Below are 287,092 nucleotides of genomic sequence, written 5' to 3'. Positions count from 1 at the left end.
GGTTTCAGGAATAGCCGCGTCTGCAACTTCTTCGAAATATCCTTAACAAATTATTTAATGAATTTCTTGGTCGGAAATCCTTCGAGAAATCGTTCGGCAATTCCTCCGGAAATTGCATCAGTGAAACTTTCCAAAATTCTCTTAAAAGAATTCTTTCAGAAATTTTTTGAAAATTGCTTTAGGAATTCCTTAGAACTTTTTTAAAAAATGTTTTCAGTAATTATTTCAGGAATTTCTTAAAGAATTTCTTACAGTAATTCCTTAAAAAATCCCTCCTCTAGAACATCATCCAGGAATTCTTTGGATTGTTTTTTGAATTCCTTCAGACATTCCTCCGGAATTTAATTAGTCTTAACTTCAGATATTCCTTTGAAACATTTTTGAAATAACTAAAAATTCATTCATAAATTCTTTAAGTATCATTTAAATTACATATGAGTTCATGGAAATGTCATCTGAAATTTCTTTTAAATTTCGTTAGAAACTTTCTGAAAATTCCTTTGGTATTTCCTACTTTATCTTGTAATAAATTTCCTGATAAATTCTTCCAACAAAATCTCCGGAATAATTACTGCAGGAATTTCGTGTGGCTTTACTAAACGGAATTACGAGGGTTTTCCTGGAAGAAGTTTTTTAGCAATTCCTGAAGAAATTTTCAAATTGTCTTTCCAAAGAATTTTCAGAAGGAATTCCTGGACGAATGTTTCCGAAGAATTTCTCCTAAAGGAATTTTCGAAGGAATTTCCCAAAACAATTTCTGTATATATTCCTGAAGGATTTAGGAAAATTATACAATTAAATTAAACGAAAAAGTCAAAAAAAATCTGGAGAAATTCCTAAAAGATTTCGTAAAGGATTTTCCGAAGAAATTTGTATTTTCTTGGAATTCATTCTTTCAATTTCCAAAGCAATTTCGCATATATCTCCAAGTTATTTTCATAGGATTTTGGGAAATCATAGATAAGTTTGGAGAAACAAAGAAATTCTTGGAGAAATTAAGAATATCGAAAATGCCTTAAGGATTTCCTTTGGAATTCTTATGGATTTTTGCTGTTGGAGATTATTGAAAAATCCGAGGAATATCCGATGGTATCCGAAGAAATTCCTGGATTAATTTTTGAAAGAATCCCAGTTTTGACTCTGGAATTGCTTTGATAGAACCCCCAAACTGTCCTAATTATAGTCTTTCCACTATCACACAGGGAGTGGAAGTTTTTGGAAAAATAATCCAAAAAAATCCTAGTGACCTTTTCAATTACAGACAATAAAATGCACTGAAATTGTGTAAAACTACCTGATATATTAATTGATTTGTTGACGCTCTTCAGTTCTCTACTGACGCCAAATAATAACAATTACGCCAAAATTCAAATTGCCCCACATTAATGAAATGAGCGACTACAACAGCAACCTAGTAGTTATAAATCGATGTTTGTTTTAGTAATTTAAATAGCGTTTGCTGGGTTAACTATTTCATTTAGATTGAAATGCTTATCGAATGTCAGTAAGTGTACACTGTAATAATCATATTCTACTATTTCTTGTGTATGTGATGAACGTCAGATAACTTGATAATTTATCGTATTGTACATAAACTTTCATAATCATGTGTGATATTTTTTCAACTTGTAGTTGAACAGTTGAACAAATAGAAAATTGTACACATTTTATAATTTCTTACAGACATCCATCATTTGAACCATTCCATAGTTCATATCGTAAACAATTGTTCCAAAATGACTAACGGTGAACTCGAAGTCATTATCATCGAACGAGGTAAGACCATTTTTACTTAATCATGTAAATTCATAAATTACTATAAAGAAATCTAGTAGCTTAGTTCGCAGGGGGGCTAATCATAATTTTGAAATGGCTTTTTCGCACTTAAATTGAATCGTTTTGTCTAATTGTAAATAGTTGATATCAGTATTTAATTTGTTTTTGCAAGATTGAACAAACACATCTTCTGAATGAACTCAGTTCATTCATTGACCTCGCTGATGAATCTCAGTTGACTTCGATCCTATTTCATCAGACGAAATGCACATTGCAGAAAAAAAAGAACTGCTGATCACATTTGTAGAAAATATTTCGAGTTTCAGCAAACAAAATTAGTGGAGAAGAAATTGTTAGAAAGACAAATAGTTGACAATCAATAACTGAGATACATTTAGCATTAAATAAGCAAGAATCACATGATTAAACTTACAATCATCACATACACATAACACTAGAACATAAAGCATATCAGTATATGATTAAAACATTTTAAGCATTAAAGTTATCCACCAACATAAAACTAATCTAGAACATATTAAGCATACATAGGCTTTAAACAGCTATAACGCTCAAATAAATAAACGCTTAAAATAAATGAGCTCAATTCCGTTTCCGCCACCGTTGGATGCTCGCCGGAGACAATCATGACGTGACAGACGGTGTCACGAAACCTACCTCAGCAAATGGACTTTATAAATGCGACAACATTCCGAGGCAACTGGAGCGTAATTATTTTGCAGTTGTCGTCAGTTGTCGGCATCATTCCGGTGGCGACAACTTAAAATACAGCGGAGAACAAAAAATCGGGCTGGCTGACTGACACGTTGATACCGATAGCTATTAATGAAATAAAACACGAACACGACTCCGATTATGATAATAGCAATCGGTAATGTTGTTTGGGTAGCATTAAAGTTTTGTCATGTTGGTAATTGATCCTTTTGAGCAAATAATAAGTACATGCAACATTTTTCGATTCTCGTGAATCATTCTGATTGGGGTAACATTCATGCATACTGGTCAAAGTGGATTGGATAACAATATTTACTACTTGTCCTCATCAAAAATCGAATCAAACGTGCGAATAAAACATATTTATTTTGTTACGATATGCGGCACGTTGACGTCGAGAACCCACAAAGACTGGTTTTCTTAATTTCGTGAACGTTCAACAGTACCCTGAGTATCTAGGAGATGGGTTCGTCATGAACGAGGGCATTGGACACGCTCGCAATTGGTTTACTGACAATCAATCAACGAGTTGTTTAACAAACACAATTCATAAAATGTTTTCAAACCATTTAAACCTTCTCTCTAACAACTAATGTGTAGTCACATTTTCTGACTTCGTATGACCTGCTGTATTTGAATATTTCCGTTTACGAAAAGAATCATATTGTACCATTTATACCCATACACCTTTCTACATCTCTTGATAAGTTCCAAGCGGGTAGTACAGCCCCACTTTTTAGAATTTTATAAATAATAGAATATCCACTTCACGATCTCTGCCCAATAACTGTGGTGGCACGTTTCCGATTCAGCATTTTGCTTCGCATCCCGGCAAGAGACCAAGAAGGTAAAAAACGACGAAACTCTATAAACACTTAACGTGTTAAAATATCCTATTCCACGCGAACAAGTGGCGCTCGCCCGGTAGGTGAAACAAGCGAGTTTGATTTCCTTTTTCCGAAGTATATAGACCAACGACTGCAATCAATTCACTTCGTTTACGGTTTTGCTGTTGCTGAGGCACCCTCCGTGGAGCAAACGTTGACTTCAGGTTTTTATCTGCAAAATAAAATATATTATTTATAGTTATAGGATGATACGCCACGAGCTAATGCTCGATTCCAAAGCGCCCAATATGGCGTCCTCAGGGATAAAAGTGAGTTGTACGACAGTGGAACACCTTCTAATTCAGAGGGTTTCAATCTTCTTTCCTTATAGTTCTCGAATGTACTGATCTGACAAGTAGAATTATAACTGATCAGATTAAATTTGGCGATAGAACATTCAATCAAAGCATTGTTTCCATGCTTGGCCTCTAACATTGTGAATATGCGTGAATGATTATATGGATTTTTGAAAAGTCGTGGGAGAACTTAAAACAGTTGGGACCACTGTAACTGAGTAAACTGAAAGCTAGTACAACTCAATTAAAACTCGCACAACGCGTTCCGTTTAAAAGATACTGTTGGTGTTCAGTCTCTATGAAGCACTGTGGCTGCTTTCCATATCAATTGTTGGCCAAACATAAGTTTTCGTGCAAATAGAATATGTAGGTACCGTCTTATAAATCTCCTCCGCTTACTTTTAGTCGCAACGAAAAATAAGCACCAGTCGCCTAAGTAAAACATAACTCCAGGAAAAAAGCTACCGCCACTGGCTGATTATGGGAATGTCGTGCCGTTTTATTTGACTGCGAATAATTTATACATCTGAGATCAGTTGATTAAAGATAAGATATAGATGATGTATAAGAAGTATAAGAATGCGTCCCTGTTTGCTTGATCAACATCTAGGTTACTTGACTGGCAAAGTACCGTACGGTACTACAAGTGTTAAACCAATGTTGGTGATGAAACCAAATATGCACTACAACATGATGCATAATTTATGCCCAATTGAAGCTTGTTAAAGCATAATTTGGCAAAATAAATTAAATGACTACAGCGCCACTAGCGTTCTAGTACTTATGCTTCTACCGTGAGAGCCGTGGAAATTGATCACGAAAGTTGTCATTTTGTTGCAAGGCACAATAATTATTGTAACAAACTACCCGAGTAAAGCTTGAAAGCAAATCGATAATTTGTTTTGATGTTGAGACATCGCCGATTATGATTACTTAATTTGATATCTTTTTGATCGTTTGAACGGTTACAATAACAAAATGTATAGCAGAAAAATCATACTGTAACATCAAATCGAAAACTATTCCTGCTATCGATAAGAACAAATCGAAAACTCTTTTTGATATTGGTTTCTTTAACAAAATAAGTATTCAGCTTGATGTCTGATCAGACAATTTTGAAATCTACAGCAAAATGAGATCAAAATATGTAACCAATCATGATGATTCATATTCAAGGGATGTAAAATAACAACATTGCCAATGACAACGACATTATCCTCTCTTGTAAATGTGGGACAAACTCAACTAGCATGTGTTGTCCAAACTGCAACAGAATAGGACAATTTCGCTACGCATTTTGAGAAGTAGTCGGTTTCCGATGATGTTTTGGTTAAATTAGTATCAGTTATCATAGATTAGAATAAACTTAACCATCTGTTGACATGATTTGCGTTTTACTTCTAAAATAAATAAGTTATCGCAGTTTGAAAAGTTCACAAAATTACCTCTCCATTTTGTGAAATAAAATGGAACGCAACAATGTTCATCCTCTGCAGATGAAAAGAGTTATCGTTATTCCTTTGTCGCTTGTTTTTTGCATTTTCAGCGACAATTACATTCCTTGTTCATATTTGAAAACAAATTATGATTTCAATTTTATGTTAAACTTAATATATGTTTTCTACATGCTCAGATCTTGTTTGGTGAGACCTGGCAGACGATGTCCTGATAGTAGGCGAGAAACTCTATGAAAGACATTATAACGTTCATGCAAAGATTCCATACGAACTCAAATTTTATTTTCCACGTTTGTCTCAGCTTCACTCCTGAGGAGCGGTAACAAATTACGTAACGCTTTGATGTGGGAGGGGGTGGGGGTGAGTGAAGTGTTACGATCCATACAAAATTTTCAGATGTTTCATACACAAAGTGTGACATAGAGGAGAGAGTTTTTGCGTTACGTAATTAATGGATCTTGCCATAGGAGATTAACCTATAGAGCATTCGGAGATTATAACTAACAGGGTTGCTGAAGAGATGAATAAATTCCATCCAGTATTTTTCTTGTAATTCGGATACGAACACAGACCAACTCAAGAACATAAATTAAACTACGCCATCACGTATCGAACAAAGTTAACAATCCAAATATCAAAATTCAAATAGAAAAAGAGAAAAGAAACAAAGAAAACAATTAAATCAAAGTTAATTCTTTATTTTAGAATCTCGAGCGCATTAGTTGCCTCTAGGTTGCGAAGGCCGACGGAGGTCCTATGTAGCTTAGTTGGTTAAAGCACAAGTCTAGCGTACTGAGGGCCGTGGGTTCGAGTCCCACCGAAGTGGTTACCTCCAATACATTTTTCAAATCAATATCTTCCACATAATGTACATAGAACCGGGCTTGGTAGTCATATGGCTACTGCTTCTCCCTCATACGCAGGAGGTCTGGGTTCAATCCCAGGTCCGTTCCATTCTTCTACTTTGTATCTTTCTCTATTTCTCATGTTCTAGCAATCGCTAGAACTGGAAATGATTTCCATACCGTTTCCATTACTATTCCATACCTTCAACTTGAGTATTCTAACAGTAATCTGCTAGAATTGGAAATGAACCATTCGTTCCTACATCCAATTAGAAATTATATCTGTTGCTTTCTCCTATCTATCAAATTGGCAGCTCGTTAACCAAGACGGACCTCTGCCTCTCCAACTTAACCCAGAAATTCCAACAAATTCCGCATGAACTCGTGGCAAGTGCAGAGGTATATTCGGCTTGAGTGGCGAGTGATTGCATCATCATTTCTCCCCTTCCCTACTTGACTTGCATATCTGATTGTGGCAGCGCCAGTATGACCTAACAAATGAGATCACCAGTACTTACATTGAAGATGTGTGCTAGTCCCAACAAACATCTGTTGGTTCCTGTGCAAGAACAGCTGATCTGGTCATAATGGAGTAGCAACTACGAGCAGTCAATCAACTAGCTCAATATCTTACATAATGTACATATTCACATATGAGTTTTCAGAACATTGTAAAGAAAAACAATTTGTTATCTCAATGATTATTATGGCGAATTAAAACGGATGGGCTAAAATTTATTAGATTTGCTTTTAAAACAACTCAAAAACACTTCAATACACCTTGCAATAAATTAGCAACATGAAACTTATTATTATGCACTCTGTGGGTAACTAGGTTATCGAATTTAAAAGCCTTAGAAGTGAACACTCCATGAAATCAATCTAAGGGTCGAACAAAAATAAAGGCTTTTTTCCCAACACGATAGCTAACTTTCAGTATCAGTATAAGCAGATCCTCTTGTGCTATCTCTTACTATCAGAGACTTTGATGTGACCATGCCAGTTTTCAACACAAAAAACGAATTATTTTAGACCTTACTAGCATAGCAAACCAGATCGTATAACTTATAGCAAACTTATTGTATACCGATCAACTGTGCACTGATTAATTTGATTTTGCGCCCATAGCACAGAATAAAACCCTCGATCTTCTGGCATACCGAAACCAGATCAATCGCGCATTCCTCTTTGTCACACAGCAACAAATTTACTGCTCTGCAACAGAGTAGAATTAACCACACGTACTTTTTGGACAAACAGGTGAAGTACTAATCCTCTCAAGGTCACTCCTCTAGCGAGGCAGTTGGTGGATAACACGCCCACCCCAATACATGGAGGTAAAATAAACGTGGAAAATCACGTTACGCTAGTAATCTTCTCCCTCTTGAACTTTTTGTACTCAACAGAACCAGATCAATCGTTCACTAATTCATTTATATACTTCCTGCACAATTTAAAACATTCGAACAATCTTCGTACCGAGTAGAACCATGATCAAACGTACAATGATTTATTTACTTCGTGCACAAAGCAGAATGAAACACTCGAACTTCTTGCATACTAAGAAGAACCTCGATCAAACGCGCGCTAAATGATTTACTTCTCTGCCGCACAGAGCAAAATAAAATACTCGGTATTTTGTAAACGGGTAGAACCACGATCAATCTCGCAAATGATTCTTCCACATAAAATAAAATAAAACACTCGAGTCGAGTCAGTACGAGACACTGAAGACGGCTTACTGTTGAGGTCGAAATATCATCTGTCAAGGACAATTATGGTGGAATTAAATATGTACAAACTGTCTAATGACAAGTGAAGACATTGCACTAAAAGCCAAAATAATTATCTTAATAAAACACTTGATTTTTTTTCTTTGGAACGATCAGTCGCGCACTGACTATTTTACTTCTGCCACAAAAGCAAAACCGAACACACCCTCGAACTTTCTGCGCACAGACGAGCAGAAACACGATTAATTGCGTTCTTCCAAAATTGAGGAAAACTATTTTCTAGATATGTATATAAAAAGCAGAGGAAGATCGTAGTGTGCTTATTTTCAGGCGTCTGATTTTCTTCAGTAGTGCGTTATGCATCATTCTACCTACAGCATTGTTTACGTTTAAAAAAAAAAATAATTAAATTATCGCTAGAGCGAGAGCAACACAACTGCCATGGTTTCAACTAGCAGTAAATCTCAAAATTACCCTGCAACAAATAATAAACATATGCAATTTGTTTGAAGGCACAAAATAAAGGCTAGAACATGCTTTTGGTAATTGCAGTTTTATATAGTTCATTTCTAACTCTTCACTTGCAAATGGTAAATATTTGGAATATAAATGAAACATATAATGTATATTCGTTAGCATGACCCGGTAAGGTACTATTGGGTGAATCTAGAACGCACTCTCACCATCACACGATAGTTACATGCAACCAATTAGAATCCTCGCACAGTGATGTTGATTTTCTTCATTTGTTTGATCTGCCTTTATTCAACGCAAGCAAAATGGCTTGTAATATAAACACAACCCATCTGTATCGAAATCAACAATCACTCGTCCCAAGTAGGCTGAAAATCATCCACCTGATAGGGACAATAATGTCCAATTTTGTCCATTCTGCTCGAGACTTTCGCTGATTTGAATGAGATTATATATTGCGGACATCCATCATCGTTTTTTTGCTGTTTGGCGTCAACACCAAATGTAAGCAAGCCGGCTGGTGGAATAAATCTGGTGGAAATGCAATATATGAAGATTTATAACGATAAATGTGCTCAACCTAGCATGAAGGCCCAAGGTTTGAGCCGTTAACCTTCGCGAAAATTGCACTATTTATGAAATAGTTCTACCCTAACAAGTTGTTACAACTTAGTAGATATTACAATCATAATATTGTATGAATTTGGTCTCCAGTAGCCTTGCGAGACAAAGGCGTGTGATTGTCAATCCGGAAATGGCGAGTTCGTTCAGGTCGGTCAGGATGTTTTCGGTTGAAAACATTCTTGACTTCCTGCATAGTGTATCCATTGTATTGCCATTCTACATATTTATGCAATAGCGGGCATAGAAAAGCTTTCAATAAGTTTAAATGCAGTAAAAGTATTAATTGAAATGTATGCCATTGAAAAAGAAGAACAAGATCTTCCTACGCATAAAAAATCCTCTGTAATGTACCGTTCAAATCACATGCACATAAATGGAAAGCCATTATTAGCGTAATTCCATGGGTAAATAGAATAATTGTATACAATATTTGTCGTGAATCATCAATATTGCGTGCAAGTTGTAAGCAAACTTGTTAGGAAGGGCGAAATTTCAGCGTAGAAAATTGTAAATTTCCGCATCCCTGCGAAATGAGGAACACGTATAGGAACCTCACGATAATCCAATGTTATGCGCTCCGATACTGCCGAGTTTCAGAACAAGGAAGTTTTTTTTTAAAGTGAGCTGAATGTCGCCGTGGATGTCGTGAATGTCGTCGTGGATAAGTTCGAAGGAACATCTGGATTCATGGTGATTTCACGTGAAGATGGCTCCAGCAACGCAGCCTATGAGTGTATTATGGGACGTCATGATCTCGCAGAAATGAGCGAAATTAGTGAGAACTGCGTACTGGCAAGCCAAACGCGTAAAGTGACATAAAGAACGGAATCTCTCTGCGATGGACATAATGAAAATCAAATCGATCAGATCTGCATCTGCCGAAAGGAGACTGATCTTCTTGATGTTCTTTTTTTTTCAGTAGGTGGGGTCAGAGTCTGCATCCAGACACCGATGGAGCTACCGGCGATAGCGGGTTGGCAGCTTGCCGACCACTAAAACCATTCCTGTTCACAGACCCTGACCTCCCGGAACAGCTCTTTCCGGCATTACTTCTGGAGAGGTCCGTACTACCGCACGCCACATACTAGCTACCTTACTAGCTTCTAAATCACAACTATACTCCACCTGGTTCCTCTACCTCTATAAATCATTGCTCTACCCACTGGTTCTACTCAACCAACTACGTTGGTACCTCACCTCGGAGACTAGCACCCACTGCAGTTTGGGCACTGACTGCTGCTCGAGCGCGCCAATTGCGCAAGATGCAGGCAATCGAGTGGTACGCCGAGAGCCGCGTTCCCTGATCAACCTCTGCACATCCCTCTGGAAAGATTATCCGGAGTAGTGTCCTCCGACACCTTCTAGCATTCTCTTCTAACATCAGCGAGCGAGACATACACAGGCCGTGCTCGGCAGTTTGTCGACCCCTTGCAGTCCGGGCAGACGGGAGGTCCGTAGGCTCCAAAACCTATCTGGGTACCACCTAAAGCAGCCATGGCCTGGACAGGAACTGGTGTCAGATGGAAGATGAACTTCCCCCATGCCTTCCTATTAACCATCTCGTACGCTAGGTATCAGCCGATCGGCCCACCCTTGAAGAGTTATCCGTCCCGTTGCCACTTGTAGGTCAAGGCGCTCCTAATGGCTTTAGGCACTCTCTATTCGCGTATGTCGAAAACTCTCCTCTCTTCCGATGCTAGTCAATCGGTAACATAACCAACCACCTGGCGGGTATCCGTGATACCGTGCGGTAGTACTTATCACTCTGAGAACGCTAGCTATGTACACCTCTCCTTCTTGATGTCGGGACAATCCGTCTGAACATCACCTTCTAACACTCTGAGATCCGATTCGACCCCTCGCTTGATTCAGCGAAGAAGATCCAGCTCAGATGTTCGTTGAATAACTTAGAACCAGGTCAGTGGATGTTCGAAAGGGATGACTGCGTGAAGAGCATTGAACGACCATCTAACATGTCTTTATCGAAAACAGGGTGAACGTTGAACAACCTGGGAGATTTGTGCACTCAGGCCAAAATATGCAACCCGGCGAAAATTGAGGACGTAGATAAGCAAAGGCAAGCGATAGAGAGCGCAACCAGGGCATCTAAATACGAGTCCAGTTAACGAGGTCTGGAAAGAAAGATTCTAACGTTGTTGCAGATGGGACAAGAAAGTAGTTCTAAATCGGATACCGATGGGAAGATAAACGACTCTTCAGGCAGCGATTCTATCGGAAGATCGTATGTGGTGGACCATATTGTCACGCTCCGTATTATCCTGGTAAGTGAATGAACCTCTGACACCCATATTTGGAATTAATGCCTAAGAAAAAAACCTTCTATCATCGGAATCAGAAAATCTGTACCGCAGACGCAGGCCCTCATCGAAGCGTGGAACGAGGCTTTACGTCAGAGCACTGCATAACAGAGCTTGGTAATGCATTCCATTGGTACTTCGCGTACCTGACTGAAGGAATAAAGAGACCCCATTTCCAATCCTTGGCCCTTTTACCCAGCAATTCTATCTCTACCTCCCCGTGAGTAGGCCGACATGAGCAGAGACAGACAGCAGACCTGCCTTTTCCGGGACAGGGGACTATGTCCAAGGGCTTTACGACCCCTCCTCACGACCACGCCTAACAGCTATGGTCACCCTTGGCATGGCTGAATTTGTCATAGACATACATAGAGGTAGAGTGTCTTAGTAGTATCTGTTAGCCCAGGCAGTTACCGCTATTGACTCCCTTGAGCATGGAGTGGAGGTTAAGTGAGGAGCATCCAAATAAGTCTCAAATGGTGTGCGTGCCTGTGTGAATGAGCACATTAAGTACAGCGCTCCAAAACCGCAAGTGTTGTCGAAGCTTAACGCATTCTCAAAGGCTTTTCCGACCAATTACCTGACAAAGCCGATAGTCAGATCTGGGAAACTAGAACAGCTACTAAAGAAGTGAAAGGAAGGGTCTCTCCATTTACAAGAAAGGACAAGCTGAGTAAGAGACCCTCGAGCGATCACCATCCTAAAGTCTCCCATAAAAAATATAATCCCAGAGCATATTCCTCTTCATCACCAATAGTGAATGAAATCGTGGGGTTTTCATCGGTTTCTTTACGGCCGCTCGACAACGGACCAGATCTTTACTGTACGGCAAATACTACAAAAATGCCGTGAATACCAGGTCCCAACGCACCATCTCCCAGTTATTTATTTCAAGGCAGCTTACAACAGTATTGACCACGTAGGCTATATAAAATTGGACGATAACAGATTTCCTGGGAAACTTACCAGACTGATCAAAGCAACGGTGGATGGTAAAACCTTTTATTTATTTATCTCAGACTAAGGCCGGGTGGCCTGTGCTACGCATAAAAGACTTCTCCATTCAGCTGGTTCATGGCTGCACTTCGCCAACCACGCAGTCTGGAGGGTCCAATGTCCTCCACCTGATCGATCCACCTGCCCGCTGTGCACCTCGCCTTCTTGTTCCCGTTCGATCGTTGTCGAGAACCATTTTCACGGATTCTCCGACATTCTGGCGACGGTCCGGCCCACCGCAGTCTTCCGATTTTCGCGGTGTGAACGATGGATGGCGTCTCCCAACAATGCAACTCATGGTTCATTCGCCTCCACGTACGTCCGCCATCTGCAACTCCACCATGATGGTACGCAACACTTTCCTTTCGAAACTCCCAGTCGCGTTGGTCCCTCATGAGCATCGTCCAGGTCTCGTTTCCGTAGAGAACTACCGGTCTTATAAGCGTTTTGTGATAGTCAGTTTGGTACGGCGGCGAACTCTATTCGATCGGAGCGTCTCGGAGTCCAAAGTACGTACGATTTCCAGCCACTATGCCTTTTTGCCTCCTGAATTTCTCTGCTGGTATCGTTATCGGCGTGTCGACGTCGCATGACAATCACCATCTTCTGTGTCAGTTTTCCATACTCTCGATGCCATCAATCATATCATGTCGTCGGCGAAACCAAATACTGGACGGACTTGAAAAATGTACCACTCGTGTAATCCCTGCCTTCGTATTACCCTTCCAAAGCGATGTTGAATAGGACACGAAAGACCATCACCTTGCCGTAACCCTCTCGGGTTTCGAAGGACTCGAGAATGCCCCGAAACTCGAACTACGCACATCCCCGATCCATCGTCGCCTTGACCAACCGTTCAGTTAATCCGGAAATCCGTTTCGTATATAGCTGCCATAGCTGGTCCTGATCTGATTGTATCATAGCGGCTTTGAAGTCGATATAGATGATGTGGGCACGTTGTATTCGCGGCATTTCTATACCTGACGGCGGCGAACACCTGGTCTGGGTGAGCGTTCCCCATAAACCCGCCTGGTACCTGCCCACGAACTCCTTGCAATTGGTGTAGTCGACGGCATAAAATTTGGGACCTTGTAGGCGCGTTCAGCAATGTGATTGCGCGGTAGTTGCTAAATCCAGCTTATCCCCTTCTTGTAGATGGGCGCACGACACCTTCCATCCACTCCTGCGGCAAACTTCTCCTCCCAAATCTCTGGTAATGACCCAGTGCAGCGCTCTAGCCAGTGCCTCACCACCGTGTTTAACAGCTCTCCTGGTAGTGGTCAACCCAGGGCTTTGTTGTTTTTCAGCCGCCATCTCCTCCTGGATTTCCTGGAGTCCGGAGCCGAAGTTATGTCCTGCGCGCGTCTCCAGGTTCATTACCATACCGCTACTTGTCTGCCACATCGCCATTCAGGTGTTTTCGTAGCTGCCGCCACCTTTGGATCACCTCACGCCTGTTCGTAAGAAGGTTCCCGTTATGTCCTTCACATATCAGGCTGTGACGGCCTTTCGTGACGGTTCAACTTCTCAGAACTTTCTGTGTTATTAGCGCGGTACAGTTCCTCCGTCTTCACGGTCTCGATCTTCCTGTGGCGCTTTTCCTCCGGAAAATCGAGTTTTGTTTGTTCCGCGCCCGTTTTATCGGCCCTTTCGCCTCGTGCGGTGTTGCAGCAATCTCGCCATGCTGCATTCTTCTTCACTAACTGCTCACATTCGCCGTCATACCAGCGTTTCTCTGATCCGGGCCACGTGCCAGTGCAGCGGTTGGTGCTCCAATGGCGGATCGAATATCTCTCCAGCCATCTTCAAGAGAGCTGCGCCCAGCTGCTCTTCCGTTGGGAGTGCTACTTCCAGCTGTTGCGCGTAGTTCGGGCCAGTCTACCGTCTTGTAGCCGCCCAAGTTAAGCCGCGGCGACGACTCGACGCGTGTTACACCGTCGAGAGTTTTGAGCAGCATACTGCAACGAGGTAGTGGCCGGATTCAATATTCGCACTGCGGTAAGTGCGACGTTCGTGATGTCGGAGAAGAATTTACCGTCGATTAGAACGTGGTCGATTGGTTTTCCGTTTCTTGTTAGGTGATTTCCATGTGGCTTGTAGATATTTTGCGGGGAAGAAAGTGCTTGACTACCATTCCGCGGAGGCTGCAAGTTTATGCATCGTTGGCCGTTGTCTTCGATACGGTGTAGACTATCCGGTCCGATGACCGGTCTATACATTCTCCTTCCTACCTGGCGTCTTCATGTCACCGATGGATTTTGACGTCCGCAGTGGGCATCCATCGTATGTCTGCTCCAGCTGCGTAGAACGCTTCTTTCTCGTCGTCGGTCTCCTTGTGGGCAGTGCTCTGATGATGCTATAGTTGAAGAAACGGCCTTATCCTCAGCTTCTGACATCCTGCGTTGATTAGGTGCCACCCATCACGCGTTGGCGCATCTTACCCAGCACTAGAAGCGTTCCCAGCTCGTTGTGGTGCCACAGCTTTGAGAAGGTAGCCGCCTGATGCCCGCTTTTCATACCTTTCTGTCCTGTCCACATTCTTCAGCGCGACATCGAAGTGCGGGGGATGTAATTCATCGTAGATTATCCTATCGCAACCGTGCGAAGGCTAGCAGTTCCATGATTCCAAGCTCCAATCGTGATCCTTTATTCGTCGCCCAGGTCGTTGCCGATTGTATCGAGTCGCTATTACTTCTATGTCGTTCGTAATAGTTGTTTTAAGGCGGCTTATTGGGCCGGTGCAACCTCCTGCGTCGAGGGCTCGTCGTGTCAGGGCCTTAGCGTCCCACCTAAGACCAGGACTTGGCGTCGCTTTGAGCATCGTCGCTTTGGCGGGCCTACTGCGGATACATGCAGCTTTTAGAGGTTAACAGGGCAATGTCAACCCCACTCACATCCTAGGCAGGGCCACAACTCGCAGATGGCCTGGGAGGATCAAGCCCTTGGACAGGTCCCGCTGCCCGCTAACAAAAACTGATGTAAGCTAAATAAATTAAATGAATGAATCTAACGACCTCGATGGTAGAGTCGAGCCTACGTCTGTCGTATGCACGCTCTGCTCGTCTGTGGCAGGTCTAACAATCAATGTCAGCAAGACCAAATCGTTGATGGCAACACGAGCAAACTCTCCAATTTACGGTAGCCGGGTAAGCGTGGAGAATGTCGAAATTTTCAATATCTTGAAAGCCTGGCGTCGGACGGCGAAATAACAGCCGGGCTATAAGAGACTTTAACGATGGTTTACTCATGTTTATAAAATGAGGAAACTTTTCAGATCTATTCGATTCTAAAATTGTGGGGCAATTTGTCACAAGTTTTATTTTTTTATCATAGGATAATGGGACAATTATACGTAAACGGCAGTATAGAAACGGGATTTTTCCTATCTATGAGCTTATATTTGTGACTTTTCCTGATTTTTAACCACTGATAAACCTTTGTGCAGTTACTGAGAGCTCAAACTATTTGTGCAACGTACTTCATATGCGAGAGTTTGTTTAACTGACTATAATTCCAATTAATTGCTCTTTCAATCTCGAAGTGAGTTTTTGCTTTACCACACCCAATCAGCATATACATTTAAAACCACAAATACCTTGTAGCACACATAGTTGATCCCAACTATTGACATAACGCTCCATTATGATAAACCTAAATAGCAACAACACATTTTCTTTCGTACTTGAATGAAACCTTTTACCTCTTTCCTCTGTGTATCAAAGATAAACCCTCTATTCAAAAATATTCATAATGGAAACCGCTTCACCCGCTGTTGCTGAATCATAGGTTGTAAAATTTAACGGTTATGATCTCATTCTCCAAAATATGTATTAGATATGCTCTTTTCTTGCACAGTATCATACCACGGGTTTCCTCCTCTCGTGGGAACGGATCCGGAAGATTTTGAAACTCTGCATCCATCAAAATCGGAACCCTTATGTACCCTACGCCCGACTTGGTTGGTTGGTCGATAGCGATACTCCAAACAAGACAAGGTTGAATCGATAAACACCGAGTGAAGAAAACGGCGGAAAGAGGAAAACGTTTATGGGCATCAATGGTGGATAATATCGATAATCGTCCTATGGAATCGGAAATTGAGCCCGTGGCAAACGAACAGAACCTGAGACTGCATTGATTGTATGTCTGATTGATTCTGACGCGTATGAATTTCGATTCAAATCGTTACGGTGAAGTCTACCAGTCATCAAAGCAAGACTGAGTGTTCTACTCTGGTGTAAAATTTAGTTTCCAACTCTACAAGCACATACAAAGTTAGGGAAAAGTTTGAAAACCCATACAATTTTTGGCCTTTCTCGTACACTAAGTGTAGGTACGTAATGACTTTATTTTAGTCGAAACATAAAAAATATGAATTTCAAGCCATTTTCAACAAATTTTAAATTTAGAATTTTATTTATTTATATTTATTTTAATTTACACTTCCTTGTCCAGTCGAAGAGCACTGAGATATATCTCATTGATTTTGATTTTTCAACTGCATTTACTCTGATTTATGTATCCAGCCAATTCAATTGAGTGCTCATAAATCACAATTATCGGTCAACGAAGGTAATCAAAACATTATATACTCTGATTCCAATTACGGGAAATATAATGTGAGGCTAATCGGCCAGTAATTATTCATACATATCCATATTATGGCTATAAATTACTGCGGGTATTTTAGCACGAACAAATGTCACGACGGTATGTGACGGACACACAAAGGCAAATAGGCAATGAAACCGAGCGGAAAACCCATTTCAAATTTAGTCACGGCATCTCCCCTGAAAATATATTATGGCAACGTATGACCCGTTGAACAGAAATGCACTGAACGATTAAATATATGTTGGTCCATAAAAATTAAATGGTGCTTTGATAAATCCGACATTTATGCCCGTTTTCAAAACGAATGGCAGCTCCCGCTTCCGAGTACCAACTTTAATGACATTTTAATAACATAGCCATTAGATGGAACGCTCCCTTCATTGTCTAACAATTTCCCTACACTATGATGGCGACGAAAGCGCTCAGCTATGTACGCTTAACCACTCCCACTGTAATTTTCCTCTTTTTTTGTTGTCACTTCCAGCAGCATTCCCCATCGCCCGCCGAATCGGCCATCCGTACCAGAATCGAACGCCGCCGAAGCGGAAAAAGCCGCGTACCTCTTTCACCCGGATCCAGGTGGCCGAGCTGGAGAAACGATTTCACAAACAAAAGTACCTGGCATCGGCGGAGAGGGCAGCGCTGGCACGAGGACTGAAAATGACCGACGCCCAGGTCAAAACGTGGTTCCAGAACCGACGGACCAAGTGGAGGTGAGTTTTTTCGGCAACATGTTAGATAGAGAAAACTCCACAAAAAATGACGAATTAGATTTTTGAACGCGCTGACAGTTTTGATAGTTGTGATGAATCTGCTACCTTGCTGAATAAGCGATAGCAATCAGAACATGGAAAATTAATCCGATTTAATTCATTTTTTATGGAATATGAATTGATCAGGATCAGACATAGAGGGGAAAGCAGTTGAGAATGTAAATCCCTCCCTACAGACTAGACTCTGCACATTGTCTTATGGCATTCGCAACAACGTCTTAAAACATACTTTCCCGACAGAGGATTTTCTCGGATCTTCGTAAACGAACATGAAATTTGCTAAGATGGGGGCCAAGTTACTTTCCCTAGAGGTGGATTTTCATCGACCAAGGGAAAATCCGGGCCGGGACAAGAAGATAAAATTTAATGTAATTACTTCTATTTAGATAATTAAGTCTGCTCCCCGAGAAGGGAACTCGTTCTTTGTCGATGTGGCGGTTATTTTACAGGGATGCGGTGTAAGCTTGTGACAGTTAAAAATGGCTGCCACGAGGCATGATAATATTAATTCGATTTTAAATACCTGCAGAAAACCACAGACCAACTGTTGATTAATGAATCAAAATATTATCTTGAAGATATTAAATAGATTTTCTTTTTATTTTCTTGATTTATAAAGTGCCTGCGAAATTGAATCTACATGAGAAGACGGTGAAGTTTGCTTCCTTTTTCTGTTAAAGACAATTTAAAAGTAATTTGTCTATTTACTTGGACTAGAACATATGTACTACTAAAATTATCACTCCATACCCGTCGTTCCACGCAATTTTCAATAATCCTAATAATCTAGCTAATCCCCACCTCAAATCTACACGCGAATGCATACATCCAAAAAACAATTCTTACATTTATTTATTACATACAATTCTGCAAGTTAAAACAAGAAATGTAAGCTTTCAGAATACAAAATTGTAAGATTTCAATAGTTTTAAACAGTTTCTGTAAGGTTCTTATGTAGAGCTCTATTTAAATCTGCCATTCGCTGGTTGGGTGTATGATCAAACGGCGAGTTTTTTCAGTTTCCTCATACTAACATTATTGTAATGTGTAGGCATCGGGAAAGTAAGTACAGTGCGTGTGTTATTCGATGCGAGCAAAAGAAAAAATATCTATTTGATATTCGGTGGATTATGCGCTTGTATTCCCGGATAGAAGTCGTAATATTGATAACAAAACATAATAATAACCTAAAATAATTGTACTCTTATAAAAAAAAATAAGCAAAAATAACAAAATATTGCACTGAAATATAATAAAATGTGCGAGCAAAAAGCACGTCAGTACGCGCTGCTGTCACAAACTGTAATGACTCGCACACGGAAGGAACTGCTTCTTTTATGCACGAAGAAAATATTGCGGTGGATCCGAATGCATGAGATTGATTATACAGGCCGGACTCGATTATCCGGAGGCTCGATTATCCGGGGCTCGATTATCCGGAGAAAATGGCTCGATTATCCGGAGTAATATTTTTACCCATCTTACAAAAATAGAAATATGTATTATCAGTGTGTATCCGTAACGTATCCAATATGTGCGAGACACCTATTAATGATAGTGCCTTTCTTGCTTTCCTAAGGGACTGTTCACAAATTACGTAACGTTTTAGGGGGAGGGAGGAAGTCAGACCAAGTATTACGGTCCGTACAACAAAATTAAACCTTCCATTAGAAAAGGTTACGAGAGGGAAAAAGGGGTATCAAAATTATCAAATTCAGCGTTACGAATTTTGTGAAAGAACCCTAAGGGAACGGAAGTCAAGAACATTCATAAAAATGGCCAATTTATGAATTTTAATTCAAAGCACCGATATTGTTTTCGTATGTACATTCTGAGTACAGCATTGACATTGTGACTCATGATTCCAAATGGTCCTCCGGAATATCCGGAATGGGTTAGTTCACAAATTACGTAACGCTAGATTTGACTATTTTGAACCTCCATCCCCCATCCATCCTCCACCCCCTCGTAACGCTTTTTTATGGAAGGTTTATTTGGTTTGTATGAATCGTTATGCACGATCTGACCGGCTGCCTCTCCTTCCAGCGTTTCGTAATTTGTGAACTGCCTCAATATTTATATGAAAAATGGTTATTTCGCCAACGGTGGTCCATGTATAGATTCAAACACTGGAACAGGTGCACGAATAGTTACAACAAAAAAATCCTTGTGTTTAATTATGAAATGAATATTTTAATTTTCTAAAGAATCACTCGGTGGCCAAGGTGATCCATACACAATGTCATGTTCAAAATGTCGGATAATAACCCGGTGAAAATGGTTCCTGATAGGGATCCGCAGGGGACAAGAAGGTGAGGTGCGCAGAGAGCAAGGTGGTTCGAATTGAGGTTCCTTCCGTGGACTACAAAGTTGGCGACGTGCAAATGGTGACCGAGCTGAATGTAGACGAATTTTATGTACTGCAGAGGCCTTAGTTTGAATAAATCAAATGAAATAAATTCGTTGTTAGAATGTCTAATGGTGCTATGCAATGAAATTCATTATTTTTTGTTTTATTTTACGGATGTTCCGGAATTTTCGGAAGGCCACAGCATGTATAAGTCACAACATTAAGTGCGTACTCATAATACAAAAACAAATGCATCAGAAAAATCTTGGTGTTCAACGGAAAAATTTAGAAGTTTTCATTTTTTGGGATCCTCCAGATTTCCCGGAGGACCACACGGTGGTTAGAGGTGTGCGCCGTCGCCGCCGACAGTTTCTGGCAATCCCGTTGCAACTCCAGAGGATTTCTCGTGAAAAGGCTATTTTTCTTGAAATTCCTTTCATTTTTTCGATCAAAAATCGAAGAAGCTTTTCGTAAAACCTAAGAACTTTTTATGAAAATTTTGAAGAATATCGTTCGAAATCTCAAAAACACTACAGTTGAAATTCTGAGTAAATTTCCTTGAAAATTAGGAAGATCTTTTTGTATAATTTAAAAGAAAGAAAGACATGATCACCATCTTTGACCAGAGCTCGCACAGACTGAATACTTAACACTTAGCATTAGACAACGGACAGGACATTCACACAGCACCTAGTGAACAAGTGGAGCGTTTTCCGCTTCGCGAAATGTTTTCTCCTTACTAGGGCGGGAATCAAACACACACTCCATGGCTTGCAAATATGCTTAGACACCTGACGCCACTAACGACGCAACTTAGAGAAATTTCCCGGGTAAATTATTAAGAATTTCCTTTGGGATTCTCGAAAAATTACTTGCGTAAATTTCCAAGGGTTTCCTGTTGAAATCCACAGAATTTCACGTTGAAATCAAATGTTTTGACGGGGAAGGTCCGTTTGTTGTTTGGAATGTTAATAATATGTTATTAATCCGACATTCGACTGGCATAAAACCATTTGGCTGTAATAGACAAATGGCCGATAATGTCGTTTGGCCGAACAGGTCATTTGACTGAAAAGTCATCTAATCGAATAGGTCATTTAGCCAAAAAGTCCTAGATGGTCGTTTGGTAGAAAAGGGCCATTTGGCCGAAATGAACATATGATGTTGTTTGCCCGAGCTGCCGAAAAAAATCGTTTGACTGAAAATGCTGATTGGCCGGACTAGGTGACGTAAGGTCGAAAACGGTTTGCGACGTACGGGTGAAGATCATACGGCCTAACTGATAATTTGGCCGAAAAAGACGTTTTTAGCCGTATAATCCGATCAGCCGAATCACATTTTCCACCAAATTGCCCTTCTTGCTAAACTACCGTTTCGGTTAAATGGAATTTTCGATGACAAGGCCTTTTCGACCAAACGACCTGTTAGGGCATACGGCTTTTTCGGCCAAATGACTAGTTTGGTCGTACCGCTAAAACGTTTTCCACATAACATTTTCCACATAAAACTTTCCGTATAGGACAAATGGAATTCGGCTGGATAGCTTTCGGCTTAACGTATTATTCGGCCATGTGGTATTCGGTCAAATGATTTTCAACCAAACGACCCTTCGTCTTTTGAAAATTTTCTCGTAGAAATTCCGAAGAATTACTAATAGACAACATAAGGAATTTCACGTAGAAATCCAAAGAATTTCCGTAAAAGGAAAACTCCTAAACAATTTCCCGTGAAAATTTCAAAGAAATTCCCGTGAATACTTTAGAACAACTCCTGTTGAAAAATCGAAAAACTTGGGAGAATCTCCTGGGACAGCTCATTAGATCTTTCCGGGGAAATTAAAAGGATTCTCCCGTTGATGTCTTGAAATATGCTGAAAAAAAAACTTTTCGTTACGAACGTAATAAAAAAAATCGCCAAGCCTTCGCCGACCAAAAATGTGACAAACGTTTCCGCCGACAATTTTCGGATCGGCGCTGACCTCTAACGGTAGTCAGAATCCATGAACGGACCAACAAGATATTTTAATAGATGTTATATAACCAAAATAAAGATTATTTGAGCAAAAGCTAAATTTTCAGCAACAACAAAAAATGGCTCGATTATCGGAGTGAAATTTGTTCAACACTCCGGATAATCGAGTCCGGCCTGTATATGAAATTTTTATTGGCCTTGACAAGATTTTAAATTTTCAATAGCTTATCGTTAAAAATATTAAGTTTCAATGAAGTTGGTAAATTGCTGGAGAGTGTCCGAGTCAATTGATATATAAATCTTAAAAATCCATCGAAAGCTTAAGGCGCTAGTAACGTTTGAAATCTTCCCTCTCAGCGTAACGCTCTCGATTTCCAAAAATCTAAATGACACCCCAGTATAGTAAAGAAAGACGTAAGTCCTACATCAAAAATATCATGTTTTGCTATTAACAAGAACAAACTGATAGCTCAAGATATTTAAAAGTTCTTGTTAATGGCACAACCTGATATTTTTATGATATTTTGGTGCAATTTTTTGTTATTTTCGCTTGTTATTTTTACTCTTATTTCAAACAAGTTCATATCATGTTTTGCTATCAATATCACGTTTTACTGTTAATGAGCTCTACCCTGGTTGTTCTTTGCTTCGGTCGAGACAGGTGCGATCTTCTATAGTTTGCAAAGGCTTTCTGGCTAGTGAGTACAGAATGCTACACCTCGGTTCGGTCGTCCAAAACGCGATCCTTCACAGTTTACATATGCCACTAGGCATGCATGGTGTATAATGCGCATGCTCTTTACATAGACACGTCGAACGATCTGGAATCTTTGCACTTTGTGCAGTCTAGAAGTAAATCAATTGATATGCGTTTGATCGTGTTCCTGTTCGTTGAGCAGGCAAAAAGTTTGTTCTGCTTTGTGCAGCCGAATCATGGTTAATCCTAAAATTATTGTGTAAAAAGAATGGCACGGTCGTATCTCGTATCGCTTATCAGAGATGACTACCAACTAACTGATAATCCTTCATGTGGCTTTTGTGGACACGCAGAGGTAAACACGATCTTCAAACTAGCTACTAATGTTCTTGCCCTCTTACTCACTGACTAAAAAAACGTGGCCGGCACCGTTATTGATCATTCGAATGTTTGTGTCACTGAAACTTGCACACTGAGAATGCTTGAACAATCCCAGTCAATCATTCAATTGATTCTTTGTGCAATTTCACAGATTCTGGTCAATCACGGAGTAGCATAGATATGTGTAGTCAGTCGAAACTAAGCTAAGCTTCCTCTAACTAATATTATTGTATAAGAATCATAAAAATTGCATTGAAAAACATGAGTTCGACTCCATAACACTTCACGGCAAATAAGCCTTCCAAATTGACGATATAGTTTAAATCATCGATCGCCGACTGATGTGAATCGTTAACCCGACCGATAGGCCACGTGATAGATCGGCGACGGTCAGCTGCGGTGGCTGTTGCGGTCACGAGGTACGATGCAGGGATGCCGACGTAAAGGATAGTAACTGACAACGGTCGTCTTAGGGGTCGTTCAATAATGACGATACAGGTTTTAGGGAGGGAAGGTCCTCTACGATATTGTGACGGTACATATACTAGGTATACAAAGAAAACGCGACAACGGGAGGAGGGGGTCTAGAAAGCTCAAAAAGTAGTGGACGTCATATTTAAATCGCCCCTTAGGACCAGATTCATTGGAACCGTTTCTTGGGCAGTTCGCACAGGTTATGATCCGACATCCGATCGGATATTATATGATACATAGTCGACCCGGCAGACGTTGTCCTGCATAGTAGGCAAAAAGGTGCGTTGTGAACTGCCCAGCGAAATTTTCATACGAATCCTAATCCGATAACGAACATATTTGCTGAAGGAATGCAGAAAATCCATCCAGCCGTTTTCGAGTTATGCGGATACGAACCATTTCAGACCATGTCGTTCGTAGTGCGGGGTTCCAAATACAGCGGGCATGCGTTGAAGATGTAGTTCACTGTTAGGCGGGTATTGCCAACTTCGTAGTTCTGGTAAAAATCTCCTGATCCAAGGTTGTGTTTGAGGTTGGTATGACCTGTCCGCAGGCGGGAAAGTACCACCTGCTCTCGACGCTTTGGAAGGTCCTCGCCGGGGAGAGTGGAGTTTTTCACCATGCGGCAGACGATCCACTGCCTTTTCCAATAATTTGCCCACGCTGTGTTGATTAGTTCTTTACCCACAATTTGGCGTCATCAGCTAGAATGCTGCGACAAGGGAAGTGGCTTGTTCGGCTGATGTTGGCCAGGATGTCGGCGCTTTCGTTTCACCGGATGCCTGCATGGCCGGGGACCCACATCAGGGTGACGTGATCATTTAGAATTTCCTGGGTAGCTTGGATGAATGGGTGGCGGTTGGATGCTGAGGCCAGGGTTGCGAACACGCTCGCCGAGTCGGTGATGATCAGCATCGGTCCGTTGCTCGTCAACGACAGAGCCTTGAATACTGCTGCAGCTCCCGCCGAGAAGGCGGAGTAAATGTCCGGTAGCCGGTAGGAGGCGGATGGGTTTTCGGTGGAGTCAATTCCAACCCCACCCTGCCTGTGGCCTTAGAGTCATCCGTGTATCTTGTCGACGATGAACGGTATCGGTTCTCGATGCGCTGGCTATGGAGGCTCTGCGCTTGCTGCTTGTTAGGTGCTTTACGTAATTATGTCTTCAGCGACATGTCGAGTATCGGGGGTTTGGACGACTAGTACCGTGGGCCCGAGACCGGAGATTTTTGATAGTTTCTCTTAGGTTGTATGTCGAAAGTCCTGATTGGCCCTGTCAAGGAGGTAGCAGGGGCCATTGGAGACCTTAGTTTTCTCCAAGTAGCCTATGGTTTTGGATGTATGCGCTCCGAGCTGCACTCGGAAGGATTGTTCTAGCAGGAAATTCTAGAAAGGTTGCCGGATACCCCCCAGAGTGCTAGCTTTTGTAGGATTCGTGGTGTCCAGGTCCGGTTATAGGCCTTGAAGATGTCTAGGCGGTGATCTAAATGTCCCATCGAAGGGAAAGTGGTTACCTCCACAAAATTTATCAAACCAAAATCTTCCACATAATGTACATATTCACATCTGAGTTTTCAGAACGTTGTATTTGCGTCTGTTGATGGTCCTTGGTTCTTTGGTGTCGGCACGAATAAGCTGAACCTTTACTCAGCTGGAAACGTGCCACTTTGTCACTCCTTGTTAAGGGCCTCAAGGAGGGCAACTTTTCCGCTGGGGGTATGTTCTTCAGCATCGGATATCTGAGGTTGTCGGGCCATTTTCCCCTTCCTCAACGGAAACTCGAGCTCTTCAAGCGAGAAAGGCTGCTTGAAGCTTGCTTCGTCACCCGGAGGAACTCGGAAGGTGAGAATTTCGGCAGAGGGGTCCTGGACTTTTCCATGCCTCACCATGCCATGCCTGATGGTTTACCGGCACTCGTTCCTTGCCGTCTGGTATGTCATCCGAATGTTGGCTAGGGCGGGGTCGTCCGGGAGCATTTTCTCTTTGGCCTTCTTGAACGCGCGGAGCGCTTTCCTTCTACGTTCAACCGCTTTTTTGGTATCTCCGCCCCACCAGTGAACTGATTTGCGGCCGAGGTTTGGGCTGGTTTTTGGGATCGTTTTTGTGGCGGCTCGGAGAATGGCTTCCGAGAGCTCGAGGGCTGTTGGTGTTTGATCCTGTAGTTCTCGTTCCATCTCCTGCTGGAAGCTGCTCTAGTCAGCTTGCTCGTAAAGCCAACGCGGGCGTCGGAAAATCTCGGTGGGGGAGTTGTCAAGCGCCACGAGGATGGGGGCGTTGTCGCTGCCCCTGGGATCACCGTCCGTGGTTTAGAGGAGTCTTCCGACGACCGAGCTCGATGCTAACGAGACATCGATGGCAGACTCCACAGACCCTCGGCGGGAGGTGGGAGTGCCATCGTTAAGTACGATTAAACCTGCTTCCGTAGCCGCGTTGAAGACACTGTTACCGCGGGCGTTGTTAGAACAGCTACTCCAGGAGTGGTGGTAGCCATTCGTGTCGCCGAGTACAATCCCTGGAAATGGTAGTTACTCGAAAATACTTACCAGCTTACTTTCTAGGTCCTTGTGTTTTCGGGTGGGGATGTATATCGAAGCGATGGTTATCGGGAACGGCCATTCCAGTCTTACTGCTACTACCGTGAATACGGCTTCGACGGTGATTTCGGTTGCTAGGATACTGCTTAGTACTTCAACCGCGGCTGATTGGTAGACGTTTCGGTTTACTTTCGTAAACCATTTGTATCGTCCACCTGCGATCCATAGTTACCGGCAATATGCGGTAGATTTCTTGTTGTGCAATGGCTACTGGCTCCGAGGTCGAAACTAGCAGCTTTAGGTCGCAAAGATTGTTGTGATAGCCGTTGACGTTCCATTGCACTGTAGGGCCAGTGTGGTGTGTCGAGGGCTATGTCCTTGCAGCATGGGTGACAAACTATTCGGCATGGAGGGTCTGGGACTAAGCGAAAGGTGTTTCTTGACGGCTGCCTCCCGCATATTGCTGAAGAGTGGGCCCCAAGAAGAAATGAACCGCCAAATGACTTCGTTTTCTGCGCACAAACCCAGAGTCTGTTTCCAAACGACTGCGTTGCCTTTTAGTATATTGTAGATTCTATGTAGCTCATTCGCTAGACCCTTGAAAGTAGTGCCGTTGTCGCTCAGGATTCCTTTCCATCCTTCCACGGTGAGTGACGAAACGGCAGAGAAACAGATCGGAAGCTAGTTCGATGAAGACGGTTCGGATAACGGATCATACAAAAATGACTATGTAGCCTTGGTTGGTGACCGCATGTGAACCGGCGACTCGATGTACACGAGGTGGCCACAGTTGTCGATCCCGCATACGACGAATGACCCATGATGTCGGTCGATCGGCCATACTCGCTGCACCAGGACAGCCCAACAAACAATTTAAGCTGAACAAGCTAGTTTTTTAGCTGATGAAGCTTATTTGCCACGAAACAAGCTCTTCTTAAGCTTCCAATGTTCGTTGGGAGGCTTAATACGGGAGCACTTGTGGTACTTCTGGCGAGTTGTGGCGAGCGTGACCAGCGACCAGCGTGAAGTCGAATTTGGTGATAGTGATTGGCCAGTAGAGCAGAAAGCGGATGTTTGGATAAGAGGACAATAGGATGTTTTCTTCTTGAGAAACGACGGCACTTCCGGGTCTCCATCTGATTTGGATGATGCCTTCCTTGTCGACTTCAGTTTCAACCATTACAATGGAGATGTTCTTCGAAGCGAATGTCTGATGGCAAGGATAGTCATTCCGGTCCAGTTCAACAGCTTGATGTCGGCCAGATTGGAAGCACCGAAAACATGGTTCCAGTGGCAGGAGAAGTTTCTTAGATCATGGTCTTTTCACCGTCACAAAAGATTTCCACCGGAAAGAGGTTAGACGCTAATACTGCACCACACAACTCCAGCCGTAGAATGTTTTGGGGTTGGACAATGGAACAACCTTATTGGCCTTGGACGACAGCATCTGAACACGTTTAACTCTGACGGATTCTGATCGGATGTAAGCTTCTGCGTAGCATCGGATAAAATTTTGAATTGGATTGAGGTTGCGCTGGCCGCAATTACACAGCGGAAAACTTGGAGGGTAACGATGGTTTCGAGAATACCATCACATTGTCGGGAGTGGACAATCCCACTCAAACGGATCTCCGACTTTGGTCTTCAACGGCCACAAGCGTTGCATGAACAGCTTGGCGACGACTATTGTTGTTCCCACCAGACGAGGTGGATCGAACATTTGCGCGATGGCCTACATGATCTTCCTCTTCATTAGTACGGCTGTCGGCAGCCGTAGTTGGACTTTGAACGCCATAATACCGGATCTTGGTTCCCAAATTAGTACGAGTGTGGAAATGGGTGCCTTGGAGATGTTGGTACGATTGAGTTACCAAAACTTTGGCAGGAATATCGGCAAGAACTCCAGGCGAGTTTGACTCCATCTTCTTCAAAGAAAATACCGCTGATATCCACACGGCCGATGTTACTTGGCGATTCAACATCATCGGCTCCAGAGAAGAAATATTTCACGTAAAAATCCTTCTGAACCTTTGGTGCTGCGGCTGAATATTTTTCGGAAGCATCTTGTGCGATTTGCTAGAGGGCGCGATTTGCCAGTAATGGCGCGGATACAGAACAATATATCACAGTTTACATAAAGCTCGAAAGTGGTGATCTGCTGTCTTAGATGGGAACGCCAGAGCACGAGCTGAAATCGGTAAAAGCAAGGGGTCGGTGGAAGCAAGTATTAACTGTGGACACCATTAACTACCCAGAAGAAAAAAGTATGAAAATAAAATCAAAAAGAGCAGAAATGTATGTTCATTTATACTCGAGAATGCAGTTATACATGACTTAGTGGAAATAATGGCATCCATCTTCCTAAAGTGTCATTTTCGCCTCTCTAATGTGCTTTTCTGATTACATTTTATTTATTTATAGTTTTGTATTGCTACTTTTTCGTTTCTTCTATAAAGCACTACCTAATGCTTACACTCGAAATTTGTTTAAATTTTCATTTATTTTCGAGTTTGTGCCGGAAATATGACCTCACCGAAAATATCTTTATCCAATATTTCCTAATAAGGGCAGTAGAAATGAGCCTTCCATAAACGACTACTTAACCTAATGCATAGGGACCTCTTCCAGTAGTTATTATTTTATTATTCGTTAATCTCCATCCATCCTCCTAGTCAAGCTACTTGAATCGAGCTATTTGCGCCCTCAACATATTAAGCTAATCACAAACAGTAAAACGGAACGGCAATTGGCTCACCTAGTTGAGTACTGCCGAAAAACACTTAATGCCGAACCAGTCCATGTCCGAAATTAACGAATAAAAATATAATGAAAGCATGAATAATTCAAAAATCGTAATTAGAAATGTTAATCTCGTAATTGTTGCCCACCTAATTGTTTCGTATAAATTACGTTAAAAAGCAAGACTCCTTCATTAATATTCTTCCACGTCGCTATACAAGCATGGACAGTTGTACTCGGACGGCCGAGTCAGTCCCCTTGGCGATGAACGGGGCCCGGTACAATGCAATTTGCATCCCCAGTTCGGGGATGTTTTTCCTCGTTTGCCCTTTTTTTCGCAATCTACCGGCTTCAGGATGCTGATCGTGGTATTTTTTCGTTTTCTTGCTTCCTCACATCGCGGGAATAGCGCAACACTCCATGGCTCACGATTCATTCGATTATGGTAAAATTATGTTATTTTTAATTGAATTTCAATTAAACACAGATCCAATCCAGTGCGCTTGGTTCAAGTTGGTCATTTGGAGATGCTTTTCCGTTTGCCTCTGTCAATTTTTCGACTATGGCCGGCAAGTAGAAGCATTACTCACTCCCAGCAGATGTGAATCTGCAGCGAAGCCTAATTGACAGTTACCCGGCCGACGACGATGCCGCGCTTTGATTGAATAACATTCCACGGTTCGCTCCTACTTCGGTGGACAGCTGGGAATTCGGTACATTCTTCACGACCAGTCAAAGTCTGATTTGATTGCACTTTTTTGCTGATTTGGAATATGGGGGATAACGGCGCGACCACAAGTGGCTCGCTAGAGGCGGCTTTCTAATCCATTGCTGCAATGCACGAAGGCCAACAAGCATGGTGACGACGACGACGATGCGACAGCCAGCCCCAGCGACGATGGTTGGTGGTCACAGAAGACACGGACTTCTGCAGATGCAAATCGAGTAGCACAAACTAATGTTGTTTACATGCCAGAAACCGATGTTCGCCGTCACTTTTACCGGCTTCCATCGCTGGGCCACGGAACTTTTTTTTGCTTCTAATCGTGAAAAAATCCGCATCGTTCGCAAGCTCTATTTGAGTTCGAATGAACTTTCTTTCAAGCGACATTATAAGTGAGTTTCCAAAACTCTAAGCTTTTCTCGCGTGAGCAAATTCAAAAATTGAGAATTTTACTTTCATGTGTTACAGTTCCATCTAATCATAAATCATGGCGAATGTCCCCCATCCTAGTAACTGAGGACATACGAACTAATGAATAAATTTCTGTGTTTGTTTTACGTTAAAAAATATTACAAATTAATCAAAACGACGTTTTTCATCTAGTTTTTTTTTTTGTTTGACATTATTTGTGGCAACTTTCAATAGATTCTATGTTTCATTGTTTTATCAAACTATATGCCAAGTAATTGATAAGAAAATTATTTAGACCATTTTAATGGAATGTCTCTCCTTGTCATAAGACGAGTTAGTTGTTACTCTACAGATACGCATTTCGATCTCATCAGTAAGGCCGCACAATAGTAAGACTAATTCGACGGCATGGACTAATACTAAGGGTATGCGATAACACACTTTTTCCTAACGAAACGAAACGAAACGAAATTTAAAATGTCTATGTTGATTCGGATCGAAACGAAACGAAATTAAGATTTCTTTCGAGACTTCGGAACGATACGAAATCGAGGTTCATTTAATTCGAAATTTTTCGAAACGAAACGAAATTTTGATTTTTTTTCCGCGGAATTTTTATTGAATTGGTTTTACATTATGTACGCAATTCTGATTTCACTTTTTCGAATTCGAATAATTGTTTTGCGACCAAAAGAGTTATAATAACTTAAGAGGCAATCTCTGATAAATCGCCACATTCTCGCCGCATATACCATTGGCGATAAGGCAATACCCCAGCATTTGTGCCGCTTTCATAGGAATTCATCGTGGAGCGTGTGCTCCTGAATCTGATGAATTTTATATCAGTTTTATATGAAGTATATAAAAATATAGAAATTGTGGGATTTTTCATATACGGATTCAAATTTCGTTTAAAACCTTAGTTTACTTAAGAATTATGTGATCATGCTGAAGCATGCTTCATATTATCTTGTCAGCGTGGTTTTACAGTATTGACTTAGTCAAAATTTGAAAACGAATGCTTAGATTTTTTTTTATTCAGTGGGATGCTTAACTATGTATCCACATCTGTCAGGCGTATACGCAGATATAGAATTAATATTACTAGATCAACATTTGAAAATGGTTTGTCTGCCAAAATTTATCCCTTCTTATTCCTCGTCTACATATATAGCATACATTTGCTCACTAGAAGAATTATGTGCATTTCACAGATCGATAGTCTTATATACAATCGACAAACTGATCTATTGTGTGTGTGTCCTTGGCAGATGAGAACAGCTGTTATGGTCAGTATGTGCTGAAAGCAATCATGAGTAAAGAATTTTCAGCAATTTTAATGATCTTTCAACCCGTTCTGGATTTTTTTGTGCAAATTCCATGCGTAGATCTAGAAATGCCCACAAATCTGCAATGTTCCTCACATATTGTGCAAATAGTCGAAGAAGAGCTTAATAACGTTTCTTAACTGTACACGTCGTAGTTGCTAATCATGATTGGTCGAGAAACAGCAAATATGCATAGCTCACCAGATAAATAATATTCTTGGGATACAAAAAAATATTCTTATTGTATACTTGCTTCGGAGTTTTCAATTCATGAACAATAACGATACTGGCCAATAACGGTGCTTATAGTCTATTTACTATTGGGAGAAGAAAATTAGTGTAACACTCTGTATCTCCGTGAGCGCTACGGAAAAGGAATCGTTGGTTAGTTGAGAAGGTAATTCATGTGAAACCGAAGTAATTGTAAACGAAGTTATTTTGAAAACAAGAAGATGAAAACTGTGTTTCAAATCAATCCAACGCAAGATCAATGTGCTTCGTTTAATAATCTTCTACAACACGATCGATTCCGCACTAAATAATTTTGTGCTCTTTGATGCAGACATTAGTTTTATCCATTGGCGTAACTACAGGGGGGCTAGGGGGGGCTATAGGCCCAACTAGGATCCAAATAGTCCCCCCTAGAATTTTTGCTACTTCGCATAAGTATTGCACATATCTAGCTGTCTGAGCATAACTACAGATAATGAATTTTATTCATCTTCTCTCTTTTCAAATCTGTTGAATCTGTTTTTGGTTTCAGGTTTTTGAACTTCGAATAATTCAAGACCAAAAAACAATTTTTTTTTGGTTTTTGAAAACCACAGGGTTTGAATCCAAAGGAGAAAGACAAAATCTTTCACTTTTATGTCTGTATACTCTCTAGATAGGTGGCATACCGTGAGAGACGTTTTTCGGAATCTGTTGCGATAATGAACTGATTCGGGGGCTATGCCTCATGATAAAGGCCATATCAAAATTATATCAACATACGTTATTATGTTTTAAAATTCTTCAACAAAATTTGTTACAAATTTGATGCAGGATGTTGTTAAAAGATCTAAATTTATATAAAAAATAACACTACTTTGAACAAAAAGATTTCAAATTATGCTACAGTTTTATCACAAAGATGACATATTCTGTTAGAAATTTATAACAGAATCAGATACATAATATATTGTTTACTGTGTAGTTGAAAAAACAGGACGTTATGGGTCTCAGGATTGTGTTCATCATCAGAATTTTTTGTATTTGTCTGTACATGATTATTTGTCAAGAACATAAAACTAAGCCTTTGCCAATTTGGCAATCTTTTTAAATTATATGAACGTATGGTGATCTATTTGGCTTGAAGACTTTAGCATGCTTAGCTGACCGAAGAATTTCAAACAAATCCTGATTTTCTCAATCGAATTTCTCAGCAAATGAGCAATATTTAAAAATTTTCAAGTTTTCTTGAAGTTTTGTGGAAAACAATTATGATCTCATGCTTTCTAAAATAGACCTATAAGGCGCAGAATCAAAAATGTGATACAATATTTCAATACCAAATTTCAAAATGACTTATCTGCCTTTGTAAACAAAGATTCAAACGTCGATTTGGCGATTCTGGTAGCACTGCTGTTGGTTTGCTTGGGAGTGCTATCAGAATCGCCAAATCGTCGTTTGAATCTTTGTTTACAAAAGCAGATAAGTCGTTTTGAAAATTTGGTATTGATTTCATATGCATCTATCCAATTCAGGCATTTCCGATTTGTCTGGTAAAGTGTTTTAGGGATTTCGTATTAGCTTAAAAACTACTTACGTATTTGTCGACTAAGAATGGGGTGAGTAAGCGTTAATCGAAAAATTTGTATAACCTTAAGTTTTGAAAACAACTTAACAATTTTGTTCAGCGACGCAGCCAAAATTTTTTTATAATAAAAAGTATGGATTAGTTGGGGGGCCCTCCTTAGCCGTGCGGTAAGACGCGTGGCTACAAAGCAAGACCATGCTGAGGGTGGCTGGGTTCGATTCCCGGTGCCAGTCTAGGCAATTTTCGGATTGGAAATCGTCTCGACTTCCCTGGGCATAAAAGTATAATCGTGTTAGCCTCATGATATACGAATGCAAAAATGGTAACCTGGCTTAGAAACCTCGCAGTTAATAACTGTGGAAGTGCTTAATGAACACTAAGCTGCGAGGCGGCTCTGTCCCAGTGTGGGGATGTAATGCCAATAAGAAGAAGAAGAAGTAGTTTAAATTCGTTTCGAAATTCCGCGGAATTCCGTTAAATTTCGTTAGAAGCTAATTTTTTCTAGCGAAATTTTTGTAATTTTACGAAACGAAACGAAATCAATAAATCAGATTTCGCCATGCTGAAATTCCGCGAAATTCCGCGAAATTCCGCGGAATTTCGTTTCGAACACCCTGAAACGAAATTTTTCGAAATACCGCATATGCTTAACTAATACCCACCAATCCCGCAGATGAATGATCTCGGATTTTGAGGAGAAAACCCTCGACGCCGCCCTTAAGATAGAGGACAACACCCTAACCTAGGCCTAAACGGCAACGAAGTGCCGTTCTGCCACGTGCGTGTGACGCGGCAATGCGGAAAAAAGCAATACCGAGAAACCGTAGGCCACCAACCTACATCGCAAACATTCGGACAACCCGCCTTAGAGCGAGGATAAGACGAGGATATTATTAACCGCCTCACTCAGCTCAGAGTTACGAAGTCAGCACTCAAAGAAGCCATTGAAGATGGTAAGAGAGAAAATGTTCAAATGCTTCCCAGAGCAGCTAGGCCTGAGGCCTCATTGCGCATCTCTTTTGGACAGCTCTTCCGTATTACAGTTTGCATGGTTTGTTTCGAGTCGAGTTGCGTAATGCCACCCCTCCCTGATGTGGATGACGAACTCAACTTCTCAACAGTCAACTAACAGTCTTCATGGCTCTGTCCCGGATAATGTCTAACAGCTCGGCAGTGTATTAACAAACATAGTCTCTTGGCAATCGTGGCAGTATCTATCCTACGGTATGGTAGTTCTGCAGGAGACCGTAGTGCCCAAGAGTGACTAGCACATTCTGCACTGTTTCATAGAATGTGGCTAGCGTCATTGGGGAGATGATGTTCATAAAACTAGTAGTACGTAAAGACGACGTGTGCTTTGACATGCGTGACACTAGGGATACATCATTGTCCGATAACTGGATTAGGACACATCTTCCAAGCGAACATGGACGCTTCATACGGTTGGACATACATCGTCTTCGCAATGCACTCAGTGTCCTGTGTAGTCGACGAAACGGCGGAGCATGTGTTCTTTGCCTGTCTACGCGTCGGCAATGAGAAACTCGCTTCAACAACAGCGTGCATCGAGGACAGTGGACAGTAGCCCGGATAATTTAGCCCAGAGGATGTGTCTAGACTCGGGTAAATGGGAGACTGAACTTGGGAAGCGAAGGGTCTATGAGAGGATGGTTTCAGCTGGTCGGCATAAGTCTACCCGGTTCGCCGATGAGCCCGGCGGTGTTTGTTTGCAGATCTTCATCCAAATAAACTGAAACAAAAAACACTTTTGTAACTGTGCACATGGGAAGTGTCCCTAGATCGTCCCAGGAGCCACCAGCAAAGAGGTGGCGTCGATGACAACAGATGAACTACTGAAGGTTGTAAAAGCGCTCGACCCGAGTTTAGCATCCGGTCCAGATGCATGTTGAACATTGCGCTGAAGGCAGTCATAGTATCAAATCTGGACATGTTCAAGGCGGCCATGCAGTGGTGCCTCGACTAGCTGACATTCCCGGATATATGGAAGATGAAGTGGTACCTCCACTACTGCGCAGCGATAAAGCTCGAAGTGCACGATATTTTCAACAGTTAAGATCATGAGCTCGCTACTTTGGATGGAAGTTTCGGTTTGGGTCGTACTAATCAATACGGCCCAATCACAACAGTCATCCTATAGGAATCATGCTGTACTAATAATAAAGCTCCCGCCATGAGTCAAATTAATAGGATTGCTGGTTAGTTAGGTGCTATCTATGCTGCTTGCTTGGTATCGTCGTTGAGCGCAAACTACAACCAAAAAAGCTGGAGTGCCGAACTGTATCTTTCGGGGCAGCCTGTGTACTCGCGGACATGATGTCCGTCAAGCTGGTCGTCAGGGAGAACGATGAGTGTTACAATCTCAAGGGCTCCGATAGTGCCTGAAGGAGTATCAAGGCGGCAACGGTTTATCCTATGATCAGAATTAATTTGTATATATAGAATAATTAATCGTGAACGTTGATTGCAAAACATTAAATGTAATCTCAACTGTACTGTTTACACTTTATCTTACATCGTTGAAAAGATGCAAACATTGCTACATAAAATTATTTATTAATAACTACTTTTAAGTCGTCTAAGTTACAGCATTCTCCTCTGCTGCTGTTTTTGTTGAGAACAGTCGAAAACAGTCGAAAATCGTGCTCCATGCACTCTGCAATTTGGTTTTGTTCCGCCTAATATACACAATGTACTTGTGTTCTATCTGCCACATTACGTACGTGTGTTCGATCTGGATGTGAGCAATGACAATTTATTTTTGGTGCTAGTCAAATATGGAAAAGTAGAAAGTATTATATCGACCACTTGTTCACCAAGTGTACGTGGTTATTTACATGGACACCATCGCGGATATTCAACAAACAATCGATGTCATCGGCCGGAAAGGAATATTAAATAACGAACTTGCAATGATTTTTGAAAATATTAAATAATCCGAAATCAGCTCCGTAGAGCTTTGTAGTAAACGAATGAGCCTAATAAATAAAAAAGGTAACATAGAAAAAAAAATCACGATGGTCAATAATAAATACGATAAAAATAATTGTGATCGTTTTTTATTTCGAATTTCAGGCAGTTGTTAACAATTAACATGGAAAGTGAAGTTGAATGCAGAAACTGATGAAACAGTGCTTTGTTTCTGGTAATTTTGCAGAAATGGATCGAGTGTAGCATATTATTTTGAAATAGATTGTAAAAATTAAATCCTGCAATGATGTATGTCTCATTTTCAGTGAAATCGATCCTAAAGGCTTCCTATTACATACCGTAGTCGAACGATTTTAGGAAAATTTCAATAATGGCCATCTCAATGACAAACGAGGGAGAATAAGCCTACTTACGGCAAAACGCAGACATTTCAAGGAAACAGTGGTCTGCGTTTTGCCGTAGGTAGGTTTATTCTCCCTCGTTTGTCATTGAGATGGCCATTATTGAAAATTTCCTAAAATCGTTCGACTACGGCATGTAATAGGAAGCCTTGAACTAAAAGTCTTGAAGTCTTGAACTAAACGAGTAAATCATATTAAAGTCGTGCAGATTCTTAGCGTAAATTTCAGTGGATTTTTCTATCTGTGTAGTACATCGGTGTGAGTAATGATGAGGATTAAGTCGGAGGATCACTTTGAAATGCTAGAGATAAGCGTAATCAAGCACGGCGAGTCATTCATGGGCCCAAAACTAACTTTCCGGCTTGATATTGCAAAGACTCACAACTCTGAGTTGACTAAAACAAGATTTTTAGGGAAAATATAGAGAGTTTTGTTAGATTAGTCTATTCTCCAGGACCTAATTCCTTAGAAAAACTTTGTGTTGTAGTTGCTCGTTACTTTTATACAAAAGCTAAACGATTCGTGATAATAGAAAAGGAAAAAATCATTTTTCTTGAATGCTGTGAGCAGGGTTTGAAACCAAAGGAGAATGAGAAAATCTCTCACTTATCATGTCTGTATACACTCTCGATACGTACACGCTTAAAATCAATAACACAGAGATATGTTTGCTTCACACAAAACGGACCTAATGCGGAACAGCGCCTAGATGAGCGATGGGGTTTTATTGAAGCTTGGATTTCAATATTTTCAACAGTATTTGGTTCCTCATGAAACAAGGAATCTGTACAAACGTTTACATGTTGAAAAGGACCGTTATCACGACCGTACGAGGAATTTTTGTGCCTGTGTAACTGTCGCTCATCTACACGGTTAGAAAAAAGTACCTAATTTTAGGTACTTTTTTTTCTTGCATCTCCCTCCCTCTTCCCTTTGTTGTCATAAAATGAAGAGCAAAACCAGTCAACAAAGGCATTAAAGTGTGGGAACCCAACGTTGAGTAATCTCATGTTTACAAAAGTTGAGTGAAATTTACCTAACTTTCGGACAGTTTCTATTTAAAATTAAGTAAATTTTACTTAATATTAAGTGAATTTAACTTAATTTCAAGAAAAAAGATGCTTAATTTTGGGTTCCCACACTAAACCCCCGATTTGAGTGAAAAGAACCTAATATTAGGTACTTTTTTCTAACCGTGTAGGTGATGTTCTGCATTATGCAACGTACACACCAGTCAAGAAATTTGACGAACATTGACTCCGCCCCCAAGAAAACGCTTCGGTTGCTGCTTTGTCTGAACGTGTGTGAAGTTGTTCGACCAACCATTTGACAGTTGGCGGCTCGGTTGGAAAAAATTAAAACGGTTTGATTTTGGTTTGAGTTGTTGGGGGTGGAGTCAAGGTTTGCCGAACATGTTTAATCATTTGTAGTGAAGTTGCACAAACCCCCATATATTTTTTGATAGTTGGTGCTCAAGTTGGCGCTTCGGTCGTTCGTGTGTGATATTGTTGGTCGAATAAATTGATTGTTCGTGCCGCTGTTGGTAAAACTTGATGGATGTTTGATTAAACGAGAGGTGGAGTCAATGTTGGTCAAACTGCTTGACCGTGTGTACGTTCCATTAAGTCCGTTTTGTGTGAAGCAAACACATCTCTGTGTTATTGATTTTAAGCGTGTAGCATACCGTGAGAGACGTTTTTCGGTAGCTATTACGATAATGAACTGATTCGGGGGTCTACAACGCATGATAAATTTCTTTTAATAAGCCCTGGGGGCACCGGTTCTGATGATGCATTTACACTTTTTTCACACAGCTGTGCGAAAAAAAATGTGGTCATCAACATAAGATGAGCGAGAAAAACGTATTGTATCAAACCCCCTCAGTGGGGGCCACCTATCCGAATCAGTTTTTTTTCCAACTTGTATACAAGTGCGATAGTTTTGTTTTCATGGCTTATTATGATTCGAAGAGGTTTTTGCCTCTCTTTTATCGTTGTTCGTTATCTATCGAGAGCGATTTCTGCAAACCCTGGCCGGGAGGATTTCGAGCTGAACACTCTTGCAAAAGTGATTCTGTCCATCAAACAATAAATTTTTGAAGTTATTCTAGCGAACGACTTCTACTTTCATCACAAAGTAGTTTATCATGAATTTTAAGATGGTTTTTGCTAAAATATTACCAAACATTGATGAATAACTGAAGTGGTGCTATACCTTCTTTCATGATTTTTTTAGCTTAAATGTAAATGGTCCATCTGAATACCAATGTAATGTACTGAAAAGTTGACTAACATTCTGAAGTCTCTTACCATCATCTGTTCATAATTTCAGAAAATATTAGTAAAAAGCATGGTGGTGCTATTTTTATTTCGCTCAGTTGCCCAGGGAATCGAGGATGTTTCCCACCCGAAAAGACCCTAGATCAGACCGAGAATCGAACTCGCCATCTCCGGATTAGCAATCCTACGCCTTTACTCGCAAGATTAACTGGAGACCCCTAACAAGCGATATAAATGTCGAAAATTACCACAATAACATGTAAATAAGAGCTGTTGATGAGCTCTCCGAGTCTTTTGTGCATTGCGGTTAATTTATTTCATGTTTGTGAACAAAGTCGTTTCAAGTGAATAATTCTGTACAAATTACAGATTATGCACGTCTAGGACGTCTTTGAACATCATTATATAAGAATATTGTATTCTCTTTATCTTACAACTAGTAATGAGCAGCCTATCTCATTTTATTTTTGTGTCTTCGACGTATTTCTGTGATCATGCTGTAGAGGTCTTGGAGATAAAAGAAGTGAACAGAGGATCAATTCAAAATTAGAGCACATTATTCGGGAAATTCTCAATACTTTGTATGACCGTGATTCTCCAGTTCTGCCATCTATAGTTTTTGTAAATGTTCCACAAAATTTCCTCAAGAATAGAGTTTTATTAGCCGTTTGAAACTTTTTTCAGGAGACTGCCATCCAGAATGGCTCAGGGATTCTCGATGTGGTTATGAACCGGAGATGGAGATGTCCTTTGAAATCTCATAGTCATTTTAAAGTGAAAATATTGTTTTGGGACTTTGAAAGTGTGTTTTTGGGTCATTTCATATTGAAAAATGATCATCCCCATTCATCCATTTGATCGTTGCTAGCAAATTCTCGTTCATATTCGCAAGTAGAACTCCCCTTTGGACTCCCCAATTACCATCGGTTCTGTCAATATTACTACCTCCTTTCCGAGGAAATCATCCCCACACCATGAAGGATTCACCTTCAAGCTTAGCGGTTGCTTGAATAATGTTTCGCTATAGTCGCTCAGCTTAATAAAAATCGAGCTATTTGCCATCTACTTGGGATTTCTAGCTCATTTGCTCTCGACTGTCCCAACAATACTTGTTCAGAGCTAATTGACTGGGAAATATACTTTTATGCGACATCTAGGCTTTCATTGATATTTGTCAACGAACGAAAGCCAACGGTACCCTTGGTTATTTTTTGTTACTATTTTTGTGATGACCCCCAGTTAAATCTTTGCATAGTTCTGCAATATCTGTGCATGTTTATTTTGTTCCAACACCATTAATGGATGATTTATGGATGTTTTGGCTATTGTTGACCTGTTTTTGAATATTAATGATATAAAAAATAAAAAATAAGGTGAAGACGTTTACCTTGTTTTTGCAATTTAGAACAGCCTCAATCGATCTTTCGGACACAGAATTAAGTAAAACTTACTTGAACTGTCGATCTGTGTTATCTCACAAGGTGTGAGGAAAACTGTGTTGTTCACTTTTTTATTTCCAAGTCCTCAACAGCATGATCTCAGAAACACGTCAAAGACACAAAAATAAAATTAGATAGACTGTAAATTAGTAGTTGTGAGATGAAAATAATACATTGTTCTTATATAGAATTGCTCAAAACTGTTTTTGAGGTGCAGAATCTACTTCATCTACTTCTACTTTGTTCATTTTTTTATTTCCAACACAGTACTTTGCCATCCGATTCGATCCTTAGACAATCCAGTGTTTTATGCTTCCAAATATGAGAGACCAGCACCAGTGGCTCCGTACCTTTTTGCCGTATCGAACAAGTGAGCAATCTTGCTCCCGGAAATCTCCCCCGTGCAAATCAAAAAAACAGTAGCCCTGGGTCGCTCGGGTTTTCTCCAACTGTGAGAAACCAGCACCACTGGCTCCGTATCATTGCGAATAAGTTTTCGAAAACGTAAACCTACCTGTAGTTTTTCTTTGCCCAGTAACTAATTTAACTGCAACAGCACTTAAGTGCGGGCTGGGCGACAGTAACAGCAATATTAATTGAAACGGAGGGAGAAAAAAATTGCCACCTAGAAAGGTGGCTCCTGGCAGGATCGCCATTTGTGAAATCCGTATTGAGCACGAACTGTCGCCCAGCACACAACCTGCTCGCCCGACAGTTCAAACGCCAAAGAGGACGACTCTTTATCGTTCAAAGCAACGCCTGCTTTGATACGCGTAGATCAGGGATGTATCGAGGAATGCATAAAGTATTTATGCATTCCTCTCACACAGTCCGAGGTCACATTTGCTTACAATAAGCCCTGTTCGCGCGTATATAGTTTTAATTATTAAAAACATATTAACACACATTTTTTATACAATCTCACCAAATCAATTCATGTCTATATCTGGAGACTAGAAACTTCACGGCGCCCAGTTTGTTGGCCGATTCTAGTTGTGAGTTGAAACTTTTCGTAGCACATGGGTTTCATTCCATGTTGCTGATTTCATCGCATTTTCACAATAGTTCGGCAATTTGAGTTTTCTTGACTCCATGTTCGGAATAAGAACGCATTGCACTTGGTGACTGGTCTTCCTTTCTTTAATCTTAACGGCTGGGTAGATTTTCTTCATTCCTTCAGCAGATATGTTCGTTATCGTATACGACGGATTTATTTAAGGTATTCGAGTAAATGAGTTGAAATGTATTTAATGAATTGAGTAAATCGTGTAAAACTAAAATTGATATTCCTATGGAAGTTGTACAAGGGCAAATCACAATACGCATTCCCGCCTACTAAGCAGGACAACGTCTGCCGGTGCCACTAGTCGTCAATAAATAGATCTCAACGGCTGCATCTGCTCATTCAGCGGAAATGTCGCAGTAGACGTCAATTTGTGTTGGTCCAAATGCTGCTGTTTTGCTGCCCTTGACCGTTCCATCACTCGTTCCTAGCGTTTCCTAGATATAGCTGTTGAATAGAGATTAGGCAAGTTGCACAGGTGGTCGCAATTGATGATTTTATCTGAGATACCAATCGAGAGGTACAGATCCTTATTCGCACTGTTGGGTGTTGAAAGGACATGAAAATTCATCAGTGCGGAGCGAAAATAAAAATACGACGGACGAATGGCACAAGCCCCCTTTTTTCCGACGCTTGATACAGCCAAACTCCGTAGTCCTCGAATCGCCAATCATTGTCCAAAATTCGCTGGATGATATCCATTCGGAATTGTAAATGATCACATTTAACTTAAAAAGTGCTTTTAATTTTCCAGTCAAAAATTGTATCTCTTCATTCATAGCGTTTTTTACTTTGGACCATTGTTTAAGTCGTAATGTGATCAAAAAATAATAATAAAAAAAAAGATTTTTTTAAACAACTTGATTGCATAGTATCTGTTTTATTGAAAAAAAGAGGGACATTGACAGATGCAACAGTAGTCCTGAGTTATGTGAAATGAGCAAAAGCTTGTTGAAACACAAAAAACTTCTACTTTTTGTTGTAGAAAAAACTTTAATTAATATAAATAAGAAATTACACTATGAAAAGTGATTTTTTCAATCCATATAACTTACCGTATTTTCTATTAAACAAGAACAACATTAACAGCACTAGGGGGGTGCATCTGGTTTCTATTCGTTAAAAGGCACTGGTACATAGGACAATATTTTATTCATACACATTTGTATCGATCTTTTCAACGTACAACAAGAATCACGCTAAACAGCTGAATACCTTTTTCTTACAAACCGCTTCTCTATAGCAACTCCATATCTTCTGGAGGTTCAACCCCGCATAAAACTAAAACGCATGAGAACGTGAGGCAATACATTTTCGGTAGAACTTTTTTTTGTGGCTTAATTTGACTGATTGTTGGTCGTCTTCGCCAGAACACTTCCAGTCGGTGGGGCTTCCAAGCATTGCCGGTGTACGGCGCAGCCAAACAACACATGCTCATTTTCACTCCTCGTTGAGTTCCACTTTTTAGCTGGGGTACATTTTTCTATCTCATTTCGCTCGGCACGGCACCACGTATAGAAAGATGGTAATAAAATGAGTTTATCCAAGAGCAAACACACATCGGCTGAAACACAACAACGACGAGGTTGGTAAATTATTCAAATACTCTTGAGCATTTTTTAGCTTGGCCGACCGGGGTACTCTTGTGTACGCTCGCTATGAATACAGAATAAGTCTATAGCGAAGCCGCTCACCCCGGGAAAATCGAGGGCGGAGATGTCAATTAGGGGTTGCTTTCCTTCTGCTATTTGAGCGGCCCTCCCATTAATTGACACGAAACGGGTGGACCTATTTTCCAATGAACGCGTCAACGCGGCGAATCAGAGACGGTCGAGCGACGAGGGTGGCCTGTACAGCGGAAATGAATCGATCGTTTGAAAACAGGGCCAAGCTGCCATTTTCATATCCGGTCGTTGGTGTGAGCTGTAAATGCTTGGCTACCTACCCTCCATTAAATATTAACAATGGATCGTTTAGTTGAATGATTTTTCCTCCGTGGAAAAAGAGTTTTACTTGTTTGAAAGTGGAATATCGGTGGAAGGAGATTACTTTATATAAGTGGAAAAGCATGATTTAACTTTTTTCCCCGTTTCGCAGAAGAGCCCGTGCCGCCCGTGTGTGGTTCTTATAGGAACTGACGACATTCTCGCTCGATGATGAACAAGTGAGCCGTCGGATAAACTTTTTTGACGCTTTAAACGACTTTCTACTCGCTTTGGGGACTAAACTGAGAGCAAAGCATAATACAATGCAGCCTGCAAAAATAAGCACGTATGAATTTTTAATGCCTTTTTATAGACAACGACGTCGCCGCTGGAAAGCACTTGGTTACTTTTTTGGGAGGTAGGTAGCTGAGTACCTACATTACGGAACTGCTGCTTGGAGACTGCTCAATATTAATACCTCGTTATGATAGCGGTGACGCTGGTAGCAAAAATGATGCATTGTTATGATCATTACCACCTCTCCTGGTAGATAAGCCCTAGTTGAATCAGGAACAAGAGGAAAATCTGTTAAGGAGTATGGCTTCGTCAAAACCATGATTTTTTATTAGTCCAAAATTGTAACAATTCAATTGTAATACTTCACAATTTCTGATCTTTAAAAACAATCGTTAAAAATACAGAAGCCAGTCTCATCCAAAACATCCTACACCGGAATAAGAATCCAATTTGCCATCCTCCGGGTTGGTTATCCCATATTCAATCAAGGGGCAGTTCCCATAGTACTCAGTCTTCGCAAAACAGCTAAAACTTATTTGTTGTCAAATGTTCTTGCCTAAGGGACAATAGTTTATTTTAAACGTATTTTTTTATGGATCGAAAATGGAAACACAGAAGTGAACACAGCTCCCAAATTCAAAACGCCTAATAACATGTTTTCAATATTCCTAACTGGCTGGGAGAGTTGATGAAGTGGTTGTTGTGTTTCAAATGATTTCTTTATTGGAACCAACACAGTAAGAATGCTTTTCCATCTTCAATCGTCAACCCCATTGGTTTATTGTACTTTTTTTTCTGGTAAATCATGGAGTAGTAGTCAGTGTAAACTAAGCTGGGATAATTGGAATATTGTTGTGTAGTTTTTAACCTAAATATAAATTGTAATTAATATTTACGCTAATGTTACAAATTGTTTATCACTATTTGCGAACATAAAAATCAACTAAATTAAATTAGCCTTAATGGAATTACAACATTCAATTGAATCTGTTTTTTTTCTGCAATGTTTTCGCCACGACGAAATAAAACCGCATAAATATTTGAATTAATCGCAACATAATTCAATTACCATCAAGCCACTTACACCCTCATTCTTGAAACCATTATTCAATCTGTCACATACGTACGTATGCATGCGTGTTGAACCGCTGTTTCTTAACGAGGAACAGATACTTTTCTCCTTCTTAATCGTTGAATCACTTGATTATATCGCATTTAATCTAATCAGAACAGCCGAGAATCGAAGTGATGGGCGTCGTTGGTGATTGTCGTCCTCGTGATAGCATTTCTGTTTATTGTCAAGTCTAACTTAGTCGAGTTCGTTTCTATTATGGTTGCTGGCTGCATCAGTCGTTCGCCGAGCGAGGATTTTTCTTCGTCAGTTTCTCGTGTGGTACGCCCCGACGGACCCGGCATCCATGAATAAATGATACCAAAACCATAAATGTAACCTTTTCCTCTTTTCTATCGCGCTTCCGCAAGCAATGTGCCAAAAGTGGTAAAACATGTGCCTGTTGGTTTAAGATGTTGTGACAATTTTCTTGAATTCATTCTATCCCAACGGAATGGCTTCCAATCCGAAACGATATCAGAGCAGAAAAGCCAACGTTACTTATTCATCAAGCTTTTAGATACACACTAATACCCTGATAGGAGTTTCTCCGTGCACTCAGGCGGTAATCGATGGTTTCGATTGGTTTGCCCACGCCTTTCGTGGGGAAGCGCAATCGAGTGGGACAGCCGGGGGAAACATTCATTTTACAACTCAATATAACAGTCTATACACTGAATCCCCTCACACTCTCAACACTCAGTTCAGCCATAAATACTTGGCCGAGTACCTCGGTCGTAAGTGGTGCAGATTGTCGATTTGTGTTCAGATTTTCACTCCTCCGGTGCCGGTTGTCGTTGTTGCTTTTGCCGAGGTGTGACCCTCTCCTAGGATTTAATACGTTCCGAATCGGATTTGTCAAATAAACAACTCAATTATGTTGACTTTCCACCATCAACTTGTTTCCAACTTCGTGCTACAATATAGATAGGATAGAGCTGGGCTTAATTTACACTAGTTTGCTAGACTGGTACGGTGATAGTCGATACGAGACTAATAGTTTCCTGTCTGGGATCTTCCGTTGCTCATAGAGTTTGGTGAGTAGAAGATAACTGTTGAATTCGAACTGCACAAGGAATATGCAAAATTAACTGTAATAAAATTTTGCGGATTTTATCGCAAATTTTTGTTTAATAAATCTACAAATATACTTACTTATGGTTTCTGTACACCTCCGGTGGTTCAAAGGGCCAACTTGAAAAATCTCCATCCTGAGAGATATCCAGGTATCGCTTCAACCTGTTTCTAGATTAGATTTCGGTCGACTTCTTTTATTTCTTTATTGAGGCTTCGCCGCCATGAACCTCCAGATCTCCCTCAGCTGCGATGTCTCGCTGGGTTCCACAGATTGTTCCACGCTTGTCCACAGATTTCGTTCCCGCCCCTACGTAAGGTGTGACCGACTCAGTCTCACTTCCGAACCCGAATTTCTGTTGCTATCGACCTCTGGTGACAACGACGATGGAGCTCGTTGTTTGAGATCTAGTTGTGAAACCACCAGACACGAATTATGTACCGCAGGCATCGGTTGATGAACAGCTGCAGTCGTTGAGTGTTCTCCACTGATACACACCATGTTTCGCTAGCGTATAACAGAACAGATTCCACGTTAGAGCTCAAAACTTGTACTCTGGTGCGTTCACTTATCTGCCCTCGCTTTCTTGATTCGTGCACCTATGTCATTCTTAATATCGCCGTCTCTCGCCATTTGGCTACCAAGATTCTGGAAGCTTTCAACATTCTCCACTGATTTCCTGGCTATTGATAAGCTGAAAGGGGTCGCCGTGTTTACATCCAACGATTTGGTTTTGTTGACGGAGAGGAGCGCTCGACAAGGTTATAGAGCTTACTCTGCATATCAGAGGGCCGTTGAGCAAGGAGTACAACGTCATCAACCAATTCAAATGCGTTTAGAAATGGTCGGGTGGCAGAAAGGGTCATTTGGACAAGATGGGCGTTCGGCCGAAAGTGTGCTGAATTTATCATTTTGCCAAAAAAAAAACGTTTAGCCGAATTTGTCATTTGCCAGAATATGCCGTTTGGCAGAAATTGTTGTTTTTCAGACAGCTCTTTCTGCCAAACGACGATTTCTACCAAACAGCATTTTCGGCCTAATGATCTATTCAGTCAAATGGCTTTTTCGGTCAAACGACCATTTCGGCTAAATGACATTTTTAGCCAAATGAACTGTCAGGGCAAACAACTTCTCGGTCAAATTACCAGTTCGGTCGAATTTGCCTTTCGGCTACATGTCGCTTTCGGCCAAATGTCGTTTTCGATCGAATCATTTTCACCCTAATACCGTTTCGAACAAACGCTCAATTTGGTCTAATGGAATTTGGCTAGATGTCTTTCGGCTTAACGTGTTATTCTTCAAGTGGAATTCGAATAAATGGCTTTTCGACGAATGACTTTCGGCCAGACGACAGGTAGGGTCATTTGGCCGAAAGGTGTTTGGCCAAATATGTCATTTGGCCAAACAAACCTTTAGGCAAAAACCCATCTAGCCGAAAATTTTATTTAGCTGAAATATCTAAAATATCGTCCGTCCAACTGGCCATTTGGCCAAAAAGGTTTTTCTGCCGAAATGATCGTTTGACAAAAAGGCCATTTGGACGAAAATATTATTTGGCTAAACAGATGGATGTTTATGACCATAAGTAATTAACATTTTGTCGATGGCCCAAATAACATTTTCGATGAAATGACCCTTTCTGTCAAATAACCATTTCGGCCAAACGACATTTTCGGCTTTATAATCTATTCGGCCAAACAAGAATTTTAGCCAAACGAAGAAGAAGGAGTGATAGGGAAGTGTGCTTTTTCGGCCAAATTACCAACTCGACCAAACTGGGGTGCCATTTCAACTCGAAACGAGCAAACCATGCAAACTGTCATACGAAAGCGCTGTCGAAAAGGGATGCACAATGAGGTCCCCGTTTTCCAATGTATAACCATTTCACACAAACGTTCATTTCGACCAAATGCAATTTGGCTTCATGATTTTCGACTTAACGTATTATTCGGCTAAATGGCTTTCCCGAGTAGCACACTTGGCTGGGGTACTGCCAAATTGCACCAAGAGCCATTGAAAAATTAACCATTTTTTGACCAACTGTTCATATAGTATTTTCAATTAATTACAAATCGTGTCAGATATCCCTTAGCCCTAAAACTGAGGATATCCTACAACAAATGTAGGTATGAATAGATATGAATTAATTTATATTTTACTTTTACGAACAAAATGCCACAAGTCAATCAAAAAGTCGCTTGGTGCGGTTTGGCTGAACCCCGACCAGTCACTGTGACTCATATGCGACCAAATCCAGTCACATTTAAGTTGCTGCAACAAAATCGACATGAATTGCGCTGCTAGGGTCCGGCGTATGGTTTTCGGCCAGAAGACCCTTCCTCTTTTTTTATAATTTCCATTGAATTTCCGATGAATTTATTATGGACATATTTGTGTTGTCCCTGTAGAAATCCAAAGAAATTCCTCAAAAATTCCGACTTTTTCTTTGTTGAAATACCGAACAGTTTTCCGTGAAAAAAATCGCTTGGATGTTCTGAACATTTTTTTTTTAAATTTCGTAAAATCCGTGGAAATTTCTATGAATTTTCCAAAGAAATTTCAAAATTCCCGTGCAGATTACAATAAATTTCCTATAAAAATTTCGAACAATTTGCCGTTGAGATCCAATCTTTTGTTGATGTCCACATTTTGAACATTCTCCCGTGGAAAATCTAAAGAATTCTCTCTGTAAATTTCGAAAAAAAAATCAACTAAAACTTTTCATGGATTTTCTGAACATTTTCCATTTTCCTATTTCCAAGTTTCGGAACAATTTTTCGCGAAAATTCCAAAGAATTTCACACGGAAATATCAAACAATTTTCCTTGGAAATTCCAAAGTGCTTCGGGGCTGTTTACTAATTACGTAAGGATTTTTTCTGGATTTTTTAACCCACCTTCCCCCCATGTAAGATTTTTCTTACACAAATCATTTTTTATTTATATGGAGCGTAAGAAAATGACAGACCCCCTCCCCCCATAAGTGCTTTCGTAATTAGTGTACGACCCCTTCCTAAGATATTCAAAAGATTGTTCAAACATTCAAATACGAAAATAATTTACAAATGAATATTTTGGAGAAGCTCAAAGAATTTCCGGGAGAAGTTCATCAGATTTTTTTCGACGAAATTTAAAAGTTTCTTCTTTTGAAATTTTGAAAACATCCTGAAAAAATGGTTTCAAAATCTTCAAGAAACGAACTTAAAAAAATCTCCACGCCGATTCACGCCACCGCCGCGCCTGCTAAAGTGGCTTTCAGCGTGATTCCGAGAACGCCGCCGCCGCTGATTTTCGGACCGGCGTAGAACTCTAATGTAACTCTATTTAAAAAATTCTCTGTCTTGATCTGGTTTGTCTCAATATTGATGTTTATGGTAAAAATAGCTTTGATGCATATTAGCTCAGAAACATTCAGTGTAATAAGTTTGCAGCGTCACAAAATGGTAGGTCAGTCGACTAAGATGAATACACTACTAGGTGCTCCAATCTGTCAAACTTTTGAAAAAAAAGAAGGCGGGGGTGAAATTTCATGTTCAGTGCAAAACGTAAACAAACTCGCTGGCTCTCCCGTACTAAAATCCAAGATGGCTGAATCGTGAATTTGACAGATTGGAACACCTAGTAGTGTATTCATCTTGGATTCAACTACATTTATCATTTTTCATGTCAATATTGGTTCAGAAAGCGTTGTTCAGACATGTCCCACTTGCCCCATGTATGTTAAAACCCAAGGGTAACCCTGCTCCAAATAAATGAAAAAAGTGAAAATTGCTAATTTTAGTACTAATTGCTGTTTTTAAAATCGTTTTCGATGTCACACAATTATTTATTTACTCAAAATATTCACTACCGATGATAAATTTAGAAACGACTATTATGCCACGAACATGTGGCTTTTGTTCGTGAACTGTTTAAAAACGATTCTTATGATGACCGGATCTTGATCTGCGGTGATTACAACCAAACCATCAATGGACACGTCGTACGGACAGTAATGTAGTGCTTGCTGGAAACGTATCTATTCCCTTACCAAGCGCGGCTCTAATTGATGGAATGAACTTCTTAGACTCAAGAAAACTGGCATCGTAATTAGCATGATCGTATTTTGGATCTAGTCTTCTGCTCGAACAGTTGTAAACCCAATATCAACACGGCGGCCGGCCGTTCCACTGTTGTCTATCGACTTGCATAACTCTCCGTTAGAAATGATCTTTCCTATTCAACGTACTTTCCGCTCTGACGACATCCATCCTGTGGATAACGTACCGGTTCCCGATCGATCAGATAACGCGGCATTTATCTGATTTTGTCCGTACTTTTGATTAGGGCTACCTGAGTGATTGCCAAGATGATAATGATATGGCAAACAGTTTCTGTAGTATCGTTCAACAATGGCTGCAAATAAACGTGCCTCCAAAATGTCGTCCACTTTCGCCCGTGTGGAGTACACCTTTTCTTCGGAACCTAAAAGGTGTTAAAAATGCCAGTCAACAGAAGCATCGTGCAAAACAGTCAACTATCAATTTCCAGCGCGCCAGTAATGCATATCGTTGTTTGAATTCAACTCTGTATAAGGCTGAGGGTACAAACCAGTCTTATACTATGTTCGCACTAAGGCCTTGTAACATGTTATTCGGCTATCTTGATGAGCTTTCTTTTGTCGATAATTTGAATTACTTATTTTTATTTATTTACTAGCAGACCCGACGAACTTCGTTTTACCTAAAATTAATTTATTCTGCGATTAATAATCGAGTTATGAAGAATTTGATGTTTCATTAGTATGGGAGCCCCCCTTTCCAAAGGGGGGAAGGGTCTCCAACCATTTTAAGAACCTTTCCCGGCCCCAGAAACCTCTGCATACAAATTTTCAGTCAGACAGAAATTCATTTTTATGTATATAGATTTACATAATCTTTATAATCGCATAAATAACCACTTAACAGTTTTCAAAGCGAACGCAACTATGTACTATTATCTAACATAATCTTCTTCTTCTTCTTCTTCTTATTGGAATTACATCCCCACACTAGGACAGAGCCGCCTCGCAGCTTAGTGTTCATTCAGCACTTCCACAGTTATTAACTGCGAGGTTTCTAAGCCAAGTTACCATTTTTGCATTCGTATATCATGAGGCTAACACGATGATACTTTTATGCCCAGGGAAGTCGAGACAATTTCCAATCCGAAAATTGCCTAGACCGGCACCGGGAATCGAACCCAGCCACCCTCAGCATGGTCTTGCTTTATAGCCGCGCGTCTTACCGCACGGCTAAGGAGGGCTTTCATCTAACATAATAAAATAAGTAATTTTAGTACTGTTGGGAATTGAAGTGAATGGTCACATTTCGTTTGAAAGAGACAGATGTCATTTCGCTTCGATGATTACGAGGTAATTCGTTCCAAATTTTGACAGCACGGGCACAAAAGAATCTCTCAAATTATTAGAAAGTGCTCTTGGAACAATAAGTAGTAATGCTCGAGCGGGCAACCTTGAAGAAGTTTCGGAGGTAAATTGGGGGGTCATTTATAATTTTATATATTTGGATGCATGTTCTTAGCTTAAGATGATTCACAAAATCACAACCAAGTAAAAACTTCTTATAGACAGATACATGGTCATATTTTTTAGATTGTATGCATATCTTACATTGAAAGCCATTGAAAACATTGAAAGCCTGGTTTAGTTTTTTTTTAGATTTGCCTTTGATACAAGACCAAACAATATGTCTCCATAATCGAATAGAGGTGCTAAAAGTGACCTGGCAAGTTGAATCCTATTGTTTGTGCTAATCACCGCGCGTTTATTAATTAATTAATCCGCTAGATTGGCTTTTCTCGGTGATATTTTAAACTTCACAGCATTATTTTTCGTGACGCGTTTCGGCTTACTGACCTTCAGCCATCATCAGACGTTACGTGCTGGATGTAACCTTTCAGCTTGGTCAGTCAAATTACACTGTAATTTGACTGACCAAGCTGAAAGGTTACATCCAGCACGTTACGTCTGATGATGGCTGAAGGTCAGTAAGCCGAAACGCGTCACGAAAAATAATGCTGTGAAGTTTAAAATATCACCGAGAAAAGCCAATCTAGCGGATTAATTAATTAAGTTGAATCCTGATGGGTTGAGTAGTACAATGCCCCAGCAAAAGTAGGTAGTGCAAGGCGTTGTCGACTTTACTGGAAACTGCGTTTGTCTGGTTTGTCCAATTTAAATTTGAATCCATTAGAAGGCCAAGATTTTTAACCACATTAGAATACGTGATGAAATCGTTTCCAACTTTAATTGGAGGAACAAAAGGTAATGTTGCACGTTTAGTGTGAAAAATTATAGTCTGTGTTTTTTTCACGTTAAGAATCAGTCCATTCTCGTCACACTAAGATATTTTGAACATCTGAGTTCATCCGACAAACGATTTCAGGTGCGGCGATAGGTTCTCCGGAGATGCACAGTTGACAATCATCCGCATATAGGTGAAATTTACAAAAAGATAAACTCAATGGTAAGTCGTTTATAAACATCGAGAAATGGACCGAGTATTGAGCTTTGTGGCTCCCCAGTTTGGACTGCAATAATTTCGGATTGATGATCATTGTAGTCGACATACTGCAACCGATTAGAAAGATAGGATAGAATTAAACTTGAGGAGGAATAGTCTAAGTGGAAATTGTGTTTCAACTTCTCACATAATCGTCGGTGGTTAATAGAATCAAATGCCTTACTAAAATCTAAGAGAGTAAGAATAGTGATCATTTTTTATCTAGTGCTTGCCTTATGTCATTTTCAATATTAATCAGTGCAGTAACTGTACTACATGCCTTCCGATACCCCGATTGGAAAGCGCATAGCAGGTTATTTCGGATTAAATATTCATTCAGTTGTTTAGAAAGTACTGACTCAAAAACTTTAGAAAGAGCGCAAAGGATGCTTATTGGACGATAATCTTTTTCGATACATGGATTATCAATCTTACTAATTGGAATAACTTTAGCAATTTTCCAATTGACAAGAAATTCGGATGATGTAATGCAGCAATTGGAAATATCAGTAATGTACGTAATAGTGACACCTAAAGAAATTTTTAAAACATTTAATGGAATAAAGTCGTTTCCTACAGCATCGCACTAGTTACACATCTGAATGAAAATTTGGTTGTGATTCAACATCTTCACTTTGATTGAAACTAAGGGGTGGGAAGTGTGCTGCAAAAAAAAACATATTCAGGGAGTCAGCCGTTACGTCACCTTCACCTACATGAGTGTTCGTTTGTTTCAGGCCCAATCGTTTAATGTTTTTCCACAAATGCTTTGCAGGAAGATCAGCACTCAGTTGAGAGTGAAAATATTCTTGTTTTGTGCGTTTGATTTCGCGGTTGGCCAAGTTACGAAAGCAAGTGAAATTTTTCCATTTATTCTGGTTACCTTGGTCCCGTTTCCAGCACTCATAGGCTTCGGCGCAATTTTTGATCAATCGATTAACATACTTGTTGATCCAAGGATTTCATGGATCTTTGGTCGTCTTTTTCTTGAGTAGCGCATGTATGTTAAGAACGGAGTGAAGTAAATAATTGAAACACCGAAGCTTTTCGTTGAATCCCACACAGTTGTAGACATTATCGAAATTTTCACAACGAAAATCAGCAATAAAGGAGTTTTTATCAACTTAAAACTTGTAATCAACACAAATAAAATCGTGATCGCTGATTCCCCCCACCGACGACTGGTACACATTGTTCAAACTGTCCGTGCAATTACCTGTAAACAGATCAATGGTTGATGAAGAACCGGGCCTATGGCAAGTTAGATGAGTAGTGACAAGTTTGAAATCACGTGATGCTAAATAATCAACAAGACCGTGAAGTTCGAATCGCGTTTCATCAGATCAATGTTGAAATCACCCATCAACAGAACATTGGGATTTGAAGAGGAAATTTCTGAAACTATACTGAAAATTGTGTCTATTTTTGAAACATTAACGTCCGGGGGTTTATAGACGACACCACAGACTTAATTGGCATGCTTAAGTTTAATAAACAAATAATCAATTTCACATTCACTTTCAGGTTTTGCGATAACGGTGCATTTAATAGTTTTCTTAAGGTAGAAAGCAACTCCTCCTCCTCTTGATTTATTTTTATTTTGACGGTCAGATCTAATGATTTTTTATCCATCGAGTTCAATAGACTTATTAGTATTTGATTATTCAACCCAGTTTTTTGTAATAGACAGAACATCTAATTTAGAATTCTCTAAGAAAGAACGATAGTTATCTATGTTACTTTCAAAACTCCTCGCATTATGAAGTCCAATTTTGATGAAGTTTTTAGATTGTTTCTCATGTGCATGTAATCAAAATAATGGAACTTAATTTTTGACTCGTAAATTGACATGTCCAAACATGGAGTGAGTAAAGGAGCAGTTACTTACTGTTATTCAAACTGTAGTGCGAACATAGTGTTACTGTATTACTGCTATTACTGTATTACTGCTATGGAAAACAAAGCTCAAGTCGATGTTATCTACACCGATTTGAAGGCGGCTTTCGACAAGATCGACCTCTACATCTTGTTGTCCAAACTATCGCACCTCGACCAAACTTACTCCGAGGCTTGGTTCTTACCTAACTGGCAGAAAACTACTTGGGAAAATTGACTCGTGCGTTTCGTCCTCTTGTAACTGTCTGTGACGTCCACACGTCTAGGCGGTGGACGTCCTCACACCCCAAACCAGCTCACCTCCAATGTTCAGGGTCGACGCTTTATCCAGCTCGAAGGGACACACTTAAAGACAATGAAGTGGACAGAGGAAGACCTTCATGGACCAACGGACAGTCATGTACTCTTTTGACCAATTGAGAAAAGCTTGAAGTACATTTTTGATTTTTTTTTATTTGATCGGCCGGGGAACTGATCGGTTTCGTGACACGGCGAATCTCGGGCAAAAAGTGAGCTGGTATGACCCAAGGGAGCGATATTCTTCCGACCTGGGTATCCGTCGGTTGAACGCGTTGACGAACGAGCACGAGGGACCGTGGAAAAGACACACGGTACAGCTCACTTGCTGGCGTGGCCTAGCGGAAATCCGGGGAAGCGGGTCTGTCACCCCACGCTGTATTCGCTCGGATTTGGTCTTTATAGGTTGGACGCGGTGGCGGACGAGCACAAGGGACCGCAGAATTGGCACACGGTGAGGCTCGCTTTGCTCGGATGGACAGCACTGGGACAAAATTCCGCGTGGTGGAGAATATACGGACCTCGTGGAGCGACGGATTCGGCAGAGCTGGGTCCTGATCCGATTAGTTCTGTCAGAAGCACTTGCACGTGCTTAACGTCGGTTTTCGAGCTGGCGGTTCGTTGAGGTTGGGTACACCAAAACCCTGGCGATATACAGAACCTGCCGAACTAGCCAGAGTAATTCACCGGGCCCGTATCAAACAGTTCCACATCTCGTGACTTTTTCCAAATAAAAAGAGCTCACGTTCTAAAAGACGGAGTTTTTTTTTCGTTTGCGGATACTCCACCGTTTTGCTTCACGTCCCAACTTGTAATCAAGCCCGGCGCCAATCTCGTTTTTTTATTATGTTGGTTCTTACATTTCTGAAGGGTTCTTCATGCGAAGATTCACATATGAGTTTAACTATTAGTCCATATAAGTGGATGGCTGATAAAATGGTCTATTGTTATCATGAACGGTAACACCTTTTCAGCAATTTATCTGGCGTGCAACAAGGAACCAACTTAGGACCTCTGCTGTTTACACTCTACTTCAACGACGTTGTATCGAAATTGGGTTTGGACTGCAGAATTATCTATGCAGACGACCTGAAAATATATCTAATAGTAGTACGATCAGTTGATGACCGTCATCGTCTGCAAAGTTTGTTGAATGTGTTCAGTACCTGGTGCCATCAGCACAAATTGACTGTCAGTGTCCCAAAGTGCTCTGTTATGACCTTTCATCCGTCAAAATACCCATTATAATTTGATTACCGTATTGATGGAACTACAAAGAGGAACTCAAAGAGATGCGAAGATTACAGATCTTGGAGTTGTGTTGGATTCAAAACTGACGTTCAACGCCTACTATAGATCGATGAATTCCAAGGCAAACCGCCAGCTGGGTTTCATATCGAAAATTGCAAAGGACTTCACTGATTCACACTGCTTGAAGTCCTTGTACTGTGCGCTGGTTCGACCTATCGTGGCATCCGCTTCTATTGTCTGGACTCCGAATGACGTTGTATGGAACTTGAGAATTGAACGTGTCCAACGATGGCGTGATCCACTTAATCTTCCTGCTTAGCCTGCTTGATGCAGATTGCTCAATATGGATAGGTACCCTCGAAAAAAGGCTAGCGAGCGAGCGATATTCGTGGCTAGACTATTGTGCGGAGAAATCGATTCTCCTCGGTTACTCGGGCTACTGGACATTCGTGCTATTCAACGACCTCTTCGCCAACGATCACTGCTGTACTGCTGAACGTTCTTTGGACACAACGAACTAGTCTTCGCAATGCAATGCATTGCAATGATCAAAACATCTACAACGGTTGAGGAGCTTTTTGACTGTTTGCTCACGAACTCGATTGGGCAGACACCTCTGCCGGGTTGGTGGCCGGATCCTTCGGTAGAAGAATCGCCAGGGAATGATCGGTAGCTCGACGGTAGGGGGTAATTAACTCTATAGCCTTGAAAAGGGCTGATTGGCTTCTGTCGGTGGAGTGAAAGGCGCTTTCAACTTATACGATGCTATATTTTCTATGAAAACTGAATGAATCTGAATCTTTGATGCAATTCAATTTTATAGGTGACGCGTTACCATAATCGTCAGGTTTGCGTGTATCGGCTGCTGTTGGGGCGTGGCTAGGTTCTCTTTTGGGTTTCTTCGTGTGTGCGTCATTTAATGTGTCCATCGCTCGTTGGCATTGACACCAAGCGGAACGATGTGGTGTGGAAGGGAATAGATGGATTGTTAGTAGTGCAGATGGAGGCAAAACTCTCAAGAGGAATCAAGACTAGTCGAAAGTGAAACAAGGGTAGTTAAAAAACTTCGCGTTGGCGCGAACATTGACTTTTGCGAAGTACCCGAACGCTTTAAAAATAAGGTTAAGAGGTCACTTCTATTGTAACCGTTAGTTCTATTTTCATTCATTAAGACTGAGTTGTCAGATGAATTATAATTACATAAATAGATAAAACATCAACAAATATTGGGAATTCATTGAATTAAAATAAAAGTAAAAGCTTTTCCCGGTAGATGTGTGCGCCGCCGCACTACGCCACCGCCGGCGACATTCTTGCATCGGCGCATCACCGTTCAAAATTTGTCGCGCCGCTGATCTATAATTTTCCACGCTGATTCAAATTTGAAGAAGTCCGTAAAATTTCCTGATTGATCCCTACAACATCTCGTCGAAGTACCATAGAATTTTTCGTGAAAATGATGATTTGATGATGATTTCAATGATTTTCTAGAAAGTTTCATACAGTTTCTTATTGAAATTTCTTAAACCTCTCCGTAAAAGCTAAGAAAAAAATCGCGTAGTTTTATTTAAGAAATGCCTGAATGGATAATACAATGGTAAATAATGGCCACTCGTTTGGCGAAATTGTCAAATGACAATCGAATACAATTTCGTAACCTGTCTATTTTTTAAGTCGATACTGGCCGTTAAGCCGAAAGTCATCAATCCAATTTCCATTTAACCAAGTCGAACTGAACGTTTATCTAAAATCGAAAATTGTTTGACCGAAAATGTAGTTTGGCCGAAAGCAACATAGAGGCGAAAGGAGCATTCGAAGAGAAAAGTTGTTTCACCGAATAGATCATTTGATCAAAAATGCAATTAATTGTAAGAATTAAGTTTTGTAAGAAGTCGTTTAGGCTTAGGCAGAAAATGCTGTTTGGCCTAAAGAGTTGTTTTTCAGAAAGGATATTTTCGGGCAAAATGGCTTTTTCTGCCATTCATTCCTAGCAAACAGAGTTTTCGGTTAAATCTAGGAACTTTCTTCAAATAGGCGTAACTGTATTTGACCTTGAAATTTGAAACGACGCATACTCTCTCTATTCTCTATATTTCTTTCAATTCACATTACTTGATAGATTGCAATCTATTCTTTCTGACCGTCTAAGACGAATTAAGTACTGTCCATTTAAATCCCCAGTTAATTTTCGTTATCTTTGCAGATACGTATTTCGACCACAACTGTGTGGTCGTCTTCTGTGTCTTGTACTTGACTCGACTTCGTTCGAGTCGAGTCAAGTACAAGACACTGAAGACGACCACACAGTTGTGGTCGAAATACGTATCTGCAAAGATAACGAAAAATCACTGGTGGAATTAAATGGACAGTACTTAATTCGTCTTAGACGGTTGAATACATTCCACTAAAAGAGCTATGTATATTTTTCTATTTTTTTCTGTTTGGTACATTAGTTGTGCAAAATAGTTTGAATTCATAGCACAATCGCCATTTTAAAAATCAAGGTCAGAATGATTTAAGGAAAAGTTCCTAGAAATGGACTATTCGGTCTAACGATTTTTTCGGGCAAAGTTTGGGCAAGTTTTGGTCGAAAGTCCCTTTCGGCTATATGTCGCTTTCGGCCAAACAACATTTGCGGCAAACTATTTTCGACCTAATAGCAGTTTCGGATGTACGTTTAATTTGGCTTAATAGGATTTGGTTAGATATTTTTTGGGTTAGATCGGCTTACAAAGTAGAGAGGTTGCGAAATTTCGTTCAATAATCTTTTGACAAGAAGGCCATTTCGGCGTAAATGTCATTTGGCCAAATGGGTGGACATTTTTGATGATATTATTTGTTCAGTAATTGACATTTGGTCATGTATTGGCCAAACAGCATTTTCGCCAAATTGCCCATTCTGTCAAACGTCCGTTTCGGCGAAAGGACATTTCGGGCTGATAACCTATTTGGCCAAATGACTATTCCGACCAAACGACCTGTTAGAGAATACGACTATTTTTTATCAAATTACCAGTTCGGCCGTATTTTGCTTTCAGCCTATGGAATTTCCCAAGATTTTCTTATGGACAATACTCTAGTCGTTAAATAACTGCAACGTGTTTTCGTTTCAGTTAGCGAATGCCGTTTGAACTTTCCGCGGATATTCCGAACATTTTCCTGTAGTAGTTTGGAACGATTTCTTATGTAAATTCCAAAGAATCTCGTGCTGAAATTCAAAACAATTTTCTTTTAGATTGCCAAAGTGCTTCAGTTGGTAATTCCGAAAAATTCTCGAAACTTCAAAGTAGTTTCCGTGAACAATCCGAAAATAATAATCCAAATGAATATTTTGGAAAAACTTTAAGATTTTTTTGAATAAGTTCATCAGATTTTTCAGGAAAAATTCGAAAGATTCTTCCGTTTATGTCTTGAAAAAATCCCGAAATCGCGAAAAATCTCAAAGAAACGTATAAAAAAAATCGCCACGTTGATTTACGCCGCCGTTGCCGGTTAAATTGGCTTTCGGCTATAATACGAGACATCCAGCCATGGGGCGACTAACTGGTTCCATCACTTTTTGTCAGAAACAAACACTGTCCCAGTTGAGGTGTAATTCCGTACACAGCAAAAAAAATATTAAAATGCCGTGACGTAACTTCACGAGACGTACCTAATATTTCTATGTAAAACTAGATTTTACGTATTTTTACGTCAAATTGATCCATTTTGTACATCGCGCAACGTAAATTTTAATTGATGAAAATGTTTCTGTGAGTGCGCTAAAGTAGTGTAATATTACCTGCTTAATTAGAGAATATATTACAGTAAGAATGGTGCATATCATTTTTGCTTAGAATCAAACAAAATATTACATTTAAAAGTGATATATTACGAAAAATATATGTAATATTACGTAACCGAATCAGAACTGTTAGTCAGTCAAGCGACAAGTTCTCACTTTGAATTTTAATGTTTAGTTCGTCTAAAGCAAAACATATTTTGCGGTAAACTAAAATCTTTGAGAAGATTGTTTCTCACGGACAATCGATCGACATCTTCAGCAAGGAATCGGCATTCGACTGGTACAATGGAATCCACCAGGTAAGACAATCTCCGATGCACGAAAGCTGCAGCAAATTTTCAATTTGTTATTTTCAAACTGGTTCCATTTCCCTTGCAGGACAACGATCCGGCGGAATCATGATAGTTCATTCATCAACAAACGAGTGCACTTACCCAGGAAGGAAGCAAAATTAAATTAAACCGCATTGTTGGATACGTACTGAGTACGTTTAAAGGAAACGAAGACGAAGCAGATAAATCTAACGGGTAACATATTCAAAAAACGAAAATAATTCAAACTGAAGTGGAATCAATATGATATTAGCTTTTTTAACTCATTTTTGCTTTGTTGCTGATCGAATGATCATGCGGAATCTCAGCAGCTTTTCAGACAGTAAACGAACATAGTTTTTGTCTCGGGGAAATGTTCCGATCTCCATCTCACTGAACATATATTCATCTCAACGCGAAACAAAGAAATACGGCACCAAATTCGTCGCTTCTTCTTGTAAACATGAGAAAAATAATAAACAAATTCAAGGAAAAAATCAAGTTCCTTACCATTGCTTTGTTTTTAATGAGATGAACATCGGTGCTATGAGATGAAATCCAGGAGCAGTTTCCCTACTTGTTGTAAACGCTCTACGGATTTTTACCAAATGATTGAAAATAATAGTGATGTCTAGTAGGCTATTTCTATAGTGAAGTGCTATGCCGTAACTGAAGTTTTTAGTCAATTATAAAAGTACCGTGGGGCATCGAAATCCGTACACTTAAGCACCTTAGTATATGAAAAAGTCATTAGAAAATAGGAATCGAATGTAAATAAAACGTTTTTCATTGACATAGGAGCATGAAGGTTTCTACTTTTGAAGTATTTCACATTTACTCATTAAAAACTACGAAAAACATAATAAAATAATGAATAAAATCAACTACTCCTGACTCGAAATCCGTCCACCGTGGACGGATTTCGAATCAAAGGATCAAAATCCGTACAGCTATTTTTTAACTAAATATTTAAATTGAAACAGTTTGATTGACTAAACTACCACTGTAAGTAGTTCGATACGCACCTTGATAAGCGATCCCTTTGATTTGTATTCCGCTTATCTTATGTAATGATTCGCAATAAGCAAAGAAATACAGTTACTTTTGGTGCAATAATGCTCAACCCGAAAACAAAATGGCGGCCAAAACTTCGCGTTTGCTGGGTGGCGATTTGTTTTTGATTTTTGTTGTTTTAATTTCAAAGCCTTCTTTCCATTTCAATGCCCTAAAAGCTTACTGCCAAGTATCTGATCAGGACAAGATAAATTATTTTTACAATTATTACCTTTAACCCCCTTTAATTTATTGATATCTCATGAGGTGGACGGATTTCGGTGCTGTACGGATTTCGGTCCCGCACGGTATGAACTAAAAATTCAAAATATTTTGCAATTTGAAGATCTGAAAAATTTTTAAATTCTAAAATTAAAAACAATAAAAAAACAAGAGCTAAAAATGAAAACTTGAAAAAAATAATGATTATAAAATTATATTTTCATAATTGAAACATTGTGCTGTTCAATAGATGGTCTGCCTTTCTCCCTTTCACCCTCTATCGTTTCTTTTTCGCGCCCTAGCGAACGGCATTCAATCTGATGATTTTCAATTATCTTTCGATTATCTACTCCTTCATACTTTAAGTAGAACTGACTGATAAAGCCGATAAACAAATCATTCATAAAAAAATATAATTTGAAAAATTTTAATCCAGTTTCTACGGAAATTCCTTTGGAGATTCCTTCAGGAGTTCTTTCCGAAATTCTTCCACGAGTTCCTTCGGAAATTCCTTTAAAAATATCTCCGGAAATTCCTTCAAAAGTTACTCTGAAAAGTCTACCAAAAGTTACTTGAGAAATTCCTCCTAGAGTTCCTTTGGAAATTTCCCTAGGAGCTTCATAGGATATTCCTCTTGGAGTTCATTTGGAATTTACTCCAAAATCTGCTTCAAAAATACCTTCTGCAATTACTCTAGAAGTTTCTCCGGAGATTCTTTTGGAAATTAATCCGCAAGTTCCTCCAGGAATTCCTCCACAAGTTTCTCCAGAAATTTCCCCGCAAATTGCTCCAGGAAATCGTCAGCAAATTCCTCAAGGAATTACAACGAAGTTCATCTATTAATTCCAAGAGAAACTTAACTCAGGAATTCCTCCGCAAGTTTATCCAGCAATTCATTCGAAAGCTCCTTCAGGAACGCCTTCAATAATTTTTTCGGAAGTTCCTCCAGGAATTGCTCCGGAAGATTCTGCAGGAATTCCTCCGAAAGTTCCTCCACGAATTCCTCCGGTAGTTCCTACCCGAAATCCTCCGGAAGTTCCTCCAGGTATTCCCCCGGTAGTTCCTCCACGAATTCCTCCGGTAGTTCCTACCCGAAATCCTCCGGAAATTCCTCCAAGTAATCTTCCAGAAGTTCCTCAAAGTATTGCTCCGAGTGTTCCTCCCGAAGTTCCTCCTGGAATTCCTCCGGAAGTTCTTCATGGAATTCCCCTGGAAGTTCCTCAAGGAATTCCCTCGGAAGTTCCTCGAGGAATTCCCCCGGAAGTTCCTCGAGGAATTCCCCCGGAAGTTCCTCGAGGAATTCCCCCGGAAGTTCCTCCAGGTATTCCTCCGGTAGTTGCTCCAGGAATTCCTCCGGAAGTTCCTACACGAATTCCTCCAAGTATTCCTTCAGAAGTTCCTCCAGGCATTTCTCCGGAAGTTCCTCCAAGTACTCCTCCAGATATTCCTCCGTAAGTTCCTCCAGGAATTCCTCCGGAAGTTCCTCCAGGAATTCCTCCGGAAGTTCCTCCAGAAATTCCTTCGGAAGTTCCTCCAGGAATTCCTCCGGAAGTTTCTCCAAGAATTCCTCCGGAAGTTCCTCCAGGAATTCCTCCGGAAGTTCCTCCAGGCATTCCTCCGGAAGTTCCTCCAGGAATTCCTCCGGAAGTTCCTCCAGGAATTCCTCCGGAAGTTCCTCCAGGAATTCCTCCGGAAGTTCCTTCAGAAATCCCCCCAGAAGTTTATCCAGGAATTCCTCCGGAAGTTCCTCCAGGAATTCTTCCGGAAGTTCGTCCAGGGATTTCTCCGAAAGTTCCACCAGGAATTCCTCCGGAAGTTCCATCAGGAATTCCTCCAGAGTTCCACCAGGAATTCCTCCGGAAGTTCCACCAGGATTTCCTCTGGACGTTCCACCAGGAATCCTCTCGGAAGTTCCATAAGCAATTCCTCCGGAAGTTTCTCCAGGAATTCCTCCGGAAGTTCCACTTAGAATTCCTCCGGAAGTTCCACCCGGAATTCCTCTGGAAGTTCCACCAATAATTCCTGCGGAAGCTCCACCAAAAATTCCTCCGGAAGTTTCACAAGGAATTCCTCTGGAAGTTTCTCCGAAGGAGCTTCCGGTGTATTTCCTTGAGGAATTTACGGAGGAATTCCTGGAAAAACTTTTGTTGGAGGAACTTTTGGAGGAGGTTTTGGATGAATTCCTGGAGGAACTTTCGGAGGAATTCCTGGAGTAACTTCCGGAGGAATTCCTGGAGGAACTTCCGGAGGAATTCCTGGAGGAACTTCCGGAGGAATTCCTGGAGGAACTTCCGGAGGAATTCCTGGAGGAACTGACCTAGGATGTCGTGGAAGAATTTCGTAGGAATTTCGTAGGAATTTCCGGAAGAATTCCAGAAGGAACTTCCGAATTTATTTCTGGATGAGCTTCCGAAGGAATTGCCGGAGGAACTTCCGGAGGAATTCCTGGAGGAACTCCCGGAGAAATTCCCGGAGGAAGTTCCTGAGGAATTCCTGAAGGAAGTTCCTGATGAATTCCTGGAGGAATTTCCTGAGGATTAACGGCAGGAATTGCTAAAGGAACATCCGAAGAAATTCTTGGAGGAGCTTCTGGAGCAATTCCTGGAGGAGCTTCTGGAGGAATTCTTGGAGGAGCTTCTGGAGGAATTCCTGGAGGAGCTTCCGGAGGAATTCTGGAGTAACTTCCGGAGGAATTCCTGAAGGATATTATGAAGGAATTGGAGGATATTCCGGAGGAATTGCTAGAAGAATTTTCAGAGGAATTTCTGGGAGAGTTTCCAATGGAATTCGTGGAGGTATTTGCAAAGAAGTATCTGGAGGAATTTCCAGACAAACTTCCGGACGATTTCCTAGAGGAACTTTCTGAAGTATTTTAGGAAAATCTTCTAAAGAAATTTTTGGAGGAATTTCCTAAGCAATTTCCGGAGGACTTCCTGAAAAAACTTTCGAGTAAATTCCCCCGCCTACTTTGCCGATAACCAACAAGGTGACGCCGCCACGTCACCGCCGATAAAATATAATACATAAATGATGCTAAAATATATAGTGAATTAAATGAATTGAATGAAATATATATATCTTTAAAGCAATTAAAATTTAACTTTAAAATTGAATATTAATAATTATAAATTAAAAATGATTGACTGAAAAAATATTTATAAAAAAATAATAAAATTTTTTAATTAAAAGTTCAAGTTTTTGTGCATACAATAAAATTCGATTTGAATAAATAAAATTCGAAATTGTTGCATCTAAAAATGTATTTTCGAACATGAAAGAAAACTATCCGAATACCCCTAACCCCGCTGCCGAAAGCGGGATTCATCCTGACCTGTTTTTACGTCGTTTTTCAGTTACATCGCAAATATTACGTCGCAAATGAATTACACGGCTTTAATTTGAAAAAGAATTATCAAGTACGTCAACTTTTGGTTACGTCAACATAATATAATATAACATTATATTTACGACGGCGATAATGTGCATCAAATCTGATGTGATATTACTTTTTATTTTTTACTGTGTAGTATAGAAAGTTTATTTGCGAGCGACCAAGCACAAATAAAGTCATTCGACAAAACAGTGATAAAACGAATGGACAGGACATGGCGTTGACAGCGCTCTGGTATTGAGTGCGCATCAGGCAAACCGGTGAAAACGTGATAAATCATTCAATGGGGTCCACAGCCTGGCCATCGGAGCTCGATTTAAAACGTAGCGTTGAGTGCTATTGCTGTGAAATAAATGAAGCGTTTTACGTTGATATCCACGACGAGTCTTCTTCCATATGCATAATTAATTTTTCAATGAAGAATCGAATTCCGAGTACGTCTCTGTTTTACAGTGAATGGCAGCCGCGTGCAAAAGACCGGTTCAGATAGAATACAAAGCTAAATTTGGTTTTAAAAATATTTGTTTAATTGGGTCGTAAAGCCCTACTACGTTTATGGTTGTACACGGTAGTACATCGGTCAAGAATGCATTAATCAATGCTATTTATATAAATGAGCTATCAGCCAACAACGTTAAAAGATGAGTAAAGCGCTCTGCTAGTAAGTTGGTAACCATATTATACCAGTTAATTGTGTACATCAAACAAGACCGATACTGTCGAAGAAGCATTTCCTATTTGTTTTTAAATTCCAAGTCAAATAATGTTCCATTCGACTTCTGAGTCGGAAAAATATCTGACGCTTTTAGGATGATTAGCCTGAAAGAATTTGTCGAATGTCAATTCTTCATTTTAGGACCCAATTATCAAACGACATATGATGTAGACTGTCCTTCTTACTGCTTCTACGTAATTATGTAAGGCAAACATTGTCTGTTTTAAGCTCCCCGTCCTCTAAAAATGTTGTATTAACTTATCCTTCCTCCCCTCTCCTAGGCGTTATGTAATTCATGAAGTTTCTCAATGCATCCATGTAGTGAAGGATAAGAACTAAGATTTGACCCGATATGGATTGACTTCGAAAATGTAGTCGCAATACTTGTGGTAAAATTGCTGCAGCATCCAGTCTATCACCGTCTACTCTGTTCAATAAACATCATCCAACAATGCAAAAGCAATCAAACATGTATGGTGACTTGGTAAACTGACTGACCATTAATCTATATACATAAAAATGAATTTCTGTCTGTCTGTGCCTTATAGACTCGGAAACTACTGAACCGATCGACGTGAGAATTTGTATGTGAAGGTTTTTGGGGCCGGGGAAGGTTCTTAAGATGGTTCGAGACCCCTCCCCGCTTTGGAAAGGGGGGCTCCCATACAAATGAAACACCAATTTCTTCATAACTCGAGATCTAATCAGAAAATAAATCAATTTTAGGCGAAACGAAGTTCGTCGGGTCTGCTAGTAATGAATAACTGTAAAATTAATATCAGCACAGCCCTCTTGTCTGTCAGTAACCCATTATTGGCCCGGGCTTTGCAAACACTTCTCCCTCATCCAATAATATTTTTACGTCATGCTAAGCTATGCATGTTTATTGGATCACATATCAAACTGAATTGAAAGCAATTACACCACTGCTCTAAAGCAAAATCTCACTAATCGAATTTAATACTGATTTAAAACCATTACCACTGCATAAATCATCGCACCAGTTGTTCAAACCCGCTGACAACTTCAAACATGTAATATTCACACACGGCTTCGGGTGGAAATCGGTATGTAGGTAGAGGGCAAATTAAACAACGACTCCAGCCCACCAGGATCTATTCGTATGTTCGCTCCTACTCGTCAGAGGAAGTTTCCATAATTTATGAAATTCATTAAACTTAATCCGAGAGCCAGAAATTATAATGATTCGTGTGCGCGCGTTCTCCGCGTAAAACATCCAAGCCGAGCCTAAAACTGCTGCACGATCCGTTTCGAAACATATGCCATTTATCTTACCGGATTCGTTTGCTGTTTGGTTTTGGAGCCAGACCTCGTTGGTGGCTATGAATACTTTTTGCGAGCTAAAGTGTGTTATGATAATTCTATGTTTCGCTTTATAGAATTAACACTTGTTTAGCGAAAGCTCTCGCTCGCTGCGAATAAGAAAGTGTGAGAACCCCCGGCAGCTGGCGTACAAATAAGGGCGGGTACATTTTGTGGATGATTTAATTTAGAACAAATTAACATTTATACTCTCGACAGACGGCCAGCGTGCTATGTTGGAATGGTTTCCAGAATGATCTATTTGATTTCATAAAACATGTACACGAGCGTTCTTATTTGAATCCAATCAAATCCATTCTAAACCATCTAAATTATTACAAATCTTCAAACCATCAAAAATCTAGCATCTAATTCAATCTGTTTCTTAATTCCAGACGCCAAACAGCCGAAGAACGCGAAGCGGAACGACAAGCGGCAAACCGATTGATGCTATCCCTGCAGGCGGAAGCCCTCAGCAAAGGCTTTGGTCAACCGCCTCCGTCGGCGGCGCCACCTAACACCGCCCCAGGAGCTCCGCTAGCCGCTCTTCACGGTTTGCAACCATGGGCCGAGGCACATACAGCAGGATGCTGAAACAAATACGCGACAAATTAGAGAAATAAAAACACTTTCAAAAAATTCAAACAAACTGACAAGCAAACGATAGCGATTTAAAAGAAGGTTAAGAAAAATTATTTGTGATATAAAAGTAGGGGGTAAATCGGTACTTTTAGTTGGTTTAGACAAAAACTGAGGTCTAGTATTATCTTTGAACCTGTAAATTTTGTATGTAAATATTTCAAACAAGCGAATGAAAATTAGGAATTTGTCTTATTGTATAAGATATAGTATTGTAAGTAATCTTAGTAACAACTGAAAAAAAAAACTAGAGTACATATTTATGTTCAGTCCTTTTTGTTCCAAATGTAGACAAATGGATCTACTAGCAGGTTCGCATCTTTCCATGAAACAGTATTCTCATTCTTTTTTTTGCGATTTATAATGTACCAAATTGGACTTGCAAATAGTTTGATGGTCAATTAATCAATTCTCAATAGACAGACGGCATAGTAAATAATTCATCAAGGACATTGCTTGCTAAGAGAAATTTCGAATCGTCTTGATACCAATGAACAAAATAAACCATTTCCATCTGACGACATAGGTGAGAAAACGAGAATACAATTCATTCAAACACAAAAATCCAAAAGTTGGAACATGTAAATACTTTTTCCCATCAACGCAGCAAGTATCAAGCAACATAAATTAATGTATCAAAGAGCAGTAATTAATAAACGTTTCCTTTCTACATAGATAAGGACATTATCAACTTGAAACTTTCAGAATTGAAAGGATTAAACCGTTGTAAAGATAAGCACATGCAAAAAGAAAACTAAGTTTAAAATAATTAATAAAACCTTACTGAAATATAACAACTCGCACATTCCCTTCCAAGAAATAAAACAAAAGAAACGCACTGTCTTCATCCCTCAGTCACGATCTGAGGTGAGATTTAATGCTTTTCTCAATTAATGTTTCCCTTCACTTTAAGTTCGCTCTTTATTGCCTTCATGGGTCAGGCCATCTCAGTGTAGTCGCTCAATCAACCGTCGTCGGTTGGAACATGGTGCTGGTCTGCTCCAGTCCATCGGAACTTAATTTTGTCATATGCGATTACGAGGGGCATTGGTAACGGACCCAAATCGATCACAATTTTAACGGCAATACTGACACCGCTATCTGGCACAAAAGTCAGTTCGCGATCTACTCGAACTAGGTATCGACATGTTGATAACAAAACACTAAAAAGAAACGAAATACGTATCTGTTGATACAAAAAACAATCCCATTGTGAAAGTAAATGGAAAAATTAATAATTTAACATATTTTAATGAAGCCTGGGATGTATGAATTCGTATTCTCTGCAAATTGTTTTAAAACCAACCATCTGAACAATATATATATATATATATATATATATATATATATATATATATATATATATATATATATATATATATATATATATATATATATATATATGATTATATAGGGGAACTGTTCCGTTTTCCATCTCACTGAATATATATTCATCTCATCACAAAACAAAGTAATACAGTACCAATCTCGTCGCTTCCTTTGCTAACAAGACGCGTGCTCACTGGTGAAAAAATCACAAAAATAAGACACAAACCAAATTCCTTTCCATTGCTTTGTTTTTGATTATGGAAATAGGAGCTATGGGAAGAAGTGCCGAACCGTTCCCCTATTATATTGATGCTGTGAAACTGCTGACTTGCTTGGCTGATATCCTTTTGGTCTATTTCACGATTGAAATATCAAATCATCAGCAGAGAAATCTAAATGTGACTTCAAATCGCACAATACATTCGCCACATCGCTTCATCCTTGGCTGCACCCCACACTGGCCAAGTCATGTTGCACCGGTCTACCTGTTTAGCTCGCTGTGCCCCGTTCCTTCTTATTTCAGCCGGATCGAATGAAAACACCATCTTTTCAGTATTGCTGTCGCTGTCACGCCGCTGATCTATAATTTTCCACGCCGATTTAAATTCGAAGAAGCCCAAAGTTATTTCGCCGAAAATGTCATTTCATCGAAAGGTACATACCCCTGACAGTGAGGAAGCCCCTGACAGAAGTTCACAGCCCTCTCGCACATCGAGTAACGCCAGCTTCACTGCAGGCCACCGTAGAACCCCAGATGATGTTCGGACGTATGCTTGCCGAACTCTCCCATCACGCCCAGGCACTACGGCTTCTACTCGTCCTCTAATCCACTGGTCCCTCGCCGTTCCGCTCACGACTAGTAGCAAATCCCCTACCGCGATATCTTTCACTTCTTCGAACCATTTCCCTGGTCGGGTGATCACTGGAATATACTCCTTCAGCCACCTAGCCCAGAACTCTTCCGTGATAGACTGCGCTAGTCTCCATCCACCACGCCGCACCGCCGGATTTGTGATTGGTACAAACGGTTGAACCTTATCTCTGTTGGATGACCCCCGAAGAAAATAATTGGAGGAGAGAGCTTCCTGGTCTGCGGACTCAAGCGGAATGTAGGTGAGCGGCCGAGCGTTGATTAGGGCCTCTTCCTCGAGCAGTACCGTCTCCAGGACCTCATCGTCTGGTGTGCGTGGTGCTTCTGCAACCGAGCTCATGGCCACCTTGACCGACTTTACCAGCCGCTCCGAAGCGCCACCCATATGGGGGGCAGCAGGTGGAATGAAACGCCACTGTGTACTAGCAGTCGTAAATGTGGCGGCCAGTACTTGATTGCGTGCTTCCACTTTCTCTTTTTCCAGTTGATTGCTCGCACCTTGAAAACACGTTTCGTTATCCGTATAGAACTCCGTAGGCAAGCCGCGACGTGACACAAAGCGTCGAACTGCCATTATGCCGGACTCCGTTGAAAGGTTGTACATGATCTCCAAGTGTACCGCCCGGATGGTGAGACAAGTAAACAAGGCTATCCATCTTTTCACCTGAGTCCTACCAACTTTAACCAATAATGGTACGAAAAAGTCAAGGCCAACATACGTTAAGGACGTTCAGAATCTTGAAGTTTGATACCCATATTGATAGGGTTCTGAACGTTTTTCAAATTGGCCACTTCCCCCGGGGCACCTGGAACCTACTACAGAGTGGTCAGAGCAACTGATCATCCTGAATATGCTTCCTGAAGCATCTTCATGAAAAATCTTGAAGTTTGATACCCACATTGATAGGGTTCTGAACGTTTTTCAAATTGGCCACTTCCCCCGGGGAACCTGGAAACTACTACAGAGTGGTCAGGGCAACTGACCGTCCTGAATATGCTTCCTGAAGCATCACCATGAAAAATCTTGAAGTTTGATACCCATATTGATAGGGTTCTGAACGTTTTTCAAATTGGCTACTTCCCCCGGGGCACCTTGTACCTACTACAGAGTGGTCAGAGCAAATGATCATCCTGAATATGCTTCCTGAAGCATCTTCATGAAAAATCTTGAAGTTTGATACCAATATTGATATGGTACCGGATAATATATACGTGATTGGAAGGATATACATAATTTACCATAGTATCCGGAACCAGGTTTACTGAAATGGCCATATCTCGGATGTTTTTCAACGGATCTTAGCGGAACCGCCCGCATTCAATTTTCAATAAGATCTAGTTTCTAGGAAAATAGTGTTTATCGATGTAACTTCAAACCACACAAAAATACGAGCGGCAGAAAAAATGTGTTTTTGACATGGCCTTCGAAAATCCGGAACATTGCATCAACAATTGCATCAATTTTTCAAAAATATATAAGGATTTGAATTTGGGGCAAATTTTGCCTATCTCAATCATTTTGCCTAACCCCTGTATGTGAACGGTCGAGTCGGTTTCAGTCGGACTTCTGGTAGGGTAGCCATGCCAGGGGGCTAGGGAAAGCTTTCCTCACTTTGCATATTCTACAGGTTTTGGTGAACTTTTGGATCAATTCTCGGAGCTTCACTATTTCGAATCGCTGACGCATTTCGTTGGCAATGGTTTCACGTAGAGTTTCCATCCCGGGACATCCCGGGACAAAAAATCCCGGGATTTAGGAAAATTCGGGATTTCCCGATTCCCGGGATATTATTTTTTAAATCCCGAAAATCCCGGGATACCCGGGACAAAAAATACTGTTTCATTTCCGGTTCGCAAACAATGTAATTTGTCTTCTTTTTTTTTTATTCATGTATTTATTTGGTAGGCACTCTGTGTTCTTGACCGCTACTGTGCCGAGATCTACTATGGTATTCTGCTGTACAGAATCCACACAGAATCTATTTTTAGATATCCATTATTCGTTATTGTTGTCGTTGCCAGTTCATCTTGTCGTGAGTCCATTGTGTCCGTTTGTCCATGTCGAGTATCCAATGATCGTTGCATTGTTCGGTTGCCATTTAATCCGGGTAACGTTGGAGGAATGCCTCCGAGAAGAACAAGTTGTCAGTCGTCATCAGGCAGCCGTGACGGTAAGGCGCGTACCCCAAAACGCCACCGTATGGGCTGCGGATCCGGCGACTGACGAGGGTTTGGTGGAGGGGCTGGGAATCGAACCCATGACCATTCGCTTATAAGGCGAACGTGTAGCCAACTACGCTACGGGACCCCCCAATTTGTCTTCTTAAAAAAGTTATTTATTTTGAACGCGAAACCCAACTTAGGTGATGAACTCATATCATATTTTTATACCTTCCATCAGACATGATTTTTTTTTCCAAACTCGTTTATTTGAGAGGCTCAGGCATGTATACGGAGCCAAGGTTCTTTGTGATGCACAATCGATATCATCTTATTATTAAATTAGTAAGAGAGGAACAGACATGAAAATATCGGAGAGTTAATAGAACACCTTCACAAAAAATATTAGATTCCCCTATACCCCTCAGTGGAGGGCTACTGACATACTTTTTCCAACAGCTACAGCTCTCTATTAATTAAACGACAAGTATCTACAGTACAAGATCAGCTACATCTATTTGGCGCCTGCTTCCTACCCATCTCCCGTCTACAGCGAGGTTGTGTACACTAGCTGATATTCGCCTTGCCTTGTCGGTCTTCCTGAGCTTCTTGCCTCCATAACAATTCTTGATCCAATTCATGTCCTTCTAATCGACGTTCGTACAACAAACTTTCCAGCACATGCGCAAGTACAAGTGCTCCGACCCCGATGCTCTGACTATTTTTTTTAATTTCTTACAGAGTCTTAGTTTTCCATACTAAATAATCTGAGAATATTTTAATGTCTTAACTGTTTAATTTAGAATGATTAACCAAATTTCTATTTTGAAGATGCAAAACACCCAGTTAAACGATTATTTTCTGACCAACAGTAAGTCAAAATTCCTCAGCCTAACCATCATACTGAATAGGGGACGTTAGGTTAGTTAGGTTAGTTCACCAATTCATTGAGAGTATTTTTTACTCGGTGCAGGTACTCTATGCCTAGAATGCAGTAATGCAGGTCGCTGCATCAAATATTGTTTTAGAGCTAGGATCCCAACGATAAGAAGGATTGCCAAAAAAAGTCATCATGCGTCGGCGGTAGAAGCGTACATATATTGATGTACATCTGACTGGGTAGTTCTTATCAGCACACCTATGCATATTCAAAACAATGCGAACAGTCAAGCCGACTTCAACCGCCAGCGAACCCTTCTTCTCGGACTCGACGAACCCTTCTTCTCATATATTCCAAAAGGGTACTCTACCTTCAGAGAAAAACGTGAATATTATTTGCTTTTAGAAGTAGTTTTTTTTTCGAAAGAATCGATTCAAATTAGAATTGAAATGAGTTTCAATTTGAACTCTGAAATCGTTTTTGAATCAAAAAAATAAGTTTTCTAAGGAAACATCTAAAAATCCCGGGATCCCGGGATTTCCCGGGATATACGAACAAGTTTATCCCGAATCCCGGGACAACGAAAATGGCCGGGAAATGGAAACTCTATATCACGGTTAGCGTGGCGCAATCGGCGATGGTACCAGTCTGTAAGGAGAAACGTAATTAGATGTTGCCTAAGGAGAATGACTGGGTACTCCATTTACATTAAGAAATGGCCTTTTTTTGTAGATGGAGCTTGATTTGGCAACGCGTTCATGTCGGGCATTGCGTGAAGATCCTCTTATGGCTGAAAGGGAGGCGGTTTCTTCAGGAAATGCTTCCGACTGTGCAACCTTCCACAACGCTTCTTCGGCCCGCTTTAGTTCGTCTTGTTGGAGAGCACTTTGTTGCAGCATGTCGCCTCTAGACTTCCGTCGTATATTGTCGATGAATCAAAGCACAATGGCCATTGCTCGGTGTAGTCTGAAGTAGGTTGCTGAACCTAGAAACGTCGATCGACGGAAGAGAGGTGCAGTGGACGTGGTTTAATCGAAGTTCCTCAGTTGTGATAGGTGTCTTGGTTTGCTGAGGCCAGAGTTCTTCTGATTTATAAAGAAATCGTGGTCCAGTGAACGAAGAATTATTTCAGAAGAAATCAGGACCGGCTTTCCACTTTGTGGCCAATCAGCGGAATTTATTCCATAAGGAGCCCATCTCCATTCCTGGGCATCGTTTACTGAAAGTATCTTCCCAATTCGTACAGCAACAAATTTGTTGAATCGACGATGTTCTGACCGTATCCAGGCCAGTACAGTACTAGAATCGCTCCAGAGAACCTTGAGGCTTATGGAATAAGTATGAAAGACTTATACGGTCACCAGAATTCGGACTCCTAGAATGGCGGCTTTCAATTCCAAGCGCGGAATGGATAACACCCTTAGTGGAGCCACTTTGGTTTTAGCACCAATAAATGCTACTCTTGTTCCGTTTTCCGTTTCGAGTCGGTAATACGCAACACAAGCATGTGCCGAGTCGCTTGCATCGACGAAGACGTGTAATTCGAGCTGGTCAAAACTTGCAGGGAATGGATCCTGGAAATAGCACCGGGGAATACGTAATGTATCCAACTTAGGAAAAAAAGATACACACTGGCGCCAACGTTGAAAAAGTTCTTCGCCGATTTTCTCATCCCAGGCAATACCGGATGCCCAAACATCTTGCATTAACACCTTACCGTGCACGAGAAAGAATGACACAAAGCCCAAAGGGTCAAACAAGCTCATGACCACCTTGAGAACTTTTCGGTTCGAGGGAACGTGTTGTTCGTTCAGAATCGGTTGCATCGGTGAAAACATCGTCCTCTGGCAGCCATCTTATTCCTAGCGCAGATTCGATGGTTTCTGCTCACACAAGAGCGAAGTCCTTTGACGGTTCTGGTTCGATCTCCCCAGTTCGTCTCAGCACTTCGGTTCTGTTGGATAAGAAGTTTCGTATCTCCAAACCGCCTCTAGAGTAAACGTACTTGATGTCGTTTATCATCTGTACCGCCTCGTTGACTGTTCTAAAGCTATCAAGATAGTCGTCGACATAATGGTATTCGGAAAACTGTTCGGCGTTCACGTTTTTAACGTATTGTTCCGAAGATGGGGAGCACGTCGATCCGAACATCGTGACGTCAATTGCGTAGGTCTGCACCGCTTCGTCTGGGCTGGGGCGGAACAGGAACAATTGTCATTTCTGTCCGCCACCTGAAGCTTAATTTAGAGAAACATCTCCCTTATATCCCCAGAAACAGCTACTGGAAATAGTCAAAAGCCACTGAGAACCCTCAGCAGAGGTTTTAGGAGATCGGGCCCTTTCCATAAATAAGAGTTGAATGAAACGCCTTCGACTTTAGCTGCGGCGTCCCAAATCAATCTGATTTTATCAGGTTTTTTCGGTGTCATGACAACTCTCAAAGGAAGAAACCAGGCTCTCTGTTGATCGACGGTAGCCCACTCTGCATCGCTAATCTTGTGTATGTAACCCTTTTGTTCGAAACCGCTCAACTGCTCTTGTACACCCTGCATCATCGTTGGACCCTTTTGCAACTTTTTATCCAGGTTTTCTCCGATTTCAATGCGTCGTGTCGTCTCTTCGTCGTCTCTGTTGTCCTCTTCGGATTCAAGTTTGTCGGCGGGAGCGACTACTCCGCAGCTTTCCAAGGTGAAGTAATCTCGTAACTGCTCGTTCAATAACTTCAGACTTTGCTACAGCGGCAGTATGAAAGTTGACTGCAACTGTCGCCGCTGGATTGTTCGATGTACTTCCGTAGATACTCCATCCAAGACGACACTTTGCAGCGATTGGGTCGTGCGGTCCTCCTTCCTGCTATTTGCATGGTCACTTCCTGTGAATGCCACTCGCTTCACGTTCCTCGTCCACTTATTTAATAACTATTTCGCCCGAAATTTTCGTCCAAACGACCCTTTCCTTTTTTAGTAATTTTCCGAAGAATTTTCGAAGAAGTTTAGTGTGTGATCTCTCATGTTTCGGACAGCAGAACGATCGCGTGGTCGGCCGAATTATTGTGTTCTGCATTGCGCGGCCGGTAATAAAATTAATCAGTTCAGAGCGTGATCTCTCTTGTTTCGGACGATTGTACGACAATTCCCCGAAAACCAATTCCCCGAATGCAATTTCCCCGAATGTAATTTCCCCGAATGTAACAATTCCCCGAATGCAATTTCCCCGAATGTAACATTTCCCCGAATGGAACAATTCCCCGAAAATAAAATACCTGCAAACACATTTTCGCAATCGACTGTATGCGGCCGAAAAATCAGTGTTTAAAGATACATTCAAGAGTGTCTTATTGGAAAGCCTTATAGCTGCTGAATAGCCTTTGGTAGTATTTGTAGTTCTTGATCCTCCAAGATGTGTTGTTGAATTATAAAGATATCAGAGTATAGTGTTCTCTAAGGTAGTTTTTTTTCTAAAATAGTATCAAACTGCAATTCTGATCGAAAGCCTTTTGGTAAATATGTTTCCTATCTTCGGAATCATACTCCTGTCCTGCATATAGCTTCTTCAAATATATAAGGCAATGGTGGATGTGAATCCTTGTAAACAAAAATAATGCGTTTGCCCGGAAAGAGGCAATGGTGAATGTGATTCCTTCTTTAAAAAGAATGCATCTGCTCGGAACAATGCAATGGTAAATGTGTCCCTTCTTCAGTGGGTGTTTCACCAGATAATGAATGTTATTATTCGTTCTTTTATAACCTGTATCTGTCCTGAATATGGGGGATAATGGGGGATGTGATGCATTCTTTAAAAGAAGGCAGTTTTACAAAGTAAGAAAACGGTAGATGTGTTCCTTCAAAAATAGGCGTTAGCTAGAAATAATGCAAAGATGAATGAATTGAGAATGAGAATAAGGACTAATCTGATCTCTTATTTTGATGCAGGCGAATTTGGCCATAATAAGGAAAAAATATATAAGATCCCTTATTACGCAATATGTATTAAATGTATTATATTTCACCGAAAAACATTTTGTCGAATTCATTTTCTCAACATGGCGCTAGGCGGTCTGTAACTTTCGCGGTGTGACTTTTGATGGGTTCTACCTTTTTCAGAATGACCTTTGGAAGAATGCCGTTTTTTCAGAATGTTATATTAAACAAATAAGCATTTTCTTAGATAAGTGTGGTGTAATATAACAGCAGTTTTGAAACATATAATTGCTTCATATCAATCATGTATTATGCCTGGCAAGCGTGGTACTTGCTTAGTAAACGAATTATCTCCTCTTTTTGCAATATTGCGGACTCATTACACCGGACAGACGCGATCATTTAAAGAAGGCGTTGTTTCATTTTTTCACTTTATTCCAGACAAACGAGTTCATTTAAAGAAGGGACTATCTATCCTCTTTGCCTTATACCGGGCAAATGTGTTCATTTGAGGAAGACATTATCACTTTCTTTCCCCTAATACCGGACGATGCTATCATCTGAAGAAGGAATTATCTCCTACTGTCATCTTATACCGGACAAACGCGTTCATTTCAAGAAGACATTCCCACAGTTATCGCAAGCTTTCCGGTACCTGCCAGTTGCATGAATGTCTTGTGTAGCAAGTACAATGGATACACTGTGCACAAGGAGCCGAAAATGCTTCTCACCCTGAAGCATCTTAGGCCACACCGAGAATCGAACTCGCAACCTCCGGATCGGCAATCATACGACTTTGCTCGCATGGCTTACTTAATACCCATCGCCTTGTGCCTCACTCAAACAGAAGGGAGATGCATTCGGGGAAACGTTACATCCGGGGAATTGTTACGTTCGGGGAAATGTTACATTCGGGGAAATTGCATTCGGGGAAATTGCATTCGGGGAAATTGAATTCGGGGAATTGTTATTCGGGGAATTGTCGTACAATCGTTTCGGACAGCAGAACGATCGCGCGGTCGGCCGAATTATTGTGTTCTGCATTGCGCGGCCGGTAATAAAATTAATCAGTTCAGTGCGTGATCTCTCTTATTTCGAAGCGGGCTTGGTAGTCATATGGCTACTGCTTCTGCCTCATACGCAGGAGGTCGTGGGTTCAATCCCAGGTCCGTTCCATTCTCCTACTTTTTATCTTTCTCTTTATTTCTCATGTTCTAGCAATCACTAGAACTGGAAATGGACTTCCATACCGTTTCCATTACTATTCCTATACCTTCAACTTGAGTATTCTAACAGTAATCTACTGGAATTGGAAATGAACTATAGAGCTCGTTTCCTACATCCAATTAGAAATTCCATCAGTTACCTTCTCCTATCTATCACATTGGCAGCTCTTTAACCAAGACGGACCCCTGCCTCTCCAGAAATTCCAACAAATTCCGCATGAACTCGTGGCAAGTGCAGAGGTATATTCGGCTTGCAGTGGGCGAGTGATTGCATCATCATTTCCTCCCCCTTCCCTACATTGACTTGCATTCTGACGTGGCAGGTGTTTGACCTAACAAATGAGATCACCAGCACTTGTACATTGAAGATGTGTGCTAGTCCCAAGCAAACATCTGTTGGTTCCCTGTGCAAGAACAGCTGATCTGGTCATAATGGAGTAGCAACTACGAGCAGTCAATCAAGCTCAAGCTCAAGCTCAATTTTCCGTTGGAATTTTCGAAGAATTTCCAAAACAAATAATTTCCCGTAGATATCCAAACAAATTCGTTAGAAAATCCGAAAAACCAAACCGCTTTTTTTAAACATTTATAAACTGAATATTGAAGTTCTTAAAGTTTAGAGGAAATTTTGAAGAGTTTTTCATACACGCAGAAGAATCTTGTACGATTGAAACAACTTCCGAACAGTTTTCCGTGGAAACTCTGGAGAATTTTTCGTGAAAATTTCGAAACATCTCTCGTGAAAATTTCAAAGAATTTCCCGTGAAACACCTTAAAATTTCCTGCTCATGTTCCGTAGTATTTTCTGTGTATATTTTGAAAATTATTGAACAGAAATCCCAAAAAAAAAAACTTTCCGTAGATATTCTGAGCATTTTCTTGAAGTAATTTGGATCAATTTTCTGTAGAAATTCTGAAGAATTTTCAATATTAATTCCGAATAATTGCGAATTACAAAGTGCTTCCCTTGGAAATTCCAAAGAATTCTCGAAACTTCAAAGTAGTTCCCGTGAAAAATTCAAAAATAATTTGGAAACTAAATATTTTGGAAAAAACTTTTTTGTAAATTTTTTGGGGAAGTTCCTTTGACTTTTTTTGTAAAATTATAATGGTTCTCCCATTAATGTCTTGAAAATAATCCGAAAAATGCAGACGAAAATGGTTAACATCAATTTCTGATAATGTTGGTTATTATAAATATTTTCATAAGAATTGTGTCTTTGGGTGAGAAAATCAATCTCTGAAAATTTCAGCTCAATCGCTTGTTGCATAAGCTGGCGCATAAGCTGGGACAGCATCAAAGTGAAATAGAAACAGATGTGAAGATCGCGAGCAGAGTTTAAAATAAAAATAGGAAGGTGTAATATTACAAAGTTAATGACAAACGATATATTATTAGACGGGGGAATAAATTTCCTATCAAACTGTGTATAGTATATCGTAGTATAATCAACGGTTGATGAAATATAGTAAATATAATTCATTCGCGAAATCAGCATTTACTTTTACTTCTAATTGGAAGCTAAAGAACAAAGCGGCCTACGGCCGTGCCGTTGTGAGAACAATACCGACAACAAGCTGGCCAATATGTCGGTACAGTGTGATGTTTGCACTAAACCAATAAATGCAGTCAACGATAGAGTTTTCTGTTTCGGTGGCTGTGGACAAGTTTTGCATGCGAAATGTGCGGAATTAACCAGTGCGGGAGCAACAGCTCTGCGTGAAAATGTGTGCATGAAGTATATGTGTCATGACTGCCGAAAGAAACAAATCTGCTTGAATACAATGATGGGTAAATGTGATGAAATTTTGGAAGCAATCAAATGCATTGAGGGTCGCATTGAGAAGATTGAGTATAATTGTGAAAAAAATAGTGCTTGCGAAATGATAAAGAACAGTGAGAACATTTTGAAAACATTTATCCAAAAATGTATTGAAGAGCAAATGATTAAAGTGAAAAGCTATGTAGATCAATGTCTAAGTGCTGAAAAACAGAATTTGAAGCATAATGCCCCTGGTGTAGACGAACGTTTAGCGCGTATGAATGGAAATCCATCAACCAGCTATGCCAGAATCGTTAGTGGTAAACAAGTTATTGTGAATGATTCTGTATTGCGTTCGGGTCGAATCCGAAATAAAAGTGTGTCAACTTCTAAATCTGTTGGCAACGGTCAAACGTATGATAACGTACAAAACGGTGACAGTGAAAATAATAGAGAAATCGAACAAAAAAGAAAAGGTTTGAAACCAACACTTGAGTGCACGGTGCGCATCAAACCAGTCACAGAGAAAACTAATCAACAGACAAAACGAGAGGTAAGAAATAAAATCAATCCATCCCAAATGGGAATAAAAAATGTGCGAAATGGTATGAATCTGGGACGTATGAATGGTTCAATTGTGGTGGAATGTGGAACAAAAGTGGAGGCCGAAGGGCTTTTGCACAAAGTTAGAGAGGAGCTAGGTCGAAGTTATGAGGCAATAATTGAAAAACCCAAAAGACCAAAAATTAAGATTCAGAGTGACTGAATGTGTTGATGTTTTGCGTTGCTTTAAATGTTGTGGATATGGTCACAAATCAACTAAATGTATTAATGATCCTCATTGTGCGAAATGTGCTGGAGATCATGATGTAAAAATGTGTTCGTCTGAACAGGTGAAGTGTGTAAATTGTATAGTATCGAATAAAGAGAGAAAGACGATATTGGATGTTAATCACACTTCTTGGAGTTTTGAATGTCCGATTTATTTAAAAAAGCGTAAAATCTCAAAGCAATATATTGGTTATGATAAATAGCAATCAATTAATACAGCGGACATTCTTTTCCACAATATTGCTGGAATATCTAGTCATTTTGAAGAGATCGAGATTATTGCTGCTGAAAAAAGACCAAAAATCATAATGCTAACGGAAACACATCTTACATCAGATGTTGATGTTAATGAATATAGTATACAAAAATATAGTATTTGTTGTTGCTTTTCGAACTCAAGACATACTGGGGGAGTAATGATGTATATACATGACTCTATAAAATACACTGAAACTAGTAATACTACATCTGGCCAAAATTGGTTTTTAGCAGTAAAAATTGTCAAAGGACTAAAATCAGGATTATATGGTTTGCTATATCATTCACCAAACGCTAGTAATAATGAGTTTTTAGATTTTTTGGAACACACTTGGTTTGAGAACGTTATAAATGGAAATCAGATGAGCTTGATTGCAGGAGACTTCGACATAAATTGGAACAATGCAAGAGAAAGTGATAATCTGCGAAATGTTGCACAATGTTTTAATCTAAATCAAAAAGTTAGAGAAGTGACAAGGCGTACCAGACTGTCGCAAACAATGATAGATTTAGTTTTTGTAACGAGGACGATATTCAAGTTTTAACTGCAAAAGAACACAAAGTATCTGATCATGAAACTCTGGAAATCAATTTTAAAGAAAAGAACTGAAGAGGTGAAGGATTACTTGGCAGTAAAATGCTGGAAAAAATATACAAAAGATGCTCTAGTGGCCCTTTTGAGGAATAAGATACCAAATGATAGTAGCAGATTGTTGAGCGAAAAAGCAGATATTTTAGCACAAATACTGAAAGAAAGTGTAAATCAACTTGTAACAGTTAGAAATATTAAATGTCGCTCTCGCAAAAAATGGTACACATTAGAACTTAAAAATCTGAAAATATCAAGAGATAATGCATATAGTACAGCTAGTTCGAGTTGGGATGAGTCGGATTGGCAACATTATAAAATACTTAGAAATGAGTACTCATACTCAATTAGGAATGCAAAGGCTGAGTATACTCAGAGGAAAATAGACCAGAATAAAGGAAATAGTAAGCAACTGTGGAAAACGTTAAAAACATTATGGAGAAATAAGGAAAAGTCTGCGAACTGTATTAGCTTTGATGGGATAAACACGGAAGATAGTAGAGAAATTTGTGAAAACTTCAATACCTACTTCATTGATAGCGTTCATGATATTCATAACAGTATTGAAGATGTTGTTGATAATTTCAGCAATAATGATGTGCAATTACCTGTAAATTGGAGTGGATTTCGTCAAATAACGTTAGAAACGCTAATGCGTGCAATTGATAAAATAAGTAGCTCGTCGGGTATTGATAATGTGAATCTACAAGTACTGAAAGACTCATTAGAAGTAACTGGTGGACTTTTACTAGAAATTGTTAACGAATCTCTTCTCACTGGAGAGTTTCCGAGTGTTTGGAAGCAATCAATTGTTATACCAATTCCAAAAGTAATGAGGACAACGAAAGCTGAAGAATACAGGCCAATTAATATGCTACCGATATATGAGAAGGTGTTGGAAATAATTGCAAAAGATCAACTGTTGGAATGTCTAAATGATAGAAACATTTTGATTGAGGAGCAGTCCGGGTTCAGACAAATTCATTCCTGCGAATCAGCCCTAAACTTACTCTTGTATAAGTGGAAAAGAATGATTGAAGAAAAAAAGACAATTATTGTATTGTTTTTGGATCTTAAACGAGCATTCGAAACAATTTCTCGTCCTGTAATGGTAAATACTCTGCGTAAATACGGTATTGGAGGAAAAGTCCTTAGATGGTTTGAGACATATTTGTCGAATCGGACGCAAATTTGTAAATACAATGATGTAACTTCAGCCCCCAAATTAGTACCTTTAGGAGTACCTCAGGGCAGTGTTTTAGGGCCATTGCTTTTCATTCTGTACATCAATGATATGAAGCAATGTATTAAGTATTGCGATGTTAATCTCTTTGCTGATGATACGGTATTGTTTATTGATGAAAAAGATCTTTTGTTAGCAGTTGAAAAAATGAAAAAAGATATTGTAACATTGACTAAATGGTTGAAATCGAAAAAGTTGAAACTGAATATACAAAAAAAATCAATGGTTGTAACCAAAACAAAACAAATAAACTATGACGAATTAAAGCTTTATATTGATGGAACAAAAATTGATAGAGTAACGGTATTTAAATATTTAGGTGTGCATATTGATCAGAGATTAAATTTTAAAGAGCATATAGATAATATTGTTAAAAAAGTAGCAAGAAAGTATGGTATGTTAGCTCGTCTGAGAAGTCAGTTAACTTTTTGGAGTAAAATCTTTTTGTATAAGTCTCTAGTTGCACCGCATATGGATTACTGTTCGTCGGTTTTGTTTCTGGCTGGCGACACGCATCTCAAAAGGCTACAAAAACTGCAGAATAAGTTTATGAGATTCATTTTGAATTGCAATAGGTATACTCCAATCAACATTATGTTGGATGCACTACAATGGCAAACAGTCAAACAACGAATTACGTTTAATGTGCTGGTGCTATTTTTTAAACTAAAGAACAACCTCATGCCAGAATATTTAACAAACATTATTGTTAGAGGACGAAATTTACATCAGCATAGAACGAGGCAAATTGACGATTTACGTGTTGTACCATTTACAATGACGACAAATCAAAAGTCAATGTATTATAGAGGAATACGAATTTTTAATGAATTACCTTTAGATATAAAAAATGCAAGAACTATTATTGAATTTAAAAGAAAGTGCTCTGAATTTGTAAAAACTATGTTTATGTTAAGGTGAAAACTGTATGAATTAATTCTAATTATCTGAAGATAAATAAATGAACTATTATTATATTTGATTTGAAGTTTGTATGGGGATTTCAGCCAACATGTATAGGAAAATACACCTCCGTCACTCATTTGATCTGGAAATTGGTACTGATTGCTCGATTGACCTCAGAATTGCAAAAACGGCAGTTGGTATGCTACAGAACAATTTCACAGAACATTGTATGATGATTAAATGAACTTTTAGATAATTTTCGTCTGATTCATTAGGCGCTGAATTGTGTATTTTTGGATTTATTGATCAAATCGTATCCGTTATGCCTAACGTCCTTACGCCTAACGTACTTATGCCTAACGGGGTATAGCCCTTCTAACAATTCATTCCCTGCAGTCATGTCCGTTCTTCGTCTGTAGATACCCCCATTAGCGATTGAAGAGAGTATCCATTACATACAGCTACGTAGTCCTACGTCACCTTTATGTGCAGCCCGATTGGGCTGCACCTTTGAGTTTTTTTTTGTTTCTCGGCAAATCACGACTAGCAACTACGGAGTGTACAGCCAATCAAGCTAAGCTAAGTTCTGATAAATCATAGAATATCAACTACTTATTGTTCTCACGCTCATGCACAATTGTTGATATTGCATGCATTCCAAAAAGTATTAAATTAATTTGAACATGAAATGCATTGCGATGTGCGATATATTTATATAAAACTATTTATTGTTAAACAGAAAGTGTAAAGCAAACAAAAGAAACTGTTAACGGTAAGCACTGCTGGCAAATGTGCATAGATCTGAACAACGACATTATTCAATCACCCGGCTCAATTGAGTTGTTCAAATCCCAGAGGAACCACTCCATAAAATCTAATCTGATAATGTTTGCTGGCATAACAACCATCAAACGAGCATCAAATCCCACCACCAACGCCTACCGAGGCACTTGACATCATGCTGGGAAAATTCATCTGCAGTTCTGCTAACCGAGCACACATTAAATCACCCCTCTGCACATTTTTGACAATCTGGCAAGTGGCACTATCCTCGGAACGCTGGTATTGACTCACTCTGCAGCAAGTTCTCAGATGACAGCGGGTGGAAAAACTACCCCTAACCGAAAGATTAGGCAAAATCCAACCCCTCCTATTAGCTAAACTGCACCCATGGAATTCAATGGTGAGAATGTTAGTTCTCTGGTTTTCCTTCACTATTCTTTATGGGAAAGTTTAAGTACATATTCCTGCTATGTGACAGAATCATTATTGTAAATCAGATGAAAATAGCAATGGTAATAAATCTAAGATAAGAAACTTACAAACTTATATCAATAGTTCAGCAATTCAGTTTTAATTGATTCACACCTTATTAAAATAACACATTTTCATTTACGACGCGCATCCTTTAGCAGAACTAACAAGCTAGTTCTTCAAACTCTTTTGAATTATGAGCGCATGGCGTCTTCATGCAGCTGACTACTTACTATATAAAGTAAATACCTTGTCGATAGAACATATTAATGTGCCGCGATGATCCCCCAGTTTTACAAAATGTGTATTTTCATCTTTGTTAGCCTATAAAATCGAACTGCAATCAGCGCCATACAAAAATCTCAGTCAAAAGTGTGGAAAACAATAAATTCAATTTCCGTTCTAAAAAATACACCCTCAGTTTATCACATAGGGGGTTTGGGGGCACAATGAGCATGCGTGGCGAAATAATAACGCTATTTTGTTTTGGAATTGAATATTTATAAATAATAGTTGACACTCCTGTGTTTAGCACTGTGTCTCTGTGGGAAAATGTTATTTTAAAAAAAATCAGTCCATCGCCATCTTGACCAACCCTATTAGTTTATCCGGAAATCCGTTTTCATGCATTAGCAGTCATAGCTAGTCCCGATCAATCGTATCATATACGGCTTTGAATTCGATGAATAGATGATGTGTGGGCATATTGTATTCGCGGTGCTATAAAAAAAATAGCGTAGCCTATTACATAAAAAAGTTTTGAATTATTTTTTTTTATTTCGCGGAATACTGACATGTAATGTTCCACAAAGTTGTAGCGCAGCTTATTCCAATAAATTGTGCTAAAAAATGGTTTCTGTTGCTTTTAAGTTGGCTGATTTAGAGCAATTTTACCTACTTTAATTAGGGTGTCCCTCTAAAAAACAATATTTTTGATCTACTTTCTTATTTTCGATTTTTCGGAAAAGTCGTCTTCGGGTTACTTTTAGAGCTCAAAAAAATTCAACTTTCTATGGGTAAATATGCTCAATATATTTAACCGATAAAAATTTTTATTCGTTTTTCAGAAAAAAATATTTTTTTTCCCAGAAGTTGATATCTCCGGCCAACCAAAAAAATATGTTTACACGGCATTTGAAAGAGCAACTTATATACTTTATTATGTCAAAAAATGGAGATATTTTGTTTATCTCAATTTTAAAAATAAAATAACATTCTTCAAAAGGTGACCCCTGTAAAAAAAATCTATAGCTTTAACACTTTTTATAAGTTTTATCATAATCACCCTATTGAAAGATTATCCAGAAAGGGTCCAGGAGGGTCCAACCCTTATTATTGAGTTATCAAAAAAATAGGGTGGGGCATTTTATAAAAATGTAAAAAAATGTATGTTTTTTATTTTGCGGAATATTGACAAAAAATGTTCTACAAAATAACTATCGTTTGCATAATGTAATGCTTGAGCGGGTCTCGTCAATCAAAGATCTTGGCGTCATTCTCGACAGCAATAGGATCAAATCAATTTAAATCAATCGGTGCGGCTTTTTAGTTTAAAGTTGAAGTTGGCCATGTAAACTTTTTCTGTAGATCTTAAGCCCATTTATTTAAATCAATTTTACTTACTAGGATTAGGGTGTCTCTCAAAAAACAATATTTTTAATTAGCTCATTTTATTTTTTACAAATGTCACCTTCTGTGATCTGTTATGGGTGTAAATATAATGTGCACTCATAACGATTAATGAAAGGGCGGGGCTAATGGGATTACTTCATTAGATACAAGAAAGCTGCTTTCCGGCGCGCGCGAGTTATTTTGATCGGGATTCCGCAGAGAGCGGACCGATTCTGAATTTGGTTATGAGCTGTTAGTTATTCAAAATACTTATTGTTTGAAAAGGTAATAACAGAAACTTGACCCTAGATGAAGTTTCTTCGTATTGCAAAACATTATGGCTTGGCATCTGTCAGTCGCAATGAGTGGAGTAGATATTTTCAACTAAGGTGGCGTCTTCATCGATTTGCCTGTCGTTGGCGGAAAGAAAAAATTGTGGTAAGATTGTTTCTATTAGTCTTTGTAAATGAGACCGTTTTTTTTCGGTCCACTATTTTATACAAAAGAAGGTTGATCGGAGATGAATTTACCTCAAGGAGATGATGCAATAAGTTTGATCGATTGGATGGCATCAGTAGCAGTAAAATGAAATTTCCTCAGAAGATCCTCGGGGCAGCAGGGACTATGTCCAAGGGCTTGACGATCCCTCCCCAGGCCATCTGCGAGTTGTGGGGCTTGCCTAGGATGTGGTGGGGTTTGACAGTGGGTCCTGTTAAACTTCTATAAAAAGCTGCATGTATCCGCAAGTAGGCCCCACGCAAGTAGCGCACAAGCCCAAGTCCTGGTGTTAGGTGGGACGCTAAACAGCCCTGACACGACGGCCCTCCGACGAGACAGTAGGTTTGCGCAGGCCCAATAAGCCGCCTAGAAAACCAATCATTACGAACAATATAAGAGATAATGCGACTCGATATAATCGGCAAAGACCTAGGCGACGAATACAGGATCACGATTGGAAGCTTGGAACATGAAACTGCAAGTCGCTAGCTTTGCAGGTTGCGACAGGATGATCTACGATGAATAACATCCCCGCAACTTCGACGTCGTGGCGCTGCAGGAGATTTGCTGGACAGGACAGAAAGTGTGGAAAAGCGGGCATCGGGCGGCTACCTTCTACCAAAGCTGTGGCACCATCAACGAGCTGGGAACCGGCCTCATAGTGCTGGGTAAAAAGCGCCAACGCGTGATTGGGTGGCAGCCAATCAACGCAAGGATGTGCAAGCTGAGGATTAAAGGCCGTTTCTTCAACTATAGCATCATCAACGTGCACTGCCCACGCGAAGGGAGACCCGACGACGAGAAAGAAGCGTTTTACGCACAGCTGGAACAGACATATGATGGTTGCCCGCTACGGGACGTCAAAATCGTTATCGGCCACATGAACGCTCAGGTAGGAAAGGAGGAAATGTATAGACCGGTCATAGGACCGGATAGTCTGCATACCGTATCGAATGACAACGGCCAACGATGCATAAACTTCGCAGCCTCCCATGGAATGGTAGTCCGAAGCACCTGTAAAAATATCCCCCGTAAAAATATCCACAAGGCCACATGGAGATCACCTAACCAAGAAACGGAAAACAAAATCGACCACGTTCTAATCGACGGTAAATTCTTCTCCGACATCACGAACGTCCGCACTTACCGCAGTGCGAATATTGAATCCGACCACTACCTCGTTGCAGTATGCCTGCGCTCAAAACTCTCGACGGTGTACAACACGCGTCGAAGTCGGACGCCGCGGCTTAACATTGGGCGGCTACAAGACGGTAGACTAGCCCAAGAATACGCGCAGCAGCTGGAAGTGGCACTCCCAACGGAAGAGCAGCTAGGCGCAGCGTCTCTTGAAGATGGCTGGAGAGATATTCGATCCGCCATTGGTAGCACCGCAACCGCTGCACTTGGCACGGTGCCCCCGAATCAGAGAAACGACTGGTATGACGGCGAATGTGAGCAGTTAGTGGAAGAGAAGAATGCAGCATGGGCGAGATTGCTGCAACACCGCACGAGGGCGAACGAGGCACGATATAAACAGGCGCGGAACAGACAAAACTCGATTTTCCGGAGGAAAAAGCGCCAGCAGGAAGAACGAGACCGTGAAGAGACGGAGCAACTGTACCGCGCTAATAACACACGAAAGTTCTATGAGAAGTTAAACCGTTCACGTAAGGGCCACGTGCCACAGCCTGATATGTGTAAGGACATAAACGGGAACCTTCTTACGAACGAGCGTGAGGTGATCCAAAGGTGGCTGCAGCACTACGAAGAACACCTGAATGGCGATGTGGCAGACGAAGATGGCGGTATGGTGATGGACCTGGGAGAACGCGCGCAGGATATAATCTTACCGGCTCCGAATCTCCAGGAAATCCAGGAGGAGATCGGCCGGCTGAAGAACAACAAAGCCCCTGGGGAGCTATTTAAACACGGTGGTGAGCCACTGGCTAGAGCGCTGCAGTGGGTCATTACCAAGATTTTGGAGGAGGAAGTTTTGCCGCAGGAGTGGATGGAAGGTGTCGTGTGTCCCATCTAAAAAAAGGGCGATAAGCTGGATTGTAGCAACTACCGCGCAATCACATTGCTGAACGCCGCCTACAAGGTACTCTCCCAAATTTTATGCCGTCGACTAGCACCAATTGCAAGGGAGTTCGTGGGGCAGTACCAGGCGGGTTTTATGGGCGAACGCTCCACCACGACCAGGTGTTCGCCATTCGCCAAGTACTGCAGAAGTGCCGCGAATTCAACGTGCCCACACATCATCTATTCATCGACTTCACAGCCGCATATGATACAATCGATCGGGACCAGCTATGGCAGATAATGCACGAACACGGATTTCCGGATAAACTGACACGGTTGATCAAAGCGACGATGGATCGGGTGATGTGCGTAGTTCGAGTTTCAGGGGCATTCACGAGTCCCTTCGAAACCCGCAGAGGGTTACGGCAAGGTGATGGTCTTTCGTGTCTGCTATTCAACATCGCTTTGGAAGGGGTAATACGAAGAGCAGGGATTAACACGAGTGGTACAATTGTCAATAAGTCCGTCCAGCTATTTGGCTTCGCCGACGACATAGATATTATGGCACGTAACTTTGAGAAGATGGAGGAAGCCTACATCAGACTGAAGAGGGAAGCTAAGCGGATCGGACTAGTCATCAACACGTCGAAGACGAAGTACGTGATAGGAAGAGGTTCAAGAGAAGACAATGTGAGCCACCCACCGCGAGTTTGCATCGGTGGTGACGAAATCGAGGTGGTAGAAGAATTCGTATACTTGGGCTCACTGGTGACTGCCGAAAATGACACCAGCAGAGAAATTCGGAGACGCATAGTGGCTGGAAATCGTACGTACTTTGGACTCCGCAAGACGCTCCGATCGAATAGAGTTCGCCGCCGTACCAAACTGACAATCTACAAAACGCTCATTAGACCGGTAGTCCTCTACGGACACGAGACCTGGACGATGCTCGTGGAGGACCAACGCGCACTTGGAGTTTTCGAAAGGAAAGTGCTGCGTACCATCTATGGTGGGGTGCAGATGGCGGACGGTACGTGGAGGAGGCGAATGAACCACGAGTTGCATCAGCTGTTGGGAGAACCATCCATCGTTCACACCGCGAAAATCGAACGACTGCGGTGGGCCGGGCACGTAGCCAGAATGTCGGACAGTAACTCGGTGAAAATGGTTCTCGACAACGATCCGACGGGCACAAGAAGGCGAGGTGCGCAGCGGGCAAGGTGGATCGATCAGGTGGAAGATGACTTGCGGACCCTCCGTAGACTGCGTGGTTGGCGACGTGTAGCCATGGACCGAGCCGAATGGAGAAGACTCTTATATACCGCACAGGCCACTTCGGCCTTAGTCTGAATAAATAATAATATCAGAAGATCCTGATTTTGTTGCTGTTAGGAATTATAAAGTCGTTTACATTAAGGTAGTACCGGTTCTTTGCTGGAACATTGTTTTACACAAGAGAAGGTATATCCGAGAATTTCTTCAAAGTGCAAAATTAATCATTTGGCGACGACAGAAAGTTGCCCTTCGGTAGTCCTGGTCCTGGGAAGAACCAATTTTCTTTTCCCAATACGCTTTTCCAATAACTAACTGCAACCAAATGCTTGTCTGAATTTTTGCGTTGAAATTTCATTTCATGCTGTTACTGTCCGACGGCTACTCGATGACTTTTCGCTAAGACGTCACTATCTATTTGTTTTGTTCTAGTGCATTTTTTAGTATAGATTCTCTAGATAAATGACCTTTATGTGGTGAGTTATTTTTTGGATTGACAACATTATTTATTCTGCGCGGTTTGTATGTTTTGACCATCCTAAAGATTTTTTTTTATTGGCCGCGCAAATTTTGAACTATTTTTCATAACAATGATCAAATGCTTTCGTTTTTTTTCACAGCACAAAGCCATAAATATGCTTAATTGATGTACTGATGAAAATGTCAACATTCCATCAAAGTTTTAGAATATTTGGATTTGAAGTTTTTGCCTTAATATGGGGACATTTGAACCTCCATTAGTCACCCATACAAAAAATTGGCGACAAAATTAAAAAAAATATATAAATCTGGTTTCAGGCTTCTAATTTTTGTAGATTTGACAGATTTGATGAAGGATTGGCAGGAAAAAAAATTTATTGCGTAGATCAAATCCCCCAAAATTTTAAAATTGCATGTGCTGTCGAATTCAATAACAAAAATCGTTCATGTATAGCACAGCAATTCGAAAATTCCTCGTATTTTGAAGGAAAAATATTTAAAAAATCTGAGGGCTCCTTTCTGATGTTATCAAAGCAAGTTTTTGGAGAGTGATCAATTTCCCCCGAAAATTTGAAAAAGTCTGTCTGTCTGAACCTTATAGACTCCAAAACTACTGAACTACTGAAGGTTCTTAAGATGGTTCGAGACTCCTCCCTCCTTTAGAAAGGGGGGCTCCCATACAAATGAAACAGAAATTTCTGCATAACTCGAGAAATGAGCAGAGAATAAATCAATTTTAGGCGAAACGAAGTTCGTCGGGTCTGTTAGTTTGGAATACATCTTCAGCATTGCATAAATGACCACCAATGCGATGATTTTCCGCTGAGAATGCTACCAGCACCTTCATGCTGCTGTATTGTTATTGCCGGTCTAGCCAACCGGGAGCACTTCCGAAACTCCCCGAATCAACTGCCTCAGGGTCGGCACATTCTCGTATATTTATCGCAGGACAGGGAATCTTCGCACTTGAATTAAGGAAAACCTATCAGCTTTTTTCAAAGATCTTCACATCTTTATTAGCTACACTCCTTCTAACTTGCCTCCCACTTCCTTATCCACTAACTAACCTTACAAGGCGGGGCCCCTTTCTTCACTCCACAACCACTTCCTCACCTTCTCCGCGTTTCTGCTCTTTCTCTGTCCTATACGGATGGCTTCGACCACGTCTGGTCAAGTTCCGCGCCGTGGGTGGCACAGGGTTTGGCGGCGGATAGTTGACGATCCAGCTGCGCGTCCTAGACTACCAATATGTTGACGGATCAGTCCTCGGCAAATAACGGTGCCGGAATCTACCCGGCGAAGGGGTTCTAGGACGGCACAAGGATTCCCCAGGAACTGGGGCGTATCACAGATACAACGGTCGAAATAGCGACACCACGGTGGAACAACGGGGTCCTATGACGTTCGAAACGAAAGCACACATCACAATTGCGGTCACAATTTGGGGAACCCGGAAGATATCTGGAGATGAGGGCTGGGCAATTACCTGATATCCTGGTCTTATGGCTTTCAATATTTGTTTCCGAAAACTAATCACTCTCTAGACTTCTTAACTCGTTCACGATTGCCGGGTAAGTGAACGAGCTATTACATGATTTTCAGGCCCAGGGTTCATGACCCCCATCTCCGGTCATCAACTTTTCCAGTCTTCATCCCTGTTTCGTACCACCCATTTGTGCAACCCATCATGGCCGCTCCCAACTCCATACCCTGCGGCTCCTGGTGGTGGATTGAAGATGGTTGGTAGCAGTTAAGGTGGTTGCTCCTAGTGGCTATCTACTTGTATGCCAAGTGGGCCTACTCTGCTGGGGAAAAACCTTCAAACTCACACAAAAACATCCTGTCATACAAATTTACGATTATTAAAATACAAAATCTCTTTAATATACACAATTAACAAAACCGAACACTTACAGTGTCCGCTCCGCCGCTTTCGCTCCGCTGCGTAAAATATTGTTCGAACTAAGGATTAGTGCCAAACCCGCAAGTCGCTTGATGTTGATGTCTGTGCTTGCGATGTATGTACGTGATTGGTTGGTTTAGCCATTTCTGAACTTTTCATCAATTATTGATAATAAATTGCTAAAAACCTGTATTTTCAGATTATTACAAAGAAGCGTTGGCTCATCCTTGATCGAATGGAATCAATACGAATCCTAATAACTAACCTTAAACAAAAGTTAGAATTGAATAAAACAATGCTTTAAGATATACCGTACCTTTTCATTTCTATTTTCAACATTGTTGACTCGTCCTTGTAATGTCCGCTTCTACTTCGTTGATGTCGTAGGCCCCTTAGGCAGGTTGCGAGTCAACCTTATACGGAATGCATCCCCTTATTATAAAAAATCTGGAGTAGACACCTATTGTCTTTTTTAAGAATTTCCATAGTATTTTCTACACAAACTTCAAACAACGTCACCGTTTAAACAGTAAAGTAAAATTTTAAAATAAAACGGATTTTCTACTCGAAACGTATATCTACTCAAAATCCTTAATACGCCCTGAACTCCCCTACCCAGTGAATAACGTTGAATGACTGCTTGACCATTCGCCCATTCTGAAACTTATCCTAGGGGGCAATACAACATGAATTTTATCGAGTGAAATCTATTTTACCGTTTTCCTGGTCACATGCGCCGTTACAACTGAATTATTATAGCTTTCTATCCTACCGTACGATTGGTTTTGCAAACTGGGGAAAATGACACAAAACGCCTTCATTTGTTTTTCATCTAACGTGGATAGATCTAGTTGAGCTTGGATAACTACTGTGCCAATTAAATATGCTATATCTATTGACAAGAAATAATTTACAGTAATTGGACAACATTATCTAATCATCTATCAGAAGCACCATGACACCGACTTTCTAAAAGAACTCTCTTGTTTGAATTATTTTATCTACACTCCCTCTACAGTGGCCGGAGGTCATTTATAATGGATGGCTGATTGAACTGGACCTGCTACCTTCAGTTTGTTTTTACATTCAAGGGATCAGAACCATTTGCCCCTCTTGGTTGAAGTGATTTTAATAGCGGAACGAATTTATATCCTGACAAATAGACAATACAATCGAAAAGCTAGTTGATAGCTGTACGCAGAAAGAAAAATTAAACATTTGAGTCTTCCTTTCTTGTCCACTGAATGTATGCCCTTTATAGGGTAACTCTAAAACGGAAATGTGTGCTTCCTGCTATTGAAAATTGCTCTGCGGAATTTTGGCGAATATATTGCTTCCACAGTTTGATACATTGATTCAGTATCATGTCAAAACAAAATACTAAATATGGTGAATGTTTTCTGCTCGTAGAAAAGCAGTAATCAATATAAACGTATGCAGAAATATAAATGGAATATTTATATATAAGCGGACTTAGTAGGTATTCCTACTTATTTAAAACTGATGGGTTTCATCAGTAAGTATCTACAATTTAACCTCATCACCCTTGAGCTCCAATTGATAATCCACCTGTAATCCGAGAACCAAATTGAAAGATTATTATCAACTTGTTCCACTTGTGTGACAACAGCTTCGTCGTCTCAATTTCGCAGAGATCACTGACCAGATAAAAACAATTATCCATGCTTTGCCTTTCCTCGTCCTATCTCAAGCCCTCCACTAACAGGGTAACACGATACTCGTGAACACCCTTTCCACCCTTCGTTCACTCGTGTCAACCGACTTGTTAATAAAAGAAACACACTTCACTGAAATTATCATTCAATGTAGATAATCCCACAGGATTTGCTCTTGACTGTGTCTATCTGCCTTGCCACCCCTGTGTGAAATTAGCCAGAAACCAGACGCTTTCCTCGCTACCCTCTATATCAAACGGGAACAATCAAAACAAACAACGCTACTTCTATGGCAAACTTTTAGCAGAACAACTGATGCATGGGTGGGTAGCGTCGAGCAGCATCCCTTCTGCTTGTTACAGATCTGACCTCAATCCACTTGTCGTGTCGAGCATCCATTGTTTGACTGACTATCCTTGCATGCGTTCATGCGTGAGGCCCGCTTCGCTGTGGAACACGGTTCTCCTCTTTTCTGATATTACTTTATAATTAATTTATGTGGATGAGCGATGGCTGTTTTGCTGCCGTGGAGTCCAAATCTTTCCCTTGGGTATTTTGTTGATAAAGCTGTTGGATGCAGAACACCGAGGAACTGAAAAATGACGCCCGAATTCAGTTGTCAAAAAACGGACAACGGCAGTGGAAACCAAGCATGTTCTCCTCAGAGCTGAGGAAGGTGTCCGTCAGCAGCATCTTGAAGAAATTGTAACAAATTAGGTTTGAACGTCCAAGGGATGATGCTTTTCATCGTATCCGGCATGGTAGAAGGTTAACGTTGAAATGTTGGCCAGCTTTCAACGGCAACGAACCGACAGGTGAAAAACGAGAGTGACGAACCATGGGATCGCCAGATCTAATCAAAGTCGAGCGTAAAGTGATTTGAATAAATTTCCCAAAAACAGTACGAGGGGAAGTAATAAACAAGCAATGAATATTCATTTGTAAGCGAATCGGCCTGAGTTGGGATTTAAAGGTAAATAACATCTGAGATAGCGAAGGCTTATATCAATCTATCTTTAGGAAAGGTAATCAGATTTGTAAAATTAGTTTGATTGTATCTTTAGGTAAATCTCTTGTAAAAAGTTAGTAGATCTGCATTTGAATTCAAACGTATAGACCATTTAGGGAAGATCCATAAAGTACGTCACGCAAAAATTGGCGATTTTCAACCCCCCCTCCCCCCTTCGTCACGTTTTTTGTTAGAAACCCCCAAAATTTTTGTATGGATCGTCACGCTGCTCAGAACCCCCCCTCCCCCCTAGAGGCGTGACGTACTTTGTGGACGCCCCCTTATCGCCCTTTTGCTATTCTCATACACCAAGCGATATTATCTATCTATAAGTGATATTTGAACCTTATGCCTTTTAACTCTTTCAAACGCACGAGAAAGGCACCAGCACCGCTAGGTGTATGAAGTGAGATTTATGTACCTTGTACGCAGATGAAATTTTGCACATTTTTTAGAAAAGTCCATTGATAGACGACCTCGGTCTTTCTGTGTTCCACGCTGTGGCAAAATGATTCCTATTTACTGTTATGCCTTTAACACTAACGATTCCAAAACATCCCGTGGCACCTATGAGAGGTCTTAGAGCTCTATGTAATAGTAGATTTATAAAAACTGGCCTAAAATCAGTTTTTTTTTCAGAGCAATTTTGGCGTATATAATTGAATTTTAGGGAAAATATTAGATTTGATGAGTCACGTGCCCCAGCTCAGCTCCGCCAATGAGTATCCTACTAACCATGCTTCACCTTCCTCAGTATATATTCGAAAAGTCGTAGCCAGAACCATTGGCGTAACTACAGGGAGGCTGGGGGGGCTATAGCCCCACCTAGAACTAAATTAGCCCCCCTAGAATTTTTGCCACCTTGCATGAATATTGTACTTATCTAGCTCTCTGATCATTTATAGGCGTAACTGCCAGGAATGAGTTTTCTTCATTCACATCTCCCTCTATACGAAACATTGAATCTATTTTAACAAATTTTCGAACTTCGAACCAGATATCATTACTTTAGGAAATTGGAGTAGGAACATTGGTTCCATGCTGATGTAATGCTGATTGAATGAATAATAGAAGCAACAGACTAAGAAAACAAATACAACTTCTAAAACTTTGATTGAATAAAGAAAGTTCTAGTAGCATACTGAACTGTCTGTATGGTCTTAATATCAACACAGCATAAAATGTTGAACAAATTGTTTAAGGAATGCTTTGCTTATCGACATATTTCTAAAAAATCCTGATTGAAAATTGTTTTTTTTAGCGAGTATTTATTCTTTAAATATTTTATAGTTTTTACAGATTTTTGCGAGTATATTAAATTAAACCTAGCGTGTTCATAGTTCTTGGATGCATGGCCTTTCTGAAAAAAATATCAAAAGAATCCTTCCGGAAAAGTGAGAGCCGAATACTACGTATCATATGTCTGTATCGATCCAGATATTTTGAAAGCATTTCTTTCTGTAGCTTTGAATGGTAAATTGGGGGATTTTTCTGCTATTTCCAGAAAATTAATTAAAATATTCCAGAAAGGCAAAATATCAAGAAGAGGTAACAAAAATTTAAATGAAAAAGAAATTGGAGTTCTTTCGGATGGATAAAACTCCACAGGCATCTTACTACCCAACAAACAATTTAAGTTAAATAAGCTAGTTTTTTAGTTGAACAAGCCAAATTATGGCGAAATAAGCTCTTTATCAGCCTCCAATGCTTGTTGGGTAAGCTCATTTATCTTTCTAATCGCATAAAGTTTTATGGAATCTGACGACAGAAAATTCATCACTCACACTCAACCTCCTGTGAAACGATGGTTCTGAGACGAACCGACAATGTGCTTTTCCAATCACAGGCAAAATCAGAATTGTGAAAGAAAATTTCTTTTGTCTACTCTGACATCAACGTCATTGATTTGCCATCCATGGAGAAAAAACTTCTGGAGCGTCGCCTAGCGATTATGATTTGCACGTATCTGAGAAAAACTGATTTGTTTTCAATAATGTTTCTTTCCCATTACAAACAGAAATAAAAGCTGAATTTTGAATATCACTTGACTGCTACTGACGCCAACGTTTCTGCAGCGTTGCTCTCCGACGAGCGTTTATGATTCTGATACTTCAATCCACAATGCGTCTTTCGAATCACTCACAGCAATCGAACGTTAATCTGAACCCGCTAAGACGCTAAGAATAAAATTTCAGCACCGCCACTGATATCCCGAGACCGCAATCGACGCCTAAGAAGAACAGATTTTCTTTCCATAAAGCGCTTTTCTAATCACTGATAGAAGCGAAACGATAGTCTGAGCATTGCGTGGATATTTCTCTTGAGTACTGCTACTTTCGGCGACGACCAGTGCATATTCTAATCCATTGTTTTTAATTGTTGGTGAAAATCTTAAAGAGTTCGTCGATCGATTGATACCAAAATCACGAGATCGGTACTTTTCGTGAAGGTCTCAAATTTGAATATGCAGAATTATCTCCCTATCTTCGCAAAGGACGTAACCCTATGTCAAAAATTAGCCCCCCCTAGAATTTTTCGTTAGTTACGCCAATGGCCAGAACAGATTAGAGATGGGCGAACGCTCACGAGCCGTTCATTTGAACCGGTTCGTAAGAAAAAGCGTTCAAACCACGGCTCTCTAAATTTAAACCGCGGCTCAAAAATGAACCGTGGCTCAAATAAACACCGTGTAACTTGATCAGCCGCTTTATTTTGACATTTACTGTTTGTGTGTTCAGGAGCCAGCTTATATTCTCCCACTCCGTACTTTCATACTCCTTAGCGTTTTCTGGCCTTGAAATGAACGAGCTAGTAGCGCAGTCGGTATTTCTGGATTCTCGATTTTAAAAACAGAGATTTGGAGATGACAGCAAATAACTGCGAGCATATCAATCGATAATTGACCTTCCCCGTCAAAAACTGAATCTTGTTCTATTAACGCAGTCAATTCTTGGCTCTTTTTGGCTCAACTTTCCCAACAAACCCATAAAAATCGAAAACAAAATCTGAAAAAAACTGCTGCACGTGTGAACCGGCCTGAAGTATTGACCTCATGTTGGTTTAACCCTTATGCGGCCGACGGGGTACCCGTGTTCCTTTTTCAAATTCAAGTGGTGATATTTCAATGAATTTTTATAGCTGAAAGCTGAAACTCGGTGACATCTAAGAACTCCATAAAATGTAGCATCTGTGAGAAAATCACGTTGATACAGTGAGGAGGGACGTGGGGAGGGTCATCTGATTTTTTTACCACGTGGATGGCCGACAGGGTACCCGTGTTCCCATAAATTGATATTTTCATAACTTTAACAATTTTCAACCGATTTGGATAATTTTGACAGTTTTGGAAACAGAAACTCATATACTTTTTGCCTATTGTCAAGGTTCACAGCTTTTGTCCATGGTTATACAAGAAATCTTTGAAGTAAGACTTAAGAGTCTACACACGTAACCGAAGGACTATCAACCAGTTTCAAATATATCACATGCTCATTGCGCTTCTTAGAATAGTCGGTGTTCACAGTATATATTCTGGGTCTCCAAAAACCCCTGGAGTAAGGCCTAAGTCATCCAAAAAATCCCTGGAATAAGATCTTATGGTCTGCTAACGTAATCAAAGGTCTATCGTGTAAATTCAAAAACGGTATATGCTCTTTATGGTGCTTAGCATATAATGCTTTCACAGTATATGTTCCGGGTCATCCAATGACCTTTTTTAAAACATGTTTGCATTCCAAGAAGTTCTTGTTGCTGTCATTGATTCCAGGTAGTCTACGAACTCCATACAGTCAAGGTCTTCGGATCAATCTCCGTAATGGAGGCAGTTAACGAAGAATAAACAAGTTGCGTGACCCCTTCTTGGTATATGTTTGTATTCTAAGTAGTTCTTGTTGTTGTCGTGGGCTCCAGGTAGTCTACGAACTCCATAGAGTCAAGATCTGTGGATCAACCTCAGTAACGGAGGCAGTTATTGAAGAATAAACAAGTTGTGTGACCCCTTCTTGGTATTTGTTTGTATTCCAAGTAATTCTTGTTGTTGTCATTGGTTCCAGGTAGTCTACAAACTCCATAAATTCAAGGTCTGTGGATCAATCTTCGTAATGGAGGCAGCTAATGAAGAATAAACAAGTTGTGTGACCCCTTCTTGATATATATATCTGTTTTTCATGTAGTTCTTGTTGTTGTCGTGAGTTCAAGGTAGTCTACGAACTCCATACAGTCAAGGTCTTTGGATCAATCTCCGTGATGGAGGCAGTTATCGGAGAATAAACAAGTTGCGTGACCCCTTTCTGGAGGCAGTTATCGAAGAATAAACAAGTTGTGTGACCTGTCCCTGGCATATGTTTGTATTCCAAGTAGTTCTGGTTGTTGTCGTGGGTTCTAGGTAGTCTACGAACTTCATAGATTCAAGGTCGGTGGATCAACCTCCGTAATGGAGGCAGTTATTGAAGAATAAACATGTTTTGTTACCCCTTCTTGGCATATATTTGTATTTCATGTAGTTCTTGTTGTTGTCGTGAGTTTCAGGTAGTCTACGAACTCCATACAGTCAAGATCTTCGGATCTATCTCCGTAATGGAGGCAGTTATCGAAGAATAAACAAGTTGCGTGACCCCTTCTTGGTATATGTGTGTATTCCTAGTAGTTCTTGTTGTTGTCGAGGACTCCAGGTAGTCTACGAACTCCATAGAGTCAAGGTATGGGGTTCGACCTTGGTAACGGAGGCAGTTATTGAAGAATAAACAAGTTGTGTGACGCCTTCATGGTATTTGTTTGTATTCTAAGTAGTTCTTGTTGTCTTTGGTTCCAGGTAGTCTACGAGCTCCGTAGAGTTAAGGTCTGTGGATCAATCTTCGTAATGGAGGCAGTTATTGAAGAATAAACAAGTTTTGTGACCCCTTCTTGGTATATGTTTGTATTCCATGTAGTTATTGTTGTCGTGGGCTCCAGGTAGTCTACGAACTCCATAGATTCAAGGTCTGTGGATTAACCTCCGTAATGGAGGCAGTTATTGAAGAATAAACAAGTTGTGTGACCCCTTCTTGGTATATGTTTGTATTCCATGTAGTTCTTGTTGTTGTCGTGAGTTCCAGGTAGTCTACGAACTCCATACAGGCAAGATCTTCGGATCAATCTCCATAATGGAGGCAGTTATCGAAGACTAAACAAGTAGCGTGACCCTTTCTTGGTATATGTTTGTATTCCAAGTAGTTCTTGTTGTTGTCGTGGGCTCCAGGTAGTCTACGAACTCCATAGAGTCAAGGTCAGTGGATCAACCTCCGTAACGGATGCAGTTATTGAAGAACAACTGGAAGGGACGGAAGGTAGCGGTTTTCCTCCAATACCTTTTCCGAACTTAATCTATCACATGTTGTGCATATGCATAATCGAGTTTCAGACATAGTAATTAATTTCCACTCCAGGTGGCTCAATACCCGGAACATAGGCAATTAACTTTGAATGTACTGAACTCGAAAGGCGATCTCTCTTCGCTTATGTGGTCGGGTTGGGATCTGACGACCAACTGGCACAATCTCACACAACCCTACTTCATCGAGCGCCGTTGGTGATGAAGCAAGTGTGTAGGAGCCAGATAATACTAAATACTCATCCTACTTGGTTGGCATTGTACAAAAACATATATGAGAGAGTTAGTTCTGAGAATGTATTGCGAGAGTTCGGCTACATGCCCGGTGCTGTGAATTTGATTTCATCATTACCCGCTAAGCTGCGGAGGACGACGGAGGTCCTCCATAAAATCGGGTTAGGCAAAATCAGGGGTGGACAAAATCTGGGAGTTACAAAATCGGGTCAACCTCATCTGAGTGAATGTACGCATTCCTAGTAGTTTTTGTTTTTGCCATGGTACTAGGTAGTCTATAAACTTCATATAGGAATGATCTGCAGATCAACCCACGAACGGAAGGCTATTGGTATATGTTTGCATTTCAAGTATTTCAAGTTGTTGTCATTAGCTCTGGGCAGTTATTGAAGAATGAAACGTCATCTTGATATATTAGCATTCCAAGTAGTTATTGTTGTCTTGTTGTTGTTGGTTCCAGGTAGTATACAAACTTCATTCATATCACTAAAATGAAGTTGTCTATTCTTTGGAAATGCAAAATGTAAATAAATTGGAACGATACAACTTCACGCCGAGAATGTGAGGGAAAAAACGGGTTAATATCGCAAAGATCATGTACCATATTAAAATTAGATTAAAGACACTCCTCACGGAATCCAAGTTTCAAAGTGGTCGCGTTTTCGGGGGTACACCAATCGATACGGAGGCGGCGCACAACTGTCATTTTTGTTGATTTAGCTTTGCTGCGTCGCAGCATGCGTGAAATAATAAAAATGACAGCTGTGCGTATCGAGTGCTGCGCCCCCGAAAACGCGAGCACTTTGAAACTTGGATTCCGTAAGGAGTGACCTTAAAGACCCTCTAGATATTCGTGTAAGCGTAGAAGTCTTACTCCATAAATTTTTAGGATGATCATTAGCGTATGCCATGAACGCATTTTATTCATGGATCCCAAAGGCATGTACCAAATTTAAAACAGGCTGATATATCTCTGGTGTAGATCTTAATGCCTTACTTCAGGGTTTTCTCGGATGACCATGAACATTTGAAATGGGTGCATTCTATTCTACGTACCATAAAAGGCATGTATAACTATTCAAATAGGCCGAAAGAACTCTGGTTACGCGTGAAGTTCTTGAGGATTGTTCAAGTGTTCTCTTGGATACCCATGAACATATGCAATGAAAGCGGTATATTCTATGAACCACAAAGGGCATATGCCACTTTTGAAACAATCCGAAAGGTATCTGATTACGTGTGAAAATCCTGAGACCTATTCTAGCATTTTCTTGGAAGACCATAAACATATGCAAAGGACGTATTCTATTCTATGTACCACACAGGGCATGTACCACTTTTGAAACAAGCCAAAAGATTTCTGGGTACCCATGCAGATTTAAAGGCCTATTCCAGGGTTTTCTTGGATGACCATGAACCTATGCAATGGACGCAATCTATTCTATGTACTACAAAGGGCATGTAACACTTTTGAAAAAATCTGAAAGATCTTTGGTTACGCGTGTAGATCTTAAGGCCTTTTCCAGGATTTTCTTGGATGACCATCAACATATGCAATGAAAGCGCTCTTTTCTATGTACCACAAAGGGCATGCACCACTTTTAAAACAATCTAAAAGATCTCTGGCTACGCGTGAAGACCTGAAGGCCTTTTCCAGGGTTTTCTTGGATGACCATGAACATATGCAATGAAGGCGCCAGAGGACTTATCCGAGAGATTTCTTCGATAGCGCAGAACATATAGGGTAACCGTACCCTTAGTGGAGGTAGCACCAATAGTGGAGGTAGTGGGGTTTTAATGAAATTTATCATATTTATACACTTTACAATGGTTTCAGTTGATACGTCGTGCTTTAAATATCCTGTTAAATGCAACTTATCTTAAGATTTTGCTTGGAAAACTATTGAAAACAATGATTTTCCTTAACAAAATTGACTCCCTTGCGCCTATAGTGGTGCAACTGTACCAATAGTGGCGAGTCTCATAAGAAACCAATGGATAGCACCACTATGGGAACCAACATTAATTTTTACCTCCACTAAAGGAACAGTGTACCCATAGTGGTGCAAGCAATATTTAGTAATTGTTGATGTTAAATGACATCTATCTCATTTATGTTAGCAAATTTATTAGTTTATCTATTGACTACGATATTAAAGCTGTAAATTTCCCATAATTATCAATTTTTAAAAAATATTTTCTTTTGTGGATCTACTAATACCTCCACTATTGGTACCGTTACCCTATAGTGATCACATTTGATTTCAAGATGCGCAAAGAGCATGTACCACTTTTGAGACAGATCCATAGACCCATGGTTACGAGTGTAGACCTTAAGGCCTTACTCCAGAGATTTCTTGGATGACTCGGAACATATACTGTGAACGCATTCTATGCTATGCACCACAAAGAGCATGTACCGTATTTGAATTTGCAAAATAGGTCTTTGGTTACGCGAGTAGATCTTTAGGCTTTACTCCAGAGATTTCTCGGATGACTAAGACCTCATTTCAGGGATTTTTGCATTACCCGAAGCATATACTGTGAACACCTTCAATTCTAAGAAGCGCAAAGAGCTTGTAGCATATTTGAAACTGGTTGAATGGCCTTTGGTTACGCGTGTAGACTCTCAAGCCTTACTTCAGAGATTTCTTGTATAACCATGGGCATAAGCTGTAAACCTTGACAATGGGCAAAAAGTATATAAGTTTCTGTTTCCAAAACTGTCAAAATTATCCAAATCGGTTGAAAATTGTTGAAGTTATGAGAATATCAATTTATGGGAACACGGGTACCCTGTCGGCCATCCACGTGTGTTTTTTTTTGTTGGCCGCATAAGGGTTAAAATCGGGCGCATATTAGGCCAAGCCCAAATACCAGCACTTTTTTGTATAGGTTCATCGGGAAAGTTGACCTTTAAAAAAATAAAGATCCGATTGAGCGAGATTTTTTTTAACGGGAAAGGGCAATTCAAAAACAGGTTCTGTCGAAGCTCAGTTGTCTTTATGGGAGGAGTTTGACGAACAGATCCGTAAGCTTCGAGATCATATTATGATCCATTAGTTTCTGCCATAATCGAAGGCGCTAAGTACACCACTAAACCTTACCTGCCGAAAGTTAGCGATCCCTTGTTCTGGTGGGAGCAGAAAAAAAATTATCCGAGGTTATATCAGTTGGTCTTGTAAAGACTTTGTATTACGGGTACTCCAATGTCATGCGTGAGGATTTTTTTTTCAAAAACGGGACACATTTGTAGTGAGCGACGCAGCCGACTAACATCGGAAAACATTGAGGAAAATATATATGTATGCCAAAATTCACATTGAAAAGATTGTAAAGATTTAAAATGAAATCGAAGAATGAACGGCTATTTCATTGTTGTTTTAATACACCTACTTGATATTTTGGATTTCTTTAAATTGGTTTCTTGTTAATGATATTGAATATAGTTGAATACGCAAGATATAAAACTAGGCTAGGCTGAACACTTTTCAATTTGAACTTCGTTAATCTGTAATTCGTTAAAATTAAAATGGAGCACGGAGCACGAAATTAATCAAAACAGCAAAAAAGTCCACTAGAGATGAGTTATATATCAAGAAGTTACTAGAAGTTCAAATAAAAAATGAACTCCAATACATAATTTGAATGATGTATCGCTCAAACCACCGGGACTTCATAGTTCTTTTGAATGAACTAACGAATCGTTCATATGAGTCGGCTCATTTAAGTGAACGCTTGGTTCAGAGCCGCTCATCGGAATGAACCGTTTTGCCCATCACTAGAACCGATCTCTATTGTTGGAGAGTTTGTTTTTGGTGAAGCCCATCAGCCTTCTTTGTCACCCTCACTTCGTAACATATTCATATTCGGTTGAAAACTTACAATTTCCGATAGAATATCAGTCAGTGAGTTTTTATTTAGATTACGTAAACTAATAAATTACTGTAAAACTGTAAACCTATATGATGATGGCACTGGCACTCACAAAACATAGGCCCAAACTGCGTAGATTTTCGTTTACGATGTGATGAGACACCGGGTAAATTGAAATCTCCTAGAACAATAACTTCGTCGCTTGAGGCCATATTTTCCACTATAGATGAAACAGAGTGGCAATGAGTGTCGATGTAAACCATATCTCTAGTTCTGTCAGGAATTGTAAACAGCGCATGTATGAAGGGGACAATCTTGCAGGACGTGACCACCCAGATCTGCTCCAAATGTTCCCATTCAGAATTTTCGATGACTCTAGCCTTTAAACCACATCTTACTGCGATTAAAACACCACCACTGGAAGACTTTCTGCTGTTTCGTGAACTACGATCGCAGTGGTGTACCTCGTGACCAGAATCGAATACTTGGTTAGAGAGTGTGCGACTATCGAGCCAGGTTTCCGTTAACACGATCACGTCATAACATTGGGCCGAAGTGGCCTGGTGGTAATCCAGGCCGTTGGAATTGATGCCGCCTGCATTTTGGTAATCAATTTAAAGGTTATCTTTACGGAAGTCTGTCGAGGGAGAGCCTACATTGCGCCCACGGTGAGTGTTTTGAGATTGAGGTGGTCGGGAGTATCTGTGGCATCTGAAAGGCCTTACTAAATGCTGGCGTTCACCGGTACAAATTGAAGTTAGTAAATTCGTAGTAGTTCTTCTTCTTATTGGCATTACATCCCCACACTGGGACAGAGCCGCCTCGCAGCTTAGTGTTCATTAAGCACTTCCACAGTTATTAACTGCGAGGTTTCTAAGCCAAGTTACCATTTTTGCATTCGTATATCATGAGGCTAACACGATGATACTTTTATGCCCCGGGAAGTCGAGACAATTTCCAATCCGAAAATTGCCGAAAATTGAATCGAACCCAATTACCCTCAGCATGGTCTTGCTTTGTAGCCGCGCGTCTTACCGCACGGCTAAGGAGGGCACCAAAAGTTATTAAAGTTATTATTATTATTTATTCAAACAAAGGCCGAAGTGGCCTGTGCGGTATATAAGAGTCTTCTCCATTCGGCTCAGTCTATGGCTACACGTCGCCAACCACGCAGTCTACGGAGGGTCCGCATGTCATCTTCCTCCTGATCGTCCCACCATGCCCGCTGTGCACCTTGCCTTCTTGTGCCCGTCGGATTGTTGTCGAGAACCATTTTCACAGGGTTACTGTCCGACATTCTGGCTACGTGTCCGGCCCACCACAGTCGTCTGATTTTCGCGGTGTGAACGATGGATGGTTCTCTCAGCAGCTCATGCAACTAGTGATTCATTCGCCACCTCCACGTACCGTCCCCCATCTGCACCCCACCATAGATGGTACGCAGCACTTTCCTTACGGAAACTCCAAGTGCGCGTTGTTCCTCCACGAGCATCGTCCAGGTCTCGTGTCCGTAGAGGACTACCGGTCTATTGAGCGTTTTGTAAATAGTCAGTTGGGTACGGCGGCGAACTCTATTCGATCGAAACGTCTTGCGGAGTCCGAAGTACGTACGATTTCCAGCCACTATGCGTCTCCGAATTTCTCTGCTGGTATCATTTTCGGCAGTAAGCCCAAGTACACAAATTCTTCTACCACCTCGATTTCGTCACCACCGACGCAAACTCGCGGTGGGTGGCTCACATTGTCTTCTCTTCAAACTCTTCCTATCATGTACTTCATCTTCGACGTGTTGATGACTAGACCGATCCGCTTAGCTTCCCTCTTCAGTCTGATGTAGGCTCTCTCCATCTTCTCGAAGCTTCGTGCCATAATATCTATGTCGTCGGAGAAGCCAAATAGCTGGACGGACTTATTGAAAATTGTACCACTAGTGTTAATCCCTGCTCTTCGTATTACCCCTTCCAAAGCGATGTTGAAAAGCAGACACGAAAGACCTCACCTTGCCGTAACCCTTTGCGCGTTTCGAAGGGACTCGAGAATGCCCCCGAAACTCGAACTACGCACATCACCGATCGATCGTCGCTTTGATCAACCGTGTCAGTTTATCCGGAAATCCGTGTTCGTGCATTATCTGCCATAGCTGGTCCCGATCGGTTGTATCATTTGCGGCTTTGAAGTCGATGAATAGATGATGCGTGGGCACGTTGTATTCGCGGCATTTCTGCAGTACTTGGCGAATGGCGAACACCTGGTTCGTGGCAGAGCGTTCGCCCATAAAACCCGCCTGGTACTGCCACACGAACTCTCTTGCAATTGGTGCTAGTAGACAGCATAAAATTTGGAAGAGTACCTTGTAGGCGGCGTTCAGCAATGTGATTATGCGTATAAAAATTTTCAATGATTCATACAAAAAGTTTGACATAGGGGGGAGGGGGTTGAAAATGGACATTTTTTGTGTTACGTAATTAATGAATCTTCCCCTACAGTATTATCAAATGCAACTGTTTTAATTGTCATAATTTGTTAATTGTTCATAATTTGTCAATTATAGTATTTTCAATAACAGCAACATCATTCCCATTCAGTTTGTTCTAGAAAAGTCGACAAAAATATAAGGCTAGTTTGTCGCAGATGGAAAATGACCGCATATGAGTCCCTTTCGACGTAGGACTACGTCTGTCTTTTCTATATTGGGCTACACATTACGATTGCGAAAATCGGGGACCGTCACGAAAATATGATAGACTTTAAACTTTAATATCTCAGCCGTAACTCGATGGATTTTCAATTTTTTTTTGGCCCATTCGATCAAGAATGAGTCAACGATTCTTTGTATTCATATGAAAATACTGATTTTCAACTATTTATTATCGATAATTGAGAAAAACTTTAGAAATAGGTAAACCAACTAATCACGTACATGCATCACTAGCACAGACATCAAAAATCAATCACTTGCGGGTTTGGATCTAATTCTCAGTTTGAACAAGATTTCACGCAGAGCGGACGCATCAAAGCGATCGCAGCGGAGCGGACACAGCATCACGAAGGCGCTGGTAACATTTTCAACGGAAATCCATCGCATTGGTGGAGGTCCCCGGTGTGTTGCTGCAGATTATTCAACCTCATCGAACCAGCATTTTATATGAAGAAAGGGTTGATTACAAAAATAGCACTGTTGCGATCCCGTGCCGCCAGTGGCGATGCTTTTATTACAATACATTTATTACATTACATTTATTACAAATTGTGGTGCCAGTTAATTGTTGGAAAGGCGCATTGGGGAAAGAAAATTGGTTCTTCTCAGGACTACTATTTTCTGAACAGAAAGGATTAAGGCATCGGCGTTTGGCGTGGAAGCTTGGTTTCTGTTAGTGATTCCATCCATTCAAATTTACGGACATAATTTATTGAATACAAGAAAGCTGCCTTCCAGCGCAACCATTTATTTTACAAGGCAGTGGCAACTATATTGCCACCAACAAATTATAAGTTTTTTCTGTTTATTAACAAGAGCTCTACTTATTATTTCTCATGCAGTGACTATATTCCCAAGTAACCACCAAGCATTAATTAATGCATGTAATCAATCACAGATCAGCATATTTAATGCTAATTGCATTAGATTAGTTTTAACGATGTAATGATACATTTATTCATCAACTGTCAAGCAACGATACACTAATTCAGCATTACGAATGCAGCGATGCATTACTAATGGTTTAATTCAGCATGTCAAAGTAATGAAGCATTATTTCGGTCGTTTAAGGGCCTTTTTCCACTCAGAGAACTCACTTCGTCAGCTCACACAATCTTGGGCAGAACATCGTCAGTCCACATGAAGCAGCCGTCAACGAGCATGCTAACAACATCCATTTGATTCCCAACGACTTCTCTGAGGAGTTGGAGATCTCAGCTGGCGAATTGACGGCCTATATCATCCTATACCTATAGCCTATACCCAATCTTTAATCAGTGTTTCCGGCTCAGCTACTTCCCATCGTCCTGGAAGTCAGTGATAGTCATCCCCATCCGGAAGCCTGGGAAGGATCCTTCCTCCCCCAAAAGTTATCGACCCATCAACCTTCTCTCAGGATTATCCAAGCTATTCGAAAAAGCTATTCATCACCGGTTACTTGAGTCTGCCGAAAATCTCAACATCTTGCTCGAGGAACAGTTTTGTTTCCGACGCGCTCGGTCAACTGTACACCAACTGACTCGAGTTACCAACGTCCTCAGACGGAACAAGTTTGTCTCTAAAACATCCGCCATGGCCTTACTCGACGTCGAGAAGGCATTTGACAATGTTTGGCATGATGGCCTGGTGTACAAACTACAACGCTACAATCTTCCCAGCTACCTGGTGAAAATCATCAACAATTGCCTGTCGGCAAGGACATTCCGGGTATCGATTAGTGGAGCGAGTTCCAATGCGCACAGCATCGTCGCAGGCGTCCCCCAGGGCAGCTTTTCAACCTGTTGACCTCCGACATGCCAGAATCTCCAGAAGGCGGCATTCTGTCTCTGTTCGCAGATGACACTTCCATCGTCTACATCGGTAGAGTGATCAGAGCGCTAGTGGCAAAACTCCAACGAGGCCTGGATGCTTTGACAGAGTACCTCACCAGTTGGAAGATTTGTATCAACGCGGCGAAGACGCAGGTCATCATTTTCCCCCACTCCAAATCCTCTAAACATGTTCCGCCTGGGGACTGTAAAATCATCCTCAATGGCACGACTGCGGAATGGGCCAATGAGGCCGACTACCTTGGCTTGACCCTCGACAGCAAGCTTATTTTCAGGCAACAGGTTGACAAGACGGTGACAAAGTGTAACGTTTTGTTAAAACTACTGTACCCTTTGATCAACCGCCGGTCGTCATTGTCCCTGAAAAATAAGGTTGCTGGCTACAAACAAATCATCCTCCCTGTGATCGAATACGGCATGCCGGTCGGGGTGATCTGCGCTAAACCCCACTACCTCAAACTTCAACGGGTCCAAAACAAATTCCTGAGGATGATCTCCAACACCCTTCCCAGGACAAGAATATCCGAGGTCCACCGTCTGGCCGGGATAAAAACCTTACACGAACGCATTGGTGAGTGTGAAGAAAAGTTTGGGGTCCGTTGCCTGCACTCGGACCAAGAAGCGCTTAGGGCGCTAGTTCCAATCTAGGTTATCAAATTTTTATTGTAAATATTAGTGTGCATATTAGCTAGGTCATCAAATTAAAAAAAAACTAGCGCCTCCTAAAGGCCGTCATGATGCATTTTATTTTAAAAATCGAGTAACAATATAATAATAATAATAATAATAATTAAAATTGAAGTTAGAGGGCCAAGCCGGCCGATCACTGTACATGTAAAAAAAAAAAATTGTAGAACAAAAAATGTTTAAATAAAGAAGAATTTTACTACTTACTACAAAGGGCGGGGCTAACAGGCTTAATTTATTGAATACAAGAAAGCTGCTTTCCGGCTCGCGCGAGCCATTTTGATCGGGATTCCGCAAAGAGCGGTTCGACAAAATTAGATGCAGCGGAGCGGAGGCGTGGGTAGCAGTGGCAATGATGAAAATTTATTCCAAATGGTGGAGGCTTAGCGAAAAATAATCAATTGGCGGTCGGCCAATATCAACGCAAGGTGCCGGCAAGCGTTTGGATGCAGTTGGTTGTTGGAAAGGCGCATTGGGAAAAAAATTTATTCTTCTCAGGACCAGCATTTTATGGAAAGGAAGAAAATGGACTGTTTCGGTGGTATTCGGTTTGGCGTGATAGCTTGGTTGCTGTTAGCGATTACATCCATTCAAATTTGTTGCATCATCTCCCTCCGACGGGCTATCAAATTCGCTAGTTACGATTGAGTTTTGCACTTTGAGGAAAGTTTATTCGGATAGTCGAATTAACCTTCTTTTTCATAAAATGGTGGCTTTTGTATAAAATGAAGACGCCACCTCAGGGGAAACTATCTACTGCAACCACCCATCAGCGAACGTCGCTCGGACATACAGATGCCAAAAGATAATGTTTTGTAATATGAAGAAATTTCGTCTTGAGTCAAATTTCTGCTGTTATTCTTCACAGAAATACGCATCTAAGATAACCAACAGCTCATAACCAAATTCAGAATCTTGCGAGAAAATAGGATGTTTAGAATTTGCCATTCTCCGAATGGTCCGTTGTCTGCGGAATCCCGATCAAAATGTATTTCCATTAGGCCCGCCTTTTCATTAATCGTTATGAGTGCACATTATATTTACACCCATATCAGATCGCAAAGGGCTAGCGGGACTAATTTATTGAATACAAGAAAGCTGCTTTCCGGCGCGCGCGAGCCATTTTGATCGGGATTCCGCAAAGAGCGGTTGAACAAGATTTTATGCAGCGGTGCGGACTCAGCAGCACGAAGGCGTGGGTAGCACCAGTGGTAATGCTGAAAATTTATTTCAAATGGTAAAGGCTTAGCGAAAAATCATCGAGTGGCTGTCGGACAATTTCAACGCAAGATTTCGAAAAGAATTTGGATACAGTCAGTGTTGGTAAAATCACTCATAAATCTCAATCAACGAGCGCACTATGGGGGATCCCCATACAAGCGAGCGGTCAAAAATAAAATTGGACTTTTCAAGTGATTTTCCACTTTGCTTTAGCTGTGTATGGTCGAAATAGCATGAATATATAATTTCTAACACCCCCCCCCCTTTAGGGATCGTCTATGAATTACGTAATATTTTTTTCATAAATTCGATTAACGTGACAAAGCAATCCAATTTAGGAAGTTTAATTTTATATGTTTTCTTGAGGAGAAGGAAGGGGGTTGTACAAAAACTAAGTACAGCAATTTATGGACATCATGAACCCTCCCCCCCCCCTTCTCCATCCTCATTTGTGGACTGTCGTCTATATATTTTTGTATATTTTTTGCGGAAGGTAATCATTTTTTGTGGGAAGAAAGTAACAAAACGCCTCCCCCTACCAATAAATCTAATAACTTTTCATTGCTCTAAATCTGAAGTTGGCGGCGAGAGAACCGACTTAATGTTAAAAGACCTTAATTTCATGACATTCAGTGATATTTTTTTGTTCTTACTCTCATGCCTCACAATTTGTATTTAGAACAATCTGTTTGACAAAGTACTAGGTTCTGAAGGATCCTAAAGCATTAAATGTTAATCAAAGAATCAGAAGTCAAGAACGAGTAAAGTACGAGACACTGAAGACGTCCTAACAGGTCGAAATACGTATATGTAGAACTAATACGAGTTGGTGGAATAAAATGGAATTTTACTAAACTCGTCTTATGACAGTGAAAACATTCCACTAAAAATAGTTAAACAATTTTCTTAAAGAATCAGAATTGGAAATAACTTTTGAAAAAGGGTATTAGCAAATTAGAAATCGCAATCCCATGACATTTGTACAAGTTATTCAAAAAATAAATGAGAATAATATATTCTCAAAAAATGTGAACATTCATTCATTCCACAATGCTCCATTGTTCCGAAAAGCAAATTTCTTTCAATTTGAATAACAACACTATTTAAATTATTTTTGATTTGTTTTCATGATTTCTACAAGTTATATATAGCATCATTCTTTTTCTGTGTGAAGGTTTAAATCTTTAATGATATTTTCTTCAATTCCATCAACGATGGAAGATGACATGAATTCATCTAAAGTATCAGAGGATAAAGAACTTTTAAAAATCTTCAAATATTACAAAATTACGCATGGCATAAGAATAACTAAGTGAATTTTTTTCCAATGTCTCCTCGTTATCCAAATCGAGCTTAAAATAGATCTGATTCATGTAAGGCACGAAGAAAAATGTCAACATTTGCCTCTCTTGATCATTTTCTTGCATTATGAGTTCTAAATTTCTTCTTTTTATATTGACTTTCCGCTGGTTGTTCAGCCAGTGAACCTCAAAGTGTAGATGAGTGAATAAATATTTCCCTACCTTTAGCCAGACATTCATGAACACTAGCAAGAATTTCATACTCTCCGTACTAACTAAGATATTGTTCGTCTTTACTTTTGCAATAAACATGTCAGGAATTATTGATTCCATGAGATTTATAAATATTTACATACTATGAAACCTCATATTTAGTTCTCCATCAGTAGCTAATGAATAGCTCAGAAAAATAGGTTTAGGAAATGACTCAAACCACTCAAGCCCCAAACGCAATTCAGCGGAATGGCGACGGAGCCAGTAAAATTTGACAGGAAATATATAAATTCCGTTACCGTTACCGTTGTGCTGCATTGTATTGGGGGTTTTATTCATTCACTCCTTTGAAAAGTTAAAAAATTGTTATAAATAAAGTCGAAGTTATTACCAATACATGTATTTTGACCATACCCTTTGAGCCCATAGTTCAGTCTGGCCCATTTTCAATAGGAAACGATGGGACTAGATTTCCCGTCGAATGAAACTTGTTGCGAGAAAATCGTACACAAATAAGCGTCTAAATGGCGATTTGCGCACATACATACAGACGCGCATGCACACACATACAGACATCACCTCAATTCTTCGAGCTGAGTTAGTTGATATATACCACTACGGATCTCCGGGCCTTCTATCAAACATTCGTTTTTGGAATGAGCATTAACCTTGGAGTACGAGAGAGGCAAAACACAGTAAAAAAATAAATGAAAAAAATCAAAGTGATTTAACTCTGTTAATTGCAAATACTGGCAAGAAACTATTTCGGGAAATTTTAGTCGAAGCTTCGTCCTTGATGTGCATCATAAAAGAACCCGGGGATTTCTGAGGAAAAAAAGTTCTTCACTATCAAAGTTGAAAATAGCGTCGTTTTTGGAAAAAATATTGTTTCCGCATTTTTTCATTTTTTTTCACAATGTAACCATTAGTTTTTGCATACCATTTTAAAGCTTATACAATTACCTTTGTAATGATGTATTAACATTAAAGAAAAAACATTAAGAAAATATTTCAATAAATAGTTGAAAGTAAAATATTTTTTCAGGAAATTTGTTAACTTTTTTACCCATTTCTGACTTTGACACCTTATATCTTTGGAACTAGTGCACCTAGAGACTTCAAATTCAGAATTTCTCTTAATTAGAGTATTGACAATGGAGAGAAAATATTTTAAAATAATTCGGAAGACATGACATTTTCGATTAATGACCGCCCGAAATCCTATAGTGGAGCGCTCCCGTGCGAACGATATCGTCTGCGATTTTAAAGGAATGCATCACGCTTGAATTTTTCATGCTAAAACGCATCATTTCACTCATTTGCCAAAAAATCATTTTGGTTTAAAAACGCATTTGAAATCACTTTGGGGGCAATTTTTTGCTAATACATAAAAGAGTGTCTAATATGTTATGCGACAAACGTCAATTTACTGTTTTTAACGAAGGAGAACAAAAGAAAACCTACGATGATTCAAATGGATGATTCAACTCATCCATGAGTTTTTAGGTGCTGAGTTGGGTGCGTTTCAACTCACGCTTGATTTGAATCATCCATGAGTTTTGAGATTTTGAGTTTTTACCAACACTGGATACAGTGAGTTATTGGAAAGGCGCATTGGGAAAAGAAAATTGGTTCTTCTCAGGGTTTATTTCAAAAATGGTATGTTTTGGTGGCATCGGCGTTTGGCGTGGTAGCTTGGTTGTTGTGAGTGATTCCATCCATTCAAACAAATTTATTGCATCATCCCTTCCATCGAGCGCTTGTGATTCTGCTATCAAAGAGTAGCTTTCTGCCGTCGCAAAACGATTAAGTTTTACACTTTGAAGAAAATTTATCTCGAATTGACCTTCTTTTGTATAAAATGGTGGCTCGGAAAAAGACTGATTTCAATTCCAATGACTAACAGAAACATAACCAAATAATCTTACCAGAAAATTCCACTTCCCGCCAAATCGATGAATACGCCAATACCTCTTCTTGGATAAATAATTTAAGTCCTTAAAAGAACTATGTGTAAGCATTTCTTGAAGTTCTGCTCACTTTGCAACGAACGTTCCCATCGCGAGCGAAAACCAAACGTTCTTAATAAATATAGTTGCGGTTGGTTTCATGCCACTTCTGATTCTGCTTATTTCTCCTTTATTTCGGACTGTCTTCTAGAATTGTGATATCCTTCATTGAAAGCCAGTCGAGTGGCTTCAGCGGCGATGCGGCCGATGAGTCATGTTAATTAAAAGATATTTTAGTTACCAGATAAAGATTGTCGCTGTCGTCGCTGTCCGGAACATCTTTTGCTGGCGGGGATAGGGGATCTAAATGTCAATGAAAGAAAAACACATACGATTTGACAGTTAGGTACCACACATGTTTCGGACAGTAGAACAAAGGGAACCGAAGCGACAATCTTTATGTGGTAACTAAAATATCTGTTTGTTAATTCCATGGTTAGAGACACAAAGTCCATCCAACTGGGAGCAACTATTCGCCTTCTTGATTCAGTTGACCTCCGAGCAGTTTGCTCAATGTTAATAAAGAGACACAAATTATTTTGGCAAATACCATCCATTTCGTATAGCTACGTAGTCCTACGTCACCTTTGCGTACAACCCGATTGGGCTGCACCTTTGAGTTTTTCTATGATAATGGGACTCATATGCGGTCATTTTTAAGATGAGGCAAGAAGTCTTGATGTTTGTTTTTTTCCTATGGGACTAATATGCGATTATAGGCAGTGCATATGCAAATTAAGTTTTCAAAACACTGTAGTATAAGATGCTGTGCTAGTTGCTGTATTTTAAATGGGATAGAAATGAACGCAATGCACGGTCTTAATGTCATTAGAAATTGAACGCAGCTAAATTTCGAGTATACTGTAAAAAACGCACAGTTAGTATCAGGTATCAGCCCCGTGATGAACTTATACAAAATTATAAAAAATCACAAAAATAATGTAATTAAATAAAAATGGTATCAGCCATTAAAAACCTGGACGTCAATCGCTTTAGAATTGAATTAAATACCACACTTTTACTAGTAAAGCTCACGAAGTTGGTGTGATATTCGAATCGTTTGTCTCAGCGGAAAATAAACGTTTCTGCCGTTTGCAGTCAGTCGTAGATGAAAGCTGTTTCATTCCAACTCGCATAGAAGATCGTTCGTGAGGCTGAGGATGCTAAGCGTGGTAGGATTTCTTTCCATCAACCCTAATCAGAAAACGATGGGAATAAAGGGAATGTTTCCCTTCTCTCCTTTTCACTGCCACAGGATATAATCCATTTGTCCGATGATTCTTATCCTTTAATCAATCAAATATACCAGACGGACCTAACTTAGCGAGTAAAAGAGCGTTAGCGAAACCATCAATGTTGAACGTTCCTATCAATTTTCCTCTATCAACGGCTATTAGATGCCCTTTGAGGTCTCCATTAATCATCCAACCAAAAGTGTATGCTATAGTATTATTATGATTGCAAACCACTTAATATTTTGTCTTCAATTTTATTGTTTCATAAATATAATAGATTTTAAATATTTACAACTAGCATCGTTTGAATGTAAACCGCACACAAAATATCTACCGCAATCCCACAAGCAAATGATGCATATCCCTGTTAATATCGATGTTCATTGCAATCGAAACGGATACTGGGACGAAATATCTATTTTGAATGTATCATAAGGTTAAGGAATAAATTGAAAACAATATCAGACTTCTTCCGTAAATGCTTTGTTCATCGGTTCGGGCAACCAAACGGTTCTTTGGTCGCTGCTACTTCCAGCTTAGTACCATCGACCATAGTATACCAGTGCGGCTGCTTGTTGGAACGATTTAAAACCGCCGCAAACCATCATCCAACACGTGCCTATCCGAAGACCCACGTTTGAATCTCACATCTTCACTGCCAACTGTATCCAGGACGGGGCTGGGGTCGTAGAGCAAAGCCGTTCCATCATTCACGTCGTCAGACATATCGCGTAGCAGGTCCTTGTTGCGATTGACTATGGCGTTCGCCAGCCGCACGTCACACGGAGACTTTAGAAAACGCTGTATCAGTAATCTGCACCTGGTGATAGAGAGCCGAATGAATTTTATTTTACTCCCTAGCAATTAACGGTTAAATCATACTCTTCATCAGGTTTTTCTAATCCCACCGGAAGATGTGGTATTATTGAACGACTTTGAGCAGCTTGATCCGGGGCAGATCGTTTACCATTAGTCCATCCACGAGAGTACTGGAATGTCTGAGCATTGGTAAAGATGACGAACAGCAACACTATCAGCGATGTGGAAAGTATGTGTTTCATCATAGCTCTGAAATATGTTTGAAATAAAAAATAAGGTTACAAAACATTTTTTTAAACATTATATTCATACAGTAATCTTTCCTAATTGTTTTATTTTGTTACTGTTTGTAACAGTAAGTCTGTGAGATTAATATACCTAATTTGTTTTTTCTACTTTAAAATGTTTCTTGTTACCTATCATTAATTCAAAAGTTTAAATAATTCGAATGCCAATACATTATACCCCTAGGTTAAAACCGTAACACTGTCACAGTACACTACATGAAAACTGGGAATAGAATTGTAGAACAGTTATAGTTCAGTGGAGAGTAGTTCAGTGAGAAGAGTAGATTAAGGTCACTTCTGATGGAATCCAAGTTTCAAATGAATTATTGGCAGTGTCTGATTTTCTACCCGCCGCTGTCACTTCCAGGCGCTATAGTATATGCGCAAAATAGCCAGCAAGAGTTAACCGCCAGAAATTTGTATGGCGATAGTCATCTAACGCGCGTTTTCTCAAAATAAGAAACTTTGCATGAAAAACTATTTGGTACCGATTATGTAGGAAGGTGTCCGCTACCATGCCTACCAAATATTTTTTTGATGAAAGTGCTTAATTTTGATAAATCGAACCTTAGATGCCCTTCGCCATACTGATTTCAGAAAGTTAACTCCTAGTGTGCCGCTGTAAGCACGCTCAAAGCAGACGATTCATTGCTCGCGTTTTCGGGGGCACACCACTCGATACGGAAGCAACGCACAACTGTCATTTTTGTTGATTTAGTTTTGCTGCGTCGCAGCATACGTGAAAAAATAAAAATGACAGTTGTGCATTGCTTCCGTATCGAGTGGTGTGCCCCCGAAAACGCGAGCACTTTGAAACTTGGATTCCGTCAGGAGTGACCTTAATGAGGGACAATGTAGTGTGTAGGTGAGAAATCGGCTTACTTTTCTTCAAAGCTATCGAGTTTTTTTAAACTAGTTCGTCAGATTCTAAATTATGAATCAGGTATGTGACTCGATATTACGTTGGTGCAAATTGCAATCGAAATCGTAGTCAGGTTTTAAAAGAAAGCTCTTTTATGTGACAAAAGTGTGTTGTCTTGGACAAAAGTCATCATCGGAACAAGCGCCAGACACATTTGTGCCTTACCTTTAGGTGACTGTTTTGACTTGGTACGACTTGGACTCAAAGAGTCCCAAGATCCAGCAGACCACCGACTCCTCCATGGCCAAAGAGTTCAACGTGACCTAACCTACTCTAACAAGAAGGCTGACCTCGAATGCAATCCAGTCTCGTCACAGTTCCAGCAGTTGCCGGCCAACCAGATAGTTTGAATATAAGACACTTAACCAGGTAACACACACCCACACAGATTTGTAAGAAATATCGAAAAAAGTGTAATCCAATAGTATTTCTCATAAACTTCATCATATCCGAGATCTGAACTGCCAAGTCAATTCCACACCAGCCGATCTTGAGACCAAGTTGTTTTGACCGAGCTAGCCCTAAAAAAAGTCGATGAATTACCCAGCCTCATACGGCAGGCTATTACTTAGCCAAGCTTGCCGAGCCATTTGTCCTGACCAGGGATAGAAAATGTCACTTCAACTACACTCAAACAGTTGATATCCAACACACAATCACATCGCCAGTCCTTTACAAATTTGAATGTGCGAATGTGCGGCATGTGCATGAACAGCAGCAAGCGTCGACTCTCGGTGTCAGCATTGTTATGTGCGGTGTCACAATGGATCTTCAGCTTGGCACATTGATATTCAATTTGAAATCTCAAAATATGAATATCATTTCGTACTGTAGTGCATGGATTTAAAGTTTTGAAGTCAGATTCATTAAATACATGCATCTGTTTAGTATATAAAGTAACATAATTATCATTTATCGGTGGAAATCAACCAGAATTCAAAATATTTATTTCGGCCTCTGTAGATATTCAATGTTTACGCTCGACTATTAAGGACCAACAGGCAAATTTGGTATGGGAGTTTGACAGCATGCTGCGAGATATTCGTGCCTGCAATGCCGAGCGTCTGATCAAAACAAACACGAGTCAATGACGAAGTTTCCTACCGAGTTCCGATGCAAGTGATAGTAAAACAAAGATTTCCGTCCTTGGTCCTGATAGTCTACGTGCTACACATCCTAGGAATTACAATATCTACATGAGCAAGTTTTCATTTTTCTTTTCAAGTATGTAACTGGGTAGGTACATGTAATTCCCTACTTTTCAGTTTGCTACGTTTCAAGTATCTGATGCCAATTTCATCATATGTAAACGAAACGGTGCAGCCAGAAGACATGCGTTCAATCGCTGCAACATCCACTTCGCTCCAGTCAACGTAGTCTTGCGTATGTAAGACAGTTGACTGCGTAGCGCCTTTCATATCACGAACTACCTTTCACTTGGGTTCTTCTACCCTACTAGGGGGCAGCAGGGACTATGGCCAAGGGCTTGACGATCCCTCCCCAGGCCATCTGCGAGTTGTGGTGCCTGCCTAGGATGTGGTGGGATTTGACAATGGGCTCTGTTAAACCTCTATAAAAAGCTGCATGAATCCGCAAGTAGGCTCCGCCAAAGCGATCGTGTGCCACTCAAAGCGCACAAGCCCAAGTCCTGGTGTTAGGTGGGACGTTAAACAGCCCTGACACGATGGCCCTCCGACGAGACAGGAGGTTTGCGCTATTACGAACGACATAGAAGATAATACGACTCGATACAATCGGCAACGACCTAGGCGATAATAAAGGATCACGATTGGAAGCTTGGAACATGGAACTGCAAGTCGCTAGGTTTCGCAGGTTGCGACAGGATAATCTACGATGAATTACATCCCCGCAACTTCGACGTCGTAGCGCTGCAGCAAATCTGCTGGACAGGATGCATAAACTTTGTAGCCTCCCGCATAATGGAAGTCCGAAGCACTTTCTTCCCCCGCAAAATATCCACAAGGCCACATGGAAATCACCTAATCAAGAAACGGAAAACCAAATCGACCACGGTAAATTCTGCTCCGACATCTCGAATGTACGTACTTACCGCAGTGCGAATATTGAAAATATTGAATCCGACCACTACCTCGTTGCAGGATGTCTGCGCTCAAAACTCTCGACGGTGTACAACACGCGTCGGAATCGTCCGCCGCGGCTAAACATTGGGCGGCTTCAAGCCGGCAGACTAGCCCAAGACTACGCGCAGCAGCTGGAAGTGGCACTCCCAACGGAAAAGCAGCTAGGCGCAGCGTCTCTTGAAGATGGCTGGAGAGATATTCGATCCGCTATTGGTAGCACCGCAACCGCTGCACTAGGCACGATGCCCCCGGCTCAGAGAAACGACTGGTATGACGGCGAATGTGAGCAGTTAGTTGAGGAAAAGAATGCAACATGAGCGAGATTGCTGCAACACCGTACGAGGGCGAACGAGGCACGATAGAAACGGGCACGGAAACAGACAAAACTCGATTTTCCGGAGGAAAAAGCGCCAGCAGGAAGATCGAGACCGTGAAGAGACGGAGGAACTGTACCGCGCTAATAACGCACGAAAGTTCTATGAAAAGTTGAACCGTTCACGTAAGGGCCACGTGCCACAGCCCGATATGTGTAAGGACATAAACGGGAACCTTCTTACGAACGAGCGTGAGGTGATCCAAAGGTGGCGGCAGCACTACGAAGAGCACCTGAATGACGATGTGGTAGACAATGATGGCGGTATGGTAATGAACCTAGGAGCACGCGCGCAGGACATACGACTTCTGGCTCCGGCTCTCCAGGAAATCCAAGAAGAGATCGGCCGACTGAAAAACAACAAAGCCCTTGGAGCTGATCAGCTACAAGGAGAGCTATTTAAACACGGTAGTGGGGCACTGACTAGAGCGCTGCACTGGGTAATTACCAAGGATTGGGAGGATGAGGTTCTGCGGCAGGAGTGGATGGAAGGTGTCGTGTGTCCCATCTACAAAAAGGCCAATAAGCTGGATTGTAGCAACTACCGCGCAATCACATTGCTGAACGCCGCCTACAAGGTACTATCCCAAATTTTATACCGCCGACTAACACCAATTGCAAGAGAGTTCGTGAGGCAGTACCAGGCTGGATTTATGGGCGAACGCTCTACCACAGATTAGGTGTTCGCTCGGAATCTGTTATATTGTTCGTGTTGTAATATCCAATATGGAAGCAGAATTACTTTAGAATTCATCCGCTTGGCGGCTCTAGTAAATTGCTTGTTAGGTGAGATAACTCGCTAACTGTGAGACTGTTGCCGTCTTCTACAAAGTTGTTCGGGTGGTAAGAACCATTACGATGAAGGTAAGTTTGTTTTGGAATGGAGGAATTACATATTAGGCGAGATATCTCGGAGTTTCTTGTAAGGTGAGATATCTCGACATCTGTGAGATTGAGGATGTTGCTGACTTGTGCAAATTTGTTCGTGTGGAAGCATAATTACTTTAGAATTCATCCGCTTGGCGGCACTAGTAAATGGGGAATTGCTTGTTATGTGAGATATGCCGCAATCTGTTAGATTTAGAAAATAATCATCTTTTACAAAGTTGCTCGGCTGGTAAAAGTCATGTAAAACCAGGAATTCATCTGCTTTGTATACTTTTCTTTGCAATCTGTGAGAGTTAGGTTCTTAGATTCTTCGCAATTTGTGAGAGTTAGTAAGTAAACGCCTACTACAAAGTTGTTCGGGAGGTAAGAACCATTGTGATGGAGGCAAGTTTGTTTTAGAATTCATCCACTTCGTGGCGCTAGTGAAACAGATTTAGTTAGGAATTCCACCGTTTTACCGTGCTAGTGCGAGAAATCACTCGTTGGAATAGATATATCGCAATCTGTGGCATTTAGAGAGTTGCCGTCTTCTACAAAATTGCTCGGGTGGTTAAAGCAGAGAGAAAGGTTTGATTGGGTATTCAACTATTTGACAATGCTAGTGTGTGTGTGGAATAACTTGGTAGGTTAGATATGCAGCAATCTGTGGAATTTAGAATGTTGTCATCCTTATCAAAATCTCTCGAGTGGTAAAAGGCAACATGGAAGCAGGTTTAGTTTGGAAATCAACTGCTTGACGGCGCTAGTATATGAGGAATCAGTCAGATATCTTGCAATCAGTGAGATTTAGGAAGTCTTCTTCAAAAATGCTAATCTTGAAGGCAAATTTGTTTGGAATTCTACCGCTTGGCAGGCATAGTGTATAAGGCACCCCTTATAAGATTGTTTATATTGTTTACATTTTCCACAAAGCTTTTGTGGAGAAAAATTCAGACAAATTTTATTGTTTTTAAAATAGAGATAACTTCCCCAATGGTAGATATATTCCGCTATCCAGCGGTTCAATTCTGTAAAAGTTTGATGCTGATGTGATATCCCACTGGTACACATATGATGATCAGGCAATTAATTTATCGCAGACAAAAACTGGTCTGATTTCTTCCGGCTAAGCTGATTCCTTTTATAGAGTGATCTCGACCCTAAGATTGCCTAGTATACAAAGTATTTACGTAGAACCTTATGGAAGGTAAACCAGTATATGCCAGTCATCGGTCGCATTTGTCGATCTTTAAAACTAGCCTATCGATTCTGTCAACATTACATCGTTATAAAGTCGATTGGCAAACGTAAGCATTGGAATGTGATGGCACGTTTTCACGATTCAAAAATGAACTCGTCAAATGATCTTTGATTTAAGCTCGTCGAAAAAAATTAAAGCATTATGATGCAGATTAAAAACTGATGAAACTTTCAGAGTCAGATTTGGAGATATCCAACTTAAGCTATAAACCTGATGAACTGAATTGTTTTATAGGAGACAGCAATTTACTTACACTGGCTGATTTTTAAATATCTAACATAATAGATAATTACTCATACACTAGTTTCTTCCAGTAGTTTCCCTAGCAGCACAATCCAGACCGATTTGGTTGCATCAACTCAAATGTAACTAAATTTGGTTGCATATGGGCCACAGAAGCTTTTGTGCAACATGTGTGTTGCTCGTGCGAACTTTAAACTGAACTTCATCACAATGATTCTAAAACCACTCATAGAACTTTGTAGAAGACGGTCATTTTATAAATCTAACAGAACAGCTATCTAACTGTGAGAATCGGAAATAAGCTGGAAAGGAACCACCTGCCCAGATGCCACGCGTCTTACCTATCCGCTGGTTTGCTGTCGAATGTCAGATTGACTTGCTGCCTGGACGAGCCTGCTACGATCGCACTCGAGGTGAGTGCCGAGCACGCTGTAGTTAGTAGCAAATATTAAGCACATTGTATACTAGAATGTAAGATCTCTTATAATAAGAGCTCCCACACACTAACCATAAGTGTAATTCCTTAACAGCCAAACAACAACTGTAGAAGAGAGCAACATTCTAAATCTTATGGATTGCGAGATATCAATACTAACTGATATTGGTTGATTCCGTCCAACATCAATCACCATCTGACCAACTTTATATAAGACAGCAATTTTCTATATCATTTGATTTAGAGATATCTAACCTGCTTAATATGCCTTATGCACTAGCGATAGGAAAATTATATTCCGAACGGAAATGTACAATTTGGTTTTAACTATTCAAACGACCTTGTAGAAAACGGAGACTCGTAAATTTTGATGTTTGTTTTGATCTAGCACCGCCAAGCGGTTGAATATCAATGAATTATTGGCAGTGGCTGATTTTCTACCCGCCGCTGCCACATCCAGGCGCTATCGTATATGCGCAAATAGCCAGCAAGAGTTAACTGCCAGGAATTTGTATGGCGAAAGACATCTAACGCGGGTTTTCTCATAATTAGGAACTTTTCATGGAAAACTATTTGGTACCGGTTATGAAGGATGGTGTCCACTACTACGCCTACCAAATATTTTTTCGATTAAGGTGCTTAATTTTGAGAAATCCAACGTTAGATGCCTTTCGCCATACTGATTTCAGGAAGTTAACTCCTAGTGTGCCGCTGTAAGCACGTTCAAAGCAGGCGATTCATTGGAACTGACACTGGCTATATAACCAAATAAGACATTCTTTATATACTAGCGCGAAGTGGTTGAATTCCAAACTAAGATTGCCTCCATATTGATTTTTACCTTCGGAACAACTTTGTGGAAGAAATCAACTTTCTGGTCCTCCCAGGTTTTAAGATATCTAACCTAACACGTAATTTCTCATACACTAGCGCCGCCAGGTGGTTGAATTCAAAAATATTTTTTTCTCCATCTTAATAGTTTTTACCAACTGAATAATTTCGTAGAAAACGGTGACTTCCTGAACATTAGGGGGAGATCCCCCAGCGCCAGACACCTCCCAATACCCCACACTTTTAATGTTGTAAACTTTGCACAAAAATGAATCGCCTGCTTTGAGCGTGCTTACAGCGGCACACTAGGAGTTAACTTTCGGAAATCAGTATGGCGAAAGGCATCTAATGTTTAATATCTCGAAAATAAGCACCTTAATCGAAAAAATATTTGGTAGGCGTAGTAGCGGACACCTTCCTACATAACCGGTACCAAATAGTTTTTCGTGAAAAGTTCCTACGGTTGAGAAAACCCGCGTTAGATGTCTTTCGCCATACAAACTTCAGGTGGTTAACTCATGCTGGCTATTTTGCGCATATACTATAGCGCCTGGATGTGACAGCGGCGGGTAGAAAACCAGCCACTGCCAATAATTCATTGAAATTGAACAAAAATGTGAAAATTTTTCATGTTCCGCCTTATTCTAGAAGGTTTGAATCAACAATATTAAAACCCATCCAATGCATTCTGATTATGTAGAGATTGTCAATACTAGTCATATTTCAAATAGCGACTATGATTTGCTAGATATATAATGTATCTATGGTGCAAAATCAATTTCTGTATGCTGTAGCTGTCACCCGGGTCCGGACAGTGAGTTTTTTATATAGGCATTCTTTACACCTGTTTTGTTAAACTTACTTCAATTCAATTATTTGTTCTTACTGAGGTAAGCTATAGAAATAAGCAAAAATGAAAATTGAAGATGTCATTGAAAATGGAGGGAATTTCGAGTAGGATGTAAGAAATTGAGATGGAGAATCAAAAAATCTCTACTAACACGTGTTAATATCTACAACGTGAAGCAAGTGAAAATTATTACTATTCTAAATGATTTCTTCACTCATGTAATAGGAAATTGGTCATATTTGAACATGATGCAATAGTGTCCGGCACTCGGGGCACTTTTCTAAATTGTAAAAATTTTAACAAAAATTCACCATCAAAATAAATCGCCCCAAAACGTGTTCAAATGATCAAATATAGTTTGTATGAATCATAAATGATTATATTTTGTGTATATGGTATACAAGTAAGCATAATCCGGATAATTAGAGAGTTTTTCGTTAAATGGCATAATATGTGTCCGGCACTGGGGGATCTCCCCTTATATGTTTCGAGCTATTCATTCAAACTTGTATTCTTTCTACACTAGCGCCGCACAGCGGTTGAATTCTAAACTAATCTGTTCTCCGTTATGATGGTTTTGCCCACCCGAGCAGCTATGTAGAAGACGGCAACTTTCTATATTCTACAGATTTTAAGATATCTAACTACACTTATAACCACTAGCGCAGCCTATCAGTCAAATATCGAACTAAACTAGCCTTCATCGCGATGGTTTTGACAACCTGAACAACTTTGTAGAAGACAACAACTTTCTAATTTCTGAAGAAATTTAAATTTAAATTGAAGGCCTGGATGACCTGAACAACTCTGTTAAATATTGTAAGCGTCTTTCTCCTAAGCATTAAGAGATATAAAATAAATAAATGCACAACCTAACACTGTTGTACAAAATACAACGCACGTGTTACAAAATTTGGCGCGCGTTCATTAAAAATCTGGACTTCTGGGAAAAAAATGGACTTCTTCTCATATCTCTGATATTTATCCCACCAAAAACAATGCAATAAAAAGAAATTTGATTTATATTTGATTTTTATTTTTATTTTATTTTTAGCAAAGCACGCATGTTAGCAAAAAGAAGCGACGAAATTGATGCTGAATTTCTTTGCTCCGCGATGAGATGGATGTATGTTCAGTAAGATAGAAACCGGTACAGCTCCCCTATTTATTCACTTATTTACACAGCACATTTTGAATAAAGAAATGTCGTTTCAATCTTTCATGCAATATACCTTTTTTTCGGTTTATTTATCTGTGGCTTATGTTTTGAAAACTGCACACTTAGTTTTTATTTCTGCAGCTCGGCAGAAATCCGCACAGCCGTGCGCCGGCAAAATAAAAATCTGATAATTCAGCAAAAAAGGCGTTTGTTAGCTGATTTTCGGCAAAATAATTGCTGATTTTCAGCAATTTTGACAGAAATCTCGGCAAAAAACTTGTTTGCTGGGGCACGGCTGTGCGAATCTCGGTAAAAGTTCAACATTTTGCTGAGATCCCGGTGAAAAAAAATTAAGTGTGTCGTTGATTCGTTGTTTCGTTGATCACCAATTTTATGAAAATTTCAAATAACAAAATATTCTTACATGAGCATTGGCTTATCATACATATAAGTAAGGCCGCCTCATAACATAGTATTCAATTTATTGCTCAATTTAATTATCAATCCCAAGGTATCTTCTTTTTCTTCTTCTTCTTATTGGCATTACATCCCTCACTGGAACATTACCACCTAGCAGCTTTATTTTCTCTCAGCACTTCCACAGTTATTAACTGCGAGGATTCTAAGCCAGTTACCATTTTTGCATTCGTATATCATGATAATACTTTATGCCCAGGTTAGTCGAGACAATTTCCAAACCGAAAATTGCCTAGACCGGCACCGGGAATCGAACCCAGCCACCCTCAGCATGGTTTTGCTTTGAAGCCGCGCATCTTACAGCTAGGCTAAGGAGGGCCCCTTCCAAGGTTTCTATTCTATGCTAAACTATCACACTAATTTTATTTCGCTGGAATCCAGCAAAATTTTGCTGGTTTTTTTTGTGCTGTTCATCCAGCAATTAATCCAGCAAAATAAATTGCTGTTCAACCAGCAAAATTGGTTTTCATGCAAATGACAGCTCAATTGCTGATGTTCAGCAATTCTAAAACCATGTTGCTGGTTAACCAGCAAAAGATAAACGTTCATTTATAGCTGTATTTTCAGCAAATTACCAGGATTACAAAAAACGCAGAATCAAAGAAAACATTTTTAAAAATTTGGTGGTTCTTGGCATTGCAAATAAATTAAGTATTGTATTATTTACTACATATGCATGTTTTTATTTCAAATATTTAATCACTCAGTATTTTTTTTCACCAAGCATTTTGCAGCAAAGAAGCTTCTTATAAGTATACTGCTGGTCCACATCTTACAATATTATTCCGCCTGAAATTTAAAAAAAAATGGTTTATTCATGCCAATCACAACCATTTCCTGTACCTAGATGAAACATATTAAAATTAAACATACTCACCAAGCAATTTCTAAATTAAAATATTGCACTGAACTGACGATTTAGGTACGTAACAATTTTCGTAACAATCCAAGTATTGAAAATCAACAACACGAGGAAATGAAAATTGTGCAACTTATAGAGATCGAGTGACATATCCAATTGACATTTTGATAACTTTGCTGGTTTTCAGCAAACAATAGGTCTTGTTGAAACAAATGCTGAAATTCAGCAAACAAATAAAACAAATGCTGTAATACAGCAAACCATTACTTTGCTGGTATGGTTCCAGCAAATCGTTTTGCTGGATGGCTGGAAGAAAATTTGGTGTGTACCCCACCCTGGAATGGTGTTATACGCATAGCTCAGCAAATATTGGAAAAATACGCATACAACGGCACAAAGCCTGTGGAAAAATGGCATTTTGTATATGCCAGTCTGCAAGATTCTTACACAGAATTGTAAGAACCCCATCATCCCAACATTCACTGGTTGGTGCCGTATATCAACATATTCTACTTTGCAGCAGTCCATTTCACCACTCGGTGACGAAAGACCTCTTAACAGAATAGGTTTCTGAAGTTTAATGATTCACTAGCGATTCACTCATTTCAAATGTTTTTTGTACTCTTCATCCATATCCAAGGTACCTCATCAGTTTGCCCGATTACTGAACACCAAAACTTTTTATTCCAACTCACTCACTTCCTTGCAGATACTCCTATTTTGAAGGATCACTGATACTTGCAAGCAGTTCTTCACTTCTCTAATCCGAAAGTAACAGTGAATCAATTGGCAGCCGTTCAGTCACTTTTATATCAACACGTATGATGGCTAAATGCAGGATACCTATATCGGAACAACCCATCCCCATCTGGTACACCCCATCATATTGGTCCATTTTCCTTTAAGACACTTGAGACGAGCACCGCATCCGAAAAATTATCACGTCTTTCAAACGTGTATCCTGAAACAACAAACATCATCATGCCGCGCGCCATACGCTTTTCCGACCGAAGCTTGCTCGCTCCAGTGCGTCAGCATCAAAGCCAATCAATTAGATTGAATCAAATTTAAAATTATGTAAATCAACAGGCGTAGTCCATCTTATTGCTGGCATGTGCGTGTGTACTAAGATGTGTTCACAGCAAAATGCGGTCGCGAACAAAAACTTTGGTCTACCAAATAGAAGTTAGTTTTTTTTTTTTTTTCAAAAATCGATCTTGTCCTTTCTTATCCATAGAACCAAATTTGTTTGAACCTTCAACAATTGTATCATTGCATTGTAAAAAAATACTCATTCTCTATGCGATCAAAACAACAATATTGGATATTCCTGGAATGCACCTCGAGTGATGCAAAGGCCCAATTCAAAAGACTCTCATTCTGGGTAATGTCCAGCTATCGCCTTCACCTGTTGCCTGTTGTAGATTTCAGACTACTTCTTTTATTTCTTTATGAAGCCCAACTAACATTTAATGTCAATGTAAATGTTATTTCAACTCGTCTATACGGCTTCAAGCTGAATATGTGTGCTACATATGATCAATAACTTCTATTCAATGCTTTTACCAGCAAATCTGGCGAATCTATTCAGCTGTTTTTGACGTGCCTGCACAACTACTTTACAGCATGTTACACATTTTTTTCTCAATCCTTATTAAACCATTTAGTAATATAATTCGCTTCAATGGCGCTTATTCAGATTTTTTAAATCTGTTAAATAAGTTTTATACAGCCACTGAATTCATTTTGATTAAATATTATTTGAGAGGAGAGTAAATTTCGGAGTTTATTTAATGTTTTTTTTGTGTGGAAAACTCAAATATCAATTTTGTTGCTACCTAGATTCGAACTTCTGATCTCCTGATTCAATGGCCGCTGCTCTGTCATCACCGTCACTATGACATATGTACATAACAAAGAAAATTATGGATGTGCTTCTTCGCATACCCTATAGGTTGTTTTACTAACGCAATTTTCAGATTCATGCTGTATAAACGTTAGAAAGAGGCCTACATGCTGCTTTCAGTACATAAGCTTAAAAAGTATGCTTTCAGCATTATTTCAACCATTATTCAAACATCTGTCAGCATGTTCTGTGGGCTAACTTTTATGCATCATCAATCGCTGAAATTGTTTTTAGGCAACATTTTCTCGATCTGTATAGATGCTACTCTGCTGCTAATCGTTTAACAGTAGCCGTCAACAGCAATATCGCTTCTAAATGGCTTGTTTTATTACACTATCTGCTAGCACTAATGACAGCGCTTTGTCAGTTGCTATAGAGCAGGTGAATACCTTTGTAGCTGCATTACAGAAATCAATAGCTCATACACAGCTCCGGCAACAAAAATCAAATGTAAACATTGCGGTTTTGACGTTCCATACTGATAAGCTATTAAAAGAAGCAGTATAAGGTTTACTTAAACGTTGTGTAATCTTCAAAGATATAGAAGTTGCTTAAAACCTTCGTTAGTTCATTTATAGCGCCATTACGCTATATTGTGTGATATCCATCCATACAATATATTAACACTTTATATTCACTGAGCCAACACTCTTTATTCGACACAACTACCATCCACTTGCACATCTCACTCCATCTCTCTACACACTGCCTGCTACACTGTTATTCAAGAATACCACATATTGTTAGTGCTATAACAACAGCGAAAACATTTTCATTGTGAATGCTACTCACCGTAATATAGGAAGTTGCTAACAAGCAACTTAATTACATACATGAGCTCTTAACCGATAAGCTTTGTTGCTAATTCAGACAGAGCTGTTTTATGACTATATGAAAGCTGCATAAACGATAAAAGATGAAATATATTCGGCACAAACTGCCTAGCTGATAGATATTTGGGTAATAGTCGAGTTGAAGTTTAAGGGATTATTTGCGAAGGCTTTTCTTTTATTCAGCATTGGCTGCTTTTATTCAAATATAATACAGCCAAAGGCTAGAAGTTGAAGCTTTTAGCACCAAAATTGTTAGTTGGGAGGCTACACCACGCTACACTGTTATGAGCCTCGTGGTCTGTCTCTGATATCATGTTCTGCTGAATTCCAGTCTAATGCTCAGATGTTTACAGATTTCGTTTCCACCCCTCGTAAGGTGTGGCCCCACTTCCATTCCCGAATTCCAGTTGCTATCGGCCTCTGGAGACAACGACGATGGAGCTCGGTGTTTGAGATGTTTCCAGGCACGAATTATGTACCGCAGGCATCACAGGTATCGAGTGTTCTCTATTGATACAGTCCAAGTTTCACTAGCGTATAGCAGCACAGAATTCACCTTAGATTAAATACATGTTACCTTCTGACTTTCTTGATAAGAAATAAAATTACTAATAATGTAGTATTTGCGTCTATTCAATTCAAAAGGTAACTACACAATGATGCTAATTCTACTCATGTACAAAGATGTGAAAATCATGGCTACTCTGATTTGTTATTTTCAATAACCATGACAATGAAGGTTTCTATGGTAGCATCTCCCCCTTTTATTTAATAACAATGGAAATCTTGATATCTTCTAGGAGGCTGTCTTGCCCTTTCGGGTCTGGCCACCGGTGTTGATGTTTGGATTGGCTGATAACTACCCGCAGGTATCATAGTCGCTTCTTCGTCACTCGTCAAGGTTTCTTGAAGAACCTCTTCGGCTGTTTCAAGGGATTCTTCATGGTCTGCCTCTTGATGATCATTTAGAACGGGTGGTCGGCATGGAATTGGACTTAAAAATTGCCCCAAGGGTGCAGCAGGTGTTAGCCAAAAATCGTCGCAATAGGTCTAGAGTTGTTCTCATCGAACGTCCGAGCATGATCTGCGACGGAGATTTTCCTTTCAGTACCGCTGAAGGAGTAGCCCTGTATGTAAACAGGAACGTTTGATGAGCAGTGTTGGTTGACGTTTCTCCCCTCCGATAATTTTTCTCAACGATCGCTTCAGAGTGTCCACAAACCTCTCCGCTTGTCCGTTTGATTGCGGATGATATGGAGCCGTTCGGAAATGAATGACTCCCAACTTTTCGCAGAAGGTGCGGAAATCAGCACTTGAAAACTGACTTCCGTTATCCGTCACGATGACTAGCGGAATTCCAAAACGAGAGAAACATTCTTGCAGGAAGGTTGTTGTGGTTGAAGTAGTGGGAGAGCGAGTGTGTAGTATTTCTGGCCATTTTGAGAATGAATCTATAACGACTAAATAGTACATTCCTTCCACAGGTCCAGCGTAGTCGATGTGAAGACGTTGCCAAGGACCTTCAGCGCGAGGCCATGGTTGTGATTGAGCTTGCGGTGGAGATTTAGCAGCACTTGTGCAGCTTATGCACCGCCGGACGTAGATTTCGATATCTTCGTCGATCGTTGGTCAGAAAACAATACCACGAGCGATTGCTTTCGCCAGTTCAATACCTGGATGTCCATGATGGATTTGTTTGAGGATCCTTCTTTGGAAAAGCGTTGGTATCACGATTCTATCTGCCATCATCACACAGCCGTCGATTAATAGGATTCTCGACGACTGAAAAATTTACGTACTTCGATATCGTCGATACTATCACAACGAGCGGGCCAGGTATTCTGAACGAACGAAATTACCTTTTTCAATACAGCATCCTTACTGGTGGCGGACTTCAGCATGGCGTAAGTGACTGGCAGATGTTGGAAAGAATCGTGGAAAGAGACGTTGACATCTGCTTCTATGTTTATCGTTGCAATAACGGCTTCTTCATCCGGCTTCTGGTGGTTGCTGATTAACCTGGAAAGTACGTCCGCGTAGCCGAAATCTTGAGTTGACACGTACTCGATATGAAAATCGTATCCCAAAAGCGTCAGCGCCCATCGTTGGAGACGATTTGCGGAATGGACAGGTATTCCCTTTTTAGAGCCGAAAACTCGCAGCAAAGGTTGGTGATCCGTTTGCAGAATAAAATGACGACCCCACAGCATCCGATGAAATTTTGTGCAGGCATAAACTAAAGCCAGCGCTTCCTTTTCGATCTGACTATAATTTTGCTCCGCTGCTGTTAATGATCTTGAAGCATGTGACACCGCCTTGATGTTACCGTTCTGAAAGAGATGCAGTTATACCGCACCGATTCCGGTTTTGGAAGCGTCACCTGCTACGATGATCTCTTGCTCCGGGTTGTAGTGAGTAAGCAATAGCTCCGATTGCAGTACGCGCTTGATGTTGCTGAAAGCGTTTTCACATTCTAGATTCCATTCAAACTTGGTGTCCTTTTTGAGCAGGTTGTCCAATGGATGCCGTAATTGGTGCATTTCGCGTACAAATTTGCCGTAGAAATTGACTGCACCCAGAAACGAGCGCAATGTTGTGACGTCGGTAGGTGCGGGCATTTTCAAAATTGCTGCAATTTTTGCTGGGTCCGGTTGAATACCTCTAGCACTGATGATATGACCAAGGTACTTGATCTGGTCTTGGTACAACCGACATTTCTCCGCGCGAAGATGAAATCCATATTCGAACAACCGCCGGAAAAGCATATTCAGTATTCGGTTGTGCTCCTCTAGTGTCTTGCTATGCACCAGAATATCGTCGAGAAACACTTCAACGCCGCGTATGCCGGAAACCATTTTCGACATCAGCTGCTGGAAAATGCCCGGAGCTGACTTGACTCCTGGAGCTAATCGATTGAAACGGAATAAACCGCGGTGGGTGTTGATTGTCAATAACTTCTTGGATTTGTCGTCGACTTCCACCTGTAGATAGGCATCCGACAGATCGATGATGCTGAAGATTTTACTGCCGGATACCTTACTGAAAATTTTCTCAGGCGTTGGGAGAGGAAAGTTGTTGGTTACGAGTGCCGCATTAAGCCCAGTGGAGTAATCCGCACACAGCCGCATTTTTCCGCAGGGTTTTTTTTACAACAACGATGGGTGCTGCCCAGTCAGAAAAATCCACAGGTGATATGATGTTCAATCGTTGCAGTCGATCCAATTCTTCATCAACTTTTTGAATAGCGTGAAACGGAACGGGCCGCTTTGGTCGAAAAACGGGCTGCACATCCTGTTTGAGGGTCAAGGATATTTTGGTTTTCGTGCAATGGCCCAAGCTGTCCTGAAAAACTTCGGGATACTGGGTGAAGAAGTGTTTTTCAGACGAAGGCAATAAATTGGATTGATTCACCTGTTTGCAGTAGGCAGCAAGCGGTTTCGACCAAATATCGAAGGCGTCCATCCAGTCCAACCCGATGACGTTCAAGTTTTCGACCGACGTGATGTAATAGATCGTTGCGATGTGCTTCAGTGAAGGTGTGGGTCAAAGTCCTCTATGTCTGTAGTAGTCGAAAAAATAACGTAAACATTGCCACCCACAGTGGGTGGGCGGAATGAAACGTCACGTCTGTTATAAAAATTGTACTGAGTATGCCAGACGTTACGTCACATTCGGCCACCTTCGGCCATCTTCGGCAAGCCAGCTGAGAGTTTCTCTCTCAAAAGAGCGAATTTTCGTTAAACAAATACCGTGGACCCCCGGTAATATGACCGCTTTTAATCTGAACACTTTTTAATTTGAACCCCGTTGGTTTGAACATCGTTCAAATTAAAAATGGTTCAAACGTCATTTAGCACGTGGAATCGAGAGAAGAAAAATGAAACATCGTGAAACGGAACGCAAAATCAAAACAAACCAGCAAAGAGAGCGGCCAGAAACCAGTTTTTCTGATGCAAATAGAGTAACCAGAAGTTCAAATTAAAAATGAACCCCGTTAATTTGAATGAGGTACCGTTCAAATTATCGGGGGTCCACGGTACTACTTTGGGGTTTGGCCCACACCTGTAGTAAAGCACATCGAGATCGTTGTTTTCGTGACGTGGCCAATAGTTATCGGACAAATGAACTGAAAGCCAGTCTTCAATGTGCAGCCCCGCGCAAATGTTTATCCGTGCTGCCGCACTCGAATGAACATTCGCTTCGGGCTCGAACGTGCACTCGTAAAAATGAGCATGAACCCGAGCGTAGGCTGGATGCTCATGTTTTGCACCGCGCTCACAGCGGCGCTCGAACATTGATGTTTTCAGCGCGGCTGTGAGCGCGGCTGTGAGCGCCGCTTTGAGCACGGTACCAAACATCGGTTACAATCAACAGACATTGCTTGGTTGGCTTGGCTTAGCATTTTGGTGTTGAAAGTTGAAACTCTAGTTTTAATATAAAAACCCGTATCTCCGGCCGAAATAAGACTTCTTCCAAAGCGTAAAGATCCACAACTAAGAAAAAGGGACAGAATTTGAAATTATCACAAGTTTTTAGGATAAGTTGAAGTAATTTGGTGTTAGAAAGGACTTAGCGAACAAAGCTCTGAAGAGGCATTCCACGGGGGCATGTCAGTCGATCCTGAGCGACCATTTCGAAAATATTTGAAACTCTGCACAGTTTTTCAATTTCATCTAAATCGTCATTTTTCGATATCAAATCTTCATATTGAGTCACGACTAACTTTTCAAAAGGGTGTATGTGAAAATGGTTCAAAAATATTTAAAAAGCTGCACAGCAAAAACGGAATGTTCGATTGTTATGATTTTTTCAGCAAAGTTAGACAACTAAATGGTGATTCTTAAGAAAATGTGCACAGTAAAAAAATTTTTTTTGCCTTTAAAAATATCATTTTTGTCACAAAACTCAAATATCTCAAAACCTTATCTTTTTCGAACGTAATTTTTTAGGAAAACGGTCCATTATATTAGCTATCTACCATAAGAATTTGGTGATGGTAAACTAATAAACAAAAAGTTATGACATTTCAAACATTTCACAATTTTCACATTTAGTAAAAAAATTTTTTTCTGTGTAAGTTATTTCGAGAATTGCAGTTTGATGCAGATTTTATTGTTAAGGGACGTGATTTAAACAAGTTGTTTTCATGATATTTTGATTTAATTATTCATAGCATCTATAAGAAACTTAGACACGATCCAGTGTTGTGATCAAAAGTATTGATAGTGTCATAATTTTCATTGCACGTGACTGGCGAAAAATTCTTTTAATAGTGTTGAAACCTGTTGATAATAACGTTGATAGAAACATATCAGAAATGTTATTTTAAGACAAAAGCTGCAAAATCAAAGATTTATATACACGTGTACGTCTATAGTTTACCTGCAAAAATATACCTCTTAGAGAATAGACTTTATGATCGGGAGGAAACGGGTATCTTCAACAACAACAAATGCATGATAGGTACATACCATGACAATGCTCACGAAAAAGCAAAAAATTACTACTACTAAGGTTGTTAAAGATCTTATAGTAATTTTTTCTTCAGTCAAGCAAATGACACCAAACTAGTCAGTAAAAACTTAAAAGTGATTTTGTTTATTGAAATATTACGAACAACATGAGTAGCCGCTTTCTCAACTGTTGTAGGCCGTTTGATGGAAAAAAGTGTTCAAAAGAGTTACGAAATCTCACCGAAAGCACCATAGATAAACTGAAAGCGACTGGTTATGCTCCAATGTCCACATTGAATACAAATTTACGCATTTGCACGTCCTGCCGTCTAAACGTTGACAAAAGAGCAATCTGTATATCATCGGTTGAGCAGAGCGCAGGAAGTTCGAAAACGACAGCAACTGAGGAATTGCCAGATGTATCGACAACAACTGAGGAATTACCAGAAGTATTAAGTGCTGAGAGCCTTGCCACCGTACCATCAGCGAAATCTGTTTCAACAAATCAATCGGAAGATGAGTGTATCCAAAAGGTCAACATCGAACACTTTAACGAGGGCATAGCTGGGATAAAAGTGACCTGATTAAATGGAGTAAGATGGACTACGTTTATTACCCGGAGAAAAATACCGTGAAATAAACGAAGCTGTACGAAGAAACCTCTTCAAATTAGGGACCTGATGATGTGGAAAATACAGACTACGATGAGGTAATTATAAATATGAAGGAAAGGTTCTCGAATGCAGCCACGACAAGGAAAGAAAAATTATTGATTTTGTCGATGCTGCCAAGTTCGTGGTCTATTCAGGATGCCATTGATGAGTTCAAAACCAATAGAAATACAGTAAAAGAGGCAAAACAATTGAAGAATAACTGTCTTTCAACCAAAATACTAGGTCTAGTACTGCATTAACAGATGAGACAAAAGAAATAGTAGTTCAATATTTTGAAGATGATGAAGTAAGTCGAGCTATGCCTGGTCAAAAAGATTATGTATCAGTAAAAAGATGGAAAGCGTCAAGCAATCCAAAACGATTAATGATGACGATTTTGAAAGAAGCGTACACGCTTCAAGGAAATTCACGATAATATTAAAATAGGTTTTTCCTCATTTGCAAGCCTTCGGCCAAGGCAATGTAAGCTTCTTTCCAATTCAGGAACACATAATGTGTGTGTGCACAACCCATGAGAATATTAATCTTATTTTACATAGTTTGAAAAGAATCAATTTAACAAAGGATATTAAAATGTTAACTGGTAGTCTTTTGTGTGAAAATACAACATCAAATTGCTATCTACGATCTTGTTCGGATTGTCCAGATTCTTCATCATTGGAAAATACTTTATTCGCTGAGTTTGAAGAAAAATATATTGATCAGTTATCATTTGAGCAATGGGTGACCACGGATAGGTGTGACATAGAAACTATTGTAAAACCTGTAGATGAGTTTGTGTCATATTTTTGCTTGAAATTAGAAAGTTTAATCCCTCACGATTTCATTAAAACAGAACAATCCAGCTTTTTAAAAATACGAAAAATACATTACAAAATGGTGAATTTTTAGTCATTTGTGATTTTTCTGAAAATTACAGCTTTGTATTGCAAGATGAAGTGCAGTCCCATCACTGGAACGTACAACAAGCTACAATTCATCCATTCGTTATTTATTTTAATGGAAGTACGCAAATTGAACACTTAAGTTTTATTATAATTTCCGAAGATTTAAGACACGATTCAGTATCCGTAAACTTGTTCATTGAAAAATGATTAACTTTTACGCGTTGATAAGCATAAAGAAGTCAAAAGATGTATCTCATGTCTGATGGAGCAGCGTCGCAGTACAAAATCGTAAGAATTTTTCGAGCCTATGTCAATTTAAATCAATGTACGGAATTGATGCAGAATGGCATTTTTTGCTACATCACATGGCAAAGGTCCTTGTGATGCTATTGGAGGAACAATAAAGCGCATGGCCACAAGAGCAAGTTTAGCCAAAGAACGTGAGCATCCAATTAAAACTGCGAAAGAACTTTTTGATTGGGCAAATCGTAGAAAAGAAAAAGATTTAACCAAATTATCATTTTGTTTTACTACTACTGAAGAGTACGAAATAAAGGCTTCAGAGCTCAGCGAGCAATTTAATAACGCGAAAACGATCCAAGGAACCCAAAAATTTCACTGTTTCATTCCATTGTCGGAAAATAAAATTAAAGCAAAACTATACTAAAACTTTGCTGATAATAATTCAAAAGTGTTCGATATTTTAAAAAATTTGAATAAAAATAAATAAAAAATAAGTATTAATAAACTGTTTTCATGATATCATAACCCATACCAAAATTCAAACCCAAAACTCTTAGAGTTTCTATAACAACATTGTGTAACTGCCACATTTAATTTAATACTTAGGATAATATTAATTCATTTTTATTTATTTATACATATAATATTTATACATATAATATACATAATATCGATGAATACATAAATATGGAATATCATACAAACAACTTGTTTAACTCACGCAAGGCCCTTAACAATAAAATCAGCACCAAACTGCGATTCTTGAAAAAAAAAATACACGGAAATTTTTTTTGTTTACTATATGTGAAAATTGTGAAATGTTTGAAATGTCATAACTTTTTTGTTTATTAGTTTACCATCACCAAATTTTTATGGTAGATAGCTAATATAATGGACCGTTTTCCCTAAAAATTACGTTCGAAAAAGATAGGGTTTTGAGATATTTGAGTTTTGTGACAAAATGATATTTTTAAAGGCAAAAAAATTTTTTTTTTACTGTGCACATTTTCTTAAGAATCACCATTTAGTTGTCTAACTTTGCTGAAAAAATCATAACAATCGAACATTCCGTTTTTGCTGTGCAGCTTTTTAAATATTTTTGAACCATTTTCACATACACCCTTTTGAAAAGTTAGTCGTGACTCAATATGAAGATTTGATATCGAAAAATGACGATTTAGATGAAATTGAAAAACTGTGCAAAGTTTCAACTCAATAGAAAATCATGAATTAAAAATTTTCTTAAATTTTGATGCTGTTGCTTGGAATCGCTCTGAAGCGAAATAATGAAATTGTATTAGGACTTGTTGTACACCTAAACATAGTACGAAAACACAATTTCATCTAAATGATAATTTCATTTAATCAAAAGAAACATTCATAAATTACGCAACGTTTAGCTGAGAGGGGTTGTGAGATGTGTGATGATCCATATAATTTTTAGAGGATTCATACAAATAGTGTAAGTTATGAAGGAGTTATGGAGAAGTTATGAAATAGCCAAATTTTACGTTACGTGATTGGTGGACTTTCTTTAAGGAAAATGCCTTTGTAAACGCCACGCGAAACCTGATATATATTTTTACCTCTGTAGTTTTTTGTATATATAAAAAACAATAGTTTTTCGTATGAAAGTGTACAATTTTAGGACCCCCTCCCCCTTTAAGAGTTACGAAATCTTTAAACATTCCCTAATAAATGCTCATTAAACATCAATTAAATGTTATTAACTCTTATTTGTGTTAATATATACTTAAAGCACATGATTGAATAAATGCGTACTCTTACCCCACCCGATGCGCACTTTTACCCCACCGGTGGGGTAAGAGTGCGTTTTTCACTTGTCTTGCAATAAGGGTTCTACTAAAACGAATCTCAATAATGTCAATATTTTTTCCACTGGGTAATATGAAGGAAGAGTATATGAATCATCGACACTGATTTGATATGCAGAAGCTTGCTTCATAAGCGCCACATGATCGATTGAAAACTAAGTGCGTACTCTTACCCCACTCTACTCTACTATGCGTAGCGCGTCGAAAATGTTTCCCTCACGAAAACACTCTAGACTGGACCCAAACATGCTGGTGGCAATCAATTTACTAATCCGTTTATTGTACACTTTTTATGTTTTTTAGGAAGATTTTATATTTCATTTGTTTCCCCAATTGAGTTTCATTCTTTTAATGAAGCTGGATAGAAACAATAATGTTATGTACCATCTCTGCTAACACACTAAATTTTCATGTTAAAGGTTTGCTTCACGTTTTGGATTATTTTCAACAATAAAACATACCACGCTTGCTTTTCACATACTAAAGGGCCACGCAGAATGGGTACTTTTACGTACGTTTTGACTGTTTTCCCGTTTTGACGCACGCAAATGCAAATGCTAAAAGCACAATTTGTCTTCATCTACCAACCTGATTCATCTTTTTTGCTATGCCGCTCAACTATGGCGAATATGAAACGTGCCGCATAATCGTAAAGCATCGCGCTCGGCCCAAAACCTATTCTCACAGCCTCAGTTCTCAGCCTAAGCACACAGTCTGAGCACACAGCATGCTGGATGAGCACACAGCCTTAACATACAGCCCAAGTTTTGAACTTGAGCTCGAGCCTGAGCTGAGCCGCACCGCGTTCATTTTTCGCACGCATGTTCGATGCTGATGGTGAACACGAGCTTGAAGGAGAACGCGCGCTCGGGATGAACATGAACTTACCAAAACTGCACTCAAGCTCAGCGCCGCTCATGTTTTCGTGAAGACTGGAAAGCCGTAGATGCTTCCACGCTTATCGTTGAGAATGAAGGGGATCCGATCGTTTTCCACGTTGTATGGCTTATAACGGTGATGTCGGAACCGCAATCCAGTTGCAACTTTGCCACAGTCTTGTTGAAAATGACTGATATGTACTTCCTGCGGCTATTGACCTGCTGCACTGTTTGGATGACCTTTGTAGAGCAAGATTTCTTCTTCTTGTCCCCAACGGACTTCGAGCTTGATGGTGTTGCGAAGCAACCACAATAGCCTCCTTTATGGCCTATTTCTCCGCACTGCTTGCAAAAGTGCTTGGAAAACTGACAGTCCTTCACGAAATGCATCGCTCCGCACTGCCAGCACGGCGATGGTGGTGACTTACCGTCTGCTGATGACTTTGTTTGGTTGTTCGGCTGCTTTGTGTGCCGAACTGCTTGCACCGTTGAAGATGTAAGTTTCTTCTCGACCAACGCCGTGTCGTGCTTCAGATTCGACAGTCGTTGGCACTCGGTGACCAGCCCTTCCAGGTTGATGGTGTCAGCTTGGTCTGATTCGAGCTTTGCTAGGAGCCGTGTCCTGACGTCGGCGTCTTTCGCTGATTTGAGACCGCAGATGAAAACTAAACTCTTGAATTGGTTAACAGTTAGCTTCTGCAATTCAAAATCTTCACATTGCCGGTTGACGATTCTGGCATACGAAACGAAATCGTCGGTTTCATTCTTCTCCAGCTTGAGACAGTCATAGCGCTTGCTGAACAAGGATTTTTGCTGACCGAAAATTTGCTTCAGCTTGTCCACAACGTCGTCGAAATTGAAATCGCGTGGGTGGGATGGCAGAAGGTAATTCAAAAAATTTCATGCACTGGCACACTAAGGCTACGCAGCAGCAGTCTCACTTTTGCAGCATCGTCCAAATCTCTGCCATCCTGCCTGAATAGGTCCTCGTACTTCGAAAACCAACGGTCAAACGTCAGTCCATTTTCCGGGTCGAAGTGGAATTCCTTTACATTTGACGCAAGGGATTCCAGAATTTTCTCTGGAGCGCTTCGCTGGGGTGGTGCTTCTTGCTGGTTTCCGGTGAAATGTTCCAGAAGAATCAGCAGCTGGCTGTTTTGCTGTGCCATTTGCCGCATCATATCCGACAGCGAAACTTCTCCTCCAGTTGCTTCTTCGGACACGTTCGGTTGGTTGTTCTTTTGGCTCATTTTTCTGAGGAACTTCAGGCTTCAGACGAGTATCGCCAAATTGTTACCTTCTGACTTTCGTGATAAGAAATAACAATTACTAATAGTGTTGTATTTGCGTCTATTCAATTCAAAAGGTAACTACACAATGATGCTAATTCTACTCATGTACAAAGATGTGAAAATCATGGCTACTCTGATTTGTTATTTTCAATAACCATGACAATGATGGTTTCTATGGTAGCAATACATATTTGGATTTTTGGAGCGTTGACTTATCTGCCGATTTCTCCAGATATTTCTTTAACTCAAAGACAGGCATTGCCTTCTTGATCTGTACGCTTATGTCGATCTTGCTACTGTCGTCTGACGCCATTTGGCTTTTAACATGCTCCACTGATTTCCCTACAACAGTGAAGCTGGAAGGAGTATCCGTGTTCACATCCACCTATTTGGTTTTGTTGACGATTATGACTAAACCCGCCGATAAGGATCGTTTTCTCTACATATCAGAACGCCGTTCAGCTTGAGCGTGCAACGCCATCTACTGCCGTCATACGCATATTTGTCCAATGTTTGCTGGGATTTCCTATGTAATGGGACAATTATGCGTAGAACGGCAGTTTAGGTGCAAAAAGATTTACTGCCGCTAACCTTAAGTCGAGCACATCTGTATATGGAGGCCCATATACAGATGTGCTCGACTTGCGGTTAGCGGCAGTTTAGATGCTCCATGGTTATAGGCCGTCATAGCAGCCCGCGGTTTGTTCAACGGTCAATCACCTGATTTTGCACAACTTTTTCAATACTACCTGAATTTTCTTTGATTTTTTGTGATTTTTTTCATGGGGTTAACTTATTGTTTCAGTAACGCTTAAGGTCATAATCGCCTAAAACCCATTCGTGTGAAAAAAGAAATGGGTATACATCCTTGCTTCACACCAGCTACGACTCGTATGGGATCGGACAAGATCTCGCTGTACACGAGAAGGTCTCGTACTGTGTCTTGATAAGGCTGATGAATTTCTCAGGGCCCCTTTCCGCTTTTTTGCAGTAAATGAAAGTAAATTGGAATCATTTTTCCTACTCCAGAATAATACGGAACGTGACTATAAGGCCACACAGGATCTTCCGGCACGGAACCCGGCTTGCTGCCGCCGAAGAGTCATATCGAACGGGCAAAAATCATTCTACGCTAGATCCTGGGTAGACTATGCCGTGGTGGTAATGGCCTGGTTGGCACTTGGAGATGTAGCTCGAACCAGCGTTTCAGCCTTGATTAGTTGGGTCGGTTAATAGGTGACCGGTCGCGCATTTCACAGGCATCATTGCATTCATCTTCACCCTGCTAAGGCGTCGTGAAAAATCGTAAAGGTGGCGGCTGTATTCGGTTGCTGCTATTTCTCTTCTATGTCTGCGAGATAGTCCGCCCACGTCCGCTTGTAGCATCGACATGAGCGTTTCAGTTTTTCACCGTTGCCGGTTTATGATTCGGGCTCCTCTGGCTTTCCCATCACAAGTTTTATGCGGCGTGCCTTATTGGCAAGTTATGCCAATTTATCCTGCTGGGCTAGGGTTAAAACATTCCATGTTCCTATTAGTGGCCATTGTTTCGCGCTATGAGTCACTCCATGTTCTTTCTTAGTCGGATTCGCGAAAAAAATGATGTTTCGGGAAAAGCAGGTTGTTGTCACAAGGTTCACTATCCACCGGTAGGGGGTTCCATCTTAGATATAGTTTCCGGGGATTGGCATTACATATTCCGGAATCCGGGAGTCGGGAGCCACACCTCCTTGGTGAACAGACGCTCGATCAGTCAGGTCAATTCGGCGTGCCGCTGTTCAAATCTATCACGCCATGTTGCTGATTAATTATTTCTCACGCCGGTTCAAATTTGTTGGAGTCTTCAATATTGAATAGCCTATTATTAACTGATTAGATTATAGTAGAAATTTTGAAGAAAAATGTCACGCCTGTTTTGCAGAAAATATTGTAGAAAATTCTAGTAGTAGAGAAATTCTGAACAATTTCCGTGCGGAAATTGCGAAGAATAATCCGAAAAAATCCCCAAATATTTCATAATGAAATTCCGATGACTATTAATTACCCGAGGAAACTCCGAAGAACTTCTCAAGGAAATTAATATAAAAATCGATGAGTTTTTTTTATTTCCGTGCTTTAATATTGTTTATTAGTATTTCTAAAAGATATTCCGAAGAAATGGAATTCTAAAAAATCTCCCTTAACAGTTCCGAAGAAACTCTCAAGGAAATAAAAAAAAACGGCGGAATTCTGAAGAACTTTACGAAGAACCTTCGAAAAATTTCTAAAAAAAATCCGTAGAACCTCGTCCTATCAGATTAGTTGTTATTAATATACAGCCAGGTTATATTATTTTGAAATTATAGTACAGTCTTATTATTTTGGTAGTCGTAGAAGATGCTTGATATCTTATTTGTGATATGTAGCCTTTTTTGCAAGGACCTCAATATTTGATTATAGGTAGTAAAATACCCTAATAAGAATAATGTAAATTTAATTATAGCAAGAACAATATTTTTTATATTTTTATAGAAAACCAACAATATTTAGCTAATAAATTTATTTTTTTTTAAATTTTGAGCTGTCTTATTTAAATTGATTAAAATGCTTTACCTTTCTTGAAAAAATAAGATAATATTAAATATAATAAATAATAGATTTTACTTCATTTGTTCAATGTTTAACGTGACCATACAACGGCACTCAATAAGGAAGTGGATGGGGGTTCATGCAAGATGATCCTATTTTGGTTTCGATAAGACTACCATCGTTCAAGCGGGGGGTAACTTACGGATGAAAGAGAAAATCACCTCTATCCCTATCATTATCCCACGGCATCATCTGGAAAGTCTTCAGCACGTTGGTTGTGTTGTATCGGCAGACGAGAATCAGCTTGCTAAACAAAAGCATAAATTACATGCTTTGATATCATGATTCCCCGCCAGCCGCCAGCCAGCTGGTTAAACTATAGAATGGGTTAGCAATCAGTGCGTGGGAGACGTATAAGAGCTTATATAGTGTTAGAAGTAGGTACGTGCGGTGATTTACTCAAACTGAATACTATGGAATTTATCCAAATACAACTGTTTCCGTTATTTCTGTAACGTTTATAAGGCATGTAAGATCTATCTTGTTCAAATTAAGCACTTTTGTACAACGAAGCTTTCTAAGGCCTATTCTTAGTATTTTTTGTCGACGAATCATCGCTCCCTACTTGGTCAAACTCCAAAGCTCCTTCCATTTGTTGTTAGATTTCGTTTGGTGTGCATTATCTTTCAAAACTGTTATATAAATAATTTTGTCTGTTTTTAAATTGAACCAACATTTAAGTTATATGATCGATTTTAATGATATTGAAATTGGATACAAAATATACCTATGCTTCGAAACGAAAACATCATCACTCCCTTATACAAGACTGCTTGTAGAGAGTTCAATATTAGTATAAAACAATTTATTGTAATTTTGATGTGTACATGTTATTGTAATCCGATGAACTTGCCAACAAGAAAAACAACATTCCGAAATATTCATTCATTTAGTCTACATATAAACAGATAACACTAAATCAACAATTTGACGCCATAATACACGGTTCGATGCCGCATCTCTCCATCCTCGAATACGCCCCACGCTCGCCAAGTCGTTCTGCGTCTGGTCTGCCCGTCTCGCTCGCTGCGTTCCACGTCGTCTCGTACCTGCGGATCGGAAGCGAACACCGTCTTTGCAGGGTTGCTGTCCGGCATTCTAGCAACATGCCATGCCCATCGTACCCTTCCGGCTTTAGCTACTTCTGGATACTGGGTTCGCCGTAGAGCTGGGCGATCTCATGGTTCATTCTTCGCCGCCACACACCGTCTTCTTGCACACCGCCAAAGATGGTCCTAAGCACCCGTCTCTCGAATACTCCGAGTACTTGCAAGTCCTCCTCGATCATGGTCCATGTTTCATGTCCGTGGAGGACAACCGGTCTTATTAGCGTCTTGTACATGACACATTTGGTGCGGTGGCGAATCTTTATTGACCGCAGTTTCTTCTGGAGCCCGTAGTAGCCGACTTCCACAGATGATGCGCCTTCGTATTTCACGACTGACATTGTTATCAGCCGTTAGCAAGGATCCGAGGTAGACGAATTCCTCGACCACCTCGAAGGTATCCCCGTCTATCGTAACATTGCTTCCCAGGCGGGCCCTGTCGCGCTCTGTTCAGCCCACAAGCATGTACTTTGTCTTTGAGGCATTCACCACCAGTCCAACTTTTGTTGCTTCACGTTTCAAGTAGGGTGTACAGTTCTGCCACCTTTGCAAATGTTCGGCCGACAATGTCCATGTCATCCGCGAAACAAATAAATTGACTGGATCTGTTGAAAATCGTACCCCGGCTGTTACACCCGGCTCTCCGCATGACACCTTCTAGCGCAATGTTGAACAACAGGCACGAAAATCCATCACCTTTGTTGGCGCCACCGCCAAAGTAAGTGTCTCCACTTTCTGTCTCTCCCGCAATTCGTAAAAACCCAAGCTCTGTTGGTTTGTTTGCGCAGCTAGGAATTTCCCTATGTATTATAGATCCAGGTACATGTATGTATATAACAGCAAACATCCAAGCGCGGGTAGAAAAAATGTATAAGCGAATAGCGCAACAGAGTAAAGCCGAAATTGGCACCGCCTTCTAGAGAGTAAGTGATGTAAATAAAATGCGTAACCCCAAACTTCTGTAAATAAATAAGGTGTAGGATTAAGGATTTTTGCCAGTCGTCAGACTGAAACTGTGTATACAAGAGTTAATTAGAATATTTTTCCAAACCAACAAACCGAGTTTTGATTGCTGCAAAGTGCTACAGAGAAGTCCACAAACGGAAACCGATCTAATACAGTCCACTTCGAGAATATTTCCACCTTTGTACTGGGTTGCACCAAGTGTCTAGTTTGAGTGGGATTTAACAGTCTCACAAGATAGCTACCATCCGCTCGAAAGAGCACTGAGTTTATTCGACGTAGTGCAAGGATTGGAAACCAGCGAAATCCCCCAGGAGCCGGGCTAGCGCTCCTACAACCTTGTCTTAGTCCCCGGCGCGATTCGAACGAACTGGAGTGTTCGCCAGAAATCTTCACACAGTTTTGCACACCATCCACCGTTGCTTTGATCAGGTAAGCTTCCCAGGGAAGCTGTTCTCGTCCATAATTTTCCATAGCTCTACGCGGTCTTTACAACGAACAGATGGTGCGTTGGGACCTGGTATTCACGGCATTTTTGAAGGATTTGCCGTACAGTAAAGATCTGGTCCGTTGTCGAGCGGCCGTCAACGAAGCCGGCTTGATAACTTCCCACGAACTCATTCACTAATGGTGACAGACGACGGAAGATGATCTGGGATATCACTTTGGCATTAAGGATGGTGATCGCTCGAAAGTTCTCACACTCCAGCTTGTCGCCTTTCTTGTAGATGGGGCATATAACCCCTTCCTTCCACTCCTCCGGTAGCTGTTCAGTTTCCCAGATTCTGACTATCAATTTGTGCAGGCAAGTGGCTATTTTTCGGGCCCATCTTGATGAGCTCAGCTCCGATACCTTAACTTCCCTCAAGGTGGGGGCTGGTTGGCTTCCATCGTCCGCTGAACTGACGTAGTCATCTCCTCCGCTGCTTTGACTTTCACTGCCTGTACTCTTAACTTGCGTGTTTCTTGAGAACGGCACAGCTGTTCCATCTCCTCGCACTCCGCTTCTTCCAGGCGGCGTTTCTTCTCCTGAAAAAGGCGGGTCTGCTGTCTCGGCTCCCTTCTATTATAACGTTCCACGTTCTGCCGGGTACCTTGCTGCAGCGCGACCGCCCGCGCTGCGTCCTTCCCCTCCAGAATCTGTCTGCACTCTTCGTCGAACCAATCGTTCCGTCGACTTCGTCCCATATACCTGACGTTGTTCTCCGCTGTGTCGTTAATGGCTGCTTTAACTGTATTCCAGCAGTCCTCAAGAGGGGCCTCATCGAGCTCACCCTCTTCCGGCAACGCTTCCTCGAGATGCTGCGCGTATGCAGTGGCGACATCAGGTTGCTTCAGTCGCTCTAGGTCGTACCGCGGCGGTCGTCGGTACCGAACATTGTTGATGACGGATAGTTTTGGGCGCAGTTTAACCAGATATCACCAGATAGTGGTCAGAATCGATGTGTAGCGCCACGATATGTCCTGACGTCGATAATGTCGGAAAAGTGCCGTCCATCAATCAGAACGTGGTCGATTTGTGATTCTGTCTGCAGTGGTGATCTCCAGGTGTACCGATACGGTGCTGCGAATAGCCATATTCTTGGGGGCGGCGAATTCAATAAGTCGTAGGCCGTTTTCGTTCCTCAGCCGGTGAGCGCTGAACTTCCCAATAGTCTGTCTTAACTCCTCCTCTTGGCCAACCTGAGCGTTAAAATCTCCTATGATGATTTTGACGTCGTGGCTAGGGCAGCTGTCGTACTCACGTCCCAGCTGCGCGTAGAATGCGTCCTTATCATCATCAATGCTTCCGGAGTGTGGGCTATGGACGTTGATTATGCTGAAGTTGCAGAACCGGCCTTTGATCCTCAACCTGCACATTCTTTCATTGATCGGGCACCACCCGATCACGCGCCTTTGCATATCGCCCATCACTATGAAAGCTGTTCCCAGCTCGTGTGTGTTGCCGCAGTTCTGGTAGATGGTATGATTATCTCTAAACGATCGCACCATTGATCCCTTCCAACAAACCTCCTGCAGCGCTACGATGCCGAATCCACGGTCCTTGAACACATTGGCGAGTACGCGTGTGCTCCCGATGAAGTTGAGAGATTTGCAGTTCCACGAACCGAGTTTCCAATCGCTAGTCCCTTTTCGTCGCAGTGGTCTTCGCCGATGGTTCCGGTCCATACTCTCTTGTTGATTGTTCGTTGCGTGAGTTTTTTTTTTGGCTGGCTTGTATGGCCTGACACCAAACCCCCTAAATTTCCGGAGGACCATTCCTCCTTATTTCCGGTGTACCATGGTGCACAGTTTCACTTAGAGTCCCTCGCTGGCACTCGGACGATGATCAGCCGCCCCTAACATGGAGAACAGACGCTGTTGTGAGCCGATCCTGACATGGAGAACAGACACTCAATAAGATTTGCACCTCCGGAGATGAGCAAACCCCTTCCCCCCCCTTCCCTGTCAGCATACGACCATAGTTCTCACCGGGATGGTTACCCGATCTTTCCTAAGGTTGCTCGTATCCCGGCCAGCTCCGCGGGGAGGTAGGGATAGGAGTTGCTGGGTAAGATGCTAAGGACCGCGAGATGGGGTCTATTTTATTCCTTCAGGTACGCGAAGTTCCAATGGTACGCTTTACCCAGCATTTGCCGTGCCACATTCCGAAATATTTGCTGTTTTTTTTTGCATTTCGATTAATCCAATTTTGCTTCGAACAGTTTTTTTACACATAGCATGAATAAAAAATAATAATTTCGTTGAAGATGTCCTCGAATACTTTTCATAATGCTACTTCAGGACAACGTGTCTTTTGGAGTTTATACTCAAAAGATTTTTGTATAACCATATCCTCATAAGATAGGAATATTATTTTATCTGAAATTAGGTACCAGCAAAAAACTCTCTTAATAAATTGTTTGATTTTGATCCCAATCCCAAGGATCATTAAATTTTATTTGAAAGCCCCTATTTCAATAGCCTATTTTAAGCATATGCTAAATATTGATTATAATTTGATATGTGTATTGGATACCTAATAAATAATGAAGCTGATAATCCACTTCACCCTTCTAAACACCAAAAATTGCATTTCAGGATGTTATGCCTTATGCGCGGTACATTCAGAAATGCTAGAACAAAAGAACCATAAAGATGTGTCCAATATTCCTTTTTGTTGTTGAAACAATTCGATGAAGGTTAGAAGGTGCAAAATTTGATAGTGCACCACAGACACCATGGGCGGGAGAGGATTTATTTTCAGTTATAATTACTATGAAGTCATACTAAAAACATCACATAAAATAACCATTTTGCATTTTTCTGTGGAAATATCGTAACTTCACAATATTGGCGGTTTATTTTCAATTGATTTCTTCATCTTTCTCTTCTTTGGAATTACATCTCCTTCATGCCAGTCTAGGCAATTTTCGGATTGGAAATTATCTCGACTTCCCTGGACATGAAAGTATCATCGTGTTAGCCTCATGATATACGAATGCAAAAATGGTAACCTGGCTTAGAAACCTCGCAGTTAATAACTGTGGAAGTGCTTAATGAACACTAAGCTGCGAGGCGGCTCTGTCCCAGTGTGGGGATGTAATGCCAATAAGAAGAAGAAGAAGAAGAGTAAATGGCTCAAACCTTTGCCGAATATGCTGTGGTTGAACACATTTATAGTTGTAAATCTTCATATATTGAAGCTCTAACCAAAATTATGCCACCAGACGGATTGCTTACTTTTGGTTATTATTTATTTATTTATTTATTTTATTTATTTCGTCAAGCATTGTAGACTACAAACACATTGTTTCACTTAAACACTATCTGTTTTAATCACTAGACAACTATTATGCTATACTATTCATTGTTTTCCTCACTAGCGTGTTAGACATTGATATGTCGATGACCTCACAATATTTATTATATATGTTCATCATAGAGTTGAGCGGTCCATTTTTAGCATAGGATGTGCGTTGCAGATTTAGTTGAAATAAGTCACGATTTCTCAAGGTACGCGTAGGTGCATAAAAGTTCAAGCCTGACAGAAGGCTTTCTGCTTTTATCTGATGTGAGATTAAACCATTAACGAATGTTACACAACCAACTTCTCTTCTTTTCTTAAGTGTTTCGATATTAATTAGTAGGCACCGAGATTCATATGACGGAAGCGGTAGGGTTGACCAACCTAACTTTCTAAGAGCAAAAAGCAAAAACTGTTTTTGTACTGATTCGATTCGATTTGAGTGGACTTCTTGATAGGGTGACCAGACAATGCTACAGTATTCTAATATTGATCTGACGTAGGACACATAGAGTGTTTTTATCGTGTAAGGGTCATTGAAATGATAACTGAAACGTTTAATGAATCCAAACATGTTATGTGCTTTATGAATAATGACGTTATAATGTTCTACAAAGGTCAACTTGGAGTCTAATAATAACCCTAAGTCTCTCACTTTTGTGCATCGTATAATTCGTTCCTGGCCTAGCTTACAGGTAATGTTTTGTAATATCTGCTTTCTAGTAAATGAAATTATGCTACATTTTTTCACGTTTATATCGAGAAGGTTTTTGAGCACCAGTTATAAAAATCGTCAATTTCTTGTTGAAATACGGCTAAGTCAGCATCATCACAAATTTCCATGTACAATTTCATGTCATCGGCATAAATAAGGACCTTAAGGCGTTTTAATATGAGTGTTATATCATTAACAAAAAGAATGAACAATAATGGACCTAAGTGTGATCCTTATGGTACACCAGAAGTAACTTTAATTGGCGAAGACAATTTATTATGGAAGCGCACTAACTGTGTTCTATCTCTAAGATATGATTCAATCCATCTAACCAAATATTCCGAAAAACCTAATCGCTGAAGCTTAAAGAGTAATAAAGAGATGTCAACTCTATCGAAAGCCTTACTGAAATCCGTGTACAAAGTTTCAACAGTGTTACCTCTATCAATTGCAGCAAGTGAAAATGTCACGAAGTCTAAGAGATTAGTGGCAGTGGATCTGCCTTTAAAGAAACCATGTTGGCGATTTGTGATCAAGTGCTTAACCTGTTCAAAGAGTTTCATGTTCACAATAGATTCAAACAATTTCGGTATACATGATATAATTGCAATGCCCCGATAATTTTGTACGTCTGAGCGTTTGCCTGATTTGATAATTGGAAGAAGATAAGATTTTTTCCATAAATGTGGGAATACTCCATGAGCTAATGATTTATTAAAAAGCCAAAATAATGGTTTTACAAATGAAGTAGCTAATTGTTTTAGTAATAAAGAGGGAATTCCATCGGGTCCAGGACCCTTGGACGCATCTAATGCTTCTAATGCTGTTACAATTTCATGTACAGTAATACCGGATATTGAAATATCATTTGTCTGATCAGGTAAATAATGAAAATAATCACGATCATAAACAGCACCAAGAGGTTTGTAAGTGCTTTGGAAAAAATTCGCGAAATAATTGCAAATTTCCTGGCTATCATGGCTAACCAATTCTTTAAATTTCATGCATGATGGAAAAGCATCCGATTTCTTTTCTCTTTGACAAAGTTAAAGAAGGTTTTAGGATCCTTTTTATATTATTTTCTAAAATCCTATTTTAATTTTCGTATGCTTCTGATATTTGATCGTCAAGCTCCCTGCATATTTCAATATATTGTTTCAGATTATCAGAAGTTCGATTTTTCCTATATGTTTTATGCATTTTTGTTTACGATTTCTTAGATTTCTTATCTCACGAGTGAACCAGACCGGATTCTTAGAATTGTTGAAAACTTTTTGCGTTTCTTAGGTACTAGCTCATCTACTAACGCAAACAGTGTTTGATTAAAAATGTAGACTGCTGTTTATATCTAAGTTACTATTGAGTATTGTTTGCCACTCAACTGCGTCAAGTTCATTTCTCATTTTATCAAAGTCACAATTGTTGAAGTCATTCACCATTTCAAATGCACATTTATTCGGGCGAGTGCTGGCAGAATTTATTATTAATGAGTATTCAATTGCTGTGTGGTATTGTTCGTTTTTCCACAAAAGATGCTGGGCCTTATCAACATTTTCATTGCATAAGTAATGAAAAACAACAATAACTATGTACAATCTCTTATTTAAGTAATTTTTCCTTAAATATTTCGTTTATTTTAGAGGCTCAATTGCCGTGAAGCGTTACGCCGAAATCAAGTTTAACAATTCATTTCTTAATTCTTATACATAGTGTTAGTTTTGAGGAACCGAAAGACTCGCGGTTTAGTCGAGGTTAGGGAATACAATAATACAGAAGGAAAGGAAGAGAATTTAGGGGTGCTTAAGTAATTACGATGCTGATGTTCACATAGTTGACATTCTTGGCGATGTTTTACATCTGTAACGGGACAAACAAACGTTTTCTTGGGAGACAACAATTAGAGGAAGACATACGAAAGGGGTTAACGACAGACTTTGAAATGGACAACAAGAGGAACACATTCGTTATGGGGTACGACAGACAAGGAGATGGGCAGACAAAGATCACAGTTGTACATCAGCAACTTTCACAAATTTGTGGACGAGGGACATGTATTCAAGATCAAGGCCCGCCAACACTTTCCTAATAGGCTTTGATTGTTTTCCTCGGACCCGGAGATGTTCAGTTAGCGCAGATCTGGGGCCACGATGCTCCTTGCACGCCCACACAGAGATTGCTTCCCGAGAGCCCCACTATGAAAAGATGTGCGTTTAAAGTGTAGTGATTGGATATTAGACGACACAAGTCTCGTCCCATATTCAATTTTTTTAACCATACAGCCATCTACCCAACTCGCCATTTGTTCATTTCTGTTGCCAGCTGTTTAAGGTTTCCTGACAAACTAACGTGAAATTTTTTTCGAAAGTGATCTTACGGTCATAAATATCACCTTCCACAGCGCCCACCTTAGCCAAAGAGTCCGCTTTCTCATCTCCGGGATCGAGCAATGAGAAGGGACCCAATCCATGGTGATTGTGTAAGGCCATTTTGATAAAACACTCAACGCATTCCTTATTCCGTTTAGAATATACCCTTAGTGCTTCACCGGTTTCATTGACCGAACAGCCTCCAATGAACTTAGACTGTCGGTGAAGATGAAGATGTGGTCAGGAGCTAGGGATGCGATTTGCTCGAGTGAATAGTGTATAGCTGCTAGCTCAGCAGTATACACGGAACTAGGCTGTTTGAGCTTAAAGTAGGCGCTATGAAAAACGTTTGTTTGCAAATAATGGAGGTATGACCTCCGCACCAAGGAAGTCTGGTATTCCATGAACCTCCTGCTTCGTGGACAGATCAAAAGTAACAGAGGAACTGCAAGACTCTAAGAAGTTAGCACGATTGGTATCAACCGAAGATAGGCTTAACTTAAGCGTCATATACCAGTGGTAAATAGCCATGAATCGACATTGAGGGTTTTGTTCGAGCAGCTTCTCGAAGTTGTCAATGACCAATGAATTGAGAGCCTCACACCGGATGAGGAACCGGAGCGATAACTTCGTGAAACGATCTGTCAGAAGCAGTACTCACGCAAGTACTTCCAGACTCATCGTATGAGTCGAATTCATACAACCTAACGCGATACGGAGACAGTAGTATTGAATCCGTCGAAGCTTCAACATGTGTGTTTTAGCCGCGGACTGAAAACAGAAACTACCGTTTTTGAGGACCGACAGAATGGTTGTTCGGTACAACGTGATAAGATCTTCGGGGTGCGCACCCCACAATGTTCCCGAAATTGTTCGCATGAAATTGATTCGCTTCTGGCATTTTTGTGTCAGATACATAATGTGCTTCCCGAAGGTGCATTTCGAGTCGAAGCAGACCCCGAGATATTTTTTAGAAGACATGCTATAAGTGATTGTCTTACCCATCAGCTGGAGCGGGAACTTTGCCGGATTACGTTTTTGCCTTTCTCGTACAACAAAGTTGTACCGAAAGGCTATATGATTGCTTCAAAAAAGAACTTTCGATAGAAGGCCCGGATACCCATAATGTTATATACCGATCAACTCAGCTCGACGAACTGAAGTGATGTCTGCATGTGTGTCTGTGTATGTGTGTGTGTGTATGTGTGCGTTTTTTTTTTTTTTTTTACAAGGGAGAATGCATTTACACACTAACCCAGTACACGTGCATTGTAGTTGCCAAACTACCACACGGAGTGTACTGGATTGTCGGACTCGACCATACCGGTAATACCGACTAAACTCCCTTGGGCTCCACCATCGTTTCCCCCAGGAACTACCTCGCAGTACTACTTCTGGGGGGATGGCAGTACTAAGCGTACTCGCTCATTATCGCTCACACAGGCACTCGTCCCACGCGAGACTGACTTGGGTGCTCGCACACCATTCACTCCATTTGAGTCTTACTTGGATGCTCTCCCGGGCGCTCCGCTACCATGCCTCGAGGTGTCAATAGCGGTAACTGCCTGGGCCTACAGATATTACGCTACGACACTCCTGCCTCAGCACGAGCAGATCAATCACACCACTGCCGAAGCAGACCACGCGCTACCCTGCCGAAGCAGGGACACTCCCCATGCACCACATGTGCACAACTGTAGGTGTGTGGGTACAACCCACTGCTACCCTGCCGCCGAAGCAGCTTCTCCAAAGACCATTCGCTCCATGTGACCCTTTTCGGTGCTCACTCTAACACTCCACTGCAATGCCTCGAGGTGTCGATGGGTACCTCGACTCCTACCTCAGCATGTGCAGTCCATACTCAGACTTCTGCTGCGCTTCGAGGTGACAATAGCGGCGACACGCTATGACACTCCTGCCTCAGCACAACCAGATCACTCACTCCCTGCCGAAGCAGCTCACGCGCTACCCTACCGAAGTAGGGACACTTCCCAACTCACTCTAACACTCCACTGCCATGCCTCGAGGTGTCGATAGCGGTATGTAGGGACCAATCAACGATACTACGCTACGACACTCTTACCTTAGCATGTGCAGTCCATACTCAGACTTCTGCTGCGCTTCGAGGTGACAATAGCGGTGACGCGCTATGACACTCCTGCCTCAGCACAAACAGATCACTCACTCCCTGCCGAAGCAGCTCACGCGCTACCCTACCGGAGTAGGGACACTCCCCATGCCAATTGGCACTCCCTGGGCTTGTGCTTTTGAAGCGGCACATAGTCGCTTTGATAGAGTCTGATTACGGGCACTTGTGGTTTTTTGGGAGGGATTTTAGCAGAGCCCACTGCTAAATCCCACCACGCCCTAGGCAGTTCTCCCTGACTCGCAGACAGCTGGGGAGGGGTCGTCAAGCCCTTGGACATGGTCCATGCTGTCCCTGCTGTCCCTGCTGCCCCCATATGTGTGTGTGTATGTGTGTATGTGTACACATTTTGTAGACACACTTTTTGGAACTTATCATTATCCGATTTACTCGCAACAAGTTGTATTCGACGGGGAATGCGGTCCCATTGTTTGCTATTGAAAATTGGCTCGATTCGATATTGCATTTTGGAATTATTGGAAAATCATTGTTTTTTCCCAAGGGTCCCCCCTTGGAAAAAAAATTTTAAAACCAATAAAAAAATTTTTTTCCGAAAATGATGGAGATGCATTTTAACTAATGCAAAAACATGCAAAATGATCGAAAAAATGTGATCTATTCTCCTAAAGAGCTTTTTTGACCTTTCTAATGTTATTCTTTTAATATATTTTATAATGCACGAGAAAGGCATCATCACTGCTAGGTGGATTAATCTGGGTTTTGACGTAAACTACGTCTAAGGGGAAGACTCGGATACAGGGTGACAAATGAAAATTTCCAAATTCGAGACCGTCACGAAATCATGTAAGATTTTGAACTTTAATAGCGCCTTTATCTTCCGATGGATTTTTGAGATTTATATATCAATCGATTCGGAAATTCTCTACCAATTTGTCAATTATATTGAAACTTCGGGTTATGAACGTTAAAATAGGGTATCGGATCATTTTGGCAGCAACCTCTTTTCTTGTCCGCAAGAGTCTCGTTTCGGCCGTCGCCGTTCAGTGCGGTTGGCTTTTGGACTCTCCTTTTTGTGCGGTGTTTCGCACAAAAAGTAGAACAATGGAGCCGGACCAGCGACCGCGGTCGAAACAAATGTAACAAAAATGCGTAATGTAGTGCATGGTGTATAAAAGGGGTCCAGATAGGGGCATGTTTGTGCAGGCATGAGACGATCAATAATTGATGTCAATAATCAACAATTATTGTTATTAATGCCAATGCCCTTGCTAGTAATGCAATCAATTTATATTAAAAAACGACTTTGGAAAATGCATTTTTTTGCAAACTGAAAACTAATAAGGCCGTTACACATATTTATTAAAAATTATGGTCTCCGCAAAGTCAAGGGGGGGAGGTAATCTTCTTCTTCTTCTTCTTCTTCTACTGAATCGAGCGGCATGAAAATTTGAATGCAGAGGTTTTTGGGGCCGGGGAAGGTTCTTAAGATGGTTAGAGACCCCTCTCCTCTTTGAAACCTGGCTCATATACAAATGAAACACCAATTTCATCATAACTCGAGATCAAGCAAATGGAAACAAATCTGGCGTGTGGAGGTTTTGGAAGAGAATACATGTTTCTGTGGTGGTTTGCAACGCCTCCTCCTTCTGGAAAGGGGGCTCCATACAAATGAACCAAAAATTTCAGCATAACTCGAGAATTAGTCAGAGAATAAATCAATTTTAGGCGAAGCAAAGTTCGACAGGTCTGCTAGTAAAAATAAATATTAAAATAAAAAAATGAAAATAATAAACTTCTCGGATTTGTTAAAGAATGTTTTGAAAGTTCTCAAAATTTACCGGAAATTTTTTTGTTGCCCCTCAAGTTGTTATTTTTGAGCAAAATAACAATGTGGGTGAGACATATTTAAAAAAAATATTTATATCGGCCTAATAATATTTTATCCAATAAAATGCGTGCCTGAATCAGAAGGATTTAACTTTGATTCAGGAAGTGTGAATGTACTTAAGATATTTTTATAATACGTGGGTGCAATAATGCGGTACTTATTGTACACCACAAAAGCTTCGGAACGCATACGTTCTTGAAACAGGCTATATGAGATACAATAGAGCTATCACCTTCTTGCTCCCTGATTCAAAAGTCTTGCAATGATATTAATAAAATGTTTGCACGAATACTTTATCCATAATGACACTCAGTTGGTAGAATCATACTCCAATCTCAATCATTGAGGTTTCATGCACAAGCAGACTCGCTTGCGATGCTGTAGGGAGAGAATCGCGCTTGAGTCTCTCGGACTCGGACAGAAACGCATCGCTTCGCTCATTCGCCGAAAACTGATTTCGTTCTAAAAAGCGTCAAAACGCAATCGAGACGTATGTTTTGTTTATATATAATTATTAGCCATTGTTTTAGACAAAAATTAGTTAATTCAATGCATTCAACAATGAAGAACACGTAAATATCATGCAATGATGCAAATTGCGATTCAAATCATGAGCAAATCTCTCGGACATAATTCTGATGGGATTTGACTCACGCATGGTTTGGATCGCCGATGAGATTTGAGATTTTGAGATTTTACCAACACTGCCAGACAGTAGGAGTTAGATTGTACATAATAACACACACTATCTTTTCCCGTCCGCAACGTTTACTACTCGCGCGCACCACAACCAAATTAATTGGGTTTTGGTACATGATTGACATTTTATGATTTCTAGTGATGCACGAAAAACAAGATATGCCTATGATTGGAATGTTTCTGAATAATAAATGTTGCAAACGGAAAACAGAATGCTTCCCTAGGGCTTCTTCTATTGAAATATTTCATCAAATGCTTCAAAACCCAAATGTAGGCAATTCGTATCCAAGAAAGGCATCATTACCACTAAGGACTAAATTTGGGTTTTCATAGTAAATTTTTTAAACAATTGTCGTATCCAACAATTTTCGTATCTTAAGATACGCTACTTTTCTTCGAAACCAGTGACATAAGTAATCAAATGAATTTTCTAAAAATATTCATGCATGATGGCACCACAATCCTCAATAAACAAAACTCCCTTATACGTAGTTTACGTTGGGCGGTTGTGTCTTGTACATAACACTTCTGATTTTTTTTTGAAAAGACAACCATCTCAGTTTTCTCCGGAGAGAATTCGATACAGCTTCGTAGCCCAAGTGGACAAATTGTCCAGAGTATCTTGCAATGTTACTTGCAGATCAACTGCGGTTGACCCATGTAGCTAACTCGTGAAGTTGCAGAGTCACCATGAGAAAAACTCATACGCTTCTCTGACAACAAATTGTACAAATAGTTGTTCAAGACATAGTTGATAAGACATCGGCGCAAACAGAATCAAAAGCCCCTCTAATGTCCAAGAACACTGAGCCTTTGGTCTGTATTTAGCAAAAATTAACTGAATTTCAGAAGAAAGCAACGCAACGAAAGCAAGGCACAATAAATTATTAGTGGAGCGACCGGCTATGAATCCATGCTGAGCTATTAACACCTCGAGGCATGCCAGTGGAGTGTTAGAGTGAACACCCAAATAAGACTCACATGGCGCGAAGGAGAAGCTGCTTTGTGGGTGGTAGTGGGTTGAATCCACACACCCACAGTGTGGCACATGTGGTGCACGGGGAGTGCTCCTACTTCGGTAGGCTAGCGCGTGGTCTGCTGCGGCAGAAGAGTGAGTGAAGAAGGCGTGTTGTAGCGGGTAACCGTTATGGTCATCCCATGGCATGGCTGAAGTTTGTGTAACTACACATGCTGAGGAGCATCTTAGCGTAGTATCTGTTGGCCCAGCCAGTTACCGCTATTGACTCCTCGAGGCATGGTAGTGGACAGGGTTTGTAGCAATCGCTCTCAATAGATAACGAACAACGATAAAGGAGAGGCAAAAACTGTTCCGAATCATAACAAGCCATGATAACAAATTTATCAAACTTGTATACAAGTGCGAAAAAACAGAATCGGATAGGCAGCCCCCACATAAAAATGGTGATTCTCGCTTTGTTTTCGCTCCTTTCGTGTTGGTTACTGCACAGATGTGTAGAACAAGTTGAAATGCATCATCAGAGCCAGTGCTCCCCGCATTTGGAGCTTTCTAAAAGAAATTTATCATGGGGTATAGCATCCCGAATCAGTTCTCTATCATGATAGCTTGCGAAAAAATGTTTCTCGCGGTATGCTACATATCGTATATATATACAGAGTGAGAGACTTGCTCTTTCTCTTTAGGATTCAATCCCTGGTAGTGGAGTGTTAGAATGAGCGTTAAAGTCTCAAATGGTGTGAGTGCCTGCGTGAATGAGTACATTCAGTACAGACTATCCTCCAGAAATAATGCTGGAAAGCTGTCCCGGGGGAAGGGGGTGGTAATTAGGGTTGGAGCCCAGGGAGGGTTTAATGGGTAAGAGTCCAACACTCCGGTACATTGCCATGTGGTAGTTTGGCAACTACTACGCGTGTGTTAGGCAAGTGCATAATGCATTACTCTCTGTAAAAAAAAACCAAACTTAATTCACCGAGTGGTGATACTGCCTTTCTTGCATTTAGCCAAGACACAAACCTTATATGGCGCTTATATATTTCGATTCCATTTTCTTAATAACTTTTAAACGCAATTGTCGTTCGTTATCAAATTCAATAGTGATCAACAAGACTTTGTCCCCTGTCGAATGCAACTTGTTGCGAGAAAATCGGTTAAGAATTAGTATATGAAAAAGTGGCTAATGTTTTTCGGTTTTCGTGTGCACACACACATTCATACACACGGACAGACAGACATTTGTTCAGTTCGACGAGCTGAGTCGATTGGTATATAACATCATGGGTCTCCGAGACTTCTATAAAAAGTTAGATTTTGGAGTGAAATTATAGCCTTTCGGTACAACTTCGTCGTACGAGAAAGGCAAAAGGATATGCGAGAAAGTCAACGCAGCATTTTTGACATTATCGGCAAGTATAGCGTCCCAACGCATACCAGATAGTACGTTGACAATGCTTTGGTGATCGGCCTTTTATTTCTTTATTTCTTTATTTATTTTATACATTCAACTGACCAACATTGGCCTTATTGAACTACTTATGACTATTTAGTAACAACCATGAATACAACAAATATCACATTTAAACAAAACCAATAAACGTACGAGTATACTTCAACAAGCTACACAATAAATGCTTAATAACAATGCAATCTTTTTATCATCATTTTGCGGCATAAAGTTTCCAATCCATACAAAAGTATACAAACACTTTAAGCAGATGGTTTCCAAGTTTCATTCAAATTAGTCTTTACTTCTTTTGGCCATGTTGATGCTTTCAGCGCCATCGGTTTCAATTCCATATTCAAGTCTATTTTGAATGAAATATAAGTTTTGTAAGTTGTATGACACGGAATTCTATCGCTTGACGACTGCAATGCTGTCGCCGTTGGTATGGAAGCGTTTGAAGCGTAAATGGAATATTGCCTGCAGCGACCCAACGATAGAATCACGACGACTAGTTGAACGATAGAATCACGACGATGAAATCGCTTAGGTCTGTCGGAGCCTTTACATTGGATCCATCTTGTTGGCCTGTATTTCGACGACAACTGCCTGAGTGTATTCCGGAAGGCCACGAATAATGACCTGCAGAGGCTTCGATCCGGAAACATCATGGCAGCAAAACTCACACTTCTGGGCCAGCAGGTACTTGCGGACATCATTCTAGTGTTACATATGATTTTTGTAGTGTTATAGATGACGCCGCACAGATTGAGCATACCGTCAAACGGGGTGACTTGCAACACTTTTCAAGTTTCTCTCAATAATTCTGAATTAAAAGGATTTATTCATTCTACTAGCACATGATACTTTGAATGTGTCCTAATATTAGTGATTAGACATATAATCAGACATTCATTTTTCATTTATTTAGTTAACATCTAAACAGATAACACTGAATCAACAATTTGACGCCACAATGCACGGTTCGAGGCCGCATCTCTCCATCCTCGGATACGCCCCACGCTCGCCAAGTCGTTCTGCACCTTGTCTGCCCATCTCGCTCGCTGCGCTCCACGCCGTCTCGTACCTGCCGGATCGGAAGCGAACACCATCTTTGCAGGGTTGCTGTCCGGCATTCTTGCAACATGTCCTGCCCATCGTACCCTTCCGGCTTTAGCTACCTTCTGGATACTGGGTTCGCCGTAGAGCTGGGCGAGCTCGTGGTTCATTCTTCGCCATCACACACCGTCTTCTTGCACACCGCCAAAGATGGTCCCAAGCATCCGTTTCTCGAATACTCGGTGCTTGCAAGTCCTCCTCGACCATTGTTCATGTTTCATGTCCGTAGAGGACAACCGGTCTTATTAGCGTCTTGTACATGACACATTGGGTGCGGTTCCGAATCACTTTCGACCGCATTTTCTTCTGGAGCCCGCAGCAGGCCCGACTTCCACAGATGATGCGCCTTCGTATTTCACGACTAACGTTGTTGTCAGCCGTTAGCAAGGATCCGAGGTAGACGAATTCCACGACCACCTCGAAGGTATCCCCGTCTATCGTAACACTGCTTCCCAGGCGGGCCCTGTCGCGCTCTGTTCCGCCCACAAGCATGTACTTTGTCTTTGACGCATTCACCACCAGTCCAACTTTTGTTGCTTCACGTTTCAGGCGGGTGTACAGTTCTGCCACCTTTGCAAATGTTCGGCCGACAATGTCCATGTCATCCGCGAAGCAAATAAATTGACTGGATCTGTTGAAAATCGTACCCCGGCTGTTACACCCGGCTCTCCGCATGACACCTTCTAGCACAATGTTGAACAACAGGCACGAAAGTCCATCACCTTGTCTTAGTCCCCGGCGCGATTCGAACGAACTGGAGTGTTCGCCTGAAATCTTCACACAGTTTTGCACACCATCCACCGTTGCTTTGATCAGTCTGGTAAGCTTCCCAGGGAAGCTGTTCTCGTCCATAATTTTCCATAGCTCTACGCGGTCTATACTGTCGTATGCCGCCTTGAAATCAACGAACAGATGGTGCGTTGGGACCTGGTATTCACGGCATTTTTGAAGGATTTGCCGTACAGTAAAGATCTGGTCCGTCGTCGAGCGGCCGTCAACGAAGCCGGCTTGATAACTTCCCACGAACTCGTTCACTAATGGTGACAGACGACGGAAGATGATCTGGGATATCACTTTATAGGCGGCATTAAGGATGGTGATCGCTCGAAAGTTCTCACACTCCAGTTTGTCGCCTTTCTTGTAGATGGGGCATATAACCCCTTCCTTCCACTCCTCCGGTAGCTGTTCGGTTTTCCAGATTCTGACTATCAGTTTGTGCAGGCAAGTGGCCAGCTTTTCCGGGCCCATCTTGATGAGCTCAGCTCCGATACCATCCTTACCAGCTGCTTTATTGGTCTTTAGCTGTTGAATGGCATCCTTAACTTCCCTCAAGGTGGGGGCTGGTTGGCTTCCATCGTCCGCTGCCTTGACTTTCACTGCCTGTACTCTCAGCGCCATTCAGATGTTCCTCGTAGTGCTGCTTCCACCTTTCGATCACCACACGTTCGTCCGTCAAGATGCTCCCATCCTTATCCCGGCACATTTCGGCTCGCGGCACGAAGCCTTTGCGGGATGCGTTGAGCTTCTGATAGAACTTGCGTGTATGTTGAGAACGGCACAGCTGTTCCATCTCCTCGCACTCCGCTTCTTCCAGGCGGCGTTTCTTCTCCTGAAAAAGGCGGGTCTGCTGTCTCCGCTTCCGTCTATAACGTTCCACGTTCTGCCGGGTACCTTGCTGCAGCGCGACCGCCCGCGCTGCGTCCTTCTCCTCCAGAATCTGTCTGCACTCTTCGTCGAACCAATCGTTCCGTCGACTTCGACCCATATACCCGACGTTGTTCTCCGCTGCGTCGTTAATGGCTGCTTTAACTGTATTCCAGCAGTCCTCAAGAGGGGCCCCATCGAGCTCACCGTCTTCCGGCAACGCTGCCTCAATATGCTGCGCGTATGCAGTGGCGACATCAGGTTGCTTCAGTCGCTCTAGGTCGTACCGCGGCGGTAGTCGGTACCGAACATTGTTAATGACGGATAGTTTTGGGCGCAGTTTAACCATCACCAGATAGTGGTCAGAGTCGATGTTAGCGCCACGATATGTCCTGACGTCGATAATGTCGGAGAAGTGCCGTCCATCAATCAGAACGTGGTCGATTTGTGATTCTGTCTGCAGTGGTGATCTCCAGGTGTACCGATACGGGAGGCTGTGTTGGAAGTAGGTGCTACGAATGGCCATATTCTTGGGGGCGGCGAAATCATTTAGTCGTAGGCCGTTTTCGTTCGTCAGCCGGTGAGCGCTGAACTTTCCAATAGTCGGTCTAAACTCCTCCTCTTGGCCAACCTGAGCGTTCAAGTCTCCTATGATGATTTTGACGTCGTGGCTTGGGCAGCTGTCGTGCTCACGTTCCAGCTGCGCGTAGAATGCGTCCTTATCATCATCAGTGCTTCCGGAGTGTGGGCTATGGACGTTGATTATGCTGAAGTTGAAGAACCGGCCTTTGATCCTCAACCTGCACATTCTTTCATTGATCGGCCACCACCCGATCACGCGCCTTTGCATATCGCCCATCACTATGAAAGCTGTTCCCAGCTCATGTGTGTTGCCGCACCTCTGGTAGATGGTATGATTACCTCTAAACGTTCGCACCATTGATCCCTTCCAACAAACCTCCTGCAGCGCTACGATGCCGAATCCACGGTCCTTGAGCACATCGGCGAGTATGCGTGTGCTCCCGATGAAGTTGAGAGATTTGCAGTTCCACGAACCGAGTTTCCAATCGCTAGTCCCTTTTCGTCGCAGTGGTCTTCGCCGATGGTTCCGGTCCGTACTCTCTTGTTGATTGTTCGTTGCTTATGATTTTTTAAAGGCTGGCTTGCAGGGACCAAACCTCCCAAATTTCCGGAGGACCATTCCTCCTTATTCCCGGTGGACCATGGTGCACAGTTTAACTTAGAGTCTCTCGCTGGCACTCGGACTCAGCCGCCCATAACATGGAGAACAGACGCTGTTGTGAGCTGATCTTGACATGGAGAACAGACGCTCAGTAAGATTTGCGCCTCAGGAGAGGAGCAAACCCCCCTTCCCTGTCAGCATACGACCATAGTTCCCACCGGGGTTGGTTACCCGATCTTCCCTAAGGTTGCTCGTATCCCGGCCAGCACCGCGGGGAGGTAGGGATAGGAGTTGCTGGGTAAGAGGCTAAGGACCGCGAGATGGGGTCTATTTTTTCTTCAGGTACGCGAAGTACCAATGGTACGCTTTACCCAGCATTTGCCGTGCTGCCGTGCCGTATAATCAGACATATAACAATAATAAAAATATGGAAATAATATCAAAATGATGGGTGTTGCAAGCCATCCCTACTGCGGGGTGACTTGCAACACTTCATCGAATTCAATCATAACATGTTTTAGAACAACTTAATCAGATTGATTTTTCATGCTGGGTCATTCTTCACCACTGTCAATGCAGGGGCCTTACTTGAGGGATCCCCCTCCCCTGATTCCGATTTTTTTTATGATTTCAACGGATCGATTGATATTTTGAAGTCATCGGTTTGAAAGTGCTTTATGTCGGTATAAGAATGGTGTGCACCATCACCATTCCCTGGATAGCTGTTTTTAAAACGGTATTCCTTTCTTTCCCCATCCAAATTACCACGATTATGTTAAGATCATTATTTTGAAAAGGCATTTCCGCAGCAAGCAGTAAAACATTCACAAGTGTTCGATCTTCTTAGAGATTCAACACTGTTTGACCACCGTAAGTCTTAGTTTTACTGTTTTCTGTATTAGGATAATGTAAAATTGTTGTTAGGGACAAATCGTACCGCCAAGCAGCTTCCCGGATAAACAATTTGTTTTTTAACTTCTACCGCTGCCTTCATCAAAGTTTTCTATGAAAAATTAGCATACATGCGACTTCCTGCAGGTTTCTTGTAGTATCGCGGCAAGATAAAGGAATTCTGTAACATAAAATCAATGTTTAAAAAACTGAATCAGCAATTTTTTTAAATAAACTATCGTGTAGGGGTGATCGGGGCAATATGGGTCACCTAAGGAAATCGTTCCGAAAAGCGCTGAAAAGCTCACAAAAAATATCGTTCAAACGTAGTTGACTTATACTAGAGAATGTTACCTTTCATATAACGTCGATGAATGACGGAAAATGCGTTTGGAAAATGTTGGAATGCACTTTTGAAAATGTATTGATTTCAATGTGTGTTCCCGACTATACGGGGCAATATGAGCCACCATTTGGGGCAGTATGGGCCACCCATCTAAAACGTTTATTTAGGCGAAAAAAGTATCGTAATATGGAAGAATATGATATTCCTACAACAGTTGTGAGTATTCCATCTTCTTCTTCTTCTTATCTTATATATAAAAATGAAATGGTCTGTGTTCGTATCCGCATAACTCGAAAACGGCTGGATGGATTTTCTTAATTCCTTCAGCAGATATGTTCGTTATCGTTTCCGACGGGTTTATATGATATTTCCTCATGCGAAAATCACGAGTAAGATTGATTAAATGGTGAAAAACTAAAATTAAGATTCATATAGATATTTCGCATGGGCAGTTCACAAAGCGCATTTTCGCCTACTATGCAGGACAACGTCTGCCGGGTCGACTAGTACCAAATAAAATTAAAAAACCGCACAACAGCGGACTGAACCGATTTGCTACGCTTCACCGTTTGAACAGCCACATTTCAATTGGCCAATGGTCATTTTTTCTGTTTCAATCACAGTAATGCGCTGTTGTCATTTTTCCGTAATGAATCTTACATAGGGGTAATGACGGCTTTGGCAGGTTTTGTTCTATTATTGGCAGGGGGTTTTTTTATGACTGATTATGCTCAAATTTGGCCCAAACATTCTTTGCATATCAAAGAATATTGTGGCCAAATTTCATAAAATTCGGTCGACAAAAACCCCCCTGCCAATAATAGAACAAAACCTGCCAAAGCCGTCTGTTCCCCTTATATGTTAATATTCTTGTATTTGACTACTGAAATTTGAACTTGTTCGTATTTTAAGGCCTGATATCTTGCTCTGTGCAGGTATGCCCATATTGCCCCATAGAGACTGGTTTTGGGAAAAAAAGTTTTATGATAAATTGAGATTTGTATAAATACAACCATGTGTGTACAACATTCAATTTTAATATATCTTTTGATTGTGATGTATTTTTGCCCTGTATTTTAATCAGTTTTGAGTCAAAACCTTATTTATAAACTTAAAATCTTATAATAATTTTGCCTATGCAGCGAAAATTTACATTTTCAAGTGTATTTTCATGTTTGAATTGAATTTTAATGCGGTTTTCACGTTGATGCATATGTGTAGCATCCTCTTAAAGATCATATAACTTTTACATGCTAAAACTTGTCAATAAGCTCAAAATGAGGGTGGCTTATATTGCCCCGTATGTTCATATTGCCCCTACTGCCCCTATCAGCTGTGGCAAGGGGGCACATTTCAAAAAAGTTGATATTTCAAAAACAAACAATTTTATTATTTTATTGTTTTTGCGGAATTACATACCTAATTAAGTACTGTAACTGGAGAGGGGATCGATTTTTGTGAAATTATTTTAAATTTGCTACACGAACTTATGATTTACGACGTTCGACTTTCAATTAACGAAACAGTTTCACAAAATAATATAAAAAAAAACAGATTAATCCACCTACAGTGAGATTTTGACCCTTCCTTAGTTGGAAAACCCAAGTGTTGCAAGTCACCCCGTTTGACGGTAGCGTAAATCTGTTTCTTGCCAAGCTCCGAGCGAAGCATGACGACCAGGGCTGATAAATTTCGTCTCATTCACTTGAACACTGAAAGGCAAATCTGGTCAGGCATGTTTTACCCCTATAGTTTTTCTTTTACGAACAAAATATCACAAATTAGTCGAAAAGCCGCTTGGTGCCGAATCATTGTTTTCATGTGAAATATTCATAAGAAAACTTTGATTATATGCTACTGCTTTACCTACTGCTGCCGTTACCGTACTTATCGATACATGGAGGTTTCGCAATTATTTTTCGAAACTATTAAAAAACAAACTTAGACCACAGTTGTGTAGAATATTATGCGTTAATAGGCATATTTTTGGGGAATGTATTTATTGAAACGGATTCTTTGTAAACATCGTTTACGAAAAATGTATGAGACACTAAAAACTTAAACAATAACAATGAATAAATTACAGTTGTTCTTCTTTAATGACTGACTTTCCGTCGTGGTCTCGAGAGACACGGTAATACCTATAATAGGAATAAAATAATTTGATTCAGTGAAAAATAGATCATCCACTAAAAACTTACGTGTCAAACTTCTCCAGTTTGGTAACAAAATCTTCATCATGGGTAATGATGACCAGCAGGAAATTTCCATTTTCCCTCTCCGTGACGATTCTGCGCAAGCTTTCACACAGTGAAGCGATGTTCTCTCTGTCCAAATTGGTGGTAGGTTCATCCAATGCCATTACTCCGCAGTTATTGCTGAACGTCTCTGCAAGCGCCATACGGATGATCAACGAAGCCAGTACTTTCTGACCTGCACTGCAACGTCCTCGCATATCAATTTCAACGTCATTTTTTGCTTGAACTACCCTGTAATGATATTGTCGGCGTTTATCGCTAACTTTATCCGGCTTCGATTCATCCTCCGTTTTAATACGAATGTAATCGATATCGTTCCCTCTGTATATATCTCTCCACAGAGAATAGATTGAACGGTTGATTTGTTCCATTTTTTCCGCGTGGTACTTCATCAGTGCCCATTCAAGCGCATTCCGATACTTGATGATGTCACTGATAATCTTCTTCAATACTACCGATTCGCTGTACGTCTTGAGGTAGTTCTTGACGGCGTTCTTAAATTCCGGGCGGTCCAGTTCCTTTTTCAATGCTTTGCTTTGATTCTCCAATTCGGCTATTTGACCGGTAGTTTGACTCTTTTTGGCTTGAATAGCATCCCGCTGTTCAAGCAATTTGCTTCGTTCATGTGCTATATTTGGAGCATCCATGTCCCCAATGCTCCGCATCAAAGCATCCAAGCTCTCCTTGAGCGAAGCCGTTTCAGTTTTTAATTTCATCAAATCGCGATTGTCCAGATAGTCGCGCTCAATCATATCTTGATTCATAACCTCCTTCTTCAGCGTATCAATTTGCGACGACTTTTCCTCGATGTCAGTAACAATCTGCAATTAAACAAAGGCAAAAAAAATTGTAACTTATTTTAATCCAGTACAGTTAAACTTTTTACTTAAACTTTATGAAGTGGAATACAGTTGATTGATATAAATTATCTTTCGTTTTTTGTTAATGTTTTTTTTTAACTAAGATTAAGTTCAATTTACTAGACATAAATTATCGATTAGCTATCGTCGAAACTATTACCTTCTTAATTTCGTCGCTGGTGTCTTGAAGTTTGCGTTTCAATTTTTGAATCTCATCTGCCAAATTCAACCTAGCCAAAGCTTCCAATTCTTTACCCAAGCGAACAATTTCCGCATCCATTCGTTTGAGTTTTTCCAGTTCAGTTTGTGCCTTGATCAATTTGTTACGGTTCTCATGTTTGCCCTTTGTTTTAGCTTCTTCTTCCTTCACTAGATTTTGCTTTATTGGGTCTAGTTTTATTTCGGTTTCATCCATTTCCTTCTGGCAAGAAGTAATCTTTCCGCTCAGCTCAACCTCTTTAGCCTTTTTCTGGTCCAATGATTGAACAGATTCTTGTAGTTGAATCTTTTTCTCCTTCATTTGATTATACCGCTGATGTAAATTGTTTAATCGATCTGTTTCTTCATCAATCTTATTCTGCATGGTATCAATCGAAATACGTTCGCTACGCAGTTCAGCACGCAGGGCCTCTCGCTCCAGCTTAATATCTTCAATGGAAGCTATTGTTCCTGCCGGAGTTTTTTGCGCTACTTCGGCCTTCAGGTTTTCAATACCTTTGGTCATCCGTTCAATGTCTCTGACGGATTCATCAAGAATACTCATGTCTCCTAGTATCGAATTGATCAACTGAACACTAGAATTTGGTTCAATGATTGACATCTGATATTCCTCCAGATCAGATGACGCCTGAGTCAGTCGACGTTCTGTGCCATCCAACTGTTCTTTCAGTTTCGGTATGTCTTGGGTTTGTTTCTCGATACGCTCAGAGTAGGGCTGCAGTGCCATCAATTGGTCGTACTTCTTCTGATCAATTTTCAACATTCGCTCAAGAACTTCAATTTTCTCCGGAAGCCTACGGATTTCATCTGACAACTCCAAACTTATATCCTGTACGTCTGCACCGCCCATCTCTTTGTGACAAACTGGGCAGCATTTGTCGTCCTCGATACGAGAGATGTACTTTTTATAGAGCACTTCTGCTGACCGAAGCTCACCGTGTTCTAAATTATTTTTGCTGATTTTTTCCTTCAGCTTAGCGAGAACTTCTTCGAACGGATTACCCTGGCAAGCGGAGTAGATTCTTTCCTTATTCTCTGTGAGTTCACGTTCAGCGCGATCCAGCTCACGCTTCTGGGATCGTCTTGTGGTTTCCATCTCGGTTACCGTGGCTTGCGCTTTGCGCATAGATTCATTCAACTGCTTGATTTGTCGTTGAAGATCGTCGTATAAATTTTGAACGCTACGTTTGTAGTTTGCATCGACAACCCTGAAACATTAAGGAGAAGTATAAAAATAATAATTTATTGAATAACACATTATCAGACTATGTTGAGTACGAAAGTAAGGCTTTGTGTTACGAATAGACAAAAGTGAGACTGATTGGGAACTAGGCAAAGCCCGTTCAAACCCGCTTCTTTTATTTTTTTTAAATTTTATTGATGTATAAAGGGGGTCAGTGAAAAAAAAAACTATTGCAAAATGGTTTAGTCTTAAAACAGTTTTAGATAAGGTTTGTCAGCTATCTAAAGAAGCATTTCTAATATTTTATTTTAATTTGATATATCCTAATATTTTTTATTTACCACCCCCTGCGTTATTCAAAGAGCAACATGGCCAAAGAAGGAATCCATATTTGTTTCGGTCTAATAAAAGCATGAACAAATATTAAAGGAGCATAAAAAACTCAAAGGTGCAGCCCAATCGGGTTGTACGCAAAGGTGACGTTGAACTACGTAGCTGTATGTAATTTACAGGTTTAAGACTTTTATGTTTGATGACACCAAAGCGTTTTTTAAGCCCAGGGTGAATCTGTTTTCGTTGTTTATCATGTGCTACTGAGATTGAGTGAGCATTACGAACCTTTGTGATGTTTATAATTTTTGGACCAACATTTGAAAGGTACGATAAAAATGAAATTTTCAAATAATCGATAATGAACACATATGCAAGTTATCAATTGATAAAAATTCGCTAGAGAGTAAAAATCGTTCGATAATTGTATCTCAATACGAAGCATTGGTAAATGCTACTTTTGAACTTATTTTCCTACGTAACACTAAAATACAATGCTAAACATCCTATCCAACTTCATTGTTGACATTAAATTGGTATTGGTAAGGTTTAAATTAAAATGATTATTTTGTGTTTATTATTAATCGATTGCAAGATATGAAAAGTTATCGCCGATGAAAGCTCGCCTACTTTTCACACCTGCGAAGTAAGGCCGTTACAAATATTTAATTTAAATTATGTCCTACTGGTCTCCCGAAGGTGAGGGGGGGGGGTGTATAGCAAAAAATAAATATTTAAATGAAAAAAAAAATCCAAAAAACTCCTCGGATTTGTTGAAGAATGTTTTGAAAATCCTCAAAATTACCCCAATTTTTTGGTTGCTAAGCACCCGCCACTAATTCAAGACAAAATTTTCAAAACGACTTATCTGCTTTTGTAAACAAAGATTCAAACGACGATTTGACGAATCTGATAGCTCTCCCACGCAAACCAGCATCATCAACAGGTAGCGGAATCCTTCACCTACCTAATGATGGTGATGGTCTGCGTGGAGAGCTATCAGATTCGTCAAATCGTCGTTTGAATCTTTGTTTACAAAAGCAGATAAGTCGTTTTGAAAACTTTGTCTTGAATTCAGACTAAACTCCCGATGGATCTTACAGAAAAGCCCATCGTGAATGCTGGGCTATCAACGGCGTTTGGTGGTCGTCCCAAGGAGGAAGTCAGAGTACACGCGACAAAGAAGTTTGATATGAATAATGATTATTATTCCTTCACGTGAGTTGCGTCGGACTTTGCGTTTACTCCAACAGACACCTAGGATTCAGCAAAAACGAGCCGAAGAAAGTTTACAAGAATGCATCCACTGCAGCAGCGAAGAAGATTCCGAGCCCCTCTACCGACATCAATAGACGCAAGCTAGGATAGGATGTGACAACTCAATTGAGACTGCCTTGTTGTTTTTTAGTCGGTTGCTCTGACGAGGTGGTCGCCAGTGCAGCCAACGTAATTTGGTACAAAATCTTCCAAATATCATGTATCAAAATTTGATGTTTTTCTTCCCGTCCCATCCACTACCGTGGACCCCCGATAATTTGAACGGTACCTCATTCAAATTAACGGGGTTCATTTTTAATTTGAACTTCTGGTTACTCTATTTGCATCAGAAAAACTGGTTTCTGGCCGCTCTCTTTGCTGGTTTGTTTTGATTTTGCGTTCCGTTTCACGATGTTTCATTTTTCTTCTCTCGATTCCACGTGCTAAATGACGTTTGAACCATTTTTAATTTGAACGATGTTCAAACCAACGGGGTTCAAATTAAAAAGTGTTCAGATTAAAAGCGGTCATATTACCGGGGGTCCACGGTATTTATGTAAGAGAAGTGAAAGACTAACAGAGAGAAGTTGAAAATGAGAAAATGACGGAAAGGTGAATGATAATGCTTAAAATCAACAGTTTTAAACCTGTACAACCTTTGAGAATAATTTATATGGCTTTTGCAGTTCAATATAAATTCATTTCTTACCAAAAAGCTGGAACTCAAACATGTACGTCTTTTGCTTAATATCAACTTTGAAAACCTGCAACACGGCCAAACTAACAACATGCTGCCCTACGGAAAACGCGCCGCCAGCAATCAAAGTAATCGATTGTCATTTTCAACCAATCAGCAACCGGTACGATTGTGACAGCAAATCGGTACAAGCAAGAAGCTGCCGTCGAACGCCCCAAAGCTTTCATGAGAAAACGCGCGTGTAAGTTAGTAAAATGAACTACACCAGCTAAAAGCCCTGTAAGTTGCATTAATTTGACGTCTATGATGGCTTGAGGTCTCGTGTTAGCCTTGCGAAAAAAGGCGCAGAATCTGGAGATGACTAGATCGATTCTTGATCCGATCTAGGATGTTTTCGGGTGGAAGACATTCTTGACATCCTGAGCATAGTGTATCCATTGGATTTGCCACAAAAGATACATACTAATGCAATGGCGGGCATAGAAAGCTTTAAAATAATAAGTAAAGAATTGTTAATAGATTACTAAGTTGAAAAGCAAGATAAGTTCCAGTTGGAATGTAGTGCTATGGAAAAAGAAGCTTGCGATGCACTTACGAGATTGACTGATTCACCGAAACCGATTGCTTAAATGTTAGCAAGTTTTCAATAGTAAATATTATCATACATAAATATTGTAACACACTGGAGTCTGGTTTTACGCGGAGGATATGGGCCGCGTAAACTAAAACAACGTAAACAGCAGCGAAAATCTCAAAATATGTCTGAATATATCACGGAAATCCTGAAATTCGAGTGAAAAAAAATCGCATGAAAAGTGATTAGTGTAAATAAATCGCGTGAAAAACGACTTCAGTGTACATCGGGTATGAAGCGTTGACTCTTCCTTGATCGAATGATCCAAGAAAGTTGAAAATTCATTGAGAAACGGCTGAGATATTAACGATCAAAGTCTATCATATTTTCGTGACGTTGTTCATTTTTTTGCAATCGTAAAGTGTACCCCAATATAGAAAAGACAGACGTAGTTCTACGTCAAAACGTAGCATGAAGTACTTTAACATGATGTTTTGCAGAATAGAAGCATTCATATTACGGGGCAGTTCCCACGCGACGGGAACTGTTCTTGCTGTTGGCAGGCGGGAGGTAGAGACGGGAGCGGCGGACGTGAGTTATAACACTAAGAAGATGAGAAGGGAAGAAGAAAGAAGAAGAAGAGCATGCACAGTGAGCAGGAGAATAGGGAAGTAGAAGAGGAATGAGGTATCGTATGGATGGGTCAAAATAAAAATATGTTTGCACACTGAATTATGTTTTGTGGCGTTTATTGTTGCTAGCCGGACCGACTAATCCCCCTTTCGATACGGAGAGGTCGTTTCACAATAACATTTAGCTCGTTCAAATCTGCGAAAAAATACATTTATGCTAAAAATAGCACCTAAAAAGAGCAACCCGAGAATGTTTACTTATCGCTAAAGGTCACCTCCGCTTAGACGACTTCAAGCGTATGGTATAAGTAAGCACCGAAATACTCCCAAAGTTGTTTAATCGTCTCAAAGTCAAAACCTTTCAAGTAAGCGTAACATAACTGATATTGTAATAGGTCGTGGTCAACACTTTCATGTTCCAATACTTTACTATTTTATTCTTAATTGGTTTATACATCAACAGGCACGGCACAGCAAATGATGGGTAAAGCGTACCATTGGTACTTCGCCTACATGAAGGAATAAAATAGACCCCACCTTGCAGTTCTTAGCCTCTTACTCAGCAACTCCTATCTCTACTTTCTCGTGATGCTGGCCGGGATACGAGCAACCTTAGGGAAGATCGGATAACCAATCGGGTGGGAACTATGGTCGTATGCAAAGGTGACAGAACTGTACACCCGCCTGAAACGTGAAGCAACAAAAGTTGGACTGGTGGTGAATGCGTCAAAGACAAAGTACATGGTTGTGGTTGTGGGCGGAATTCGTTTACCTCGGATCCTTGCTAACGGCTGATAACAATATTAGTCGTGAAATACGAAGGCGCATCATCTGTGGAAGTCGGGCCTACTACGGGCTCCAGAAGAAACTGCGGTCAAAAAAGATTCGCCACCGCACCAAATGTGTCATGTACAAGACGCTGATAAGATCGGTAGTCCTCTACGGAAATGAAACATGGACAATGCTCGAGGAAGACTTGCAAGCACTCGGAGAATTCGAGAGATGCGTGCTTAGGACGGTGTGCAAGAAGACGGTGTGTGGCGGTGAAGAATGAACCATGAGCTCGCCCAGCTTTACACACTAACTTTTTCTTTTTCGAGCTCGGCAAAATTAGGCACCGCCAGGGAATCAAGTTTTCTTCGATGCGCAAGCGAAACAAGCGACAAAAGAGAACCAACGACAAAGCTTTGTTTTTGTCGGAGATAATAATGACAAAGATCCGAAAAATTTTGTCAGCAACAAAAAAAAGACAATTTTGTTGCTAACTTTTATCCTGTTATTTTGCATTATCTCTACAGCTAATTCTGTGTTTTTGCAATCATAGTTTCTGCTTTTATGGAAATATTCGAGAATCTAACTATGATTACAAAATTAGCATCGTATTCTCGGAAATATCAGAGCATGCACGGCAAATGATTCTTGTCATATTGCGTATGGGTTCTGATAAAGGCTTGTTGCGAGGTGCGTTTGTCAGTAACAAACTCTGTTGACGACAAAGGGTATATTGTTAGGCGTTGCTCAAATATTGATTCCTTGGGCACCGCTGTAGCTCAGTAAATTTCAGAACTGAACTTCGGCAGAAAATTTCGTTTATTACTGATTTTCGGCAAAATTTTCACTGTATCTCAGTAACCGAAACGTCACTTTTACTGAGATCTCAGCAAAAATCATGTTTGCTGAAACTCGGCGGTGCCCATCTCGGAAAAATAAACAAAAAATGCTGAGATCTCGGCGAAAAAAATTATGTGTGTACGGCGAGCTCAGAATCCAGAAGATAGCTAAAGCCGGAAGGGTACGATGGGCAGGGCATGTTGCAAAAATGCCTAACTGCAACCCTGCAAAGATGGTGTGCGCTTCCGATACGGCAGGTACGAGACAGCATGGAGCACAGCGAGCGAGGTGGGCAGACCAGATACAACAGAACTTGGCGAGCATGGGGCGCATGCGAGGATAGAGAGATGGGAGGAAGCCCATATGGCATAATGCCGTTTGGCATAAGGTCGTTTAGCATAAATACAATTTGGCATAAGGACCATTTGGCATAATTTATTGGGTACCTCGAGGGTGTTTGGCATAACGACCGTTTGGCACAAAAATGGTTAATCATAAGAATATATGATTTCCATTTTTAGTATGTGTTTACCTGGAATAAGGGGAAAAGTATATGATTCCTTATCAAAAAGCACGCGTTTGCCCGGAATAAACCAAAAGAGTAGATGATCGCTTCTTCAAAAGTACACATTTGCCCGGAAAAAGGCAAAAGAGCACATGACACCTTATTCAAAAGTATGCATTTGCCCGGAATAAAGCAAAATAGTAGATGACTCATTCTTTAAAAGTACGCATTTACCTGGAAAAGGCAAAAGAGTAGATGACTCCTTCTTTAAAAGCATGCATTTGTCCGAAAAAAGGCAAAAAAGTAAATGACTAATTTTTCTGAAGTACGCATTTCTCCGGGATAATGCAAAAGAGTAGATGACTTCTTCATTAAAAGTACGCATTTGCCCGGAATAAGGCAAAATAGTAGATGACTCCTTGTTTAAAAGTATTCATTTGCCCGGAATAAGGCAAAACATTAGATGACCCTTCTTTAAAAGTACGCATTTGCCCGGCAAAAGGCAAAAGGCAAAAGAGTAAAACAAAGAAAGCAGAAGATTAGATGAACCATATTTCAAAAGAACGCAAAAGTTGAAGCGTATATGATGTCTTTTCTAAGTATACGATCCGAATAAGACAAATGATGATTACATCTTTTAAAGCACACGATTTTTCCTTATAACGAGAAAGCATGCATGCATTTGGTTAAAAGAATTCTTATGAGTAGATCATTATTCCATTCGAAGTCTGCTTAGAGTTTTTATAATTCTTTTAATTTTTATCCCAAATGGTCGTTATGCCAAATGGCCCTAAAATCATGTTGACTAATTTTCTTTATTATGCCAAACGGTCGTTATGGCAAATGATCTTTATGCCAAATAACCCTTGGCTATTCAACTCGTTATGCCAAGCCCGTTGTTGGGGGCATAGAGTGTGATGTTTCTCGAATAATAAAAAAGGTGCACTCGCTCGACTGTGGATATACAACTATAAATGATTTTCGTACGGCCGAGTTTCCGAATAATATGCAATAAATTGAAACGGACCTACGCCAAACGGCATTATGTCATTTTAGGTAGCCCCGGAGAGAAGCGGCCTCGAACCATGAATTGTGGCGTCAAATTGTTGATTCAGTGTTATCTGTTTCGATGTAAGCTAAATAAATGAATGAATAAACAGGCATTCTGCTTGGTCTTATTCTAATCTGAATTCTGTTTTGTCACGTCATATCGGTACACAATTAAAAATAGTTAATTTTCCCGTTCCCAAAATACACTGCAGAATCGTCGACGAAGCGTTTGACGAGAAACAGTAAAATCAAATAATGTTTATTTTTATTGTGTAACATCATCTGACATTTGGTTGTCTCAATGAATAATGAAACCCACAATAATCCACATAGCGGTGATGGTGTCTTTCTCATGTATTATAAAACAAGAAAACACATAAGAGTAACAAGAAAAGCACAAAAGGGAGAATGCACCTGTCTAGCGTACTGGTTTCGTGGGATCAAACCCCATCGAAGGAAGTTGGTTACCCTCCAATACATTTTTCAAACTGACTCTTTCACATATTGTGCAATTGCACAAATCGACTTTCAGACATAGTATTTACTAATTAATTTCCACTCTGGGAGGCTTACACCCTGAATGTAGGCAATTAACTTTGATTGTACTAAAAATTGAAACTTTTTTATTTGCAGAGATACGGATATACGATACTAGCTGGCCCGGCGAACTTTGTCTCGCCCAAAACTGATCAATTAGTTGGTATTATTTTTTCTACGTACGCAATTTATCTAAAAAACCCAGATTAATCTACCTAGCGGCGATGATGCCTTTCTCGTGCATCGTAAAATGTACTGAAAAAAATCCCATAAGGTCAAAAAAGCACTTTAGGGGAATAAAAAGAACGCAAAAGTCGAAGCGTATATGATTTCTTTACGATCGGAATAAGACAAATGAGCTGATGATTCCATCTTTTAAAGCACACGATTTCTCCATCCATGCATTTGGTTGAAAGAATTCTAATGAGTAGATCATTCTTGCATTCGAAGTCTGCCTATAGTTTTTATAATTCTTTTAATTTTTATTCCAAATGGCCCTGAAATCATTTTGACTAATTTTCTTTATTATGCCAAACGGTCCTTATGCCAAATGGTTTTTATGCCAAATAACATTTGGCTATTCAACTCGTTATGCCGAATGACATTATGCCAAATGGAACGTACACACGGTCAAGCAGTTTGACCAACATTCCCAATCAGGAGAGAATAACAAATTTATATCATATTGTGTTTCTGAGTTCAACGGTTTTTTGTTATGCTTATGTTAGAGCTGTTATAAACTTGGTTCAGGATGTTGTTAAAATAACTAAATATTCTAACAAAACAATAAAACATAACTAATTCTAGTATAATTTTGTTAGGAAAAAAAGTGATAATAATTTATCATAACTCGATTATATCAACGGTTGTTATAAATAACTGATGTTGTTACAATCATGTAATAATCTTGTTTTGCCTTCCTAGTCGGGTTGACTCCACCTCTCGTTTATTCAAACATCCATCAAGTTTCACCAACAGCGGCACAATCAATTTATTCGACCAACAACGAACGACCGAAGCGTCAACTTGAGCACCAACCATCAAAAAATATATATGCGCTTGTGCAACTTCACTACAAATGCTCAAACATGTTCGGCAAACCTTGACTCCACCCCCGACAACTCAAACCAAAATCAAACCGTTTAAATTTTTTTCCAACCGAGCCGCCAACTGTCAAATGGTTGGTCGAACAACTTCACACACGTTCAAACAAAGCAGCAATTGAAGCGTTTTCTTGGGGGCGGAGTCAATATTCGTCAAACTGCTTGACTGATGTGTACGTTGCATTACGCCAAACGGCATAATTCCAAATGGCATTATGCCATTTGGGGTAGCCCCGGAGAGATGCGGCCTCGAACCGTAAATTGTGGCGTTAAATTGTTGATTCAGTGAAAAGATATTTTAGTTACTAGATAAAGATTGTCGCTGTCGTCGCTGTCCGGAACATCTTTTGCTGGCGAGGATAGGGGATCTAAATGTCAATGAAGGAAAAATACGTACGATTTGGCAGTTTAGTACCACACATGTTTCGGACCGCAGAACAAAGGGAACCGAAGCGACAATCTTTATCTAGTAACTAAAATATCTTTTATTCAGTGTTATCTGTTTTCATATAAACTAAATAAATGAATGCATCAACAGGCATTCTACTGCTTCAATGTTTGGTTTTATTCTAATCTGAATTCTATTTTGTCATATCGGTACACAATTAAAAATAGTTAATTTTCCCGTTCCCAAAATACACTGCAGAATCGTCGACGAAGCGTTTGACGGGAAACAGTAAAATCAAATAATGTTTATTTTTATTGTGTAACATCATCTGACATTTGGTTGTCTCAATGAATAATGAAACCCACAATAATCCACATAGCGGTGATGGTGTCTTTCTCATGTATTATAAAACAAGAAAACACATAAGAGTAACAAGAAAAGCACAAAAGGGAGAATGCACCTGTCTAGCGTACTGGTTTCGTGGGATCAAACCCCATCGAAGGAAGTTGGTTACCCTCCAATACATTTTTCAAACTGACTCTTTCACATATTGTGCAATTGCACAAATCGACTTTCAGACATAGTATTTACTAATTAATTTCCACTCTGGGAGGCTTACACCCTGAATGTAGGCAATTAACTTTGATTGTACTAAAAATTGAAACTTTTTTATTTGCAGAGATACGGATATACGATACTAGCTGGCCCGGCGAACTTTGTCTCGCCCAAAACTGATCAATTAGTTGGTATTATTTTTTCTACGTACGCAATTTATCTAAAAAAAAACCAGATTAATCCACCTAGCGGCGATGATGCCTTTCTCGTGCATCGTAAAATGTACTGAAAAAATCACATAGGAAAGGTCAAAAAAGCACTTTAGGGGGATAGATCGCATATTTTCTATCATTTTGCATGTTTTTGCACTAATTACTATGCATTCCCACCATTCTTGAAAAAATTTTTTTTTTCGATTTTGAAAATTTTTTTCCAAGGGGGGACCCTTGGGAAAAAACAATGATTTTTCAATAATTCCGAAATGCAATGTCCGATCAGGCCAATTTTCAATAGCAAACAATGGGACCGCATTCCCCGTCGAATGCAACTTGTTGCGAGTAAATCGGGTAATGCTATGTTCCAAAAAGTGTGTCTACAAAATTTGTACACATACACACATACACACACACACACATACATACATACACACAAACAGACATCACCTCAATTCGTCGAGCTGAGTCGATTGGTATATAACACTATGGGTCTCCGAGCCTTCTATCAAAAGTTTGGTTTTGGAGTGATGTTATAGCCTTTACGTATACTTAGTATACGAAAAAGGCAAAACCCAGATTAATCTACCTAGCGGCGATGATGCCTTTCTCGTGCATCGTAAAATGTACTGAAAAAAATCCCATAAGGTCAAAAAAGCACTTTAGGGGAATAAATCGCATATTTTATATCATTTTGCATGTTTTTGCATTAATTACTATGCATTCCCACCATTCTTGAAAATATTTTTTTTTTCGGTTTTGAATTTTTTTTCCAAGGAAGGACCCTTGGGAAAAAAACAATGATTTTTTAATACTTCCGAAATGCAATGTCCGATCGGGCCAATTTTCAATAGCAAACAACGAGACCGCATTCCCAGTCGAATGCAAATTGTTGCAAGTAAATCGGATAATGCTAAGTTCTAAAAAGTGTGTCTACAAAATTTGTACACATACACACACATACATACGCACATACAGACATCACCTCGATTCATCGAACTTAGTCGATCGGTATATAACACTATATGCCAAAAACAGTATTGACCCATACTGTCCCATGTTTTCTTTGTTTCTTAAGCCGTAATCATCATAAACTTACTTGTTTGGGAAGAGCCGCTTCAAATTCTCCGAATGCTTGTTACGCAGTCTCTTGAATTCTGACTCCTTGGTGTTAAACTGTTGCTGCTTCAGGCTCAGTTCGGTTGCTTTGGCTGCAACCGCATCCAGTGCCGAAATCTGCTCATCCACTTTATCCAGCTTTGTTTGCAGTTCCTCTCGTTTTACCTTCTTTTCCGATAATTGCCGTTTCATGCCCTCGACATTCGAATTTGCCTTCTGGGTTTCGTAGTCCTTTTCAAGTTTCTCGATCTCGTCGACGATTTTCTTCAGCGTTTCGGCCGATCGCTGAATAGCCGCAATTTCGGACTGGGTTTTGGCCTTTTCCCGAACAAAATCCGCTACCATTTGCCCCTTCATGCGGAAATCTGCCTCCAGTTTGGTTTTTTCCTCTCGCAGTTTGTCAATTGCCCTCTGGGCTTTCTGGTCCGCCTCATCGTGGTTTTTGGATAGCAATTGAACAGCCGATTCTTCGGTTTTAACGGCGAGCTTGATTGCTTTCAGGGCACTTTCTACATCGGTGCCTCCCGCCTCAAAATCGCCGTTAGACGGTAGCTTCAAACGGTCGCAAAGCTCTACCATCTTATTGGCTCGGTCTCCACATAAGTCTTGTTCTTGCTGTCGTTTTGTGATAAGCTGAATCCGACGCGATTCCAAATCTTGATTTTTCGACTGGAGGACTTTCTCTTGAGCTTTGCTAGAGCCTAAATTCGATTCAGCATCACGAAGTTCGGACAGCTTAGAACTCTTAGACTGTTTGAAACTACGGATTTCAATTTCCAACTCTTGAAGCGATCCTTTGAATAGCTTTTGAATCTTGGACTGTATCTGATTTTGCTGGTCCTCCTTAGTGTTGATTCTAAAATAAACATAAATATAGCAAAAATGCAATAAAATCTCGTTACCAGCGCTGCGTTTACTCACTTTGATTTGAATTCAACTTCTTGTTGTTTCAACTTGGAATAATCTCTTTCAATCTTTGCGATCTGCTCCAAACGATCATGAATAGGCTTTAGAGAACCTTCCAAACTAGCCACCACTGCTTGTTTATCTTCCCGGTTGGAGTCCACTTTACGAAGCTGAAGCTGCTTTACTTCGGCTTGACTCTTGATATTCTCCAGCAACTTCAAGTCCCCTGTTTTTTCCTTCTGACGATCATTGTATTCCTTGGATATCTTTATGAGCTTTTCGATCACTCGGTTGTACTCGGTCGTGCCGAAGATGGCGTCGAATTTTTTCTTCAGCTCTTTCGGCTCCTCCAGGGGCCAATTCGAGTCCTCCTGGTGACAGAATATCACATTGTTGATTATAGCTTTGGACACCCCCATCGCATCAGACATGTCGTTGTTGATGTCTGCCATTCGAGGTCGCGACAGTGTCGTCTTCTCGCCGGTGGATACATTTTCCATTGTAACAACCGAATCCATGGTTTCGAACTTTGGCTGCTGGCCTTTTCCTTTTTGGGAGACCTTCATCGAACGTGTGGCCGTTACGCGATTGCCGGTAAAATCGGAGACCATTAGCTTGACCTGGCCCATGCTTTCGACGGCGCTGAATATCTTCGGATCGTGAACGAACGCTTTACCCCGGTCGGTTCCGGGTGGAACTTCACCGGTCAGGCCATATTTTAAACACTCGATAATCGTCGTTTTACCACAACCGTTTTGGCCAACAATAAGCGTTAGCGGGGATTGGAATTTGATTTTCTGTAATGAATATTTGTATTGAATTCTTAAATATTCAATTTAGTGGTATACGTTATACCTAAGTCCACAGAATAGGTATATTATAGTTAATAAATTACAATTATTTTACTGTGCTTACTTGAACATCGCCGCTTTCAACCCCAAAACTTCGGATGCCTCGGATTTCAAGTTTAGAAATAGTTGACATGGTGAAGACAAAATAAGATTTATATTCAGTTTCTACTAACAGAACAGTATTACAGATTTCTACTAAGTATTGCAATGAAAATATTTGAATGAAAGTACGCAATAAAAAATCAATTTTTACACAAATCTAGTTTTAGTTTTTATTAATAAAACGGTTAACATGAATCAACGAGGCTAGAAGGAGGAAAATCACTACTTCACTTGTGACGAGAAGCGCAGACACGCTAGGAATGGGCGATAACGATACGATTTTTTGAGTATCGATATTTTTGCATCGATGTATCGATATTTTGGAACGACTTTTTCGATATTTTGTGAATCATTTCTGGAGTATCTGTAAAGGATTTTGTAAGCTTTTTCGGCAAGAAATAACGGGCACCGTTTTTGTATTTTTATGCTACGTTTAGACAAGGCAAGTGAATTTAGCAAATCGCTTGAATCGACCGCGAACTGAACGTGTAAACACCTTAACTCAATTCAATTGAACGAAAAGAAGATTGAACATGTTCAATTTTTGGCAAGTCAATTGAATTCAATTGAGTTGTTCAACTCACTTGCCCTGTCAAAACGTAGCATAAGGGTAAAATCGATACTCATTAAACAATTTAGTCTGACTTAACAAATATTTGTCATTATGACAAATAGTGTACTTTATTGAAACAAATAGATAATTTTTTATTGAAAAATCTTATTAATTATATTTTCAATTTTAATTAAATTTATATTAAATAGGTAAATTTTAAGAAATTTTCATGAAATTAAAGCTGCTGCTCCGATCTTTGCTCCGATATTGTATACAATGACAATCGATTTTTGTTCGATATTTCATCCCAAACGCCCATTCCTGGCAAGCAAAACAAAATAAGGGCCGTTGACAAATTGCGTAACGCTGTCTGTAACACTCTTACACGCTATGCTAATTCAATTCATTTATGAGTAAAAAGTCACTAATACGGTTGTGTGCAAAAATCTAAAATGGGTGGAAAAAACACCCATTTTTCCCCTATTTAATGAGTAAGCCCGATTTACCCATTATTGGGTAAAAGGAATTTATGTCACAAAATAAGTATTTATTCACCCATTGCTAAATACGGTTAGCAGTACGGTGTTGGACTTTTCTTATAGACGAATCCAAGTAAAAATAAGAAGAAGACACACGACGGTGTTAACTTTGACAGATCCTACAGCCAAGGATGTTAACGATCATTCAGTAATTTGCGTTCGATCATTTAGTAGTTTGTCAATAATACATTCCAGAAGCTGAATTTCAAAATATGTTGTATGGTGGACTTCTAGTGCGAAGGTTTTTCTACAACTTTGCCTAATGGTTCGTTATTAGAATTCAACTAATAACGGAGTTAGAGCGCTAGTTGCAGTAACTTAAACTAAATGATTGGAATTTTTTTATCACTTAGTTTAAGTTACTGAAACTAAAGCTATAACTCCGTTACTAAATAGTGGAATTCAAACAACGAACCATTAGGCAGAGTTGTAGAAAAACCTTCGCACTAGAAGTCCACCATACAACGTAGGGTAAATGATGTATTTTGGACAAGCGCAGGACATTCATTAGAAAATATATCGAGATTGAATAGTATAAAACAATTGAAAACCTCAAGGTTCATCCAAATACATAACCTATGATTAGTCTTGTGTCTCCATTGCCCAATTTTTGAGTAAATTACGTTTACTAGGTGTAAACTGTGATATACTGCGAACTGAAATATTTTCTTTTTGGACATCAAATATATAATTTCGACATGGAAAATGCATATATTTTGGACAGAGTCATTTTCTCCTAATTTAAAAATGGCCACCTACAGATCTCAATGGTATGACTTACCTATACGTATCCACATTCATTTAAATGCATTTATTTGCTTAACTGACATAGATTAAACCAGAAATTAACATTGTTTCGCAATCTCATCGATATCATTGAAAACAGCCTGAAAGTTGGCAATTAATGGTTCATCCATGTACTGTACATGGGGTGGCCAATAAATGTCTGATGTATAAAAACATAACTTCATTTTGGTCACTCCTTTTTCATCCGTCTCAAGTTCATGTTAAGCGATTGGAATATGTTAGTATCTCAATTACAATCAAACTTTGGCCGCAAGACATCAAGATTGCCATTTGAACCAATTTAAACGTGTTTCAGGTGCATGTTACGAAGAGTCCTATAATGCATGTTCTCCTGCATACTGGCGTCCAGCAGGCACTTTGGTAGAAAGCTTTACATTTTAGGTAATTTTAAAGATAAATAATAGTTGATTTGTGAATTCTCATTAGGAGCCGCTAGAGTTGAGGTAAAAGTATGCAATGATCATACTTTCAATAAAAATTTTCCTACACATTATCTAAAATTGATCGAAGAAGCTCAGGCTTGTCCAAAATATGTACATGTCCAAAATATATCATTTACCCTATTTTGAAATTCAGCTTCTGGAATGTGTTATTGACAAACTACTAAATGATCGAACACAAATTACTGAATGATCGTGAACATCCTTGCCTATACAGCACAGCATCAAAAGATCGATTATTTTAAAATGCTTTATAATAAATTCATAGACAAAATATATTCCGTGTATAGTAGAAAATCGAAAATTTGTTTTCAATAAAATGAAATATCTGCAGTTATCAGACGTCGCAACTCATTTCTGATTAGTGCGCATGATAGTACAATAGTACATCCATGCGTGCATGATGCGCACTACTAATGAAATATTTCAAATTGTCGCGACTTGCGTCGCAGCGCGAGTGCTCAATCGCGCGGTCCGGTTTGGTGCCGGCCCGACTATAATTAAAATCTGATTGGTGTATGACACGCGTGTAAATTTGACAATGCTTGACCCTGCTCATTTAACGTCGTGTACATGTCATTTTTTTCAAATGTATTCGTGTGCTGCCCTTCCGTCGAAGACATCAGCTCGCTACCAACTCTGCTGGTGTAGGTTTGAAGTTGAAGAAAATCGTGCTCAGTTTTGCAGTCACCATCATCGGATAACCAACGCGAAAAGTGTGTGATTTTCTGTCGTCTCCATCGTCGGTTCAGTCGTGAATTTTACACTTTCCTCTGTAATAGCATCTGAAGACAATCGTGAAAACCCCTCTTGGCCAACTATCGAGTGAATCATTTTGTAATTTGAATACGCTGTGGTGTGGATTCCAGGGACGGAAAACAAAACAGACCGTCTGTGGAGCAGCCAGGCAGGCCAGACCGTGAAAGCAAATTAAATTGAAGAAAAAAATCTGTCCTCGTTCATCTAATCGTGTTTTCCATGGTCAGTCATATTTTTCTTATCAATTGTGTTTGATTATTGGTTATCGGGTATCTAAGGCTTGGCCTGCTGGGCTTGGCGAGTGGAACTGCGACGAGTGGATTTGGCATAGTCTACTCTGTCTGCTTATCTGCTTGATCGTCCTTCAAGTAGAAATAAGGCGAAAAGTGTGGTGCTCTCGGAGATCTACAGAAAAGTTACGTCGAAGAGCTCTGGGGAAATTGATGTGATTTACCAAGCTGTTGATTTCGTTTCCCCTTCGCAACAGAAGAAAATGTGCACAGTGCTGCCGAAGGCTTTCGAAAGAGTGCCCTAAATACTTGGTGAAGTGAAGCAGCAGTGAAGAATAACAAACCTGGGAAAAGGTCTAACGATGATCATCTTTTGACAAAAGTTCTTAAATTGGTACATCATACGTTGCTTTTGGTTTGTTTCAATTCAAGATTGATTTTAGTGGCCACGGTTAAAAATCGCATAGATTGCAGTTTGATTTTCGATATTTTCAATAACTAAAGAAGGAGAACACCTGGAATAAAAACAAACTGGTGAAGCAGTTCGTCTGCGCAAAAAGGATCACTGAAGGAGAGTCACGATGGATTCGCTGCGAAAATGGTTGAATAAACCAAAGGTTTGTACAATCCCCCATACAATACTAATTTATTTATTTTCCTGTATGTCTTATTTATGACTAAATTACATTTTTTGGACAAAAGTCCTTAAAATGGAAGACAGCAATTTGAACAATCATCTAAACAATCTACAAATTACCTATGTTTCAACCGTTTCAACATTTCAACGTCAGTGTTATGCAGTACAAGCGTATTTGTGTCTTACAAGCGTGTTGGTGTCTATGAACAACACAACGATCAGCTCCTCTTGCTATCCATGTGTCTTTCTGCCCGTGTAGATTGCGAAAGTTGTTTTTTTGTTGGCTGCGTAAAGGAAAACGAGATTCGTTCGAATGCGGAAAACATGTGAGCAAAAACGTTGCTGTGTCCCCAGCATTATTAAAAGTAATATCGAAGAGTATAGACTTACAACGTTAAAGGTACTAGATTTTGAGATCTCGATGACGGAGAAAAAGTTTTTTCTGAATATATTGTATAGGTATCAACTATTCATTAAAATAGTGTTATACCAAATGTAAGCTTGATCAATGATACTTTCCTAGAGGTTTATATAAGAAATGAAATGCAATAGGAATAGACGAATCCAAGTAAAAAAGCAATGGGTAATGTTTTCAACATAAACGCGAGTAGCCGTAGGATTTGTATAAACGTAACGTATTTAAATTTAACTTTTGGATCTATGGAGTTTGATTATAGGTATTGATATTGGAAACGACAACTTCCATGCTTTGTAGAATTATTAGCAACTTGTTTATTCAAAACTTCTGGAAAAAAACTAATAATTAAATACATAATTAGAAATGCTTTACTCAAGCAAATGTAGGGCATTTATAGATATCTTATTGATGATAGTATTTGAAGTTTAAAAATTCTATTTATAAAATTTTCAGACTTGCGCAAAATGTGCTATTTTAGGGGAACTGTCCCGTTTTCCAAACAAAGAAATACAGCACCAATTTCGTTGCTTCTTTTTGCTAACATGCGTGCTTACTGCTGAAAAAATCACAACAAGAGAAACAAGTCAAGGAGCAGTAACCCTACTATAATAGAGGAGGTACTGCTAAAACGTCAACGAAAAATTATTTAATGTTTTGATTCCAAACTCCGAGTCTACGTCAAGTTTAATAATACAATTTCTCAGAAAATGAAAAATAAAGAATAAGATAAAGTTTATTTAAATATTCTTCTGGAAATTATTTTTTGAGGTCTTTTTTTAAAACACAGCGAAATTTTCGAATCTAAAATGGATATTAACACTTAACACTATTGCTGATTGTGCATCTTTAATTGCTTATGTCTTCTGCAAATAAATGAAAATAATTATTTTAATTAAATTTTTATTTTGATCAGTGGTAATTTTTTTTGCTGGGGAATCAGAACTGTTAGTATATCACCATGTTTCAATATACGTGTCGTTTAGTACCAAGCACAACTTAACATATAACAGAGATGCATCTGAACACGAGAACGCGTGTTCGTGTTCAAAACGTTCTGAACACTGCATACTGTTCAAGAGCACTGACCGAACTTAGCAACTTGTATCCTAGGAAAACAAACTCAAGCGACGGCATGCTACTCATTTTTAGGCTAGTAATGGAACACGTGAGCATCTAACGGATAGAAAACAAGCATGCTCGTATGTTTTTGCATAGTTCCAAATCTAAGGAATCTTAGTTACCATGATCGTTTTGCTTGCGTACCAACCCAGTGCACACTGAACTGTGTTCAGAGTGCAAAAATTTGAACACCAAGGCACGCTCTTGGCTCATGTTCTGTTGAGGATGCATCTCTGACATATAGTCAGTCATATGACATGACTCGTACCCATCCCGGGATCATGTGGATTATGAAACCAATTACTTTTCATGGATGAGCAGACCAAATCTCTCTAATTTTATTCTTCTTCATCCACCACCGCTGCCCTCGCTGCCTTGGCCATCATCGGCCTCTAGCCGTGAACTCCGAGCGATGCGATGGGCGATTGCATCCCTCGCAACCGACACCACTACATCCGACCACCATCAAGCACAGAATGACAAAAAAATGCGCCCACTTCTTTCATGCATATTCGCAGACCCACCGGCAGTTCTACCGCTGGTGACTGCATGCTGTCATTGTGTAGGTAAACGAACGAAACGAAAAATGAGCGAGCAAAAAGCACGTCAGTACGCGCTACTGTCACAAATTGTAATGACTCGTACACGACAGGCACTGCTTTTTTATAAACAAAGAAAATCTTCCGGTACCTCCGAAGGCCCGTGACATACCGCATTCTGATGTCCGTGTTAGAAATGCACGGGATTGGTTATATATGAAATTTTTACTGGCTTTAACAAGAATTGAAATTTTCAATAGCTTATTGTTAATAATCTTAAGTTTCAATGAAATAGGCAAAATGGTGAAGAGTGTCCGAGTCGATTGATATATAAATCTTAAAAATCCATCGAAAGATAAAGGCGCTAGTAACGTTCAAAATCTTCCCTTCCAGCGTAACGCTCTCGATTTCCAAAAATGTGAATGACACCCAGTATAGTAAAGAAAGACGTAAGTCCTACGTCAATAAGAAGAAGACATATGTAGTGGTGTGTTGCCAGCCTTCATCCCCCCTTAACTTTGACTGATCCTACAGCACAGCATAGGAAGATTATTTTAAAAGGTTGGTTAGAATGTTTAAATAATGTTTAAATAATAAGTTCTAGACAAAATGTAATTAAAATCTGATTGAAGTATGATACGGAAAAAAACTCTGAACTGTATGATAAATACGTTTTCGAATTTAAACAAAAAAAAATGATATAGACTTCCAAATAATGTACTTTGGAACTTTTCCGTATCATACATTAATCCGATTTTAATTACAATTTGTCTAGAATTTATTATAAGCATTTCAAAATTATATTCCTACGCTGTGCTGAAGGGCCAAAGTTAACACCGTCGTGTGTCTTCTTCTTATTTTTACTTGGAATCGTCTATTGCTTGGAATAGACGAATCCAAGTAAAAATAAGAAGAAGACACACGACGGTGTTAACTTTGACAGATCCTACAGGACAGCATAGGGAGATCATTTTAAAATGCTCATAATAAATTCTAGACAAAATTTAATTAAAATCTGATTGATGTATGGTACGGAAAAAGTTCCGAACTGTATGATAGATATATTTTTGGAAAATATTTAAAAAATTGAGATAAGCTTCCAGATATGTAATTCAGAACTTGAAGTTAACACCGTCGTGTGTCTTCTTCTTATTTTTACTTGGATTCGTCTATTACGGATCCAGTTCCGAATATCAAAGCCGCCTTGTGCGTGAACGTCTTCTGCTATCTGAATCACTTCTTCCTCTGTGTCGACACTGATCAGCATATCGTCGACGTACTGCGACTTGGCGATAGCGTCACACGCCGCTGGAAACTTTTCCCTGTGTCTATCCGCATTAACATTAACGTTCTTGACATACGGGGTACTGCTTGGTGAACAACACGCTCCGAAAGCCATTACTGTCATGACGTAAATTACAATTTTTCCATCCCGATCCGTCCAAAAGAAGCATTAATACTTTTGGTCTTCATAGCGAATCTTCACTTGATGGAACATTTCGCGTATGTTCCCCGTTACCAAATTCTAGGGTGCCACAGACTGATTTTCCTTCCCGACTTTTCAAAGTTAATTGCAGCTGTGCATGCTTTGTTCCGATCAGGATACGAGGACGAGCATCGTTGTATGACTTGATTGGTAGTCCGGCGAGGTCGTCTGTCGAGGTCGTCGACCGTTTGTACGTCGTTCAGATTGTATTGCCACCTGTCCACCGAAGGCATATTGGGTTTGGTGTAGCAATCAGCTGTAGCTTGTCAGATAGATCTTCATCCAGCAGCGTAGTTCCTGAACCTTCGTCCAAAAAGGCGTAGGTGTGAATCGACTTTTCCGGGCCGGAAACAATCATTGAAAGGTAGAGAAATAGTACCGGGCTCGACACTGATTGATGCGTGTTGCACCCACGTTCGGTACCGCATGGCGATGGATGATGTTACGAATGTTGTCGGTTGCCGTCACCTACCAACGGGCTAGTGGTTTGGGTTTCTACTTTCTGCTCATTATGAAGAAGCTTGTGATGTCTAATGGAGCATCCATCTTTGCCGCAAGGTTTCGCCTTGCAGGACCCCTTATGTTGGTGGAGGCATGTTCGACAAATTGCAAACTCTCGGATAATTGCCCACTTCGAATCTTTAGAGAGCTCAAGGAACCTGTTGCACTTCTCCAACGGCTTCCATTGCACACCAGACAAGTATCATTTGCCGGTGTTATTGATGTCTCCGACGGCCGCTGAAGCGGCTTAATGTACGTTTCGTACTTTGCTGCGTTTTCACAGTGAGCGTTGAGAAATGCCTCTTTTTTTGACGTAGGACTTACGTCTCTCTTTACTATACCGGGTGTCATTCCAAAATATTCAAATCGACCGCGTTACGCTGTGTTGAAAGATTTTCAACGTTAATAGCGTTCGTCTCAATGGACGAATTTCTGCGGTAAGCCCCTCAATCGACAGATTTGAAGTATGCCTTTCATGACCATGCTTGATAAGACCCGAAAAACTTGTTTCAATAGGCATGAAACTGTTTTAAATGAAAAACATTGAGATCAAGGGAACCTATAAATATGGGTACCGCATAATTCTTGCATCATTCCATTACCACGTTCTCATTGGTGCAGACACCAGCGAATGAGCAGCCGCTGAGTCTGCCGAGAAGCCATAAAATAGCGCAACGCGATTTTTTCCTTTCATTCTGACCGGGACAAGCAAAGCAACCGCATCATCGATTGAACAGCACTCACACGTTTTAGCAGGGAATGAAGTCTGCACCGACCGCTTTTCGGCTCGACACCATCGAAGCGACCATCATCAGCCGAAACCTAGCCAGTACATCAGCAGTCCACCCTACAGACCCGACAAAGCAGCAATGCTGAGCAGATACCGGCAGCAGCAGCAGAGTCGAGCCGAGACCGACAGGCTGAAGAAAAGCCACATGATGCAGCATGTATGTCCAAAAAACAAACGGTTCTTCAGAGAGCCAATAATAGAGATCAATATCAATGCTTTCAATACCCTTCGGGATAGAAATTGTACTTGGGTGCCAAATCCAATATTCTAATGATAAAATTTTATGCGTGATTTTCATAAATAGCGTCAAAACTAACAGTGGATAATTTTTCTGATTCAACCGCGAAGTGGACGAAGGACTTCGCTTGACCATGCCTAAAAAAAACATAAGATGTCCAAATCTCTTACATAATATTTGGATATTTGGATTAAAAAAACACCGATAACAGCTTAAACATTAATAAACAATCAATCGATTTCTCATCAAATGTTGGATTTTTTGGCATTGATCAAGAAATATCTAGATAAACATGGTTTGATACTGACCGCACACAAAGCGAACGTGACTGAATGATCGTCCCATGTTACCAATTCTAAATCTTATCACCCGAAATCCCATGTCCGGGAATTTCCTTCCATCTACTACTAACAATGTTGTCTCAGAAAAGAACACGTACTTCTCACCTGAACTGCAATTCTAAGCTCGCTTGCTCGGCTTATTGGCCTGTATCAAGCGAAAAGTCCCGTTAGGGAATAGACGCCAGCAGCGAGCAACAAGCGTAAAAAAGAAGAAGCCCTTCTCGAACGCGTTGATGATGATGACGCTTTGGCTAACAAAGAAGCGGGATACAAGACACTGGCTGATTGGCCTACCAATTGGGAAGCAGAGAAGATTCAAAATAAGGTATAAAATAAAAGTACATTCGCTCGCAGAGCATTCAGTCTTTTTTATACCACCACTAGAAATTCGCGGTTATTTGAAAAGATCGTTTTCTTACTTTTTGGACTTAGCCGAAGCAAACAGCCTTTTTCAAGGCTCTAAGAGTTAAAAATAATGTTCTCCTTCAGTCGCTATCGCACGGATTAGGAGGCCCTACATCCCCTGCTGGGCCAACTTGTGGCTTATTTCAGGCAGTCCTTCAGTGGGAAGGTTGCCACTGTCGAGGCTAATATTTCGTGACCGGACAGATACTTCCTGAATTGTTTTTGATGATTCTTGTTCGAGGTAGATTTGATTTCTGTGTCGGTTTGATGAGAAGATTTTGCCAAGGAATGGTATGCAACGCCGATTATTTATCCAAAATAGTTGATGTGAGAAATTTGGACATATTATGTATCTTAAAGGCATGGTCAAGTCAAGTCCTACGTCCACTTAGCGGTTATGTCACAGACATTACCCACTGTTCGTTTTTATTCCGGCGAACATCGTTTCTTATTTAAAACAATGCATCGGTTCTGTCGGAAACGTTACTAGCGAATAAATCCACTCTCTGAAGGTCGCCACGTTGACCGCAAACTGAGCCTTCCGATATTGAGCCCAATTCAGGTTGATTGATGGCGGTAATTTCGCAACAAGCTGGTGTAGCAGTGTCACGTTGTACATGTACTCCTCTAGACCGCATGAGTCAACTGTAGCACAGAAATTCTGCACGTTGACGGCAAAATCAACCAACGCGCTCCTCACGAATGGGCGGTATTTTTTCCAATTTGAACATTTCCCGGATGCATTAACCTGCACTTCACAGCTTCATATGCCTTTCCCTTCAGACTCCTATGCAGTCGTACGATGTTTTCCTCTTCCGTGAATCCACACATAGCGGTAGTACTATTAAACATGGATAAAAAGATCGGCCAATCCTCAGGGTTTCCGCAAAATGTTGGTAAGTCCTTTGAAACGGCTAGTCGAGCTGCAATTTGTGAGCGTGAGAGCTGGAATAGATCATCTGGATGCAACGTGTTGAGATGAAGTTGACCTAACGATCCATCCGGGTTCTCCAAAATCGTTAAATTTGCCAGCCTCCTTGGAACTCGGCTCGGTGAAGGCTGCATTCGTGTTGAATGTGGTTGAATATTCGGATAAAAGTACGAGACATTCTAACGGCTGGCTGTTGACGCTGCCGTGACTCATGCGATGCTAGTAGCTGATCTTCTTGACCTTGCACCCGCTGTGCTGAAAGTTGACGATGTTGCTACACTGCCTCCGAATGGCTTGCTTCTTCCACCCAACTCTCCAAACGTCTTAGAGAGTACACACTGTTGGAGCCCTGGCTTAATCCTTCTTCGCTTGCGAGTTCTTCTAGTAGTTTATACTTGTCCATAAATGCTTTATGCTTCTCTGCGATTACGAGCGGACCGCTGCGATGACGAACATGAAATATCAGACCGTACTTCCTCTAACTCGATAATAGGTAATCCGTCCATCGATGGACCGAAAAGTTTCTTTGTGGGTCTCTGTATCTTTGGCGATGATCCTGATGTTTGCGGCAGATCCAGCTTTCCGTTTGATTGATTCGCTGGCACATTGGTAGAAACGCCCTCCTTCGATGCATCACGTTTTTGTCGGCGTTCTTTGCTGGTGTTGGTTCCTTTTTTGACATTGATTTCGACCGCTGGTGCCAAGTAACGGTCTTGCAATTGGCATAACTCCAGCTTTGGTCGACAACCTCATCCGTAACTCCAACGCACTCATAGTGATACCATCCGTCGCACCTATCGCACTGGACCATGTCATCCGTATCTGGTTTTCTACAGCTCTTGCAGGTGCATCCCTCGACGGTTTTCTCATCCACCACCACCACTTCTATTAGCACCGGCCTCTTTACCATTAACCACTTCATCTCCTTTGCAACTTCCTTTTCCACCTTTATCACCAAATTGCGAACCACGACTTGACATGCTCGCGACAGATATTTCGTATAAACGAATATTATATTTTACCTATGAAAACGGATAATCTGTGTTCATCATTTACGTTTCGGAGAATAATAATATCGGAAAACTCCCCCGTTGGATTAAATCCAACGAAATATATTGTAGAACAATGACGATTAGCAATTTCGGAGAAGCTGAGAATGGCGCTCAATGAAGTAGGGTTGTGTGAGGTTGTGCCAGTTGGTGAACTCGAGTGGCGATCTCTCTTCGCTTATGTGGTCGGGTTGGGATCTGCACGGGACTGACACTTGTATACCTGCACCACAGTTCATTTCGTAGCCAACATAGAAAATTCCGCACTGACAGCCATAAGAAGAATCATGGGAAAGAAAGAGATAGGTGCGTTCCACACTGACAGTTCCATAAACGACAAGCAGAAGAAACGAGACTGCATCTACACTACGAAAACACAACCAAAACATCAGACCCCCGGGGATCTGACGACCAACTGGCACAACCCTACTTCATTGAGCGCTGTTGCCGATGAAGCAAGTGTGTTCGTGCCGGACAATACTAAATACTCATCCTACTTGGTTGACGTTTGTACAAAAATACATATGAGAGAGTTAGTTCTGAAAATGTATTGCGAGAGTTTGGCTACGAGCACCGGTGCTGGGAATTTGGTTTGATCAGTACACGCTAAACTGCGGAGGACTACGGAGGTCCTTCGTAGCTTAGTAGGGAAAGCACCTGTCTAGCGTACTGGTTTCGTGCGATCAAACCCCACCGAAGGGAGCGATTACCCTTCAATAACTTTTCCGAACTAAATCTATCACATGTTGTGCAAATGCATAATCGAGTTTCGAAATAGTAATTAGTCTCCACTCCCGGAGCTCCGAGTGGCTTAATACCCTGAACATAGGCAATTAACTTTGAATGTACTGAAGTTATTTATGTTATTTGTATGGACTGTATTGTACGTGAATTTCCCTATTGGACCCGACCGTTCGAAATAGTCGCTTCTTGAACAGTCGTTGAAATCGCCGTTTTCACCTTCACAGCCGTTTTCATAGTAAAATCCGTCAAAACTGACAAGTCTACCACGTGCTTTTCGCGGTTTTCCTCGGATGTCTCTTTCTTTTTCCGCTTATCTGACATCTGTTTTGATAGACAAGGAGCAAAAAACAACGTAATCTACCAAACATTTATTAAGTTTGGCAAACCTTGCTGCAAAGGGCAACGTTTGAAATAGGTAAGTGAACCGACCTTCGAATCCATTGATTGGTCAAGTAAATTCACAATATTTAGTTTAATAAAGTTTTTAGCTTTGTAGTATGCGGTAAGCAAACCATCAAATGTTTTATTTTCAATTTGCCCTGCTGAAAGAGCGGTGCTCGTGTCCTGTTTTCAACATGGATTAATAAGGTTTTTTATCTTAAGGCTCAAATTACTGTCATCCAGTCATTCACGAGAAAGACACCCACGAGCTCGTATCACCCCCACTCCCCAGTAATAAAACCACCCACCGAGGAGAAAAGGCAGTCTCCAGCTGGATGGGGGAAGTATTTTTGTTTCAAAACCACATCATCCAATAGCGAAGACATAATTATATCCGGTGGATGCTTCATTTGGTTGTATTTCGCTTTAGTTTTCAAAAAAACTGCCTTTCAATAAACTTCCTTTGTTGCTATTCTGTGCTCCATCTAGCATACCGAACCAATTTCTAGACTAGAACGAAAGAGTTATGAAGGTGTATTTTCCTAAGTATATTGGCTTAACCACCCATTACAAACTTCAAATCAAATGCACCAGCCAGCTGAACATTTAAGAGATTGTTTTTTCTCACCCAAAGGCACAATCCTGATGGGGTGTGCCCCGTATAATTCGACAACTTTTTGTTTCCTGGGTCAGTGTATTGCGTAGCTTCGCAAAATGCAAAGTCACGTACAATTTGCAGCTTTTTTCGTTGTAGCAAATGTTGGCAGCGTGTGTTTACAAATGTAACAGCGTTGTTAATTTGACTGGGATGGAAGAGTAATTGCCCATCAATGAACATCGGATTTCTCAGTATACCACTATACCTATACCCACAGTATATTCACTATCGTAATACAGATGAAACTGTAAATGTTTTTCTTATTCCAAACTGGGGTTCGCACAGACAGATAGGTAGTGTGTAGAACAATGAACTACCACTATTGACAAGTATGGTAATAATTCCACGTGAAGTGTAAATAGTTTTAATAGAGATTAGCGTAACTTTGGATAACTACTTCACGCGAGTATCTAAACTGTTTTAATATCCACATATCGTGTCTATAAGGAAAACATTATTTCTCGCTTGTATGATCTCAGCTGGTTAGGACCTCAGTTAGAACACCAATAAAAGAACGTCGGATTTTGTAAGATTTATCTCTCCAAATTTTGAAAAAATCATTGTCGCACACTACGATCGTCTCAGAGTTAGGATACATTTTAAAACAATATCGAGAGCCTGTTGCAATATCCCACCAACACTAGCAGGTCTCGACTTCTTGTACTTTGTACCATGTTCTTTATTTTCGTTTTTAGCGAGCCCGTGTTTAAGTTTATCCTTGATGTTTGTCTTTCGAAAAATACAAACCATTTTTCCACTGTCGTGCTGTGGATTGCAATGCCCTGTAATGCTGTCGGTCGAGCGACTGTACCTCTTTGTTTCTGTTTACTCACTTGCTTTTATAGTCTGTTTAATGTGACACATCGGGCTTCATCGGCTTATTAACCTCATAGGGCAATAGTTCAATACAAAAGCATTGTATCTGAAATATTCATTCAACTATTGGGAATCATTTACGTACGCCACTGCAATATAGGAGCGTCCAAAAGAGACGATAAATACAATTGAAAAAAAGTTCTCCATTGTATGTAGATATCATCCCCAAGCGTGTGAAATAGGCGATACAAATTTCCCTTTAGAATCTGTGATTTCTACGATTCATATCATACGTAGGCCGTTAATTGGACGATGACGACGAGAGTAACGGCTTTCGAACTACTGATATGCATGGGGGTATTTCCCTGAGTCTGCGACAGTAATAAAATTCAGCGGGATCGACTAAAGCGTTTGAGCTGGTGACTTGTTTCGGGGATTTTCATTTGGTATTTCAATAATTTCTTATCACTCACTTGTATTCGGTAGTCGAAGTGTTTGTTGAGAAATTAAAATTGTTCAAATTTACTGTTGGCTGAATAAAAGCATAGCAGTAAAGAGATTTACAAAAAAAGTATAATGGATATTGTCGGTGTTCGACCACATCGCATCGCGACACAGTAGAGCAAGCTATCTGCGACTAGCCGGCTGATGGCTAGTGCCATCCGAGAAGTGTGGCGCTTTGCCAAACTTGAAGCCGGTTTGTGTGGCCTATAAAAGGCAGCGGTGTGCGTCCGCACCGCCATACACAGCTGCATATATGCTCATTTGTTTTGAGCAGCTCGATTACGAAATTTGTGTTTTCTAGTTTTTTTTTCCTTCTCTTTTCCTTCTCTTTCTTCAATGACACAACACAACTTGGCCCCCGTTTGGCTCTAGAGACCTAACTTATGAAAAGCGAGAGGTTTGTTTGGCGGCTGCCAGCAGAGTTTCGCTGATTGGACATTACGGCTTAAGCCGTTGTCTTCGAGTACGGTCTTATCTCTCGGAAGTCGGGCACTGGGTGGGTAATGCGCGTGACAACAATTAGCCAACGGATGATATCATAGAGGAAAACAATTGCACCAAGTGAATGTGGCTTTGTTTCGCAAACACGCTCCGTACTGTCTTCGACGCGAAGAGATAATGAATGGGTGGTGAGTTGATAGCAATGGAAAATAACATATCTGCCAGTGAAGTAGCTTTAACTGTATGGTTTGTTTGTATAATGATATTTTTGTTGACAGATTAGGTACCGATGGCGTTAAGCCTTATACAGTACCAACAATAATATCTAATATTCTGATGGTGAAATGGCCTTAGTTGCGCATCTATATATACTTGGATGAAAACCGTTAGTATACCTATTTTAGATTTTGAAATTAAATCGATTTTTTTGGTCGTTGACATGGTGTATGAATTTTGTATGTATTTATATTGTGTGTATATATTTTTAACTGACCTATGATAACAAAATAATAAGCATTCGTTAATAGTAATATTTTAGCTCAGAAATAATACCGTTATCTAAGTTTTACTAAATTCGTATTAGTCACGACTTGAATTGATGATGCGTCCTCAAATTCCTTGAGTGTTGTCATTATTAACAGTTATCAAACACCCTAATTAGATAGTGACCCTTTACTGCTGATTACATTTCCATTCGACAATGTTATTTTTAAGATTCTAGTCTCTGACTTCATTGGGCTGATTCAGTTTTTCAAGATCATAACTAGGTGGGCACCGTATATTGTTTATCATCACCAGTCACGATAGTTCGAACTTCACTTCTGTCTAATATCAGAGAAATGTCGTTCATCCATCAAAACGTGATCAATTTGATGTTCAGTCTGTTGTGGAGACCTCCATGTGTTTCGATATCAACATGGCAATGTAAAGTAAAGTACATTTCCATGTCGCATGTCCCGGGAATGAAGCACTATTGAAAATTTCAATAAATTCCGATTGAAATCCGCGAAAATTAAAACTGATAACACCAATCCTGAGATAATTCTAAACAACCTTCAGTGCGCAGCCGGACGTCAGCCTTCGCGATTATTATTCTCGACTGTGTACATATTCAAAACAAACCTGTTTCTTATACGACGTGATGTTTTTATAGCTAGTGTTTGTTATTGTTGGTATTGGTTGTGGTTGTCCTCCAGTCGTCAGTGGCGTCGTCCGTCTGCTTTGCATGCGTGTAACTATGCCGTTTCGATTATCCCAGGTGGACCAACGGCAACTAGCGGATAGGTGGATGGTGATCAGCAATCCACGAGAACGTCACTTTTAAAGCAATTGCGTTGTCGGTTGTCACTCGTTCGTATAATATAGACGGCAAAACAAACAGGTGCGCACCTGGTAACGGAGATGTCGTGGTTATAACTTTCTCGTCGGAGTCAGCAACTTCATACATCGTTGCCGCGCACAACGGAGAGGGTTGAACTCCGTTCGAGGAAGTAGTTATTTAGTACGCGCGGAATATTGCCTCGACGAAGAAAAAATGAAACAAGCTCAACTGTAAACGGAGACCTTGTCGGACGAGATATAGTCAATGCATTATGAGCTCTTATTCGATTTAGCGTTTGTGCGCGCTTACACAGAGAAATAATGTTCAGATTACGGTGTGACGTAGCTTAATGATTCATGTATTTCGGGAGAAACCTAGTTGAATGTTTTGCTATGTATGAATCATAATCGTTTTGTTTGCTGAAGTTTTTTTTCTGGAACTACTCTTACTGCTTACGTTGTCAATTTCATGAGCTCGTTCCTATAACTGCTTATCTGGCGCGGACCGCTACAGTCAACTTCGAGCGCTTATACCGGCGCAATTTGGCATCTTTATGCATTATTCGAGACAACAAGTGCGCTGTATGACGCGATGATTACGGTCATGACACCGCGCCAAACAAAACATTTGCTGCACAGTAGCCCGACTAGGACGGAAAATAACCAGTTAACAACATTTTACCGGCTCGCAAACAAGCTTAATATCCGCGATCGGATGAACGGTTCGGGTTCGAAACGCGCGGTAGCTGTGTACGTGAGTCCTTGATGTTGTGAACAACGATTCATACACGAAGACGTACACGCAGCAGTTCAAGTCCGGTTTCACTTGTTAATATTTTAATTATGTTTTTTTTTGCTGAATTGCGGGCAGGGATTTCGATGGAGAGGTTTGGTTGTCCTTCGCTTTTGATAACCTTTGCGGCCAGTCTGTCGGAGGTCAATGTTTGTAAATCAACAGATGTAAACCAACCAAATGTGCGCTCGTCTGTTTTCGGCTTGTAAACATCGATGGTAGACGATTGTTACAAGTAGTTATGGAATTTTTTATTTTTCAATTGATACATTCTAATTCTAATGTTCATCAATTCGTGTGTTTTGTTATGTTCTTCTTCTTCTTCTTATTGGCATTACATCCCCACACTGGGACAGAGCCACCTCGCAGCTTAGTGTTCATTAAGCGCTTCCACAGTTATTAACTTCGAGGTTTCTAAGCCAGGTTACCATTTTTGCATTCGTATATCATGAGGCTAACACGATGATACTTTTATGCCCAGGGAAGTCGAGACAATTTCCAATCCGAAAATTGCCTAGACCGGCACCGGGAATCGAACCCAGCCACCCTCAGCATGGTCTTGCTTTGTAGCCACGCGTCTTACCGCACGGCTAAGGAGGGCCGTTTTGTTATGTTATTTGAAGCATTGTTGAAATTGCCTCATCCAATCAAGTGAGATTAAGGGTTTTCTGAATCGTTTTGGGACCCCAATCAACTGTGTGCAATATGGGATGATTGGCTGGGTACTCACTTTCCGCATCGCGTTTTAAATTTACATGGAGATTAGTATGGGAAAACGTACTTTTTTACATTCTTGCTCTTAGCGGCCTGAATTTTTTGTCAACCACGAGATTGAGTCTCGTGAGACGTATCACTTCTCTCTCCTCATTTCTTACGACTTACTCTTACACTTACTTCTTACACTTCTTACACTGTGAAAAGTAAGTCAGAAATGAAAAGGGTGGTTTTCGGCCGATTGGCCCTTTCTGTCAAATGAACATTTCAGTCAAACGATTTTTTTTATCCATATGAACATTACGGCCAAACGACTTTTTTGGTCGTATAAGTTCGGCCTAACGGCATTTTCGGTCAAACCAACAATTCGGCAAAACAAGCTGTTCGGCCGAATGACCTATCGATTATCGATTTAAATAGTATTGAATTGTTCTTGGATTCGTTTGGATTATTACATAGGACAATCTGTATGTTGTAAGTTAAGCCCATTTCTTCTCTAATCTTTTCAAATTTTATACATATAAGTATGAGATGGTTGACCGTGAGTTCCACGTTTCACGTAAAAAAACGTTACTTGATCTTTACACTTTGTGTTTTGAATTCATGCGGTACCGCGTAATAATAACCGCGAAAAAAAAACCTCAGTGTAATAAATATTGCTCATCTCAAAAGTTTTCAATGTTACAAAAAATTCAAAACTTTGATAGCAAGATTTTGAGCACCCCTAAATTATGTCCGATGGAGCTCAAACTTTGCATAGGGGCATATTTTAGGGCTTAGGAAATATTTGCGTAACCGCCCGGTTTTAAAATTCGATGAAAATTGCTTTCGCCATAAGAAATTTTTTCAAGTCCCAAAGCAGTCGATTTTTTTCAAAAAAAATAATTCTCAAAGTTTCATGCATTTTGAGTCCTTTGGCATCAAAAAACAGAAAAAAAATGTCCCCCTTGTGAGAAAAAAAAAGTTTTTTTTTATTAATTTAGAGCACCACTAAATCATGTCCGATTTAGCTCAAATTGTGCATAGGGGGATATTTTTGTCTACGAAAACGTTTCCGTATCTTCCGGTGTAAAATTCGATGAAAAAATTTCGGGGCCGTCCAGAAACCACGTGGTCATATATGGGGGGAGGGGGGGGTTTGGAAAATGACCACGATAAGCCACATGGGGGGAGGGGGGGTGTTGCCCTCGAACCACGTGGTTTTTTTTACACGAAAAACTTTTGGTGAATAACAATAGCGGTGTAAAAAATACAAATCATTAAAATTTAATGATTTAATCAATAAACGCAAAGCGCATCTTAGGGCCGATGCCACGTAGCGCCTTTTCAACTCAGCGTTAAAAGGACGTAGGTGTGCATCGAAAAAAAACGGTAGCGCAGCGTCGGTCGCAACGCCGATGCATATCTGCGTTATTTGACCATCTTAGCCGTAGATCCTATTTACATGAAAAATAAACGAAAAAATAGGTTGCAATTCAGTCTCAATTTCCACAAAAAAAAAAAAAATTCGCCGCAGATGGTTTTTGGCATCACGCCGCCGACACTTTTGCATCAGCGGACTGCAACTACAATTTTGAAAAATGTTCATGTTTTTACAATAATCCAAGAAAAAAAAATCTTAATTAAAAAAACTTCAAAAGAATTTTTTGTGGATATTCAGGAAAAATCCAGTAAAGAAATTTCCTGTAAAAACTTTGACATTAGTTCATACAATCCTGATATAGTGCTGGCATTCAGAATGAACAATTTTGCTACAAATTGTTAATGAAAAAAAAAAAACATCTCCAGTGTAAGTTCCGAAAAATTTTCCTTAAAACTCCGATAAAAATTCCATGTGAATTCTGTCTGGCATATTAAAGCATTCAATTTATAACTGAGGAAATGCTAATAGAATATACTAAGTTAGAAAGTAGACCAACTTCCAGTTGGAATGTGGAGCCATAGAAGAAGAAGAAGAAGAAGACTTCTACATTTTCAAGAAAAATTCTTCTGAATTTCAAGGGATATTAAACAGCCAATGCCACATGAAACACTTTGATATTGATTTGGATATTTTTTTTTTCAAATTTCCATATTTTTAAAAACATTTCCATATTTTTAAAAAATTTCCGGAATACTTTTTAATGCTCTTTGTGAATTCTATCACATTTTTAGGCATTATTTGAAATTTCCACAGAAGAGTCTATGGATTATCTCCAAAAGAATCTTTGGGTTTTCAAAAAATAAATCTTGCCCAGGATTTTGAAATTTTGTTTAGAGATTCTTTAAAAACAAGTGAGCTGGAATTGTTTTCTAATTTATACTGTAAATTCTTCGGAATTTGATGTTTATTGGAATTTTCATCGTAAATATGCATTTACGATCCTTCTACGGATTCTTCTAGTTCTTCAAAATTTCTATCGACATTTTTCGGAACTCTTCCACAGAATTTCGGAAAAAATGTCGTTGAAATTCTAAAGATTTTTCCGTGGAGACTCCGAAGAGTTTCTCGTCAATATTCCGAAGGTTTCCTTGCAACTTCAGAATAATTATTATTGAAAATTCAGAAGATATTGGAATTTAAAATTAATCCTAGCAATAAATGTAGGCAATAATTTAGGCTTAAGAAGCCTAGTTTTTTATGATATTGAACAATTGGGATAACTGATCGAAATATTTAATTATGCACCTAAATTTTATAAATGCACGAAATTCTAGTAGTGCGTATGAAAAAGATTATGACATAGAGAAGCTTGCATTTGAAAAATCAACATGAAATTCTTAATAAAATGCTTTTTAAATTCATAAACTAAGGAGATTTCTGCGATATGAAAAAAGTGGCCAGAAAAAAAACATTCTAATTCCTAAAACAATGTAGGTTAAAAAATAGTGTTATAATAACGATTGAAATTGAATTCCAAAACAAATCTCAACCCTTCCAGGACGGATGGGTCATATATGCCCAGCGTTTTTGATTGTCTATAAAATCCCAAAAGAGAGCTAGGCCACCATTTTCTTCAGCAAAATTATTCATCTAGATATTTGCTTTACAGAAAAAATATAGGAGCTCAAATTTGACTGACCCTGAAAACTCAGATATCTGAAACCTTGGGAAGATTTCGATTCTAAGAGCATGCAAATGAAGTTGAAATGTTTGAATCATTCTGAGCACTGAGATAATATGGGCCATCCTGAACGTTAAGCCAGTGATGAATATTCAGGCATACGAGATGCTCAAGGTACTCCAAAACGTTCTCAAGTTCAGCCCACGATATCTACCAGATCAATCAAGACATTTGCAATGTCCTCATCATCGGTATATACCCAATCCGATGCAATAAGCATATGATCCTAGTTTCTATTTACATGAGATCCAAGAGACAAGGTACCCAAAATTATCTTGAGTCAACATCAAGTTGCACAATGACAATGAGGTTTGTTCGCAAACTTTTTTGTAGGGCCTTATAAGCACTGGGTTCACGGACTTGAATGATTAAGTACTTCAAACATTACGACTTCCTGGACGTTTTGTATAACCTAAAGTGTCTGTAGTAGTCGATACCAAAATAAAATTTCAATGAAGAATTATAAATTTTGAGAGATGAGCCAGCTCTGGACTGAAAATCTCTTTAATAAAGAAAAAAATAGAAATTTTCCATAACAAAATAGGAAATTGCCAATATGAAATCAGGGTATGAGTATTAAATAAATATAAAATTCCATAAATAGTTGAAAAATTTCCACAAAACAATAATAATAAACTAGCAAGCAAAAATTGCAATTATGAAATAAGAATTTTCCATAAAGAAATCAATATGTTCCACGAAAAAAATACAAAATTTTCATTAATAAATCAATATTAGCAATAAACAATTACAAAAATTTTCACAAAATAAATATTTTTTTCAACAAAAAAAATATTTTTTTTTCCACAAAATCTCTATATAATAAAATTAGATTTCCTTCCATACGATTTAACTCGCGAACGGGTTGACCGATTTGTATTTCCAGTAATCGATTCGTTTTGGGATCCGCAAGGTTTGTATATACAAAACGTTGGTGAATTTAACGGGGAAATGTAAAAAAGTAATTTAAATACAATTTTGGGTCAGCTGTTGAGGAAAACAAAACAAACGCACGGAAATTGATCTAGAGTGCGGTGCTGCAAATAGTTCATTGTGACAATTGCAACACTTGAGCAATGCTGGGTTTCTTTCACATCAATGAAGAGCAATGAAAATTAAGAAAATTAAAAAAATACTAAAAAGCAATTAAATTTATAAAAATTCTCTATGAACTTCAAACGCTTTTAAAGAAGGGTAATCTATGGAAAAATGCTCAATTTTATTGCTTTTTTATATTCTTTAATTAAAAATTTCCTTTAGCATTGAAACTATTTATTGATTTCTTCGTGGAAAGGTTTTAATTATTTAATAAAATTTAATAATTTAATAAAAAAATATTTATTTTGTGGAAAATTTTGTAATTATTTATTTCTAATATTGATTTATTTATGGAATGTTTGTATTTTTCGTGGAACATTTTGATTTCTTTATGGAAAATTCTTCTTTTATGTTTGCAATTTTTGGTTTTAAAAGTGTTAATTTATTTTTGTTTTGTGAAAAATTCTTTATTGTTTATTGTAATTTTGCATTATTTGTAGAAAATTTAATATTTTTTTATTTCTCATACCATGATTTCTTTATTGGAAATTTCCTAATTGTCATAGAATTTTTATAATTTTTTTTAGGCTGAGTAATAAATGAAATCGCATCGGCTCAATGGACCTGCTTGGATGCTTAGCGATGCACGGATACATCGTTCAGGACTTGGTTGATCGGGTCGTTCTAAAACTCCGTAATATCACGTCTTAGGACATTTTGTTTCTTGACATGATTTTTGATACTTTCGAGGATATGTACTTCAGAGAAGTTTGGCCTATGACACCCGAAAAAAGTACGACTTTTCAGTTCTTTTTATACTTTTTATACTATAGGGATATTCAGTGATGAACTTCATAATTACCTATTTTAAAAAAAAATCACCAACAACAAATAAAAAAATATATATATGGGGATATTTTGGAAAATTTCTAAACCATTACAAATTACATTGCGAGTTATAGTATAGATATCCTAATACCTGATACACATTACAACATGATATCATCATCAAAATGTTCGAATTCATGAAAATTTATAATTTCCATGCTGGGTTTAGTTTGATTTTGAATCAGTTGAAATCGTCTATCTTAAAAATTGATCGGATTAACCATATGTTTTAGTTAATTGAGTTTTTTTTTTAATTTTTTGTACTTGAAAATCATCTTGAAAGGCATCATTATTCTTGTTACCAGTCGTGCAGAGGGAAGCAAGTGCGAAGTCGACCCTTCCCACCTTCCGAGGACATAGGGCGTGGTAAGGCCACCTGGGGCCTGTAGCATAATCGAAATTTTACTAATAATATTAGTAGAGTAGCTTGTAACTTGAATTTTTCTGTTGCATAATGAATCTACAAGTATGAATTTACAAGACTAATACTTCAAGTAAACCGCACTAATAATATTAGTGCAATTTACAAGTAACTGTTGAATAAAGAAGATACAAGTAGAAATTACTAGCGTTGGTTTGTAGTTTCTTTTACAAGTATGAATGGTGCTGTAATTTAATTTACAAGTAGCTTTTATTTGATAATTTTAGCTGTGCAAAGTAATTATGCATCGTTTTATTGTTTTTAACGACTTAACAGAGAAAGAAAACTATTATTCTAGTTGCTTCAAATTACCATATAATGGAATACTGTGCACTAAGAATAAATTTCTCGTTCCGATTGAACACTGAGAATTATGATACAAAACTACTCAAAAGTGGATTGTTTTAGCTCAAATCCGTACTTTGGACCAATAACCCAATTTTGAGTGAAATGAGTTTCCTAACACTTATTAGTTTAACTTAATCCACTCAAAACATATTAACCAAAGCTGAGTTTACCCATAGTTGACTTTATTCATCTCAAAATTGAGAATATATTAATTTACAGAAATTTGTATTAGGTATAGTTTTATTGCAGTATTATTAAATTATTATACTAAACAATCTGGTTTCAGACCATGCATATTGCTTTATGTTTAACAACAATCATGGGAAACAAAAGAAAAACTACCTAAATTCTGAGTAGAATTTCTTACGATGTTTTCATTAGTTAGTAGTTTGAACTAAAAACGAAATCGTCCAAATTTCATAATCGAATTAGAAGCAAAACCTAAACCCGCATAAGTCTCACAATACACGTAAATTAAACCCTCTTCAAAAACAACAACAAACAAGTCTAGCGGGATTCGATTTGTCATGGAGCATACGTTCGCGTAACTTACAAATCGCCTTAATTAAAACTTAAGTCAATCGTAAAGACCACGTAAAAACGACTCCAGTGTGCATTACATTGGCTTCGTTAAAAATGCCAATACCACGAAGCCGGCTTAAACCACGAATCAATAAATTTACAGAGTGTTTCGTGCATACCTACTGCAGTCAAAATATATATTCTATCCACAAATTTGCAAACAAACGTAAACAAATCGTTTACCTCCGCAATGTTAGTGAATTGTCGGATGAATTTTGACAGGTAAATGAACCTGACGGACTTGTAATTTCAACCTTACTAATAATACAAGTACTAATATTATTAGTTGGCAAAACATTATTATGCGACGCAAATTACAAGTACTTGTAATTTGTTGACTTGTAACTTGTAACTTGTAGCTAATATTATTAGTCTGATTATGCTACAGGGCCCTGGAAAGCCGGCAACGCGCTGGCACGATACCATGGTGATCTTCTAAAAAAGCGAGTCACGATGTTCGGTGCTGCAAGGACACGCAGTTAACCTCGAGGGTGCGTTGTGCACTGGCCCCCCTTTGAAGCATTACTTTCTGGTTGTACCGAAAGGAACTATGGGCTTGGCGGCAATAGAAACGGTTTAGCGGGTCGGGGATGTAGTCCTGCCTCCCTCGGTGATCCCTAACCCCGCACTTCCTGGTCAACCCAGGATGTCTGTTGAGCAGATTCCCCCTCCAGTGCTTAGGAAGAAAAAAAAACATACACACACACATACACACACACGCACACACAGACATCACCTCAATTCGTCGAGCTGAGTCGATCGGTATATAACACTATGGGTATTCCTATCAAAAGTTCGCCAAAAGCCTTTACGTTTACTTTGTATACGAGAAAGGCAAAACAAACTGATTACTCATTGTCATTACACAGTTATCTAAGCCAATAAGAAAATAATGTATGCCATTGTGCTTTGGCTCATATTAACGGTATGTATAGTGAATGCAACGTACACCAAGTGCCCTTAAACATAACAACGTGGCCACCACCATTCCTATAGGTAGACCACTGACTGGTGCGAATGGCTCCCACCAAACAATGGCTGAGGGTCCGCGCAATTGTGAAGCAAAACCAATGAAGCATGATTGAGACTGGTGGCCAAATGTTCATACACTGATTGTTTTAATACTGGGATAAAATTCTTTCAAATTGTATCCAATGCTGTTTCTATATAGAATGGCTCATTGACTCATACACTAAATTAGTTAAAGTAAAATAGCAAACATACTGAAAAGCTTGTTTCATCAAAACAAACCTTTTTTTGTTACTACAGACAGCTTAAATGTATAGAGTAACTGGTTTCTGGCTACTGTTTTTGTTTACGATGCAAAATTCGCCATAGAATGTGCTCTTTTATTGCCACTTGAATTCAAGCCGTAACGAGAATATGACTAAATATCAACTCGGTAATTCCCAGAGCCCGTGAAGCATAACAATGTCGAGTTGATGCTCCCGAGACGGTTTACTGTTTACTGAACCAAACAGTTGTTAGCACATGATTGTATTTTGTAGTCAATGATACTGTTGAAGATTGTCCAAAGGACTGTTTCTATAGGTCTTCAAGACAAGTATGTCGGAGCCGAATCAACTACGAGACACTGATCATGACAGTACAGTGGACACTTTGAGGCTGAAATGGGCGCATCTGTCGACTTATGAATAAGTCTCAGATTAATCTTCCTAGTACTTGTGGTGCCTTTCGTGCCCATTATAAAGATGAAAATAAATACAAGAGAGGTTAAAACTGCACCTTAGGGGGATAGAATCTACTATTTCCATTAATTAAAACCTTTTTGCGGTGGTATAAAACATCAACAAACAATAAAACATCGATGCAAAATGATTCGCTATCTGTCAAAAGTAATCTTGCTCTGCGAGCAGGGTTATTCGATATATATATTGAAATGTGTCTTTTAAGTTTAATTTCGGTTTAATTCTCCAAATGAGCCTTAGTAAACTGACGTCCTCCCCCTATGTCACACTTTTTGTATGAACCTTCTGAAAATTTTGTATGGATTGTCACACTTCACTCAACCCCCTCCCACCTCTAAGCGTTACGTAATTTGTGGACGTTCCCATACGAGAAAAGCAAAAAAAAACAAGGAACATTACATACAACACAATTTGATTGATCACGGCAAGGTGTACCGAAAGCGATTGATTTTACAATAATTGTTTCAAAGCAATTCATATTGTTACACGAAAAAAAATTAGCAAAGCAATGCACTTTCTCACTTTTATGATACTTTTCTTCAACCGATTTGCTCGCGATAAGTGATTTTCGATTGGAAATTTTGATCAGGTTTCTTTTTGAAAGCACCGCCAGGTGGAATAATGTGACTTTTCATTTCTACCATCAGCAGGGGTTTTTGTCGATCAGTTATTTGAAATTCTAATAGCAAGCCACCATAAGCCTAATTATTGTCCTATCGCACTAAAATAGAATTTAGTCTTGAACTTGCGCAAAATGAAGATTAACCAGAGTTCCTATACATCTTTTGTTTTTTGAAAATGTTTCAATCAGTGAACGAAAGCACCGACTAACTGATGCAATGCAACATTGCACGTTTGTGCAACTAACCTCGAAAGGGTAATGCAGACCGCGCGTGGCAGCTTGGCTTGCTCTGGTCCATTCGTACCATTCGTACACACGTACATACCTACCTACTTATACAATACACATTAATCAGCTCTTCAGACAAGCAGCAGACAAACGATAGGCTTAACCTAGTTCGCATTCGTGGTTGGTCGTGTGCCTGCGCGCTCATCATCCGCACAGGCCGGCCGCGTGCACCGTAACTGCCATGCAGAGAGATTGCAAATTCGGTTGTGTTTATATTTATTACTTCTGTGATGTAACTCAGGTTGCATTTGGTGTATTAATGTTTTATTCATTTTGGCTCCACATTAGGTTATGGGGCCATGTGCGTAAACATTATACTTTATTGAGACCTATTTCAGCGTCGTTTATAGCAACAGGTTGACGAAAAGGTGTCATGGCCACTCGAATGTTTACAAATACGGGTAATTACAACGGATGGTGTGTTTTCCGGCATGGTCGGGTTCTTGTATGGAGCATTCGAGCCAAAATGATTCAATTGTTGATGAAACTTTGCTTATCAGTTTAACAATTTTGAAGGAAATATTCGAGTACTGTTATAAATCTAAGAATCGGGTTTTAACAGAAAACATGTAAACTCAATCGAAATAGCAATCTAGATTTTTTTATGATAGACCATTAAAATGAGTTGCCAGACAAAGCTTGTCCTTTTGTGAGCTTTGTAACTGCATACTATCGAACAATGACATGTACAGAAACATGTCAAAGATATAATGGACCCTAAAGCTGACACAATGCTGACGAGACCGACAACTAACAATACACTATTAATGTAACAAAAAATATATCGAGATATGATCAGTGAGTTTTCCACCTCATTCTTATCCTTTAGGTCGTATCACCCACTGTGTTGTATTACACAAAATTTTTTTTTTCGAAAACTGCTGTGATGCATACAAATGAACGCAAATAAATGTGAATTAATGGAAATAATTGAATCTATCTCCCTAAAGTGCAATTTTGACCTCTCTTATGTGCTTCTCTTGTTACTCTTATGTTTTTATAAAGCACGAGAAAGGCACCATCACCGCTAGGTGGATTATCCTGGATTTTTCTTATGTGAAATGATGGCTCTTTTTATATTTTTCGGACAACAAACACCTGAGATATGACAGTTCCCGTGAAATCCGTGAAACTGGTTCTGAGCAAAGTACCCATTGTTATAGTTTTTCAATTATATCAATATGGGTATTAAACTTCATGGTTTTAGGTTTTTAATATTCTCAAGGGACTCGTAAAAACTTCTTGGACATTTTACGCAGGTTAGAGAGTCCTAAATATATGTATTATATTATGGAGCAGTGATAACTCTTTCTGCCTTTCTCGTACAACAAATTTGTACCGAAAGGCTGTAGGATTACTCCAAAAAAGAACTTTTGATAGAAGGCCAAGATGAGGCTAGTTATGCCTTTGTTCCTAGGTCTACTATAATATTCAAATAATTACTTCCAGCCGTCTATAATTTCTTACTGCTCTGCTTCTTAGAAGTGGATGAGCTTCCAGCAAGTCCAGAAATCGTACGGACTTCAAGTAATGCTACTTCAGAACAGTTTTAATTTCAACCATTGGCTTTGTGACACTTTTTTTTCGCAATTTTAAAGTATGGTATTTTACAGTTGATATAATCCTAATTATTAGTTAGGGAGGCACATGAACCAAAATACTCTTGGCTCGTGGTTAGAAAATTGCGTAATTTCAGGACGGGAGGGGTATTTGACGTTGTGCCTGGTTCATCTGGGAGGATCTTCCGCATGACCAGAGCTTTGTGGCACACGGAACAATAAGAAGTTACATGAAAAAAAATGTTGAAGAAAAAATTATGTATATGTTTATATATTTTATATGCCAAAAAATATGTATTTATCTAAACCAGATCAAAATTTGAAAAAGTTGCGAAACTGCAAGTCCAACAAATTAACATTTTTTTTATTTTTTTCTATTTCTTTCCAGGTAATACAAATAAAGGAATACAATCAACAATGTTTGCTTTTTCAAGGTTTGAAATTTTATAATTTGTGAATAAAATCTGCCAAGGTTCGATTGTAGCCATATACAACAACAACTTTATTGGACATATCCAACCACACTTTAAGGTGATTATAGAATGATGCCCGTGGTGAATTTCAAATTCACCACACGTTTATCTACATACATTTCCAAAAGCCCAAATCTAGCGTAATAGTTTTCGTACAGTGCCGAAAATCAAATTATGATTGTTCAGCATTACTAAGCAAACGAACTACCATTATTTCAGCCCCATACGCGTTATGGTTCTTTCATCTCGTGCTCTTGAAAAAAATATTGGAAAAGCACGTGGTTTACAAAATGTCCGATTTCTGGCTTTATTGTATAATCACCTTAAAGAAAGATGTACTGATAAACTGTTCCGTAACATACTAGATATAGTAAATGATGAAAAGATTTGATTCTTTAGTATTATTGGTAGAACGTTTTGTGAGAACACCTATGCTCGAATATAATCTGAACATTTTCAGGGTGGTCAATAAACAGGAAAAAACGGGAACTAACCGGGAATTCAGTTGAAATTCAAATTATTAATCAAATTCAAAAAGTTCAGCGTGCCAATTTGAATCAAGCATAATTTTTCATCACGACGTATGTAACAAAAGTAAACAAAACTAGATTTTTAATACAAAGTGACAATCACACGCAACTCTATATAATACACATCGATTTTACTGATTTTAGATCTTACAATTCTTTAATTCAATATGTTTACGAATCGTCGTATGTAAAAAAATATAGTTTTGAAGTCTCACTACTATATACGTCGCTTTAACATATTATTGGCTTAACAAAACTCCTCACACTTAGCTAGAGTCAAATAAAATCATCATCACCTAAACGCTGCCTTCGCATCCTCACAATTGAGTGGAAGCGTAAAATTCAGAGGTGCAAATAAACAGAGTGAGGAAAAGCAAAACAAAAACACATGTGAGTGAGGCGTCGGGCGAAAGAGCACTCATTGAGCCTCCGGAGCGACGCTTTGTATGGGAAACAATCTTGGAGGCTGTTTTGAGTGAGTGAGTGACGTACAACAAGAAAAAGATGAAAAGATAGACTCGCCTTTGTTTTGCGACGCACAAGCTTGGGTTTAATGATGCACAATGTTGTGAGTTATGATGCTTATTTCTGCTCCTCAAAAAAAAAAACTATTGCTCTTGCTCATTTTTAACTCGTCAAATAAAATCATCATCAGCTAAATGCTGCCTTCGCATCCTCACAATTGAGTGGAAGCGTAAAAAATCAGAGGTACAAATAAACAGAGTGAGGAAAAGCAAAACAAAAACACATGTGAGTGAGGCGTCGGGCGAAAGAGCACTCATTGAGCCTCCGGAGCGACGCTTTGTATAGGAAAAAATCTTGGATGCTATTTTGAGTGAGTGAGTGACGTACAACAAGAAAAAGATGAAAAGATAGACTCGCCTTCAGGGATATAGCGCAGCTGTCAACCCCATACAGATGCACCGTAGTAAACATGAATTTGACATTTTTGGAAATTTTGACGGTTTTGGGCATTCTGACATTCTCGGTTTGTGCACGCTTAATTCATTTGACCTTTTCCATGAGTTTCAACGGGGTTAACTCCTGTAAACGACTCGTTATTTTTTGGCGTGCACTACACGACTCAGAGGAATGAATCATTTTTAAGTCATAAATATGTGTAAGTCAACGAATAAAAGAGTAAACATATTTAGGTATGTATTTTATGTTTGCTTCGGTGATTTTGACTTTTGCTATACCCCTGCTCGCCTTTGTTTTGCGACGCACAAGCTCGGGTTTAATGATGCACAATGTTGTGAGTTTTGATGCTTATTTCTGCTCCTCAAAAAAAAACTCTTGCTTTTGCTCATTTTCTACTCGGCGATGAGTTTTTGGCAAGCCTGTCAGAGCGACCTATGTAACAAATAAGTAAAACAAAACAAAACTGCAGTTTCATCAATCATGCACTGTGGAAAACAGATCAATCTGCACGGTCCGTCGTATGTTTAGCACACCGGTGTATGTATAATTTGATCATTTTTACAGGGAATTTGATTGAATTGAGCTGTGATGTGGAGCACGCTTATTTCGTGTAATGTATGGATGCATGCCAGTGGAAACACTATTGAAAAAAAAATTAAAACTGTTTTAGAAAAAAATTGGTCTACTTTCTCCAAAGGAATTCTCGAATATTAATAATTGTTACATACGTCGCTTTAAAAAATTATGCTTGAAATATTTTCGTAAAATTGGAATTTTTCGATAGTTTTTAAAGATTCTTGATTGTTTGTAATGATCTTTTCTTGACTCTGGGGAAAATATTGGCAAGGACTTATGAAAGTGTTTTCCAAAACACGTACCGTCTGCTGAAAAATAAAATAATTTTAATTCAGCCATATGCAGTAGAGATTCCAGGTTACGGATATCTGATTTTAAACAAAACAAATGCTTTATGGGATAATTCTTTCATATATTTTCTTTTATATATTCCAGCCAGTATTGTGTTGTGATATGAATACCAATGGAAAGCTAGAGACCTTAGCTTAGCTTTTCTCCGAAGTAACTAAATTGATTTACCCAAACGTTAAAACAAATTGCAGCTACTTATACAGGGTGTTTGTTTCCTGAGTGTGCATATTTTGGGGGCAGTTAGGGCACCCCAAGACATGAAAAAGTGCCCATGGAACATGGGTCCGGAAGTCACTGCTAAGTGAGTTATTCATTATTCTATGTTTTTATTTAAGCTAAAAAGTTTCTTAATGTAACTCATTAATCTTTAGTCGTAGAAATTGGTTTAGTACACAGAACGAAAGCCTGAAGTCTCAGCTTTTTGAGCTTCTTTGACCTTATGTTGATTAAAGTACAATTAAGTACAATAATTTTGCAAACTATCAAAAAAGTGTCAGAAAAAACTTGCTTTTTTCAGGTTATTTAGTGTTTTTCTTATCTTTCCATTCAATGTTATGAGAAACTTTCTTCTACAAAACATTCCTATGCTTCATCTTTACCAAAGTGTCCTTTGGTGCAACTCTGTCCGATTTGTAGTTTTGTCATAATCATCAATTCAAAATTGTTCAAAAAATTCATCGAACGCTAAATTTCATCGCTATGTTTTCTGTGAAACGTTGATTGGCAACCCTAACCATTCGGGCGTTCGTTCTAAGCACGTGGTACGATCGTGTACACACAAATGATGGATGCTATTCATGCCGTACAGAAAGGAGGATAAAAACAATGATCAGCTGGTAGAATAACGGGAGTGCATTGCAATTAGTGCGAAAATGATTTTGTAACCATTTATTGTTGTAATGTTAATTGAAGAACCTAAGCGTTGTGTTACAAAACTGTGAACTTAATTTGCAAGATAAATTTATTCTTTCGGATACATACTATGGTCTTCTTTGAAAAATGTTTATTTCGCAAGGGATTTGCTGTCCAAAATTTTGATTACGTCCAAATCGCAAAGTGCCTAATAAATCTGCTCCGATATGAAGAGAAGGATGTCCGATGTAACCAAACGAAAAGCTTCGGGTTTAGTTTAGGTGTTTGGCTCTGGAGTGGGCTCTTCATTCAGTAGTATTCGAGCTCATACGTGAGGATATGGTATGCTTTGCTAAGTCTGGTGTTTGTAATTTTTTTTCATCGCGGGGAGGTTTTTGAAATTTGGATTAGTTTTACATTTGTTCATTAAACTGGTTGATAAATCTTGTGGATTTATTTATTTTTTGGAACAATTCTGATGATTTTTTGTAGCCCGAGTGTCTTGTTCATAAATTGAGTAATTATGTATGGAAATGGATGGGTTCGCTGCAGCTTGAATCTGAGGGGGAAGCCAGAGTAGACGCGACCGCGCGATGAGACAAGACGCGCCAGTTCAATTTAATAGTTCATTGATAACAATTGGTAATCTTCTACATGAGTCGCATCGCAGGTCCCAAAGGATTCTTTCGAAGTTCCGAAGGATTCTTGAGGAATCCCAGAGGATTCTTGAGGAATCCCAAAGGATTCTTAGGGAATCCCGGAGGATTCTTAGGGAATCCCGGAGGATTCTTAGGGAATCCCGGAGGATTCTTAGGGAATCCCGGAGGATTCTTAGGGAATCCCGGAGGATTCTTAGGGAATCCCGGAGGATTCTTAGGGAATCCCGGAGGATTCTTAGGGAATCCCGGAGGATTCTTAGGGAATCCGGAGGATTCTTAGAATCCCGGAGGATTCTTAGGGAATCCCGGAGGATTCTTGAGGAATTCCGGAGGATTCTTAGGGAATCCCGGAGGATTCTTGAGGAATCTCGGAGGATTCTTAGGGAATCTCGGAGGATTCTTAGGGAATCCCGGAGGATTCTTAAGGGAATCGGAGGATTCTTGAATCCGGAGGATTCTTAGGAATCCGGAGGATTCTTAGGGAATCCGGAGGATTCTTAGGAATCGGAGGATTCTTAGGGAATCGGAGGATTCTTAGGGAATCCCGGAGGATTCTTAGGGAATCCCGGAGGATTCTTAGGGAATCGGAGGATTCTTAGGGAATCCCGGAGGATTCTTAGGGAATCCCGGAGGATTCTTAGGGAATCGGAGGATTCTTAGGGAATCCGGAGGATTCTTAGGGAATCCCGGAGGATTCTTAGGGAATCCCGGAGGATACATAGGAAAACCCGGAGGATTCTTAGGGAATCGGAGTTCTTAGGGATTGCCGGTGGATTCTTAGGGAGTCCGGGTGGGTTCTTAGGGAATCCCGGAGGATTCTTAGGGAATGCCGGAGGGTTCTTAGGGAATCCCGGAGGATTCTTAGGGGAATCCTCGGAGGATTCTTGAGAATCCTCGGAGGATTCCTTAAGAATCCTCCGGAGGATTCCTAGAGTCCTCGGAGATTCAGAATCCTCAGGATTCAGGATTCAAGAATCCTCCGGGATTCCCTAAGAATCCTCCGATTCAGGATTCCTCAGGATTTCTGGGATTCTCAGAATCTTCCGGAATTCCTTAGAATCCTCCGATTCAGGAATCCTCCGGGATTCTAAGAATCCTGGGATTCCTCAAGAATCCTCCGGGATTCCTAAGAATCCTCCGGGATTCAAGAATCCTCCGGAATTCAGTCCTCTGAGATTCCTAAGAATCCTCCGGGTTCCACAGAATCCTCGGGATTCCCTAAGAATCCGGGATTCTATCCTCGGGCTTCAGAATCTTCCGGGCTTCCTAAGAATCCTCCGGGCTTCTAAGAATCCTAAGAATCCTAAGAATCCTTCAGGATTCCCTAAGAATCCTCCGGGTTCCTAAGAACCTCCGATTCCCTAAGAATCCTCCGGGATTCCCTAAAAATCCTCCGGGATTCCCTAAGAATCCTCCGGGATTCCCTAAGAATCCTCCGGGATTCCCAAAGAATCCTCCGGGACTCCCAAAGAATCCTCCGGGGTTCCCTACGAATCCTCCGGGATTCCCTAAGAATCCTCCGGGATTCCTCAAGAATCCTCCGGGATTCCCTAAGAATCCTCCGGGATTCCCTAAGAATCCTCCGGGATTCCTCAAGAATCTTCCGGGATTCCACAAGAATCCTCCGGCAATCCCTTAGAATCCTCCGGGATTCCCTAAGAATCCTCTGGGATTCCTCAAGAATCCTTCGGAACTTCGAAAGAATCCTTTGGGATCTGCGATGCGACTCATGTAGAAGAATACCAATTGTTATCAATGAATTATTAAATTGAACTGCCGCGTCTTGCCTCATCGCGCGGTCGCGTCTACTCTGGCTTCCCCCTCAGATTCAAGCTGCAGCGGACCCATCCATTTCCATACATAATTACTCAATTTATGAACAAGACACTCGGGCTACAAAAAATTATCAGGATTGTTCTAAAAAATAAATAAATCCACAAGATTTATCAACCAGTTTAATGAACAAATGTAAAACTAATCCAAATTTCAAAAACCTCCCCGCGATGAAAAAAAATTACAAACACCAGACTTAGCAAAGCATACCATATCCTCACGTATGAGCTCGAATACTACTGAATGAAGAGCCCACTCCAGAGCCAAACACCTAAACTAAACCCGAAGCTTTTCGTTTGGTTACATCGGACATCCTTCTCTTCATATCGGAGCAGATTTATTAGGCACTTTGCGATTTGGACGTAATCAAAATTTTGGACAGCAAATCCTTTATGAAATAAACATTTTTCAAAGAAGACCATAGTATGTATCCGAAAGAATAAATTTATCTTGCAAATTAAGTTCACAGTTTTGTAACACAACGCTTAGGTTCTTCAATTAACATTACAACAATAAATGGTTACAAAATCATTTTCGCACTAATTGCAATGCACTCCCGTTATTCTACCAGCTGATCATTGTTTTTATCCTCCTTTCTGTACGGCATGAATAGCATCCATCATTTGTGTGTACACGATCGTACCACGTGCTTAGAACGAACGCCCGAATGGTTAGGGTTGCCAATCAACGTTTCACAGAAAACATAGCGATGAAATTTAGCGTTCGATGAATTTTTTGAACAATTTTGAATTGATGATTATGACAAAACTACAAATCGGACAGAGTTGCACCAAAGGACACTTTGGTAAAGATGAAGCATAGGAATGTTTTGTAGAAGAAAGTTTCTCATAACATTGAATGGAAAGATAAGAAAAACACTAAATAACCTGAAAAAAGCAAGTTTTTTCTGACACTTTTTTGATAGTTTGCAAAATTATTGTACTTAATTGTACTTTAATCAACATAAGGTCAAAGAAGCTCAAAAAGCTGAGACTTCAGGCTTTCGTTCTGTGCACTAAACCAATTTCTACGACTAAAGATTAATGAGTTACATTAAGAAACTTTTTAGCTTAAATAAAAACATAGAATAATGAATAACTCACTTAGCAGTGACTTCCGGACCCATGTTCCATGGGCACTTTTTCATGTCTTGGGGTGCCCTAACTGCCCCCAAAATATGCACACTCAGGAAACAAACACCCTGTATAAAGTGTTCATTTTTGTGGTCAAACAAAATTTTGTACCCAGTTGTGAACCACTTATTAAAGCCCTTGAGTTGATGAAGAAAGAAAGTTTATTTGTTTTAGACAGTGACACAAAATTCAAAAATAATGGCAAAATGAAAAAATGTCCTTGCATGTGAAATAGCGCACTACAAATGCACGGGACTATCACAACTACTCCAGTCTTGTCGCTCCTGGGTAGACGCTATGCGGAATAGCACTTCAATTTCGTGTTGTGTTCTTCAATGGCCCTCTGCTTACTTCTATTGTAGAATAATATTGCTTCAAGGATATGACTTTCTGTCTCTGGGTTAATCAAAACGGATATATTTCAAATAGCCCAACGTTTCGTCAGCATGTATTCTGCCTTTTTCAAGGAAATTTTTGGCTTTCCTTTTCAATAAGGTACACTGGGGGAAGTGGAAAAAGGGGGTAAGTGTAAAAATCGACTCGAAATATTGGAATTGTACATACTTTTCAGTTTTTACCACATCATAACATTATGCAAGAACATACTTTGATGCTCACACGAATACTATGTTGAAATTTGTATAATACATACACTAACACGGTTAACGCTTGAACTGTAATTTTAGGTTTCGCGAAAAGTTGATTTTTGCATTCATAAAATCAATTCTTATTTGCACTAATTGTTCTTTTTTCAAGTGAATTTATATCACAGGTGACCATTATAATACAATTGAACTAATCCCATTCAATTGGTAGTGGTTTGTACCAAGAAAGCAAATAATTCAAAGATTTTACACTTACCCCAGGTATCAAACACTGCGGGGGAAGTGGATAATGTTCTAATTACGCAATTTTTTTCTTCCCTCCAGGGTTTATTTCGATAGATGTGAATCTTAATATGTTCCTTTTTTGTTATCATTGTGATTCCAGTGGTGATTGAACTCAAATAAATGAGAAAATGCCTGATTAATCCACCTATCGGTATTGATGCCTTTAACATGTTTTACATATGAAAAAATGTATAAGAAAGTTAAAAGTAGCACTGATAGGTAAATATATTGTATAATTCACATTAATTTTTATTCATAACAAGTTTCGCCGTTGAATGCAATTTTGTTTACGAACAAATTGGTTAAGGACAAGTGCTTAAGAATCGCTGATAATTTTGTACGTGATTTGCGCACACACATACATACAAATACGCACATACAGACATCATCTCAATTCGTTAAACTAAGTTGATTAGTTTATAACCCTGTAAGTCCCATTTTTCCTTTAAAAAGTTCATCTTTGGGGCGAACATATAGACTTTACGTACACTTAGTGTTCGAGGAGGCAAAACCAGCCCTCCCCTAGCTATTACGATAATTCCTTGAGGATCTATTCCGTTAAGGGAATGAAATTATTCCACAAAAGATACTCAGAGCAATTATCGTATTGATTTTAGTTATATGTAACTACTCATCACTATTGAAGGTCAAGGTAACATGGGTTTTCCACTTACCCCATCCCACTAGGGTAAGTGGAAAAACAACTCCTAATTTTAAAATCTATTTCCATAAATTTCAAGCGACCAAAATGGTATGAATTACCGCACAGTTGGTGCAAAATTGACTGTTTTTGATAGCCCATTTTGATTGAACGCATTTAAAACATTCAAACAGGTTTTACACTAATTCAAACATGCACTATCGATTTTTCCTTTTCCACTTCCCCCAGTGTACCTTATTTGTCACTCGATTAGTTAAGTTTTTTTTCGACAGTTGGGCTATATTTTCGCTTTTTCAAGGGGTAACCTGTTTATCGTTTTTAGTGATTTGTAATTTTCTGAAATAGACTCTTTCGTAATCATTTCAAACAAATTGAAAAAGTGGGCATCACGGACTTTGGAAAAAACTGCTATTGTACAAGACTTGCCGGTTCACTAATAGCTGACACTAATAGCTGTTAAGTCCCAAACCATATTTTTATGGAACACAGCTTTTGCAGTATTTTCAACCAAAATCATTTTATTACTTTAAACTAGCAGCTGTGACGGCAAGTTGCTAATTTGTTTAGAACATAATCTGGTCGAATTACATAGAGTTAATCTCAGGATAACTTTTAATATTAGATCAGTCCAGATTAGAATAGATATTACAAGCCACCTGAACCTTATTGAAAATAATTACAAAAGATCCCTCTTCTGTGGCTTTTCTGATAAAATGGCCAACCTGAAGAAGGCCCAAATCAAACGTCGAAACGAATGCAGAAGAATTACCGCGATATTTTAATCATTTGACACGCGAAAGTCAAAAAATGAATGATCATTTTGTCATTTACTTTATATAGAAAATATTTACTCTTACATCTGCCAACAGTGCAAAAATCGTCGGCGCCGGCAATCATCATAATTCTGGTCGGAGCCGCAGCGTTTTCAGCGTCACACCGAAAGCCATTTTAACCAGCGTGGCATTTTCAAGACATTAACAGAAGAATCGTTTGCATTTCGCTGGAAAAATCTAATGAACTTTCTTAGAAAATTGTTGTATATCATCTAAAAAAATAAATTGGAAGTTTTTTTTGATTTTCCACGGAAAATGTACTGTAGTTTCCATGAAAAAAATAATCTGAATTTTTAAGGGATGCTCTTTGGAATTCCCGAAGATTTTTATTCGGAAGTTTCACAGTATTTCTAATGTGATTTTTTTATCGTAATTTCATGGAAAATTTTGAAGGAATTTCTTTGGATTTTTACGGCAAACACTTTGAATTGTTCAAAAGAAATTTTTGCGGGAAATTGCTTAAAAAAGAAACAGGTCGTTTGGTCAAAAGATATTCGGTGTAAAGCAATTTGACCGAATGCCACTTTGCCGAATAACACTTTAAGCCCAAAATCATTTAACCGATTTCCATCTGGCCGAATTGAACGTTTGGTCGAAATGGTTATTGGGTCGAAAACGGTTTGGCCGAAAATGTCATTTGGCCGAAAGCGGCATACCGAGCTAGTAATTTGCCCGAAAAAGCCGTTTGCCCTAGCAGTTCATTTGGTCGGATAGGTCATTTGCTAAACGGGTAGTTTGGCCAGAAATGTCGACCACCTCAGCCAAATAATGTTTCGGCCAAATGGCCTTTTCTGTCAAACAACCATTTTGGCCAAATGACCTAATGGGGAAAACGATTTTTCCGGCCAAAGAACCAGTTCGACCGAACTTTGTAATATGTTGAGAAACGAAATGTTCTGATTTTAAGTGAATAAGTCATTATCATTGCCATAGATACTCAAAGAAGTGTTTGCCCAAGAAAATCGAATGCGATGAAGTGCCGGGTACTCTTCGCATTAGACATAATGCACCATCAGATGGATTTTTTTTCGCATGGAGACGATTTGACATGACTTTGTTGACGCATTTGTATACACATGAATAAAAAAATCGTAACTGTGTTTTAAAAGCCGAATATGTTTGATATGATGAATTCACTTCACAACACGTTGGGAAAAGTTAAATCACTCAAAAGTTAAAAGATTGAGTAAGTAAAAAAGAGGAACAAATCAGCTGTTCAAACGGTTTACCTTTTTATTTATTTTTGTGTCGAATTAATTAGGGTATCTGTTCCCATATTAATAACAGCCCGTATATTAATCTCAACCGCCGATAAACCAAATAAAAAACCAATTTGTTTACAATTTCTCACATCGTATGTACACAATAATGAATAGACCACCTTCTCCAATGTTTGGAATATTATTTAAAATTCTGTTTGAGTAATGTTTTAGTTCACAAGACTCAAATTATTAAAAACCAAATGATAAAACACATTTATTTTCATTTTCCTACCTCTGAACTGTTGATTTGATGCACTGCTCGATTGCTACTAGCAGATTCATCTCATTTCAGGCCGTTGTTTTCCACTCAATTTCAAGCTAAAACAAATGTATCCTTTCAAAATACACTTCACAACACATAGAGCACATCAAATTTTCACTATAAATATAATAAGATTTGAAAAACTAACGCGATTTCCTATAGTTTGATATAGGTTTATTTCGGACAACGTCTAAATTATTCTTGTCCGTATTCCAAACTATTTACATGGCCTGCAGCATCTGCAAGGGTTGCCGAACTAGATTTTTATTTCAAAAATGCTTGAATGAACTTTCATTGTGAAATTCAACTCTTATGTTTGTAAAACAAGGTATATAGAAGAGATAAGCTATGACAAACATAAAATTAAACTGATAAGTTGGAAAACTACAACAAAACCTGGAATTTTGTAATTATATTTCAACTCAAATACAAAACATTGAAGAATTCGGCATCACTGCAATCATATCGTTACGTATACACACAAGTAATAGTGTGCGTATTTTATGTTGGAAACAGTATTATTGATATAGGTACAGACATAGGATTAACTGTTTTTGAATGTTATTGAAATAGGTCCATGGCAGTGATTATGTTTTTTAGCTAAATACTTCTATTATGTGATAACAATTTCATTTTTGAAGTTACTAAATTGTTATCAATTAAAAATGACGTGAGCCGAGCATAATTATTCTCATGTTTCTTGATTATTGGGTGAGAAATAAATGCATTTTATATGCGCGTTGGCTTATTGTTATTGATATAGGAACAGATTACCTATCCTATCAATGAGGCGTAGAAAAGTGCGATGGGTAAAAGCTAGTTAGTCGATTATTCCCATTTATATTCAACTGATCTTGTTTAAATCTGAGTCTCCATGAAACGGGCAAAGTAACATTATTCTATCGCTTTAATAATTAGCCGCTGCAAGTAGACCACAGTAGACTATACCATTGTAGGATTTCAAGGATGCGATGAATTTTACAGGTTAGAAGGCAATTGAACACAAGAACGCATCACATTTCAAAACATCGATTATACTTAGCAAAAACAGTCAAAAGACAGGCCAAATTCTAGTGCGAAAATCAATGTCCAAGAAGAGCCATCTTATTCGCTATCTACATAGCGAAAGTGTCAACTTTTACGGTTCATGGTCGTCACGCTATCATACTGGATCACTCTACCGATGGCATCAGTGGAAAACGTAGAACCACAAGCAAACGGACATAACACTCGTGGCTATTACGCCGTAAATTAATTTTGATGACCACCATCTCTAGTTCGTGATTTGCCCAAATCAGACTAAATAACGCATTTTGAATGAGCCCCATGTGTTAAGTCCGTTTATGTGTGGTGAAACTCTTTGTGCCGCCTGCTGAGGTGCGTACTTGTTGCGATTCAGACTGGAACAATGAGCAGTGATTTCGACCTCGCTCTTGATGTTCTTTGATAGTGCGTCGAACCGAGCCAGCGGTGGAAAAGACGACATCATAGAAGCAAGGAAAACCATCCAATGCCAAACGAAGATGGCTTGGCAGAGCTGAGCTTGGATTAAAGCAAACGACATCGTTTTGATTGTAGGGAAACAAATATGTATCGATGTTTGTAGTAACTGGTATTAATATTTATGGCAGTGAAAATATTTATTAGTTCGCTAGATTTTTTATTCCGTCATTGAAATAATGACAGAACTGATAACGATGTTTTTGATTTAAAAACACAGATGTTTGTTGAAATGACATTCAGTTTTACATACAGATTTGATCGCAATCAAGTGTAATTGTGTCTCATTATTTACTACTAATAAGGGATCGGTAAAAGCCCCTAAATATAAGATATGACCCGATCACTTAACCACCAAAAAAGTGTGTCTCAGCCAAAACATAGGAAGCTAAACTGTTGGATTTCGTACCTCAGACTAAGCAGTAGTATTGTTACTCTGCTAAAATAAAAGTGCAAAAATTGAAAAACCTACAAGCTATTAGCGAAAGAAGAAAGTAAACAATTAATAGAGCGTCTCAGTTAGGCATTTTTGGTTTTCAAAAAATCGTGCTTCTAGCTTATTCAATATTGCTTTTAGAAATTAAACTCGACACTCCGTCTATAATTTCCGATACATCCATAGCAACATTTGACATTATGCTACCCCTATCCCTATGTGGCAGCGCCAGCACGGCATGGCTTCCGCGAATATTTTAAACGCATAATAAATAACACACAAGGTCGCAGCGCTACACGGTGTCTCCTAACGGTGGTGACTATGTCCTCGTGTCAGCTGGCCTGTCAGCTTTTTCCGACAGCTCTGCACTGCGGACAGTATGCTACGTCTGGTGTGCATTTTAAGGGTACGGTCACCAAACTTTCGGCACAACATTTGCTTCCATGCACATCTGACCCGTACCAGTTGAAATATTCTCCGGTGCAAAAACGAGTAGTTCCACCCTAGCATTTAGTTACTTAAAGGCTATAAGCTAACTATTCACGGTTGGATGATTGGCTCGGTAGTAGTTTCGCAGTAGCAGAAGGAAGTTCCGATGTCGAGGTCAGAGGCAGTAGCGAGATGAACGAACCAATAATGACGACGCCGACGACGTCAACGCCGTACGAGGACCAGGGCCACAAGAAACCATCATCGACACTCACGGCACAGGGAAGTTCTTTGGCCGAATGGGTTCTTTGTTTTGCGTGGTTCAGCTGTATACATTATAGTGTTATGGTAGTTATAATTCACTTCAGAAAGCACACGTTCACACATCGTGTCGGTATGTATATTTGTATGCGATGTAAGGAGGCGCATGTATGCTTCCTTACACAATGGTTTTGGCCGGCACGAGGATGACCTCGAACAGGTACGGTCCATATCATTTAAGCCAACAGGCTACACTAACAGCGGTTAGTTAGCACGTGGAGCTGGTACTTGTTGAGATTGCTTGTTCGTGCTGCTGTTGGTGCTATTCGATGGGAAAGGTTCCACGTGCCATGCTTGGCTAGAGCTCGACAATTTAATGCTATTATAATTATATACCCGGTCGACCAATTTTAAATGAGAAAATTAATGTACATACTTAGTTCCACGAATTGAGCAATATTTCCATTTTATTTTAGAATACGCTAAGAACAACGAATCAAAACGACTTTAAACAATTGTAATAACAAGTTTCCTTTGAAGACAGTTTTTTTTACAAAATGTGCAGTCTCATCGGGAGTTTTTTTTAATACGTGAAACCCTTAGTAACATTTTGGTTTTATAATGGTTTTGTAACACTCTTTTAGAGTAAATGATAGTCTTCAAGAGCGTTATGAAACTTAAAATGGGTTCATGTCCGATTCAATTACTCATGAATGTGATAAACTCCGTTACACAATATGTTTGAATAGGACTATTAATTTATAATTTTTATTCAAAAATACCATGGAAGCAGCTATAAATGAATATTTAACACCATCTAAGTAAGTTGAAAGTTGAGCAAGCTGTCAGTCAGGGAGGAAAAATAAAAACATTAGTGGATACTGCGAACAGGACCTGAACTTGTAGTAACTTGACAGTTCTTTGTTGACAAAAAACTAGAGCTCATCCTCTGCTCCACTGCAACGTAGTCTCGATCCCTCGACGGTCATGCACCAAACTTCCTGACTCGAATCCTCCTGACTCCCCATGGCGTCGAGGGTGGTCCACCAGTTCCGGTGAAGGAAACTTCCGCACTGGTGGTGCCCCGACTACCGGCGGCTATCGCAGGGGACACTTTCACACATTGCCTCGACATCGTCCTCGGGTGCCCTACGTACCCAAATCGCTTTCTTCTTCTTTCTTCTGCAGGTTGACTGTTCGAGTGCCGAGGTCGGTCCGACGATTCCGGTTGGCAGAAAACTTCCGGTTCACCGGCGCCCCGACGACCTGAAGCCAAACACTACTCTTTGTGCTGAATACTCCCCAGAACTGGCACTTATTCGCTGATCTCGCCTCCATCTACGCTGCAGCTCCGACAGTATTTGCGTCACGACCCTGCTAACATTCGCTCTGCGCAAACCGCGGACAATCGAACACCACATGCTCCGGCGTCTCTTCAACATTCTCACATTCTGGACATAACGGGGAATTGGTGTGTCCGAACCGATGTAAATACTTCCGAAAGCATCCGTGGCCCGACAGGAACTGCGTCAGGTAGAAGTTTACTTCGCCATGCTTGTTCATCCACGTCGACAGATTTGGAATGAGCCGGTGGGTCCACCTTCCTTTCTCCGTACTGTCCCACTTCTGCTGCCACATCGCCATAGAATGAATTTTGTGTCTCTCAACTGGTATCACTCGATGTCTTCTGCCAGGGTGATGCAAATGGGTACCATCCCGGCGATAACGCATACTGCCTCCAACGATATCGTTCTATACGTTCTATCGCTTCGAAGCAATCGCATGTCCCCGGACGACGATTTCCATCCGCTGGATCGCCTTGCAGTTGCTGACTAATAGCACCTCCGTTTTGTGGTGAGCTATCTGTAGCTTAACTCCATTCATCCAGCTCTCGATCGTGGCTATCGCCTCTGTCACAGACGCCTCCACTTCTTCGAGTGTCTCGCCCATCACTGTTAATGACACGTCGTCCGCAAAACCCACGATTTTCACTTTCCTGGGCAGCCGCAGTGTCAGGTGTCCATCACTTTTTCCCTTCGTTCGTGTCATACACCAGGACTATGCTCTCGAAGTAGCCCTTTAGGATGTGGCAAAGATATTTCTGGAAAATTACCCTCGTCTAGGCACTTTTGGAGTATCGTTCTGAACATATCCGGATATGCAAAAATTGCAGCTTTCAGGGCCACGTTTGGTATTCCATCTGAACCGGGTGCTTTCTTCATTTTCAGGCTCTTCGCAGCATCTGCCAGCTCATCATCGGACACTTGCCGACCCTCGGAAATTGCTTCTTCTTCTTCGCCGTACGGTATCGGTGGCCACGTAGTCGGATCGTGCTTCGGGAAGAGACCCTCTACGATTTCCTTCAGCATGACTGGGCATTTTTCAGCTGGCGTCGACGAGCCTTTAATCTTCGCTGTTACAGCGTGGGACGCGTCACCCCAGGGATTGGCGCCTGCTTTTCGGCATAACTTTTTGTAGCAATCTGACTTGATTGCCCGTTTCAATGCGGTTCTAGCTTCCCGGAACGCCGCCTTGCGCTCCTCTCTTTCTAGTTCCGTCCTCGATCTCTGTGCCTGCCTCCTGGATCTAAGACAAGCAGCGCGTAGTGCACTGAGACTCTCGTTCCACCAGTAGGCTGGACGCCGATTACTCCTAGGCTCCAGTTTTCGCGGCATTGCGGCATCACAAGCCGCTACCAATACAATAGCGAAACGCCTGGTGATCGCTATGGGTATACTCTTCGCTAACTCTCCAGTTTATGTTCGCCATCAACGAAGGACTGCAGAACGTGACATCGATAATAGACTCCCTCCCGTCTCTCTGAAATGTACTTACGGAGCCTTCACAGTCGTACATCTAGCTTTGCCAGAGCTTCTTGAAAAATATACCCTCTTGTATTGGTGACTCTGCTGCCCCACTCCACATCCCAGGCATTGAAACCAACTCCCATAATTACCGGCCTTCGTCCGACCTGGTTGTCGGTTAACCGCTCTAGCATCTGACTTGGAGGCGCATAGCAACTGCATACATAAACGCCGTTGATTTTGACAATCACGAATCCCTCACAGAGAGTTCATGTGATCACTTCTTGGATAGGAAATCTGCCCCTAACATGTATTGCAGCCATTCCCGTTCTATCAGCCACCCAGTTGCCGTTATCAGGAGGAACTCGTTACGGCTCTGCAATTATCGCTACGTCACACATCGTTTCTGTTGTTGACTGCCATAACAGTTGCTGTGCGGTATCGCAGTGATTCAGATTAATCTAAAATCCACTACTGCTGGCCTGCGATCGCCTTCTTTTATGCAGGGCATTTGTAGCCACCCGTCTGATGGTCATTTGCGTCCTCTGGTGTGCAAAGCATGCACTAGGGGTCTTTGCGTGCAGTCTTCTGCAAAATGACCTGTTTCTCCGCATTTCCAACACTTGTTTTATCAGTCCGGACCTTTACAAGCTCCTGCCCGGTGTCAAAATCTCAAACATTTGAAGCATCTCTCCATTAGTTTGTTCACTGACGGGGCGGCTTTCACTCGGCATTTTGACCATCCAACAATAGGTTTGCCTACCTCCATAACTTTGTTAGCAGCGGGTAATGGCAGAAGAATCATCACTGTTTATTACCATCTCTGGAGTCAGGGATTTAACTTCCGCCTCTGCGCCCAGCGATTTTGCAATGTGCTCTTGCATAATCGAGCTATCAACCTATATCTTTAGCTCGAAGAGCATCTCTCCGGTTTGTGTGCGCCTCTGGTCCTTACTACGTTCTCGTCTAAGTCCTTCAGCTCTGGATCCTCTCTAACCTTTTTCAGGAGCGCTGCATACGTCGTAGCGTCTTTGGCCTTGACGGGTACGGCTTCTCCCTTAGGCGGTTTCTGTCGCGGCGGAGCCTTTTCTTTCTTGTACTGCTCAATTTTTTCTCGCCTCTTTTCGCTTCAACTGTCTATTTCTTTTCTCCTTCTGGCCTACTACGGTACTCCACCCTTCTCTCTGTGAAGTAGCGTCTGTTCCTTCGACTGCGTCCTCCCGCGTTTGCGTTTGCCGTCTCCAGGTAGCACTACTGTCACTGGTGGCGGTGATCTCACCAACCCACTAGTGGCGAACGGGTTCGCTGCTCCTGCATCTGATTCTGTGTGGTATGTCGAATTACTAATTCTATAGGGTCCCAAACCGGTATCTCCGCCCGTCGTACGTAGCCGCTTATGATCCATGGATTGTCTTTGCAAGCACTGAGGTCCATGCTAGGGTTGACACGGGCACACTTATATGGACGTGATCAGAGCCGATCGCGCAATCGGGAGAATCTCAACCGAGACTAGTACTCACCAATAAGATTGGTGGACGAGTATTGAACGTATTCGGAGGACTGATCGTTTTTTACCGGGACGGAGGCGACCGTACTGTTGGCCCACTCGCCATTTCAAGCCGGTATCGCCCTTCCTTACTCAGGAAGTAGAACAGCACGACCATTGTGCTTTGGCTAGTCTATCGTTCAATGTAGCAAAAAATGCAAAGCAAACCGCCCAGTGTTAAGTCGTGACGTTCGACTTTGACGCGCGTTGTACACCGTCGATTTGGTTTTCCGTTTCTTGGTTTAGGTTATCTCCGTGTAGCATTGCGGATATTATTGCAGGGAAAGAGCCCGCACAATGGATTTTCCCAAGGAAAAACTGTCAAAACGTGCGCAAACGTATCCACTGTGCGGGGCTCTAAAGAAAGTGCTTCGAATCACGATTCAGACTGCAAAATTGATGCATCGTTGATGGCCTTTGAAATTCGATACGGTATTCAGACTATCCGGTCTACACATTTCCTTCCTTCCTACCTGAGCGATCAAGTCGCCGATGGCGATTTTGACGTCCCGCATTGGGCCAAGCTTCCAATCGTGATTCTTTAAGGCTCCCCCAGACCTAAGCGATTTCATCGCCGCGACGGCGACAACTAGTCGCCGCGAGTCTATCGTTGGGTCGCTGCAGGGTCGTCAATGATCTATTTACGCTTCCATACCAACGGCGACAGAATCGTTGTCGCCAAGTGATAGAATCGCGTCGCGTGTGTTTGGGGGAACCTTTATTCGTCGCCTATGTCGTAGCTGATTGTATCGAATCTTGTTATCTCTTATGTCGTTCGTAATGATTGGTTTTAAAGGCGGTTTATTGGACCTGCGCAAACCTCCTGTCTGGACAGAGAGCCGGTATGTTTAGTGTCCCACCTAACATCAGGACTTGGGCTAGTAGGGATCGTCAAGTTTTTGCTGCCACAAAAAATGTTTTTTTAATTTTTCGAGTTTTAGTCTCTAATCCGATTAGTGAAAATCAAACTTGAATATTTTAGCATGAGTTTCGGGAACGTCATATGTCCAAAAGAAAGGCTTTGTTCACGTTTACTTTGCATATCTTATCAGAGACTCAATAAAGACCATAACTTTGACTGTGAAAATGTGAAATGAAAATGTAGCAAGCAATGCAAAACTAACTTAGGTTTTAGTATTTAGTAGTATTTTCTCATAATGTTTCGATAGATAGCTTCAAACTTCCATAGATTCTTTATTTACTTCTATATTGCGTTAACGATTACGCTACAAGAGTCTCCAACCAGCAGAGCTCTAAACAGGGTGGCCACTGAACCGGGAAAACCGGGAATTAACCGGGAATTTGATTTTTAGTTATGTTTCGATAGACTAAATAAAATCTATAATCAACTAATTAACTTCTTGTCTGTTTTTTAAAACAATTTTTCTGATAATTGTGTAAATTTTATTTAAATACTAGGATTCATGAAATGCTGTTTGAATCAAATTGTTATAGTTTTTTTTTATTAGGATGTACATTTTTATAAGGAGCTCAGAAATCTAATTTTTCCGTGGTTTCTCAACAGTTGGATAATTTCTTCGTTTCCAGCATAATAACACAGAAATTCCTTGACAATCATAGGTTTTGGAAATCACGTCTTAACTCAAGAATTATGTTTACAGAGATTTATCAATCTTTAAAAAAGATTTTTTTTCGGATTTTCTGGAAGATTTTGCCCTCAGTATTGAGGGTTATGAGTTTGAGTCTCATCGAAGAAAATTGGTTACCTCCAATACACTTTTCAAATCAAAATCTTCCACATAATGTGCATATTTACATCGGAGATTTTCAGAGAACTGTAAATAAATAAAAACTAATCTCAAGTGCCAGAGATTTCAGAAATTTCAGGAATAAATTTTTCAGTTCAAATATTGAAGAAATCATAATCGATTTGCTTCTAAGATCCTTTCGCGTATCCCAGCTTTCTTCTCGAAATACAAATACATTAGCTCTTGAATCTGTTTAGTGTTATATGTTTCTTAGTTAAAACTTCTAAATTGTTTCTATTCAAGAAAACACACTTAATTTTAAACAATACATTCTAAAGCTAAGATATTATACTGGAATCTTAGAAGTATATCTGAAGTTAAGATTTTTTTCGAACACATGATGGTCTGTAAAACCATTAGCGATACTCCATTTCTTATAAAATGCTTTCCCTGAAAACATCAAGCATTTTAAAAACCGCTTCGAAATTCTCAGAGAAATCTGACAAAAATATTTCTTGAACTGTCTCGTTTTTGAATAATGATTCCCATTTTAAGTATGTATGGAACGTTTTGAAATCATTTAATTTTTCTTAAATCAATCCTATCTCAAGTTCCTAAAGCATGTTATTTTTTTAACTTGATAAGGCGTTATTTTGAGCAAGTTCATAACAACGGAATACGAATGCCTTGAGCTCATATTGAATAGAAGTACTTTATGATATGAAAACATCTCTCATCATTAACTTCCTTTTTTCGGTAGTTGTTTATTATTTTTTTTGAAGAACGCTTTAATGTTTTTTCAAGAAAAATATTTTGCTTGAAAAATCTTTGAAATATTAATCACAATTTAGATCAAAATTATATAATGAGCTCGTTTCAAATAAGAATTTACAATGAAAAATAATTTATGGCAATGCTTCTATCACTTACCAGATATTCGTTTTAATTAACGTGTTGCCAATGGTATAGAAATGAAAAAAACGAATGCAGAAATAGCTTTGATTCACTTCTAACAGTGACTGCTAGAATAGGCAAGATAAAGGTACCTACAGTATGGCCCATAAAAAATTGCGAAAATATTTTTTTACTTATGTTTTTGTACATTAAAGGATTATTTCTACTATTCATATATATATGTGTAAGCAAACGTATAATGAAAAAAAGAATTGTATCTGATGAATGTATTAATGAAAAAAAATATTACTATGTAACATAGTCTCTCAGCTATGCAACTACGTAACTATAATTTTGATGTTTTCGCATTTTTTTATGGACCATACTGTATATGATGGAGATGGAAACGATCTGGAATTGAACCCATGGCGTATAGAGCAGGAACGAGCGGTTGCCTTATAACTGCCAAGCCTGTTACTAAAAAAGCGTAACAGCGGAATTTGTTTAACGGGCGGTTTATTAACACATTACCATATTGTTTTCATTGATTTATTTCGGATGTATTGTAATACAATTCGACAGATTTTGATGGTGAATTTAAGTCACATGTAAAAAAATGTCGCGTAAACAAGGATGGTTGTTCCACAGATTGATTTGTCAAAGGAATTCAACACCTCACTCCTCGATCATATCTTATCTCGATACACTTGCCGGGAAAGTTCAAAAATTGAACCGGGAAAAAACCGGGAATTCCAAAATGGAAATTGAGTGGCCACCCTGTCTAAATGAAATCGTCTCTCCTGGATTTCGCATATATAATTTATAACAAGAACATCTTCTGCATTGACGTTTACACGATCTTCAAACCATAATATTCAAATTTCGGCAAGTGCCGGCATCTATGAGTGCGACGGTGTTAATTACACTTGCCAATAATAATTGAGTCATCCTCGTTATCTATCACAGGAGACGACAAATTGAACAAGTTTAATTTTGTTTTTGTTTTGCTGAATGAAAACGGTGACGGCTGCTAACACAGTTTATTAACCCACTCTTCATAGATGACTCATCTTAATAGGTATTCCGGAAGGTTTTTTTAATGTAATTGGGGCATTTGTTTAGCCTAGAGGTAATATGCGCGGCTACAGAGCGAGGGTATCCTAAAGATGGCTACTGGTCTAGTAAATTTTCAAATTGGAACACTTCTTGGCATCGCTCCGATTCCCGGTCCGGTCTAGGATGTTCTCGGTGGGAGAGATGTATGAATGTAGAAATGGTAAACTTGGCTTAGAAACATCGTAGTTCATAACCGTGGAAGTGCTTTAATAAACACTAAGCTCATGCACATTTTGCATGATGTGTGATAAGGTTGTGATGATGAGGATGAAGTATAAAAATTATTTTGCTAACCCACAAAAATAAAAAAAAATCTAAGAACAAATTTTACTTTAAGGGGTCAACATTTATGAACACGCACAAAAAGGAATATTATTTCGATTTTCGAAGCTGATAACTTTCAAATATGTTAAACGCCGTAACAATGTACTGGGTAGACACCTTTGCGTAGTGTGTTACGCAGGGGTCTGCGAAGCGGCCATGTTTCTGATGCCAGCATCAAAATCATCGATTAATTTAATACAAAGGCGTAATCATAATCGTTGAAAACTGCCATTGAAAATATATTTCAAATATCATAATATTTTGGCAAAGTAGAGCGCTTGGTGTCGATTGAAATATGAAAATTTATTAAAGACATCAATATTCTTGTTGAAATACACCTCGCATTCATACTTTCGCATAAGTTCTTGAAAAATGATGAAAAATAATTACGTCTATTTGGAAAAAAACAATTTCAATAGAACAATGGGAAACTCAAAGATGTTGGCTATTGTCAAACGTAGTGGGTAGGATTGGGGTTGCCAGATACCTGGTGTTACGGTGTAAGAGCTAGAGATGAGCAAAACAGCTCATTGCAGTGAGCGGATCTGATCCGTTCAGCTCATTGAAGAGAGTCAGCTCCTTAGATCAGCTCTTCAGTTCTTTAATGCTACATATATTAAAAAATAATTGTTATTATTTTTATTTTTATTATTCTTCAAAAATTTTAAAAATGTGTATCATTCATTTATTTATTCGTACATTCATCATTCATCTATTTACATCACTTTGAAATTTTTAAAATGTTTAGCTATAGTGAGGTAATAATTTCTATTGAAAAACCGACAATTTCAAACTAATAACACAGACAAACAGACATAACATATTGAGCATTTACTCATCAAATTCATCGTTGTACAAACATTAACGACATCTGTTGTTTTCACTTAGTTTTGAAAATCACGAACCAGGTGGCGTTAGTGGGCAAACGTCAAACTCGAGCAAACCGGAGCGCACGCCACTTGTGACCGATTGGTCAACTAATGATTTTTTAAATTACTCAGTAAATCAGTGAATAATGAGAATTTCATAAGTGTTATGTCTGTTTGTCTGTGCTAATAACATGTATTACGCTTTTTCTGACCGTCTAGTTTTGAAGTCTAGGAGTTCATTTAGAATCATTAACATTATTTTCTATTCATAATTCTAAGTTACATTTTGTTGATAACGTTGCTCAAATCGTTAATTTGAATAATTCAGTCCCTAGTCTCTGATATGTATATGAACCATATCACGTGTCATAGGTTTTCTCTTCATACTGGGTGCAGTAAATCAATGCCTCTTTTCCGCGCGGTTCTAACCATGCGTTGTTTAAATTTTCATACAAGCGAACCCATTAATCTATATTGGTTCCAGAAATGCGAGAGAACTAAAAACAAGAGAGTACAAAATACAGAGAACGGTGCTACAAACAAACAGAGTGCACATGTAGCAGTATGCTGTGCAAGACACAGTTCCAGTTCAGTTTGCTAGAATCGGTCGCGACTGATCCGAATCGAAATCCGTGTCGCACGGATCTGAGCTGATAGCGCAGCTTTCGCTTCCATGTCACATGGAGCTGGACGACGACGACATGAGCGGAACTGAGAGTGTTGTTCGGATCTTTTGCTTGGTACGGTTTGTTCGCTACCACACTACTAGGTATCTTTTGTGTGTCCGTTCGTGGCGCCGAGTATGTGGGTATGGGTTTAGAAATAGACGGCAAGCTAGATTATGTTTGCTTGTGTGTTCAGGGTTCGGATTTCTCACTCATTCACGCGACAACTGATCACTCCACCATGCATTTTATCCGGATAAATTACAGTGCGACAAACTCCGGCACAAGCGATGGTGCGAAAAATTGTTATCCTCCTTCCCATGCTTCGCGAAAATCAAATGCAGCTTACTTTGCCTCTCCAAGCTGATTGAATCTGATGATGCGCCACGATAAGCAGAAGGTTCAATACAGCAGTTTTTCCCCTCGCTTTCAATCAATTCATGTGGTGGTGTGGTTTTAGTGGGCGCTCTGAACATTTTAAAATTGTTTTGGGTTCGAATCCTGTTGCGGTCCTAAATTTTTGTAAATATGCTTGTAAAATTTATCTGGTGAGGCGACGAGAAGAAAAACGTGTGGAATAAAATTAAATTATCCGGCGATCAGGCGCTCACGAATTTATCACCTGCCATTCTATCCGGATAAAAATGTTGTGTGAGAATACTTCCTTACAGGGGGACCATGAAAAATCACTCTCCGCTTAATGGATTAATCGTAGGTTTTTATTCATATGAGTGAGAATTCCGAAGCCTGTGTGTTTCTTACTCCTTTCTGCAGCAGAAATGCTTTCTGTTGCTTGGCTAGATGGTGCTGACGCTTGGCTTGATGGTGCTTGAGGTGCAAATAATAAACGATCAGCACGTGCGCGGTACTGCACTGGAATGCTCATACAAGCTCGCTTGTGTTGTGTACCGCGAGCGTGGTATTTTCTTTTGTGTTGTACAAAATACAACAGCGCGCGTACTAGAGTGCTAACGCTCGAGGGAGTTTCGCTAGGCGCGTGTTTGACAATGATTTCATCAATTTAAAGTGAACTGCTGAGGGGTCGTACACTAATTACGTCAGCAAATTTTCTGGTTTTTTCAACACCCCCTCCCCCCTGTAAGATTTTTCCCATACAAATATTTTTTGCCTTTCTCGTACAACAAAGTTGTACCGAAAAGCTATCATTTCACTCCGAATTCGAACTTTTATATAAGTCTCGGAGACACATAGTGTTATATACCAATCGACTCAGCTCGACGAGCTGAGTACATGTCTGTCTGTCCGTGTGTATGTGTGTGTGTATGTGTGTGCACTAAAGCTTAGAAAAACATTAGACAACTTTTCATATAGTAATCTTTAACCGATTCGCAACAAGTTGCATTCGACAGAGGGCAAGTCCCAGTTGATCACTATTGAATTTGGTAACGATCGACCGTTGCGTTTGGAAGTTATTAAGAAAATGGTTCATCGAACTATATTAGCTCCATATAAGGTTGGTGTCTTGGCTAAATGCGAGAAAGGCAGTATCACGACTCGGTGAATTAAGTTGGGTTTTTATTTATATGGAGCGTAAGAAAATGGCAGACCCCCCTCCCCCCATAAGTGCTTACGAAATTAGTGTACGACCCCTGAGCTGGGGTTCTTTAAAAAAAATCCATGGTTCATCTGCTCAATGTAAGGAAGCGAATCTTTCGAACAGCTCCTGAGCGGAGCGCCCATCTCTACTAAGAGCTACTACGGTCACATTGTCAGCTATAGGAAAATCCTGAACCAATGATATCCAACTCGATGGTGCTTACGAGGGTGTCACTGAGTCGGGGTACTACATCAACACTTCCTTCCCCTCACAAGTTACGGTGAAGATGGGCGTGGGTAAGAGCAGTAATCATCGTGCTTTTGTGATTTTTGATGATTGAAATCAAGGACCACACCTACCTTGATTTCTGATAGTAATCTGAATGTAGATTTCAAAAGAAAAACATGAGTATCACTAGTATCCAATGCACGAAGTACACCGTAACTATGCTATGCTATGTTATGCAATGTGAAAGCTAATAACTTTCAAATATGTTATGTTTATCAGCATAACGTATTCTGATTTAAATCTTTTAACGTTATCAAGGCATTTTTAAAATTAATTTTCTGTACGAGCTCTGTTAAATTTTCCTGAAAAAGGAAAGCCCCGATTTTCATCACAATTTATATTGTTTCCCGTAATGTTCGATAAAGTCAAAATATATGCCTGTCAATGAAAGTTATCAAATTCACTAAATCCTATCTGATATGTTCAAAAATATCCAACTCCGTGGTGCTTACGAGGGTGTCGCTGAGTCGGGTTACTACATCAACACTTCCTTCCCCTCCCAAGTTACGGTTAAGATGGGCGTGGCCAGGAGTAGTAATCCTCATGCTTTTGTGATTTTTGTTGTAGATTTAAATCAAGGACCACACCCACCTTGATTTCTGATAGTAATCTGAATGGAGATTTCAAAAGAAAAACATGAGTATCACTAGTATCCAAACTACGAACTACACCGTAACTATGCTGTGCTATGCCATGCTATGAAAGCTGATAACATTCAAATAGGTTATGTTTATCAGCCCACCGGCATAACATATTCTAATTCAAATCTTTTAACGTTATCAAGGCATTTTTAATTTCATATTCTGTACGAGTGTTAATTTTTCCTGAAAAATGATAGCCCCCAGTTTCATCACAATTTATATTGTTTCCCGTAATGTTCGATAAGGTCAAAATATATGCCTGTCAATTAAAGTTATCAAATTCACTAAATCCTATTCACGGAATTATTTGATTTGTTGAAAATTTTCATTCCAAACTTAGACACAACAATTTCAGAAAATCCACTGAAACAAACAAACTTTGTTGCTTCGTTCCTTTTATTCATAGTAATAGTGTACTCTGCACTGTCTATTACCTCAAACCAATATCATTATAATTAGGCTATACATGGTTATTAGTGGAAACAAACAGTTAACACATTCTCAGCGGAGCAATCAATATGTTTTTTCTACTTGACTAGATGTTGCCGTTTCCTGCTTATGGAATTAATGCTAATTGGATTCAGCTGTTATCTTCTTTTAACACCACTAGTCTAATTGGGCCCGTTGGGAGAATGTTTGGAATTCAGAAATATTGAATAATACATATGGAAACTCCAACGAAAATTATAAAGCAAAGTTATTTTCTTGGTGTAGAATGATTTGCTAGCTGGGCAGAAGAGTCGTTCAAAGTTAACAAAATCGCTACTGTTCGATCGATCTATCTAGGGTTTCTTACCCCATTCCCGGCCTAACATGCGCACGACTGCATTATTTAACTAATATTTATGACTAGGAGCTACTTTTCCTGAATTTTGTGGGCCATGTAATATTGCGATGGGGTTCACCTCTGCTTAAAAAATAGTTATTCTTGCTAAAAACCGCTCGAAAAAGCTTTTATTTGATTTAAATTAACATGGTGCAGCACTCATTTCAGTCTTAGGCGATTGCTTATCTGGCATACCCCAAATCTCTTCGGCATATGCAATATTTTACTCAATCTCTCAACATCTTACTCTCAATCTCTCTCTCGGGACTATAGAAAATGAGACGTAAACAAAAATATGCACGTTCCACGATACCGTGTTGCCAAATGGTATTATTCATAATAATTTTTAATTGGTTGAGAAGATATATGCACTCATCCAAATTCCTTCCAAATACTTGAAAAAATATTGCTTTTAGTCTTTGAAATTTAGATAATTATAAATAACATAAAAGCGTCAACGTTTTAGACAGTTTTCCTATTAACGACGAAGGATTATCTTCATACTAAAATAAGACTCATGGCCTTTTGGCAGCACTGTACAGCTAGAAGTTCTTGGGCCGAGGTGATTTTTTGTTAGGTTTGAGGATACATTTTTAAATGTATTCTAATATGTTTATATAAAATCTAGTGATACGAACAATTAGAAAAGATTGAAGTGCGCGATATTAGCATTTTTGTGTGGTGATAAACAGCCTGAAGCAATGGTTGTATCGAGCACTGTGAAGATTTTCAGGTAGGTGTTTATTTGATGATACCGTTTTGTAAAAGAGGAAAGAATCACTCCGGCTCAGTGGTGTTGCAACGAAGAGCAACTATCTGAAATCTACATTTTTAATTTCTATAATTGGATCGATTAGGAGTGAAATAAATGGTTGAAAAATATTGAGTATTGTGCGCGATAAATAGGAGACATTTTAAAAAATATCAATCATAAACCTACGGCTACCAAACAGTATAAATAATTAGTTTTTTGTGCAGTGAGCCGGGAATGGGGTCCATAGGCCCAAGTAGTGATTTACCCTATCTGTAAATTTAATATCAAAACTAAAATTTGTGTCAGTAATGATTTGATTTGCTTTCTGTTAAGTAGTCACATATGCTAAGTAGGTCCCGCCAGGGTCGATTTGTTCAGTCAAATGAACATTGTTTTCATTCTTCTATTTGTTTTACTATATGTGTTGATTAGGCTGACTGAGTTGAATTTAGGTCGATATTTATAATGCTGATGGTACAAGAGGCTACACAAGAGAAGGCCTTATCTGAGTTCTGCAAATCAAGACGTTTGCGTTTTTTGTGCACATTCAAATCCACCATCCTTAAGCGCCATAATCAGCAGATAAGGAATTAATTTAATCAAATGGCGTTGGTTCGCAAATGTCGCGGCAAAAACGTTCAGCTTAGACTTATCAACTACCTTAGTTGAAATCCATAGAGTCTCGTCTCATTTTCTTACCAAAAATTCATTTTTTTGATGTTTTGGCCTACCTTAACTGTAAACTCAAACATCAACAGAAAATTTCAAAAACAACTCAACACATCTAATAACTCTAAATGTTCCTACACCGCACCGACTCATATAACAACGGCTTATGACTCCTTGTGAACGGGAACGCAAGACCATAATATCCCCCAACAATATTGCAATTGAAATAGACAGCGCGCGAATGGCCACAATTAAAAACCAACACTGAACCTCCGCTGCTGCAGCGACCAGCTGGTGTGGCCTGCACCTTGAATCCATTTATAGATTTCTTCAGTGCGATTGTACTTTTTACGTCACTGTTCAACATTAAACGGTGCGCTAGGAAAGCCGAAACTGCCCCTCAACAACTAAACCACTGCCATAATCGAAAAAAAAAAACTGCTGTTACGCACTGTTTCCTGTGGCTGTAACATCATCACGATTATTTCCAACAAAGGTTCCGAGTTTAACGTGGACATGCATGCATGCTGGCATCGTTGATTACCTTTTATTGGAGCCATTTGATTGAATCTGAATACGCGTGCACCAGATATCCGAACCAATCGAAGCCACTTCCGGGGGCAGTCAGTGGCAGTGTTGGGTTATCTAATCTTTCGTCGAAAGGCAGGAAAACAAAACAAAAAGCAGGCGTAGGCGAAGGTCAGTAGCAGCAGCAGCAGCAGCAAACAAAGCATCTTGCCTACTGGGTTTGATGTTGTGAACTTCGAAAGGTGGCAGCATGCCTTGAATGAGTTTGTAGTTTGCTTTTACCCTACCGAGCATCTTTTTCACTTTTCATGGCTGCATGATGTGTCTTGAGCGCAGCGGTATCGGGGTGAGAAAATTATAATGGAAAGTGATTGTTGTTCATGTTTTTAAAGAGTAGCGGCATTCTTTTTATTCCGCTATGGTACGCTAAATTTTACTTTCGATTCTACTCTCTAACAATCTACTTAATGATAATCTTTTTTTATTTTTCTACATTTGTGCTTCTTCCAAGGTAACCATTTTTTTCTGATCCACTGCTTAAAACTTTTATTCGAACCACGGCATTCAAAATCAGAGCATGGCAGATCTCCCATCGCCGGGCATCTCCCAATAACGGACACTTCTTAAAACGATGCTTCTAGAAGTTCCTTCGACATCTTTATAATACATTAAAGTTATATATTTAAAAATCCTTTACCTGTACGAAAAAATATTCCCAAAATTTTCCTGCTTCAGCATACTTTAAAAGGATGGAATCATTGATATAACATCGATTGAATCATTTCTGATTATGTGGAGAAGATGAATTGTAGTCATATTTTGAACAACAATCATAATTAATTTATTGGGTAACTTATGTAAATATAGTCTAAAATTACTTTCTGCATCAGAGCAGCTGTCCCACTGATACGGACAACAACTGTTCTCATGTGAGCTAATAATCATTTTCTATAGCTGTATTTTTAAATTTACTGTAATTATATATTTTTTATTTTACTGAAGGCTTTCATAACTTGGAAGTCGGAAATGTGAATCTACGAAGCGCAAAGCATAGAAAACATCGCTGCACAGATTCAATCCTCTCCATTATTATAGTTCGGACTCCAGACTTCCGAGCAGTATTCTAAGATCGATCGGGATAGCGAGCAGTACAACGATTTCAGGCAGTAAACATCTGTAAAGTTTTTGGTCATCCTGAATATACACCCCAACGTACAGGAAGCCTTGTCCATAATATAGGAGATATGTTGTTTAAACGTTAGTTGAGAGTCCAAAATCACTCCTAGGTCTTTCACTTCGCTGCGTTCGATTAAAGTATCCTGTAGTCGGTAGCTGAATTGGGTGGCATCGGGTTTAATTTACACCATTAATCAAAAACAAGTAGCTGTTGCTGAAGCAAAATACAATCCTTAATTGATCCGATTTGTCGATAAATATTGAGGTCTTCAGCGTAGGATAGTCGTGGAGTTTTAAGAAGGAGGTGCACATCGTTGAAATACAGGAGAAAAATCAAAGGTCCCAGATGGCTGCCTTGCGGGATGCCTGATGTGGAAATGAACGGAGGTTCTTGATCATCTCCAAGGGTAACACTTAGCTCTCGACCTGATATGTACGAACGAAACCATTCTAGAAGTCTGCCGTTGACGCCAAATCTATCCATTTTTGCAATCGCATGGTTTACCATGTCGAATGCGGCAGACAGGCCAGTATAAATGACGTTAGTTTGAGCATGACTGACTATACTTTCCGTTATATAGGAAGCTAGGTATAGGAGATTTGAACCTGTTGAACGTCCAGACATAAAGCCGTGTTGATCATCGCTGATATTTTGCTTACAATGGGCATGTAGTGGCTCCATGACCACGAGTTCGAATAGTTTCGAAGTAGCGTCCAAAGAGGTGAGACCACGTTAATTGTCGACATCTGGTTTATTTATGGAGACCGAAAACATGTTCGCTGACTTCCAACAGGAAGGCAAAATTCCGCTTGATGATTCCTCAATCCTTCAATGTGTCTTTTTTGAAAGGCGGAGGGGAAACTGTCTGGGCTTGGATTCAAGGACGATTTCAGCTTTGAAGAGGCTCTGACTATTGCCATTTCATCGATATTGATAAAGCTGAGTGTTTGACCCACAAGCACAAGTAGGGGTGTGTCTGGCTGCTAGTTCAATTTGTTCCACGGTCAAATTCTCGATAAAGAAAACATTCGCAAATTTCTCAAATAGAATTGGCAACTTTCACGGGTGGTAGCAGCTGTTACTCCGTTGAACGTCATTGACGCTGTCAGTCCAGACTCCTTGCGCTGTTTATTCACATATTTCCAAAACTGTTTAGGTTGTGATAGGAACTTCCGCTGATAGAGATGAAAGCATCGCTTGTTGACCCTCTTGTACTCATGGTTGAGTGTGGCGTAAAGACGTTTGAGCGGGATTGTTCGATGTTTGGCAAACCTTCTAAGAGCACTACTCCTCTTGATAAGTTTTAGTTTTCGAAGCACGTTTGTCTGCCAAGGGGCCGCTTTGTTTATTACGAATAATCTTCGGTACGAATCTGTCAACATATGCTAAAACATTGGAAAAAGTTCACGCAGAACTATTGGTATCCTCTGGATCCAAAATGCTCTCCCAATCGGAGGAGGAGAAAATTTCAGCAATACAGCTGTGATCAGCTTTGCGGTAGTCGTAGTAGAATGAAAACGGAGAACCCACGTCATCATGAGGCAAACTGTGGTCGATTGAAACTGCTAACGGGGGATGATGTGCAACCAGCTTCACTAGTGGCGATGGAGCCATAGTTACGGATGTGGATGTCCCTTCATCGCTAGCGAAACATAAGTCCAAAGAGCGATTATTTTCATTAGCAATGGAATTCATCTGTTGTAGCGTGGCTGAACTGTAACTATCAAGAAGCTTCGTAGCACCAGCGCACAGTGGTTCCATTCCCATAGAAGGGCGGCCATAAATATTAAATATTACAAACAACTCGTATTTTTTATGCTTCGCGTATATTTTGAATAGGTAAATCTATTTTGCAACTAAATCACACATTTACAAGGCTCAGTCACGTATAACACTTTGCAGAGCCGTTTTCAGTATTGAATGAAAGAGATCAACTATTTTAATGCTAATGTTTTGCAGCACATTTGTTAATAAACCTATCGCGAATCCAGCATCGATATACCTTTTTCTAACGTATTGTAGAGCTCTAAAATTCTCGGTCCTGAGCGGTGTTCCTACAGTATCCTTGAGAATTTAGGGTCCTAAAGTCTGATTCCATCATGTGCTGAAATAATTCCACGAAATCGCCGGCATCTATCCGGTTCTCTGTTGAATTTCGTTATTTTTATTTAATTTGCTTTCGTTATTCTTTCTTATGATAATCAATTCTTTGATCAGCCCACTGAAGTTTACCGTATTGTATATGATCCACAACATCTATGGCAAAAAAGTGGTTGATGCCTTCTCTAATTACGAGAAAGGCAGGGTATTTTTTTTCAGTTTCATTCTTATTCATTATTTTTGCAAAATAAACTACAGTATAGTCTTATAAAACATTCAGGAATATTTTTTGATTTTTTTTTTGTTCATTATCAGTTTTATTTAAAACTTTAACTATTTTAAAATCATGTGGTTCCTTGCCAGTTTGGTAATTTTGTTATTCATAACTTGGAATATAATAACATTATATTCAAAATGTTGTAATTATGTGTTCGTTATTTTCTAAATAATATAAACTCAGTCTGTTTAAAAAAACATATAATAGGTTATTAAAATAAAAAAAAACAATTCTCGAATTCATTACTTATTTATCTAAAACTATAAAATTATATTTATATACTTACAAGGTTTAGTACATCTTCTATTATTCTAGATATTAATGGATCTGAATACAAAAGAAGCCTTTGCATCAGATCCTGATTTGTTGCAATACGAGAAAACTTTCTCGTATTACTTCTTCGAAATTCTTTAATATTTTTGTTGTTAGCTTCTGCACTCTCTTCTGATAGTTCTCCAATTGGTAGTAATGCCTGTTCGATGATGTCAGGTCCGTGTATTAGAACTTTATGTACCGTAGCTGGCAGATAATACCAGGGGTACTCTTTTATCAACATTCTTGCAGTTGTTAAAGCATATTCTCTGAATTTTTCTATTTCAATGTCATAGCCTGAAGCCAAGCATTGCAACACAACTCCGCACCTAAAAGTGTAAGAAATAAAAATTTAGGAAGAAAATAATTAAAAGACAATTCCATCTCACCTGTCTATCAGTTCTTTCTTAAGCCCGGTTATCTCAGCAGATATGTCAGAATTTCTGAAAAAGGATCTTGCCGTATTGCCATCATTTGAATTTCCGCTTCCTCCACTCCTCGGTTTGTCGATTATTAATCCTAGTTTTGCTCGGAAGTCAAGTTGCACTTGCTTTTTACGAACAGCAAAAAGTTCTTTATCCTTTTCACTTCTTACTTGCCAGGTCTTCACATCTTTGCGATAAGCGACATTTTTTGAATAATCAAGAAATCAGATTTCTGCGTGCAAAGGAGATATCTTAACCTGATGTCGATCCTCATGGACGTTATTCATGAGGCATTGCTCAATGTTGTTCATTTGTTTAGGGTTTGCACCACATATGAAGCACCTAAAAATATAATTTAAAGTTCTCAAGCTTGCTTAAGGGAAAATCCATTAATTACGTCACACAGAAAAAGATCATTTTCAACCCTTCTCTCTGCCTCTATTTGTTACACTTTATGTGATGACTTTTTTCAGAACCTTTTCTCTTTATCCTAGAATGTAACATATTTAATCGATTGTCCCTTTTTTAAAGTTGCTATTTTGTCATACTTAGTGGAAGATGTTTCTGTTAATGCGTTACAAATTTTTCCATCCACCATAGTAAGATTAAGATTATGTTTAACGAATGTTCCTGTTTCGACTTCGGTTAGCTGTAGCTGATTTATCTTCTGCTTATAATATGATTCTTCAGCAATTGATAGTTCAGTTGTTTCTTTTAAGAACTGGAGCCGGATGGGTCTGCAATACCGTGTGGATGACGGACGTGGGTTTTTCCATAAAACAACGGAATCATTCAGCACCATACGGAGAGGAACGTAAGACGTGACAAACAAATTTCCGTCTTCTCCTGTGGAATTGATGAACCCCTGCTTATATTCGCTGTATCCAGAACTTCCATCAAAGCCCCATTTCCCTAAAAGCACAATTTCTGCTTGATGATGATTACGTATTTCCTGTGAAATAACTGGATCTGACTTAAACATCCTGGACACAGTATGATCCAGTTAGCTTTGAAGCTCCATTTCAGCAGATGTCTCAGTCATTGTTTCGCAGGATAACAGTATTTTTTGGCGTTAGGAACTACCTGAAAATTATAAATAGTTTTATTCAGCTTTGGCTTTTAATCAACCATACCATACCTGATAAGATGGGAATACTGGTAAATCCGTTTTTTCATTTACAAAGCTTCGAATCAATAAACTTGGCTTCAACAAACAAAGAAAGGATTTCGTTCGGACCGGGTTGACAAAATTCAGATCCATAACGTATGGAGCATAAAGCAGACTGATCATGTTTCGACAGTTCTGCTAACCGCCTTCTCTTTGAACGTTTGCTACAATCTTCAAACTTCTTTCTTGGACGACCACGTGAAGGATTTGGCTTACCTTCTTGGTTTGGAGTAGTTTGAATACTTTCACCTTGTAGAAGTACATTTTCTATGTTCTTCAACCAATTACCATGTCTCTTCATCATTCTTGTTTTGTTCCTGAAAGACGTCTTCCACATGACCGCCAGTTTTTTGCAAACAACTCTCTTTTTTAATTGAACTTTATTTTTTTTCGGGAATTGTTTCAAGAATCGTTTCCAACACAATCTTTTTTTCAGAATCTGTACCATCTACCGATGTCCATATTTTGTAGATATCCATCCGAGAGAGAGAAATACAGTTATTTTGATGATCCATTGCTTACAAGTCTGATGACAATATTTCAGAACACGTGCACGTTCGAGAACTGATCATTTTAGATAGTTAAAAGAATCAATGTGATGGCCTACTGCGATGAACAGGAAAAGCAGTTTAAGCAGATGAATCGAGAGGGAACATAGTTTAGTGGGTAAAGATGGTCATATTCTGCAGAAACTAGTGTTTTGATCATCCATTTTACTGAAGTTGTTATCTTCACTTTTAACTTCGTCGTAGACGGTCGCAGCTGGAATTTTCCTCAAGTGACAGCTGATAGCCTTCATAATTACTCATGTTTCAACATGGAATTGAAGGAGGACGATAATTTATTGGTTGATGAAAATGACCATATTTTGCAGTAATTGGTATTTTTGAGCAACAATTTAACTGAAATTGTTTTCTTCACAATTATCTTGGTCGCAGACGGTCGCAGTTGGAATATCTCTCAAATGACGACTGAGAGGCTATATAATTGCTCACGGGGTGTTTCAGGAGGGGAATCGAGGGGAAAATATACTTTCTCGATGAATAAATATTACTATTATTATCAAAAAGAACACGTTAATTTATCTAAATACAACGATGTACAACGCCTTACTACAAAGTACTAATAACCCAAAAAGTTTGGCGTAGAAACTTGTAGTAAAAAAAAAAAATACTCACGACAGTAAGATCTTGAAAAAAATAATGATAGCATGACGTGTGCAAATATTTTTGTATATGTATTTAAACTGAATATCTAAGATACAGTGCCATATAAAAACTATTAAAGAACCAAACTCGATGGAAACGATGTTGGTATATCATAAAGAACATGATAAATCAACGATTAAAGGGTAACTAGTAAAGTTTTAACAATATCATTATTTTGGATTTATGACCTATGGGGGAACCACTGTGCAGCGTGGAGAACGGAGAGACCAGCATTCGGAACAAAGAAGCCGTTTTGGGAGTGTTAACACGATACACGAGATACCTGGCAAGTTAAAGTCACCAAGTACGACAATGTGATCAATAGAATTAGCAGCCTCAAGGATCGACGAAACGGAATCGCAGTGAATTCCAACATAATTAATATCGCGGGTTCGATCAGGTGGGATGTATATTGCACAAAAAAACAGCTTACTATCACCCAGCTCGATTGACGTCCAGACCTGCTCAAGACATTCCCAGGACGAATCTTCGACTGCTCTGGGCTGTAGGCTTGATTAAACAGCAACAAATGCACTTCCTCCGGATTTTTTCGGCTGTTGCTATGACTTCGGTCGCAACGGAAAACTTCATATCTAGAATCGAACACCTGACTAGATAGCATGTTCTTATTGAGTCATGTTTCGATGAAGACGGCGATATCATAGCACTGATCAGTGACTGCTAGACGATATTCTTCGATAGAAGAATTGATGCCGCCCACATTTTGGTAGTATACTAACAGTTTGTCTAGTCGTTCGATGATGGAAGTTGAAAATCTTTCCGACAGAGAAGACCCAGTTGCTGCGTTGATGGTGTGCGGAAAACATTCTCGTCCAGCTCAAACACAGGACGAAGTCAAACGACAGAGCGAGATGTTCGAGGGTTTTGGAGAATTTCATCACCAATGCTGGGTACTCCTGATTATTGGCGAAGGATGTCCAGACGATGACCGTGTGTTGTAGCAATCCCGATTAATGTCGGATAATTGAATCGGAGTTGCAATGGTAGTGCTGTTTTGATCAGTGTTAACTCGTCGTCGAGCAAAACTAAAACTCAAAAGGCTTTCAGGCCGAGGATTGCTCAATAAGACTTGGTTCTTGCCTGTTTGCGGAAGACCTTTTCGCTAACCCCAGACACAGGACCGGGACGACTGTTGAACGGTGGCCGTTGCAAGGAGGACTCGACTGTGTTGGGGGGCTCAGATGTTTCCATAAAGCTTAGGTCAAGCATGCATTCCGGTGACCGAGAAAAAAGCATTTGGTACGTGGGTTTCAAACTGGATGCTTCAATGCTGATGAATTTTGGGCTTTCCGTTGGGTAGACTGAGGTAGAATTTTGTGTGGGGGATCATCTGATTTGAAATCTTTGAAATCAAAATTGAAGTTTGATCTATTATTTAGTGCATCCCAAGCCTCCGAAGTATTCACATAGAAATCCGAAATTCCTTCGATGTCCCTAAGATCGTCAACAGCCTATAGACAGTCTTAGACTTCAAGTTTCGCGTCGGTGTGCAAAAGCTAGGAATTGTGCTAATTGTGTACAGTTTTTCGCAAAACATAGTGACTAAGAAAGATAGTCACGTGAGCAGAAATCGTGTAGATTTCATGAAGGATTGGAATAGTGAGTTTTGAAAATGTTTTTGCCTTTCTCGTACAACAAAGTTGTACCGAAAGGCTATAGGATTACTCCAAAAAAGAACTTTCGATAGAAGGCCCGGAGACCCATAGTGTTATATATTGATCGGAGAGCTGATCGCAGAATTTTGTGGTAATAACGACATGGTGATCGGGAGATCGCTCTTCCCTCATCGACCGGTTCACAAGGTCACGTGGGTCTCCCGTGACGGCTTTACAGAAAATCAAATCGACCACATCTGCATCAGCCGAAAATGGAAACGGAGCCTTCTTGATGTACAGAATAAACGTAGTGCCGATATCGCGTCTGATCATCACCTCCTCATCGACGAAATACGCCTGCGCATTGCGCGGATTCGTCGGCAGGAAAAAGAGTTGGACGACGATTCAACACACGCCGACTAGAAGATGCCACGATGAAACGGTCCTTCGTTGAAGAACTGGAGACGCGTGCTGCAGATATTCCGGAAGGTGGCAGCGTGGAAGACCAATGGACCGCCATCAAGAATGCCTTCATCGCCACCAGCGAGAACAATCTGGGTGAACTGCGCACCCAGAGAAAACAATGGATCACCGATGAGACCTGGATGAAGATAGAGGAGCGAAGAGAAGCCAAAGGCGCGATAGAGTGATCGAAAACCAGAGGAGCCAAAGTCTTAGCCCGTCAACGATACGCGGCTCTTGAGAAGGAAGTAAAACACTCATGTCGACGGGACAAGCGAGCGTGGGCAGACTCTCTGGCCGACGAAGGAGAGAGAGCCGCCGCAACTGGGGACATTCGCCTCCTCTACGATATCTCACGACGCTTAAGCGGGGCGAAGATGCAACGATGCCTGTGAAAGACGCGAATGATCACTTATTGACCGACCCAACTGACCAGCTGAAACGCTGGTTCGAGCACTTCGAACAACTTTTTCAAGTGCCAGCCAGGCCATCACCACCTCGGCATGATCTGCCTAGGATCCGACGTATAACACGCGTCAATACCGAAGCTCCATCACTGCTAGAGATTCAAACAGCCATCCAAAGCATGAAATCGAATAAAGCCCCAGAGGTCGACCGCATATCAGCCGAGATGCTCAAAGCTGACCCCATGACATCCGCACAACTACTGCATAGTTTATTTCATAATATCTGGGACACTGCAACTTTCCCGGTCGACTGGATGCAAGGTATCTTAGTGAAGGTGCCCAAAAAGGGTGATCTGACTGTATGCGATAACTGGCGAGGCATTATGTTACTGTGTACCGTTCTCAAAGTTCTGTGCAAAATTATCCTAGCCCGGATTCAGGAGTAGATCGATGCGACTCTCCGTCGGTAGCAGGCCGGATTCCGTGCCGGAAGATCCTGTGTGGACTAAATTGTCACGCTCCGCATAATTCTGGAGCAGGTCAACGAATTCCAAGAGTCCCTTTACTTGGTATTCATTGACTACGAAAAAGCTTTCGACCGTCTCAATCACGAGAATATGTGGGGCGCCCTAAGACGCAGTACGAGGCCTTTTCGTGTAGAGTGCTGCACAATGGGGTCTTGTCCCACCCTATCCGGGTCGTAGCTGGTGTGAGCAAGGATGTATTCTATCACCGTTACTGTTCCTCATCGTAATCGATGAGATTCTGGTAGATGCGATTGACCGTGAACCAAACCGCGGGCTGTTACGGCAGCCTATAACCATGGAGCACCTAAACGACTTCGAATTGGCGGATGACGTCGCACTCCTCGCGCAACGGCGCTCTGATATGCACAGTAAGCTCAACGACCTTGCCGAGCGCTCCTCCTCGGCAGGTTTAGTCATCAACGTCAACAAAACCAAATCGTTGGATGTAAACACGGTGACTCCTTCCAGGGCAACCGGGCAACCAGTGGAGAATGTTGAAAGCTTCCAATATCTTGGTAGCCAAATGGCGTCAGACGGCGGTACCAAGATCGACATAGGCGCACGGATCAAGAAAGCAAGGGCTGCCTTTGCGAGTTTAAGAAATATCTGGAAAAACAGGCAGATAAGTAAACGCACCAAAATACGAATTTTCAACTCTAACGTGAAATCTGTGCTGCTATACGCTAGCGAAACATCGTGTGTATCAGTGGAGAACACTCAACGGCTGCAGGTGTTCATTAACAGATGCCTGCGGTATATAATTCGGGCCTGGTGGCGTCACAATTGGATCTCAAACAAAGAGCTCCATCGTCGTTGTCACCAGACGCCGATAGCAACAGAAATTCGGGATCGGAAGTGAGGCTGGGTCGGCCACACTCTACGTAGGGGCGGAAACGAAATCTGTAAACAAGCATTAGACTAGAACCCAGCGGGACATCGCAGCAGAGGCAGACCCAGAGGCTCATGGCGGCGAAGCCTCAGTAAAGAAATAAAAGAAATCGACCGAAATCTAACCTGGCAACAGGTTAAAGCGATAGCCGGGCAACGCTCAGGATGGAGATCTTTCAAGTCGGCCCTTTGCACCACCGGAGGTGTACAGGACCCATAAGTAAGTAAGTCAGTTCGACGAACTGAGGTGATGTCTGTATGTGTACGACATTTGTAGACACACTTTTTGGAACTTAGCTTTTCCCGATTTACTCGCAACCCATTTACTATGATCCCATTGTTTGCTATTGAAAATTGGCCCGACCGGTCATTGCATTTCGGAATTATTTAAAAATCCTTGTGTTTTCCTTGGTCATTGGAAAAAAAAATCAATTTTCAAGAATGATGGCAATGCATATCAAATAATCAAAAACGTGCGAAATGATGCCATCTAGACTCCTAAAGTGTTTTTTAACCTTTTTAATGTGATTTTTTCAATACATTTTGCACAAGATAGGCATCATCGCCACTAGGTGGATTAATCTGGGTTTTTCTTTTTGCCCTTCTCGTACAACAAAGTAAAATAAAATAGTATTCGTTCCGACCTTAATGAATTATCGCCACATCCTATCATAGCCCTAGGTACATCATATATGAGATAATTTGCATATACGCCGGCCTTCGCCCTTACATAATAATCCCTCTTTACCTTGTCGCATACTTGACTTGACAAAGCAAATTAAAACCTCTGCAAAAGTTCAACGTTGAGCGGCATCATTCAATAGAAAATAGACTGCATGGTTATCACAATTTTTAAATTGCACTTTTTGGGCTTCGGGAGTGTTGTAGACGCTCGACGAGGCTCGCCGTTCACGGACGTGGTCGCATCTTTGGTAGCCAGATCCATCATCAGGTGCTGCTGTGCATACAGGGGTTAGACAAAACGGTCTCTGGTAGCCTAGGACCGATCGGAGGTTTTATAATGAGACAGAATACTAGAAGAGTTTCCGCGTCTGATGGTCCCGGTTTTATCAAAATCGGATTATTCTACGTAAGGTTATGCTCATTTGAATTTCGACGATATTTTGAAACTTTTTTCAAAATAGGATTTGCCATCGGTGTCTTTTGTTTGTTCCAAGAATACATTTGATTTCTTTGAAGCATCATAAATATACTAAAAGTAAATTAGCACAAAAGTTGTTTTCTACTCAGCTCTAATTGCTAAATATGTATGTTCACAATCAATTTATTGTGTTACTGTGCATTTATTGTGTTACTGCCACAACTTCAACTTCAACCAACAATGTACCCAATGTACCCAACCGGAAAAAATCAATAGCAAGCACTACCAATAAGAAATACGGAAAGGAAGAAATGAGACATTTCTCACATTCCATAAGAAATAAGACGTGAAAAGTAGGATGATAGATGAGAAGTAAAAGTGATAAGTGCAAAGTGAGAAGTGATAATTAAGCTGCTTGAGCTTGAGCTTGATTGACTGCTCGTAGTTGCTACTCCATTATGACCAGATCAGCTGTTCTTGCACAAGGAACCAACAGATGTTTGCTTGGGACTAGCACACATCTTCAATGTGCAAGTACTGGTGATCTCATTTGATAGGTCATACTGGCGCCTGCCACGTCAGAATGCAAGTCAATGTAGGGAAGGGGGAGGAAATGATGATGCAATCACTCGCCCACTGCAAGCCGAATATACCTCTGCACTTGCCACGAGTTCATGCGGAATTTGTTGGAATTTTTGGGTTAGGTTGGAGAGGCAGAGGTCCGTCTTGGTTAACGAGCTGCCAATGTGATAGATAGGAGAAGGTAACTGATGGAATTTCTAATTGGATGTAGGAAACGAGCGATAGTTCATTTCCAATTCTAGCAGATTACTGTTAGAATACTCAAGTTGAAGGTATAGGAATAGTAATGGAAACGGTATGGAAGTCCATTTCCAGTTCTAGCGATTGCTAGAACATGAGAAATACAGAGAAAGATACAAAGTAGGAGAATGGAACGGACCTGGGATTGAACCCACGACCTCCTGCGTATGAGGCAGAAGCAGTAGCCATATGACTACCAAGCCCTCTTCGAAACAAGAGAGATCACGCACTGAACTGATTAATTTTATTACCGGCCGCGCAATGCAGAACACAATAATTCGTCCGACCACGCGATCGTTCTGCTGTCCGAAACATGAGAGATCACGCACTGAACTGAATAATTTTATTACCGGCCGCGCAATGCAGAACACAATAATTCGTCCGACCACGCGATCGTTCTGCTGTCCGAAACATGAGAGATCACGCACTGAACTGAATAATTTTATTACCGGCCGCGCAATGCAGAACACAATAATTCGTCCGACCACGCGATCGTTCTGCTGTCCGAAACATGAGAGATCACGCACTGAACTGATTAATTTTATTACCGGCCGCGCAATGCAGAACACAATAATTCGTCCGACCACGCGATCGTTCTGCTGTCCGAAACATGAGAGATCACGCACTGAACTGAATAATTTTATTACCGGCCGCGCAATGCAGAACACAATAATTCGGCCGACCACGCGATCGTTCTGCTGTCCGAAACATGAGAGATCACGCACTGAACTGATTAATTTTATTACCGGCCGCGCAATGCAGAACACAATAATTCGTCCGACCACGCGATCGTTCTGCTGTCCGAAACATGAGAGATCACGCACTGAACTGATTAATTTTATTACCGGCCGCGCAATGCAGAACACAATAATTCGTCCGACCACGCGATCGTTCTGCTGACCGAAACATGAGAGATCACGCACTGAACTGATTAATTTTATTACCGGCCGCGCAATGCAGAACACAATAATTCGTCCGACCACGCGATCGTTCTGCTGACCGAAACATCGCAAAGTGAGAAGTGATAATTAAGAAGTAAAAACTTTGAAGTGAAGTGATAAGCAAAAAGTGAAATGTAAAAATTAGAAGTGAGATGTGTGAAGTGAGTAGTGGAAAAAGAAAAGTGAGAAATTCGAAGTGAAAAGTGTGAAGTAAGAAATGGAAAGTGAGTAATGAGAAGTGAGATGGGCGAAGTGAGAAATTAAAAGTTAGAAGTGAGAAAGGAGAAGTTAAAAACATAAGTGAGAAGTAAGGACCGAGAAGTTATAAGTGAAAAATAAAACAAGTGACGAGTGAGACGTGAGAATTAAAAATTATAAAATGATTCCATGTTCCTTCTTTATTCTTCATTTTTCATTCTCCCTTTCTCCTTCTTTCTTCCTTCATCCTTCTTCTTTCATCTTTCCTCATTGTTCCTTTTTTCTTTTATCTTCTCCCTTTTACTTTCTTCCATCTTTCTTCTTCTTTCTTCTTACTTCATTCATCCTTATTCTTTTTCTTCCCGCCTTTCTTCATTAATATTCTTTAGTTTTCCTTGTTCTTCCATTTTTCTTTTTTCTTCTTCCTTCACTCTTCCTTTTTCTTCCTGTCAAAAATCACTTCCGAACAACTCGCTTTTCACTTCCTGCTTAGGTTTTCCTTCCTACCCACTTCCCACCTCTCCTTTCGCAACTATCACATCTCACTTCTCACCACTAATTTCTCATTCTTACTCCTCACTACTGATTGCACACATCTCACTACTCAGTAGTCACTGCTCACTACTTTGTACTCCCTTTGAACACATCATTTCTCACTTTTCATTATTCACTTAGAACATCTCACTTCTCATTTCATTTAATAAGGAAACAAATTTTAACTCATCGGGGAAACAGCATTCGGCCAGATGACTTTAAATAATTTTACTACATGCTATTTAAAATGTTTGATACAAAAAATGTTTGACTACATGCTATAAAAAATATTTGCTAGTATTTCTATCACGAGACCTCTTAAATTCGATGGTCTCTTCAATATCGAATGAGGGAGTGTTCACTGTATTACTTTTAGGCTGTTGTAAATGTGCGAATGATAAAAGTCGACCATTTTATGCCTATACACCCAGGTTTTTTTTTACACGGTTTGGTTTTGGTCGTTTAAGACCTTCAGTGTCTATGAAACAATGAGTTAACCCCACCAAAAAATTCACAAAAAATCCAGGAAAATTCAGGGGGTAATTGAAAAGCTGTGAAAGTTCAGGTTAACCGAGACATTAATGAATTCCAACCGCGTAAAAAAAACCTGGGTGTAGCTCCAAAAATATCTTCACTTTATTTAGGCATGACGCAGAAAAAAATTAATCATCCAATTCTTCGTGGAAAATTCGTCAAAAGTTAAACTAAGCGATGTGCACAATTCACTACCCAGATATATTTACGGCAAATGTACGAAGTGATAAGCACTTTAAACATTTACGGGATCTAAAAAGTCAACATTCGTTACAACGAAAGATCAAGCAATGATGACGTCCAAATACCGATTGCTTAGCCGCACATGTTTACATACAAATACTGCTGATAATAATTATAGCTGATAAACACCATTATCAACTCCAGCACTGAGCTTTAATTTAATAGTACGAAGATTGTACTGCAAATTGGGTCTCCGAACTGGGTTGAAAAGCAGGCCAAGTTCCGGTTGGAATGTAGAGCCATCGAAGAAGAAGAAGAACCACAAATTGATTTTCCTCTCTTTTCTTCCTATTTTAGGCTGATGATAAATCGTTGCTAGCAAGATTCTACCATGCAGACAGAGCTCTTACCGCGGTTGCTAGTGAGTTGGATAGTTTTGATGGACGCGCAGAACCAGTACGATGCACCCGATTAGTAGGTCGGTTACGACAAGGACAGGTAAATAAGCATTACTTTGATTCCTATCTATAACTATACCGTCGTCGGGGGTGACAATGGGTCAAATGGGGGTGAGAACGGATCACTGTTTGAATTACTTAGAATGCTTAAATTGAAGTTATTCAGGACATGAAAACAAAATTATAAGAGACCTTTATGAAATAGTTTGCTATCCGACCACCAGACTGTCGGTTAGAGCGATGATCCATTGTCACCCCTGGCCCATTGTCACCCCCAATGCCGGTAGTTAACAAAATATTCTGCTATTTGGATTATTATTTAATCTTTAAACTGCTTCCAATTATTATTGTCGTTATCATCAACACTTCTGAGCGAATCGAATACTCACGTTTTAATTTCATCATTTTAGGACCGTGTGTTGGCTATCACGAACCAAATCATGGACGAGCTTCTGGGCGAAGATCGAGCTCCACGTGCATTCCGTGCCAAATTTCCGGAAGAAGTGCTACAAGAAAGTCTGGCCGGTCAGCTGTGGTTTGGGGCGGAGTGCCTCGCAGCCGGATCATCCATCATGAATCGCGAGGTGGAAAGTGCCACGATGCGACCCCTGGCAAAAGCCGTTACGAAAAGCTTGGACAACGTTCGAAATCTGCTGCGAGAGCAGTGCCTGCGGAACAACACACCAAACAGTTTGACGCTGCGGTTAGATGTGAACGATGCCGCGACGGAACAGTTGTACGAAAGTTTGAAGATTTTCGACCGCCTGTTTGCAGAATTTGAGTTGCTATACGTCAGCGCGATGGTACAAGTCAAATCGAAGCAAGAATACGAAATGCAAGAACTGATATGTGTGCTTTTCTCGGAAACGTTGCAACGGGCACTCAAAATCGGTCTGCTCGAGCAGGAACAGGTAGACTCGTATGACCCGGCGTTGATGTTTTCAATTCCACGGTTGGCTATCGTCGCCGGGTTAGTTATATTCAAGGATGGGCCGCTAAACATGGATCAACCGGCGGATAACATTTCGGAAATGTTTCGTCCATTTCGAAAACTGTTGATCAAAATGCGAGATCTGCTTCGAACGCTAACCAAACATGAGCTATATCAGTTGGAAAAATTGCTGTGCACCAACGAGGAAATTAGTCTGAAGGAAGAAATAATCTGTGATGCAAACGAAAATGATAACAGCGGTGTCTCGCCAAAGGAAGACGAAGTTGTTATTGTGACAACCAATGTTAATAGTAGTAACAGTTGTGATAGTCGAGTTGAAGATTCATTAGATGATAATCGGCGGCACGATTCGAATGCCCGAACCAATCGGAACAATAGTTTATATAGTACCCCTATTGTAGATTGTAATCGAATACAGGATGCAGAGGACGATTTGTCCGAAAATGATGACGAAGACGATCCTAGCAGTATTCTGAAAGACAGTCTAGTGACGTCGGATTGCGCATCGGGATATTTAATTCCGAACACAAATTTTGGTAACTTACTACAGACGAATGAAGCGCCTTTGACAGACAGTTTTATTGCAACAGACGAAGAGCTGAAGCTGGATACTTCATCTAATGCTCGGATAGAACAGATTTTGTCAGAAACTAATCAAAAACTTGCAGATTCTGGGCTTGGTACAGCCAACCCAAGTGTAGACAATTCTCCCGAATCGGATACAGAACATCCGGTTACGACCCGCGTAATAGGAGAATCCTCAGAAGACGAAGGAGAAGTGGATGAGTACGACAATGAAGAAGGGGACGAAGATAGCGACGGTACACTTTGTGATAGCCAAGTCACAAGCTTGTCATTGATGGATCCTAGTTCCAGCGCTGGCGCATCGCATTCTGGGAAGCAGCAACGTAATCATAGGCAACACAATCATCACAGACATCGTCGATCGGGTGGAAGTGTGATATCGGCTACCACGGGCCGAAAATATAACTCCAAGCATCATCGGTCGAGTGCTTCCAGTACGTCGTTGGTACCAGTTGCCAGTAATCAAAGCACGTCGTCGAAGACATTCTCTAGCTGTGATACATCTCCGTCATCTGGTAATCAAAGCGAATGCAGTAGCACCAGTAGCACGAACGGTGAACCCTCGCAAGATGTGGCAATCGCTATTCGGGCAGCAGGAAGGATCAAATTCAAGTGAGTAGCCAAGAAATGAATGGCTTCTAGCAAGTTACACCATCATTTCATCCTATTTAAAATTAAACTTATTTGACAGTTGCAAATATTCTCGCATAAATCATAATTTTAAAGTCCAACACTTATTTCGCGTATTTCGAGTCTATTTTTTAAGTTGGCAAACTACTACGGCTATCATGTAGAAGAAGTCTTGTATAACACCCAAAAAAAAATTAAGAGTTGCGAAATCCTGTTGTATTAACTAATCAAAAATAGGCTTTGGAACATTATATCGAATGACAATGATTGACGTTTCGAAAGTGATTTGCAGCATAGAATTTCATATAAAGAATAATCTTTCTTCTAATGTATATTAATCATATAATAACTAGTTCAATATAAAATTTACTCCCAGCCATTATTCGTGAATGGTTAAGCGGAAGTTTAATTTCAACCAAATAACCATTCGTGTGTTTCTTCGATGTGATGATGTAAAAACTTATGAAAAAAGGCAAAACAAGAAATATTATCGTGAAGATGGTTGCTTATGTTCGAAAACGAGCTTCGGCTATAAAGTGATTACTTACTTGTGGGTCCTATACACCCCGAGTGGCACAAAGGGCCGAATTAAAAGATCTATATCCTAAGCGATGTCCAGGTATCGCCTTAACCTGTTGCCAAGTTAGAATTTAGTCTACTTCTTTTATTTCTTTATGGAGGCTACGCCACAATGAGCCTCTGGGTTTGCCTCTGATGCGATGTCTAGCTGGGTTCCAGTCCATAGATTATAATGCTTGTTTACAGGTTTCGTTTCCCTCTATATACGTAAGGTTTGGTCAACACAGCCTTTCTTCTGCTCACGAGTTTCAGTTGCTATCGGCGTCTGGTGACAACGACGATGGAGCTCGTTGTTTAAGATCCAGTCATGAGACCAACAGCCTCGAATTATGTACCGCAGGCAACTGTTACTCGAATACGGACTTCCGGATAAACTTATATGGTTGGCCAGGGCGACGACTGATCGGATGTTTCAGGGGCACTCTCAGATCCTTTTATTCAAATTCTGAGGGGGTAATACGTAGCGCAGGATTTTACACGAGTGGTACGAATTCTCGAATGGCCGCACCTCGGATTGTAGATAAAGAACTCAGACGGTATTCAGAGAGTCGTTCCATATACCATATCAGCAAATGAACATTTCATGATAGCAACCCAAGCAGATTCAGGTACTGGTAGGTGCTGATACCATCGCTCGCCGTGGCAAAAAATCGACTACTTAAGATTTTTGTACCAACGTTCGATGATACCATTCGAGTCGTGCATAGGTGCACTGCTCTAAGCATTTGGAAAATAGGAATGACTCGAACGCCATCATTGAATGGTTGCTCGCTGAAACGAGCCATCCATCCGGTGACTTAAGCTTCAGCAATTGTTGGTGCAGTCATGTTTTAAACGGGCAACGCTTCGGGCCACCTTATGGACAATAAACTCTTTAAAACTTAGTTAATGAAACGTGCACAAAGGTTTAATGTTCAGTAAAACAATGATAGAAACGTCTGCGCAGTGTCTGCTGAGGAATATGATAATCGAATAACGCTGAGACTCTAGAAAATAATCTTTGAAGTCTACAAATGGTGCCATACATACTGTAGTTGGTTTGATGAAAATGAATTCTTTTGTGTTGTTTCGTAGCGCTCTCGGATGAATGTTAAAATTTATCTGCTACAAGATAGAATTACAGTCAATACGGCCCTGTAAAACGTCTGCAATTAGAAGAGCCCGAGTGCCCGATGACGAAATTAAATCCTAATTTATCAACTGACATCGGGCTCCGTAACTGGGCAGACGTAGTGGATCTCTCCAAGGTAGTTTGTGCAGAGCGTATCGTAGAAATCGGCGCTGCACATCGGTCTGATTCATTGAGATAGTTTGGGTTTCAAACTGCGGAGCAGTATTCTAAGACCAAGGAGCAGACGAGGACTTCAGAGAGTAAGTCCTTCACCATTCAGAGAATAAATTCAGGCTTTATCCACTGTGTACGAAATGTAAAATTTGAACGTTAATTTAAGTTGAGAAAAACTCTCAGATCCTTCACCTGAGTCCTGCTTTCGATGACGGTTCCTACAAGCTTAGAGTCAAAAGTAATCAAGCTTTTCTTCCGAGAGAAGGCAATCGTCGATCATTTTGCAGGAATCATGACCATTCAGTTGATAATGCATTAATTTAAAAATGATATAAGCTGATTTTGCAGGAGGTGACAATCTGCGATTTAATTAATATGGAGAAAGATCGTATGACCGTCCATTAGAGTGATTCAAATTTTGATTTTTTGCTCCCCGATGCTTAAACGATTGCATTTTATCTTTTTATTAATCCTTCTAAATTTTTAGCTAATTTGGATGTAAATTGAGTGAGCACGCGTGGTTTGAAGTTTGTATGAAAAAACTTTCATGGAAAACCGTTCCTCAACTCTTCCCTACCAGCTCTAAAAACATATAAGTACATCGGCAACATAGAAAATTTTACAAGGAAATAGGCCGTTGATGCGAAATGATTTGATGCTCGCAAGAAAAGATATTAAGCAAAATTTTAATACTGAATCGATGGAAATTTAATTTAACACGTGAAAGAATAACATCAATATCAATAATGCGCATTTATGTTTTCTTCATAACTTTGCTTCCAAACGAAAAATCGCTTCGCAACAACAACAACTGCCTTTCAGCTTGAGAAGTATTCTGTGTAGGCAAAGTGTTGATTATGTTTAAATAGTTTATGGGCCACCCGACGAAACGGTTTCTCACATAAGGATCAGTTTTCACAGTAATTTCCATACAAACTTTAAATGACGTGTGCACAGTCAAATTACATCTAAAACTGATAAAAATTTAGGAGGCTTAATGAAATGGCAAATGCAATCGTTTAAGCATCAGGGGGCAAAAAAGTCAAAATTTGAATCACTCTACCGTCCATGTACGAAAGTCGTGAACACTCTAGAGCATAGTTCACGCCATTGAAGTACAGTAAAATGATCAAGGGTCCCAGATGGCTTCCTTGTGGTATTCCTGATGAGGCTGAAAAATCGTCTGATGAGTTTTCGCCGATAAAAACCACCAACTGGCGTCCAGTGAGGTACTCATACTCTTCATACTCCAAGCCTTCGAAGCTTCGCGATTGACGGATTTAGCTTGTCGAATGCAGCAGATAAGTCAGTGTATAGAACATCGGTTTGCGCTCTTATATTCATGTCTTACGTGATATTTGAAGTAAGACACAGCAAGTTAAAAGCTGGCCAGGCATGAACCCGTGTTTTTTTTTTTAGCTATTTTTATTTGCTAATTATCTAATACATGCATTTATCTCTTAGGCTAGGTGTTCCGTGTTTTCTTAACACTATCATCCTTATTTGCTATGTTACGCTTTTAGTTATTATTAATACATTTCAATTGCCTCTGGCAGTTAGGATATTTCCTCTGGTTGAATTAAACCATGTAGGAATTACAATGTTTTCTACTTAAACTAAACTTAACCTAATTTATACTAAGGGTACAAGGAGCTAATCGTTGCAATAGAAGATTGCAACGATTTTTGTCTAAAATTGGAAATTATTTTGTTGGACATTTGTTGCAATGTCTCAATATTAGAAATTCTATGAAGTTCATTGGTACTATACCACGGAAGCAACTTCAGAATCATTTTCAAAATTTTATTTTGAATCCTCTGAAGTGCCTTCTTTCTGGTATTGCAGCAACTAGTCCATATTGGCACAGCATACAACATAGCTGGTCTAAAAATTTGTTTGTAAATCAAAAGTTTGTTCTTAAGACAATGTTTTGATTTTCTGTATATAAGTGGATATAGACACTTAATATATTTGTTACATTTGGCTTGAAGGCCTTCAATGTGATTTTTAAAAGTTAATTTTTGATCTAGCAGAAGTCCTAAATATTTAGCTTCGCTAGACCAATTAATTGGAACCCCATTCATAGTGACAATATGTCTGCTAGAAGGTTTCAAATAAGAAGCTCTCGGCTTATGTGGGAAAATTATAAGCTGAGTTTTGGAAGCATTCGGGAAATTTTCCATTTTTGCAAGTAAGTGGAGAAAATATCCAAACTTTTTTGCAATCTACTACAAATGACACGAAGGCTTCGCCCTTTGGCTGAGAGACCTGTGTCATCTGCAAACAAAGATTTTTGACACCCTGGTGGTAAATCAGGTAAGTCAGAAGTAAAAATGTTATACAATATGGGCCCCAGTATGCTGCCTTGGGGAACACCAGCTCTAACAGGTAATCTATCAGATTTAGAATTCTGATAGTTTACCTGCAGTGAACGATCAGATAAATAATTTTGGATCAGTTTAATGATGTACAGAGGAAAATTAAAATTCATCAATTTTACGATTGTACGACATTTCGCGGTAAAACATTCCGCGGTTAACCATTTCGCGGTGTACCAGTTCGCGGTCTACCATTTCGCGTTCAGTATCATATCGCGGTATAACATTTCGCGGTTTATATTATTTGGCGGTATACCATTCCGCGGTTAGTACTATTCCGCGGTGAAACTTTTCGCGGTCAATACCAATTTGCAGGTTTAATTTTACTAATGTTACAAGTAGTTAAATAATGTGTTCTTTAACTTTGTAAAGCCTCAAATTCACCAAATTATTATGTAAAGTGAATAATCATTGAGTTTACACCAGACTCATATAAATTCAAATCCCAAAAAAAAATGTTTTGAAGCAAAACATATTTGCAAATACGACTACCGCCACCGCACCGGGAGTGACAATGGGTCTGGGGGTAAGAATGGGTCATCGCTTTCGCCGACAGTCAGGAGGTCCAAGAGCAAAATCGTCTAAAAAGGTCTCTTATCTTTTAATCTTCTTGCCCTCAGATGCATTCAATCCAATCTACAAGCATTCTAAGTGGTTGAAACAGTGACCCATTCTCACCCCCATTTGACCCATTGTCACCCCCGATGACGGTATGCAAAGAATGCGAAACAACACACTTTGCCTTATACCGGGCAAATGCAAACATTTAAAGAAAGCAAAACATAACATTTTGCTTTATACCGGTCAAATGCAAACATTTGAAGAAGACGAAACAACAGATTTTTCGTTATACCGGGCAAATGCAAATATTTAAAGAAGGCAAAACATCACAATTTGCCTTATACCGGGCAAATGCGAACATTTAAAGAAGACGAAACAGCACATATTGTCTTATACCGGGCAAATGCGAACATTTGAAGAAGACAGCACATGATTTTTAGCCTAATACCGGCTAACATTTAAGGAAGATACTTTTTGCCTTATGAATAATTTTCTGTCATTCCTTCTTTTGAATTCTACCAGAATACCATAGCCTTTTAAGGTATTAAGACAGCGACCTTTATCATATGATATAGTGTATCTTGATGACAAAGTTCACACATCTAATATCGACAATAATGTATACTGCCCGTAACCGCATAGTTGTCCCATCTTTGCTGGGTTTCCTATTCATATGGGACAGTTATGCGATTACAGGCAGTATATGTCTTTTGAAAATAACATAAAATAATGCGTAAAAGAAAAGAGAAAAATACTTGAAAGGGAAACGCAATGAAAAAAACGGCCATATAAAGAAGAGAAAATTAATAGTTAGTAGAAAAGAATGGCAAACTCTTAAAAATACAAAAAAAAAGTTAAAATGATAAGCTAAGCTTGAATACCGCGAAACGGAGCACCGCGAAATTGTAAACCGCGAAATAATATATACCGCGAAACGGAATACCGCCAAATTGTATAAACCGCGAAACAGATTACCGCCAAATGATACAGACCGCAAAATGGTACACAGCGAAATGGTTAACCGCGGAATGTTTTACCGCGAAATGTCGGACAACCCAATTTTACAATCAAACCTTCATGCCAAACACTGTCAAATGCTTTCTCTATATCAACAAGAGCAACTCCAGTCGAATATCCTTCAGATTTGTTGAACCGAATTAAGTTCGTAACTCTTAATAACTGATGAGTGGTTGAATGCCCATGGCGAAAACCAAATTGCTCATCAGCAAAAATAGAATTGTCATTAATATGAACCATCATTCTATTTAAAATAATCTTTTCAAACAGTTTGCTTATTGAAGAAAGCAAACTGATTAGGCGATAACTAGAAGCTTCAGCTGGATTTTTGTCCGGCTTTAAAATAGGAACAACTTTGGCGTTTTTCCATTTATCTGAGAAGTATGCCAATTGAAAACATTTGTTAAATATTTTAACCAAATAGGATAAAGAGCTCTCAGTAATAATACCATCATCACCCTGGGCTTTCATATTTTTAAATTTTCGAGTGATAAATCTCACTTCATCCAAATTAGTTTCAAACGAAGGGTCAAAAACATTCTCTTGATTGAGAATGTCTTCGAAGCTCCGTGTAACCTGATCCTCAATTGGACTAGTGAGACCTAGACTAAAATTATGGGCACTCTCAAACTGCTGAGCAAATTTTTGAGCCTTTTCGCCATTTGTTAATACAATTTTATTTCCCTCTTTAAGCGCTGGAATTGGCTTTTGAGGTTTTTTAAGAATTTTCGTTAATTTCCAAAAGGATTTCGAACTGGGATCCAACTTCGAGACATTATTCTCAAAGTTGGTATTTCTCAGAATAGCGAAACGTTTTTTAATTTCATTTTGCAAATCTCGCCAAATAACTTTCAAAGCGGGATCGCGAGTTCTTTGGTATTGCCTTCGCCTCACATTTTTAAGACGGATCAGAAGCTGAAGATCGTCGTGAATAATAATGGAGTTGAATTTAATTTCACATTTAGGAATTGCAATGCCTCTGGCTTCGACAATTAAATTTGTCAAAGATACGAGCGCATTGTCAATATCACTTTTGGTATCCAAAGGAATATTAATATCAAAATTCCTATCGATATATGTTTTATATAAATCCCAATCAGCTCTATGATAATTAAAAGTAGAGCTGATTGGATTATAAATGGCTTCTTGTGAGATTTCAAATGTCACAGGAAGGTGATCAGAGTCAAAGTCAGCATGAGTTACCAATTGCCCACACAGCTGACTTGAATCCGTTAACACTAAATCAATTGTAGAAGGATTTCGACTGGAAGAAAAACAAGTAGGGCCATTGGGATATTGAATAGTATAATATCCCGCAGAACAATCTTCAAATAAAATTTTGCCGTTGGAATTGCTTTGAGCATTATTCCATGAACGGTGTTTGGCATTGAAGTCACCAATTACGAAGAATTTTGATTTGTTGCGAGTCAGAATTTGAAGATCAGCTTTCTACAAATTCTTTTGCTGCCCATTGCATTGAAAAGGCAAGTAGGCTGCAATGAAGGAAAATTGTCCAAAATTTGTTTCAACAAAAACTCCCAAGGTTTCAAAAACTTTGGTTTCGAATGAAGAAAATAATTTATGTTTGATACGTCTATTAATGACGATGGCGACCCCACCACAGGCGCTGTCAAGACGATCATTTCTGTAGATAAAATAGTTTGGATCTCTTTTAATGGAGAGTCCTGGTTTTAAATACGTTTCAGTTATAATGGCAATATGCACATTATGAACTGAAAGGAAGTTGAATAATTCATCTTCCTTACCCTTTAGAGAGCGGGCATTCCAATTTAGAACTTTCACACAATTATTTGGATCCATTGAAACGGAGTCCGATAACAATTTTTTGTGTGTACTTTATACCAACCTGAACAGCTTCAGGAATGGTATTTGCTTCAAACATTGCATCAATCATGTGATGCAATTGTTCAGTTAAAAAACAAAATCGGAAGCAGTCATGCTACCTGAATCGGCAACATGACCGTTATTTTCCGTTGGGACATGAGTATAAACCTCATTTTGAGAAGAGAAATTTTGTCTACCAGCAGCGATGTTTGCATACGTAGGTACATTGGAAAAATTGGAATTTACTGAAGTGCTTGCTACCCGTTGACGAGCGGCAAAGTTTGTTTGTGAATTTTGGTGGGTATGAATTGCTCGACCGGTAACTGGTTTCGAAATTTGAGCGTTTGAAAAATTTCTACCCGTCGAATCTGGGATCCGATTGGAATTTCCCGTCATAAATTTTGCACGGGAATTCAAAACTTTTTTGCGTGAAGGGCATTCCCAGAAATTGGATTTATGATTGCCCCCACAATTTGCACACTTAAATTTATTGGAATCTTCTCTCACAGGACATGCGTCCTTGGCGTGAGATGTTCCACCACAAATCATGCATTTAGCATCCATGTGACAATGTTTGGTTCCACGACCCCACTTTTGGCACTTACGGCACTGAGTGGGGTTTTGGAAATTTCCCCCAGGCCTGCGGAAATGTTCCCATGTAACACGGACATGGGACATAATACAGGCCTTTTCCAAACTTTTCATATTATTTAGTTCACTTTTGTTAAAATGAACTAAATAAAATTCTTGAGAAATGCCCCTTTGGGAAGTACTAGAGTGGGATTTCTTTTTCATCTTATTTACTTGGACTGGCGCAAATCCAAGTAATTGAAAAATTTCAATTTTAATCTCATCCAGTGATTTGTCATCACTGGGGAGACCTTTCAAGACGACCTTGAACAATCGCTCAGTTTTGTCGTCGTATGTGAAGAATTTATGGCGCTTCTCAGTTAAATACTGAAGAAGACGTTTGCGATCGTCAAAGGATCCCGGTAAAACGCGGCAGTCACCCTTCCTAGCAATCTGAAATGAAACCTTGATCCCCTGAAGGTTACTCAAGATTTTATTCCGAAAGCCAGAAAACTCGGCAACAGATACCACAATTGGCGGAATCCGTTGTTTCTTCGCATGAATCGAATCACCTGGGCTAGAGATAGATTCGATTTTCTCAAATTCGTCGTTAATCAAATCGAACTGATTGCTCAGTTCGATAGGAGATGAAATAATGTCAACGTTAGAGTTAGAAGGAATATCTGAACTCTCCAGCTTCCTTCTATTTTTTCCGCGCTTGGGCAGGACGGTCTTGAAACCTTGTTTCTTAGAAGGAAGTGGAGAATTCAGAGACTCCCCCTTCCTCTTGTTTTTATTAATACTCATTGTTGAGCGTGGAGACGTGGACGTGACCTTCTAAGAGGTTTTTTCCCAGAACGGTGTCCCTGCAGGATTACCACCGCTTGTCGAAATTTTACTTCCGCAAACGGGTCCAACGTAAAACGAAGGCACGGGTCCTTGCAAAGATCGTAACGGGATCAGTGGGTACAAATAGCGCTAAGAAGCACCGTTGAAATTAAAATAGCTTCGGGTAGTATTAAAAACTTCCTTCCGCAAAGAGAGAAAGAACCGCACAGCACGAAAGCACGATGCGGTCAGCGAACACCATCTTTGCAAGGTTGCTGTCCGGCATTCTTGCAATATGCCCGGTCCATCGTACCCTTTCGGCTTTAGCTACCTTCTGGATATTGGGTTCGCCGTAGAGCTGGGCGAGCTCTTGGTTCATTCTTTTAGGTCCGTCCGTTTTCACTCCGTCTTCTTGCACACCGCCAAAGATGGTCCTAAGCACCCGTCTCTCGGCTGCATTGACATGATTCCCCGATAACTATTTACGTCTCGCTAATTTTCTTTTTTTGTGAACAGGAAACATGTTAGCAGTCTTCCAGCATATGTCGAATAATAGCCGAATATCAGTTGAAAAGTTGTAAAAAGTAAATAAATAACGTCGTTTGTAAATTAAATGTTTATTGTAATTTTTACATGTCCTTAAATTACATAGTTATTGACAAAATTTAACATATTAATTGACTTCCAAATACTTGAAATTTCGTTTCATACACGTGAGCATTTGTCCATTCTCCGGAAGCAGCCGATTTCGATGCTGTTCATATATCAAGCCCTCCGTTGAGAACAACCTTTCGCTCACGATAGTACTAACCGCTTGGAAATTTTGAATACGTTTGGAAATTTGAATTTGTTTGTAGACCACCAAGCGAATGGATTTTGTTGCCGTTCAATATTATTCACCGATAAGTACTGCCTGAGCGTTGCAACATATGGGATCACTTCGGAAATGCACGAATCATCAGAGCTTTTATTTCGGGTAATTTCCTCGAAAGGTCTCAGGAATTCAAGAAGGCGACTGGTAATGTTCCATTCATCAAACTCTTCACATTGGACACTTCCCCCGCATAGTAGGTTACCGCAGGTCTTTGGTCATGCATGCGTTCCAACATGTAAAACGAAGAATTCCAACGTATACGAACGTCTTGCACAAGCTTCCTTTGTGGCAAATCATACTTTTCTTGAATTTCAAGCAATTTATTACAGGCCAACGGGGAATGGTTGAAATGAGTTACAATGTTCCGCGATTTCGTAATTGAATCTTTGATGACCCTCGAGCACGACCAACTGAAGAGTGTGAATGAAACATCCAACGTTTGGTAATTCAGCGTCATTTAATCCCTTCAGCATATTAGCCGCATTGTCACGAAAAATCAGATAAACATGATCTTTGTCGATTTTCCAGTCACTCAGCATTTCCATAATTTTAAGCCCGATTCTTTCCCCAGTGTGAGATCCTGGAAATTCACTTGAATTCAGTATGGCGTGCTGCATATTGGCAGCCCTTTCATCGAACCAAAGCGCAGTCAAGCTAATCACAGCTTTGTTGTTCGGAGACGACCAAATATCTGTCGTGAACGAGATGTAACCAATTTCCAATTTTAAATCGTCACTAATTGCTTTCTATTTTAACGAAAAACTCTCAGACCACAGATCGTTTATTTTCTGCCATTTTATCCTAAGCAAAATACTCGATATCGTCGGCAAATACAAAGCTCAAGAATCGAATCGACGGACACAAATTTGAAAAGAACAAAATGGAATAGAGGAAACAATTTTGCGCTTAAATTTTGACACTTGTACCTATATTTCTAAAAGCTTTTTGTTGAAGAGGTGAGCCAGCCCAGGACTGCAAACCTCTATAATAAAGAAATAAAAAAAAGCTTTTTGTATTCTTTGTTCAATTAATGCACAGAAAAAAGCCTTTTGATATATTAGTTTTGTTCAATGTAGCCGTTAGAATTCACTTAAAGTTGTTAACATAAAGTTTTCTACAAATTACTTCAAATTGCTTTTTTCATTTATTTCTCATGGCTGAACAACTTTAAGTAAATTCTATTCTATTCGGTGCATCTCTAGTGAAAACATCTTAAAATTTAATCGCAAACAGGCGACAAAGTGTCCTTCGGGGAATTAGACGCTTTCACCATGCAGCGCCATAGACGAAGGAAGAAGGGACGCGTATGCCATGGAGGATGGGAATCTCGTTTTTTCGGAACATGTCTGTCGATTACGTAATCCAGTACATGAGAGAATGTGAGAGCTGCATACTCGATATCGTCGGCAAGAATCGTTTTCCAGTCTATACTGGTCAGTACATCGACGATGCTGGGGTGATCGGCCTTCAGAAAGTTGTATTTTACAGAAATAGGACAGTCGTCGAAGTTTTCCAATCCCTCAGGGATAGAAACAACTCAAGGTGGATGATGGGGTAATTTTTTCCTACCAATGCACAATGTCGTCGTCGGCCACGTCGTAAAATTAGGAGGAAAAAATTATTTTCACCATAATGATAATATTTTAGGATCAAAGTGTCTTCAGCAAAGTCAAAGCTTATTATTTGAGCTTTATTTTGAAGTTTGTTGCAATAGGGTGGCCCCACTTCATTTTGAGATAAAATTTTTAACTTCTAGAAACTTTATTCAAATAGGCGTAACTGTATTTGACCTTGAAAATTTAAACGACTCCTACTCTCACTATTCAGCATATTTCGTTCAACTGACATTACTGTATGATAGATTGCAATCTATTCTTTCTGTTGGGTACATTAGTTGACCAAGATAGTTTGAATTAAGAGCACCCTCGCCATTCCAAAAATCAAGATCAGAATCAATTACGCCCATTTGAAAAAAAATCCTAGACTTCTCTATTTCTAATTTTAGCATTGTACGATGTTCTAGAAAGTTGTTCCTTATTTAATTTTGATGCACTTTGCTGAAGAAACCATTGTTGTACGTCGTTTGTATCATTTGTTATGATAATTTTAAATAATTATGTTAGGGTGACCCTAAAAGATCAATATTTTGATTGTAACTTTTCAGTTTTTATATTGATAGAAGTGACGTCTTCTACAAAGTTTTAGAGAATAAAAAAATGCACGTTTTGGTTACATATTCGAGTGAATCCATTGGTGGATTGCAGAGATATCACTGTTTTTCGTGAAAAAATCTGTTGTTTTCAAATGCCTGTATTTTTGAATGGGGGGAAAAGGGGATCCATTTTTTCCCTGGGTTATACAGAGGAAGGGCTAAGGATTGCTCTGCATATTTTGGTATTGGGGAATTTAAGGGAATTTGAAAAAAAAATCCGCCCGAATCGTCATATTATATATTTCCAGCGCATCTTCACTCAATATACCGATTGGTAGAATGGCATGTTCAATAATATCAACGCTTATCAACGTGACAATTTCACTGAACAGACCGTAATCGTAGGTTGTTTACAGGGTGTTCAATAAGTTCGAATACAAATGTTTGATCATTGTGTTTGTAAGCTTATTGACACACCCTTTAAAATCGTTAGGGTGGTATGGAAAATTAGGTTTTTCGAGCGTAATTTTTTATTTAACTTTTATCTGGATATATATTAGGGTGGTTCAAAAATTCGATTTTTCTCCACACCGATCACTCAATTCTGTCCCATGTTCTGAGTGTCCTCCGCGAATTTGAGCGAAATTGAACATCTGATTTAGCACGAGCCGTTTCAAGTTTGCATGGGAATTAGTATGGGGAAGTGGATTTTTCATCCTACTGATTATGGCGCTTCCCCATACAGCGCTGGCGAAAAAAGAACCCACATGGCCAAAATCGCATGTTGATTAATCGTTCCAATAACTTGTAATCGGTTTTAATCCAGCTGGCAAATCTTTGGTTATGATTATTGAACTTCCGAAGCGCATCACTGATACGTGCAGTGCAACATAGTAGCCTGATTTTGTCAGTGCTATCTTTCGCGCAAAGAGCAGCCATGTTGCCTGTGAAGTAGTTTCGCGGTTAGCTCCAAAGAACTACCACATAAATTTAAATCGATTACTAAATATTCGAACGATTATCCAAGTGATTTATTTAGGATTCCTTTTGGCTATGTGGGTTCTGTTTTCGCCAGCGCTTAATTGGGAAGCGCCATAATCATTATGATGAAAAGTTCACTTTGCCCGTACTAATTCCCATGCAAATTTGAAACGGCTCGTGCTAAATCAAATCGGACACTCAGAACATGGGACAGAATTGAGTGATTGGTGTGGAGAAAAATCGAATTTTTGATCCACCCTAATATATATCTAGATAATTATATTTTCCGTACCACCCTAGCGATTTAAAAGTAAAATCGATTGAACGAGTGATGTAAACAACCTACGATTACGGTCTGGTCAGTAAAGTGGTCACGTTGATAAGCATTGATATTATTTAACATGTTATTCTACCAATCGGTATATTAAGTGAAGATGCGCTGGAAATATATAAGGAAATTATGATAACTATATTTATTTATTTATTTAAGGCCTACATCAACAGACTACTTATGTCCTAATGATGGTAATAAAAAAAAAAAAAGATATAAGTATACATATCGTCAAAAACTTAAAAAAAAAAAAAATGGACACAAACACTAAAACAGCTATCTATTGCGAAGTGAAAAATTCTTTGAATCTTCGACGCAGCGTCTGACGAGGCAGGTTGAAGTCGAATATTGTAGAAACCCTGTTGAATATACGCTGTAATCCTTCAATACTACCGTTCATACTGTAGTTAGTCCGACGGAATGGCATTCTTAACATAGCGTTATTGCGAAGTGTTCTCGGCTGTACGTTAATATTAATCTGTTCCAAAATGTCACTACAATCTATTCGGCCTTGCAAAACGTCTGCAACAAGTACAGCTCGAGCGGTGTTACGGCGTTCTCTTAGCGGCTCCAGATCGATAAGCCGACAGCGGCTTTCATAACTTGGCAGGCGTAATGGATCTCTCCACGGTAGTCTACGCAGAGCAAATCGTAGGAAGCGTCGTTGCACGGACTCAATTCGTTCGGCACCGTTCGTATAATTGGGATTCCAAACGGCGGAGCAATACTCCAGTATCGACCGCACCAGTGAGCAATACAAAGACTTTAGACAGTAAATGTCAGAAAATTCTTTACCCATCCGAAAGATGAAGCCCAGGGTTTTGGAAGCCTTACCTACAACGTATGAGATATGCATTTTGTACGTCAGCTGGGAATCCAAAATTACGCCCAAGTCTTTGACATGACTCAGACGTTCTATGCTGGTATTCAAAAGCGTGTAGTCGAATCTAACGGGATTTTTAATCCGAGAAAAGTGATCATCGAGCATTTTGCCGGATTGACTATCATACGGTTGACGTTACACCAATTGGCAAACGATTCTAACTGACGTTGAAGGAAATAGCAATCTTCGATGGATTGGATTTGCAAGAACATTTTCAGGTCATCAGCATACGATAGGCGGGGAACTTCGAGTACAAAATTCACGTCATTGAAATATAGTAGGAAGACTAACGGACCCAAATGACTTCCTTGGGGTATTCCCGATGTAGCCACGAAGGAATCAGATCTGCAGTCGCCGATAGCAACCGTTAGTTGGCGGCCGGATAGATATGATCGGAACCATTCCAATAGAGTGCCATTTACTCCTAACTTGTCTAATTTGGCGATAGCGATGCAGTGGTTTAACTTATCAAAAGCAGCTGACAGATCTGTGTAGATGACATCTGTTTGAGCTCTTTTCGTCATGCTGTTCGTGATGAAAGATGTAAGGCACAATAAATTAGTACTAGTGGAGCGACCGGCTATGAATCCATGCTGAGTTTCAGACAGATACTGCTTGCTGTGGGAAAGCAGAGGATCCATCACAACGAGTTCGAACAGTTTTGATATTGCACTCAGCGAAGTTATTCCTCGATAATTGTCCACGTCACGTTTGTTCCCTTTCTTGTGCACAGGAAACATTTGTGCAATCTTCCAACATGAAGGAAAGATACCACTGGATAAGGAAAGCCGAAACAGGAGGAGCAACGGATACTGCAAACTGGAAATGTGTCTTTTCAGGAAATTGGATGGAATACCATCGGGACCAGGTTTGATCGATGACTTTAGTTTTGATGCAGCAGAGGAGATCATTTCTTCGCTGATGTCGATAACACCTAGTACATGGCCATATAGGGAACATTGTCTGCTGCGTGATGTACTTCGTTGTCGGTAAGCTGTTCATCGGTAAAACGTCAGCAAACTTTAACGAAAACAGTCTGCAGATCTCCTGCAGTGATGATACAGTTTCGCCCTTAAATGTCATAGAGGAAGGTAGGCCAGATTCCCCGCGTTGCTTGTTGACATGATTCCAAAACAGTTTAGGATGCGTTTTGAGATTGGTTTGGATCTTACTTTGATATCGGGAATAGCATATACGACTGACCCGTTTATAGGCGTTGTTGAGTCTGACGTAGTGATCCTTTAAGGAAAACGTGCGGTATTTAGTGTATTTCCTTAAGGCGGCTCTCTTGGCAGTTTTAAGTTCTCTTAATTCCCGAGTGTACCAGGACGGATGAGAGCTATTCTTGTGTACTTTTTGGGAACATGTCGGTCAATAACGTATGCCAAGATATGCGAGAAAGTCGACGCAGCATTTTCGACATTATCGGCAAGTATAGCGTCCCAAGGCATATCAGATAGTACGTCGACAATGCTTTGATGATCGGCCTTCTGAAAGTTGTATGATACGGAAGCGGAAATACATTGAACTCGTTGGCCAGGCTCACGGGAATTCGGACAACTAAAGGAGGGTGATGAGGGACGAGCTTAACCATGGGAGCTGGAGCTGCGGCGATGAACGGGGCGACATCTTGCTTGCTCACAAAACATAAGTCCACGCAACGTTGATTCTCATTCGCTACACGATTGATTTGAGATAGCATCGCCGTGCTGTAGTCATCGAGAAGATGCAAAGCACCCTGAGTGAAATACTGACCGATGTCCATCGGGATAGAGGAAACCATTGTGAGACTGTCTCCACGAAACACCGGAAAGATTAAAGTCGCCAATGACAAGAAGCTCATCCGCCGCTGCCATACCCTCGACTACGGTGAAGACGGAACGGCAGTGGGTATCTAAGTAGTCAACGTCACGTGTTCTATCTGGAGGTATGTACACGGCACAAAGGAAAATGGCGCTCTTCTTCAATTGGATGGATATCCAGACTTGCTCCAAACATTGCCACGAGGAATTTTCAATTAGCCTTGCCTTCAAACCACGCCGTACAGCAATGATGACACCGCCACCAGTAGATTTCCTACTATTTTCAGGATTTCGGTCACACCGATACGCTTCGTATTCAGTACCAAACACTTGACTCGAGAGTGTGCGATCATCAAGCCAAGTTTCGATCAGGACAATAACATCGTAGCACTGAGCTGATGTTGCTAGACGATAGCTGTCTACTTCTGAGTTGATACCGCCTACGTTTTGGTAGTAAATCAAGAGATCATCGGTGTCGCGATCGATCGACCTGGTTGATGATACTACCGGAGAACTGCTGGAAGTTAGATCCGAATCAGGCAGCGAATGTTCATTGTTGCATAGGTACTTGCCTGGAGTAACGTGCTGGAGATTTCAATCCACATCTAAACTCAGGGCCAGGACGACTTGGATGAACTCTGGCAGCAGATGGCGCGACTGAGATAGAGGGACTGGAAAAATCTCCCGAGAAGCTTACTGCGGTGCGTCCTGGACACTCTGCAGAGGCGACTGGCCAGCAAGCGACGATGGGCGAATAGGAGGGCGTGGAGATATGCGAGATACATTGTTCACTAGAATACAGTGCAGCTTTAGGAACAGACCCATTTGAATGTTGTTCATACTTGCCGAACACAGGAGTTCGGAAGACCCCATTTCTAGCCCCAAACGCAGGACCAGGACGACTGATGAACGCTGGCGGGAACGGCTCGACTGCGTTGGGGGGATCCGGGGCTTCCTCAATGCTAGCGGCAAGCGTGCGTCCCAGTGATGATACAGAAGAGGCACCAACGGGAGTAACGGGAACCAACGGATTGATGGTCAATGTAGCACACGATAAATCCGGATTGTCTATTGTCTCTATGGGGCTGATACTACCGAGAGCGCTGGAAAACGGAGATTGTTCAGGCAGAGCAGTGTTACCTTCATGTGTATACTTGCCTGCAAAGGGAGTGCGGCACCGAGCTCAAACACAGGACCGGAACGGCTGAAGATCGCTGGCAGGAATGGCTCGACTGTGATGAGTCGACTAGGGGCTTCCTCAGTACTGATGGCAAGCGTGCGTCCCGGTAGTGAAGATGATGTAGGTTCGTTGAAATAAGTTAACCTTCTAGATTTATTCCGGATAAGGGTGTCGTAAACTGGGACGAGCCGGCTTCGGGCGAAATCGTGATGGTTGGCGTATTCAGCAGAGGCAAGAACATGTTTTTTGAGCTGTTGTCTTCGAATTCGCGAAATAAAATTCCTTTGGGCCAGGTTTGAGTGTCAAGAGCTGCTTCTCGAAACTTGGGGTCGATTCCGATTTTGTAGGAAACGAAGCTCAGACGACTAGTGTCGATGCCTCTTTTTACAAGAGGAATCACTCTAACAGCTTCCTCACACTTTAAACAATCCTTTACTAGCTTTTCAACAGCTTCCAATTTAGCGCTTGGATGGATACGAGAAAGGTAAACCCAAAACAGTTGAATTGGCTCAGGTACGGTTATTACGCTGGCGTCGGGAACTATTTTCGTGCCACCAAGAAGAGGTTTATGCGATCCTATGTCTTCTTGACGACGTCTTTTGAATGGAGATTGTCGGGTAGAGCCACTTTGTTGTTGAAGGACCGGAGAAGATGCAGCAATGCGTTTGGTTAGCTGAGCGATTTGTTGACCATGTTTTGTTAGTTCCATCCTAATTTCTTCGTGCGCGGATTCCTGCTTCTCAGTGATAGTGTTAACAACATCACTGAATGACGAAACAGCGGATTTGAATCGAACCATCTTCATAAGTTTCGCACACTCATCACACATCCACATGAGGTTTTGGTTCTCATGGACGATTTTGATAAACGACTTGTTGAGTTTTTTATCGGTGCACCTATAGTGTACCATTCTTTCGCAGAAAGCCATGCAAGTAATACCCTCGTCGTCAGCTTTAACTGGCCTCGCGCAGTAATCACAAGCGGATGACATCGTCGATGGAGATGCTCTTAAACTTGCAGTGTGGATGTACGGTAGCCGAAAAAGTGCAGTTAGGGGATAGTGCGAATAGATTGCAAAACAAAACAGTCACAAGTCACAACAATATCACTATCAGGGAAGCGATGATAAACGATCGATTCGCAATATTTATCACTGACCATCCAACACAAATTTCACAACACTAAGTACAACGAGTCAAAAGCAATGAAATGTCACAAAATGGTAAAATAATCACAGCAAGTTACACAACTAAATAAGCGATACAAAAGACACACAATTCGAAGTGCTACTTCCAATGGGATCCAGAGATAAAAAAAAACATTCTGTTTCTTGACGAATTGGGCGGAATTTTTGGTTTTATAACACTTATAGAACTGATGATTTTGATTTCCTCGCACATAAAGCCATTTTTTTAAATGAGGGAAAAACCTCAAATTCCCTTAAATTCCCCAATACCAAAATATGCAGAGCAATTCTTAGCCCTTCCGCAGTATAACCCAGGGAAAAATGGATCCCCTTCAAAAAAACAGGCATTTGAAAAAAACAGATTAAAAAAAAACAGTGATATCTCTGCAATCTACCAATGAATTCACTCGGTTATGTAACCAAAACGTGCATTTTTGTTATGCTCTAAAACTTTCTAGTAGACGTCACTTCGATAAAAACTAAATCTAAAAAGTTACAATCAAAATATTGATTTTTTAGGGTCGCCATAACATAATTATTTAAAATTATCATAACAAATGATACAAACGACGTACAACAATGGTTTCTTCAGCAAAGTGCCTCAAAATTAAATAAGGAACAACTTTCTAGAACATCGTACAATGCTAAGATTAGAAATATAGAAGTTAAAAATTGTATCTCAAAATGTAGTGGGGCCACCCTGTTGCAACAAACTTCAAAATAAAGCTTAAATAATAAGCTTTGACTTTGCTGAAGACACTTTGATTCTAAAATATTATCATTATGGTGAAAATAATTTTTTCATCCTAATTTCACGACGTGGCCCACTGTGCAATGGAGCTACGAGTCTCTGGCACGCACAAAACGTTGGTTCTCGTCAATACCGTGATTGGTTTCAATCAGGGGGGCTGCACTGTAGCTGTCGATTAGATTGAATCCCCTGCGTGGAGTGATGAATTTTAGCCGTTATGATAAAGAAATCCATTGTTTGACGGCTAGGTTGAAATCTCCGAGAACAATAACCTCGTCACATAATTTTAATTTCCCTATCAGCACAGAACTGAAATTAGAACGCAATCACCAGAAGACTTTCGGCTGTTCCGTGAATTACAATCGCAGCGATGGACCTCGTAACCGTAACTTGGTTACGATGGTTGAGAGAGTACTGCAATTGAGCCAGGTCTCGGTAAGCACGATAACGTCATAGCATTGCGCGGAAGTTGCTAGATGGTAGTAGGTTATGTTAGAATTAATCCCGCCAGTATTTTGATAATGAAGCAGTAGATTATCACGGCGCCGGTTACCGATGTAGAGTGTTGAATGTAGATGGATGAGGCAAGCGGAGTAAGCGTTTCACAATTCACAGCTATCCTCTGGGCCATGACGACTTTGGAAAACTCTGGCAGCTACAGGTGCGACTGAGTGGGCCTCGTGAGTCTCAACATAACATGAATCACTAAAATTAGAGGCATTCGAAGCAGCATGACGGAGCGAAAGTTCTGATGATGCACTTGCCTAGAATAGCAACCCAACAAACAATTTTAGTTGAATAAGTTATTTTTTTAGCTGTAGAAGACTATTTTTGATTAAATAAGCGCTCTGCTAGCTTGCAATGTGTGTTGGGAATATGTGCCGGCAACTTGAAAGATAGCTGACAGGAACAAGAATGAGTTAGAGGAACCGAAGAAGACTTCCAAAACTCTTTCTACGCAGCGTTCTGGAATAGGTATAGTTGAAGTAATAAAATGTTCGGATGTCGTAGGAATCAATTCATCTGATTTCGGCATCGTCGTGTTCTGGATATGGGGGAATTCGTCAGGCGAAGAATGACTCGAGTATTGAGAATACTTGATGTTGGACGGTCGGCTTTATTAGATGCTCGAGTCAGATGAAAAAGTATGCGGACCGGTTATGAAGTATTTTTTATATACACCTTGGGACCACAACAAATGGAGCCGAGGGCCTCATACAGCCCGTGGGCCGTGCGTTTGGCAGTCCTGGTAACTACGTTGGAGGCGACACTGAAAATATTCGGTCAGCATGGTTTTGATGTAGATGAATTTGTCGTTTGCAGGAATAGGCTTGATAGTCGACCGCAATTGACCGTATAGTATATGAGCAAATCAAACCACCTTCTTTTTGCCAGTAGAGATATCAGCTTCCACACTTATACTCTTCCCTCCATCTTCATACGGGAGTTTGACAAAAGGAAGGTCGTGAGATTTATATCATTGCAAATACTACCCTCCACTGCTATAACAGAATGTTATGCCTGCCGTATCCTAATAAACGGAAATATCAAATCTGTACTTTTGCCTCTAATTCTAAAATGAATAGCAATAGAGCACGCCGGTCATGTGCAAATGCATGTAAATTAAGGAATAGTTAGAAAAATATTGACGTGAGGTACTCGTTTGATGGACACTTCCATGAGAAATCAGTTTTTGATGTGAAAAGGGAAAACGTTAATAGCAGGGTTAGTTTTGGTAAACGATATGCTAGAAGGAGCCTGTATGGGGCTGTCCATATACCACGTAGACAGGTTTTGGTCAGTTTTAGATACCCCCCTCCTCCAGCGTGGACATTTGCCCATATAAATTTCCAAAAAATTGTAAGAACTAGACACTCACCATTCCTACCCTCCCCCTAATATGTATCACGTGAACATTTTAGGGGTGAGGGTAGGAATGGTGAGTGTCCACGAATGGTGATGGACACTGACAGCCAGGGATGGAATGCTCCTCAGAGCAAATCAGGAGAAGAAAAAAAATGCTCACTGCTCTCGACACACGAATCTTTGCTCTTCTCTTTTGTACTTTTGCGTTTCTCTCTTTTTCGGGTTGCTCCGAAATATATTCATTTCTCAATGATAACTAAATGGTTTGACTCAATGAGATGAGGAAAAAGTTGCTCATTGAGTATCTTTGAGCCTCTTTTCTCGAAGGACAGAATTGGTGGTGGCGTATAAATTTATGATAATTAGTTGGCTAATCTAAAGGGTAGCCAGTAGGTAATTGTATTTATTTATCGTGTTTGTTTAGAAAACAATTCAATCACTGTCATAATGCGGGTTAAGGACTGCTTCATTTTATTTCTACACGATGAAGACATTCTCTTGAAAGAGCTTAGTATATTTTAATCAAAATTGAAGCAGTCGAACAAATCTTGTATTTATCGGTCAAAATGGTATACACTGGGGTCATGCGGTTTAATAAGACCGATTTGCAAGATTTCCTCACCAATCGATTCGGCTTGGGCTCCGCTGTGTATTCAAAAAGTTTGCAAATCTGGTGGGGGGAGCTGGAAAACTGTCTAAATACAATATTAGGGCCAGTTGGGAGAAAACCCAATGCGATCGCACATAAAACGATCTAGAGTGCGGCGCTGCAATGAACACAACAATTGACAGGAATGCAAAATAATACAACCCCGAGCAAGCTCGGGTACGTTCAACTAATCTCTATATACAAAAATGAGTTTGCATTTCCTTTGAGGCAATATAAATCACGAACGAGTGGACCAATTTACAAGATTCTCTCAGTAATCGATTTGTCTTAGGATCAACTGTATTTGTACATACTAATAGTTGATCAATTTGCTGGGGAAAGATTGGGAAGTTGACTAAATGCAACGGATTAATAAGTTCTGAAGAAAGCCATCAAACTCGGAACTGAAATCGATCTAGAGTGCGACGCCTCAATCAACTAAATGATTGACAGATCAAAAATAAAACCCGAGAGAGATCTGACAGTTCGTCTAGTATAAGATAATTTCGTCAATAATCTCTTTGCACTTCAAATTGTAATTGCTAACCAGATAAATGTTAAATTGCCTACATCAAGCTGCCTATTGCTTAGAAGCAGTAAATAATTAATGTAAAGATAGAACGGTGTTCATTTCTACCCGTTCATGGATGCTATACACGGTCCCTATTCTTATGCTGGTCTCATAAAAGTACGAATGTGTAAGACTGTTGTGCGGGTAGCGATGGTATGACAGAAGTGTGCTTTCATTTAACTGTACGTTCAGTTGGAAAGAACAACAAAAATGATGCTCCTCAAAGAGGCTCATTGAGACAAACGGTTTCTCTCAAAGAGAGCCGCTCCTCATTTTTCCCACAACGAAGAGCATCTTTTTTGTATGTTTTGATCATATCCGTGATATGTTGTTGCTCACTTTTGATGAACTTTTTTTTGCTCATTGAGCTCATTGTGCGAGCAAATGCCAAGCCTGCTGACAGCCCATAGAGACCGAAGTCGAGTGAGAACTGTTACGCATATTTTTACTCTTAATGCTATCATAAATTGGGTGGCAATAGTAGCTATGTAATGTTATATGAATCACCATGTTTTATAATTTAGATCGGTTATTGAGCCGTAGTATACCGATATCCTATTTATGTTGAAAAGGTGCCACTCAACTCTAAACTATTGTCTTTCCTCTTCCAGAACCACGGAAAACTTGCTGCACAGGCTGTTTGTATGCATAGCAGGGGTCGCCGATCAGCTGCAGACCAACTTTGCCGCTGACCTACGCCAGATGCTCAAGAGTGTGTTCATCATAAATTCATCGCCTCCAGAACCCGAGGAGCCGCCAGAGCCGGCCACAACATCAAGTGATAAACCTAAGGAACCGGACCCAACGGATCTGTTTGAGTTCCGAGCTAGTGAACAGGATGTGATAACACCTGGTCAAAACAGTGGTGGATCGAGTCAAAGCATTTATTCAGCCGAGGAAGTGAATCCAGAAGATCCCCATGACTCAGTATTTGGTTCACCAGGTTCCTCCCCCCTTAGAGCGGCTTCTGCTCCGCGTACGATGATGACCACTTCAGAAAGTGGTAGCGTAACAGTAAATGTGTCTGTTTCAGTTGTTACTGGCGGTAGTTCTGGCTCCAGTCGAAGCACCCAAGAAAGGAGCGTAAGCCTAAGTGAAACGTCGATCGTTGTAGAAGGAAATAGTGGCAGCGCAGGTTCAAATCTACGTGATAGCCACAGGAGACACAGTGCAATTGGGTCAAAAGGAGAATACGGTCGTAGTCGCTCCAGCCCAAATAGTCCGGTCAATGGAGTATCAATTGAAGAACGACGCATGCCAGAGGCGCCTCCTCGTTGGATTCCCGATGGGGATGCACCACGCTGCATGGCGTGTGCCTCATCTTTTACACCTTTTCGAAGACGACATCACTGCCGAAATTGCGGCGGAGTTTTCTGCGGTGTGTGTTCGAGCGCCTCGGCGCCACTACCCAAATACGGACTGACCAAGGCGGTACGGGTTTGCCGAGATTGCTACGTTCGTGAAGTGGGAACTTAGATGTTTGCAACGTCATAAGCTATAATCCCTTTCAGTTATCTGTTATTAGTTTTCGAGTGTGGCAAGTTATTTTTAATGTATATTGTAAAGCTTGTTTTTGGTTTTTTATTACCTAACTATGACTTGTCTATAAACATATTTGTACTTTACATTACATAAACTGAAATAAGAAAATCAGCTGATTATGTTTTCTATTGATAATCTTGAAACTTATTAAAACAAATAGCCAATTTCTCCATTCAAAGGATTTGTACAGACCGGTATTAACATTCTTTCATACTACCAATTGCGTGAGAGGTGTTAGATAAATGTGTTCATTTGGAATTTTCTATTCTATGAAGATCAAAACGTACATTTGAATACAAACAAATATTTTCAAATCATTGAATACCTTTACGTAACTTTAATGTATATTTTATAACATTTCACCAGAATATTATAGTTTGTTCATTTCTTTACATAGAATTTTACAAGTACTCGTGGTATGGCCATGCATTTTATATTAGAAATGCGCAGTTTATTCATCAATATATTCCTAATGTATTCAAATGTACATATTGACCATAGTGTTCTATCTATCACAAAACATAAAACATAACATTTATAGTGCTTGAGTATTAAGTCGTACTTTAGTTGCTATATTTTTTGATATGTAACTGCAACTAGGCAATCCCATAATCTAAAGAAATCAATCAAAACTTATATCGACGAAAAGTAACATTAGACTTGTTATCTAGGCACTATAAAAATGATCCAATCTTGGTCTCACAGGTATTTCAAATTGCCCTGTTTTATGAACAAAATATGACAAACTCATTATGATACATTCCTTCTCAAAGCGATAAAACCCAAATCATTGGATCTGAAAGACTTATATTATTGAGACAATTTTTTGCAGCTATGGTTCAAAATTCAGTATACTTTAGTTACATATTCTCTAATGTTGTTCTGTAAACAGGGATTATCAAAATCACAACGTAAACAATAGTATAATTTCAGTTTATCTTTTTTGCATAGCTCAAAGTTTCTTTTAAAGTTAGTAATCAAGATATGGTTAGCAAAGAAACGTGTATCATGTAGCATAACACGCGTTAAATAAGCACTGTTTTGACTAAAGTATTGAAAATCTAACAAATATAATCATATTTTTATAAAAAACGGAAATGATAATGTTTTGTGACTGCATACCAATGCTGAAAACTATTCGAGTGATATCTTTTTTACAAGGAAAACTAAAACATTTTATTATTTCCGATAACAAGGTAGTTCAATACTTTTGTGAATAGAACGAAATTATTAAGAAAAAATCAAACAAGCGTGGGTATATTTCATAAAAACAACAAAAAATCAAAAGAAAAAAAACATGTATCATCTACTGTATATCTCAAACAAGATTGAAATGAACATAATGCAAGTTAAATAAGTCAACCCCCTAATATCTGTTAAAGAAAAATGGTGAGTCATAAGCTAAGGTACATTGTGATTGTGTAAGCATTGCGGCAATGTTATAAATGCAGGAAAGCGAAGAAATTGCTAAAAAAAATCATTAAAAAGCCAATTGTTTCCAAAGTATATGCGTGTTTTCATTTATAATTGAATTAAATTCGATTTTGTAATATCACTGTGCTGTCCTCCCCTTTGATCCCGAATGTTTTTGGATTCGTACAAATAGAAAGTTGACAAAGTAGCATTGTTGTGCATAAGTTGTGTTTCCTACTTTGATGTCTATATTTTCAAACAAGCACATACAATTATGGTGTAGGTTTGGTTAGTTTGGCTTAGAAACCTCGCAGTTAATAACTGTGGAAGCGCTTAATGAACACTAAGCTGCGAGGCGGCTCTGTCCCAGTGTGAGGATGTAATGCCAATAAGAAGAAGAAGAAGAAGAAGAAGGTATGGTTAAATAATAACTTAAATAATAAATACCGGTACGAAAACGAAAACGAATTTCGCTCTGTGTACTATTCTTCCGGTGGCTTTATATGGTCATAAAACATAGACGTTAAAGAATGCTGATCGGAGAGGTTTCGGAGTATTTGAGCGTAAGGTGCTGCGGACTATACTCGGCGGTAAACGAGAGAACGGCATCTGGCGGCGTCGCATGATTCACAAGTTATATGTATCGGATGTATAAAGGGATGGATATTGTTAGACTTATACAACACTGGAAACTACAGTGGGCTGGACACGTTTTTCGTATGCCGGAAGAACGCCAAGCGAAGATAATATTTCGTACAGAACTCGTAAGATGCCGTAGGCTTCGTGTTACGCGACGTACACGATGGGTTTGAGCTCAAGCTCACCGTAAGCATATTTTGCGGGTTTTTCGAACCCCCCTCCCCCATGTGAGATTTGTCCCATACACATTATTTTTTGTTTATATGGAGCGTAAGAAAATGACAGACCCCCTGCCCCCATAAGTGCTTACGTAATTAGTGAACAATCCCTAAATAAGCTGGAATGATGGATGTGACCTCTTCACCAGGAGGCACCGATAAAATCATTTTAGGAGTCACCAGTTTAGCTCGGGCTGAAAGTCTCTTTAATAAAGGCACGAAAAAAAAGTCACCAGTTCCTTTTACTTAGTCGTGCCTATTGCAGCCAGTGTTCACCCCAGTCGTCCTGCCCCTGAGCACATAGACGGAGAAGGGGTCTTCCAGCGTGATCAATACAAAAAGCCGAAAATGTTCTTCTTCTTATTATCTACTTTTATGTCCAGGGCAGTCGAGACAATTTCCAATCCGAGAATTGCCTAGACCGGCACCGGGAATCGAACCCCACCACCCTCAGCATGGACTTGCTTTGTAGCCGCGCGTCTTACCGCACGGCTAAGGTGGCCCCCCTAGCATTCTAGCATACCACAAAAGGCTTGGGCGAACCACGGAAGGCCGAATGATACAAAAGGCCGAATCTCAAAAGGCTGACTAATACAAAAAGCCGAACCATTGCAAAAGTTTTGATCTTCCAACCAAGAGAACTTGAAATACTCAAAAATTAACGTTTACTCTTATTATAAAGAAAAACTTGTCCTCGTGTTTTGCCACTACTAGCAGCGATCTAATCAATCTTATTCAGTTGAGGTATTTAACGCGAGTTCAACGTCGAGGTTCAATCTTGTACGCATAAAGCAGAAGATGAAGCGCGGATTCTTAACGGGTAAATAGACTGATATGGTTCTCCTCGACGTTGAAAAGGCGTACGACTCCGTATGGCAGGACGCCGATCTAATCTGCAGATTTACCTGGTTAAGATTGTCCCATCATTCCTGTCAAACCGGACCTTCACGGTGGCAGTAAACGGTGAAACATCCAATGAGCACAATATTCCTTTTGGAGTACGCCAAGAATCAGTGTTTAGTCCAATTCTCTACAACGTTCTCTCTTTTGATTTAAAAGTAATTCTCGCTAAGACCGGACCACTATTAGCACGAGGTTATTACAAATACCTAAATTTATGTTCGTTTGAATGCTTTCGGCGAGTACATAAAGGATCATAGTTAAATTCCTCAGAAAGATGGACCCCTCGGTAGTTATACACGAAATCATTTTTTTTGACCCCTCGATTTTTGTCAATTCTTGGCTGGGTTTCATATGAAAGGCTGAAACACATAAGGCTGAATACTCATAAGGCTGAACTCGAAAGGCGGAAATCCCGAAAGACTGAAAGTCTCAAAAGGCTGAAATGTATCGAAAGGCTGAAATTTATGGGATGAAATGAATTCTAACCATACGAGTTGTTGTACCAAGTGGTTGAATAGTGAATAGATAATAGATGATGAAGAATGAAAAAAGAATAAATAATAAAAATTAAGAACAAAAATTGCACAGAGTAGAAAGAAGGAAGCAAAAGAAGGATGAAGAAGGGAGAAAGAAGACAGAAGGAAGAAGGAAAAAAAAGATGAAAGATTGAAAGAACATAAAAGAGGGAAAAAGGAAAAAGCAAAATAAAGATGGGAGAAGGAATAATAATGAAGCAAAAAACGAGGAAGAAAGAAGACAGAAGGAAAAAGGAAAAAAAAGAAGATGGAAGAAGGGAGAAGGAAAAAAGATTGAAGAAAGAACAAAGAAAAAAGAAGAAAAAAGTAAGATGAAGATGGAAGAAGGAATAATCAAGGAAGAGGAAACAAGGAAGAAGGAAGACAGAAGAATGAGGGATAGAGATGGAAGAATGAAGAAGGAAGAAAGAAGAAGGAGCAAGAATGAAGAGTAAAAGAAAGAAGAAAGAAGAAGTAAAAAAGAAAATGAAGGAAGGGATAAACAACACGAAAGAAGAAAGAAAGATGAAGGAACAAAGGCAAGGAAAAAGGAAGAGAAGAAAGAAAAAGAAAGAACGAAAGAAAGAAGAAGGAAAAAGGACGAAAGAAGGAAGAAGGTAGAATGAAGAAAGTATAGAAAAAACGGATTAGAGAAAAAGGAAGAAGAAACTAGGAAAATGAAGAAGGTAGAGGAAAGAAGACAGAAAGAAGAAGGTAGAAGGGAAAAAAATAAACAAAAAAGAAGGAAGAAAAGAAAAAACAAAAGGGAAGAATGAAGAAGAATAATCAAAAATGAAGGAAGAAGAAAACAGAAAAAATTAGTAGTAAGAAGAAGGAAGGATCAAGAATGGCTGAAAAAGGAAAACGGAAACAGAAACAAGGAAGGAGGAATTAAGAAGGAAGCACTATGGATGAAGAACTAAGAAGAAAGAAAGTAGAACAAAGAAGGAAGAAGGAACTAAGAAGGGTTGAAGAAGAAAGAATGAAAAATAAAGAAGAAAAACGAAGGAAGAAGAGAGAAGAATAAAGAATAAAAAATAAACCCAGAATAATCCACCTATATATCACGCTATAGTGGTGATAGTGCCTTTCTCGTTTCTTTTGAGTGAGTAATTTCTACACACTTTTGGTATAGAAAAAAGTATTTTGGCCAAAAGTTCTGAGCCCATAGTCCGATCTGGCCAATTTTCAATAAGAAACAATGAGACATGATTCTGCATCGAATGCAACTTGTTGCTAGCAAATCGGCTCAGGGTAAGTGCCGTAATATTAAGAGATGTGCGAATACTTTTCCAGACGGTTTAGCAACGCTGTTACTTTCGTAAACAAACGCTGTCAGCACTTGCCGTGGCGCAAAATGTTTGAGCTCCAACATGACTTTGCGTATAATGGCATTTTCAGATTTCGTTATTTAACGTCCAACAGTGCATTATCACTAAAATAAAAGTGCAATACAAATGAACAAAGTACCATGCATAAACTAGACTACTTCAACTTGCCAATGTTTATTCGACAAAACTTTTTGTAAGATCTTTTTCATTACAATTGCAATACCTTTCAATCCGCAACAATAACAATGTTCATTTGGCTCAGATTCTGACAGCTCTCAATGCTCGATTGGCTCAAGATGGCCGCTTTCGCATATCTCTGAATGTAGGATCCCTAGTAAACATATACTTTTGACGGATCGTCGTGGGCTGCCAGTTAGATTATTATTTATTATCAGGGTTGCCAAGAATATAAAATATTGAAATCAAGTTTGATTATTTTACAAATTTTGTTTTGAAAGCTCTCACTGTAAAAATAACAATTTTACACTGAGAAAAAAACTTTCAGATCAAACATTTAGTATTCAATTTAAACAGTTTAGCACTCAAAGTTACAATATTTGTCTAACTTTTGGAATAACAATTAGAAAATGTTAAAAACACAACTTTTTTTCGCTCTGTGTACATACATTTCCAAAAGCCCAAATCTGGCGTAATAGTTTTCGTACAGCGCCGAAACTCAAATTATGATTGTTCAGCATAACTAGGCAAACGATCTACCATTATTTCAGCCTCATACCAGAGTCTATTATCACAGAGAACAGACGTTGAAGCTCCACTTGCCATGTTGTGATAACTTTTTACTGTTCATTTTGAAATTACTTTGTAATGTCGCCGTTATCCCGTGCATAATCAGCGCTAGCGTCATCAAAAAATGCCACTGTGCGCTAGTGTCGTTATGCATGCAAGAGCATACCAGCGCCATCGTGTTGTCAAATTGTGATTGTGAGTTGCAATGTCGACGTCGATGGCGTTGAGGTTCAGTGTGTTTGCTTACACATGTTTTGCAAGAAATTTTGTTCGAGCCTCCATGTCTGTTCTCTGTGCTATTATATAGAGTTGCGCAAAGAGGATCTTCTTACACTTATTCTGAATAATCTTCTTGTTATTGTGTTTGCAACTTTCATTTTTGTTCAACCCTTAAAGTGACTTCACGGGAGTGTTCACTGCTAAAGCTTTTTAATTCGATAACCAAGTCACCCACAGAGTGCAAACACGTGAGTTTCTTGTTGTTACTTTATTGGGGGGGTCTATTAAAGTTTTTAAAGCTGTTTCTAGAACAAATCTAATACATTTCAATTCATGCGTTTTAATTCGCCATAAAAATCATTAGACGATAACAATACTTCCGCCTTACCAACAAGCATTTGTTTACTTTGCTCGATAGGTAGACGGTTTGACAGTTCAATA

The 287,092-nt window shown here is 39.9% G+C and overlaps 6 protein-coding genes across 15 annotated transcripts in view; 2 read left to right on the top strand and 4 right to left on the bottom strand.

Annotated features, from left to right (window-relative positions):
* LOC134205133 (T-cell leukemia homeobox protein 3) overlaps nt 1–67,685 on the top strand; it is a 348,199-nt gene extending 280,514 nt beyond the window's left edge. For 3 of the 4 annotated variants that reach the window (XM_062680085.1, XM_062680083.1, XM_062680082.1), the window contains 2 exons: nt 17,240–17,468; nt 66,651–67,685. In XM_062680085.1, the coding sequence (XP_062536069.1) occupies nt 17,240–17,468; nt 66,651–66,849 (428 nt within the window). In that variant the 3' untranslated portion in view covers nt 66,850–67,685. The remainder of the gene's footprint in view (nt 1–17,239; nt 17,469–66,650) is intronic. The other variant, XM_062680084.1, reaches the window with a different exon arrangement.
* A 47,815-nt stretch (nt 67,686–115,500) lies between these two features.
* LOC134206404 (pro-corazonin-like) lies at nt 115,501–127,525 on the bottom strand. Of its 3 annotated transcripts, none has more exons than XM_062682127.1 (3): nt 127,455–127,525; nt 116,149–116,334; nt 115,501–116,086 (listed from the first exon to the last, which is right to left on the bottom strand). In XM_062682127.1, exons 2-3 carry the CDS (start codon nt 116,328–116,330, stop codon nt 115,852–115,854), a joined length of 417 nt encoding a protein of 138 aa, XP_062538111.1. In that variant the 5' UTR covers nt 116,331–116,334; nt 127,455–127,525; the 3' UTR covers nt 115,501–115,851. The 3 variants fall into 3 exon arrangements, with proteins under 3 accessions (XP_062538111.1, XP_062538116.1, XP_062538107.1); XM_062682132.1 differs by having other exon boundaries at nt 127,451–127,522; XM_062682123.1 differs by having other exon boundaries at nt 127,400–127,517.
* A 4,314-nt stretch (nt 127,526–131,839) lies between these two features.
* LOC134206555 (uncharacterized protein K02A2.6-like) lies at nt 131,840–132,622 on the bottom strand. The gene has a single exon (XM_062682283.1). It carries the CDS (start codon nt 132,620–132,622, stop codon nt 131,840–131,842), a length of 783 nt encoding a protein of 260 aa, XP_062538267.1.
* Nucleotides 132,623–139,491: 6,869 nt separating this feature from the next.
* Nucleotides 139,492–140,714, bottom strand: LOC134206554 (uncharacterized protein K02A2.6-like). Its single transcript, XM_062682282.1, has 2 exons — nt 140,406–140,714; nt 139,492–140,298 (listed from the first exon to the last, which is right to left on the bottom strand). The coding sequence occupies exons 1-2, from the start codon at nt 140,712–140,714 to the stop codon at nt 139,492–139,494; spliced, it is 1,116 nt and encodes a 371-aa protein (XP_062538266.1).
* A 25,882-nt stretch (nt 140,715–166,596) lies between these two features.
* Nucleotides 166,597–181,795, bottom strand: LOC134205132 (DNA repair protein RAD50). Its single transcript, XM_062680081.1, has 6 exons — nt 181,527–181,795; nt 180,627–181,408; nt 179,686–180,561; nt 167,894–169,160; nt 166,817–167,694; nt 166,597–166,756 (listed from the first exon to the last, which is right to left on the bottom strand). The coding sequence occupies exons 1-6, from the start codon at nt 181,593–181,595 to the stop codon at nt 166,696–166,698; spliced, it is 3,933 nt and encodes a 1,310-aa protein (XP_062536065.1). The 5' UTR covers nt 181,596–181,795; the 3' UTR covers nt 166,597–166,695.
* A 2,768-nt stretch (nt 181,796–184,563) lies between these two features.
* On the top strand, nt 184,564–282,172 carry LOC134205131 (lateral signaling target protein 2 homolog). Of its 5 annotated transcripts, none has more exons than XM_062680080.1 (5): nt 184,564–184,728; nt 185,150–185,509; nt 254,568–254,708; nt 255,079–256,817; nt 279,736–282,172. In XM_062680080.1, the coding sequence occupies exons 2-5, from the start codon at nt 185,474–185,476 to the stop codon at nt 280,598–280,600; spliced, it is 2,781 nt and encodes a 926-aa protein (XP_062536064.1). In that variant the 5' UTR covers nt 184,564–184,728; nt 185,150–185,473; the 3' UTR covers nt 280,601–282,172. The 5 variants fall into 5 exon arrangements, with proteins under 5 accessions (XP_062536064.1, XP_062536063.1, XP_062536062.1 ...); XM_062680079.1 differs by having other exon boundaries at nt 184,564–184,740; XM_062680078.1 differs by having other exon boundaries at nt 184,564–184,740; nt 185,035–185,509.
* The last annotated feature ends 4,920 nt before the right edge of the window (nt 282,173–287,092 follow it).

Source organism: Armigeres subalbatus, chromosome 1, assembly GCF_024139115.2.
Source record: "Armigeres subalbatus isolate Guangzhou_Male chromosome 1, GZ_Asu_2, whole genome shotgun sequence".
NCBI lineage: Eukaryota > Metazoa > Arthropoda > Insecta > Diptera > Culicidae > Armigeres > Armigeres subalbatus.
This window is presented reverse-complemented; position numbering and strand designations above follow the sequence as displayed.

Bases quoted from the DNA above. Each gene is read 5' to 3' on its own strand.
- LOC134206555 (XM_062682283.1), bottom strand. From the start codon at position 132,622: ATGCGGCTGTGTGCGGATTACTCCACTGGGCTTAATGCGGCACTCGTA.
- LOC134205132 (XM_062680081.1), bottom strand. From the start codon at position 181,595: ATGTCAACTATTTCTAAACTTGAAATCCGAGGCATCCGAAGTTTTGGG. The intron at 181,409-181,526 runs GTAAGCACAGTA...TATTCATTACAG, and splicing joins TTGAAAGCGGCGATGTTCAA to AAAATCAAATTCCAATCCCC. The intron at 166,757-166,816 runs GTAAGTTTTTAG...TTCCTATTATAG, and splicing joins AAACTGGAGAAGTTTGACAC to GTATTACCGTGTCTCTCGAG.
- LOC134205131 (XM_062680080.1), top strand. From the start codon at position 185,474: ATGGATTCGCTGCGAAAATGGTTGAATAAACCAAAG. The intron at 185,510-254,567 runs GTTTGTACAATC...TTCCTATTTTAG, and splicing joins AATGGTTGAATAAACCAAAG to GCTGATGATAAATCGTTGCT. The intron at 256,818-279,735 runs GTGAGTAGCCAA...TTCCTCTTCCAG, and splicing joins GCAGGAAGGATCAAATTCAA to AACCACGGAAAACTTGCTGC.
- LOC134206554 (XM_062682282.1), bottom strand. From the start codon at position 140,714: ATGAGCCAAAAGAACAACCAACCGAACGTGTCCGAAGAAGCAACTGGA. The intron at 140,299-140,405 runs GTGAGACTGCTG...GTTGTGGACAAG, and splicing joins ATTTGGACGATGCTGCAAAA to CTGAAGCAAATTTTCGGTCA.
- LOC134206404 (XM_062682123.1), bottom strand. The intron at 116,087-116,148 runs GTATGATTTAAC...CTCTATCACCAG, and splicing joins TTAGAAAAACCTGATGAAGA to GTGCAGATTACTGATACAGC.